The sequence below is a fragment of the Mustela putorius genome, unplaced genomic scaffold, assembly GCF_011764305.1.
Source record: "Mustela putorius furo isolate JIRA1106 unplaced genomic scaffold, ASM1176430v1.1 tig00000640_pilon_pilon_pilon, whole genome shotgun sequence".
NCBI classification, from domain to species: domain Eukaryota; kingdom Metazoa; phylum Chordata; class Mammalia; order Carnivora; family Mustelidae; genus Mustela; species Mustela putorius.
Window position 1 is genome coordinate 1604838 of NW_025421432.1, and position 288358 is coordinate 1893195.

General features: G+C 36.9%; 2 protein-coding genes and 1 pseudogene across 8 annotated transcripts; 1 reads left to right on the plus strand and 2 right to left on the minus strand.

Annotated features, from left to right (window-relative positions):
* Window positions 1–39313: 39313 nt before the first annotated feature.
* On the minus strand, window positions 39314–46463 carry CCDC59 (coiled-coil domain containing 59). Its single transcript, XM_045082957.1, has 4 exons — window positions 46155–46463; window positions 44963–45272; window positions 42294–42393; window positions 39314–39798 (listed from the first exon to the last, which is right to left on the minus strand). The coding sequence occupies exons 1-4, from the start codon at window positions 46306–46308 to the stop codon at window positions 39637–39639; spliced, it is 726 nt and encodes a 241-aa protein (XP_044938892.1). The 5' UTR covers window positions 46309–46463; the 3' UTR covers window positions 39314–39636.
* A 31-nt stretch (window positions 46464–46494) lies between these two features.
* METTL25 (methyltransferase like 25) lies at window positions 46495–193485 on the plus strand. Of its 7 annotated transcripts, none has more exons than XR_006607529.1 (15): window positions 46495–46753; window positions 68394–68558; window positions 69502–69608; window positions 78403–78999; window positions 81211–81358; window positions 112803–112897; window positions 116516–116545; window positions 121447–121520; window positions 154221–154314; window positions 169174–169248; window positions 169826–169897; window positions 171490–171598; window positions 183058–183149; window positions 186489–186558; window positions 188451–188473. XR_006607529.1 is itself a non-coding variant. In XM_045082953.1 (13 exons), the coding sequence occupies exons 1-12, from the start codon at window positions 46495–46497 to the stop codon at window positions 171580–171582; spliced, it is 1809 nt and encodes a 602-aa protein (XP_044938888.1). In that variant the 3' UTR covers window positions 171583–171598; window positions 183058–186482. The 7 variants fall into 7 exon arrangements, 5 of the variants coding, with proteins under 5 accessions (XP_044938888.1, XP_044938889.1, XP_044938890.1 ...); XR_006607528.1 differs by having other exon boundaries at window positions 188454–188472; XM_045082953.1 differs by lacking the exons at window positions 186489–186558; window positions 188451–188473 and having other exon boundaries at window positions 183058–186482.
* LOC101671742 lies at window positions 158648–159492 on the minus strand (annotated as a pseudogene).
* Window positions 193486–288358: the final 94873 nt, after the last annotated feature.

The window sequence follows — 288358 nt, forward strand, 5'->3', positions numbered from 1 at the left end:
CTTCCACTCCCCTCTATAAAAGGGTGTTCCTCTCCTTTGTTCAATGGACCAGCCTAGAGTTTTGCTATAGTGTGCTTGTCCCCAGTTGCAATTCTCTGCTATTCCCGAATAAACCCTTTTTTTTTTTTTTTTGGCTGGTAAAATAACTGTTCATTTTATTTTTAAGGTTAACAGCATCCAAGGTAGAAACTTTTGCATTAGCAAAATTCATCCATCTCTTTTTTATCAAAGCATACTACTTTGAAAGAGTTTAGTACTACCCAGCTTCTAAAACTATAACAAAGAATTTGACTGGCTTGGTGAACTCAAGTCAGGGATAAAATGTAAACACATGCACACACCTTTGCTTTGCTTCTTTTTTCTCAAGCTTCAGTGCCCTTTCCTTAACCTTGCTTTCAAACAAGGCTTTTCACTATTTCACTGTGAAACTGCTTTTGTCAGGTCAACAGTGATCTCCACTCTACCATTTCCAAAAGTCAACACCCAGTCCTAATCTTACTTGACTTCTCAGCCACAACTGACATCGTTAATCATTGCCACCCTCCCCAACCCCATTCTTTTTTTCCCCCAAATATTTGTCTTTCCAAGATTCTCCATCTCTGGTGTTCTTCCTCCCAGTCTGCTCCTTCTCTTGTCTCCTTTCCTTCCCTGCCCTCTTTATCTCGCTTTCTGAATTGTGGAATGTGTTGGGGCTTATTCAAGGGTACAGGTCTCTATTTACACTCACTTCAGCAGGTGATCTCTTCCAATCTCATTCCTATAAATTACATCTATACTCTAAGGATTCCCAAAGTTTATCTCTACTTCTCCTCTGAGCTTTCTGTTGCTCTTCCTAAACTAACCGTTTACATGTCAACTAGGAATATAATACATAGTTTAATGTATCTAAAACAACTCTATCTCCCCACTAGGACCTGTTTTTTCCCCTCTTCTTCCCCTCCATTCACACATTTCCTCAGTCCATAAGCCCAGAAGTCATCCCTGATGTCTCTCTTCCTCATCTCCCACACTGAACTCACTAAAAAGGCAGAGTTTGGAAGTATATCTGAATCCTTCCTCCTCTCACCACACCACCACTGACATCCTAGTGCAAATTACAATTTTCCAATGTGACTTTTATAAAAATGTAAATCAGCTCACCATGCGCTCCTATTCAGAGCCTTCCATGACACTCAGAAAATATCTTGAGCATAGCGTTTAGGTTCCTACTTACGCTCCCAACCTATCTTCCCAATCTCATCTCTTACCTTTTTCTGGTAACTCTCCTCACTTCAGCCACACTGGCTTGTCAGGATGTTCTCACTTGCTATCCTATCTCCTGAAATATCCTTATCCTAGATCATCTAATGGATTGAAGACTAACTTCCAAGTCTCTACTCAATTATAATCTTATCAGTGGCCTTCCTCACTGTCCTATGTAAAATAAACTTTCCACATCACTTTCTATTCTTACCGTATTTTCATCTACAAAAACTGTGGACAAAGAGATGCTCTTTTCAGACATCTCTTCTATTATCCAAAAGTGACTAGTGGGGCTAACTGAGAGCCCCCAGATATTCATTCTATCAGGACCTGACTCATCTCCAAGTACAGGTGAGACACTTTTCTCCAGGGGACTTCAGCCAATGGCTGAGCAATGTGTCCATACAAGGATCTAGGCATTTCTAATAGAATTCCTTGCTCTGGAATGCCTCAGTAGACTGTTAGAGATACTGTCAGGCACAGCATTGCTGACCTCTTCCTCCTTTTTCCCTTCACTGGTCTTAGTCTCCTGTAAACATTTTCACTCCTATGTCTATTTCACTGCCTACTTCCTGGAGGATCTAAGAGACACAGCAAATTATATCCCATATTCATTTATTGCATCTCTCCCTCAGTAGAATCTAAGTTCTATTAAGGCAGTGTGATTGTCTTTTCTAGGATAAAGTAGGTACTTGATAACTATTTATGATTAAATAAAGAATAAATGAATTACCGGATGCATAAAAAACATTATAGCACCATTAATAAAATATTAAGTAAAAGAGGAAAATATCAACCCATAATTTTGCCATCAATTTGCCATTATTTGCCAATCAAGTCTCTAAATTATGTTTCTTTTTCTTTTCTTCTCTCTTTTTTTTTTAATACATTTGGGGAGGTTTGTTTTTTTTTTTTAAGATTTTTATTTATTTGACAGACAGAGATTACAAGTAGGCAGGGGAGATCGGCAGAGAGAGAGGAGGAAGCAGGCTCCCCGCTGAGCAGAGAGCCCGATGTGGGGCTTGATCCCAAGACCCTGGAACCATGACCCGAGCCAAAGGCAGAGACTTCAACCCACTGAGCCACCCAGGCGCCCCCATGTTTCTTTTTCTTATAAAATTATTTAGTTATATAGTTTCAGTCACAGCTCCGGAAATATAATTTTTATTCCATTGTTTAATTTTACCTTAACACAAGATTTTTCTAGGTTACCAGAGTGTTCAAATTGTGCATTTCTACTGCTGTTTATGTTTTATTAGATATATAACAATTTACTAAATTGTTGAGGTTTTTAAATCAAATTTTTCTGTTTTAGAAGTAACAGCACAGCAAATTTCCCTTAAATGTCTTATTTGTTTTTAGCGGAGAACAGACCTAGGTTAGGTGTCATTTTCAAGAATATTAGGCTGGGAATAGGGAATATATATATATATATTATCCTATGAATCCAGTTTGTTGCACTTTGCCAAAAACAATGAAAAAGATAATAGAAGAGATTTTTTTATTGGATGTCCTTGGCAGAAAGAATATAAATTAAAGGAGAGTGAACTAAGAGTTTTGTATGACCTCTGAAATTATCTTTGAACTATTTTTGCATGACCTCTAGATTTGTTATCTAAATGGACATGCAGACTTAGAATTATGTCCTCAAGTTCTGTGCAGACATGACACAAATACTAATAAAATGTAAATAGATAGTGTAAGTTTCATACGGATGCAATTTAATATGCTGGTCACTGGAGTACAAGCTACTTTTTATAGCAAGAAACTTTTTCTTGGTTTAATGATCTAATTATGGTCTCAGAAAATTGACAAGGTAAAAAATTTATATCTTATCACATTTTCATAATACACTGAGTGAAATGTGATTTCAGAATGTATTATCTAATGACACTTCCTAGTCCATGCTACATACTAGTAGAAGCTGCTTGAAATATAAGGCAATAGGGTAGGAGCACTGAGGATCCTTGAGTATCTCCCAAAAACTATAAGATCAATCACTGGAATTATTAAATACTGTTTCACAAAACCCTTAAATACTCACTTGGTCTAGTGCTCTAATCAATTCCTTGGCCTATTTGCAGCAAAGCTTCATAAAGACTTTACATTTAACCTCAGGTGCAACTGCAATTATTATATTAAATATAATCCCATAATGAAAGCAATGCATGTACTTCATTGTATTTAGCTAGCTTAGACTAAGCTGTGGTGACAAATTCCCAAATTCAGGGGGCTTAACACACTCAAGATTTTCTTGTTCATATATTAGTGTGTTTCTCTCCCATAAAATTTATTCAGGACTAAGTGCCCTTCCATTTTATGGCTCTATCATTCTCATCTGTCTCTGCAGGCAGCTAAAACAAGAGGAAGGAAATCATGGAAGATACCAACCCACTACTATAAAAGCCTGAGACAAGAATGCTACTTAATATTTCCATTCACTTTAACCACATTTTAACCACAAGGGAGTTAGAGATATATAGTCTAAACATGTTCATGACCGCATCTAATTACATAGAAAGAGAGAATGGGAGAAATTTTGGAAGAAAGAGTCTGTTAAATACTTATATAAAATTAAAACATTATAAAAATACACTTTCAAAAGTAAAAATTCCCATTGAGAGCCATCTTCAGAGATAACTATTATGAAGAGCTTATTACATATTCAATGAAATGTATTCATATACTTATATATATTTAAATGAGTCCATAGTGTACCTAACATATTTCAATTTTGAAACAAAATTTTAAAATTCTTAATATGGCTAACAAGATGCTCAACAGACTACTTGACTTCCTCTCCCCATCTCTCACTGCATAAGAGCCGCATAATCCTTTCTTCTGTTCTTAGAACATCCCTATTTACATTTTCTTTTTTTTCTGCTTGGAACTGTTTTTGTTTTTGTTTCTTTCAAGACTGCTGACTAGTTGCACTCATCTGCAGCTGCAGTCTGCTGGGAGCTTATCAAAGATGTCTTCTCCATGTGGTCTCTCCATGTGGCCTCTAATCACTCACTTTTCTAGCCTGGACTTCTTGGTCAGCCTCCCTCTCTTGAATGGATTTTACTATGATTCTCATTAATTCCATGAAAAGGAAATGTTAAGTCACAAGAGAACAAGCTAAATCAAATGTCTTCATCTGTATTTTAGTTCTAACTAAGCATTATGTACCTAAAGGATTCGAGTATGACCTAATCTGATTTCAGATTTCTGCCTGAAGGTGGGAGTCTGCTCCTCTGAAGGTTCTGGAGCTCCAGAGACATTAGAAGGTAAACAAGGAAAAGGGAGAAGAGACTCTCTGATTCACTATTGTTTTCTGTAGACAGGAACACATGCTGCTGATGAAATCTAGCTGACATCCCCAGGCTTATTCCCTTTCAGGGATAAGAGAAATCTTTAGGGGATACAAATAAAACTCTGTAGACCAGCTCAGCTAAGAGATAAATTCTTTCCTCTGCCTTAAGTAGGGTGGGTCAGCAATTTTCTTGCACAACAGAGACTTGAAAATTAGCTTTAGGTTTGTTATTTACTCTCCCTAATAGGAAAGGTGAAGATGCTTATAACAGATCTCAACCTAATGCATATTAGATGCTACAGGGAAGATTCTAAATATTAGCAGTGCCTGTGGCCCCCTCCCAGAAATTCTCATCTGATTAGTTGGGGCTATTTTACCCAGGTGTTTCTCTTATGCAGCCTGGTGAGAATCTCTACCTTAGGAAAAAGGGGGTTTGTTGACAGTTTGTTGACAGCTTCACTTATAATTGGTATTGATAGTGTAAGAAAAAAAAAATGTAAACAAGTGGCATTAATTGGGGATTTTCTTGAAAACTCCCCCAAAACAAATATTTATCACTCACACGCACAGTGTTTGAAAGTGTTTATTTCCCCATACCCTTTATTATCATTAGCAGTTTTCTTTGCTTTCTTTTATGTTGGAGACCACTTCAACACTGTTTCAATCTGCATCTCTTGAATCACTGCTGTGACTGAACATCTTTTTTATTTGTTCATTGGACATGATGTCTTCTGTGAATTATATTATATTTTCATATTTTTGCCTGCTTTTATTAAGCTGGTCATCTTTTATTTATTTATAGAACCTATTTATATGGATACTACCCATTTTTCTTTTGTATACTCTCTATATATTTTCTCTAGTTTTTCCCTTCTCTTTCAACTTTTGTATAGTGTTATTTATTTATTTTTTTTTTTTGAGTAGTCAAACCTGCCAGTGCTTCCTTTTCTTATTTCCTGTCATACTAAAAAGGCCACTCCTAGGGTACGTGGGTGGCTCAGTGGTTTAAAGCCTCTGCCTTCGGCTCAGGTCATGATCCCAGGGTCCTGGGATCAAGCCTCACTTCAGGTTCTCTGCTCAGTGGGGAGCCTGCTTCCCCATCTCTCTCTGCCTACTTGTGATCTCTCAGTCAAATAAATAAATAAGGCCATTCCTAATCCAACATTATTTTTTAAAGACTCTATATTTCCTGATGTGTTTATGCTTTCATATATAAATCTTTAATCTTTTGGAAATTAATTTAGTATAATGCCAAGTGGGTAGCTAATTATTTTCTATTAATTTGACAACATAAATTATTAAATTATCACTGCACATTTTCACATTTGTAGTCTAATCATCTAAAATTACCCATGTCAATCTTAACATATTGGTCAAATATGGATTATTCTACCTATTTTACAATGACATTAAAAAAATTAATAAGAAATGAATTAAAATTTTTTTCCTCAGTCAGAAATGCATTCATTATATCTGGGACTTTTGACATAAATACATTTTAGAGATATTTTAAGTTCTACAAGTTTGGATTTTAGAATTAAAAAAAAATACCACATTGTGCAGCCATCAATTCTTTATAGTGCTGAGGTGATTATCACTTTCTTGTGATCCAATTATGCTAACAAACTCCAAAAATGGAGTTTAACATATGTGAGCTGTTACCTTAATTAAAGAGCAAAAACTTATAGAAAATAAATATACACAATAATTATATCACTCCATTAATTCTTTAGGTTAAGACTGATGCACCAAATCTGCTTGTGATAAAGCAATGTGACCTTAGCAACCCTTCCAAATCACATAAATTTTCTAGATCTCAATGTCTTTACTTTTAAAATAAAATTAATGAAAAGATTTCAAAGTTACAAGCATATTCTGAAAATAATACCTAAAAAATGCTTATAAAATGCCATACATAAAGTTAACACCCATTAAACAGTAATGTTTTCATTCCATTACCATTATCACCTACTATACATATATTAGGAGACACATATATTATCTTTTGACACTTCTTTTCACTGTTTTCATAGGTAAATCACCCTAGTCAGGTTTTGTCCCCACCACCTCATTGCTATTATTTATGTCAAGTCACCAATGACTTCCATGAAACCAAATCCCATCACACCTTTCTAATCTTATAGATTCCCTATGCTTCTGTCCTCTCACCACACTTACAGCACTGTCTCCTCTATGATCCTCTCTCCTCTACGGAATCTCTACATGTTGAGGTGCTGCAAGGTTCAATTTCAAGTCACGTCAATACTCTCACAAAGTAGTATTTCGAGCTAATCTCATGCACTCCATGACTTTAAAGACCAGCTAAATACCAATGGCTCCAAAATCCCTGCCTTAACCCTACACTCACCTTTCTCTTACCTCACATTTCTACGTCCACATTAAATAAATATTTCAAACTTAACAAAGAAAAACCAGAACTCCTGACCTATGTTCCTAATCCTATCTCAACTATATCCTGTCCAAATCTTCATTTCACATCCTAGTACATGGCTTTTTAAAATGTAAATCAGATCTTGTTTCATCTTTCCTTAAAACCTTCCAATGGGTTCCTATTATACTTGTTTAAAAAAATCCAAATTCTTTTACCTGGTGTACAAAGGGCTTTTTCTCTCCATGGCCTTTTTCTCTCTCTTTGACATTACAGTAGACTCTCCTTATCCAGGAGGGATATATTCCAAGACCCCCAAAGGATGCCTGAAACTACAGATAGTACTGAACCCTATACATATTGTTTTTTTCCTTCATAGCCATACCTATGATAAAGTTTAATTTAAAAATTAGTTACAGGAAGAGATTAATAGCAATAACTAATAATAAAGTAGGACAATTATAACCATATACTATAATAAAAGTTATGTGAATGTGGTCTCTCTCACATATCTTATTGTACTGTACTCACCCTTCTTGTGATGATGTGAGATGACAAAATGCCTAGGTAATGAGATGAGGTGAGATCAATGACATAGGCACTGTGAGTAACGTTAGTCTATTATTGACTTCTGATGATATGTCAGACGGAGGACTAGCTGCTTCCAGGCTACAGCTGACCACAGTAACTGAAACCACAAAAAGTGAAACCACAAATAAGGGGACACTATTGTATTTAATAATCCGGCTGCTGGTTCTCTACACTTCAGCAACTTTGGTTTCTTTTATCTTCAAATCCAACATAGTTAGGACTAAATCTTCCCAGGCTGTTACCTGCATAGAGAGGTTAATTCTAAAGTAGCCACACGGTCTCTTTATCATAAACTTCTTTTTATTCACTGGAATTACAAATTGTCTTCTTAATTGCTTGTTTACTTGCTCCAACCAAGCTAAGCTCCATCAAAGTAGGGATCTTCAAACCTTGGTTCACATCTCAAAGAACGGAGCCTAGTATTCAAAAGAATATGCTAAATGCGTAAACAAACATATGACTCCTCTCTCAACTGAAAAATAGAACTTGAAGACTTAGTGTAAGATATTTCACTGGAGGAAAATGATGAAAAATCACTTCCCTTGAAACTTTCCCTTAATTTTTTAATTGTTTCTAAATAAACTTTTCAATTAATTAATGTTTATGAACTTTCTAATTAAATGCTGCCTAGAAATAAAGAACAAAATGTAAAGCAGGATCTCTTACATCCAGTAGTTTTCAATTTAGGAAAGAGACAACTACACACATGAAGTTACATATCAGGCAACAAATATTAAATGCCAAATGATATAACTATGAATAAGGAGAAATAGTTTAAGATTCAAATGCATTTACTTCACAGGATAATTACCAGGAATAGTGACTTTTGTTTGCTTCACTATTGAAGTGTAACCAGTGGAGACTTTTTGAAGATTTTGATGCCCAGTTGAATATAAAAAAAAAATTTGAGAAACCCTAAAAACTATTTCAGACAATTCAAGAAAAATAAAGACAAAAAATATAAATGTTACTAAGAAAAAAATAATTAAACAGATGTCATTTTCAGAAGGATTAGTGTTTGGGACAAAGAAGAAAAAGCTTGTGCTGTTTTAGACAGAAATTGGCACACTTGGTGGTTCTGCCTAGTATACATATTTTGGGAATTATCTGAAAGCTATGTGTATGTTTTATAGTTGTAATTTTAAAATAAATATTTCATTGTATATTTCTAAATGCAGAGATTTCTGCCACATGTGTGTTTCCAAGAAAATTTTTTTCTCTAGAATAGTTCTCTCTACAACCATGGCTTTTGTGGTAAACCTAAATAATGCAACTCAAATACAGTGATAATTTTTTAATCATAGATAACTTTGCTAGATTAATTTATTCCCTGTTAGGAAGGTCTCAGATAATATATGCTCATCACATACCTAGAGAATAAAAGGATGCTACTACTGGGGAAAGGTCACAAAAAATGAAAGTGTAAAGATAAATGTTACCTACTTTACTTTTTTGCAATAGCCAGCCTGGATATCCACCAACAGCAAAGTTCTTTAATTATTCTTAGAAGAAGGCAGAGAGGGTCAAATTAAGTGGAGCCTATCAGCAAAAGACAACAGTCCTCAATTCTCCCTGAAAACAACTCAGCATGATGTAGTCTTGAAGTCATCCTGTATGGCCATATCACCATGGTAACCTCCAGCTCAGGCTAGATGATGTCTGCAGAGCAATAAGAACATTCCTTTAAAGAGAAGAATGCATCTAGGTCACACACACACACAAATACAATACAAGGGAATAAGACATTCATTTACAGAGAAGTGCAAGCTGCATGTTGTAGGCATGCAACATATGGACAATAAAATCTTTTTGAGTCTTTTATTACAGGAAACGTGCAAACATTTAACCCCAGCTACTGAAACTGGGAGCAACTCTGAAATGGCAAGACGGAAATAAACATAAAATAAAATGTGAATAATAGGGGGAAACTTCTCCTGACTCCATAATCAAGAAAAGTATTTTCCCCACTTCAAACCAAGGTGAGAGGAATTTCATTTCTCCTTCTCTGGAGGTACAAAATACCTTCTCAAGAAGCCATACACATCTATCCTCGGGTATTTTTATTTAAGGTATTAGTGAAATACATTTGCATATAAGGAAAGCTATATTTCAGGTGTTAATAATAATCCATGCATCTATAGAGAAATAAGCACTGACAAAAGTAGTTAGAAATAGTAATAACAGCAAGTGCTTTCATAATGCTTATTATTTGAGAGACACCTGGCATATATTGTTGTGTGTAATTCTTTCATCAATCTTGTAGTACAATGTAACAATCTTGTATTGTTTCTCCTCTTTTATAGATGAAGAACTAAAACACAAGTAATTTTTCCAAGGCCACACAACTAATAAAGGACTGAGCCAGAATTCAAACTGAGACTCTGGCTCCAGAGCTTGTGTTCTTTCTTTCTTTCTTTCTTCTTTTTTTTTTTTTTTTCTTTTTTTAAGATTTTATTTATTTATTTGAAAGAGAGCGAGGCAGAGAGCATGAGCAGATAGAGGGGCAGAGAGGGAGGGAGAAGCTGACTCCCCACTGAGCAGGGAGCCTGATGAGGGGCTCCATCCCAGGACCCTGGGTTCATGACCTGAGCGGAAGGCAGAGGCTTCACCGACTGAGCCACCCAGGTGCCCCCGGAGCCTGTGTGAACCACTGTGCTTAAGACTGTATCGCCAACACAGAATTCCTTTTTCTTTAGGTACAATGGCTAAAACCCTTCGAGTGGGATTTGTTCGTTATCTATCTGCTGCATAACCACTGACTGAGAACAATAAACATTTATTATCTCAAAGTTCCTGTGAGTCAGGAATTCGGGAGTAGCTGGGCTGGAATGGTTCTGGCTCAGGGTTTCTTATGAGCTTGCGATTAAAATGTTGGCGAGGCTAGCGAAGAGTCACTTAAAGGCTTGACTGGGGCTAAAAAAAAAAAAAAAAAAAAAAATCTGCTTTCAAGATGGCTCGTTCTCACAGCTGTTGGCAGAAGGCGTCCTTCCCTTCACTCTTGGACCTCTGCCTCACGCGGTTTAGCCCAACAAAATGGCGGCTGGCTTCTGAGAGCCAGGATGTCCCGTACTGTCACGTCAGACGTATTCTGCTGGTCCTACAGAATCCCGTATATTTGTGAATGCCATCAATATGACCAGGGGATCAATGAGAACCCTCTCAAGGGACCGGTGATCCCAGCTTGTCACCTGAATTTCTTTGATTCATGCAAAGCAGGGCTGGGGGACCGGCAAGGACAGTGAGGCATCTTGGGAGCAAAATTTAAAGAGGCCCTCGTTCTGCGGCGCCCTCGCTGCACTTGCGTGATGCAGAAAGTGAGTATCCCTTTAAATTTCGCTCCCCAGGCATCTCGCTGGCTTCTAACTTAGTACCAGTCTTGGAACTTGGAACAAAGGAAAAACACGTTTCCAAGTTCAAATTTACCGTCTTCCCGAGTATTTTTTACCTTTGGTTTGCACCCTTGAGAAGGCTTCCCAGGTGAAATGGAAATTGGCGCTCAAACTCGAAGGGCAAGGAGAGGTGGAGGAGCAGACCACTCCGGATTGGTGGTAAGTGGCAAAGTGGCACCTGTGTAATAAGTGAGGGAATGTACATAGGCGGCTGGTCTGGGAGGGCTGCAACACGGGTTGATCTCTGCACCCCACAACCGCGATCTTAAAGGTCTGTATAAAGGCGCTAACTGGGGTCAGCGACAGGTACGGTCCAGAACGTCTGAGCAACGGATTGCTCTGTCAAGGCTGTGTCCTTGAATATGGCTCGGGCTGTGGGAATGGTAGGCGGAACCCACTTTCTGAGGACAGGGGAGGGGGCGTGAGGCGCCTCCAGTGACTCAGGTGCAGCTCTGGGTTCAATTGGAGATCATGTCCTCTCGATGACCTCCTTCAATAATTGAAAGATCAAAGTCAACACACATGTATCTAGTGGAGTGTTTATTTTATAATTTCTCTAGTTTTTAAACTCTAAATATATTAAGCCTACATTCTTATCGTAATTTTTTAGTGGTGCTTTTTGTCCCTAATGCAAGGAATTTCTAATATTCATAGTTCTGTATCTTGTCTTAGAAGCCTAGAATGGAAACGCTTTCTTAAGTGATCTTAACCTGGAGTTCCATGGGTGTGTTCCATGAACACTCTAATATTGTAATATTTGAGTTATATATATGCCAATTTTTCCTGGATGATAGTCCATAATCTTAATCAAAAAAGGTTAAAGCTACTTCTTTGTCATGAATTAAAGCTTTTTTTTTTTTTCTTCAGACTTTGGGGTTTGCTCTCATTTGTCCTACAAAACTCAGTTGTTTTTATTTTTTTTTAAGATTTTACTTATTTATTTATTTGTTTGTTTGAGAGAGAGTGTGAGAGAGAACATGAGCAAGGGAGAGGCAGGCAGAGAGAGGGAGAGCACTCTCCAAGGGAAACTGCTTAACTGACTGAGTGACCCAGGCATCCCTCAGTTATCACTGTTAAATGCAAGAGTGCAATCTTTATCACTAATTGTTATTTGGCAATGAGAATGAGAACTAGGGGCACCTGGGTGGCTCAGTGGGTTAAAGCCTCTGCCTTTGGCTCAGGTCTTGATCCCAGGGTTCTGGGATCAAGCCTCACATCGGGCTCTCTGCACACAATAAATGACAGCGGAGCTACATTTGCTTTGTTTTTCACTAAACAAGAAGGATATCTACATATTTTTTCTGTGTATTATGTGCAAAATACCTATACACAATGCACCTCACCTTGCCACGCAATTCGTGTCAGTATCATTTTACAGTTTGTTTTTCAAAGCTTTTTATTTCAGAAAATTCCAAGCCTATGCAGATATGGAGAGACTGGTAGAGTAAATCCACTGTACCATTACCCAGCTGTGACAATTAACAATCACTTAATCCTAAATCAGAAATTATTTTGCAAAAGTTTCATCTCTTCAAACCTCAGTACATTATGAGATTAGATCTTTAACTCACAATCTTAGTTTTTAAAGCATTTCAGAGCTCCATGAGAGATGTTGACTGTGTTCTGATACATTATGAGGTAGCCTATGTCACCGTGGGAAGGATACTTTCTGTGGATCAGAGATGACACAAGACAAGAATGAACCAAACCTCTTTGAGTTACCAAGAGGCTAGACTGTATTAAAAATTCCAGACGGTTATATATTTTTAATTAGATGCAAAATCATATTAGAAGAGATTGAAAATCATCCTAAATTGATTTAAAAATAGCAAAGCCTCAGGACAATTAATGGTTGCTTGTTTATCTTTTTCACTTGCTTCAGTCATTGTACGAATGTATTTTTTAAAGAAAAAAGTTACAAGTTTGAAAAGTGATAAACCTGAAGAAAAAAAAAGAAGACAAAATGCATTTTGTTATCTGAGACCTGGGGAGAAGAGCTATTGACCGCTGAGTTCAATTAAGTTTCAGAGAAGAAAGTCAGAATTAGCAAATCCTTAACAAGCCATTCTGGCAGGAAGTTAATTTTTGATTAAATGACATGATTTTAGAGTGAGGTAGTTTAATTCAAAGGGAGATACTGGAGGGCATCCAAATATCTTACTTATTTCTAAAAATTAAAGAACAACCTAAAATGGCATAATATGATATAAATAGCATTTAAATAACTACTTAAAAATTGGTAGCAACTAGTGATCTCTAGTTAAATATTAAATATTAACATGAGTTTGGCAATTAATTCATACTAATGTATTTTTTAAACTTTTGTTTCAAATATGGCAAAAATTTTTCCATTGCTGATTTGACTATACAGTGAAGCCCACAATCCAGAGAAAATTAATAGCAGTAATAAAAAGAAATCTGGACTTAGGTGTCAAAAGATTTAGATGCTACCTTCATCTCTTTTCTCTAAATGCTTATGTCTTTTGGGCCTCAAAATCTTTTTTATGTAAAAATTAAGTTAAATATATGATTAAGCTAAAATTTAAGATTATCTAAATATGCAGAATGAAAGGATTATTAATCTTAAATGATAGTTCTGTTTAAGCATCTATTTTCAAAACAGAATTTATAGAAAAACACTATATGACAAAAGTATTACCTGTCTATACTTATTGATATTCATACAGAGGAGGAAAAAAGTATGTTACCATATAATAATGTTACTATATGACATTACTCAGTATTTATACCAAAGAATAAAGGTAAAATTATATACTCAGGGGCACCTGGGTGGCTCAGTTGTTAAGCCTCTGCCTTTGGGTCAGGCCATGATCCCAGGATCCTGGGATGGAGCCTCACAGTGCACACACTGCTCAGCAAGAAGCCTGCTTCTCCCTCTCCCACTCCCCCTGGTTGTGTTCTCTCTCTCACTGTGTTGCTCTCTGTCAAATAAATAATAAAATCTTTTTTTAAAAAGTATACTCAGCATTATATAAGCTGATCTAGCATAACTAATTATTAAATCTGTATTAACACCTCAATATATATTTTTGTAAATCCAGTTAATATTCTGGTATTAATATTAATATTAACCTGTAATTAATATTAAGGTAACACTTAATGAGTCTGGCTATTCAGGTTTTGAGAAACAATTGTGACACATTTAAGGACAGTGCTTATTTTATGACAGATTCTGGGTAAGAAACAAAATATTGTAGATCTATGGTTCTCAAAATGTAGTCTCTGATTCAGCAATCTGGAAACTTCTTATATAACAGTATTCTTAGATTCTGCCTCCATGCCTAATAAATCAGAAATTTATGGAGAACGGAGCCAGGTAGTTAGTGTTTTCACAAGTCCATTGGGTCATTCTGAGGCACACTAAAGTTTGAGAACCACTGCTCTAGATATTTTATGTAATAATAAGTTAAATGCAGGTTAGGAGTTTACAGACTCATTTAGAAGGCTGCTGCAGAAGCAAACTCTGCACTGGGCCTCCAGAAATAAAGACTAGGACAGAACTGACCCAGTGGGGGAACTACCACTTGTGCATCCATTACTGGAATGACTGATTTCAAGAGCATATACTGTGACCGCAGGGGACATCAGGATGCTGAAATTAAGAAGCCATCATTAGTGCCTCCTCCTGTATGCCTCAGTACCTCAAGCTGGACGCTGGAGCCTGAGAAGCAACAGTAGAAGGATCTCACCTCTCCAGGAATTTACTTCTCACAGCATAACAGTCAGAGAGGACACAAAGATGGTTTCAGCCTCTCAAATCTTACACCAGTGCCTATGATTGATAGATTCCACTGTGGAACCAGAAACAAAGCTACACAGGTATAGACTTAGTGCTAACACTGGCGTGAGAGAGGCAATAGAGTTAAATCACTGCTTGGACATGTTGCATCCTGTTTCAAAGTATGTACTTAGAGTCATGTAACTATTATTATTTGGTTTTATCCCTATATTGAAGCATAATTTAAGAAATACTAAGACAGGTTTAGAAGCAATACAGATATTTAAAAGGAATCCTAATTTGTTACATGTCATTATCCACATTTATGATCTTATACACTTACATATTCATTGGCTAAACTGAGCAAGTGAAATCATACACAGCAACACCCTAGGAAATACACCTAGGCAATTTATAAGAGATGGTAGATAGATACATAGCAATAACTACATTTGTATAATGCATACTTTACTCTTTACATATTATAATTGATGTAGGTAATGTGTAATATAGTCATTTGCATATGAATAAATTGAGTATTAAAATTATAAAATATAAAATTCTGCATGATCATGTAACTGAATAATAAATAAAATATATGTCTTCTAACTCCTAAGCTAGTGTTTAATGCCATGTCTATATGTCCTCTGAGAATTCTTACAGCAGCAACACAACATGACAGAACAAAATGGGTACTGAGCCAGGACAGACAAATAGTATGAGTGCTGGGCAAACAGGAATGAAGCAGGGGCCTAGGGAGGAGTTTTAAATATCAGATCAAATCCGAAAATATTGCAAACCTAATACAAGTCCAAGTATGTTTATATATTAGCCAAGACAGGTTTGGCTATGCTGAGATAACAAAAAACTCAACAACTCAATGACTTAAAACAATAAATCTTTATTTCTTGCTCCAACTGATGGATGCATGGGAACCCTAATCTGATGTATCTTCATTCAGGAACTTAAGCTGACAAAGTATCCATTAACTATAACATTGCTGATCATCAAGGCAGAAGAAAAGCACACTCTGGAGAGTCTTTTACTGGTATTTAAAGGACACACATCACTACTGCTCACACTTCATTGACCAGAATAATCACATGGTATTGCCCAACTACAACAGAGCTAAGAAGTACAATCCTACGTCATGCTAGTAAAGGAGAAAGAAATATGTGGTGAATAGCATAACGTTTACCACAATGTCAAAACCAAGTTAATAAATAAAGCTTTCACCAAGAACTTGGAATTGAAGGTCAAAGACAGCCAATTAGCATAGATGAAACAATGTTGATGTAAACCTGGTATCGGTGAGTAACCATTTTCCCATCCTGGTCATGGAGAGGCAGAAGTCAGTCTACCAAGAAAGCAAAAGCAAGGCAGATGTTCACAGTAAAAAAAGAAAAATGGCAGATTGTAGCTAGGAGGAGTACTGTTGGCTTTCTTGATCTTGCCCAGAGTCACTGGAGAGACCTAGTTGTCCTTTTCATTGGTAAATCAATTCTATCATCAAATTCCTGGGTTTTCCTAAATTTGCTCAAGTTGATTTCTGTTGTTTGCAATCAGCAGAATTTTAATTAAGGCAAAGATACTAACTAGTTCCTTAATATTTCCCTATCAAATAAAATACAGTATAGAGTCTCACATGATATACAGAAGTTGTTTCTCACATTAGTGGGTCTTAAATTTTTTTCCCCCTGCATATAACACACTGATACCGATAATTTATTTTAGGATTGGAATTACTATCACAATATGAGAAAAGGGAAGATAATGGTATTAGAGAATTTGGATCTTTTTCTCAAAGTTAAAAAATGGAATGCCATTAATCTTGATGGGCACTCATGAAAACAAATTGTCAGACTTTTAAAGCTTTTTGCCAAAGCAGAAACAAACAAAAACCTATAAGATCCTTTTTTTTAAGAGCTGAGAAAGTACCAAATAATCCAACAGTTTTCATCTAAAATTTAAATTGTTAAAATTCTTATCCACCAGAGAACAAATTATTAGAATGTATGATACTGAGACAGAGAAATAGAAGATAAAGAGAGAGGCAAACCAAGATATAGACTCGTCATTACAGAACAAACTGAGGGCTACCAGAGGGGAGGTGGTTGGGAGGAAGGGGGAAATAGACGAGGGGGATTAAGGAGCACACTGGCTGTGACGATCCATGGAAGTGTGGGATCACTATATTGTATACCTGAAACTAATATTACACTATATGTTAACTACCAGGAATTTAAATAAAAACTTAGAAGAAGTTTTTAAAGTCCATAACATGGTACATCCAGGAACACTTCCTACCAACTATACATGTTCTTAAGTGTAACTATAATGTTTCCATACATTCTCCAGTTGCAAAGTAACAGTTCTGGGAGACAACATTTTTGATTAATTTCATAAGCAAGAACATCATTTGCTTTACATTGTGAAAAAAATTAGACAACCATGGATAGAAGCTGTCAGATGATCCAAACTGTCAGTTTGGTTTAAACGTTTCTGAAAAGATGAAGTAATTTGGCCAGAACTGCCAAAAATGTGCCTGCTACTTTAGTGCATGCTTGAATAAACATGAAACAATATTTGGATATGCTGATTAAAGATAAGATTTTGTTATATATTTATTAGATTCCATTCAAAAACATTTTCTCTTAGTAGGAGAGCCAATAATGCTTTTATTTAATTTTTTTAAAAAGATTTTATGTATTTGACAGAGAGAGAGAGATCACAAGTAGGCAAAGAGGCAGGCAGAGGGTGGGGGTGGGGGGAAGTAGGTTCCTTGCTGAGCAGGGAGCCTGATGCAGGGCTCCATCCCAGGACCCTGAGCCAAAGGCAGAAGGTCAACCCACTGAGCCACCCAGGTGCCCCCCAATAATGCTTTTTAAATATCAAACAAATACTGAAATCTGTTTCTTTGAAAATGTTAGATAAATAACAGTATGATATTAATTACACAAAAGTTAAGTTTAATGAACCAAAGTAAAAGACATATTGCCTACTATAAGATAGTGATTTAATAATTATATGTTCTTACACAATCCCTTAATTTTCAGCAGCAAAACATACTTGTCTACCCACCGTATTTTAAAATACTTTTCTTTTTTATTTATGTAAGATACTAAAAATGATTCTTTGTCACTTGTAATCTCTAGTCTCAAGTAGATTCAAAAATACTAACTAGCCCTTAGAAGATAGTGATCCAGTGATGACTGGTTCTCTGCAATGTGGTGGTATTGATTTATTTTTAAAATAATTGAATGTCTACTGAGTGCTAGACTTGTTTTAAGTGCTGGGAATTCAGCTAGGAACATGACAGGAAAGGTCTCTACCTCAGTAAATGTTATTAACTAGTTAGAAAAATATTCTAAAACAAAAGAAAAATATGTGATTTAAGTGCTAAGAAGAACATTTAAATTGGGTAAAAAGACAAATATAACACATCTACATCCATTTTCAGAACTCAAATTGAGTATTCCAACCACTTCTTTACTTCCCCCTCATAACTTCAGCTTTGCGGGATCTGTAAACACTTTTAGCATATGTACATAGCAATAACTGGTTTTCCACACAAAATCATACATTCAAAATCCATTTATTAATATTCACCCATTTTCCCCCCCTCAAGCTGAAGGAATAGCGACTTTAAAAATATGTTTTACAAATTGGAAAAAATGAGCATCAGGGACCATAAAGGGCTGGCCCAGGTTTATGTGACATAGCTAGGACATGAACCTAGGTGCATTGAAGAAAATGTATTAAAATTCTTTGATATGTCAAGCACATGATCGATATTATAAATGAATATGGCATAGCCCTGACTTCATAATGTTTCATCCAGGATATAGTTCACCATTCTCAGTCACTGGGTAGAAGCAGTCATGCTTCATCTAAAATTAACCTACAAAAAAAATCTAACCCTTGGAAAACCTGAGCCTGGAAATAAGTCAGAGGCTTGGTCTCAGTCACTCTCCTTCTGGTAGATGATTGTCTACCTCTAGAAGCCATCAGAGATTGCATACAAAAATATTTAGGTTATTATCTTAAATTTTAACTTTCCCTTCTGTAATTTACAAATATTATCAAAGGTGAATGGAAGAACCAGAGAGTGAGCTCAAGACAGAACATTACCAGAGACTTCCTTGCTTTCCCCATGCATTACTGACATACATTGAAAGGCTGAGGCATGGGATCCCCACAGCTCCAGATGGTCATAAACAGAGTTGTACTTGGCATCCCCTACAGGACAAAGGAAGTGGCTCTTTTTACCAGTTTAAGTGTGATTTGATACAAGTAGCTTCTGGGGATCACTGATATGCTAAATGGCTTTTGGAGAAATGGACTTAGAAAGCTAATTGAGAGGCAATCCAGTAGATTTGCCTAGAGGTACACTAGATAGATTTTTTGAAGTGAAAGGGTTGCTAAATACCTGGAGGGATCATCTTTTAAAGCAGATTCAAAATGAAAATGTTCATGTGGGTGTTAAAAGTCCTATTTGTGGCTACTGCCCACAGCAGGACAGAATAATTAGGAAATTTAGGAACTGCCTTCACCTGTGCCTCCAATAATACAGGTAAGGTTTTCTTTTTTCTTTCTTTTTTTTTTTTTTTTAAGATTTTATTTATTTATTTGACAGAGAAAGATCACAAGTAGGCAGAGAGAGAGAGGGAAGCAGGCTCCCTGCTGAGTGGAGAGCCCGATGCGGGACTCGATCCCAGGACCCTGAGATCATGACCTGAGCCGAAGGCAGCGGCTTAACCCACTGAGCCACCCAGGTGCCCCCAGGTAAGATTTTCAAACCAACATCTTCCTTATTTCAACAAATTCATGTTTATTAATAAACAAAAATTATGTTTAAGTATATTTGATTGTTTTAAACTCTAGGACCTAGAGAAAGGCCTTACTTACATATCACTAATCAAACATTACCAATGGCATAAAATAGCATTTAACTATTAGAATTAAAATATTACAAAGAGAATTATTTACTAATTCTTAAATTCTTTATCTTTACTCTCCTCCCAGAATGATCTAACAGACATGGCCAGTTACCTTGGAGAATATGTTTCTACCCAGGTTTTTTGCACATGGGACCCCAATTGTTGGAGGAGTTCATCTAGAGTATGTGATCACCAGTTGACTCCAAGCTGGTCCTAGACAATCAGGTGCTCCTCCTCCCCTGTCTTTGGAATGTAAATGCTGCCCAACCATTCCCACAGCCAGAGCCATTCGAGGATACAGCCTTGAGAGAGCAATGCATTGTTGAAACCATCTAGACCAGATTAAACCCAGTCAGGGCCTCTATATAAACTTTTAAGATTCTGGCAGGCTTGTGCAGAGATCTACTTGTCTTGAGGCCATCCAGGAAAAGCTTCATATGTAAGTCCCCTTGCTTATGAAGACTGCCACCTGTCTTCTGGAGTGGCCTGCTTCTTTCTTTGGTCTCTCCTTGCCTTTCTTGTTCCAGGGACCAGTTTCAGATTTCATGTGGGAAATTCTTGATGTTTAGAACGAACACCAGTCAAGCAAAGTGCAAGTAAGAGAGGATGAGACCCCAGGAAACTCTGTGTGAGTTATATTTGCAAGATTTCCCTCTAAGGCTCCCATCCAGCACCCCTTGTGCTTCAGAGGAAGTGGCCATGTATGTGTTATGAAGCTGGTATTTAGGGGATGTCAGTATTCAGACAGCCCAAGCATAAGCCCCCTGTTACAGGACCTGCTCCCCAACTCAGCATTAATACTCCCACCAATCCAAACTTACTGGTTACAGTGCCTGGGATGCAAGGAGCACTCGATGAATATTCATCTAATCATTTAATTAATTAATGACAAGGATAAGTGTCAGAATCTAAAAAAGTGAGCATGATAGCATCAAATCTTAAAAGCAAGCAAAACAAAAAGCATCAAGGAAATAAAGAACTTTCTAGTTAGTCTATATGCTTTTGATAAATCATATAAGCAATATGTTAAAACTGACAACATCTTTAGACGACAAGGGAGTCTAAGAGTTCATTAATTCCACTCCCTTGTTCTCAGAAAGGTACACTTCTAAGCTTTCCAACAAAATTGTTCTCTCATCTTTTCTAGAAACTCTCTAGAGACAAATGACTACACATCTTTCTGAGCGGATTGACATAAAAATGTTATGAGGATAAACCTAATGGTGTTAGATATAAAAGAGATGATTAATCACTACATCATTTTGAAACTTAATTTTTCTTACTTTCACAATCAATCTTTTATAAGGGCTGTTTCATTTAATTTTTATTTTTCTCACAATAAGAGAATTTTAAATATAAAAGTTAAAATCTCTTTTCTTTGTAGGAATTTTGGAAAGCTGTGGAACTCTTGAAGAGGAAAAAAATCACTTGTATTCCTGTCAACCAGTATCTCGGCATTTAATTTTCTTTCATGTTTTGATGTATTTATTCCTGAGCTTTTTTAATTCACAAATTTAAGTAAAATTAGGTTTATTTACTCAATGTGTGTGTGTGTGTGTTTAGCTATATATTTACATACACACATAAATAAACATAGTTGTCATCATCCTTTCTTAATATTCTGTCATAAATATTTTTCAAAATTTTAACCTGTAACTAACCTACTATTTTTAGTAGCACTGTAACAATGTAATGTACTATAGTCAGATGAATGGTGATTCCCCCGAAAAGATATATTCTCCTGGAACCTGTGAATGATCTTATTTAGTAAAAGTTTCTTTGAAGATGCAATTTAGAATTTTGAAATGAGGACTCCTGGGTGGTTCAGTCAGTTAAGCATCTGCCTTTGGCTCAGGTCATGATCCCAAGGTCTTGGGATTAAGCCCCCTGTTGGGCTCCTTACTCAGCAGGGAACCTGCTTCTCCCTCTCCCTGCCTCTCCCCCTGTTTGTGCTTTCTGTCTTTCTGTCTTTCTCTCTCTCTTACTCTCTCTCTCTCTCTCACACGCAAATAAATAAATAAAATCTTTTGAAAAAAAAGAATTTTGAGGGATGTTTGGGTGGCTCATTTGTTAAATGTATTCCTTTAGCTCAGGTTATGATCCCAGAGTCCTGGGATCAAGCCCTGCATCAGGCTCCCTGCTCAGCATGAAGCCTGCTTCTCCCTCTCCCCCTACTCCTGTTCCCTCTCTCCTTGTCTCTCTCTATAAAATAAATAAATAAAATCTTAGAAAAAAATAAATTTGAACTATCAAAAAAAATTTTTAAATGAAATCATTCTGGATTAGCGTGGGCCCTTTATTCAATGACAAGTGTCTTTTTATGAGAATAGAAAGAAGGAAGAGAGGTAATGTGAAGAATGCATCACAGTAATATACCAATGTGGTGCCAGCAACCACCACAAGGTAGGAAGTATGGACTAGATTCACCCTCAGAGTCTCCAAAATGCTGCCCAAATCTTGACTTCAGGTTCTTAGTTTTCAGAACTGTGAGAGAATAAATTTCTGTTGTTTTAAAAACCCAGTTGGTGGTAATTTGTCTGGACTACGTTGGGAAACTAGCACACTTGTGGACAGACCGTGATTTATGTAACCATTCTTAGAGGAATTTTTGCCATATTTTTTCTTTTGCTATCATAAATAATGCTAGAATCATTGACATTCATTCATTCACTCATTTAATAAATATGAATTAAAAACCTACTGTATGTCAGATACTCCTGTAGACAATTGGAGATACAAGACATCAGGGGACAACATAAAGATTTCAGTCCTATTGAGTTTCCAATGAACACATGATAAATATGTAAATTGGAGGGTATGCTGGAAGATGTTATGTGCAAGGAATAAAGAAAAAAGAATAAAATAAGTTTTGGATAGAAAACTGGGATTTTCTATTTAAATAGGGTGGTTAGGGAAGGTCTTAATTGAATGGTTGACTGCGGAAGATGGATGAGAAGGCAGTGAGGGAGCCACCCACATAGTTCCAGGAAGAGCTTCCAGGTAAAGGAAAGAGTGAATGGAAAGTGCCAATTTCTGAATATATCTTTAGAATAAATTTCTAGGAATGGAATTACTGAGTCAAAGTGCACAGATATTTTTAAACCTCTTGATAAGTATCATCTGCCTGAAAAATTGCATCAGATTAGACATTCACTGGAAATGCATATGAGTAATGACTGTCCCAAATTAAAACACATATTATTGTTTTTAACTGCCATGTTGAAGGCAGGGGGGAAACTTCATTGTTGAAATTTGCATTTTCTGATGAGAAATTTTTTTGTACATCTAATAATCATTTGCATTTTTAAGAAATGCATACATTTTGAAATGCATGCTCTTTTTAATATTAAGCTGTATTCTATAATCTTTAACATATGGTATATTTTTTTCCATTGGAGCTTACCTTTTAAGTTTGATTATGCTTATTTTGACATGCATAAATATTTTTAAGTTTATGTAATAATACATATCCATTTCTTTCTTTGATTCACTTTGAGGTAATACTCAATTATTTACTATCTCCAAGAAAAGATGATAATCAAGTGTATTTTTCCTAGTTGATTTATAAACCTATTTTCAACTGACTATATTTTGCCAAGATACTTATATAACTTCATGAAAGATAATTAGAAACTTAAAAGTAGTTAAATTTGTGTTTCTTGAAAAATTGAAAATTTAAATACTCATCTTGGGTAAAATATTTTGAAATAGAAATGTAGAAAATTCAGCAATGATAATAGTTAAAATATATCACTCGATATTTATTTCAAAATTTAATTTTAGCTGTGCTAAAAAGTATATATATTGAGATATATTAGCTTTAAAATAAAATTATCCTAACAACTTATTGTACTTTTAAATATTTAATTTTATTTAAAACTTACTATCTTGTGTAAACACACACACACACATACAGAGCAGGCAATATATATTGACAACAAACAGAACAAAATGTGGAACAAAATGAAATGGATACATCAAACTCAGTGTAATAGAGTTACCCTGATAGAGCATTAAATTTAACACTAAGCTACCTGGCTTAAAAAATATTTGATACAACAAAATCAGGTCTACCTCTGCTATCACATAGCAAGTGGCCCACAGGGCTTTTGTAACCTTTGCTTGATTGAATTACCGCTACTGAGAGGTTCAGTGAAGCATTTTCTGCTTCATGGCAGTCTCCATCATTCTGATATTTATAAATATCAAAGAGCAGCAGGCTGCAGACAAAAACTTCCATTGGAATAACCCAGAGCTTTCAAAATATCCATATAAATTAGCCACTAAAATGCCAATCCCTTTTAGGTTATCATGTTTGCAGTGTTTTATAATTTCTTACACTTTAAAAAATAAGCACTTCAAAAATGTTTAGAAGTATTCATACAAGACTTTAATCTGTTTATATGTACATTCAAGCATTAGAAAGCTGTTCATGTGATCAAAAACAAGTGACAAAATAATAAGCATCTATTTAATCTATAGTCATTTTCTCGGATTTTTCTGTTTGATTTTCAAAAATAAGTCAGAATCCCATCTATTCTACTCCATATATTATTTCAATTATATGTTATCTTCATTGTATACACAAACTAGTGCCAAATATTTCTCTCCCTCAAAAGGAAAATTAGGTTCTTCTCTAAATTATGTGACTTATAGAGGACCTGTAAATATTTAGGCAAGTTTTGATTATGTAGGTGGAAATTTTGATCAATGAAAATATTTGATGGATAAATATTTTGAATTCTTAAATGTATTCCATTAATCAATAAAAGGATATATTTCTAAATTCCTCACCAGTAAAACAGTGCCTTGTACTCCCTCTGCTGGCTTTAGAGGGCAGTTTAACTTAAAAACACATTCCTGTAAAACAACAGAAGCACTTAGAACAATGTTACATAATGACTCCAACTCTGATTAAAAATTCAAGTAAAAAGTATATTTATCCTCTTTCAGACTTCAAAATGATAGGTCAGTGTTAATAAGAATACTGAAGGAATAACATAAAATCGCAGTAATCTAAACAGTATGAGGGAGATAGGAAAAAGAATAAGTTTAGAAAATAGAATATCCAAAAATTAGGAATTTAATAAGGGACGAACAAGATAATTTAATCAAGCGTAGAATGAGTTTGATAACAATGTATGCTAACATAGTCACACTTGTAAAGGAAAACAAGAATACGTTTCTTTTTTTTTTTTAATATTTTATTTATTTATTTGACAGAGATCACAAGTAGTCAGAGAGGCAGGCAGAGAAAGAGGAGGAAGCAGGTTCCCTGATGAGCAGAGAGCCTGATGTGGAACTTGATCCCAGAACCCTGGGATCATGACCTGAGCAGAAGGCAGAGGCTTTAACCCACTGAGCCACCCAGGCGCCCCTATCTCATACTCTATACAAGTGGAAATACCAGATGAAATTTTTAAATTTTTAAATTGGGTTTTAAACCCATATAAACAGTAGAATAATATGTTGGGGAGTTTCATATTTCCACATGGGAAAAGTCTTCCTCCATAAGGTGAGAGATTTAAAAGTCATAAGGAAGGGGCACCTCAGTCAGTTAAGCATTCAACTCTGGATTTCAGCTGAGGTGATAATCTCAGAGTTGTGAGATAGAGTCCTGTGCTGGGCTCAGCTCTGGGTGTGGATAAGATTCTCTCTCTCTCTCTGTCTCTAGGGGGAAAAAAAAAAGAAAAGAAAGAAAACCCTATAAACAAAGTTAAAGGCAAGGGACTAGGGGCAAATATTGCAACAGATATGGTAAAGGTATAAATTCCTATTATTTAAAGGCTTTCATGAGGCTTTTATTAGGCTTCTATACTTTTCTTAAATTTAAGAAGAAGAAAGGAATCTAAGAGAAAAAGCTTTTTACTAAGGAAAATTATGGACAAAACCCACATATTCAACAAGCATAGGAAAAGCTGTTCATCCTCCCTGGTAGTTAAGGAAAAGGAAGTGCATAATGAGAGTTACAAACCATTAACATGATAATTATCTTAAGTCCTGTTCAAACTGGCAAATATTAAAAAATAAGTGCAAGTTGAGGCACCTGGATGGCACGGTTGGTTGAGTACCAGCTCTTGATTTCAGCTCAGGTCATGATCTCGGGGTTGTGGGGTAAGCCCACGTGGATTTCCAAGCTAGGTGTGGAGCCTGCATCATGGTTTAGCCATGTCCCATTTCGCTCCAGCACTCTTCAAATATGTGAGCAATCCATTTCCCAAATTTGAAATTCTGCTTCTTGGGGCCATTTAGGTACCAATTATTATGCCAAAGTTCTGGCAGGAAAGAAATGATACAAAGTAGAAAAGAGATTCCTAAAAAAACTAGTTTACACAGGGAGGGGCAAGGTATAGGAAAACTATAGGGGATGAAGCAGAACCCTGGGTATGGTAACATTTCCAAGTTTTTAGCCCCTCTCCCCTTAGGACTTAATTCACCACGTGACACGAAATACAAATTTGGGAGTTCCCCAAGATTATCCATTGTCTATCACATCCCACTTTTAATTACTTAAATACCAAGTCCTACTAAATATACATCTAAACTATCTTTTCTCTCCTACATTCTCCCTACCCAGTGTGGCATCATGGTTCAATTCTTGATGAATGATAAGAATTTTGGTATAACGAACATTATGTATATACGACAGTATCAGAAGAGGGAGCTGGAGAAATAAGAAGGAACTAGGTTATAGAAGGTCTTCTATACCGTAATGAGTTCACCCTCCTTTAATCTATAGGAAAAGAAAAAACAGGGATAGCAGAGCCCTGTATATTTCCATATTATTTGCACTGTTGCAACTGAATGCTCAACTTGAGAAAATGCATTAATACAACATCAGCACAAAAGATGTGAATTTTAATATGTTAGCACATCCAATTACAGCACCACAAGGAGAATTAGGAAAAAAAAACAGCTATAAACATCCAGCTGCAGTGTTTAAGCCATCTCATGCTGTGACTTTAGAATATGCAAATTACATGTTCTCATCTTAGAAACTAAAATGTGTTATATTAAAGGCTAATCTATATTAATGTCTTGTAAATTATAAACTTTAACAGGAAATGTATAGATTTGATTCTTTATTTTGGTCGGTATTCCTGAGTAAATGTTAAACTATGTTACACAAGGTGGACAGGCCAACATACCTAGAGGTCTCTCTAGCTCAGCTACAGTGCCATTTAGTAACTATGGAGTGTCAGGGTGAAACACATCCATAGTTCCTCCACCCATGCTATATTGTCTACATACTTTGTATTTACTATAACATAATATAAACTTTACATCAACTATAAAATGTGAGGGTCAAGCATGACCATTGGTCTCCTAGCTGTGTTGTAGTGACATTTATTAATATAATGTGTGGCTGGCTATATTGCCTGCAAATTAAATACAAGCTAAATTAATATGTCTTGGGCTTTGTCATCTGAATATATCATTTTATAATAATATGGGTTTTTTTTTTAACATTTTATTTATTTATTTGACAGAGACACAGCGAGAGAGGGAACACAAGCAGGGGGAGAGGGAGAGGGAGAAGCAGACTTCCCTCAGAGCAGGGAACCTGATGTGGTCCTGGTCCCAGGTCCTGGGATCATGACCTGAGCCAAAGGCAGATGCTTAATGGCTGCGCCACCCAGGCACCCCTAATAATTTGTTTTTAAGTATAAAATACGATAAAGAAATAGCCTTCTATGGGACAAAGTGATAAAAGATGCACATGATGCCCCATTCCCGAGTTTATTTAGCCTATTTTTCTCCATTCAGTAGTTTCCCCCTGACTCATTTACTTTAACTCCAAAATGCAAGACATACCCTTTGAAGAAAAATCTGCACTCCAGGTAGACCAGACACAACTCCCTTGATACCATGTTAGCACTTTAGTTGTAAGGGAAAAAAACCATCTTGGGATCCTGAGCTTCTATGAAGCATTATAGAATAGGACATTTGTGACACAAGACCAAGCTAGGTGAAAAAAATAAACTCTTTCCATTTCTTTTCTAAACTCCATGAGGGATTCTTCAGGCCGGACAGACTTTAGCAGCTTTGGTTCAAAGAGGAAGTACCGATTAAAAAGAATAAATGTCATGTGTTCCAAGAAAGGGATTTATTAAATGTCAGGAGGCTAGCTGGACTTTTCTATTATTCTGAGTTAATCATTGCATTATTAATGGCTCTTCACGTGCACAAGGGGGGAAAAAATCAGACTTAAGAAACATATAGTCCAGGTCCCCACTTTTCCTATAACCTCTGCCCATCAAAACCACATTCTTAAATCTGCTCATTTGGGTTTCCATTCTCTCGTTCTCTCTGTCAATCTTTCTCTTCCTCTCTTTTGTTGTTGTTGTTGTCATTGTTAAGGCTTAAAGTTCCCGTAAAGTTAAAAGAACATGAAGTTCCAAAAGATGGTTTTAAAATCTAATGTTAATTGTTTTAAATAAAAAATAATAATAATTTTCTAAAAGCACATTTTCTTTCTGGAAGTCTGGGTAAAATAGAATCTTCTAGAGAACTGAAAGTTTCTAGAGGCCCACTACAATATATCAGGATATAATTTGGAAAGGAATGTGGTTATAACTTTGCTTCATGTTTTTTTGAAGCGTAAAGCCAATTCCATGAAGTAATTTTTTCCCCTACCTCCCATTTGTATGAACTACTGTTTTCAAATTAATTGGGAAAGTAAAATGTCCTCTCTTTTAAAAAATGGTGCAAAATATTATACCTCTGTAGTAATATGATTAAGAACTTTCATCTTTTGGGGGCACCTGGGTGGCTCAGTCAGTTAAGTGGCTGCCTCTGACTCAGATCATAATCTCAGAGTTGTGGGATCGAGTCCCGTATTAGGCTTCTTGCTCATCAGGAAGTCTGGTTCTCTCTCTCCCTATGGCCCTCCATGCCACCCGTGCTCTCTCTCTCTCTGAAATAAATAAATAAAATCTTTTTTTTTTTTTTTTTTAAATAAAGAACTTCCATCTTTCAATAAACCTGCATAAGAAGGCTTTGGGGAGAATAATCCTATCTTCTTTCTTTTGCAGAACTAAAAGATATACAATACTACTTTTCTACATTTTCTTTCCACTAAAAGTGATTATTTAGTTTGATCCAAGGGAATTTTTTTTTTAAAGCTCAAAAAGGAATACTTTGCATTCTCCATCTGATATATATTTATGATTATAGTTAATGTCAAAATTTGCCAAATAATTTAACATGAAATGTGGTATGAATTTCTATATGGATATTTTGTATAAGACAGAAATCTATAAAGAAAACTTATCCAAAAAGTGTTTTAAGATTTAAATACACAGGGCACCTGGGTGGCTTGGTCAGTTAAGCATCTGACTCTTGGTTTCGGCTCAGGTCCCAGTCTTAGGGTGGTGAGACTGAGCCCTGCTTTGGGCTCTAGGCTCAGCATGGAGTCCGCTTCAGTTTCTCACTCCCTTTCTCCCTCCTGCTGGTTCTCTCTCTTTCTCTCAAATAAATAAATAAATCTTTAAAAATATTTAAATGTACACACTTCATTACATTATTTTTTATTTTAGGATAGTCATAATCTAAAAGTCAGTAACCCAATTAATTAACAGATTAGGATGTTTCAACATTGTAATAAAATATATTCAACTATAAACCATTAGAATACTGACTTATCAGACTAATGATGTAAAAATATGTCTGTAATATGGTAAGGGAAATATAAAACACTATACTAGGAAGATGCATACCAAAGCATTAATAGTTCATAATTCTACATAATTCCTCTTTGTTAAAAACCTTCACGTTCATCTGACTCTAATATTTATAAAAATATAATGTTCATATACATAAACATTTTTAAATGTATTGCTATTCAGCTTTTTCTTTAGCAAAATACTAAATACTATACATAAATTTGTTGGCCATTAAATAGCTGAGAGAACAGGTTTATGTGTACATTTGATACTGGGAGATAAGAAAAGACAAGCAAACATAGCTATTCTTTAACTAGCATTTCTTTGGAAACACATACTAATTGATCATATTTTTTTGCCCTGGGTATTTATTTTTTTAAGATTTTATTTATTTATTTGACAGAGAGAGATCACAAGTAGGCAGAGAGGCAAGCAGAGAGAAAGAGAGAGGAGGAAGCAGGCTCCCTGCCTAGCAGAGAGCCTGATGTGGGGCTTGATCCCAGGACCCTAGATTATGACCTGAGCTGAAGGCAGAGGCTCAACCCACTGAGCCACCCAGGTGCCCCAAGTTGATAACTTTTTTAATATCTTTTATTTTTCATTTTTATGATTATAAAGTGAATCACTGGATTAAAAAGAAAACTTTCCTTAAGTAATTAATGAATATCATTCCTATTTAGAAACAAGATGCTTGAACCAACTGGGGTACTAATTTTGAAAATTTTCTACACAAAGAACAAACTTTGAGGAATTTAATTTGGGTAAATACTATTCTATATATGAAATGTTTGAAGCCTGCCTGCATACCAATTAATTTACCAGTTATGGTTAAGAGGTTATATCACAAAGAATGAGAATTTCCTCAACCAAAAATGGCAACAATAATAGTATTTATTAGGGGGTTGCTAAGGAGATTAAAGGAGATAATGTGTGATGAAGTCTTAGTATAATGTTGGGCAACATTAATATTACTATTTTTATCATCATCATATTATGATATTTAGCCAGTCATAGGGTTGGATGGAATCATACAGTTCATTGGGATTAAATGAGATAATTGTAAATTTCTTAGCACACTGCCAGTTAATTATAATAACAGTAATGATAGTAATTTACATGTTACATATGTGTCAGATGAATGGTATCTTAATCTGTTTCTCTAACATTCCTATCTTTCATGACTTCAAATTACTTATTTGCTATTAATTGGCCTCAAAATACCAACCTATATTTCACATGAAAATATCTGGTAATACTATTATGAGAGGGAAAAATAATATGTTTAACACTTAGTAAAGTAGTTCTAAAAGTCTAAAATGTCTGAGCTTTTAGCTTATAGGACTATAAAAATTTTTTTAGAAGTCTACATTTAAATATGGACTTCAGGTGACATTACATTTTTACCTCATAAGTGGTGTTAGCATTAGCCTACTTGAGTCTCTGCAATTAGGTTTGGAAGAAGATAAAGTTTAATTCATATCCTACGCTTACAATCTCATTTTTAAGGAACAAAAGTGTCAAAAGTTTTCATGGGTAAAGGAATAAGGGTGAAAACAATTCAAATATTACCAATTCAGATATTAGTAGAATAATATTCAAATATTAATTTAAGTTTTATCTGTGAGAGATCCAGGACTCAAGGATCACTTGAGGACTTTTTATGGTTTGTTAAAGGCTATCGTTGCCATTATTAATTGCATGTGCTTATATCCTGTGACACAAAAACAACCAGGTATGATTTTCAATTCAACAATGTAAAAATTATTATTAAATATTACTGATACAGAATATAAGTGATTCATATTTAAAATACTACAGTCATATAATTGCAATTATGGGTTATAGCAAGTGCTTTATATTGACTACATATACACTTTTTTTCTAATGGCTTTTCATCTTTAAAAAGTGTGAAATGATTTACTTATCCACTTCAGTTACCCTATTATGCATATATTATTTCAAGTCACTGATTTTTTACCTACAGTTTTAATGGCAGATCCGGAAAACTTTGGGATTTTGTTTGTTTATTTGTTTTTTCATACAGGCAAAGATTTGACTTGAATTGATATGAGGCTATTTATATTCCTGAGTCATCTCTTAGTTTGAATATTCATTTTACTGCAGCAATTTTAATATTTTAATATGCTGCTTGAGACCCTGCTGTGACTGTTATGTCAATATGCGGTGGTTGTACTGAATTACATATTTAAAATTCAAAACACTCTGAATCTGAAATCTTGGACCCAAGGGTTTTGGAAAATAAGAACCTATATTATCATGCTCATTTTACAGATAGGTAAATCAGGGCATAGAGATGGTAAGCCATTTGCAGTCACCCAGCTTGTAAAGAGGAGAAATGTGATTAATCTCCATAAAAACATTTCATTGGTTTTAAATGCTTTTCCCATCCCTCCTTTCCTTTTCACTGATTCCAAAATATCAAACATGGCATGTTAGATGGACACCTGTAAACAGGAAGGTGAATTTAAGAGGGAGAGGGAACTAGGAAAGCTTACTGCTTTCAATGTTGCTAGCTAAAGCCCAACTTTACATTCTGTGGAGATCATATTGGTCAACCCAGATGAGTCCATTAAGACTGAGAGGTTCATTTATTTGAAAGTGTATGTGTCATGGTTACTGCAAAGGATGCCAAATGCTGTGCCAGCATGTACTGTCAGGAAAAAAAAAAAAAAAGACCACTGTGAATGACTATATAATAATCAGTCTGAAATGTGGAATTACATAGCAAGCCAAGTTTTCAAAGGGCTTAAATACATCTGTCTTGATTGAAATTTCACAGATGGAATTTCTAGAGTTATTCACATAGCAGCTTGGGGGGAATGTTAGGAAATTGAGTTTTTGTTTAAGCCCAGAAACCAAATTGTTGTGTGACCTTGAATATCTTACATATGATATATGTATATCTACATAGTATTCTACTTCATATATTCTTATTTCTAAATTATATTTAGAATTCTGTTTTGATGAAATCTAGGTGAAATAAGTGTACCTGAATGCAGTTAATTGAGCCATTTTTAGAAAGGCCTAGAAGTAATATTTATTACTATTTCAGTGTCTCATCCTGAAGCAGTATCAGGAGCCAACCTCCAAATTTGTCATCTGCAGTGTGTCCCAAGGTAGAACATTTAAGCTACTCTCATATTCTTTAATAACTTCTTTGAAAGTGGCAAAACAATAATAATTTGTAAACACAACTTTAAATATAGATTCCATTCTTAGTCAAATTGTAAATGTGTAAGTTAATAATTCAAGCATATTTGTCTCTTTTACGCTCTACATTAATCATTAATGTTTCCCTGTTTTAGCTATTCCTGGGACAGTAAAAAAACTGCAAGCTCATGAAATATTTCAATTAATAGTAAAGAACAGTTCTTTCCTTTCATACCAAATTAGCATTTTCTGGTTTCTAGAATAATACACATTCCATTATTGCTACAAATTCTATGTACACTGAAGAGTTGTCATCATGACTCACATGGATGGCTCACTTATTGGGCCTAATACATGACACTACTACACTAATGTAAAAATATTCCTAGAAAATCAAAGAATGTGGATAAGACTTTAGAATTGATGACAGAGTATATACCCTGTGAAGAATATATAAACGTTGAGAATTATAAATTGTGGTAATTCATGATGCAGAATACATCTCAAAAAATTTTTTAAAGGGCTAAACATGAGTTGTTGTAAATTGTAACCTCTCGTTTCTGATTAAAAGTTAGATTTTTGGGGGGCACCTGGTTGGTTCAGTCAGTTAAGCGTGCAACTCTTGATCTTGGTTCAAGAGTTCAAGCCCCAAACTGGCCATAGAGCTTACTTTAAAAACCAAGGTTTTTAAAATTAATCTGTCAATAAGACATACAAAAAAGTAAATTCGTTTGGAAATGGGGCTAAGGATGTAATGGATGAATTTAGCAGTTTTTCAGTTTTTACTAAGGGAAAGAGTTATTCTGAATATTTACAATTTAAGATGATACATTTGATACTATGCCAAATTATACATAGATTGGAACAAAAGAAATCCAAATTACTCTTCTCAATATGCAAGCACAAAATGCAAGTCACACAAATATGCTAATGTTTTTAAATGAATTCAGATTTTAATCTACACTTAAAACACAAAAAGTAACCTTCTAAACCTCCTGCCATGGTAATTAACTGAAGCAGAATTTCCAAAAGACTTCTTCAACCTAAGGATGTCAAGAGGAAGTAGATGGTATTAAAGATCCACTTGACTTTCTTCACTGTGGTGAACAGATAAATTGAGTCTACTCCAATGTAAATTGAACAAACTCAACATTTTTCAACTAAGCCAGTTCCTTCTACAAGATTCTCTATTTCTGTTATAGTAATATTATATATATATAAAATATATATAGATAATATATAATAAAGTATAATAATAAAATTATATATAAATAATAGCAGACAAAATACAGGAGGCTCTCATAAAAAAGTCTGGGAAAAGAGAAATGGACTAGGTCTTCTATATTGACAAGACAGTGAACTCTCTTTGTTCCATATTAGAAAAACAAGATGTGTCAGTGATGTCCACTGGATGGCTATATTGGGGTTAAGTAAGCACTAAAATAATTGGGAGTGTTTGTATGATGTCCATTTTAGGATTATACCAGCTAAGCACTTCTGCTATATATGTGATTTCACCAGTTTAGGATTATGGCATTTGGCTGTCTCTGCTTTGTATGTGGTGTGCCCAAGAGGCCACAGTTCATCAGTCTCTTCTTATAGTTATATTTCCATCCCAGGGGAGAAGGTTTGACCATAAAGTATTTGGCTTATTTTAGATAGACTCATCATTTGAGTATGTCTGTGTATCATAGGTTCAGTGACAGAACTGGCCTATTGAGATAACAATATTCTGAACCCTGTATGATGGAACCGCATTAGTATAAACACAACCACAAGTAGAAGTTGAACCAACCAATGATGAACTTTTTTGACCAATAGAATACTGCTTCACCATCTCTAGTGGACCTTGTATACTCTGCCAAATTGACAGTAAGATAGGATAAATTATAAGCATGATCAGGTAACAGGCAACATCTCATAAGCTCTAGCTGCACAAATGCAATATAGGGAGGAAGAAGATGCAAAGAAATCAACCCTTAAGAAACTCTGGACTAATGATACTTTGTGTTATTTCCCTGTCATTTTTACATTATTTTTCATCTCCTGAACATTACTGAAAGTGATGCACACTGGAAAGCAGGTTAGTGGTGATCATTTTCTATTGCTTTTAACCCTGGAAATTGAGGTATAACAAAGGCTGTCCCCACTCACCACCCATGACCTGTGTGGATTATGACTAAGTAAACTGGCCGCTACAGAGAATCACAGAAAGGCTTTTACAAACCTCATGAAGATATGACCATTGCAGACCACAGCACTCACTGATGCCAGTGTGTAATAACTAGGAATTACAAGGATAATTCCATAGTAGCATGGAGACTTCCTGTGTATAAAAAGGGAAGTTCTCAGGGGCACCTGGGTGGCTCAGTGGGTTAAAGCCTCTGCCTTCAGCTCAGGTCATGGTCCTAGGGTCCTGGGATTGAGCCCCACATCGGACCCTCTGCTCAGCAGGGAGTCTGCTTCCTCTTCTCTCTCTGCCTGCTTATCTGTGATCTCCATCTCTCAAATAAATAAATAAAATCTTTAAAAGCAAACAAAAAAGGGAAGTTCTCATAGACACAAACATTTTTGTATTTAAAGCTACTGGAAATGCACAGGCTAATTATAACCATGTATTTTCAATATACCAAGAACTGAACATGGTTAAACTCAACTATGCTGACAGAAAACAAACTGTTTGGGTTATTTGGGTTAAATCACCAGAAGAATACCAGAACAATAAGTACAAAAAGAGAAAAGTTTAAAACAAAATCATTGTGCTGTCTTATTTTGTCAATCTCAGGCATGAGCTTCACACCAATTGTCACCTTTGGTTCATACTGCTTTTTGAAACAGTCTGCTACAGACTTTTTTGACTTAGCCTCATTTTAAGGAATCATGTGAGTTGAAATCCACTGATGTGGGTTGGTGGTTTGTTTGCACAATGACACATGAACACATAGAAGCAACAGAAATGGTGTTCCAGAAATTTCATATGGCATTTTCATGATGGTATGTGTTATGGGTTGAATTGTGTCCCCCTAAAAAGACACATTGGAGTTTTAAATCCCAGGACTTCAGAGTGTGGCCATATTTGGAGATAGGGTCTTTACAGAGGTAATCACGGTAAAAATGAAATAATTGGAGTGAAGCCTAACACAATATAATCAGTATCCTTATAAAAAAGGGACATTTGGACACACACGCACACACACAGGACAGCATATGAAGATTGTAGTTATACTGTCATAAGCCAAGGAACCACTGGAGCCAGAAAAGAGACATGGAATAGATCCTTCCCTGGCACCTTCACAGGACGTATGACCCTTCAACACCCTGATTTCAGACTTCTGGCCTCCATCTCTCTGATGGTCAATTTTGTCTCTCAGAAGGTTGATCTAGCTTCTGTGAGTCAACTATAGCCAGCTTACATGAGAAAATGATCTGTTTGGAGGTTTAGTGGGGAGAGAACTCGACTTAGAGGCCTCTCATAGAACTGGGTTGGTAGAAGCTGCTCATTTAGCATGTAGCTCTGTGAGGGCATTGTCATCAGCTTTTGGTCCGCCTATGCCCTTCTTTCACAACTACTGTTTCCTTGTGAGTTTTGAAAAGCTTCCACTAAGTCATCAATATCTTTCTCAGTATTCATAAATCCTTCAGAAATCAGAAGTCATAAATCCTTCAGATTTCATAACATTTTTATTAACATAAAATGTATTATATACATATATAAAATATGTACATACAAATATATAAATAATATATAAATAATTTGTATATAAATAAATAAAAATATATAAAATATATACATATATGTATTTTTTTCTTTTTTTTTATTAACATATAATGAATGTATTATTTGCTCTAGTGTTACAGGTCTGTGAATCATCAGGCTTTCATATTTCACAGTATTCACCATAGCACATACCCTCCCCAATGTCCGTAACGATTCTAAAAGCATATCTACTACTGTTTTATTTTCTGTCTCTTACCACAGTACAGGGTTCAGTCGGAGCTATTGCTTCTGTTACCTGGGAAGATCAAATACTATGTAATGGAGCTGTTTTAATGGCTGTATTTTCAGTAGACACAGTAACAGTGGATGCCTTTGTTATTTTTAAAATAAAATTCATCTATAAACTACAGTAAATCAAGTGGCAGGTGGGGGATGATGAATGGAGTCCAAAGGTACAAACTTTCAGTTATAAAGTAAGTCACGGGGATACAAAAATCTGTATTGCATGCACAGCTTCTGCCTTGAAGTTTAAGAGCAGCAAATATTGATACAGTCAAGGTGTAGCACAGCTACATTTTTTCTATCATTAAATCCTAATGACACTGCTTTCTAGTGTCACTGCAGCCTCTGCTGAGGCCCTTGATGATGTTCATACATTAGATTAAATATAGCTCAAGGTCAAGCTGCAGAAGCCTCCGCTGCTGCGTGCACTCACCAATGCCTTTCCTACCAGCATAGCTATGGCAGCTCACGGAGCCTCCTCTTGGCTGGCATCAGCTGAGGCCATCCAGGAGGTCAGGCTATGGGTGAGCCCACTCCCACGTTCTGTGCCTTTGCTGAAGCCTGTGTGTCTCCACCATTCCCATTCCCCTCCTGCTTCTTTGTTGAGTCCTATACACTTCTGGAAGCTCAATATTGCACCCTGCCTCTGTAGAAATAACCAATTTTCTGAGGATTGAAGCTACACTGAACTTCCAATCAAAATCCCATGGGCCTTATGGCTTAAAGTATCTTGCCAAAATGGCAGCAACTAAAAGCCTACTGAATATTATAAAAATCAAATTAATGGCCCAGTCTAAGCGCCTACAAACTGCTGAGATCAACACTCCCTGTATATATGTTAAAGTCTGAGCTCTAAAACCACAAGATCTAGCCACCCAAGGCTTCTGCACTTGCATACCATGTTCTCGTTTCCTTCATTTTTTCTCTTGATGTGCTGACCCAGGCAGCACAAATTGGTTTTGGATGTTACATTCTCCCAAACGTGGGCCTTCCCCCTGTTCTGCCTCTGCACCCATCTCCTTCCTACCCTTCATCAATACAGACTATACTTTACAATTCCGGTGTAAGTATAGTCATCAAGAGTATATGACTGTGCAGGCAGTCCAGGTGTTCTCTCCAAATTATCATTTAGCTAAGTCACGACTTTCCTGGGCAGAAACATTAAGAATGGCAAAGAGACCATGAGTGTTAGAGTGAGGTTGCCCCCTCACCCTAACACGGAAGAAAACATCAGCAATGGATTGAAAGTGTTAGCCCCCAACCGTAATAACATACATGGAGCTATTTTTAAGACTTCTAAATAAACTTTTAAATATGTCCCAGGCTTTCTTCCCTTTGTCTTTTCCTCACACTCTCTTCACTTCTCAACCTTAAAGGCTTTTCCCACATGGCCATCTCACCCATGAAACTATCCTTAATGTCTTCAACCACACGAAATTTCTCAGACAACTGAGGACCTTACCCAGTACTTCTTGAAATGTGTCCTGAGGACCAACCACAACAGGATCATGAGTTTTTTTGTTAAAACATGTTACTGCACCCACTGATGCTATCCAAATCTTGGAAGTAGGACCCTTGAATGTGCCCTTTAAGAAATTGTGTGTGTGAGGTGCCTGGGTGGCTCAGTGGGTTAAGCTGCTGCCTTCGACTCAGGTCATGATCTCAGGGTCCTGGGATAGAGTCCTGCGTTGGGCTCTCTGCTCAGCAGGGAGCCTGCTTCCTCCTCGCTCTCTCTGACTGCCTCTCTGCCTACTTGTAATCTCTCTCTGTCAAATAAATAAATAAAATCTTTTAAAAAAAGAAAGAAATTGTGTGTGTGCTTCCCTAGTGAAGTCTGAACTTTTTTTTTTTTTACCTGATTGTAAAAGATTACTTTCATCCTACGATATTATTTGGCATTTACTGCTCTTTTAAGTTGCTTGGAGGAAGGAATTCTTTTCTAAGACTAATTCCTTAACTTGGACCTTGCACATAACAGCAGCTACTCAAAATTTTTTTCAATATTTTTAAAATGAACTCAACTAATTTTTTACTCACCTCCCAAAAGGACTAGATCACCTCCCTTGTCCTATCCTATCCTGATAAAGTGCCTCCCTTGTCGTATCCTGATAAAGCGTCTAGAAGTAAAAGAAAAACACAATCTGTAACAGCAATTAGTTGAAAAATGTTACTGTTTCACAATGTATTCTCTTTACTGATTAGCCACATTTAGGGTTTTTAAGTTGGCTCCTTTTAATGGCAATATAATGTATTACAAATTCCTAAGTCACGTTTTTCTACATAATAAAGAGCTCCTCTTCTTTAGTAAGCTGTTTCCTCAGAGTCTCCTATTGCACTTTTTTAAAATGCAAAGCAAACAGCAGAGTGCCAGAGCTCCCTAAAACCTTAATCCAGCATCTGCTACCATTTAGAAAACTTAATTATACAACGTTGTACAAATATTATTATAGGGATGATGATAAAGTAGCCCTTCTCACTTTGTAGTGTTCTTAAAGAGGCAGGAGAAGCAGTATTGCAGTCTTTTCCTTCAGCTCACAAAGGTACCAAGGGGGACAACACTGCTAATGTTCAGTGACAACATTCTTCCATAATAGGATCCCACAGAATCTGAAAAGCTTACTTCTTGCTGTGACCCTGCTCAGTTTCCAACATCTTTCAAGATTTGACACCAATAAGCTATGTGCTTCCACTTAGGAGAATGTTTGTAAATACCAAAAGGAACGCTTACACCAAACTCTTACTTTATAAAGACCATGTGGTAATAACAATGGAGGTAGAAGGTAGCTTCAGCATTCATGTAGCCTGCCTTCAGGTTTCTGAATTTAAAACCCTAACAGCTGATAACTAAATGTAAGCACTTCATTGTAATGATTCATTGAAAGCTGTGCTCTGTTAATTTCAAAACATTTTATTTCATCTGAATTTCATATGGTACAAAAATATTACATGATTAAACATGTTCAAATAGAGAAGTTCTTTCAGTTCTTTGAGCCACCGTCCTTCAAAGGCAAATAAATAAGAAACATATTATGTAGAGCATACAAAGAAAATTTTCTTTCACAAGAATAAAAATATTTGGACATTTTATACTTAGTACAGCTCTGCAGCCTATTTTATGTTAACAAATTTAGTTAATTGATAGGAGGTACAGGACAAATACAAAAGAACTCAGTAGAGGGCAGATATTTTCATCCTTAATTAAGAAAATATCTGATTTAATTTTTTCCTTGTATTTTTTTAAGAAGATACTCCATTTGTAAATTAAAGTTTGGCTGGCCCTTTTTAGTCTTTTTGCTCAGTATTTTGAATGCTTCCATTTTCTTCTTTTTATAGAGCCGCTGAGCTTCTTCTCTCTCTCGTCTTCTCTTCTCAAATTCCTAAAATTATTAACATAGGTAATTTCCATTAGTAACAATCAACAGACATACTTCAGTAATTGTGTTGAAATAGCTATCACCATACAAATGCTTTAGGTTGTCTTATATTTTGCAAAATGGGAGGGGTTACCTGTAACCAAAGTAGTGTACCCTTTGCCTTTACACTATAATGCATACTGTAACATAGAGTAATATAAACTTATTATAATTTTTTAATTATTTGGACACAACTAAAATTAGAGCACAGAGGAAAGAAGGCATATTTATGTAAGATTTCATCATTTAATTAATCTTCTAGAGTTAGAAGAGACTTTAAAAATTATCTACTCCATATATACAAAAATCTTCACTTCCAGAATATCTGGTATTTTTTTTTTAACTTGCCATTTGACAGGTTTAATTCAGGAAACATTTACTGACTCTACACTAGGCAGAACACTGCTAGGCATTATGATTTTGATTAAGAATTATCACGTTCGTTTGACTTGCTAAGATAAAGACTCAAATTCATTTAAGCATAAGAAAAAAATTCAAATTTATATGTAAACCTGAAAAACACTACTTGAAATGCAGAACATTTTACTAAATTAAATATGAAAGTTAAATGAAGGTTCTTAAATAATGCAATATGTACCCTGCTTTGTAATTTCCCCGGTAACACATATAGCCCCCAAATGACTCAGCTTGTATTTGCATGGTAACATAATTATCAAAGTGCCTTCCCATAAGAGCATATTCCATTCTTGTAAAACTTTTATGCTAAGCCATTACTTTCATCTTACAGATGAGAAGTTGATTCTCAATGATACTGAAAGTGACCTGCCCCAAATCCCAAATACTCAGCACAGCAAGTCTCACATCTAGATCTCGTGAATTCAAAGTCTGATTAGCACTCAAACTTATGGTCTCTTATGGCTCAGTACATCATTTATTTTATTAAGCACAAAAGTTCTAGAACTTATTTATGAATTAAGGTATGTGCAATCTAGTTTACCTCTCTGGAGTTTCTTTAAACAAAGTAAAAAAAAAAGTAAATTAAACAGTCTTACCATCTATTATGGGTGCTTCTTTGATTCCTCGTGATTGGGCATTACAGCTTTTTATACTGACATTCAGTATCTATAAGTTCTAAGAAACTGTCAATTTTCATGACTACATAGCCCTAGTATTTATAAAGAAAATTTTAAAAAGATACTAAATGTTTTACAGTATAATGGGCTTTACCTTATCTGGTATACTATTTACAAAGGTGGCAGATGTCAGATGGTTGGTTAGAAAAGAATATAATGTAACTAACTATGATTTCTCTATGTACTTACATAGAGAAATGTTTTTGCTTCACCCTAGTCTACTAGTTTAAGAATAATCATGAGAATTTTAGATGTTAAACTTCCAGATTTCTTATACAAATTCTAAAGCTAACACATAAAATAAATTGTCAGTATGATTTTTAAAGTAGTTTGATTGATGTGATAGCCTTTTTAAAGTGATAGATTAATAAACCTTCAATACAAAAAATAAAAACCACAGATTAAACAAAATTTTGTTGAAGCTGTGGATAATTTTATTGTACTCATTTGTAAAAAACTTTTAATTATGGGTTTCTGAATAATAAAAGTTGGTAATTTTTTGTTAATCTAGGAAGCTTTTTAATAGGCAAGATCGACTCTTTAAAGAAATATTTTATTCTAAGACCTCCCTCCGATTTTTATTTCAATGTAAAATTATGATAATCATTTACACTTTCCTTAGTAGTCTCAAATTTTATTATACTAAGAATTTCTTTTTTTTTTTTTTTTAATATTTTATTTGTTTATTTGACAGAGAGCTAGAGAGAGAGCACAAGTAAGCGGAGCGGCAGGGAGAGGGGGAGAGAGAGATGCAGGCTCTCTGCTGAGCAGGGAGCCCGATGTGGGGCTCGATCCCACGATCCTGGAATCATGACCCGGGCCGAAGGCAGCCGCTTAACCAACTGAGCCACCCAGGCGCCCCAAGAATTTCTTGAGGCAGTTGTTAAAAGTGCAACTTCTTGGACCATACCCTTGAAAAATGTTGCCCCATATGCTCACAACCTTTAAAATCCTATTCTTGGGGCGACTGGGTGGCTCACTTGGTTGGGGACTGCCTTTGGCTTAGGTCATGATCCTGGAGTCCTGGGATCCAGTCCAGCACTGGGCCTCCTGCTTAGTGGGGAATCTGCTTCTCCCTCTGACCCTGCCCCCTCTTCTGCTCTCTCCTTCTCCCTCTCAAATAAATAAATAAATAAAATCTTAAAAAATCCCATTCCTGACCAACTAGTATCTCTTCTCAAAAATAATATAAACAATAAAAGAATTTGACTGTTTAAATTCTCCAGCTCTGCTCAAACTACTCATTTATTCAGCAAATATTTACACAGGACATACTATATGGACATACTAAGAGACACAGCTTTACATACAGCTACGTTTAGAATAAATTTCAAAAAAGGAGTTAAGTATTTTAAAAGATCTTACTTGTTTCTTAGCAGCACGCTCAGCCTGTATTTGTTCATATTCTTCCTGTGCTTTTTGATTCGATGTTTTCTTTTTATTTTTCTTTGAAACAGTAATGGAGCTTTTAAAGATAAAGATATGTAAGTCAAAGGATTAAAAAAGTGACGTAACCTGGGATGCCTGGGTGGCTCAGTTGGTTAAGCAGCTGCCTTCGGCTCAGGTCATGATCCCAGCGTCCTGGGATCGAGTCCCACATCGGGCTCCTTGCTTCGCAGGGTGCCTGCTTCTCCCTCTGACTCTGCCTGCCATGCTGCCTGTGCTCGCTCTTGCTCTCTCTCTCTCTCTCTCTGACAAATAAATAAATAAAATCTTTAAAAAAAATAAAAAATAAAAAAATAAAAAATAAAAAAAATAAAAAAGTGACGTAACCAAAATTATGAAGTAATTACGTCAAATATAGTACTTGCACAATAAAATCTCAGTGATGCAAAGTAATAGAGCAGGGAGGAGAGGTTGGCAAAAGGAGAACAAAAATCTTATAGTAAAATGTCCAAATAACATGCTAAAAATAGTTACAGCTTTCAAAATATAATTAAAAAATGGTAAATGGAGAACTCTTGAAGAAATATTAAACCAGAGACAATACAAAAAGTCCTGAAAGCTCCTAAAATGTTAACAAACAGGAAACCAGCACAATGGCAGAAATGACAGGCTGGAAAAGGCATTAAATTGAAGGAGGTGAAAGAAGTTATAGATGAAATGAACTTTAATCCAGAGCGCTTTGATCATCTCTTAATTCATCTACTCAGTCATGGATGACTACTTCACACTCCCTCCTTGTTTTTTCTCTTCACAGTCCCTCTTTAACTCTTTGTAATCTGGTGTTTGCTCTCTCTAATGAACAGTCCATGCCAGTCATAACCATCACCATGGCTTCAGATGCCACATGGATGCAAGGTCAAAATCCTAGTAAGGGTTATCTATTAAAATCTTTCCAAAGTTACCAATGATTACTTAGACCATAAATTCAAAGACTTGGTCTCAGTCCTATTTTTCCTGGACTCTACAGTATTTGAGAGATGACCAATCCCTACTTTGCACAACTTTCATCTGTGGACTTCACTGTCTCTGTATTACCCTCTTTCTCCAATTATGACAGTTCTATTTAACTTTTTCAATGCCTTTTTTTCTGCTTTTACCTCAAAGTAAGTAATCTTTAAGAATATGACTGTTACTTTCATATGTCTCATGATTTAACCTTTACCTCAGTTATTACCAGGAATGATAATCTACATTTGCAGATTGCCAAAGAACTGAAGTCTACAATTCTAGATTTGCCAGAGCTTTACATTCATTATTAAATAATATGATGCACAAACCTACTGAAAAAATTTTAATGTCTCTGTCTCTACGTCCATTATACTTTTTCCTAGGGCTTTGTTTCCTGTTACTTTTACCACAAATAGTTAGCAACTTTAAAGCACAGTATTTTAGTGAACTAAAATGTTACAATTCCAAGTAACAGCTGGATTTTCTGCTGGTTTAGGTTTCAACAGTTTTTTAACTTGAGATATGTGTAGAGAAAGCTTTGTAAGTTAGCTCTTATAAAACCAAAGTGTTATACAGTTGTGCCATTTGTTTTTTTAACTGTGACCAAGTCTATGTCCTCTGGAAACAAAATCCAGAATAGTATTTTTTTTTTTTTAAGATTTTATCTATTTACCTGACAGACAGAGATCACAAGTAGGCAGAGCAGCAGGCAGAGAGAGAGAGAGAGGAGGGTGGAAGCAGCAGGCTCCCCGCTAAGAGCCCAACGAGGGGCTTGATCCTAGGACCCTGAGATCATGACTGGAGCCAAAGGCAGAGGCTTAACCCACTGAGCCACCCAGGTGCCCCCAAAATCCAGAATAGTATTAATAGCAGCAGTTAACATCCATGAAGCACTTCCTACCTGCCATATGCCTTTGTAAGTACCTTATATAAATAAACTCACTTCCCAACATCATGAAATGGGTCAGAGATACCATGGGATCTCTGTGAATAATACACTCTAGAATTGTAAAACATGGCAGCTCTGAATTACATACTAATTATTATCATTTCTATTTCAGAGAAGAGGACACCAGGTACCAATATGTGTCCAGCTCCAGAGTCTGGTACTAACCTCTACATTATAATACCTCTCAAAAGTTAGGTTTTTTTTTTAAACATGTATTAGTAACAGGAGTTAACCATGGTCCCAAAAAATTAAATATACTCAAGAGGCTGAAACCCAAAACTCAGATCTTTTCATTCCAATTTCATTACTTCTTCCATCAACTGAAACTAGCCTAACACATTCATTTAAGCTAAAAGAAAGCTTCCCTGAAAATATTTTTCCATAATCCACTGTGATTTCTGTAACTCCTTAAGTAAGAAAAATTCCAATTCCATAATGTGTCCTATAATCTATTTCATAAAACACTGCTTATATCTACAACAAAGAATCTGAGGGGTGCCTGGGTGCCTTGGTTTCAACTCAGGTCATGATCTTGTGATCTTGAGACTGAGCCCCACTTTGGGTGGGCTCTGCACTCAGCAAGGAGATTGCGTGAGGTTCTTTCTCCCTCTGCCCCTCCCCCCCTTCCACTCACTTTCTAAAATAAATAAACAAATCTTAAAAAAGGATTTGGAAAGAAGACAATACATACTTCATTCTTATGTTACACTGTTCTGCTGACTGAGGCTGCTCAAAACTACAGTACTCTGACAAAGCTTGGTTGATGCCACACTGTTCCTTTCCCAAAGGCTGATCAGCTTCTTCTTCTGACAAAGGCTGTTCAACTTTTCTAAGTTGCTTCCTGAGTCTTTTCTCTTCAGCTAAATAAAGATGTTTCAAATGCTCAGGGTATCGGTCTGTGAACTGGGATTCCTGTGAGGTTTGGGCCTTCTTTTCCTTCCATAACAATTTCTTGTAATTTTGCTGAATCTTCAGCTTTCTTCGGAATGCAAAGCCTTGTCCTATTGAAGAGTGTCAACCATAAATTACTTTCTCAGAAAATAAACTGCATAAAACAATGTAGCTGTTAGTTTAAAAAGGAAAATTTCTTACATCATCACATTCAGAAGCTAGAATTACACTAATTTGCTTTAAAAGGTCATTTGAAGAAAACAAGCTTAAGGTAACGGAATGATAGTATGTTGGTCCTTTTCAAAAACACCTGGTTAACATCAGTCATGCACGCTCAGTGATAAGCCCAAAGAAGAGAAAATGATTAGTGTTGCACAAATCCAATTTACCGCACCCAAAGTCAAAACAAATTCTTTAATTCACCTAAAACAGTTAATCCTCATCTTCAACACTTAAAAAAAAAAAAAACCCTCATATCAATAATTTTACCTTAGAGAAACACTATACGACTTATTTTCTAAAGTAATTCCTACAAGAGAGATGGTCTATGGTTTTCTGGACAGCTAGCAGTTATGAAAAAGTTGAACTTACTTAAGACTTATACAGCCCAAATGGAATTCAAGGGAGCTTGCTGACAGCAAGACAAAAACAAACTAAAGCGAAGCAAAGATCAGTAATAAAAGACTGGAATGCTTTGGAACCATAGATTCTCCGCTTATGGTTTCACCGGAAAACTCTAGAGAAAAATAATTCTGATTAAGAATGGGGTTAAGTCGAGGGAGACACTTAAAAGAATTACAGTTAGCAACACTATCTCTTCCTCCCATTCACAGTTCTGGGAAGCCCACGGCTTCAGCGGGTTTAAGAATGGCTTCCTCTGCCCTAAGGGGGGCCGGGTCTGGTTCCTAAATCCTTCTTCCCTGCTTCGGCGCGTAGCGTATCCTATAATTTAGCAGGCCTTAAGATTTGTAAAAGGCTGTCTTCTTACATACCCTCGCGAACGCTCCCCACGAAGGCCTGCGGGTGATTAGATCGCCAAGTCCTCTGCTTCACATTCTTATTTTTGAATCCGACCGAAGAAACTCCTTGGCTACGCATCCCCAAATCCTCTGCTGACCACTCGGATAACCGCCTTATCGGCGCCATGGCACACCAACCAAGTCGCCAGAAAAACGTAACCGACGCTGTTAAAATACGTCATGAGACAAAAGCAATCCATCACCCAACTAATGTCCAAATCGGAGTTCTATTCCTCCGGTCTTTGTTACTTACGACCGAGTCCTTGCCTTGCGGCTACGTTTGCGCCACCTACAGCCCCGGAGGGTGAGCGTTATGGCGGCTTCTTTCCCGCTCCCAGTGACCCAGGACCTGTTCGCGCTGCGTGCCAAGTTGCAGGAGCTGCTGCAGTTCCTGAGGAAAGCCCTGTCCATTTCCAATGCACATACGGTGGACTTCTACACGGAGTCCGTGTGGGAGCAACTGGTCGACTTGCCCCCGGAGACCGTGCTGGGGGTACTGAGGAAGTCAGTGGCAGAGGCTGAGGCCCGACCCTTGGAGGCGCGCCTCCTGGCGGAAGCCGAGAGGCAATCAGGTAAAGGGCAGGTGGGCGGGACAGGCAGGGAGGAGAGACGGTCCGGCCTAACAAAGCGTCTCCCTGGTGTTAGAAAAGCGGAAACAGGTGTGCGGAAGGGCGGGCGGAGGCTGGCTGGGGGGCAGCGGAAGTGGAGTCTGGTTCGTGGCGGGGTGGGCCTGGGACGCTCTTCCGGGTAATCGCGATCATCCCTGGGTCCCGGTGTCTGTCCCAATTTAAAAAGATCAGGAAATCGCGCGGAGGGTGGTGTTCGAGTAATTCGACCATTTCTCGACTGGAGGGAAAGAAGCGGAACAATGCTTATAGATTCCTCACGGGAACGGCGGAAGATAAATCAGCACTTAATGAAACACCCCCAGGATCATTTCACATGTTGATAATGTCCAGAAAAAAACCAGTTAAATGTGATAGCGGTTGTGTGGGAGGCTGCTTTAATTCCGGGGGTCGGAAGCGGGAGGAGGCGCCAGCCTGCCGTGAGCCGCAGGAGAGGATTTCAGGGCCCGAGAACCGCAGAGGCACAGAGGAGCGGGGCTGGTTGAGGTTCAGGAGGAAAGGAGAAGTAGCGGGAGCCTGGCGCTGGGAAACGGCAGGTGTGATCAGTGTGATGGGAAGCCTTCGGAAGGACTTAACCTGACATTTGAAGAAAAATAATTTTTATAGTTATTTAAAGAACAGACCGATGGAGCAACAACTGAGGTCCGTTAGAAGGCTTTTCAGTAGTACAAGAAAGAGATGATTCGATCAGGGATTAGGATGGTAGTAGTGAAGAACTGGAATATGTACTAGTTCGCTGGAAGCTGATACAAAGTGTCTGCTATGTGCCATTAATTTTCGTAGGCTCCGGGGTTTCTTGCCCTCGAGAAACTTAGATTCTGCTAGGGTGAGTCCATTTTAGAAATAGAATGATGAGAGGACACCATAAGTGGCTTCTGGGATTTCTCTTAACTTTGCAGTTTGCCCTTGGTAGTGAACTTTATTCACTGAGCATTTTCCAAAACGCAAAGTACCATTACGGGGGGACTCCTGTAATAGGACTTGGTAAATACGGGTTTAAAGTTACTGTTTCTTGGGGCGCCTGGGTGGCTCAGTCTTTAGCGTGTTGCGTTGGCTCAGGTCATGATGCCGGAGTCCTGGGATGGAGCCCAACATCGGGCTGCCTGCTCAGCCAGGGAGCCTGCTTCTCCCTCTCCCTCTGCCTGCTGCTCCCCCTGCTTGTGCTCTTTCTCTGTCAAACAAACAGGGAGGGAAGAAGGAAGGAAGGGAGGAAGGAAAGAAAGAAAATTACTATTTCTTGTTGAAAAGTTTGGCATCAGTTTGGTCTCATAATACCCAGTACTTACTCTGGGTAATAAGGACAATAAGTACTTATACTGGGTAATAAGGACAGAGTCCTTATTGGGACACAGTCTCCCAAGTTGTGTGGACACTGTGTGTGTGTCCTGTAAACTGATGTATTTGTAGCACCTAATGAAATACCTGACTTTGTACATTTGTTGAATGGATGAATTAATGAATGACTCATGATAACTTCCCAAAAAAGAAAGGAAATTGTAATTAAATATGAAGCCCAAGATTTTCATATTGGGTTTCACAAAATGAAAGAAATGGCAGGTGTGATCAGTGTGATGGGAAGCCTTCGGAAGGACTTAACCTCACATTTGAAGAAAAATAATTTTTATAGTTATTTAAAGAACAGACCGATGGAGCAACAACTGAGGTCCGTTAGAAGGCTTTTCAGTAGTACAAGAAAGAGACTAAGATTATTTGATATTTATTATTTACCCTGCAGTGTGCTAAGTATTTTCTTGCATATTTTCTTTTTCAACATTTAACATTGAGCGTATATCAGGCTTGCAAGATGGGTTCTATTTTCCCCTATTTGTGAAATTGCAACCTGAAGTTTGCAGTTTGCCAGGGTCACAGCAATGGAGATTCAAACCTGGGTCATCTGAAATTTCTACCGCTGTGATAAAAGTTTACTCTGAATTATTCAGGAGTGAATTACAAAGGCCATTTATTATTACAAAACCAATGTTTTTGTGATATGAATACATTCCTTTTTGTTTGTTTGTTTCATTTTTATTGTTTCCCCTTTAAAAATATAAGAATTGTTTTGTTCACTGCTGTATCCCTAGTATGAAGCGTGGTCAGTGTAAATGGTTAATAGTATTTGCCAAATGAATGAATGAATGAATTACACCACTAACTCATTCTGTTGGGGCTAGGAATAAAATACTACTATCTTTTGGGAAACCTTACAGCCAATTTTTTATTTATACAATGATGGAATCTAGACTACCCATTGTTTACTTTTGAAATGTTTCTGGCCCTGCAAACTTTTACGCAAAATATTCAATTGTACAAATGGCCAGCTGCCTTACTATTAAAAAGAAGGAATTTTTATAATTCATGTTTGTAAGGAATACTAATTTTTGTTCACACAGATTAAAGATCAGCATTTTCTCTATCACTATATGAGGTCTGTTGTTTGTGTCAGAGAAGAACAGTTTTTGCTCTTTGAACATATTTGTGTCTTATTAAAGCTTACATCACATGGTTGCTATGCACAGCATAATTTAGCAGTTAAATTTTTAGGCTTTTGTTCAGATGTGTTTCAGATTCTAGTTCTACCATTTACTAGCTCTTTAACTTTGGGGAGGATCATTCATTCAGCAAGCATTTACTAAGTGTCCGCTGTGTGCTAGGAGCACTTTCCTAAGAGCTAGGGAAATAGCAAATAAAACAATCAACAACCCCTATCTTCATCTTGCTTGTATTCTAGAAGGAAGAGACTTTTTTTTTTTTTATGCCGCAGAGAAAAATCAAGTAGAAAAGGAAGGAATAGACGGGCAGTGCAGGGGGAAGGTATGTTTGCAATTTTAAATAGGTTATTCCAGCAAGAATTCATGTAGATAACTAGAAAAGGAACCTGGATAAGGAGAAAAACGAGTCATGAAGCTATCTGAAAGGGAAGTCAAAGGCCCTGAGGTAGGAGCATGCACTTTGTGTTTAAGGATCACCAAGAAGACTGGTGATCCAAGCTCATTAGGGGCTCTTATTAGTGCTCCATTAGGGGCTCACAAGAATTATCTGGTTTTCTGCTGGTTCTGTATGAGGAGTTACAAATAAACATAATTCCCAGAGCTGCGCTGAGTTAATGCACAGTGTGTGAAAGTACACTAGCAAATGTTTGGCCCAATCATTTGGTGTTTGAGGAGATCACCTTGTTTTGAAGATCCTGAGTGTAGCTATGTTAGTAGATTTCACTTTCCAGGTGATGGTATGGCCTGGTCAGGATCCTGGAAGTTTCTTCTCCACTGTCCATCTAAAAAGAACTAAAGAGGACATACTTAATTCTCTAAAATAAAAACAAAAGATGTTGAAAACAACTATGTTTAATGGGTATAAATTACAAGTATTGTAGATTGAATTGGAACCCCCCCCCCAACTCATATGTTAAAATCTTAACTCCCCATTGGGACTGTATTTGGAGATAGAGCCTTTAAGGAGGCAGTTAGGACTAAATGGGGTCAGTACGGGTGGAGCCCTAATCCAACAGGAAGAGGAAGAGACACCAGGAGGGCACACAGAAAAACTATATGAGGACACAGTGAGAAGGCAGCCATCTGCAAACCAAGGATAGAAGTTTTACCAGGAACTAACTCTGCCATCACCTCTATCCTTCATCTTCTAGAACTGTGAGAAAATAAATTTCTGTTGTTCAAGCCACCCAGTCTGATATTTTATTATCACAGCCAGAGCAGACTAATGCAGTGGGCTTTGCAGATAATACTGCCAGAGTTCAAATCCTGGCTCCACTTCTTGTTTTGTTAATTTGGACTTCAGATCTTTGTGCTTTGATTCTTTATCTGTAATAGGGATAATTATAGTGCCTATTGATAGGGTACTATGAAAGTAACATGAGTTAATACAATAATGCCTAAGAGACAACAGCACTTACCCCATTCATTTATTTGACTCCTGTTTATTGAGCACCTTCTACCTACCAGGCTCTGTTCTAGGCCCTATAGTTATGATACTGGATGCAACAAAATTCCCACCACATAGAGTTTATGTTTACGTGAGCATAAGTGTATAGTAAACCATATGTGTATATGGTACATAAGTAAGTGAGATCAGTGGCGGTAAATACAATGAGGGGAAGCAAAGCAAGGAAGGGAAAGTGAGATGATGGATGTGTGATAGAGAGAAATGCTATTTTAGATTGGGTGACTGGGGAAGTCTTCTCTAGCAAGACAAAATTTGAACAGAATTTGAACAGATACAAACAAAATTTGTTCTGTTCAAACAAAATTTAAACAGAAACTTGGAGAAAGTGAGGGGAGCCAGTCATGCAACTAAGTGAGGGAAGAGTGTTTTAGGCCAAGTGAAGAGCAAGCTGGAGTGTGCTAGGTGTATCAGAAGCACAGGAGAATGGTCCAGGTGAGACTGCTGAGATAAGGTTTGAGAGGTGGTCTGGGGCAACTTTATATAGGACTTTGCGGGCCATATGAGGGATTGGCCTTTACTCTGAGTGAAGTAGAATGCTCTTCAAGGATTTGGTGGGGGGGCGTGATATGTGATTTATGTTTTAAAGGTATGACTTTGGCTTTTGGCTTTTGTGTGGAGAAGAGGCTTTCCGAAGGGAAGGGTAGAAGCAGGAAGACAGGATATGAGGCTAATAAAATAAGTTCACATAATGGCAATTTGAAGAGGTCAGATAGTTTCTCTAGCAGATAATAATGATAAGCAGTGGCCAGATTATTTAAAAAAAAAAAAACAACTACTGGAAGGTTCTGGAAGATGACCTAAGGTAAGTGAAAGAGTTTACCATAGAAGGTTTCTACTGATTGGGTAAGAGCTGGGAGTTAATGGCTTTCTTGCTTTCTTTTGTGCCCCAAGTCCATGCTCACAGATCTGGCAATGGAAAGCTGCATTCTTGCCAGATCATGGTAGTAATGGCAAAATTCAGAGATACAGCAGATAGATATTTAAGGGGTACGTTCTGGAAGCAGGACAGCCACAGAAGGGGTTGAGATCTAAAATTCAAACTCTGCCCTGGATGACTTCTAAGTTTAGAGGTCACATGCATGGCTACATGCAGAGTCCATCAAAATTGCTGGCAAAACTAGGGGGTTAGAGAAACTTCTGGTGAGATTTGTAACTTTACTGCACCTTTGCCAGAACATGTTCCCCAGAGTGTACACAGCTTGGGGGGCAAAAATGAGAAGCTTGATTGAATTCGTGTACTTAAGGAAAGAATTCAAGACTTGTAGAGCAAGTGGAAATGTAGGCTGGGGAGTCCTAGAAACCAAGGTAACCACAAAGAGGAAGAACCTTGCAATCTGACTATAAAATCTTCCCAAAACCTTGTCTGACTGCTGAACTACACAGGTTCTGGAATACCCTTAGTGGGCAGGCTAGTAAACTGGTAATTGAGCAGAAACATCAGAGCTTCACACAGATGGGAGATAGGTTTCACAGTTTGAGTCCAGACGAGTTAATTTCAACTACAACAAACCCTTAGAAAAACAAAATGGATTCACTACAACAAATTATCTGCAATTCTGCTTTTTAACCCCAAATTACTAGATGTTCAAAGAAACAGAAAGTGTGATTCATACTTAGGAGACTAATTCCAAATGAGCCCTAATGTTGGATTTAAGTAGTGATGTTCACAGAATTAAAGAATAGTGTGACCGGGGCAGGGGAAGCAGGGATGAGTTAATTGGAGCTGATCCTGTTGGGCTCAGGTGTTGGATTTAATTGGCTTTTATAACTATATTCAAAGAACTAGAAGAAGGCATACTCTTAGGAATAATCTTGAAGAATTAAAGGAAAATGTAGCATTATTATTTAATTATATGATCTACTTCATAATTCTTTTAACTGGAAAAGTACATGCATATTGACACACAGTTATATTAGTGTTTTATATTATCTCTTGCTATATAACAAGTGACTGAAAACTATACAATCTCACACACTTTCTATGGGCCAGGAATTCCAGGAGCAGATTAACTGAGTGGATCTGGTTTGGGGTCTCATGAGGTCATGGTCAAGATGTTGGCTGGGCTGCTGCAGTTGCTGATTTGCTTCCATGATATCTAACTCACATTGGTGGTTAGTTGGTGCTGCCCATTGGCACAAGGCCTCCTTTCTCACCATGTGCGTGGAAACTTTTATATTTGCACAATGGTCTTGTTTTTCTCTGTGCCCAGACATGATTATGGAGTACTCATGGTCACAGACTTTGTTCTGATATTGGTATACTATGACATTTTTTGTATTCAGTAGGGAAGACCTATGTATGACCTATATGTCAGTGCCAAGGTAGTTATAAACTGACATCTGTCTGTCACAGCTGATTTTTTTTTCTTTTTTCAAAAGTAAAATTTTACCTGTTTTGCAGAGTTGCAGTCAAGATTAAAGATGATATACTATAGCTCTCAATGTAGAACTCGGAATATAGCATGGGTGCAATAAATTGTGACTAGTAAATGATGACGGTCGTGGTGATGATTCTTCTAGTGGTGATGGTATCTTTCCTCAAAAGAAAGAAATTGTCAGGAACTTCTGGAAATGTATATGCCTCCTATAACACCTATGTTCTCTGCCATATTAACAAATGTTATTGTCCATTGGTTTGTCTGTAGTTGCAACTACATCATTAGTCATATACACACCAAAGTACAGTGTTTGCTTTTTTCATTGTTGTATTCTCAGCATCTTAAACAGTTTCTGACATACAGATGAGGAAAGTAAATGATTCTTAAGGAATGAATGATATGTAGAATTTAAGAAACAAAACAGAGGATTATAGGGAAAGAGAGGAAAAAATAAAACAAGACAAAATGAGAGAGGGAGATAGAGAAACTTTTAATCATAGACAAACAGGTTTGCTGGAGGAATGGGGTAATTGGGTGATGGACATTAAGGAGGGCATGTGTTGCAATGAGCACCTGGTATTATATAAGACTGATGAATCCCAGGCCTGTACCTCTGAAATCAATAATATATTATATGTTTATTAACTGCATTTAAATAAAAAAGTGTTAAAAAATGAATGAAACATAGAACTATAATGAGTATTACTGAATGTACCCCTTGAAAAGTTGTACTGAACTAGACAGCTATTATTTCTGGTACAGTCTCTGTTTATACTACGTCTATTATTTTTATTTATATATGATTTGTTCCAAGTATTTTAATTTGAGGGGATAGAAATCAGTAATTATTTTTTCCCTTTGGGAAAAGTTCATACTTCTTTCAGTACATTGCAAATTATAATAAGATACCCTGAGAATTTGAAGGTAAAAGCAAGAAAGGCATCGCTTCAGGTTAAAATTTCTAAAAATCATTACATATGTAGGTGGGATTAGCCATCTGCAGGGAAAAAACCAGCGAGATGGCTCTAAATGCTTTTCTGATGGGACAAAGGGGTTTCCTCTGTCTCATTTCAGAGGTAAGATTTTGTTATACCCCTTTTAAGGGAACAAGGCTGTATCTTTAGGAAGTAATACTAGGTATATAAGTATAAATATTCTCAAATGAATCATCTCTTGGTCTTCAGAAATTTACTGGTTTTCATAAAGTCTGGAAAATTATTCTAAAAAGTAAGAGAGAAATGATAGTCTGAGCTACAGTAGCCAAAATGTTTTATGAAGTAGAAATAGATCTGGAGTACAGAGACAATCAGTTATCCAGCATGATTAAAATTTTCTTTAAGAATATCTGTCTTTATTCTATTTTTAATTTTTAAATTAGTAGACTGTCCTGGCAAATGAATGATATGGATTATTATTATAAATATTCTATTTCTCAATGCATATTAATAAATTTATATCTCAATTTCTTGTAACTTTGTTTAGAATCTGTTGTGGAAAACCTCTTCAGCTCTCAGGAAATCCAGTTTCTATACCTGCAAAGCCATCCTTGGTGACTGCCAAAGCCCAGGGCCGCTCTAAGACCCAGCCTGAGCCTCCAGAGCCTCTCTTGACTCTCTTCTTCCAGCTTCTTGAGGCCATATGCTACTTCTCCTGTTTCTTATTATTGTCACTCAAATGACCCTTTCCAGGATTGGATGCTGAATAAATGTTTAGAATTGGTTCCTTTTGGTGAGCATCTGTGTAATTAATTTACTATCATTTTAACTGAACAATGCAGAAAGTGTATGCCTGTGATAGGTTATTATTTTGTTGAGCTTTCTCTTTAATTATTTTTATTGCATCTTAATAGATTACATTGCTTCTTGGCTGTCCTAAGTAGTTTTTGTTGGTGGTGGTGATGGTGGTGATTGTGGTGTATTGACATTGTGCTAACGTTTAATTCAAAACACATGAAGCCAGAAAATGTGTTTGAAATATAAAATGAAAACAACAGAGAAATAATTGGTGTCATCTGTTTTACTCTGTTGTATTCAACTTCTATTCATTCACTTTCCTAATGTATTTTCCTGAACTCTATTTTCCCTTTTTCAGTTTTTCTGGATCTTTTTAGGAGACTTCAAGTATGGAAATGATATGACACCATAAGATAGTGGCAAGTGTCAGCTCTGTTCCTGGGTTGCTACTGTAATTGTAAGTAAGGGAGAGTAAAAAAGCAAACAAATCTGGGAACCCAGAGTAATTTGTTATCATACTTTGTTAATTTGATATATAGAAAGTGTTTTCAGATTGTTCCTTTTAGGTGAGACCATTTAGAACTTGAATATCCTCCCCATGCTTTTTTTTGTTTTGTTTTGTTTTTTTAAAAAATTATTTATTTATTTGACAGAGACAGAGGGAACATAAATAGGGGTAGTGGGAGAGGGAGAAACAGGCTTCCCCTGAACAGCCTGATGAGGGGCTCGATTACAGGACCCTGGGATCGTGACTTGAGCCGAAGGCAGACGCTTAACGACTGAGCCACCCAGGCACTCCCTCCCCTGTATCTTTCCATTATTAAGATGCTTAGTAAGACAAAGTTCATGAAGATTCCTCTCTTCTGTGGTGTTTTTCTCCTCATTCTACTTAAATTACACTTTAGCCAGTTGGAATAAATTGGAGTGACTTCTATGTGTTTAGATATTCATTTTATACTGTTGTTCATTTAAATTTGGTCAAATCATTAACCCTTCAGAAGCTTGCAATTATGATAACCTGTCTTTATGGTTTATCATGATTTAGATTATTTTCCTGGTTTACAAAAACACCCTGCTTGCCTGCATGGCTTCATACTTGCTAGGGTCTGCATTTGTTTTTGTTTTTTTGACCTCATCACCTCAGTGATTAAAGAGCTTCTCTATAAGAGGCATTAATATTTTTCCTGTTACTCTAGCTCATAATCTGTCAACTCTTATCCCTCAATTTCTCTTGCCTCTGCTGCTTCCCATTCCCATAGCAAATAGTTCTGTTCCCTCCTTTTTAAATCTTGCAACAGAATTTTAGCAATCACTTTGAGCTGTTATTCTTGCCTTCCGACTCTGTATTTCAGTTGTTTCTCCATTCACACTGCTCTCCAGTTGTCTTCCAGACTCATACTTCTGGTCCTGTCGTTCCTCTGCTCAAAAGCCATCCATAGGCCTGCATTTCTACAGAATAAAGTCCTTCATCTTCTGGCCTTATCCACTATCTCCTCTCCAGCTGGAGCCTCAGCTGTTAATATAAGCAAATAGGAGGCAGCAGAGAAAGAATTTGGGTTTTGTGGTCATTACATTTAGTTTTGAATCCTGGTTCCTATACTTTACTGCTGTATTATCTTGTGCAAGTTCGTTCAGCTTTGGAGCCTTAGTTTTCTCCTTTGAGAAATGGGACTCATAATTCCTGCTCAATAGGGGCTGTGTAAAAGTAAATGAAATAGATGTTAAAACCTACCACGTGAGTGGGCATTTAATAAATATTAGCAATCTTCTCTATATTCTACTCCCCTTAGACTGGGCCCAGAGTCAGAAGACCTGGATAATCCATCGCTAAATCTGATTAGCTGTGAATATTGCACAGATATTTAACTGTAGGCCTTAGTTTCCTCAGCTAAGAAGTAACTGCCTAGGGTGTTCCTCAGGGACTGAGGTGGAAAATAGCTGCCCCCAGTCTCATCGATGTGTCTTACATGACCACTAAGTGTTAACTGTTTTTTTAGCCAACATTTCAAAATTGACAGATTTAACATATGCACACGTGCGCACGCACACACACTCGGAATTGTAGCTTCTCTTGGAAAACAAAGTAAAAAAAATCCGGCTGTTTTGCTGCTTATCTCTATGTGGCAAATAGCTCTCTTTATACCCTCAAGTGTATCCTCATCCCCTAGATAGCATCACTGTCTGAATTTCCCTGGCCCTCCAAAGTACTAGAGGTTATGGCTCTTGGTGTGTGGCCTCCAGTCAGTTTCTTTGTAGTCCCTGAAAATGATTTCAGGAGTTTGTTTCACATTCTGGAAGGAGACCAGCAACCAAAAATAGTATGGGTCGCTTGGCTAAAAGTTATCTTGGGTTGCTTCTTTTTCTTAAGTCCTATGGAATGTAATGATTTAATATTTTTATCTCCAGGCCTTATTAGTCCCTGGTGGTAAACCCATGATCATGTTGAGGGCCTGGATCAACCTGAATCTTGAGATGAAAAAGCCTATGACAAGTTTTAATTGGGTCAACCAAGTCAATAAATTTTTGAACTTCCCACAGGATCTGACTTCAGATCAACTTTAATTATGAAAGTGGTGAAATAATTCTCACTTAAGATACATCTTCAGAGTTGAAGAGAGAAAGTAGAAGGCTGTGGTGTAGTATTATCAGCACTTCTCTTGCTGTTCTTTGCCCAAATACTTTATATTTCTGCTGCCTTATTTGCTTAATGTGCCATGTGTCGTTCCCTTCCCTCATTTTGTTCATGCAATACTCTTTGTCCCACCCCAATTATTTACTAACTATCCACTTATTTTTCATTTTCTATCAAAGCCCAGATCAAATTATACTAAATAATTTGGAAGGAAGTAACAAATCTAGTTATTTGTACATTATTTTATTTCTTCCTTTATTAGAGCACTTATTACATTGTATTAGATTGATTTGCTTCTTGTGACATAACTTGTATGTGAATTCTGGTCTCTAGCATATGGTGAGAACCATATAGTAGGTTCTCACTGTATGTTTGTTAAATTTGATACAGCTGCTGAGTGTAGAGTACATGGGAATTCCAATAGGTAGAGCAGTATAAGCAAAAGGGTAAAGATGAAAACTATAAAACATATGTGGAGACGGGAACAGAGAGCAGAGCATTCATAAATTTTTAAATAGCTAAAAATAAAATCAGGAAACATTGCAGCCAGTTTCTGGAGACTGGTATGTTAAACTGTTTGGAATCATTCTTCTATGTGACACTGTCACTTTTGTGATAGTTTGTAGATTTGAAATATGGACGTGGGGCAAGATAACTGGCAATGGAAATGCAAAGGAAGTGAGTCTTAAAAGAATTTGTATAGAGAAAATTGGTAGTTCTTGGTGACTGATACTTATGTGGGTTTAGGTAAATAGAGGAATCAAAGATAATTCCAAGATTTTGATTTTGGAAATGTCTTGAGTAATAATGATGAATGTACCATTGACAAAATTAGGAAAATTGGCAGATGGAGCTCTTTGGGGGAAATAATGCATTTAGTTTAGACCTTGTATTTAAGGTCTCGCAAGTAGAGATATTTAAGATTGAAGATTTCATCTTCATTTCTCTTCAGTCCTTTACCTGCTGCCTTACATTTTTAGAATTAGTTTACATATTTTATTTGAATAGTATAAATTATCACTTCTCTAGGCTATAAGGACCAGATGTTGATTGAAATGAATTTAACCCTCCTGATAGTTGAGAGGAGAGAGGAAGAGATAAGCAGTCCTTGAGCATTGCTTCTATTACCTTTACAAGTTCAGTATTTCTCAAAATTTGTAGTGGTCATTAGAATTAAGAATAGGTCAGTAGTTCCTAAGCCTCACAACTTTTGGAATCATGATTATTTTTATATCCTGATTTATTTTTGCAAAGATTACTTAATATTTTCTTAGTATAACATGATACTAGCTGTTGTGGTTAAATACAAAGGTGAACTGGGCATAATCTCTTTTTAAAAAATAACATTCCAATAAGAGAGAGAAAAGACATCAGTAATTCTAGTACAAAACAAAATGGGAAGATGAATGTTTTCCTTTCTAAGCAGAATTTTCTTCTAGTTTCTTTCCATTTGACATAGTCTGAGAATTATAGTATTATACTTCCTAGACTAAGTGATCTTTGAATATCCTATTTCTAAGCATTGCCCAAGAGAATGCTCTCTCTATCTAGATGTTTTAACATAATTATTACATATCAATAAAATATTTATTATTATTTAATTTCCAGCTGTGTGCCAGTGTTTTTATCCAAAACCAGTTGATTTCATTTTTCAAATAAGTTTATCATTCTTTATATTTGAAATTTAAAATGTCCAGCTGTGTGTGTTTCAGTTGTTGTATTGCTTTCGTGGGTTTTTAGAATTCTCCATAATAAAATTCTAGTTTTCCCTCCTGGCATGTTAAGCTGTTCCTCATTTATTGTTTTATTCATCTATATGTGTTTCTTAGGAATGCTTATGCCATTTTAGTGAGGTAATGTGCCACGACAACTATTATTTTTATTTAAAAAGTGACTGTATTTTCAGTTTATTACAGAATTTCACTACAGCTGGCTCTTTGTCAATAGTTATTTCCCAAAGATGATTACTCTTAATTGTCTGCTCTTTGCATCTGTGGATGGATTATAAAGGCGTTACCTAAACACAGTGAATCTGTCCTTTTGTCTCCAACACCTATATTTATAAACCTTTAATACTGCTTAATATTTTATAGTATTTTCTACCAAAGACAGGCTTGGAAGTATAATTCCATTATTAAATTATCTGGAAATAATTCTTTTTGTAGGAGGAGGGTCATTTTTTTAAAAAAGATTTTATTTATTTATTAGAGAGCACTAGAGAGAGAGAGAGAAGCATGAATGGTGGCCAGAGAAAGTGGGAGAAGCAGACTCCCCACGGAGCAGAGAGCCCCTTGTGGGGCTTGATACCAGGACTCTGATGTCATGACCTGAGCCGAAGGCAGACATTTAACCAACTGAGTCACCCTGGTGCCACAGAAGAAGGGTCATTTTAATCAGAAAAATTTAAACTGCATAAATTATTTCTACTTTCTTTTTTTTCTTAAAGAGGGCCAGAGGGCAGAAGGGGCAGAAGGAGAGGGAGACAGAGAATTTTAAACAGTCTCCCTACCCGGCATGGAGCCCGATGTAGGGCCCAATCTTAAAACCTTAAATCTATATTATGAGCTATTTATATATTTGCACACTTTCATTTAACTAATCTTTTTTTGTATAGTTTGTCTTTGTTCCTTTTTTAAAGTTTATTTTTTTCCCTTTTTTCAGTTTTTATTTAAATTACAGTTAATGTACAGTGTAATATTATTTCAGGTGTACAATATAGTGATTCAGCACTTCGATGCATCACCCTGCGCTCATCACAAGTGCCCTCCTTAATCCTTCCTTAATCCCCATCACAAGTGCCCTCCTTAATCCCCATGATGGATGTTTCCTCCATCCTCCCCCACCTGCCCTCTGGGAACCATCAGTTTGTTGTCTATAGTCTGTTTCCTGGTTTGCCTCTTTCTCTCTTTTTCCCCTTCACTCATTTTTTTAAATTTCTTAAATTCCAGATGCAGATGAAATCATATGGTATTTGTCTTTCTCTGACTGACTTGTTTCACCTAGCAGGATACGCTCCAGCTCTGTCCTTGTTGCAGCAAATGGCAAGATTTCATTCTTTGTGATGGCTGAACAATACTCCATTGCATGTATCCGTCACATCTTCTTTGTCTCTTTGTTGGTCAGTGGGCACTTAGGCTGTTACCATAATTCAGCTGCTAAAGATAATTTTAAGTGCTGAAAACAGTCTCTCCTCTTCTTAGGGGAGGCTCCATTTCAGATGCAGATGTAGCTTGGCAAACGAGTATCTCTAAGCAACACCCATGACAGTTACTGAATCTCAATTCTTCCCTCTTGATTATTGAAACCAAAATGGCAATTTTAAAGTTTAGTTTGGCATTTTATTTATTTAAGCTGTTTGTAGCCACCTTGAATAATGACTCCTAAAGAATAATATTGATTTGATTTTATTAATTCTTTATACCATTATAAAAATTAAGTAAAGAGTAAATCTGCTGGGAGTATGGTAGGAACTATATAGACAAAAGTGTATAATTAATGTGAATTACTTTTGCATCATCCTCCTACTTGGCAAATGATTATAACTAAATAAGAGTTAAGAGTGGAATAGACATATACATTTTGTATTAATGTTGAAATGTAAGTAATGGAGTTTCAGCTAACAATAGTATATGAAAGCTAAAGTTAGTAAAATGCATAAGGAAAAAAAGTACAATTTTAAGACAGAGTTGTGACTTAATTTTACTCTCTCAAAATTCCCTATTAAGCTTACAGTTACAGTTTACATGGGACAAAAGTTTTTTGTGTCCTGCCTCAAATAATAAATAAACTGAAAAGTCTTCATTTTTGAAAGCTTAGAAATCTAGGTCCAAGTCCATGTATAGAAAAAAAAAAAACTGTCTTCTCTGTAAGAGATCAGTGGTAATGTTAGTTAGTAAGATACTGGCATTGTTGTGGCACTGTGTGTGGTAGAGCCAAGAGTGGTGTTTAGAAGTGACATTCAAATATAGGAAATGAGAGGTTTGTGGTAGGAACAAGAGAAGTACAGATGCATTTCAAAGCACTTATTAGTTGATTTTTAAGGTATCTGTTGCAATTATAACATCAGTTTTTTAAGTTTTGCAATCTGGAATTAATTTTTATTTTGATAATAGAATCATACTTGATTTATTAAATTTAAAATTTATTCTTCAGAAAGTATTTACAAATACTTTACTCATAAATGCTTTAAATGGAGTTTGAAGTCGGATTTCTCGTAATCTGTCTCTTGGTTTTAGTTGGTTTTTGAAAATAGATACTTTTGATAACAGAAAATTAAAGCACAGTAAAAGCTGAAAGTCTACCTCAGGTCTTTAAGGCATAGTCCAGCTTGTTACCTGTCTATTAAATTTCACACTAAATCCCATGAGAAATATCATTAGTACTAGAATTCTCTCAACTTTAAAGCTGATGCTGCAATAGTGGTACCTAGTGCTAACCACTACGCTCCCAACAATGAATAATTCTTGCTGTCACCCTACCTAGAATGTAGAACCCAGGGTTGGCTCTTGGACTCCTATGTTGTGTTTCAAGTTACAGCTCACTTGTCCTTAGTTGTGCCTTTATTCTAGTGATGGAGGCCTTCAACCCAAATACCAGACTCTAAACCTCCTTTCTCCCAGCAGGTTCCACATTTAGGAACTGGGTATATGTATTGATCTTTCTTTTGGGTTCTTCCATAATAACCTGTATGATATTCTGGGCCTAAATATTTGAGTGTTTTCAACCTTGTATTCCAACAAATCCTGAAATATATATAGTTACTGAGTTTGGATTCATGGTTTAGGGGTTGCCTACTATGTTCTAGGCTCTATATTAAGACGGTATATAAATGTGTATATGCATGTATGTGTGCACATCTGTGTGTACTTACATTAAATACTTGTATACATATTCATGAATATGTGTGTGTGTGTGTATTCTTTAACATAAAATATGTGTATTCCTCCCATTTTATAGATAAATCAAGACTTAGAGCAAATAAATATATTATTCATGGCTATACAGAGATAGATAGTCTGAGAACCACAATTCAAACCTAGTTCTTGCTCATTTATTTATTTATTTATTCATCCCTACTTACTAAGTACCAGGCATTATTCTAGATTCTGAGGAATCCGTAATGAATAAAAATCTTTGTCCTCTTGGATCTTACTTGTCATGTCAGATGGTAATAAGTGCTGTGAAAAAAATTAATAAGAGATCAGAGAGGGTAAGGGTCTTTGAATGGGGTTGCAGTTTTAAGCAGAATTGTCAGAGAAATTTTCACTGAAATGGTGACATTGGAACACAAACCTAAAGGAAGTTAGAGTGAACCATGAAAATACCTGAGAGAAGATGGTTGCGGAGAGAGCTAAAAACAATCACAGAGGCCTGAGTAAGCACATCCCTTATGGGATCTCAGCAGTATTCTAACGGAATTTCTGTGCCTCCTAGAATCCACATTGAACATTTACTGCATGTGTGCTTTGTAAATGTTAAGACAATGTGTCCCATAAGTGAATTTTAAATTAGCTTTATTCAGTTTCAGTTATTACCTTGCACAGAGTAAGCACCTTGGAATTGTTAATTTTTAATCAGGTTACTTTTTAGCAAGTCAGTTTCTAAATTGCTGTTTCTTTGTATGATATTTTAATTTTCCTCAAAATTCAACTATGAAAATTTTCTGTTATAATTAAAATATGTAGTTAGATTTTCCCATTTTTAGTTTTATAAGTGACTAATTAAATGTGAAAATGCTTTTGAAATGATTATGGTTACACATGCTTTATACATACAATATTGGAACAGACATATTGTTTCATTTCATATACAACCTGAAATTATTCTGAAGTAGCATAGGAAAGTTTCCTAGCATATAATTGGAAGATATAAATTAACTTTTTAAAAAACAGCAGTATATACATTATTTTCTTCCTTATGTAAGTGATAGGATTATAGAGATACTCAGATATTCATAAAGTTTAATGCATCCTACCTATAATTTTCAAGTTCAGCAAGACAGACTTTAACTTTTGATTGAAGTCTACTGAACAAGTGTAAAAGAGTAAAGCCTAAGTTAATCATCGTGAAACTCATAGCCTTAAAATGTTCAGTTACATTTGCACTGAAAATAAGTAAATTTCCATTTTAGAAAACATGTTCATTTCAACTCAGCCAACACTTACGAGCACTTATTGTGCTTCTGGGGGTTTTATCAATAAGAAAAAAAAAAATCACCTGTGATGCTATTGCAGTAGCACCGGTGAGAGTTAATAGAGTATGAACTCTGTCAGTGATAATGGGGCACCCGTGCCCCATTGGATGAGATTTTGTTGTAGTACCTATTTCTAGAAATAAAGCAACGCAACCACTTCATGCCATTTTAAAGCAACAGTACCTTCATATGGCAGGCACTCAGTTAGGGGGTGAATGGATGAGTGAAAGCAATTCTTTAATATACTCACTACTGCAGCATCAGCAGCTATACTAGGAGAAACAAATTCTATGATTCTGAGGTGGTAGTGATCACTGAGGCCAGCTGGATGGTGCTTAGTTCCACAATGAAAGACATTTTTACATTAAGATTGATGGGTGACGGATATGTGGAGCGAGAGCACAGGGAGCATTTAAGATAACATGAAGACTTCAGCTCTGAGTGAGTAAGGACATTATTAAACAAGATAGGAAAGGAAAGGTTTTGGAGAGCACGAGAATATGCATTTCAATTTTGAATCTTTTGAATTAGAGGCATCTGTAGGATATGCATGTAGAAATGAATATAAAACATTTCCATGTCCTTTGAAGATTATTATTAAAGAGGGTACTGTTGATTTTTCATGACATTCTGGGCCATGGGACAGTTCTAGGCTGTGGGATAGTAATAGTGACCTTTGTCCTAACTCCTGTAACATGGTTAAACCTCAACATTTAGCACATAATTATATTTTATCTTGTATCATGTTCTAAATGTTCTAAATCGCTCTTGTCTCACCTATAATTGTAGACATGAGGGCTGAGATGAGATTTTATTCTAACAGGCTCAGCAGTGCTATCGAAGTCCTCCCAGCTGGCCTCAGTGATCACTACCACCTCAGAATCATAGAATTTGTTTCTCCTAGTATAGCTGCTGATGCTGCAGTAGTGAGTATATTAAAGAATTGCTTTCACTCATCCATTCACCCCCTAACTGAGTGCCTGCCATATGAAGGTATTGTTGCTTTAAAATGGCATGAAGCGGTTGCGTTGCTTTATTTCTAGAAATAGGTACTACAACAAAATCTCATTATAAACCCTTTTTATGTCATTTTCAGAGACATCAGTTGTTCTGTGTGCAAAAATTATTAAATTTCTCAAAATCTTAAAATTACTTCTGGCAGAGCGGGAGGTGTTGAGGGAAATAAAGTGAAAGAATTAAGAACATGAACAAAGTAAATATGAACCATCTTAAGATAGTACCATGGTATGGATCTCTCTGCCAGAGGGAATTCTTGCCAGACCTAATTCTGACAGTCATACACTTGCCTAGCGGTTTTGACTGCTGTCTTTCCTGTTTTCATTTGTTGCCCATTGACCTTATTGCTGTGGCATGCTAATAATTAAATTTGGGAATTACAAGCAAGGGCTGAACACTGCCTTGGTTCACATGCCTTGCCCTTTGGTGTCTGTGCAAATGTGGCTAACATGTAGCCACTCTAAGTTTTGATTTCTTCCTGGAGATCACCTCATAAGATTGTTCCATTAAATGTAAACTGTTGAACGTGGTGCCTGACATGTAGCATATGCACAATAAATATTAGTTATAATTTCAATGAGTTATTGTGAATCTAGTAGTATTCTTCCTTAAGGTGCTAGATAACATTCAAATAAAATAACAAACATTTATTTTTGAAAATTCAAAAAATGTAAATATGTAAACTATGTAAAATATAAATATATTGATTGTAATTTCTTAGTTTTGAAGCATTATTTATTTCTGTACCTTGAGATTTTCATAATCAGTATGTGTATGTGTAACTTTTCTTTCACTAACAGCATTGATCTCTGCTGTTAAAAAACAAACAAACAAACAAACAAAAAACAACAGAAACCTAGAGATATCCTGGTCTCATATTAACAGAAAATAGCTTCTCCCCTGCCTCTTTACCCGCCCCACCCCCTACTCTCTTTCCCAATTAACCTGTATTACAAGAAACCTCTGTGGAATAGTGATCCAGGGTGTACAAAAAATAAGAATAAATAAAGACAAAGCATGCGATCAAGCAGAACAGGTACTTCCAGTAGGGGGAGATATTTGCAAAATAATCAAGTCACTTAATATGTTGGTGCAGTGGCAACAAATTTAAAAACAAAGCTTTTCCTGAATTAAAAAAAAAAAAAATACAGCTAACTAATAATTAGGTAAATATTGGCTGAGTAACACTGTGGTTTCTGTTTTGCCAGTTGCCAAACTCAAACTTGTTCTACAAGTACCTAGAGAAGCACTATGAGGAGACTATATACACTGTTACCATTGCCACATAACTTTACTTACAGACTATTTCAGAGGTAGAAGTAAAGATAAGAACATGACCTGCCTTTCTCTCTCTTTCTGAATCTTTAAAAATTGCTAGTGGAAATTACAGGCTAGATCACTTGAAAACAAAGTTTAGAGGCTATATTTCGGTAATTCAGAAAGATTTTTTCACAGGTTCTAGTCTATCTAGATATACTGGTGTAGCCCTAAATGTCATAAACTAATGGATAAAATCAGAACACTATCCTTTCTTTCTTTTCTTTCTTTCTTTTTTTTTTTTTTTTAAAGCAAGCATTGTTAAAAAGATAGTAGCTTTGTAATTTAGATATCCAGATTTCTGAAATTTCTGTGAGGCGTAAAATTAAAAGCAAATAAACATTTAGATCAGGTTGGATTTGGATTTTTTCAAGTATTTTCAGTAGGATAGTTAAGTTGATTTGAACCATTACTTTTCCAACAGAAACATCACATTTCTTTCTGTTGGCAACATTGTCCAATAACTGACTACTATAATATTCCCTCTGCACTTTGAGATTTAATACTCTTATTCTATCACACTCTGAGAAATTGCTGCCCTGGAACTTGGGGATGTTGAGACTGCCCTTAAACCTGAGAGTCTCACTCAATAGTTGACTGAATTTTCCCCTCTGTATCATGCCTAAATATTTTGATGTGAATTTTATTACTCTTGGCTGTGCTAGTAAATTCAGTTTGTAAAATATCCAAAGAACTTATAATACACAAACTATATCTCAAATAAATTCACTATAGTAATTTTGTAGTTTAAATTTCTATTTAGTTGATTCAGAAATGGAAGTTACAGGTCTCTACCAATTCTTGATTAACATGGTAAACATCACCAACAACTTACTAGATAGTAGCTTTAAAAGGATACTATCTTAAACATGTTGGTTTTATTTAGAGTTCTGTAAGCCTTCATGAATTTTCTTCTTTTTATTTTTGCTAGAATCATTCTTCTTTGTGTTTGAATGAATTTTTATAATTTTATAAGTAACTGTGGAACATCGGCTATGCTAGAATAGACTTCATAGTGTATAGTTTGGTTTCTCTGGTAGAACCAAAGTTGTTTCCTGAATTGTACCATTCTTTCATTTCATAAGGTGAGCATTTTAAATACTTTATTTAAACAATGGATGTGTGGGGCTTTTTAATTATTGAAAGGACTCTTCAGTGAATGAACTTAATTAGACTGATCCATCCCAAGAGTTTATTTGAACCACTATGGACACATTGGAATGCCCTTTTTGTAAGCTTCCTAAATAAATATATAAAAATAGCCATAGAAAATTGAAATTGAGCAAATAAAAAGCAACTCTATCAGTGTATATGTGTTTCCATCTATTCCATTAGAATAGATGAGATTATGCTGCAGTAATAAACCTAAAAGCTCAGTGACTAAAAAAAACGAAGTTTACTTTTCCTTTGTATTGTAGTCCATGGTAGTTTGGCATCAGTGATGTGCATGTCATAGTCACTCAAGGACTCAGCTTCCATCTTGACACATACTTCAGTGATTAACAGTTCTGGGAAAAGAAGGCATAGCAAATCCTCCAGTTCTTTAAACTTCTGTTTGAAATGGCATAGTTCACTTCAGTGAGATGTGTCCACACCAGAATTCAACAGGACACAGGCTGCTCACACAGAGAGGTACCGATATTTGCAGTATAACAGTTGACCATACTCTTCTTGAGGAGTGAGCATGTGGGAATAATCAGTAGGTCCTATAGTAAACTTACAGAATATATGGCTTAAAACTGACTAGGGAAAAAAAATGAACTGTTTTCACCTAATTTTAACATGACGAGTTTTAAAACTCGTATTGACAGTGCATTGAACACACACACATGCAAAATTTCTCCATGGTCTGAATGATGCAGGGGCTCTTTTACAGTAACATCTCTACCACTGGGGACATTGCCATTGTTCCACACACAGTGTGCACAGGGAATAACAGTGTAGTGTAGACTGATTGCCTTTAAATTCACAGTTGTAGGTCAGCCAGGACCATCCATAAATTTAATGACCACATTACAGTGTAGCAGGATTTTAAACTTTTATTTTGCTGCTGGTTTTTTTTTTTTTTTTTTTTTTGGTTTTTGGGAAGATAAAAAAGGCCAAATTTTAATTTTAATTTGGAGTTTAGTTATATAATTGTGTATACTCTTAAGAGAAAACTGAGTGCTGTAAATAACTAATAGCTGAATTAACAAATACAGTGGAACCATTAGCGATATTGTCAAAATTCAAACAAAATGAAAATATTATAGTTTGTTCTAAAGATGCAGTGTTTTTCATTTATTTTTTTTTAACTCTCACACAAATTAGCATTAACTAGTTATTGCTAACATTTCTCTTTTTATCCTGATCTTTTTAGGTATTACTAATTTTCCCAAAATATTCTGTGAAACTTCCCAGAAGCTGGTGAGTGTGGAAGCCTTTGCTCTGGCTGTGAGATATTATTCTGTACAAAACTTGGGAATATGTACTCCTTTTGAGCAGTTACATACAGCCCTTCAAGGAAGTAAAAAACAGAGAACTGGTAAGTGTGTATGTATGTTTTTTTTTAGTTATTAGAAGCAATATACTGTTGGGATGCCTGGATGGCTCAGTTGGCCTGCCTTCAGCTCAGGTCATGATCCCAGCGTCCTGGGATCAAGTCCCACATCGGGCTCCTTGCTTGGCAGGGAGCCTGCTTCTCCCTCTGCCTCTAGCCTGCCACTCTGTCTGCCTGTGCTTGTGCTCTGTCTCTCTCTCTCTCTCTAACAAATAAATAAAATCTTAAAAAAAAAAAAGCAATATACTGTTCATATATATTCATGTATTCTTTCCAACATGTTCTTAGTTTATTGTTCTATCACTGCTTTTCTATCATGAGCACTGTTAGATTGGCTTATACTTAGATAAGTAGGTTTTCTTATGCATTGTATTGTATAGAACTACTTAGTTACAGAGCTCCACATTTTTTTCCCTACATTTTAGTCGTTATCAGTCTTTTCCTTTGTAATTAATTGGGGGTTTTTTTGTGTGTCAAGGTACATTTTTACTTTTTATTTTGTTTTTTTAAGATTTTACTTATTTGAGAGAGAGATAGTAAGAGAGCACAGTGGAGGAGCAGGGAGGAGAAGCAAGCTTCCTGCTGAGCAGGGAGCCAGATGTGGGGCTCAATCCCAGGACCCCAGGATCATGATCTAAGCCAAAGGCAGACACTTAACCAAGTGAGCCACCCAGGCACCCCTCAAGGAACATTTTTTTCTTAACATAATGTTTAATGTTTACATAATGTTCTATGGATCTTCTTATTTATGTTCTTAATTCAAATTTTGATTCATAGCAGATAAATGGAGATCTACCATGCAGACACAGTGGAATCTCTATATTATTTTCATATGTAATTACAGAAAACATGAACATTAACTGATGATTTTTTATTACATTTTGTTTCTTTAATAGCAGTATTTTAATTTTGTTTTATTTTTGTTCAGGTGAAAATGTGAAACCAGATGAATTTATGAATTTGAAAAAATCTCATGAAGTTCAGGCCATGTCAGAGCTGATCAGCAGTATTGCTGATTACTATGGGATAAAGCAGGTAAGAGAATTTCTTTGTATTTTCAGGTGTTAAAATTAGTACCTTTTTTGGGTATCATTTACATTCTTATCTATGATCATTGTCTAGCCTTTAAATGTTATTAAATAATAGCTAATGTTAATTATGTCGGACACTTCAAATATGTGCTCTCATTTCCCAGTACAGTGTGAGTATAAAAAATTTATACTAAAAATGAGGTATGACTATTCACGTTTTGCCACCAGTTTTACTCTTTTAAATTATCTTCACTAAGTTTCTGTCTTGAAGCAGCATTATGGTAATGACATTCTGCAAAATGGTTTGCCACTGGTGTTCTCAGAACCTGGGTTACCAAGCTGTGGTCTGGGGTACCTGTCTCATGATAGTAACTCTGAGAAACTATGTTTTAGGATTAGAATTCTTTCACGGTGTCAGAATCACAGTGCATTCCTGTTGTGAAAAGTAACTTTTGTGAAACAGTAATGTCTAAAAACAGATATTAAAATAAAATCAAAGATTGCCTATATTGACCTATAAAAATAGTAAGTTAATTTACTTATCCCTGGCTTGTAAAAATAGTAAATAATTTTTCTTATTTCTACAAGAACATCTGTGGGGATAGTGGAGAATCTTCCCTCCTTCAATTTCTGTTAGGTGTTAGAATATTTTCCGTGGATTCTTCCAGACTTGTGGAGAGTTTGAGGATGATTAGAAAACTATCACAGCTCGGGCTAGGCATGCAAAACCACTTGTGGCAGCATAGATCTCTAGGTTAATGGCTAGAGGCAAGAGTTAAGGCAGTAATTTTCAACCTTTTCTTGAGTGTATCATACCTAGCAGTACCTATCTGGATCAGTAAGAGGCTCACCATGGTAGTGATACTCACCTGAAGTAAAAGGGGCAATTAAACAGTAATAAACTAGTGCTATACATATTACACGGATGGATATTAGGAACATAAAATTGAGTGAAAAACTGAACAGTTTATATAGAGGACTACATATTTTATGGTACCATTTTTTAAAGCTTTTAAGCAAAATAATGGTATATTCTTAATGCAAAAAAAAGTACATGCAAAACAACTCATAAAGAAGCAAGGGAATCATAATTTGGGAATAGTTGTTACTTCTGGCTGAGAAAGCAGTGAGCTGAGATATGGAAGGAAAACATAGGTATGTGCAGTGGAAATACTCATATTTTCATTCATAGGATGGCTGGTGAGTTCATTGTTATAGCAGATACTATTGGATGCTAACCCAAATATTCTCTGACATTTCATGGTATGCCAGCCTACCTTCTACCTGACAGTATCTGCATTTTCCCCTGTGTGTTTTTTCTGGCTGCCAAAGCAAAGCATTACTTGTCTATAGGTTCTGGATATTAACTCTTCCCTTTGAACAGCCTTGAATTAATGATTGATGAAAGTTGGTATACAAATACATCAACTCCTTGACATTTCAGGTAGGATGATTCTGAGTTATGTGTTGTATGCTAGCTTCTACAGTGGTATTTTTCTTAATGGCACAGATTTTTTTTTTTTAAATATTTTATTTATTTATTTATTTGACAGACAGAGATCACAAGTAGACAGAGAGGCAGGCAGAGAGGGGGGAAAGCAGGCTCCCTGCTAAGCAGAGAGCCCGATGTGGGGCTTCATCCCAGGACCCTGGGACTATGACCTGACCCGAAGGCAGAGGCTTTAACCCACGGAGCCACCCAGGTGCCCCAATAGCACAGCTTTTATTGCGCTGCCTTCCTTTCTCCTTTTCAGCTCTCTACTTCCCTCCCAAATAATTGACTTATACTTAAATCTTTGTGGTAGAATCTGCTCTGTGGGGGCACCTGAGTGGCTCAGTGGGTTGCGCCTCTGCCTTCCGCTCAGGCCATGATCTCAGGGTCCTGGGATGGAGTCCCTCATTGGGCTCGTTGCTTGGCGGGGAGCCTGCTTCCCCTCTATGCCTACTTGTGATCTCTCTCTCTCTCAAATAAATAAATAAATTTTTTTAAAAAGAAAGAAAGAAAAAAAAAAAAGAATCTGCTCTATGATAACCCAAACTAAGATAAGTGCTATTTATTGTTGTGCTTCATAACTTTACATTTAAACTACATTTATTCTTTATTTATGTGAACTATTATATAATAAATAACTTTAAATTCATACAGCAGATTATTGTATTGCTAAAGTGTAGAGAAAAAGAAATTTGAAATACTTTAATATATCATGTTAGACCTGCTTTCAGGGAACTCTATTATAGCACTAAGTCCTGTTCTTAGGGAATGAAAACCTAAGTAACAGACTTACAAAGTCTTTCTCTTCAAATCCCTTTATAGCAATATTTAATTCTCACAATAGTAAAGTTTAAGATCTATTGTATATGTACAGCTTTTACTTTTAAAATGTAGGTTTAGGGATGCCTGGGTGGCTCAGTTGGTTGGACGACTGCCTTTGGCTCAGGTCATGATCCCGGAATCGCAGGATCAAATCCCACATCGGGCTCCCAGCTCCATGGGGAGTCTGCTTCTCCCTCTGACCTTCTCCTCGCTCATGCTCTCTCTCACTGTCTCTCTCTCAAATAAATAAATAAATAATAATAAAAATCTTTAAAAAAAAATAAAAATAAAATGTAGGTTTAATGAATACAGATTTCATGGGGATAGATGGAAATCCAGATTCTGAAATACCTAACTTTACTAATGACCATAGACACCAGAGAAGAAAACAAAACAGAATTAATTTTTGCTTCAGCCACATTGCTCCCTGTTTGCCTTTTGCCTCCCTTACTCACATTACCAAGGCTTCTTAATTTTTATTTCTAAAATGTGTTTATTCATTCATACCTGCATACATGCATACTTTAATAGATATTTCATTAGCTCCTACCGTGTGTCAGGCAACGTTATAGATACTGAGGATGGAGTAGTGAACAAAACGAATGATATCTTTGCCTCGTGGCATTTACATTCTAGTGGGAAGAGATAGATAATAAATTGATTGTACGTATATTTTGGGGGGCATGCCTGGGTGGCTCAGTGGGTTAAGCCTCTGCCTTTGACTCAGGGGCCTAGATTGAGTCCTGCATTGAGTCCTCTCTACTCAGCAGGGAGCCTGCTTCCCCCCTCTCTCTCTGCCTGCCTCCCTGACTACTTGTGATCTTTCTCTCTGCCAAATAAATAAATAGAATCTTTTTTTTTTTTAAGTGTATATTTTTGTGTGTGTTGATGTAGTTTAAAGAGATAAAGTAAAAAGCAAAAGGAAGTAGCTAATTCAGAGATGGGAGATTAAAGGTTTTGTTTACGAAGGAACAAATAAGAACTCATTTTAAACTCATTTGAATTAAGGCTTCCTTCAGGAGATAAGAATTACCCATTAGATTATCTGGACAGAAAACTTTTCAGATAGAAGGGATAACATGCTCAGTGGCCCTAGAGTGGGAATATGTCTGGTGTGTTCTTGAAAGAGCCTGAAAGCCAGGTCAGCTCCAGTAGAGAGATTAAGGGCAAAGTAGTAAGAGGTGGGGTTGGAGTGGTTGAAGGCAGTTCATAAAATTGTAGTCTCAGAGGCCATTGTGATATTTTGGGCTTTTATCCTGATGAGGTGAGAAATCGTTGGCCACACTGGATCACTCTGGTTGCTGTGTTGAGGGCTGTTACAAAGCAGATATTTTCACTGTCTTTGTCCTTCTTAACCATAGTCTTTTTAGACATTCAGGCTGGTTCTCTCCCGAAATTGGTTCCTGCTTGAACACATCAAGAGTTTTCAGTTAAGGCATAGATCCCAATAACAAAGGAGGTTAGTAAGGAAGAGATAAGATGAAAGAGTTGATGAGAGATTTTGCTAAGAGGAGTATTGTGATCAGACTTTGTTTTGTTCTCTTGAATATAGACTTAAGGGAAAGGAGCAGGGAGACTACTGAGGAGGTCGTTGCAGTAAGGTAGGTTTAGGGGCAGTTGCTAAGATTATGGATTTGCTCACAGTTCACATGGAAGCTCTGAGAAAAAGAAAGGCGTCTTAATTTCCACCTGGAAGTAAGTATGGAGATATCATCAACTATGATGGAGAATATTATGGGAAGAGCAGGTTTTACAGATATCAAGAACTTAGTTTTGAAAATACTAAATTTGAGACTTCTATTAGGTATTCAGGTGGAAATGTTTAGTAGACTTTGGTTATATGAATATGAAATTCATGGGAGAATTTCATACTAGAATTATAAATTTGGAAGTCATTAACCTAGAATGGTAATTAGATCTCTAGGTCAGACAACAAAATATAACTCTTCTAGATGCTGAACTCTAGGAAGCAAACCGAGGGTTGCTGAAGGTGGGGGATTGGGTGATGGGCAGTAAGGAGGGCACTTGATGTCATGAGCGCTGCGTGTTATACGCAGCTGATGAATCAGTAAATTCTACCTCCAAAACTAATATAAAAAAAGATACTGTGAATCTCCTTATTTAAAAACAAAAAAGATGTAACTGTGTGAAGGGATGGTTATGTTAATTAGCTTGCCTGTAGTAATCATTTCATTATGTATATCAAAACATCATGTTGTATGCCTTAAATACAATTTTTATTAAAAAAAGCAGACTCAAAAAAATATATAACTCTTCTATATGAAGTGTATTACCATACTAATAGTGTTAAGAAATGTCATCTCTAGGGGCGCCTGGGTGGCTCAGTGGGTTAAGCCGCTGCCTTCGGCTCAGGTCATGATCTCAGGGTCCTGGGATCGAGTCCCGCATCGGGCTCTCTGCTCAGCAGGGAGCCTGCTTCCTTCTCTCTCTCTCTCTCTGCCTGCCTCTCAGTGTACTTGTAATTTCTCTCTGTCAAATAAATAAATAAAATCTTTAAAAAAAAAAAAAAAAGAAATGTCATCTCTAAATGTGACAATTTTTCTGTGGTAAAGTCTCCTAAACAGAGTTAGGAGACTAGGAAGATACCTCCCGCCAGGCATTGGACTGGAAAATCCTTTCTTTTCAATCCAGTAAGATGATCAGAAAGGACAAGCCTACTCGGAGTAAAGGACAAGAGATAAGGATGGTGGAGATTTTGTTATTCAGACCAAATAGTTTGAAGGCAAAAAGTTTTACAGTTTATGGTACCTAATTGCAGAGAGGTTTTCATTGTATTGCTCACATGGCATATGCTCCTAAAAGACCAGTCTGGAGGGGGATAAAAGTCAACTTGGATTAATAAAATAGTAGAGTAAGTCAGCTGACAGATTTCTTAGGAAAATTCACCCATTACTGAAAAGCTTTTTAGATATAATATTTTGAAGACATGATTCTTAGAGTTTCCACAGCCATCTTACAACCAGCGAAGTTACAAATAAGATGTTCCAAAGGCTATATGTAGTTGAGCCTCTGAATGGTTCAGCCACTGTACCACCAGATTTCTTAAGTGAAGTGAATTTTCTTCATTGTTCAAAACTTGATGTTCTGTTACTTGCAGCCAGCATATTCTTGATTCACAAGTGGAATTGCCATAAACAGATACAGGAACAAAATCAGTTACCTCTTGGTAAGAAAACATTTACACTGGTAGGAACAAATGTGCTGATGCTTATAAACAACCCACTGGTTGCTGACTTGAAGGCTGTTATCAGTGTCAGTAAGTGTGTTTCATAGAAAGAACGGAATAGAGAGCTTTGCTTTCTTTGGAGATTCAGATAGGGGAGAACTGACTAATAGTTTCTACTGTATGGCCCTTATATTCCTGAATATGGGTTTGGTATCTTCAGTTAGATTGTAATTCCTTAAAATTAAGATATATAATGCTTCTGTATTTCCCATAAACCTACCCCAGAAATAAACATTAAAAAGGGCAGAGGGAATTTATTTATGGGAATTATGTGATGGAGTCTTACCTACAAACTGCTTAAATTGTAAGACTTTGATATTTTTGAGGATTTAATTAATGGCATTATTTCAAGTATATGTTTCCTTGAGTGGCTCATACTTATATCAGTGTTTAACTGATTTTAGGATAGACCTAAGATTAGATGCTGATTTTTTATGATGGTATTCCTATAATTGTTCATTTATTTCTTATGAAATGATATGCCAGTACAATAACAATCTTGATTTCTTGTAATCTTGTAATATTTCTTTTATTTTTAGTTTTACTGAGGTATAATTTACATATTCGCCAGTTCTAGATGTACATTTTGGTGAATTTGGTATGTGCAATTGTGTAGTCACCACCATAATAAAAGTATTTGCCACCATAAAAAGTTTCTTTATGCCTTTCTGCAAGTTATTTCCTTTTCCACTCTCAGGCAACTGCTGACCTGCTTGTAGTTGTGTTTTGTTTTGTTTTGACATAAACTCTATCCACAACATGGGGCTCAAACTCACAACTCAAACTCAAACTCACAACTCAAACTCACAACCCTGAGATCAAGACTCATATGCACTATCGACTGAACCAGCCAAGCACACATGACCAACTTGTAGTTATGAATTTTCTAGAATATCATATAGATGGAATCAAATAGGATGAAGACTTTTTTTTCTTTTAAAAGAAAAAAACAGAGCGAGAGCAGGAACACAAGCAGGAGGAGTGGGAGAGGGAGAAGCAGGCTTCCCACCAATCAGAGAGCCCAGTATGGAGTTCAATCCCAGGACACTGGGATCACGACTGGAGCCCAAGGTAGACGCTTAACAACTGAGCCACCCATGCGCCCCAGGATAAGGACTTGTGTTTGATTTGTTTCCTCCAGCATATAACTTTTGAGAGTCATCAATGTTGTATTTATTCTTTGTTTTTCTATATGCCATGGTATAAATATACTATAATTTGTTTTGCCATTTACAAGTTAATGGACATTTGCGATGTTACCATTTTTTTTTTTAGCTGCTTTGAATATTCACATACAAGACGTTGTGTGGACATGTTTTCATTTATCTTTGGCAAAGAACCTGAAATGGGATTTGTAGGTCATATAATAGGTGTATGTTTTAACTTTATGATAAGCTACCCAGTGTTTTTCAAAGTGCCTGTACCACTTTACATTTGTGTACATCTCATTATGATTTTAATTTGTGCTTCCCTGATGACTAGTGATTTCGGGTTCCTTTTCGTATTGGCCATCTGTCTATCTTCTTTTGTGAAGTGTGCATTCAAATATTTTGCCAGTTTTTAAGTTTACTTTTTTTTCTTAAGATTTTATTTATTTATCAGATCACAAGTAGGCAGAGAGGCATACAGAGAGAGAGGGTGAAGCAGGCTCCCTGCCAAGCAGAGAGCCTGATGCCTGCTGATCCTAGGACGCTGGGATCATGACCTGAGCCGAAGGCAGAGGCTTTAACCCACTGAGCCACCCAGGCGCCCCACTTATCTTATTTTTGAATTGTAAGAATTTTTTATATGTTCTGCATACAAACCATTGGTCAGATATATGTTTTACAAATATTTCTTTTTTTTTTTTTTTTTTAAGATTTATTTGACAGATTGAGAGAGAGCACAAGCAGGGGGAGTGGCAGGCAGAGAGAGAGGGAGAAGCAGGCTTCCTGATGAGCAAGGAGCCGGACATGGGACTTGATCCCAGAACTCTGAGATCATGACTTGAGTCCAAGGCAGACACTTAACAACTGAGCCACCAATGTGGCCTGATATTTCTTTTTTTTAACTATTTTTAATAGCAAAGTTTTTAATTTTAATTAAGTCCATTTTTTTTTCAATTAGTTCTTTTGTAGCAAATACTTTTTGTGTCCTACATAAGAAATCTTTGCTCGTTCAGTGTCACAAAGATGTTCTCATGCCTTCTTCCAGAATTTAATAGTTTTTACTATGATATTAAGATATGTGATACACTTTTAACTAAATTTTGTTTTTGCTGTGTGACAAGCAAAGTTCACTTTTTTCCTGGACAGACATCCATTATACTAGCATCATTTGGTAAAAAGATTATCTTCTCTATTGGATTACTTTAGCCATTTTGTCAAAAATCAATTATATAGGTTTGGGTCTATTTCCATATGCTGTTCTTTTCTGTTGATTTACTTATCTGTTTTTATACCAGCACTATGCTGTTTTTGTTAGTGCAGTTTTATATTAATTCCTAAATCAGGGTGAATCTTCTAACCTTATTCTTTTTCAAAATTATTTTGGTTATTCTGGGTACTCTGCCTTTTCATATAAACTATAATATCTACTTGTCAAGTTTTTAAAGAAACCCTGCTGGGATTTTGATTAGGATTGTTTTGAATCTGTAAGTCATTTTGGGCATCTTCATTTTGAGTCTGCCATTTTGTGAGCATGGTGTATCTTTATTTAGATCTTTCGATTTTTTTCTCTGCTTTTATAGTTTTCAGTGAATAGGCCTTGAAGAACCTTCATTAAATTTATTCTTAGATATTCTATTTTCTTGCTATTTTAATTCACTTGGTTTTAAATTTTATTTTCTCCTTGTTCTTTGCTACTGTATTGTATATGTTCTGATGGTTCATTATTAATTTCTAACAATCCTGTATCCTGACACATTGCTAAATTCACTTGCTAGTTCTGTTAATTTTGTATATTTCTTTAGATTTTTTTGCAGATGCAAATCATGTTGTCTATGAAGAAAGACAGTTTTTTCCCCCATATTTATATCTTCTACATCTTTTCCTTGACTTATTATACTGTCTAGAATCTTTTAAAATGTCTAATAAAAATGATGAAAATGGTTTTTAGTAGGAATCAAAAATTAAAAAACATAACAGGTTGTATAAATTATACGACCCTTTCTTTACTTGCTTTTAAAAAAGATACTGAGAATGCTTTCTGTTCTCATCTGACTAAAATACTTACTTCATTCTGTTTTTCTTACTTTAGGTAATTGACCTGGGTTCTGGAAAAGGCTACCTAAGCTCTTTTTTGTCCTTGAAGTATGGCTTAAAAGTTTATGGAATTGATTCATCAAATACCAATACTCATGGAGCTGAGGAGAGAAACAGGAAATTGAAGAAACATTGGAAAGTCTACCATACTCGGTCAAAATTAGATGCCAATGGACTGGCATTAAAAATGACAAAAGAAAGGAAAGTGCAAGATGAAATTAAGTATAAAGTAGATATTGAAGGAATATGTAACAGCAGTCCTGCGAATCAAGAAAAGATGTCTACATCGGATTTTTTGCCAGATTTTTCAAATTCTGTGATTTCTAACATTAGAACACAAATGGAAAACCTACATGTATATTCACATCAAGAAGAAAACTTGTGTTTTGAAAATGCCTTTTCTCTTATAGACCTTTTGCCTACTAATGCCATAGAACCTGCTTTATTCCAGACACCTAAGACAAAAATGTCTGAAACAAATAAAGAGAGAAGAAAACATATATCAAAGTCAAGTGAATTAAATATATATTCACCTTTAACATCTGTTATCACTGCTGATTCACAACTACAGGATATTATTAAAGATCTGGAGGTGATTTCACTTTTGATTTCCTTAATTTGTAAAAATGCTCTAAGACATAGAATTAACTTTTAATAGTAGTTTCCTTAACTTAATCTTATTAGTCTAAAGAACCAAGAAATATGATCAGAAGCTATATGCAAACTATTATAAGAATCTAATATAAGATTAGCTGGAAAAATGTTTCTTTTTCTTTCTTTTTTTTTTTTTTTAAGATTTTATTATTTATTTATTTGACAGACAGAGATCACAAGTAGGCAGAGAGGCAGGCAGATAGAGAGAAAGGGAAGCAGGCCCCCCGACAAGCAGAGAGCCCAATGTGGGGCTCGATCCCAGGACCCTGGTGGGATCATGACCTGAGCTGAAGACAAGAGTCTTTAACTCTCTGAGCCACCCAGGTGCCCCTGGAAAAATGTTGCTTGAGTCCTATAGTGAATTAGCACTTTAATAACCCAAATTAACCAATACTTTCCCTCCCCTCCCCATAATGCCCATATACAATACTTAAATATTTTACTATCAGGACAAAATAGTGATTGCATATTTTTGACTGACACCTGATAGTAATATTAATTAATAATATATGATGAATGTAGTGAAGAGTGATATTAAATATTCCTGTATTATCTTTCAGGAAAGCTTAGCTAAATTTTTTTTTTAAGATTTTATTTATTTATTTGATAGAGATTACAAGTAGGCAGAGAGGCACGTAGAGACAGAGGGGAAGGGAAGCAGGCTCCCCGCTGAGCCTAGAGCCCAATGCGGGGCTCAATCCCAGGACCCTGGGATCATGACCTGAGCCGAAGGTAGAGGCTTTAACCCATTAAGCTACCCAAGTGCCTCTAGCTTAGCTAAATTTAAAGAGAAATTTATACCTCTGTTGTTCTACCCCTAATTAGCAATAGATACTTCCTCTCTAAATTCCTTTCTACTTACAATGTTGCAACGTCTAAGTAAAACCTACCCAGACTATCTAGTCATCTGGAAAACAGAAAAGTTGCACAGCACTCCAAAAACTTTGAAGGCTGTGGCGGTTGAAGCAACTGAATATTCTGTCAGGTTAAAGCTACTTATAGGTACAATTTTTTTGTTTAGAAAATTTAGACTTAAGCCTTGCTTAAGGTCTGAATACATGGGCTAAAAAAACATTTTTAGTAGAATAACTTAAGTAATTGTATTTGTTCTGAAGATAGTTATAAAAAATATACTTTATTCACAACTTAATATGCCTATTATTTTGAATTTATAATAACATGACGATAAGAATAGAAAACACCTACTGAATTTTATTGTGTGCTAGAGATTGTACTAATTTATGAGTATTAGCTTACTTAAGTTTTACAACAACCCATTGAGATAGGTACTATTATTATCCTCATTTTATAGAGGAACAAGTTAAGACACGGAAGAGTTAAAACAAACTTGATATATTGATTAAGATCTGTAAGTGTACATGTGTGCCCATTCTGTACATGTGTACATTTTAAAAATTTTTACTGAATTTAGTATTGCCATATTTGATAAAATGAATAAACTATACTTTTTGGTGTTGGAGTAGAAATGCCACCTTAGAACCATTTATTCTTTTTTTTTTTTTAAGATTTTATTTATTTATTTGACAGAGATCAGAAGTAGGCAGAGGGGCAGGCAGAGAGAGGGAGAAGCAGGCTCCCGGCTGAGCAGAGAGCCTGATGCAGGGCTCGATTCCAGGACCCTGGGATCATGACCTGAGACGAAGGCAGAAGCTTTAACCCACTGAACCACACCCAGGCACCCCAGCATTTATTCTTTATGACTAAGTTTTGGCAGGCAGTTTGTAAAGAAGTAAATAAAAATACCTACTTAAAGCTATAAATGTGTCTCAGATCACAAGTTTGTCCTCGTAAGACATGCTTTGTTTGATTGTCCAATCTTTAATTTGACTAGTTGTTAAGCAAGTATTTGTTGTAAAAGAGATCAGAAAATTCAAATGGTCAAGTAAGCAAAAACATTAGAATATCAACTCGAAAGTATGTTAGTTGTGCTAAAAAAAAAATCACAGTCATTTTACCTATAAAGGAAATGATTCTTCATTTAAAATAAACATATACTACTTTCTAGGTAGAATTTGATCATTTTTTAAAGCTCCATATATTCTAATGAACATTTAAAAACTTCACCTGGAATGTTTTTCTAGACTTCCTTTTAATTGCCAAAATGTATTTTTTCTTCTCATTTTTAAAGGATTGTTTGATGGTAGGTCTGCATACTTGTGGTGATCTTGCTCCAAACACTCTTCGAATATTTACTGCCAAATCTGAAATCAAGGGAGTTTGCAGTGTGGGCTGTTGCTACCACCTCTTATCTGAAGAGTTTGAAAACCCACATAAAGGTACAGAGTTTTCCATATCTCTTAATTATATTTATTTGAGCATAACAGCTATTTTCTATCTCTCCTTTTTTTATTGTTGACAGTAACATTTTGAATTAACATTTGAGAGAATACCGGATCTAATATTCTTGTGATTTTAATGTTACATCAGATGAAATTTGATATGCTATCATGTTATGTGTTTTATTGTATTTTCTTTGTTCATAAAGAAACAGAAAGAAACACTAGCATTAATGAATGCTAAAAACTGCAAATATTTAAAGATTGTATGTGGTACGTTTTAGACAACTTACTTGTATGATATACATTTACTTAAATAGTAAAGCTAAGTTATTTTGAGATGAATATATAGTTGCAAAGTTTGCTTTCATTTCTAAAGCCTCTGTTTTGTAAGCTGTATTGATATTTCTTAAAAAAAAAAAAAAAAGAAAGAAAGAAAAGTTCCTTATTGTATTTTGAAGAGTCAGCATACTCCTATTTTAAAAATCTGCATGATTAGGGTACCTGGGTGGCTCAGTGGGTTAAGCGTCTGCCTTTGGCTCAGGTCATGATCTTAGGGTCCTGGGATTGAGCCCTGCATTGGGTTCTCTGCTCAGTGGGGAACCTGTTTCCCCTCCCCCTCTGGCTGTCTCTCTGCCTACTTGTGATCTCTCTCTCTCTATTTCAAATAAATAAAATCTTGAAAAAAAAATCTGCATAACTACACAGTTACATCAAAATAGTATTCAGACTACTCCCTGAACTGAGAAGGTGCCTGAGGAATAAAGTACAGAGTACTTTGGTAGGACTTGAAACATCTCATAGTCCTTCATCCAGAGCAACACCTGAAACTCCTCTGTCTGATTCATTTTATATGTTCTATCTGTCCATGAGATATGCTTTCAAAACCACTGGTTCAGATTAGATGGTTATTTAGTCTATTAACATTAGCAGTTCTCTTTTCTATTAGTATACTGAAGTCTTTATCAACATCCACCATCCCTTGCTAAGAATTTTTACATCAGGAAGATGTGTGCATATGGTTGGTATTGTATGCTCTCAGTTTTAAAAGCCAGGTGAATATGAAATTTTAATTATTTTTCAATTAGCCATGTCCAAGAAACAAAAATTATGATTGTATTATTCTACTGAAATTTGACTGGATGAAACAGAGATTATTCTTAAAACTGACAGATTTTTTTGTGAAATAAAAGTTGAGTTTGAATTCTTTTATGTGTCTTAAAAAGTATCTTTTAGGAAAAGATTCACAAAAGTAAAGTTGTGAAGATACAGAAATACACAAGTGAGAGAAAGCAAATTGGCAAAAAGTTAACCACAGTTCGATTTACATGGAGAATATTTATATCTTTTTTATGACTATTCTCTGAGTGCAGAAATTTTCAACGTAAACATTTGGGGAAAAAAGTGAACCTTAAATAGAAAAAAGTATAGCAAAGTATATACACAAATATTTACATTATTGTACAGTCTTATTTCCTATCTTTCCTAAAAGAAGTGAAGAATGACCTTCAAGGGGCACCTGGGTGGCTCAGTGGGTTAAGCCTCTGCCTTCGGCTCAGGTCATGATCCCAGGGTCCTGGGATCGAGCCCCGCATCGGGCTCTCTGCTCAGCGGGAAGCCTGCTTCCTCCTCTCTCTCTGCCTACCTCTCTGCCTACTGCCTACTTGTGATCTCTCTCTCTGTCAAATAAATAAATAAAATCTTTTAAAAAAATTAAAAAAGAAAAAAAAAGAATGACCTTCAAAACAATCACAGTTGTACAGCTCTTAAAATATTAAATGAATAGTGTTTTCCTGCATCAGCAATAGCATAAGATTTTATGTAGGGGAGGTTTGGTTCTTAGTTCAACAGCTTCCTGTTCTGTAGGTACAATTAAATATTTTTGTTGTTGTTGTTTTAAATAATTGGCTCATTTGGGATAGGTATAGATGCCTGGTGTATTCTTCAGTTTAATAGTATTGTTCTATAGTATAAGACCTTTCATTTCAGCTCTCTTCTTCCTTCTTTCATTTTTTCATCATCTTTCCCCCAAAGATGCCTTCCCCTTCCAAAGGACCTCCTCCTCTTCAGGCAGTACCCTTTTAGGACTGCTATCTCTGGTCCTTCTGGGCCTTTGCAGCCATTGTTCTGTATCATCACGTCTCAGATGTAGCCTCAATATTTCCCACCATGGATGAGATCCTCTTTTTTGTCTTTGTACTATGCTCTCTGTCACACCCATTTTTCCCCACCTGATTCTCCCTCTGGACTGATCTCTCAGCTGGTTCTGCGAGTTTAGGATGTTTATTTACTAACTTATATTTAAATCAAAATTTGTAGTATAATTACAGCTTATTAGTAATTTTATTCTCTATCTGGTTTTTGTAGAACATGTAAAGAAATTCAGATTTTTTTAATATAATTTTTTATTTTTTATAAACATATATTTTTATCCCCAGGGGTACAGGTCTGTGAATCACCAGGTTTACACACTTCATAGCACTCATTATTTTATGGCAACCAGGAAGTAACATTGGTACATTTTTCATCTCATGTCTAGTTCTTTAACTCTATTCCTAAAGGGCTTGGTAAAAGCTGCTTGCTAGAGTAGAAAAAAATTAAGAGAGTGATTAGTTACTTCTTTGCCAATCAATATTACATCAGCCTTTAGGTATTTTTTTTTTTAAGATTTATTTATTTATTTTAGAGAGAGTATGCATACAAGTATGTGTGAGCGAAGGGAGGGGCGGAGTGGGGGGGAGAGAGAATCCTCAAGCAGACTTTCTACTGAGTGTGGACCCCAACACTGGCTCAATCCCAGGACTCCAAGATCATGACCTGAGGTGAAGTTGAGAGTTGGCTGCCCAACTGACTGAGCTGCCCAGGTGCCCCAGTACCTTTTCTAAATAGCATTGCATTAAACTATTGACAAGTATTTATTGACTATGTATTTGAATTAAAATGAACAATATATTTGCAAAGGTCATGTTCAGTGGAGAGGCCTTTGAAGAATCTGGAAGGGGAGGGAAGATAGATGAATCTACATCTTCAGTAACTCCCACTTCTTTCCTGCCATGGGAAAATCTGATATATATATATATGGGTCTTTAGAATGTAGAAACTGGTTTTTATTCATTTTTGTATCTTCAAAACTAAGCACATTGCCTCAAACATGATACATGGAGATCAATATTTGTATAATGTATATAATAGATAATCAAGGACAAGTGACAAGCAGTAGAAAAAAAGTTCACTATCACTGTATTGGCAGCTACAGATCATACTGGTAGGAGAAAATATAATTGAATAAACATTTCTTGACTAGCTACTATTTTCAAGGCATGGAACTTGACACTGTAGACTAATAGAGAGAGATTGGGAGGCCCTCATAAAAAGTCAGTACTTTGGGAAAGAAGTAAAAAAACTCAAATAGATGCCAAGCAGAGTTCAGTTCAGTTCAGCATTCATTGAATGCCAGCTATGTTCCATACTGTGCTAAGCAGTGATGATATTAAAATGTATGAGATATCATCTTCACCCTCAAGGGATAAAAACAGTAGCTCTTAATCCTAGGAACCAGATAGTCCCTGTAAGTAACTTAATTTGTAAGAAATCATTTAGAATAGAAAATTCAAATAATATAGGAAGATATTGAAAATAAAGTCTCCCAACCCATATTTTTGGTTTCTTATGTAATTTTCTAGAAAAGAAAATGTATACACATATGTATATGCTTCATATTCTTATATTTTAGGGAACCAAAAGATAAACAGTTAATTTCCTTACTTTTTACACTTAATATATTGTGATCTTTCCATATCAGCACACAATGTTGCCTTATTCTTTTTAGTGATTCCAAAGTATTTCATATGCTATTTTTTATTTACTCAATCCTAAATAGTTATATTTTCTGAAAACAATGGTACTTTTCTTCCAGCAGACCATAATTTAGTGAACAGATGGTCATTTCACTGTAGAGTTTGGAGAACACAAAATATAGAAAGAGTGTTTCCCTTTATTTATTTATTTATTTATTTATTTTAAAGATTTTATTTATTTGACAGAGAGAGATCACAGTAGACAGGCAGGCAGAGAGAGAGGAGGAAGCAGGCTCCCCGCTGAGCAAAGAGCCCGATGCGGGACTCGATCCCAGGTGCCCCAAGAGTGTTTCCCTTTAATTCCTAATCCTCCAACATTAGTTTCAAAAGAATGTAATAAGTGCTATAAGACAGGATATTATACCTGTGTTATTTTACAGCAGAGTAACATGTAGTTTTGTCTGTGATGGGGGTACGTGGGCATTGAGGTTATGTTCCCAGTGTGGCAACATCCCCTATGACTTTAAAGATCAGTAGGAGGGGTATTTGGGTGGCTCAGTGGGTTGAGGCCTCTGCCTATGGCTCAGGTCGTGATCCCAGCGTCCTGGGATGGGGCCCTGTGTCAGGCTCTCTGCTTCGCAGGAAGCCTGCTTCCTCCTCTCTCTCTGCCTGCCTTTCTGCCTACTTGTGATCTCTGCCTGTCAAATAAATAAATAAAATCTTAAAAAACAAAAAAATCAGTAGGAGTTAATCAGGCAACATGGGAAAGGTAATGCAGATAGGAAACAAAGGCTTGGGGAGATAAGTGTTCAAAATCACATTTCCTTCTCTTTGCTTTCTGTAGTCACTGTTTCTCTCTGTCTTTTCTCCCATCCTATTTTTTCTTGTCTTCCTCAGAAGCAGTGATAATGATAATTCTATTGGTCATTTCAGTGCATAGAAAGGGGTAGCTTTCAGAGTGAATGACACCTCCATTTTCTGATTTCAGTTTACCCATAAGTGATTTCCTCAGAATCTCTCTTTGGTTCTCTTGGTTTATTTATTTAGTACCTAGTTATTCATAAAATAACCTTTGGATCTTCTGGGAAAATGTTAAACCAAATAACTACAGATTTTCACACTCTGGAAATGAAAGTCTCTCAGTTAACAGATCTCAAGCATTGGTCTTGGATCCTTTCCTTCTCTATAGAGTGGAAGTTGCCATTGTTCACTGAGTGAATACGACATTTTTAGCTGGATGATTTACATAAGAAAGAGTGTTGGGAAGGGTTGTAACAACAGTGACTGGCAGCTACAGACTCATTTGCCCTCTTTATAGGCAGAACTAATTCAGGGAAAGGCTTTCCTATCAAAAATATCTTAACTGAAAAAAAAATCTTAACTGAGAATCATTGAGATTATCAGGTAAACAATACTAGGCTTAACTGCCAAAAGCTGATATTAATATCTTAGTGCTGCTTGCTTTCCTTATGCATGCCCGAAACAAACAGAAGGTTGGGAGTTTTGCTTGTCAGGAAACTGAAGAATAAGCAGAAAGCAACAGGACTGAGTATTACGATGAAGTAGGTAGAGATGTATACAACACGAGTACCTTCAAATAATTTGGAGGTCAAGAAAAGAGGTGGGAAGCCAAAAGGTAGGAGAAGAATATAGAAAAATAAGTGATAGGAATAACAAAAGCAATCTTTATTTGCAGTTTTGCCTTCTTTTGGACTACCACATTTTCTCATCTCAAAAGCCAGATGGCAAAGGTAACTTATACCCTTCTCTCTTTCCCATGCCCTTATCTCCATTTTCTTGCCTTATCTTAGCTATACTAAAGGAAGATGATATGAACCATCCCCTGCAATTTTTATAACAATTTTTATAACAATTTTTACAACAATTTTGATAACTTTGTTGAAGAGCAGGGGGTACATGTGTTTGGGGTGTGTGTGTGTGTGTGTGTGTGTGTGTATGTTAAGGCAGACAACAGCAGTTTTTATGGACTATATAGCAGTAACTATGTAGATAGATAGAATATGGATATAGTCTCATTTTGTATATACAGTATATACTAAATAGTTCTCCTATTCCTTACTAAAATAGAAATCCATCACCATGCAGTTTGATCATTATATTTAAATTACAGGGCAAGGGATTTGCATGCACAAAGTTAGCTTATTTCCTATCATACATCTAGCACTTGGGTTCCATGGAATTACATCTCTGAATGGTCAAGTGTGTAATGTGTCTCTCCCTTCATATCTTATACACCTGCCCCTCACCCTCACTTTGTTTGCACAGCTGTTTTGAAGTTTGAATTGGGGCATGGTAGCCCTTTGGGATGTAAATTTGAGTTATTAATAGTCCAACATAGTATAGTAGAAAAGTCTGGTATGTACACTGCAACTTTTTATGATATGTACTATGTAAACAATATGTGTTTTACATGATCTGTTTACCCAGCATGCTGTGGTAGACCATAGAGGTGGTCTGCCATGAATGTCAATTTTCAAAAATACCTCAAAGCTCTCTGAGTCATTATGAATACTGAAGTTATGCCATATGTTTCAAAAACTGCTTTTAAATATTTATACATTATGAGCCAGTGGTTCCTATGAGAACAAGAAATACCAGAAACAGTTTTATTGCAGTGCTTTATAGAACATATATATTTTCCCAAGCTTGGATTGTTGCAGCATTTTGTTTTAATATTGATTATTATTGTCATAATTAATTTGAAATACTTATAGTACTTCTTTTCCTTGAAATTGGAGAGACAAATTCTTTTGGTTGTTTTTCCTGTAAAGGTAGAAAAGTTACCTATCTAGATCCACATATCATTTCTTCCTTGCTAATTGAACAATAATTTTGTTAAGACATCAGCGTTTAGGAAGATTATGCCCTTCTATATATAGCCTCAGAAATAGATGACTTTCTTTTTTGCTTTTTAAAGTAATCTCAGCAACCAACGTGGGGCTCAAACTCACAACCCTGAGATCAAGAGTCACATGCTTTTCCACCTGAGCCAGACAGGTTCCCCAGAAATAGATGACTTTCAATCTCAATTAATTATGGTAATTTCATTTATTTAGGAATGGATATGAGACACAATTCTTACCAATGAAGCATGAGAAGCATATCTCTAAGAGGGTTTCCTAGAAATTTTGTGGGTTTTTTTTTGTTTTGTTTGTTTGTTTGTTTTTCTTAAAACTGATCTCAAGATGGGAAATCACTTTTTTTTTTTTTTTTTTTTTTTTGGCCTCTGGACTTGATCATCTATATATGTTTATTCAGCCTAACAGAATTATCTCTGTACCTGCCTATTATGTTTACTGTCAGAAATTGGTGTTAGTGTGCCAAGACCAGTCTGAGGGAAAAAGGTAATTTTACTTTTCTTCTAAATTTATATGATCATTGCAGAGGCTTAGGAGTATGGGAGGCCTAGAGAAACATTTAGGACCCTGGAGAGTCACCTCAGGCGGTTTTATAGAAACCTCTTCCCTGGCCTCAGGAGGAAGTCGCTGCTAGGAGCGCCTCTTATTGGGGACACAGATTTGTGCTTGGTTTTTCCCCACCCCATCCCCAGTCCAATGCCAGGCAGTCTTCTAGAATTGTTAATAAACAATAAATTGGTAAGAATTGTGTCTCATATCCATTCCTAAACTCCAGATACTGCAGATCTGTAGGGAACATGAATGCTATAACCTTTGAAAGCCTGAAGTAAACCTTCAGGTTTACCCCCAGCCTGAATGTGTTACGGAGTATTAAGGTGATTGTCCCATCGATCCCTCCATTTACCTTTGCTTTGTTTTTGTTTTGTTGGGTTTTTAACCAGAGGAGGGCTGTAGATATCTTTTAGTGGCATCTTTCAGTCTGGTTCTGACATTTCTGTATCCAATGGAAATATTTTAAGGGCACATGATAGCTCTCATATTGTAGATTGTTTATTTATTTTTGTCACCAATAGGAGTTTTAAGGGAGCTAGATACTTCTATAGTCATCTTTATTGTCTTTGAGGATTAAATCTTGATATAATTGCTTTAAATTTAGAGGTACTTCACTGGGAAAGACATCTGGAAGTTGAAAAAAAAAGATACTGAGCATGTCATTTGAAAATGTAACATACTGTTTAAAAATAAGCTTAGCTTGTATTTAGAGATCTTCAGATATCCAGTATTTGGTATTAAAAACTCCCAAGGCAATATTAGCTGGTGAATATCAGCATTAAACCGTGCATTGTATCATACAGAAACATAGAACTAATTTCTTAGTCAAGGTAATAGTGAATTATTCCCGTCATTGCAGCAATACATAGAATTGCTGCCTTTTTAGTAAAAACAGTATTTTCTGACACATTTTATTAAATATTTTATTAAATAAATCTTTTGCCTACCATGGCCTTTTAATACTGGGAGTTTGAGGGATGTTGAAGAACAAAGCTGGTTTCTCTTTTCAAAACAGCATGTATTTGATTTCCATTTCTAGCAGTGTGGGAGATGTGATTTTTCTGAGGAACCCTCCTACTACAGTTCAGCAAGATCCCAGCTAAATTAGAACATGTATTTTTTAAGCATTGCTGAATCCACAAAAATTAGGGGAAATCTCTATGATTCAAGAAAAATCAAAACCTAAAAGTTAAAGGAGAGACAAAGAAAAGGAGTTGAAACCAGAGCACAGAACTGGAGCCATAAAGTAGCAGTGTTGTCCTGAGGCAAATGCTTCTCACAGTAGGATCTAGAGACTAATATTGGGCCTCCTGCATAGTCAGGGAGCTAAACCTGAAAAGTCCATACTAAGCTATGACCTTGAATGAGACAAAACAGTTTTCAGTCAGATATATATACAGAAACAAAATAAAATTCCTATGAGGGAATATTTCCCAAACTCAGGCCCTTGGAATTTCTATAGATTAAAACCTACCAAATATAAGCTCAAAACTTAACATACAAACTAAATCACAAAATATGTCTGGCTGGACATAACCTGAATGCTCCTTGCCCCTCTTCAACTGAAAGTACTGAATATAGATAGTTAAATTTTGTTTCTTAAAAGCATTGAAATACTGGAAAGATAGAAAGTATTTATCAGGTCAAGATGTAGGAATCCACAAAGATGATGGCAGCACTGAAGCCTCTAAGGTTGTTTGCACACCGCAAACTAGAGCTTTGCTGTCATAGTTCGTTGGGGGCGGGGGGGTGTGGCAGGCTGCAAATGATACACCTATACTTAGGCACATACAGAAGGAGTCTCATAGACACACTCTCACAAGCTGAAACCTCAAAGGTGAGGACTATTTAGAGTGGGATATAAGGAAGCAGCAATTGTCAAGGACTATTACAAACTGTTTTCAGCCATAATTTCAGAAATTGTTACAAAGTGTCTGTTTTCAGTGCAGGTGATGGCACAGCTTACATGATAGGAAACACTAAGGACAGACCAAGTTTCAGGGCAAAGTTTTGAACATGTTTAATATTTGAGATTGTTTTATGTAGGAGTGATCCTATTTTGGGAAAGTTTTATAAATGTATCTAAATACATGGAAATGGAGCTATTGTGGTAATCATAGGATTTATTTTTTTATTTTCTGGAAAATCTGTAAAGTGGTAGCAGACAGTGTTTCATATGGTTCAAGAATGTAGAGGCCAAGGTCTCTACAGTTTTACTGGCCTTTCAGTTGTGGCTTATTACATAATAGTTACTACTGCTCCAACCATTACAGTTCAAGTGAAAAGAAATACGAGGATGAGGGAGTTTTTCCCATCTGAGACACTGTCCTTTATAGAACTTCCTTTCCTTATAGACTACTTCAGAAGACTAGGAAATGTAACCTTCTAGATTACATGTACATTGGAGGTACATGTGTACCTCCAAATGAAACCAAGATTCTATGAGTGAGAAAGGATAAACTGGGTATTAGGTGGGCAGTTAGCATTCTCTACCACTTACTGGTATGTGTATGTGTGCACACACAGAAGCCCAGGTGTAGTATTAATGCACAAATAAGGCACAGGAAAGAGGAGAGTATAAAGGAGACTGGGGAATGTCACAGTATTATGTGAAACAGAATGTAATAATATCCATTGTCCTCTTCTTCTGTTTAATAATTATAACTCCTCTTAGTTCTGAGCTCCTTTGTGTGAAACATGTAATTTGAGAGTATAGCTGTATTTATGTACTATAAATGTATACAAGCTGACAGTAGTAACAACAACAAACAGTAATATATGTAATTTATGAATTAATTGTGAAGATATATGATTTATAAGTGATTTCTTAGAAGTGAGAAAAAAGAATATAAGGGTTAAAAGAACCATTTCAGCTAAAATGGAAAGATTACTTCCTGTTAAGAGATCAGGAAAAACTTTATGAAGGTAGTAACTTTTGAATTGAGCTTTATAGTGTAAGATTTAGATGGGCAAAAATGCGAGGAGCATTCCAAGCTTAGGAATGAGGTGGGTTAAGTTAAAGCGCAGTAGGTCAGTTACTGGAAATGGATGAATTCTCTAGCTAGGTGGTAACCTGATTCATAGGAAGTATTGAAGTGTTGAAGAATATTAAAAGGGACTCATCTAGAAAGTCCATTTTGGTAATGAAAACTTTTGAGCAGAACAATTATGTGACCAAGAGCAAATGTTAAGACCTGTGATTCTCAACCATGAGATTGGCTGGGTCCCTAACAGTGGGGAAAGGAAAATCAACCAGAAATTGTGGGACTAAGGCTAGGGGAACTAACCCAGTAGAAGTATTCACCCCAAATCAGGTAGCCAGTTCCTCATTGGTATTCAAAAGGCAAACTCCAAGGTGCCTGGCTGGCTCAGTCAGTTACACGGCTGCCTTTGGGGTTGGGTCATGATCTTGGGTCAGGTCCTGGGATCGAGCTCCACATGGGGCTCCCTGCTCAAAGGGGAGCCTACTTCTCCCTCTCCCTTTGCCCCTTCCCCCGTTCTTGGCTCTCTCTCATGCATACACACACTCTCTCTCTTTCTCAAATAAATAAATAAAATCTTTGGGTTACCTGGATGGCTCAGTCATTAAGCATCTGCCTTTGTCTCAGATCATGATCCCAGGGTCCTGGGATCAAGCCCCACACTGGGTTCCCCGCTCCACAGGAGGCCTGCTTCTCCCTCTCCTACTATCCTTGCCTGTGTTCCTGCTCTCACTATCAAATAAGTAAATATATATACATATACATATATATGTATATATACACATATATATATGTATATACATATATATATATTTAATAAGTCAAGGAATTAGAATTTCAGCCCAGCCAGTCTAGCTGTAGAGTCACACTCTTAAAACATCCGTCAGAAATTGGGACAGAGAAATAGGATTTGGCCTTCTGGGAAGATTCTATTAAATTTTAAAACATCAGGGCGAAAACCCAACGTGTTAGCATTGGAGTAATTTCTGATTCTTATTTGAGGATGAGAATCTAAAACAACCTGAGGCAAAAGCTTATTTAGATCCTGTGTGAATTAAATGGGGCAAATAAGGGAAACTCAGGGGATACACAAATGGTAGTTCTTCCTAGATACAGAGGAGAGTCCAAGCAGAGAACTGAAGACTTATTTTGGCCTCACCTCTTTTTAAGAATATCAATCTTTAAATATGGATAAGTTTCATTAGTTTGAGTTTGAGAACTAGGGAAGGACATTGACTTTGTTGGAGATTAAGACAGTTTGGAGATTGGTGAATCTATCATTCATACAGGGTTAGGACAGTTTCCTAATCTCTGCTTCTCTCTCTTCAGTTTTATACCCTCTAACTTGTTCACAGTCACATAAAGTGACATGGTGCCATTTTCCTTCCCTGGAATATGATAAGGGTGAGGGGTCTCTGGCCCAGCTTATATGGTAGTACTCACCTTTTGTTTTTAGGAGCAGCACTATCCTTAAATGTCTGTTTTGTGTTAAAGTTCAGCAATATAGGTAATCAACATGAGATAAATGTGGCATCTCTCACTTTCTGTAAACTCTCTTTTCATGTAGATATCAGCTATTTTATTTGCTAGGATCAATATTTTATTAAACTGGCATTTTTTTTAAAGATTTTATTTATCAGGGACACCTGGGTAGCTCAGTTGGTTAAGCAGCTGCCTTCGGCTCGGGTCATGATCCCAGCGTCCTGGGATCGAGTCCCACATTGGGCTCCTTGCTCCGCAGGGAGCCTGCTTCTCCCTGACTCTGTCTGCCACTCTGTCTGCCTGTGCTCACTCTTGCTTGCTCTCTCTGACAAATAAATAAATAAAATCTTTAAAAAAATAAAAGGATTTTATTTATTCATTTGAGAGAGATAGAGAGACAGAGATGGAGAGAGAGCACAAGCAGGGGGAGAGGCAGAGGGAGAGGAAGAAGCAGTCCCCACTGAGCTGGGAGCCTGACATGGGGCTAGATCCCAGGACCTGGAGGTGATGACCTCAGCTAAAGGCAGACGCTCAGCCATCTGAACCACCCAGGTGCCCCTAAATTGGCATGATTTGAATAGTTGTATCCTGCTTTGATTTTGCCTTCATTTTTTGGTTTTATAGCCTATACCGCATAATTAGTTTTGTCTGTTTTTCTATTCATTTTCTATTTGTTTGGGCCACATGGGCCTTGAGAGAAAAGAGACCAACATGGTTTTAGGATAAGCTCTGTCTATAATGTAGGAGGCATGCAACTTGTGAAGAGCCCCATCTTGGAAAGAAAGAAAATAGTGGTTAACCATACCTAGAATCTAAGCCAAAATCTGAGTTTTAAAATACTTCTGTAATAATAAGTCCACCCAACAGCGGCATAAACAATAAAGTCCTTAATTTCTTCACATAAACAGAAGTCAGGAGTAGCCGTTCTAGGGTTGGTTCACTGATTCTGGAACATTGGGGCTCTGGGTTCACATCTCTACTTCCCTGTCAGGGCTGCAGTTTCATGAGAAGTGATATGAGTTAGAGACTTTCTCCTCATGCGTTCTCCCTTTCTGTCAAGGAGGGTGAAGAAAATCTGTCCAGAAATTTCTCAGAATTGTTTTATGTCTCCTTGTCTAGACATAGTTCGCAAAGTAACTGTTAGCTGCAAGGGAGTCTGGAAAAGTAACTATTTGACTTTCTGAGCTTCGCTGGTGAGGCAGCAAAGGAGACAGGTGTTAAGAATGACTCTTGATTCTTTTGATGGCTGCATAATATTCCATTGTGTATATATACCACATCTTCTTGATCCATTCATCTGTTGATGGACATCTAGGTTCTTTCCATAGTTTGGCTGTTGTGGACATTGCTGCTATAAACATTCGGGTGCACGTGCCCCTTTGGATCACTACGTTTGTATCTTTAGGGTAAATACCCAATAGTGCAGTGGGATTATGGACATTGGGGAGGGTATGTGCTTTGGTGAGTGCTGTGAAGTGTGTAAACCTGGTGATTCACAGACCTGTACCCCTGGGGATAAAAATATATGTTTATAAAAAATAAAAAATTAATTAAAAAAAAAAAAAGAATGACTCTTGAGGGCGCCTGGGTGGCTCAGTGGGTTAAGCCTCTTCCTTCAGCTCAGGTCATGATCTCAGGGTCCTGGGATCGAGTCCTGAGTCGGGCTCTCTGCTCCTTGGGGAGCCTGCTTCCTCCTCTCTCTCTCTCTCTCTCTCTGCCTGCCTCTCTGCCCACTTGTGATCTCTCTCTGTCAAATAAATAAAATCTTTAAAAAAAGGAATGACTCTCGAACAGCTCGCTATATCTACAAAATATTTTTTTCTTCTCCTCTCCCACCCCTCCTACTTTCTCCTGCTTTCTTTCCTGTCTCCTCTCTGTTGTGTACTGATTTTGAGGATTGAGCAAAGTGAGAGCACTAACTCTGTGAGAGGAGCGGGGCAATGATCTCTTTGTGTGCTCCTTTGCTTTGGCACCTACCGCATTATTTAATCATGGTTAAATAATGGTTTAGGTTTAATCTCTTCAGGATAGATTTGTATTTATTCCTCATAGTAGACTCTGACACAGTTTTAAACAAAAAGTTTATCTTCAAAACTTTTCTTTTAATGCCTCACATTGACCAAAATATGTGATATATAGCAAGTACTCAATAAAGGAATAACATTGAAATAAAATTATGAATTAAGAAAAAAACTGATTCAGTCTTGGCTAAAACTAAAAAAAAAACAAGTATGTTTGATGAGGCATCTTGAGAAGAAATCATTATGTTGACATAAGTGGTTTGGGAATTCTCAAGGTACTAAGCTGGCTTTGCCCTTCTTAGCAAAGATAAGAAACAGAAGGTTAGAGAAGGTTTACATTCCAGAGGCCACTGGAGCAAAATGATGAAAATGATTTCACACTATCCTGGTGAGACAGGGGTCTTATTTAATTTTAAATCTATACAAACTCAAGAGTCCTATGTGTCATAAATTGTCATTCCCTCTTTGGTTTTCTTTGAGAAGAAAAAAAACTTCTAAATACTCACCTACTATGAAGTTTTTATTTCTCTCTAAAGCATCTAATCTTTACCCGCAAAGCCTATGATGGCCACAGAGGTTGTAAAACATGTTTGTGAGAGAAGAATGTATTTGTTCTCCTGGTTATAATAGTGGTTTCATAATTTTTTTCATCAGATCCAAATTAAGAAATACATTTTATGTCATTACAGATTAATAGGTAAATAAAATTGGTACTGAAATTTCACCAAAAAAGTGCTTATTCTTTTTTTCTTTTTGGTTAATTAATATTTATTCTTCAAAAGTTGCTGGATCTTACAACCCACAGTGCTTGCTGATGTGTTTATCTTATTCCTTCCTATTAAATTTTAGAAAATGTTGATCACAATCCATTGAGTTGATTTTGTGACCCCCTAATGGGTTGCAGCCAGTAGCGTGATGGTACATTTTTAGTGGTTGGCTTTGCACCTGAATAAAAGCCCCTTAATGTCAGTGTTTTCTGATTTCCATGGTGTAAATACACCCTACTTGGCCAGTTTCAAGCTACTCTCCACTAAATGTTGAACTGGGAAGAAATGACATAATCAGCTTTTTCTGGAGCCATTAGGAGCCAGATTTACCACATCACTGGCTGTAACACGGAGGGTAAAGTAAATATGAATTTATGTCATGTTTGTTATAAGTAAGTGAATTTGCTTATTTAAACTGCAGATTGGGGGCGCCTGGGTGGCTCAGTGGGTTAAGCTGCTGCCTTCAGCTCAGGTCATGATCTCAGATCATGAGATCGAGTCCCGCATCGGGCTCTCTGCTCAGCAGGGAGCCTGCTTCCCTCTCTCTCTCTCTCTGCCTGCCTCTCCATCTACTTGTGATTTCTCTCTGTCAAATAAATAAATAAAATCTTTTAAAAAAATAAATAAATAAATAAATAAACTGCAGATTGCCGGGCACCTGGCAATCTGCAGTTTAAATAAGCCTCTGCCTTCAGCTCGGGTCCTAATCTCAGGGTCCTGGGGATTGAGCCCCACATCGGGCTCTCTGCTCAGCAGGGAGCCTGCTTCCTCCTCTCTGTCTCTGTCTGCCTCTCTGCATACTTGTGATCTCTATCTGTCAAATAAATAAATTAAATTAAATTTTAAAAAATAATAAACAGATTGCCTTATCTGTTAAGCATGACAAACAATATCTGTTATATAGCAGATAACAAATATGTATTTGTTAGAAGAATGAGTTGCTTTATTTTGACAGGTATAAGAGTATTTGTATCTGCCCAAGTTTGTTTCTTTTTCAGTCCTATTATTCACGTAAGGACTGTAATTTCTTACCTGAATGTCACAGGAATTTTTTTATATTCATAAATTCAAAGTCGAAGAAGAAATATTTTACTTTATTCACGTGTCATGGTGCATACTAAATATCGTGTTCGTCACTTAAATTGTTTTCTAAGAGTTTTAGCTTAAAATTTGAAAAAAATTAAAAATTACTAAAAAAACTGTAAATGATTATATTTCAAAACAATTCTTTGAAGAAAACTTCAAAAACAAGTTACAAGTGAATGGATTATATTTCATATTCTTTTCAGTGAACTGTCCTTTAACCTTGCTACAAATCATTAATATTTGATCCAGAATCTGGATATTGGAACATAAAATTTTATTTAGCAACTCCTTTTAATTTAAAACTAACCAGCAATTAAAACAAAGACTCTGAAACAGTTACAAAAACATAAGAACTGATTTAGTAAAAGCTTTGGGCATTGAGAATATCAGTAAAACTTTTATTCAACACAGAGTGTGCTGAGATTTAGAAGATATACCATGAATTTTGTACCCACTAACTGCCCCCTTTGCTAGATACCAAGGATTTTTAGATAAAGCACTTTAAAGAAATTTACAGCCCAATGGGAAGACAGATAACAAAAGATAGCTGTAACACAGTGTGATAGGTGCTGTATTCCAGTTATAAGTTACATGGGAAGTGTAGAGTTGGTGACATTTAAATGCCCAGGGGAGTCCAGGAACACCACACAGAAGAGAACATGGTTTGACTGCCTAGAGTTTTACTTCTGTCTTAGTAGTGCTACAGCTTTGGATAAACCGGTTAGCCTTTGTGAGTCATCTATAAATTAGTGAAAAGAAAGGGGCTCAATTCAATAACCTTGGAGGTTTCTCATGGCTCCAGTAATGATTCTGTGACTTGAATGTACCTTTCCGAAATACGCCTTTTGTTTCAACTGAAACTCACCTATTTATCATGACATTTAGGTTTAGTTTCATTATTTTTTTTTCTTAATTATATTGGATTTGCATGAACAGATATCTACTTTCCTGCCATGATTCTGCATTTGGATGAGAATGTGGAGTTTTTGGAAATCAGCATAATAATGGCCGTGTTATTTTTCCCAAAGTTTGGTTTCTAAGAGGTTAAATTACCTAATAATAATTTGTAGAAAGTGCATATTTATATTTTTATCTGCTTAACCATCAATATTAACAGTTTATTAGCTTATTTAGTAATTCAGTTAGAAACCATCATGAGTAATCTCAGCTTGAACAAGGTATTTGCTATTGTAATCTTATAGCAGATAAGTAGACTTTACTGTCAGTTTTGTAGATTCAGCTTTTTATAAGTTCTTGTTACAATATCATATTACTTCTCACTATTCAGCTGGGTTTATGTCTCAGAATAATTCTTGCCAATTAATATGGGGAAAATACAGAGATTTCTAGATGTACTTGGCAGTCTTTATACAATTACTTCACATAGACAGCTGTATCTAATCTTTAGTCAGTTGTACATTTTCTAGAGTGTTGGCACTGATTTTACTTTTGCCATAGGGCATCTTCTTGCTGTTTAGAAGTAGTTAAATAAGGAGTTTTAATACATTTTGCCCCTTTCTTTCTTTAATTTGCACCTCGTTATTTCTTGTGACTAATAGAAAGTGGTTTCTGAAGCTCATGCAGATTGTATTTATTCAGCATAAGAAAAGTTCTGCCTGTGCTCATGGTAAATAAAAGAAGTAAAAAATGTGGTTAATCTAAAATAGAAAATTAATACATCTGCTTAAAAGAAATAATAAAGAGAAATAATTTATGTTTCAAATACAGAGTAATATGAAGTCAAAGCTAATAGAAATTCTTTTCAGAAAGTTGACTATCAAACTAATATAAAACAGGCTTTTAAAAAACTAATTTACATTTTTACTAGGTTTATTATTTTTTTAAGATTTTATTTATTTCAGAGAGAGAGAGAGAGAGCATGAGCCGGACATGGGGTGTTGGGGGCGGTGTGCGGGCAGAGGGCAAAGAAAAAGCAGACTCCCCACTGATTAGGGAGCCTGGTGTAAGGCTCGATCCCAGGACCCTGGAATCATGACATGAGCCAAAGGTGGGTGCTTAACCAACAGAGACATCCAGGCACCCCTATTTTACTAGGTTTATATACAGACTTGGATTTGTATATATGGAGCACATGATCTTGAAAAATATTTTGCTGCGAATATAGTATTCTCACATTTCTTTTGTCCATGGTAAATAAATTATAAGCAAGTTTCTAAATTTATTTCATCATCAGTCTGACACGATGAGTAAAATTCTCATTGGAATGAAGTCACACCATGATGCATAATATTAGTCTAAAAACTGTCTCACTGACTTAATGTTTCAGATATTCCATATGTGTCTCAATATAAACTGTTTTATCAAGACTGATAAAAGGCTGTAAAAGAGACCATCAAGAACAGCAGGAGAAACTTTTTGGGCACAGTGAGAAACACCAGTGGGGAGCTACTATCACATTGATGGCCAGACCAACACAGTGTTTTCTCTCAGCACCCAGACTTTGTCATTCTTATAGCCATGCACAAAAATACCAGTAGTGTCCAGATGGATTCATTAAGAAACGGTGTTTTAGGGGGTGCCTGGGTGGCTCAGTCAGTTGGGCAGCCGTGTTTGATTTCAGCCCCATTCATGATCTCAGGGTACTGGGATTGAGTCCCGAGTCAGACTATGGGCTCATTGAGGGGGTCTGCTCCAGGATTCTCTCCCACTCCTTCTCTTTTGGGCCTCCCCCACTTATGCTCTCTCTCTCTCTAGCTCTCTTGCTTTAAAATAAATGAATAAATATTTTTTAAAAAGAAAATATTTTACCATAGATATGATTCTATCAAAGTAATATATACATTTTAACTAGTTGTTTATTTTCTGTTGGATGTATCCTATAATTTATATATTCTGTCCCTTGCGATAACATTCCTAGCTGTACTTTTAACCAAAGGATAAGTGAAATACTAATACATTGATTATATATGGAGCCAGAAATAGAGATGAGCTGCAGAAAGAAAGATGTTATAAATATGGCTATACCTCTTACGGTCTAGAGAGAAACAAATGAGAAATAGTAAATTACTCTTTTACCATTGACTAACCAAGCTTTGCTGTTTTAGAATAATCTGTGTAGAAAAGTACATACGTGGAATATAAATCTTAGGGTCGTAAATTGAAGGTACGTCCTGGTGAAGGCAGAAGAAGATGACCACTAGGGGCTCAATCCATATTTATGTAATGTATCAATTAATTAACATGAAAATACGATCACTGTGCTGTGATTTTCTTTAAATCTCTTGAATTCTAGGATCTTTCCCTAGTACTTCCTTTATAACTTAAATCATTGTTGATAGCTATGCATAAATTTTATCTTTTTAAGTTATTAAATTTTTATACCCATACTTAATCATTTCAAGAGAATAGAGCAATTTTTAGAATTTACCTACTTTTAAATTATCTACTTATTCCTTTTCTAGTTGTACTGTTTTGACTTTATTCAAGGGTCTCCTGGGTGGCTCAGTGATTAAGCATCTGCCTTTGGCTCCCATCATGATCCTGGGGTCCTGGGATCGGCGTCTGGCTCCCTACTCAGCGAGAGGCCTGCTTCTCCCTCTCCCACTCCCTCTGTTCCCTCCCTTCTGTTCCCTCTCTCATTGTGTCTCTCTCTGTCAAGTAAATAAATAAAATCTGTAAAAAATATATTCTTTAACATATTTGCTACTAATGCTAAGGAGTATAGGTCTGGTTTACATAGTCATTTAATTGTATTTATCCTTTTAGTTTTAATGTACTCAAAAACCTGGCAAGATAGAAATGATTCAGAAATCTGGACAGTTTTAATATAATTCCAATATGTCTTTTATCTTTGGGTAGTACTTTGACTACCATAGGCACTAACCTCATTTAAAAGCTGAAATGAAAATCAAGGAATTTTTGTACAATTGTCTTGTAGTCTCTAGGCTAATTTTGAACTATAAAGCTTTAAGGTGAGAAATAAGTTTCTAAACTTTCACAACTAAAATCCCAATACCACGTTTACTTGAGAACTTAACCAGTCTCTACATGTCAAGTCTTCAGATACCCCTAAAGAATACTTTTAAGGAAACCTAAGCGGTCTTATTCCATCCTAGAAGAGAATGACTTGGAACATAAACTAAATTTAAAAACAGATAAAGGACTGACAAATAATACATATTTGGCCTTTTTAAAAATAATGTGAAAAACAAGAAGATACCTATCAATGTATATTTTATCTTTATTGTCATAAAGCATTATAGAAAGAACATAGATGCTTGGGGGCTTAAGTGGGTAGGAGAAGAATCAATGAAACAAGATGGGATTGGGAGGGAGACAAACCATAAGTGACTCTCAATCTCACAAAACAAACTGAGGGTTGCTGGGGGGAGGGGATTTGGGAGAAGGGGGTGGGATTATGGACATTGGGGAGGGTATGTGCTTTGGTGAGTGCTGTGAAGTGTGTAAACCTGGTGATTCACAGACCTGTACCCCTGGGGATAAAAATATATGTTTATAAAAAATTTTAAAAAAATCTAAAAAAAAATAATAAGCTTTAATAAAGTAATTAAACTGAGTGAACTCAAAACATTAAGCATTCTGACAGCATACAAACTTAAAGTAAAAAGTGAAAGTCTGTTTCAGCATCACTACCCACAATGACACTCCCTTCTCATGTTTCCATCCACGTCTATGTACAAATATGTATATGTACAAGTATCTTGGGTTTTTTGACAAAAGGAATCAACTGAATGTTATCATTCATCCATTCATTTATCCATTCTTTCAACAAATATTTATTATGTATTTATAGTGTTCCAGGTACTTTTCTGGGAGCTGGAGAGATGGAAGGAAAATGAAAAGTTCCTGCTTGCGTATCATTTAATATAGCTACAGTATATCAGATGGTGATAAGCGCTATGGAGAAAAATAAAGCAAAGAAAAAGTAGAGTGAGGAGGGATATTATTTTATATAGAGTAGCCAGGGAAGGCCTTTTTTAGATAACATTTACATAGATAGTTGAAAGATAAGGGAAGAAACTATGCAGTTATCTTGGAGAAAGAGTGTTCCAGGCAGAGGGAATAGCGGGTAAAAAGCCCAAAGGCAGAAACTTGTTTTTTGTTTTTTGTTTCCTGAGGAATACCAAAGAGAGGGGTATGACTGAAACACAGTCAAGAGCAAAAGCACAGAGAGCCTTTAGGGAGCTATAACCAGGTGAGCTGTTATCCAGGTGAGAGATGATGGTGGTTTAGGTCAGAGGGGAGCTTTAAAAGAAATCATTAAGTTTTGGGTATATCTTTAAGGTATTGTCAGCAGAAATTATTGACAATGGAGGTGTCAAAAAAAAAAATACAAGTTTTGACCTGAAATAGTGGGAAGATGGAATTATCATTTAGTGAATTGGGTGTGACTGCCAAAAGAGTAAAATTGAAAGGGAAATTGTTCAGTTTGGGGTAGGTTGAGCTTGATATGACTCTTAGAAATTAAAGTGCAGAAGTTTCATTATGAATTGGATAAGTAATTTTGGGTTCCTGAAGACAAATCTGGGCTAAAGATAAGAAATTTGTGAGATCATTGCTCTTTTGCTTAGAAACTCTATTTATAGTTCTACTTGACTCTTAAGCTAAAGCTAATTATCCTTCGCATGGGCATCAAGGCCCTGCCGCTCTGACTCCCACTGAATCTCCTGCCTTGCTTCACACTCCCTTTCCTTCTGTTCCACATCCATCAGGTCATCTTTCAGATCCTTGTACACATGCTCCCTCCTATCTCGTGCAGCTCCCTCTGCATAGACACTCTTCCCTCTTTTTATGTTTAGTTCTGTGCTCCCCATCCTTTAGTTCTCAGGCCTATTTTGAGTTTCTTTGAAAGTCTTCTTAGATCTTCATTGATGAGGTCAAATCCCTTTTTGAAACCCTCTCATAATATCATAATATCACAGCTTATAGTATCACAAACCGTTCACTTGCAGACCTTGCATCATTACTGAAATTTTGTGTGATTCTCTGAGTAATGTGTATCCACAGTGAGCTCAGGAATCATGCTCCAGTTTCTTCTATTTTGTTTTCTCTCCATTGTCTTGACACTAGGACAAAATATCAGTACTTTCTTAGAGAAGGAATTCAATAAACATTTGTTGAATGAAAAAACAAGTTATTACTGGTATTTTCGATTTGGCTTAGATGAAAGAGTTGTATTCTTTTCTTAGTTTTCTTTACTGATTTGAAAGTCATCTTACAGGGACGCCTGGGTGGCTCAGTTGGTTGGACGACTGCCTTCGGCTCAGGTCATGATCCCAGAGTCCCGGGATCGAGTCCTGCATTGGGCTCCCAGCTCCACAGGGAGTCTGCTTCTCTCTCTGACCTTCTCCTCGCTCATGTTCTCTCTCACTGTCTCTCTCTCAAATAAATAAGTAAAATCTTTAAAAAAAAAAAAAGTCATCTTACATAATACTATTTAATTTACCCTGTGGAATTGTCATGTATATAAGTCAATGTAATAAGTTAAAATTTTTAAATTTCCTGTCTTCTCAAATAAAATATGTGCAGCTATGTTCTGAATATTCAAGATAATAAGTACAAATATTACTACATTCATTTAAAAAAATTTGTGAGATAATTCATATAGAGAGTAAGTCTGAATGAGATTACATTAGGAATAGAAATGATGACGAAGTACAGAGACTGAATCCAAGAACATTCCAAAGGAGGTTGGGAAGGTAAGAAAGATCAGCAAGAGGATGTGATTTTAAAAAAATAAAAAGTGGGGCGCCTGGGTGGCTCGGTGGGATATATAAAATATATAGCTTTGCCCCTTTACTTAGCAATGTATTTTGGAGCTTTTTTCATAAATTTGTTTTACATACTACAAAATATTCCTTGGAATGGATGTATCATACTCTGTTTAACTTCTCCTGTATAGATTAACATTTGTTTTTATAATTTTCTCCTCTTTTATAGTTTTTGTCTTATCCAATTCCACGATCTATCTGGATTTATTTTGTGTGTATAATTCAAGAGATAGCTCTAATCTTATATTTTTGTAAATGCTATTTATTGAATACTCTGTGCTTTGCCACACTGATATAAAATAACAGCTCTAACATATGATGTATTTATAAGTTCTCTTATATTCCCTTAATTTGTGATTCTTCTGATAATACTATTCTGCCTTAATTAGTATAGTTTATTGGAACTTTTTTTTTTAAAGATTTTATTTATTTATTTACCAGAGAGAGAGAGAGAGAGCAAGCACAGGCAGGCCGAGTGGCCACAGAGGCAGAGGGAGAAGCAGGCTCCCCACTGAGCAAGGAGCCCAATGTGGGACTTGATCCCGGGACGCTGGGATCATGACCTGAGCTGAAGGCAGCCGCTTAACCAACTGAGCCACGCAGGCGTCCCTTATTGGAACTTTTTAAATCTAGTAGAGAAATTCCCCCAAAGTTCTTATTTATTGAGAATTTTCTTAACATCATGTATTTTCTCTTTCAAAGGGCTTTTACTTATTTATGTATTTTTAAAAGAGTGATAATTTTACTTTCATTGCTCTACCAACTATTAGACATACAGATACAACTTTACTCTTTTTAGAGACCAGGTTCAGGATTACCGAATGAGTTTCACAAAGGAAGAGCTTTGAGTTAAGCATTGCTTAATGACAGCAGCACAATCATGGTCTGGGGTTGGCAATTCTAGATGGCATGACTCAGTTCACACTTGGTGAACAACATCAGGTAGGAAAGTCAAACAATAAGGCGTTTTGTTTCATATTTTACTAGAGCCCTTCCTCATATTTGTAGTATGGATGCTAAAAGCATAGACAATCTTTCAAGGAAGGACATAATTTATACCAAAAATGCTTGTTAGATAATGTTTGGAGAAGAAATCTTTTATTTATCCAAATAGCTTGCTTAGAGGAGAATTGAAATGCTGATCACATCAAACATTTAATAAGACTTAAATAGGTAAATTTACTTGAATTTTTCATTTAGGATTAAAGTATGTGTAGTTTATATATAATGCAAATTTATATGAAAAGTCGCAAAATGTTTTTTGCTTAGAAAAAATGATATTAAAATTATGCCATTCTCTTTATAATATATGAATCATAATAAACATTGCTGACCAAATTCAAAGTAAAAGCTGATTTAGATGCATGTATTAAATGGATTTTAAATTAAAATATTAATATTCATAAAACAATCTGTTGGGATTTTAATTGGCATACATTGAATTTTTTTTTTAAAGATTTTATTTATTTTATTTGACAGACAGAGATCACAAGTAGGCAGAGAGGCTGGCAGAGAGAGAGGGGAGGAAGCAGGCTCCCCACTGAGCAAAGAGCCCGATGCGGGGCTCGATTCCAGGACCCTGGGATTATGACCCGAGCCGAAGGCAGAGGCTTTAACCCACTGAGCCACCCAGGCACCCTGGCATACATTGAATTTAAAGATCATTAGGGAGAGAATTGTTGTCTTTAGGATGTCAGTGTATCCTCTCTGAAGTATAAATTGTATCTTTATTTATTTGTTGTTGTTTCAGATACTCCTGTTAATCTTTCCTAGTTTTAGTTTGGTTTCTTGTCACGATTTTGTAAATTTTTTGTTCCTCATAAGAAATAAGTATTGGGTACCTGTCACATGCTAGTCTTGTGGCTGTTCTAGGTACTAGGGATACGAGATTGAACAAAACAAAGCCCCTGCCCTTATCAAGCATATATTCTAATAAGAAGACATCAGGCAATAGAAAAATAAATAAGTAAATGTATAATGTTACGTTATAAACAGAAAAAGAAACTAATAAACAGGTGAGTGGAGGGTAAGGTATGTCATGATCAAAGCAAAATTTTTAAAAAATGACTTACCTGTGTTTTTTCCTATCTTCCCCCCCATATTTCATAATGGTTATTGTGGTTTCAAATAAGATAGTCTCAAGTCCTCTATTTAGGAAGGCATAATGTAGATTGAGATTATTCACTTAGTAGATAGAAATTTGTATCTCTAAAGGAGTAATACCTGTTTGTTTTTCCCAGATGAAATCATTCCAATCAGATTTCACTTAGGTTTAAAGAAATTTAAAAGGAATATTTTTTTTTTCCAAAATGTAATGAGGACATGCAGATAATCTTGATTCATCTAATTCTTTCTATTCAGTTCCACAAAGTTCTGTAGGAGGCACTAGAGGATGTAAAATAAGTGAGACACTGTCTATCCCCATTGGGAGGCTTTGATCTAGTGAGGAATTCAGAAGCAATTCCAGAGAACTCTCATGCATATCTGAGAGTGATAGATTCCTGGCCCATAGACCTTAATCAACTATGACTGTGAATTTTTGAAAAAATGAATGAAAGAAGTGATAAATGATGAATGTCTAAACCAAATACTGCTATGACTAGAAGAGAGAATAAGTTTTCATAACTAAAGGATGAAGGAAAGCTTTCTAAAAGAGGAGATGTTTGGTCTTCGTTGAGAAAGATGAATTAGTAGGGAAGGACATTTTGAGAACTTTGTAGAAAGGAGGCACAGAGGCAGAAACTATGTGGCTTGTTCTGAATAAAACAAGTCCATGTGGGTATATAACTGAGAGTGAGTTGAGAATGAGAGTGTTGGAAACAGAAAATATCACTGAAAAACAAATTAGGACCAGACTGTGAGAGCCATGAATGCTAATGTGGTGTGACAGAATATTATTCAGTGGGAGACAAAATATATTTCATTTTGTTCCATAAAAATATCTCTTGTGTATTGGTTTAATGCAAAGGAATTTCATACACTCATCTACATTTCTGAAAGGTAGTAGTTTTTGGCATTATAGAGCATAGATTGACATGGAGCTAGATCAGGGACAGGGAGACTAGTTAAGATATAGTTCTAAAAGTTCAGATCAAGACTACATTGGAAAAGAACAGTAGGAGAAGAATAAACAATAAATAACCTAAGTAGGTAAATTAAATGAGCCAGGAGAAAGCTTGCTAAAAGATGAAAGTTCAGCAAAGACTTGAAAGAGGTAATTGAGTTACCAAGTGAATAGCTAAGGGGGTTGGGGGGCGGGACTCATTCCACACAAGAGGAACAAGTTGGCATATTTTTTTCCAAAGACTGTATTTATTTGACAGACAGAGAGCACAAGCAGGGGGAGTGGCAGGCAGAGGGAGAGGGAGAGGGAGAAGCAGGCTTCCTGCTGAGAATGGAGCAGGACTCAATGGGGAGCTGCATTTGGTGCTCCATCCCAGGATCCCAGGATCATGACCTGAGTGAAAGGCAGATGCTAAACCTACCTAGCCAACCAGGTGCCCTCAACCTGGCATATTTGAGGAATAGCAAGAAGCCAGAGTAGAGTTCAAGAAGAATAGTAGGAGAGGAGCTCAGAGAGGCAATAGCTCTGGGTGGAGAATAGTGATCGTGTAGAGCTGCATAGGATATCATAAGTCTTATTCTAAGTGAAATGGGAATCAGGAAGTTAACAGTAAGCAGATGGGTGGTACACATCAGTTAGAATAATTTGAAATGAGTTTATTCACAAAGAGGCTATTTACAAAGATGTGGGTGTAGGAGAATCGTAGGATATAGTGTAAAAATCTAAGACTTACCAAAGAAAATTCCAAAGCTCTGAGATACGTATTTTGCTATTTTAGAGAATTGAAAATTTTACAAGAGAGTGAAACAGAACAAGGTGTGAAATGATGCCAGAGATGTAGTCAAAAGCAGATCACGTTAAGGAACAATGTCTTAATCTTTCTTTTTCAAGTTTTTATTTAAATTCCAGGGGCACCTGGGTGGCTCAGTGGGTTAAAGCCTCTGCCTTCAGCTCAGGTCATGATCCCAGGGTCCTGGGATGGAGCCCCACATCGGGCTTTCTGCTCAGCGGGGAGCCTGCTTCCCCCCCTTCTCTGCCTGCCTCTCTGCCTACTTGTGATCTCTGTCTGTCCAATAAATAAATAAATAAATTTTTAAAATTCCATTTAGTTATGATTGGAATCTAATATTAGTTTCAGGTGTACAATACAGTGCTAGAAGACTTCCTTACAACACCTAGTGCTCATCCTAACAAGTGCCCTTCTTAATCCCTATCACCTATTTAACCCATCCACCTCCACTCTGGTAACCATCAGTTTGTTCTCTGTATTAAGAGTCTATTTCTTGGTTTTCAGTCTGAAAGGAGAAGAAGAACCTGTTAAATCGGGTAGTGAACTGATGAGGTTTATATTCTAAAAGATCGGGCGCCTGGGTGGCTCAGTGGGCTAAGCCGCTGCCTTCGGCTCGGGTCATGATCTCAGGGTTCTGGGATCGAGTCCCGCAAGGGGCTTTCTGCTCAGCAGGGGGGCCTGCTTCCCTTCCTCTCTCTCTGCTTGCCTCTCTGCCTACTTGTGATCTCTCTCTGTCAAATAAATAAATAAAATCTTTAAAAAATGTAAAAATAAATATATTCTAAAAGATCACTTTGCCTTATTGAAACTGAAATAAAAAGGAGCAAGAGTGTGTGTTGATAATTAGTCAAGAGGCTTTCATAGCAGTTTCATAGCACAGTAGTTTGGGATGGTGGAAATAGAGAATATGAATGGATTTGAGGAATATTTAGGGGAAAAATAAATATTTAGGGGAATTTCTTTTTTTCTTTTTTTTTTTTTATTTAGGGGAATTTCTAAAATAAGCTATATATGAGGAAGTGTCTGAGAAGATTTCTGAATTTTTTGACTCAAGTAAATGAATAAATGTTGTTGCCAGTCATGAAAATAGGAAACTTTAGGATATCTGGTTTTGTGTCATTCAGTTATTTAGATTTTGGACATGTTGATCATCAGGTGCCCATGAAATATCTATTTGGAGATGGTAGTTAGGGTATTCATGATGCAGAATTAGATCTTAGAGAAGAGGTTGAAGGTATAATTTAGGAATTGGAGTAGCTTGAATGGTGTCTCCCAAAAGTCACATCAACTCAGAACTTCAGAATGTGACCTTGTTAGAAATAGGGTATTTATAGATGTGATTAGTTAGGATAAGGTCATACTGGAATAGGGTGGGCCTTAAATCCAGTGGTGAATGTCCTTATAAAAAGAGGTGAGAGTGCAGAGAGACACAGAGGGAATGGTACAGCTACAAGCCAAGGAATGCCAAGCATTGCCAACAACCATCAGAGGCCAGGAAGGGGCAAGGAAAGGATTCTTCCCTAGATCTACTTCAAAGAGAGCATGGCCCAGCCCATACCTTGATTTCAGATTTCTAGCCTCCAGAACTGTAAGAGAATACCTTTCTGTTGCTTTAAGCTACCAAGTATATAGTAATTTGTTATAGCAGCCTTAGTAAATTACTAAAGGAATATTCAGTGTATATTGAGATATAGGTAAGATTGCCTAGGGAAAGCATACAGATAAAGCAGGGGTTACACACTGGCTCTCACGTGGGTGCCCCCCGACTCATTTTGGGCAAGTTTGACTGTTGTATTATGCCCAAATTATGCTTTAAATAGCAGTAAGACTGACCAAATGAGATATTTAGTTACTATACAAATTGATTAGTACTTATTTTATTCTATCTAGCTGCTTCATACATTTATATACCAACTGAAATCATTTGAGTTTTTATTGGTCTTCAAAAAAGCATAAAGGGGAGATAGGAATAATCCTTATGAACATTAAGTAGACACAAAATAACAAACTATCAGGGGATATGAAGAGCATTAGACACAAGTAAGAGAGCATGCATGGTATCATGGAACCAGAGGGAGAGAATATTATAAAAGGAATATCAGAACCTCCTGAAAATCCACAGTAAGAAAAATACCCATTAGGTTTTGTCTCATAGGTGCTAGTGGTGAGGGAAACAAGAACTATTGGAATGACATGGTTATAAGTGTCTATTTTAAAAAGATAATGTTCTTCTTAATATAAAGGATATATATAAAGAATGGACAAGATAAAAGGAAAGAGAAATGGAGAATTAGTAAGTAGGTATTACATTTACCCAGTCATGAGCTAATGAAGATAGAAAAAGAAAAGCAGGTATAATTAAAAGGTTGTATATATAAGAACTTAGGGATTAAAGGAAAGAATAATAGAAGATGGTTCTTAAGTTAAAACTTGCTTAATTAAGATAATATTACTAACACAGGAAGGAAGAACTAGTAGGAAGAACTAGTAGAAGCTCTCCTTTTATGAGATTAATGGATTTCTAAAGCCAACAAAAAAGAAATTGGATAAAAGAAAAAAATGAGTCTTCATCTATTCCAAAATTATCATTTAAAGATATCCTGAAATGATCCTAGGGAAAAGCAACTGGTAAGAGAGGTTAATGCTCAGTGTGACTAGATTTAAATGTATGAACAGAGTTAACTAAGGGATTGATACATAACAGTAGAAACCTTGAGCTCTGTGACTTTGATTCGGGACATAGAAGTGAGCCTCCTTCTTCACTGCAGTCACAATGAAGCTGCTGAAATGGATTCCAAAGATAATATTGAACCTGTACTTGAAAGGCTTTGTTTGACTTTGAGGATGTCCTGCCTTTCTAACAGTTGTTTGCACTTAATTTTTAAAAAGGAGCAGAGCTGTGAGGTCACCATGACCTCAACCACAGAGGAAACTGTGATGTAGATTCAGAAAACTTCAAGGAGATTCCACAACCACGAGGTGTCCCAAGGAAAGAGGCTTTGATGGGATTTTACATAACCCTGAACCAAGGCTGGCAATTGCTATAAACTGTAAAAGCCCTAGGATCTTAGGTGTTTTGGCTAAAGATTCAGGGAGCCATATATATTGAGTAACATTGTGCTTCTGCTATCACAGTTATGCAGGGTTGGAGAGGAAGCTCCCTTATATGCAATAAGTATCCTTCTGTAGGCCTTTATTGTAGTGGAAAAGATAGCTTTATGGGCCCTTAGGAACACCATAGCCATTCTTTACTCTCAATACCTTCATCAATACAAGTTAGTGAACATGCAATAAAAAAACCATCTTTTACTAGTCTCCGTTTTTCTAATGATAGCCCCATGTGCTCAGTCACCTCTGCTGTTGGCTTCCATATTTGTGTCATCTGAAATGAAGAGGGATACCAGAAGTCACATGTATCCCTGCCTTCATCTTCCCTTTATTACTAGAAATCTGGGAATCCCAGAACTCAGTATTCCTCTGAATAATTCCCACCTATCATACCTCTGCAATACACTTACAGCTTTACCACTGTCTATGTACTGCCAAGACTAATCCCATCATACCTTTGATCTCTATTCCTGTCTATAAGAAACAAGGGAAAGGGAAAGGGGAAATATAGCTTTTTTATTGGTTAGCACCTTTCCTAACTATTCTGAGTAAAATAACACAAACCCATCTCTCTAGCCCCTTATGCTTTATAGTAAGATCTAGATATTTCTCATTTTGGTTAGAAATGGTTAGAAATAGAAATTGGTTAGAAGAATAAAAAACCTTGTAGTAATTTCTTTTATTTAGTAGTAATCATGTCTCAGTCAAATTGTAAAGCCTTAAGTAAGACTCAAACTGCTATTTCAAGTCATTTTGGAAATAGAGGAAGTAGTCCAAGGTCCCCAGAACCTGGAAGGGCTTTAAGGCTCCAGAAGTCTTGTGCATGTGTAGTTGAAATTGTTTATATAGCTTGGTGGTTAAGAGCATGGCTTCTGGAGTCCCTCCGATTGCCTCTGTTTAAACCCTATCCCACCATGTGCTTGATTTTGCAACTTAGACCATTTACTTAACCAGCCTATGCTTAGTTTCCCTAGCTAAGCCATGAGAATAATAGTGTACCTACTTCATAGAGTTGCTGTAGTTAATACATTTGAAGTATTTACAGTATTACCTCACAATATTAAGTGCTGCATAAACATTAGCATTATTATTATTTATATTCCCAGGGAAAGGTCTGTATCTTCCAACTGATTATCAGTAAGGTCTGTTATAAATCTTAATATATGAATGAAAGAAACCACTTTCACAGGCATATGATCTGCATGAAATTTAAACTTTCACTATTTTAATAAAGAGTCATCCTTCATAGCAGCGAAATTTACTTCATGAATTCTACTTCAACATTATTTTCTTTTTGTTTAATTTTTATTTACTTTTTAATCAGTATTTTCTTTTGAAGTGTTTTTATGTTTTCAAAGTTTTAGTTCTATTTTTACTTTTTAACCTAAGTTCTCACAGTCTTGATAAATTTAAGCTCTTATTTTTTAGGCTTGAATTTAAAAAAGAAATTTGTTTTCCTTTTCAAAATCCCTGTGTAATTAGTAATGCTGCATTAAGGGTTTGAACATCAGCAGATTGCATTTGCAACTCTGTGAGTTAGGCAAAAGATATGTGTGATTAAGCAGTGAATGTTGATTTTTGTTGTTGTTAGTTAAACCATATATGCAACTGAGCCAAACTGCATCACAATTGAAAATATTACAGCCTGTTAATATAATGAAGAAAAAAGAGCTTATGCAGCTGCTCTTTTCCTGGAACATGAATATAGTGGCTGAAAAAAAATTGAGGTTTCATCATTATTAGGGATGAATTAATATTGTTCTATAATAAATTACCGCATGTCATTTAATAAATCACTTTTTTAGAAAGTCAGTTCAGCAGTAAATATCCAGTATCTCATTACTTATTTCCTGTAGTTACACTGAACATGAAGAGTACTTCCATTTTAAATTGCTTTTGCTAAATCTTAGAAAAATAATTTTGGCAATTTGGTTAGTATCAGACCTAAAGCTTAAACACAAAACAGCTGTTGTTGAAAATACCACTTTCATAACATTAATATGCTTTCAATTAACAGATTGGAATGAACTGTTAAACATTACTACCTCCTTGTTTAACTACTGTTTGACTCTCAATGACTGCTTTTCTTTCTCAATAGATTGTTTACTTTAACTGAAAGAGGAAGAATCTTATTTAAATAATCCATATTTTTCCCCCATCTGCAGAAAGTACCCAAGAAAAGTGGGGATTTCCAATGTGCCAGTATTTAAAGGAAGAGAGATGGTGCTGTGGTCGTAATGCCAGAATGTCAGCATGTTTGGTATGATTATGTTTTTTTCTGGACTAAGAGCTTTATCCAGATGTTGAGGAATTTATTATTGTTGGCTAATATCATGAATTAAATGCCAAGTTTTGCAGAGCATCATTATTAATACTTTTGTGCATTGCAAATTTTAAGAAAAAAATGACTTGCTCTTCCAACATTATCTACTACTTTACAACTGGTAACAGTTTATCATTATATGGTTTTACTTATAATTTTTATATATAATTACTTTAATTATCATAGATAATATACCAGCTACCAAGTATTAAATACAGAATTAGTTCAGTGCTTTATTCACAGTTCTGTGCTATGTTTGTGTGTGTTTGTAGTAGATCATTTGGTCCCTTAATTTTTTATAGAATGGGAAAAATATTAATAAGCTATCTGGAATATGAAACAACTATCTATTTAAATAAAACTTTTAAAGTGCCTAATTTGGCTAATGCCCTTAGACCTAGAACACTTTAGCATGTGGTATTCTCTGTTCATGGGCCTATATTAGTTTACAAAGGATAAAAGCAAGTTAAAAAGTGTAAGTTATTTTTTATCATGAGAAATTTAAAATATGGCTAGTTAATAATGTAGTGTCCAATCCCAAGATAAATTAATTTCTGTGGCCATTATTTTTATTCCAGTTACACAGCAATATAATAAATAGTACACTAGTGTTCTAGGTCATGGATCCTAGAATTATTTTAGAAATCTATTTATGCTCAAATAATAATTTTTGTAAGTCTTATTAAATTGCTTTTCTTAGAAATTGTATTGTTCTTTCATTGTGTTTGTTAGTGGTATTTGTTCCGGATCATGTATTTGTGACAGGTCATTCTTGGAATTACTTTGGTTCTAAGAATGCTGGCAACCAGAATTATACCCTTCAGGCAAGAAATTAAAATAGCCTCTCCTGGGACACATGGGTGGCTCAGTCAGTTAAGCATCTGCCTTTGGTTCAGGTCGCGATCCCAGGGTCCTAAGATCCAGTCCCACATCAGGCTCCTTGCTCAGTGGGGAGCCTGCTTCTCCCCCTGCTTGTGCTCTCTCTCACTGACAAGTGAGTGAATAAAATCTTAAAAAAAAAAAAAAAAAAAAAAACTAAGAAAAAAAATAAAATGAAATAGGCTTTCCTAGGGAATCTCACTAGCCTAAGAGAAAAGACCTAATGATATTGGCATCAGGGATTTTACAATAAAGCAGGACGTATGTCACCTTTATGATGAAGCCCACAATTAACAGTCCTCACTCAAAAGCATAATACCTCTAATCAGGTTTAGGATACCCCCATTTTAATTATCAGCAGAGAACCAAGAATCACTAGGTGTCTAAAGAAAATCTAACATGAAAGAACAGAGATCAGGTAAGCGGAAGGAAAGAAACTTGGAGGAAATGGAGATTAAATAAAATAAAGTAATGTAAAATAACTATTAATATCTCTTAGATAAAAGAATATACTGCATTCACAAAACAAAAATGGTTGCTATGAAAATAAACATTCAAAAAAACAAAATGAAACATTTTGAAAAATGAATTTCAGAATATAGAATGTATAGACCACACTGCACTTAATAAGCTTTCCTGACTAATGTCAGCTTCCTATGGAGTGCCCCTCTCCTTGGCTCCGTCCCAGTCCCTAGCTACCGTGGCCTCTTTTTTGGAGTCCCAAAAAACAGGTTTTTTGGTGCATTTTTTTTATTGCCTTTTGTACCATACCTGACCTTTTCCACAAGTAATCAAAACCTCGGGGGTTAAAAAAGAGAGAAAGAGACCTTTCTGGTGACACTTTGAGATAAATTGTTAAGGCTGCTAACCAGAGATAAAATTTTAATTAGATTAGTATAATCCTGTCAGCATACTTTAACCCTGATAAAACTGCAAAATATTGTAGATTAGTATGATATGAACACTTGGTTTATTTTCTTCATTATCTTTATTTATTGGCCAAGAAAAATATTAATGTTTGCAAGAAACTTCTTATCACCTACCTGGTTATCTTTTATTATGTCATCATAATTTATGGTTTATATTTCTAAAATCCCTCATCAGCAACACATACTAAAAGTAGTCTTGTTATTGACTACTTTTAACTAGTTATACTTATCTAAAAGCAGATATTCTTACCAACACCAAGCAACTTACTAAAAATTCTTGTTTCTTTGTTCAATTCAGTCTTTTAGCAAAAGCTGTAACACAAAAATCTATCTGAAATGAGCACAAACAGTACCGTAAATGAAAATCAGTGTTTTCTTCAATAATAAATTTATTCTGGGCCTCTTGCTGTTTAATTTAATAAGAAAATTATATAGTGTCTTTCGCCTGTATTCATAAATCTGTGGCTCTAGATGTTCAGTGAAGGTATCCTTCAAATCAATGGAAAAATTGCCTTTTTTTTCTTTGAACACTTTCTGTGAAGCAACTTTTTATACAGGGAACTCATTTTCTCACTAAATCTTCATGGTGCGAGGGCAGGAGAAGTTAATCATGGTTTAAAGAACAAGTTTTTGCCTCCTGCTCACTGCTAACTAGCTATACAACTTGTGGCGAGTACTTTACCTTGTCAGTGAGCTTGTACAGCTGCAAAAATTGTGCATACATAGGATAATCTGTAAATTAGTTTTAGAAGTATATGATTCAGCTCTATCTTATAAGTATTACTTATGAGGAATAGCAATCTGAAGCAAAAATGAGTATTTTAAAATTGAATAGGAAATATATGCAGATCTACTTTATTTTACTACTTTGTGTTTGAAATATTTTGATTAGAATTTTTAAAAGAAAGTTAAATATTAACATATCTTAATCTAATTCAGTTATAAAACTATGTAAGTGTGGAAATGTGTGTCTCTTAAAAAATGAAAGTTTTAGAAGCCTCTATTCCGTATTTAAATTATGGCAAGTCTTTCATATATCTCTTTCATATGTGTTGCATTATGAGTATTTATTGGAAATATTGAAACATTTTCTAAAAATGTTCTGGATCTTAAATATAAATATAAAACTATCTCTATATAAAATTGTAAAAATATGTATTATTTGTTTTACTGGGCACTTGAACATATGCAAACTTGATTTGAATTTACAGACCAGGCAGATCCCAACTATACATACTTTGCTGAACTAAGTTTTCAACTACATTCTGTTCAATATAACCATATATAATAAAATACGAAACATGTCTATAAAATAATTAGGTGCAAATAAGTTTAAAATAATATGTAAACATATATATATACACACACACACATACATACATAATAATAGCTTTGGATTAAAAAATAGTAGTTTTGGATTTATTTGATTGTTTTAACTAAACTAAAAGTTATTTCATTTCTTTTCTGTTTTCTTATTTTTTCTAAAATTCAAGGAGTGTATATAGTTGAGGTGTGTTTGTGCTTGTGTACATGACACACACCTATTATAAATCAACCCTAAATTATACAAGTAAACCAGTTAACAATGTTAATGACATTAACATTTTTAAATGTATAAACTTACATGTTGTCACTTAATTAATCTTTTTAAGTGTCACTTTTATAAGCCCTTATATAATATGTTTATAAGTCTTATAAGGTAAGACTAAAAATATGAGCAGTCTCTGTCTTATTTTTTTCTCCAAAGGCATTGGAACGAGTTGCAGTTGGCCAAGGGGTAAGTAAGAATGCTTACTCTAATACAACAGATGGAGATGATAGTTTTCTTAAAGACTGTGTACATGACCTGCTGATGAACTTAAAGCCTGATGACTTTTAATAAATATCACCTCTTCTTTCACCTCTTCATATTCAAATGTATACATTTTCTATAAGTTTACTTGAAAAGAGAAGTGAACTTTCAGAAAAAGTAAATTGAACTTTTAAGAAACCTTCTACATTATATTCTTGTACTAATGTCTCATTTCTTCATAATATACTAAACAGTCTATAAATATTTCTAAAGACTGCTGTTGCTAACTATTAGGCTTTTATAGACTTAGTTCAAGAGGTATATATGGAATAGCATTCAGTTCATTATTTACCTATAGTCCAAAACACACATTTTGTTGTTGTTTAACTTTTTTTCCTTGATTAATCACTAGTTGAAATAGCCAAGTGGGCTTGTACATACAAAAGGAAGTTAAAAGTCTCCCCAGAATATCCATGTAATTGCCTTATCCTCTACATTATAATTCATGAAATGTACTAAGAATTTCTAAAAAATTTTTAAGAGTTCTTTTTAAACTTTTCACAAGAGTTTTCTTGTTAGACCTAAATTTTAGAAATCAGTATTTTACTTTTTTAAAAAAGATCATTAATGTAAATTTGAATTTTTTAAAATAATAATAATTTGAAAATGACAACAGCAACAAATACCATTTACTGAGTACTTACTAGGCACAATGCTAAGAACTTTAAAAAAATGTACTCAATATATATCTAAAAGTTGATAAAAACTTATTTTTAAAGGCATTAGAGCATATTTAAGTGTGTGGGCTTTAGTCTCAAACTCCTGGTATATTGCCTATCAACCTGGTGGTTCCTTAGGAATATAGAAGAGGAAAGAGCCTTTATCATAATAATGTTCCTGTGCATTTTTGTGATGTTTTTCAGTTTCCCAAGTGCTTACTCATGTTTACAGTCAATCTTATAAGTTGAGTATTATCCCAAACTTGCATGAGAACATGATATACAGCAGAAGTTTAATAGTGCATTCTAGCTCCCTTCATTAATTGCAGAGTCACTGACTTCTGGCTTAGTGCCCTTTCCACTAGACCTGTAAAATGCATGCCTAAGATAATATACTTTAAGGATGTGCTCTTTTTGCTCCCTCCCATTTAAGATGCATTAAAGTGTTAAGTTGATTTATCACTTGTGAAGGAAAGAAAGCAAACTCTGAGCCACATCCAGTTTATTCTTGAAATAGTCAGACACACAGTGCGGGGGAGATGTTGATTCCATTCCCGCTTACCCCACTCCATCTTTACCAGGGTGGATAGTCCTAGTTATTCTAGGAATGCACATTTGAAGATACTTCATAACTCTCTTCCCTTTTTCTTAGAAATAGCTGTAAAGCTCTTATTTACTCAGGATAACTTGGGAATGATGATTTAGTCTATCCTGTTTGTATTTCTGTATGCATTTCTGTGTGATCTCTTATTTAAATGCATTTCTTGGGGTTTTGGAGTTTTGGGGTTTTTGTGGGTTTTTTTTGGTTTTTTATTTGGTCATCTTCAACCAGTTTTAAATGACAGTATAAATATACATTTATATCTGAATTATCTTGATGCTGTTTATGTCATTTTTTCTCAAATTTTATGTAGGGAATGAAAAGCTTTAATATTTTTTAAAGATTTTATTTATTTATATGACAGAGAGAGAAAGGTCACAAGTAGGCAAAGAGGCAGGCAGAGAGAGGGGGAAGCAGACTCCCTGCTGAGCAGAGAGCCCAATGCTGGGCTCCATCCCAGGACCCTGAGATCATGACCTGAGCGGAAGGCAGAGGCTTAAAGCACTGAGCCACCCAGGTGCCCTGGAAAGCTTTATTTTTAAGAGGTTTTTTTGTTTTTTGGTTTTTGTTTGGTTTTTGTTTTTAGAGAGAAAGAAAGAGTGGACGGAAGGGGAGGGGGGAGAAAGAATCCTTAAGCAGGTTCCCCAGTGAGCATGGAGCTGGACAAGGGGCTCAATCCCAGGACCCTGAGATCATGACCTGAGCCGAAGTCAAGAGTCACCCCTTAAAGACTGAGCCACCAAGGCACACCATATTTTTAAGAGGTTTTTTTCCCCAAATGAAGTGCATAATAAAACTAATGATACCTCATCCCTGCTCAAGTGTCCAAGAGGCAAAAGAGCATCATGGCTTGGTACAGGGACATCTGAGCTAGGCTTCTTCAGTTCAAATACCAGCTTGACTATTTTTAGACTTGCATATAATATTTACATAAAATTAAACTTCCTATTTATTAGATAGCTAACCATATAAAAATTAAGAACTTTGTAAGCCATTTATAATACTGATGCTAATATTTTACTTCATGTAATGTTGTATTTACCAGAATGCCTTAAATATCAATAGAATAATAGGTGTTAATGTATGAAGGAGATTTCAGCATTTTTGTGAGAAAACTGAAGGGATTTGGGGAAAGTGAGGAACAGACAGATTTTTGGTACTACAAAAAAGAATTACTTAAGATGAAAAAATGCCAAATGAAAAGTATATCCAGAGATGGGAAATTTAGAATGAAATGTTTTGGAGCAGTCTTCCAGAAAAAAAGCTTTAGAAATTAGTTTGTCTTAAGTCAATGAGTGGTATTTAGAAAGAAATTTTATATAAGAAGTGTATCTTTTGAAGGATATAATTTTTATAGTGGGCACTCAAGTATGTGTGTATATCTGCTGTCAGGGTGTTATTTTAAGAGCTGAATTGGAGACTGTGGTATTTCTAACCCCATTTATGACTAGAATCACCCTCTCCCCACTATTCCCACCATCCATAAAGGATATACCATGTGTTCTTTCCAAGTGTCCTATCAAGATCCTGCAAGTCAGACATTGCCCAGTGACTTAAGAAGGCAGTGCCATTAGGTGACGAGCGGAGAAATAATAAGGTTAACTCTCAACTCCCAACTTGTGTTTTTTTGTAGTTTCAGCACTAGGGGCCCACAGTGTAGGAACTTGAGGTAAGGTGAGTGGAGAGGCAGTAGGGTTTCTGCCTGAGCACACAGGCAAGATTTTATTTTGTGCTTAACTCCATTGGAATGCAAGCAGATAAAAATAACAGTTTTGTGCACTGAAGGAGACTAGAACTTAAAAAAGGATAACTCAGAAAATATATACTGACCTCTGTCTTTAAAACTTTACGAGTCGGGGCAACTGGGTGGCTTAGTGAATTAAAGCCTCTGCCTTCGGCTCAGGTCATGATCTCAGGTCCTAGGATCGAGCCCCACATCGGGCTCTCTGCTCAGCAGGGAGCCTGCTTCCTCCTCTCTCTCTGCCTGCCTCTCTGCCTACTTGCGATCTCTGTCTGTCAAATAAATAAATAAAATCTTTAAAAAAAAAAAAAACTTTAGGAGTCACTGCACAGTATGGAGTTGTTTTTTTTTTTTTTTTTTTTCACAGTATGGAGTTTTGACCTTATTAGTCTTATCAGAACCATTCAATATTGTTGACCTCCCTCTATTCTGGCTCATTTTTCTTTTCTTTTCTGTTTTCTTACCTTTTCTTTCTTTCTTTCTTTCTTTTTTTCATTAGTAACTTGGCATGGAACCAGAGTTCTTGCTGATCTTGATATTTTTTTTTTTTTTTTTTTTTAATTTTACTATGTTATGTTAGTCACCATACAGTATTTGATATTTTATATTGGATTTACTTATACTGTCAATATTAGGAGGTCTGTGGGGATGTGGTTGGAGTTTGGGTAACTTTTGTAGTTTTTTAGTTTGATTACCACTTCCATTTTTTCAGTGAAGTGTTTTATGTTATGTATAATACCTTTTTTTTTTAACCTCTGCTTCTTCAGAAATACCATCATTCACTGGAACCTTTCTCTTCCGCCATACTCTCTTCCCTTTGGAAAACCTTCACGGACACCTGATCCTAACCTTTCCAAAGAACAAAAAGTATGCCCTTTCAAACTCTAGAGTAGCCAGTGCTATGACCTTTCAGACCTCAGACATATTTTTAGACATGTCCTTAGTTAGAATAGTACCTTCTCTTTCAGGTGTGAATTCTAAGTGATACTATCTCTGTTCTACCGCCATTAGGACAAATCCATGTTCTCTTCTCTTGTGCACTTATGCTCCCTGACTGCTCTCTTACAGGCTCCAGTAATGATTTGGTGATCCTGAAAGTTTATTTCCACATTTTATTTTTTTTAATTTTTTATTAATATATAATATATTATTTGCCCCAAGGGTACAGGTCTGTAAAGGCTTATACATTTCACAGCACTCACCATAGCATATACCCTCCGCAATGTCCATAATTCCACCACCCTATCCCTATCCCCCTCACCCCCAGCAACCCTCAGTTTGTTTTGTGAGATTAAGAGCGTCTTATGGTTTGTCTCCCTCCCGATCCCATCTTGTTTCCTTTTTTCCTTCCCTACCCCCCAAAACCCTCTGCCCTGCCTCTCAAATTCCTCATATCAGAGAGATCATATGATAATTTTCTTTCTCTGACTGATTTCACTGAGCATAATACCCTCTAGTTCCACCCATGTTGTTGCAAATTGGAAGATTTCATTTCTTTTGATGGTTGCATAGTATTCCATCGTATTTCCACATTTCAAATTGAACGGCACTCCATTTGAGCCATTAGCTCATTTTTCTTTAATTTTGCTTTTTCTTCCTCATTCACTGCCATTTCTCTTATAGTTTCTTCTATTTTCCTGCAGAATCACTTCCTCAGTGAGTATTAGTCTCAGGGTTTTAATGTAACTTAGAAAAATTTTTAAAGTATCCTCTGTTTTGCAACAAAGTCAGGTTTCTAACATTCACTTATGGTCCTGATTCTCTAGTATTGATTCGATTTATGTTTTTTGTTTCTCGTGCTCATATGTATTTACATTTTTTTCAGCTGCCTACTGAATCTCTCTTCTTTCGAGCCGTCCTTCAGGATATTATTAAAGAATGCTATGGCATCACCAAATGGTATGAAAATTTTAATAAGAGTAACTGTGTTGTCTTGTAAGTGAAGTGACTTTTAGCCCAGGTGAATTTATTCAGGGTCTCTATTACTGGTAGAAGAAGCTTTGAATCTAAGCATAATGTCAGTAGTAATAAAGAAGTATGCAGCAACTGTATCTTAGGTTAATCATTATTAAAGTGGGGACTCTAATGATTCCTTTTTGTTCTGAAAAGTTGGTGTCATGATAAAGTAGTCTGTGTCTATTGTAATTTAGAATTTTAGAAGCACTGAAATGTTATATGTAAGTAATTCATTGTATAGACAAAGAGTCAGGGATGGGAGAATTTTTCCATAATACATTGGTTCAGTAACTGTTATACTCAAGCTTACATTTGCAATTCTGGCAAATTTCAACAATATGCTCTTGCTAATTACAATTTTAGGATTCTGATAACCATTTGGTTGCAATAGGATTACTCTTCAAGTTAAAATAGGACAATTTGGGGGCACCTGGGTGGCTCAGTCGTTAAGCATGTGCCTTTGGCTCAGGTCATGATCCCAGGGTCCTGGGATTGAGCCCCACATCGGGCTCCCTGCTCGGTGGAAAGCCTTCTTCTCCCTCTCCCTCTGCTGCTCCTCTTGCTTGTGTTCCCTCTCTCGCTGTGTCTCTCTCTGTCAAATAAATAAAATCTTTAAAAAGTAAAATAAAATAAAATAAAATAGGACAATTTTAAGGTTCTCGAAAACAAATTCGTACCTATTAACAGAGATAGAAACTACTTTTAGATTAGTTATTATTTCTCTGTAAGAGAGAAAATAACCTTTTTTTACTGATAGAAATTGTGACATATAAATACATACATACATTAGTTTAAACTATCATTTCTATGTAGATAACTCCCAGAACTGATTACAGACTCCATGTCCTTTCCCATGTTTACCAATCTTCAGAATTGTCTACAAGTGAATTTCTTATGCTTTCCTGCGAAGTAGTTCTTTCTCTGGAGTTCACCACAAGATACCAGCCTGCTTGAAAAAAGTCACATAATTTTGCAAATTTATGTCCACTCAAATATTGACTGTCTGCCTCTTTTGAGACCTCAAATCTCTTTATAATTTTTTTATTGTCCTAATGACAACTTAAAATTGTCTCCATTCTTTTGTGAATCTTTCTTCTCACTTGAAAATTGAATACCCTCCAGCCCTCCATGTTCCTGCCTTCTTTGACTACTCAGAAGATAGATAATATGTATTATAAGACTTCTTTCATTCCAGAGCCTGACTGACCTTTCAGTCACATTTGACCATTTGATAATTGGTTTTTTTCCAAACGCTTGTCCTCTTCTCTTCCATTAAGTTGCATTCTGAGTTTCTTTTTCCTGCTGTGCACAGTCTTCTATTTAATGAAAGATTCTTCCTCTTACTTGTCTCCTATGTACAGCTAGACATTGTCTAATATATATATATTTATTATGTTATGTTAGTCTATCATTACAGTCCATCATTAGTTTTTGATGTAGTGTTCCATGATTCGTTGTTTGTGTATAACACCTAGTGCCCCATGCAATACATGCCCTCCTTATACCTATCACCAGGCTAACCTATCCCCCGACCCCTCTCCTCTCCAAAACCCTCAGTTTGTTTCTTGGAGTCCATAGCCTCTCATCATTCATCTCCCCTTCGGATTTCCCCCCTTCATTTCTCCCTTCCTTCTCCTAATGCCCACCATGCTATTTGTTATGTTCCACAAATAAGTGAAACTGAATGATAATTGACTTTCTCTGCTCCACTTATTTCACTTAGCATAATCTTCTCCAGTCCCATCCATGTTGATGCAAAAGTTGGGTATTCATCCTTTCTGATGGCTGAGTAATATTCCATTGTATATATGGACCACATCTTCTTTATCCATTCATGTATTGAAAGGCATCTTGGCTGTTTCCAAAGTTTGGCTGTTGTGGCCATTGCTGTTATAAACATTGGGGTACATATGGCCCTTCTTTTCACTGCATCTGTATCTTTGAGGTAAATACCCAGCAGTGCAATTACTGGGTCATAGGGTAGCACTATTTTTAATTTTTTGAGGAAAGGCCACACTGTTTTCCAAAGTGCCTATACCAGCTTGTATTCCCACTAACAGCCTAATAGAGTTTCCCTTTCTCCACAGCCTCCAACACTTGTTGTTTCTTGCCTTTTCAATTTTTGCTGTTCTAACTAGTGTAAGGTGGTATCTCAATGTGGTTTTGATTTGAATTTCCCTAATGACTGATAATGATGAACATTTTTTCATTTGTCTGTTAGCCATTTGTATGTCTTATTTGGAGAAATGTCTGTTCATGTCTTCCGTCCATTTTTTTAACTTGGTTATTTGGTTTTGGGTGTTGAGTTTGAGAAGTTCTTTATAGATCCTGGATATCAGCCCTTTATCTGTAGTGTCATTTGCAAATACGTCTCTCATTCTGTGGGTTGCCTCTTTGTTTTGTGGACTGTTTCCTTTGCTGTGCAGAAGGTTTTTAAAGTTGATTTTCGCTTTTGTTTCCCTTTCCTTTGGAGATGTATCTTGAAAGAAGCCGTTGTGGCTGATGTCGAAGAGGTTACTGCCTATGTTCTACTCTAGGATTTTGATAGATTCCTGTCTCACACTGAGGTCTTTCATCCATTTTGAGTTTATCTTTGTGTATGGTGTAAGAGAATGGTCAAGTTTCATTCTTCTATACATTGCTATCCAATTTTCCCAGCACCATTTATTGAAAAGTCTGTCTTTTTTCCATTAGATATTTTTTCCTGTTTTGTCAAAGATAATTTGACCATGGAGTTGGGGGTCCATATCTCAGCTCTCTATTCTGTTCCATTGGTTTATGTGTCTGTTTTTGTGCCACTACCATGCTGTCTTGGTGGTCACAGCTTTGTAATATAGCTTAAAATCAGACAACATGATGCCCCCAGCTTTGTTTTTCCTTTTCCACATTTCCTTGGTGATTCGGGGTCTTTTCTGTTTCCATACAAATGTTAAGATTGTTCTAGCACTTTGAAAAATGCTATTGGTATTTTGATCGTGTTGGCATTGAAAGTGTAGATTGCTCTGAGCAGCATTGACATTTTAACAATGTTTATTCTTCTGATCCATGAGCATGGAATGTTTTTCCATCTTTTTGTGTCTTCTTCAGTCTCTTTAATGAGCATTCTGTAGTTCCTATAGTATAGTTCATATAGTTTCTTTGGTTTATTTCAAGGTATCTTACATTTTTTGTGCTGTTATAAATGGAATCGATTCTCTAATTGCTCTTTGTACAGTTACATTTTTAACTTCTAAGAAATCAACTGATTTCTTACTTGATTGTATCCTGCCACATTACTGAATTGCTGTATGAGTTCTAGTAATTTAGGGGTGAAGTCTTTGGGGTTTTCCACATAAAGTATCATGTTATCTGTGAAGAGACAGAGTTTGACTTCTTCTTTGCCAATCTGAATACCTTTTATTTCTTTTTGTTGTCTGATTGCTGTTGCTAGGACCTCTAGTACTATGTTGAATAATAGTGGCGAGAGTGGGCACCCTTGTCATGTTTCTGATCTTAAGAGAAAAAGCTCTCAGCTTTTCCCCATTGAGAACAATATTTGCTGTGGGTTTTTCATAAAACTTTTATGAAGTTGAGGAATGTTTCCTCTATCTCTGTACTCTGAATAGTTTTAATCAGGAAAGGATGCTGTATTTTGTCAGATGTTTTCTCTGTATCAATTGAGAGGACCATGTCGTTCTCCTCTCTTCTTTTATTTATGTGTTTTATCACATTGATTGATTTGCAAATGTTAAACCACTTTTGCATCCCAGGGATAAATCCCACCTAGTCTGGTGGGTAATCCTTTTAATGTACTGTTGGATCCTATCATCTAGGATTTTGTTGATAATTTTGGCATCCATATTCATCAAGGATATTCGTCTAAAATTCTCCTTTCTGGTGGGGTCTTTCTCTGGTTTGGAGATCAAGGTAATGCTGGCCTCACAGAATGAGTCTGGAAATTTTCTTTCTGTTTCTATTTTTTTAAACAGTTTCAGGAGAATAGATATTATTTCTTCTACAAATGTTTGGTAGAATTCCCCAGGGAATCCATCAAGTCCTAGATTCTTGTCTTTTGGTAGATTTTTGATCACTGCTTCAATCTTGTTACTGGTTATTGGTCTATTCAGGTTGTTCATTTCTTCCTGTGTCAGTCTTGGTAGTTTATAGGTTTCTGGAACTGCATCCATTTCTTCCAGGTTGCTTAATTTATTGGCATATAGCAGTTGGTAATAATTTCTAATAATTGTTTTTCTTTTCTTGGTGTTAGTCATGATCTCTCCCCCTTTTATTCATAATTTTATTAATTTGGGTCCTTTCTGTTTTCTTTTGGATAAGCCTGGCCAGTGGTTTATTGATCTTATTAATTCTTTCAAAGAACCAGCTTCTAGTCTTCTTGATGTGTTCTACTATTTTCCAGTTTCTAATTCATTGATCTCTGCTCTAATCTTAATTATTTCCCTTCTTGGGTATGGGTTAGGCTTAATTTGTTGTTGATTCTCCAAATCTTTAAGATGTAATGATAGTTTGCTTATTCGGGATTTTTCTGATTTTTTTGAGTGAGGCTTGGGTGGCTATGTTTTTCCCCCTTAGGACCACCTTTGCTGTATCCCATAGGTTTGGACTGATGTGTCTTTGTTCTCATTGGTTTCCATTAAGTTATTCTTGATTTCCTGGTTAACCCAAACATTCTTGAGCAGAATGGTCTTTAGCTTCCAAGTGTTTGAATTTCTTCCAAACTTTTTCTTGTGATTGAGTTCCAGTTTCAAAGCATTGTGGTCTGAGAATATACAGGGAATAATCTGTCTTTTGTTATACCTTGAGACCTGATATGTGACCCAGTATGTGGTCTGTTCTAGAGAAAGTTCCATGTGTGCTTGAATATTCTGCACACAAGGAACTTTGGGTGGGATATTCTGTATACATCTGTGAAGTCCATCTGGTCAAGTGTGTCATTCAAAGCTTTTGTTTCTTTGTTGATTTTCTGCTTAGATGATCTGTCTGTTGCTGAGAGTCATGTGTTGAGGTCTCCTACAATTAACATATTATTATCAGTATGTCTCTTTATTTTGGTTAACAGTTGGCTTATGTAGTTGGCTGCTCCCATGTTGGGGGCATAGATATTTACAATTGTTAGATCTTCTTGTTGGATAGACCCTTTAAGAATGGTATAGTATTCTTCTATATCTCTAACTATAGTCTTTAGTTTAAAATCTAATGTCTGATGTAAGAATTGCTACCCCAGGTTTCTTTTGAGGTCTGTTGGCATGAAAGATGGTTCTCCATCCCTTCACTTTAAGTCTGGATGTATCTTTAGCTTCAAAATGAGTCTCTTGTAGACGGCATATAAATGGGTCCTGTCTTTATCCAGTCTGCAACCCTCTGCCATTTTATGGGAGCATTTAGGCCTTTCACATTGAGAGTGATTATTGAAAGATACGATTTTATTGTCATTATGTTGCCTGTGAAGCCTTTGTTTCTATAGATTACGTTCTCTAATATTTTTATACTCAGTGTCTGTCTCTTAATAATATTTCCTCTTTCTCTTACGAGTTTCCCTCACAACTGATATCTTTTTTTTTTTTAAGATTTTATTTATTTATTTGACAGAGAGATCACAAGTAGGCAGAGAGGCAGGCGGCCGAGGGGGTGGGGAGCAGGCTCCCCGCCAAGCAGAGAGCCCGAAGCAGGGCTCGATCTCAGGACCCTGAGATCATGACCTGAGCCAAAGACAGAAGCCCAATGCACTGAGCCACCCAGGCGCCCCCACAACTGATATATTGAATAAAGTATACATTCTTACCACTTTACTTAAGTACCTTACCTATACATCAGATTCAGCGTATCTGAAAGTGAACTCCCCACCATTTCTAGTCCTCTTTCTTTCTTATCTTGACTTCTTTTGTTAAACCTAGGAATGCCATGACCATTATCAAGCTTTGTAAATCTCTGTTATATTTAATTTTATTCTTCCATCATCGGACCAAATAGTCTCATTACTTGCCAAGACTTACACATTGTTATTCTTTCAATCTGGCAACTAATTTTTTATATGACAGACAGCCTGTTAGGTTCTAGATCCATAGGATCTTTTTCCACAGAGAAGTATTTTGTATTCTAGTCAGGATAGCATGTGCAAAAGACAAAGACAGTGATAGAAATCCACTTCCAGTAATGACAGACTAGATCATTAGAATCCATCCTGAGAAAAGTAAAAAACATTGAAGGTGTGTGTGTGTGTGTGTGTGTGTGTGTGTGTGTATTTGTTTTTAATTGGTTTGAGAACATCAAAGACCAATCAAGAGAGTTAAGAATTACAGGGCAGGGAGTGATTTCACCAAGATTGCAACACAGGTTGTTCTTCACTTTGTTCCCCCTCATGAGAACAACTAGCAGCTCTTAAAAAATATGACACCACTGAAAAAATCCTGGAACATGGGGGTGAGGCCAAAGCACCTCCCTGTACCTCAGAGACCAAGAGAGACTCATCAGAAGGGCAAGAGAAGCAGCTACATGCTGACTACATTGCTTCTCCCCTCAAGCCAGTGTAGCCAGCATATGGAGAGTTCTCCCCTGAGCCTCTCGTTCCTCCAGTAGGAAAAGAACCCAGGGGCACAGCCACCCGACCAGCATTGGGGGTTACTTTGTGAAAGCCCATATTCTGATCTTGCCCCACAGTTATTGCAGGGAAGTCTGTGGGGGCTTAACCCCTGATAATTTTACTGAGATGGAGAAGGAGGAAAGGGGTTGCAATAGTCAGCACATGGATATTGGCGGACCAGGTTCATACCTGTAGTGCCCAAGTAATAATCCCAATTGGTGGATTTGCTCATCTGCAGAACCAAGTCAGGGGCTCACTCTGACCAGGAAACTCAGTGGGATGCATGCACCTCTGACTGATTCATATCCTTGGATGAGAAGTTTTGCCATCTGTAGAGCCTGGTTTGCCCCTTTGAGAGTATCTTTTAGTGCCATCTGACCATAAGTGTTGGTGATAACATCTGGAAGCTCAGTGGCACTCCAGCCAGGAGACAGGCTGGCAGAGCTGATTAACCCCAGAGCAAATCCAGTACCAAGTATGAAGGATTGATTTATTAGGCACAGACAGGAAGATTAATTTGGCCAAGGGTTAAGGTAGCTCTCAGTCCCTCCCAACTGGAGAACCTATTCGGGAATAGTAGAATATTGGAAAATTTGGAGAGTAGTTTGGAGTAGCCTCTTCCCTCTTGCCTAGTTAAGGGAGTTGACAGATAACATCACTGTGGAATGTGTCTTTTTGACCCATCTGAACAAAAGGGCTGGCAGCAGCTCCAGGAAGGTGTGTAGTCTAGCAATGCTTGAGTCTAGAGAAAGGCAAAGCCAGTAGTTTACAAAGCAAAGCAAGTGGCCCTCTTCAGCTAGGGAACTTGGGGTGTGGATTGGCTTGAGTTAAGACAGCAAAGAGCTTTCCCAACTTTAGAGAACACTGAATGGTAACCACTAAACTCCAGGGAACTCCAGAGCTCTCCCAACTTTAAAGTTGCTTCTCCCGCTGCACCTGGACAAGGAATCTAATTCATAGACCCACTCGTTGCTGAATACAGCCTTCAGCTTGTCCAACCAGGAAACACACAGAAAGCTACATAGCCCATTCAACAGCCCTACTTCTAGAGGCACTTGAACAGAGATTACTGCCCATGTCATCCTTTAGCTGCAGAATCAAACCAGTAACATCACCTGACTAGGGAATTCAGTGCACACTCTGGCCTGATTTGGGCCCCCAAACAATGGGCTATATAGGCCCTGGGTCTTATCCTGCTTCCCTGCCATGGCAAGGAAGTTAATGATAGCCCCATATACTACTAACCATCTATTTAGCATGACTAGAGAATCCAGGCAACCATGGAGTCCATTCCATAGCCTCATACAGTAGAGAACCAAGCCAACATTTCTATCCAACTATTCTCAAGCAGAGGCATACTCCCCATCCTCAGAGCTTGAATAGTTGCCTCACCCCAAAATAGACCATAATAGCAGTCCGTGCTACCTGTGGATGTTACCAGTAGACAATCCCAGAAAGCCAAATTGAGCTGAGTAATAAATGGTCTCTATCAAAGAAAATCTTTGAAGTGAAAGAGGAGCCCAATTACTCCAGTGCTCAAATACCAACATAAAGAATCAAGGGTCATGAAAAATCAGATAAATATACCACCAAAGGAAACTAGTAAAGTTCCAGTAAGTGATCTTAAAGAAATGGAGATCTAGCAAAAAAGAATTCAGAGTAATCCTCTTAAGGAAATCTAGTGAATTACAAGAAAACACAAACAAATAAAAACAAATTCAGAATACAGTGCATGAACAAAATGAGAATTTTGACAAGGAAAAATCAGCCATTAAAAAAAAAAAAAATTCTAGAGTTGAAAAGTACAGAAGACCCTTAAACAACATGGGTTTGAACTTCACAGATTCACTTATACAGATTTTTTTTGATAATACAGTATAGTACTATAAACATATTTTCCTTATGACTTTCTTAACATTTTTTTCTCTAGCTTTATTGTAATATGGTACACAATACATATAAGATATGTATTGATCGACTGTTTATAAGTACGGCTTCAGTCAATAGTAGACTATTAGTAGTTATGTTTTAGGGGAATCAAAAGTTATACATGGATTTTCAACTACATGGAAGTTCAATATCCTTAACCTATGGCATTCAAGGGTCTACCGTATGATAATTGAATGGAAGAATTTCATAGAGAGTTTCAATAGTAGACTTGTTCATACAGAAGGAAGAATCAGTGACCTAGAGGATAGGGCATTAAAAATTACCCAGTCAGAAAAGCAAAAAGTGAAAAGAATGAAGAAACCCTATGGCAAAATGGGACACATTGAAAAGAAACAGTGTTAGTATTGTAAGTATTCCAGATCAGAAACAAAGGGACAGAAAGTATATTTAAGGCAACAATGGCTGAAAACTTCTCAAACCTGGAGAGAGAAAAGGACATCCTTATCCCTAAGATCCAAGGGAATTCATATAGATTGAACCCAGGTGGCAGTACAAGACATAATTAAGTTGTCAAAAGTCAAAGACAAAGAATTTTAAGAGCAATAAGAGAAGAGAGGGGTTATATACAAGTTAAAGCCTCTGATAAGAATGTTGGCAGATTTCTCAGCAGAAACTTTCCAGGCTAAAAGAATGGAATGATGTATGGAAAATATTGAAAAAAAGAAAAGAATTATGAAACAAGAATTCTATACCTAGAAAAGCTGTTCATCAGAAACAAAGAAGGGATCAAGTCTTTTCTGAACAAACAAAGCTGAAGGAGCTCTTTACCACTAGACTTGCCTCATAAGGAATGCTAAATAAGAGTTCTTTGAATGGAAGTATAGGAATATTAAATCATAAAAATATAGTATAAACCATTGATAATGATAAATATAATATAGTTATATATATATAATATCGTTATATTCTGCAATATAGTAATAAAGGTGCATAGTTCACTTAAAACTCCAGTTTAAAAGTTTAAAAACTAACCACAACTACTATAATAATGTTATTAGTTACACAACATAAAAAGATTTAAATTGTAACAAAAGGAAAATGTATGTTGGGGAGAAGAAATGAAAGTGTAGAGTTTGTGATTTCTATTGAAACTAAGTTGTTACCAATTTAAAATAGGGTGTTATAAGTTTAAGAGGTGTGTCATGGTAACCACAAGGAAGAATCCTGTAATAATTGCATAAAAGAACACAATGAAGAATTCAAAGCATACAGATACCAAAAGACATCAAAATAAAAGACAGCAGGAGAAAAAACAAGGAACAAAACAACCATAAAATGTCTACAAAACAACCATAATATGTTAACAAAATGTCAGTGGTAATTACCTGTCAATAATTACTTTAGAGTGAACATGAGTGAAATTCTCCAATTGAATGAAAAATGGGTTAAATTCTCCAGTTGAAAAATATAGAGTAGTTGACTCTATTAAAAAAAAACAAAAATAAGCCAAGATCCAACAAAACGTTGCCTATAAGAGATTCACTTTCACCTTAAAATACCCATAAACTGAGTGAAGGGATGAAAAGATAATTCAAGCAAATAGTAATCAAAAGGAAGCAGAGGTAGCCATACTTACAACAGACAAAATAGACTTTAAAATAAAAATTGTAAAAATAGACACCCTCATTGTCACTTATATAATGATAAAAGATCTAACAGTTGTAAATCTTTTAAACCAAAAAGATTTAACAGTTGTAAATATTTATGTGCCCAATATTGGAGCATGTAAATATATAAAGCCAAAATTAACAGAGCTAAAAGGAAAAATGAATAGTAATACCAGAATAGTTGGAAACTTTTAACGTCCCACTCTCAATACTGGCTACATCATTCAGACAGAGAAGCAATAAGAAAACAGAAGATTTGAACATTCTAGACCAAATGGACTTAACAGACGTGTATAGAACATTCTGTTCATCAATAGCAAAATACACATACTTTTCAAGTGCACATGAACATCTTCTCGAGTAGATCATATGTTAGGCCACAAAACAAGACTTAGCAAATTCAAGAAGATTGAAATCATACCAACTGTATACTCTGACCCCAATGGCATAAAATTAAAAATCTGAAAATTAAAAACTGGAAAGTTCACAAATACATGAAAATTAGTGAAAAAGAAGATATTAAAATGTTTCTTGAAACAAATAAAAATGGGAATACATCACATACCAGATCTTACGGGATACAGAAAAAACAGTCTAAAAGGAAAGTTCTTAGCAATAAATGCCTACATTAAGCAGCAAGAAAGAAGGGGGGAGGGAGAAGAAGAAAAAAAAAAAAAACAAGAAAGATCCCAAACACCCTAACTCTGTGACTTAAGGAACTATAAAAAGAAGAACAAATTGAGCCCAAAGTTATAAGAAAAGTCATAAACATTAGAAACAAATGAACTAGAGAATAGAAAAAGAATAAAAGAGATTACCCAAACTGAGAGTTGGTTCTTTGAAAAGGTAAGCCAAATTGACAAACCAGTTTTTTGAGGGGGAGATTGAGAGAACATGAGCAGGAAGTTGGGGAGGTAGAAGGAGAGAGAGAATCTTAAATAGGTTCCATGCACAGGGCAGATCGGGGCTTAATCTCATGACCCTGAAATCATTACCTGAGCCAAAATCAAGAGTCAGACACTTAACTGAGCCACCTTCACACCCTCAAAATTGACAAACCTTTAACTAGAGTAACCAAGGAAAAAAGAGAAAGGACCCAAATCAGTAAAAATTAAAAAAAAGGAAGAAGTAGCAACAGAAACAGAAGTTGCATGAGGTCAGCCCCTTGAAACCAGAAGTGGCAAGGAGAGGGATTGTCCCCTGAAGACTCTAGGAAGCAGCCCTGCCCCCACCTCGATGGTGATCAGCAGTACCAACAGCATGAGCACAAACAAGCAGAGGACACCAGCGGCTGCGGCTTTGTTTCTGGGACTCCTGGTGGACGTGGGTATCTGAGGGCATCTATGGTTCCTCCATTACAGCTAAATCTTCCAAAAGCAGCAGTGGATGGAAAGAAGTTTTAACTCTGAGTGAATACAAAAAGGACTCTTCTGAAAACGTTCCTTTTACTACACACCGTAGCCAGGCGAAGATAGTGGTGCTTTTTTTATTCTCTCATTCTCATAAAAACCTAGACAATAATTGGACAATTCACGGGGATAAACTTGGATTCTCCCTTTCTATCTTAATCTACTTCGTGAGAGGAAAGAGGAAGAAAAATGCTCTCCTTCTATTGTATTTATGTTTTGTATTGCTGTTATCCAATAAGATAAAAATAATTCAAGTTTTGTAAAAAATTTTTTATAGGCATTGTCCTATGGTTTAAAAATAAAAATGACATAAAAATAATATAATAGAAAATTTAAAAAAATTATAAATGAAAAAGGAGGCATTGCAACTGATTCAAAGATCAAAAGAGACTACTATGACAACTATATGCCAACAACTGGACAACTTGGAAAATGGAAAAGGTCTTATAAACACACAATTTATGAAGACTGAATCAGGAAGAAATACAAAGTCTCAATAGACTAATTACCAGTAAGAAGATTGAATCAGTAATTGGAACCTCTCAATGAAGAAAGCCCCAGAACCAACTGTCTTCACTGATGATGTTTAAGAAACATTTATTTATTTATTTATTTTCAAAGATTTTATTTGTGTATGTATTTGAGAAAGAGAGCATATGCACAAGTGGACACACGTGTGTGTCAGGGGCAGGGCAGAGGGAGAGAGAGAATCCCAGGTAATTCCGTGTTGAGCACGGAGCTAGATGCAGGGTGTGATCCCACTACCCTGGAACCATCACCTGAGTCTAAACCAAGAGTCAGAAGTCTAACAAGCTGAGTCAACCAGGTGCCCCTTTCCTGAAACATTTAAAGAAGAATTAGCATCAGTTATTCTCAAACTTTTATAAAATATCCAAAAAGGGAGAATATTCCCAAACTTATTTTATGAGCCTAGCATTATCCTGATAACAAAACCAGAAAAAAGACACTGTTGAAAAGAATCGTACTTGCCAATATCCCTGATGAGTATAGGTATAAAAATTCTCAATAAAATACTACCAAACCAAATTCTGTAGCCATTCAAAGGACCAGTCACCATGATCAAGTGATTTATCCTCTGGATAGAAGCATGGCTCAAAATATGCAATTCAATTGATGTGATATATTAATAGAACAGAAGAGCCATTATCATTTAAATAGACACAGAAAACACATTTGACACAATTCAGCATCCAATTATGATAAAACTGTCAACAAGTTCAGCATGGAAGGCATTTATTTCAGCATAACGAAAGCATTTATTTCAACATAATAAAGGCCATAGAGGGCAAACCCACAGCTAATATCATACTCAGTGGTGAAAGGTAGAAAGCTTTTCTGCTAATATCAGGAATAAAAAAACGATGCCCACTCTCACCATTCCTGTTCAACATGGTAATGGAAGTACTAGTTAGAGCAGTCAAGCAAGAAAAAGATGGAAAAGGAATCAGAATTGGGAAGGAAAAAGTAAAATTGTCTCTATTTGCAAGTGACATTTTATGTATAAAAAATCCTAATGATTCAGTGAAAGAAACTGAATTCAATAAAGTTGCAGAATACAAATTAACATACAAAAATCAGTAGTGTTTCTCAACCCTAACAATAAATTTTCTAAAAAAGAATTAAAGAAACTTAGGGAAATGCAAATACAGCAACAGCAAAAACAACAAAATAGTTAGGAATAAATTTAACCAAGAGGGTGAAAGATCTCTACTCTGAAAACTACAAAACACTGATGAAAGAAGTCAAGATGACAAGTCAAGTCAAGACACAAATAAATGAAAAGCTATCCATTGTCCATAGATTGGAAGAATAGTGTGAAAATGTAAATACTACCAAAAGCCATTTAGAGTCAGTGCATCCCCTATCAAGATCCCAATGACTTAAAAATAAAAAAGAAAGAAAGAAAAAAAAAACCTCCTAAGATATATGTGGAACCACAAAATACCCTGAGTAGCCAGAGAATTCCTGAGAAAGAATAACAAAGCAGGAGAGATCATACTACCTAATTTCAAGCTGTACTCATCACAGCAGGATGGTACTGGCATAAAAACAGACCAACAGACCAATAGACCAATGGAACAGATTTGAGAGCCCAGAAATAAACAGAAGCATATATAGTCAATTAATATTTCACAAAGGAGCCAGGAATACCCAATGGAGAAAAGACAGTCTCTTCAGTAAATTGTGCTGGGATAACTGGGATATTCACACATAAAAGAATGAAACTGGACCCATATCTTAAACCACTCACAAAAATTAACTCAAAATGGCTTAAAGACGTAAATGTAAAACCTGAAACCATGAAAGTCCTGTAACAAAACATAGGAATAAAGGTCCTTGACATGGGTGTTGATGATGATTTTTTTAGTTATGACACCTAAAGTACAAACAACAAAATAAAAAAAAAAATGAGCAAATGAGACTACATCAAACTAAAAAAACTTCTGCACAGCAAAATAAACCATCTACAAAGTGGAAAAAAAAAAAAGAAACCTATGGAATGGGAAAATATATGTGTAAACTATATATCTGTTACATGAAGAACCCATACAACTTGATGACAGCAATAACAATTTTTTTAAGATCTATTCATATATTTATTTATTTGACAGAGAGATCACGAGTAGGCAGAGAGGCAGGCAGAGGGGGCAGTGGCGTGGGGGAGGCAGGCTCCCTGCTGAGCAGAGAACCCTGTGTGGGGCTCAATCCCAGGACCCTGAGATCATGACCTGAGCCAAAGGCAGAGGCTTAACCCACTGAGCCACACAGGCGCCCCAGCAATAACAAAATTCTTAATGGACAAAGGGCCTGAATAGACATTTCTCCAAAGGTAGATGAAAGACCAACAAGTACATGGAAAAGATGTTTAACATCACTAGTCATTAGGGAAATGGAAATTAAAACCACAATGAGATTGGGGTGCCTGAGGTGGCTCAGTCAGTTAAATGTCCGACTTGGTTTGGGCTCAGTTCATGATGTCAGGGTCGTGAGATCAAGCTCTACGTCAGCTCCATGCACAGTGCGGAGTCTCCTTGAGTTTCTCTCTCTCCAACTCTCTATCCCCTTCCCTTGCTCGCTCGCTCTCTCTCAAATAAATAAATCTTTACTAAAGAAAGCCACAGAGAGATCCCCTCACACCTGTTAGAATGGCCATCATTAAAAAGATAAGAGATAGCATGTTGGTGTGGATACAGAGAAAAGGAAATCCTTGTGCACTGTGGTGGAATTATGAATTGGTACAACCACTGTTGAAAACAATATAGAGAATCCTCAAATATTCAAAAATAAAATTACCAAATGATTCAGCATTTTCACCTTCGGTAATATATCGGAAATAAATGAATATACTAACTCAAAAAGATATCTGCACCCCCCATGTTCATTGCATCATTATTTACCATAGCTAAGATATAAACAATCTAAGTGTGCTTCGATGGATGAAAGCATAATGGAATGTTACTCAGCCAGTATAAAATGAGGAAATCTTACCATATGCAACAACATGAGTGAACCTTGAGGGCATTATGCTAAGTGAAATAAGACAGGAAAGGACAAGTATTGTATGATCTCACTCATATGTGGCATCTCAAAACAAAAACAAATATAAAGAGAAATCCCTGAATTCATAGAAAGATATATCGTTACCAGGGGCAGAGGATGGGGGATGGGGAGTTGGAGAGAGGTGACCGTAAGGTACAAACTTTAGGTTATAAGATAAATAAGTACAACACAATGGCTATGGGTAACACTGCTATATGATATATAGAAATGTTAAGAAAGTAAATCCTAAGAGTGCTCATCCTAAGAAAATTTTTTTCCTTTTTTTAAATGTTCCTATATGAGAAGATGTATGTTAGAGCTGAACCTTTGTGGTAATTTTTTCATAATATATATAAATCAAACCATCATGCTATACACCTTAAACTTGTATGCTAATTATTTCCCAATAAAACTAGGGAAAAAATATAAGTTCTGTGTTTATGTAGGTACTTGAATTTCACCATGTATCTTACAAAATTTATTCGTACTTGAAGTGAATCCTTTTCTGGGACACTTGGAAAAAAATCAGGCCTCTGTATATTGTTAAGTCAAAATTAGATGTTAAAATACTTCTTATTAGTGGAAAACAACAACAACAAACTACAGGGCAAATACCTTGAAGAAGATAGGAATCAAGAGAGATAAGCCCAGCTTCTAGGGCTGCATTTCCCCAGAAGCATCTGCCAATTCTTGAAAAGGTAGCTGTCTGTCTTAACAGTTAACAAAGTAGACAGAGAAGGTGAGTACAACTTTCAGTAGAGTAATGGTTAAAAGTTAAAGTTCATGGCCTGCCCTAGGAGGAGGACTCCATATGCCAGGCACACCGCTCATATCTTGAGTTAGGTCCACAGTATGAGTAAAGATGAGCTATAAATAAAACTGCTCTAAAATGCTCTAAAGCCCCACTTGGAATTATCTGAAGCTGTGATTAAAGTATTTCAGAGTACTACTTTCTCTAGCTATCTACTATTGGCAAACCTGCTCTGGACAAAAATAATATAAATCTAGGCCAGTATCACTATAGTTTGCTATATATAGCATTTGGCAAGCAACCCAAAATAACCAGCCATATGATGAAATAGAACATGACCAAAAACCAAGGTAAACTACACGCAATGTAGTTTGGACTCATTAGAGTTCAGAGAAAAGCTTAAAATAACAACTTGAGAAACTTCCATTTTGGGAAAATGGAATAGATATACAGTTTTCTGTTTTTCCTGGTAACTATAATTAGAAATCTAGAACTATCAATAAAACCTAAGAAGACTCTGAAAGAATCTTCGAGAGAATAAGGCAAACTAGCTCAAGATCTCAGGACCCAAGAAACAGTATAGTGGGAGTTCCTGGGTTTTCTTTTTATCTTTTTTTTTTTTTTTAGTTATGTTTAATTAGCCACTGTATAGTACATCATTAGTTTTTGATGTAGTGTTCAGTGATTCATTAGTTACACATAACACCCACTTTTTTTTGCCTTAAAAAAACTTTATATTGGAACTGAAGTAAACTGCAATCCAGAAATGCTATGGGCATTTTAAAAACAAACAAACAAAAATGAACAAACAAATAAAGCCCTAGTAAAAAACCTTCTCTTTCCAGCCAAAGGACCAGGAAAGAGGGAGGCACAGGAAAACCTTTGACAGGCCTACCATATTGCAGCCAGAAACCAAATAAAACACTGTGGCCCCCCTCTCACCCATGTCAACAAAGGCAAAATGGAAAGGCTAGACTCCCATTCTTTCCACACTATAATGAGGTTCCTGAACATCACTTGTGGAATGGTGTCAGAGAAGGCCAAGTAGGAAACTAGGATTTCCTCCCCAGCAGGTGGTAACAAGCACCCCACCAGGTGGTAACAAGCACCCCACCACAGCTGCCACAATGTCAGAGACCATGTGGGAATTTGAACTTCCTGCCCACCCAGCAATAAAAAGGTGTTAACACTCTTTCCCCACTAATGTGGCATCAGAGAAGGCCTAGTAGAGAGGATTTTCACCATTGCCCAGGAGCTACACAGCCACCCCTACCAGAGCATCAGTGGAGAAGATGTGGGAAGCTGGAACTCCTAGCACTAATAAGGTGTCAGAAGAGGCGGGGTTATCTTGACACAAAACTTGTGTATAAATGTTTACTGCAGCTTTATTCATAACATTCCAAACTGAAAACAACCCAGATGCCCTTCAACAGGTAGATGCTTAAACAGCACTAATCCATATCATGGAATACTATCCAGCAATAAAAAGGAATGTGCTATTAATATAACAACCTGGGGGCACCTGGGTGGCTCAGTGGGTTGAAGCCTCTGCCTTCGGCTCGGGTCATGATCCCAGGGTCCTGGGATCAAGCCCCACGTCGGGCTCTCTGCTCAGCGGGGAGCCTGCTTCCCCATCTCTCTATGCCTGCCTCTCTGCCTACTTGTGATATCTGTCTGTCAAATAAATAATGAATGAAATCTTTAAAAAATGGGTTGCTTGTTTAAAAAAAAAATATATATATATATAACAACCTGGATGAAACTACAAAAAATGTTTTGAAAAAAAGTCCAGTCTTGGGTGGTATATACTGTGTGATTCTGTTTAAATAACTCTCTTGAAGTGACAAAATTATAGAAATGGAGAAGAGGTTAGTTGTTTCTGGGGAAGAAGGAGTGAGATGGATGGGAATGGGGTGTGCTATAAAACAGCAACATGAGTGATCCTTGTGGTGATGGAAATGTTCCTAAACTTCACAGCATTGATGTCAGTATCCTGGTTGTGATACTGTACTATCATTTTGCAAGATGTTACCATTTTGAGACATTTCAGGAGACCAGATAAAGGGAATAACAGTCTCTTTGAATTCTCTTCTATAATTGCATGTGAATCTACAATTAAACATTTTTATTAAAAAACTACCTGAGGCCCATGCACCTGAATGTTTATAGCAGCAGTGTCCATAATAGCCCAACTATGGAAAGAACCTAGATGTCCATCAACAGATGAATGGTTAAAGAAGGTGTGGTGTATATATATACAATGGGACATTATGCAGCTATCAAAAAACCCTGAAATCTTGCTGTTTGCAATTACGTGAATGGAACTAGAGGGTATTTAGCTAAGCAAAATAGTCAGAGGAAGACAATTATATTGTCTTCTGATATGAGGAATTTGAGAAACAAAACAGAGGATCATAGGGGAAGGGAGGGAAAAATGAAACAAGATGAAACCCGAAAGGAAGAGAAACCATAAGAGACTCTTAGTCTCAGGAAACAAACTGAGGGTTGCCAGAGAGGAGGGGGTTGGGTGGGATGTGGTGGCTGGATGTTGGATGTTGGGGAGGGTATGTGCTATAGTGAACACTGTGAATTGTGTAAGACTGACAAATCAAAGACCTGTATCCCTGAAACAAATAATACATTATATGTTAATTTAAAAAAAAAACTTTAAAAAAAACTACTTAAAATTTATGTTGAAATAAAAATATTTTGTCAGACGGCCAAAACACGCAAAAAAAAATACCCCAGGTGAAAATTCTGCAACTGAAAAATAAAATAATTGAAATTAAGAAATCCGTGGGTGGTATTAATAGTATTATAGACACAGCTGAAGAAATTATAGTAAACTGGAAGACAGGTCAGAAGAGAACATTTACAGTGAAGCAAGAAGAAACAAAAAGATGGAGAATACAGTGAATAGCCTTCACAGGCATGTTAGTTGCCATTTGAGAAAAAAGAAAAGAGCAAATAGGGCATTAGTAATAGTAAGGATATTCCAATATTGGAAAAATATCCATGAGTCCAAGAGATTTAAGAAGTACACTAATCCCTTGGGGCACCTGGATGGCTCAGTTGGTTAAGCGTCTGTCTTCCTTTGGCTGAGGTCAGGATCCAAGGGTCCTGGGATCAAGCCCCACATTGGGCTCCCTGCTCAGTGAGGAGTCTGCTTCTTTCTCTCACTCTCCCTCTGTGCGCTCTCTCTCTCTCTCTCTCTCTGTCAAATGAATAAAATCTTTTTAAAAAGAAGTACAGTAACCCTGTGGAGAAATGAATAGAGAAATGCAATTAAACAGCAGGATATCAAAATCCAGAACACTGACAACACTAAATGCTAGAAAGGATATGGAACAATAAGAACTTGCATTCATTGCTGGTGGGAATGCAAAATGAGAGCCACTTTGGAAGGGTTTGGTAGTTTCTTATAAAACTAAACCTACACTTACCGTATGATGCAGTAATCACACTCGTTATGTTTACCCAAAGGAGTTGAAAACATGTCCCCACAAAAATCTCCACACTGGTGTTTATAGCAACTTTATTCATAATTTCCCAAACTTGAATGCAACCAAGATATCCTTTAGTAGGAAAATAAATTAACTGGGGTACATCTAGACAGTGTAACATTATTGTGTACACTGTTGTGTGTACAATGTAACATGGAAAGAAAAAAAAGAGGTATGATGCCATGAAGACATGGAAGATACTTAAATATATATTGCTAAGTGAAAGAAACCAATCTGAGAAGGCTATATACTTTAGAATTCCAATCATATGACATTCTGGAAAGGGCAAAACTATGGAGAGAATAAAAATGTCAGGGCTCAGGGTAGGATGAAGGATGAACAAATGAAATACAGAGGATTTTTAGGGCAGTGAAAATCCATATCATAATGATGGATACATGTCATACATGTGTCAAGAAAGAGGCATGGGGGTACCTGACCAGATACCAGAGTTAATGGTTAACCAACATGATCATTTAGTGCTGGGAGAGCTAAATTCTTGCAACAGTGAGGCCATCCTTAAAAATGAATATGCTTTGGGAACACAAGAGACTTTTTTTTGGATGTTACTAGTTGAGAGGGGATTCTTAAATAGATGGAGAAATATGTTCATGAATTTAAAAAACTTAGTGTTATAAAAATGTCAGCACTTCACAAAGTGATAGCTAGATTGTTGCAATTCAGTATATCTAATGAATATCTCCAAAGTTTATTAGTGTGTGTATGCATGTGTATTTGTGTGTGTTATGGAATTTGTAAGTTGTTTCAGAATACACGTGAGAGAGCTAAATAGCAAGTAAAGCCAAGACATTACTGAAGAAGAAAAACAAGATTGAGAAACTTGTCTTACCCAAATAACAGCATTTTATTTTTTTAAACAATAGTGATTTAGATGATTGCCTTTTTGGCTTGCTGGTGGAGCTAATAGTGCAAAACAAACCCTTTGTTATATCATTTTTTATCATTAGAAGAAAGAGTAGTCATTAAATGGTGCTAGGACAGTAGTTACTTATACAGTTATATTAGTTTCTTTTGATGCTATAACATAGTTCCACAAAATTAGTGACTTAAAATCACATAAATTTATTATCTAGCCCCCTGGAGGTCAGAAGTCCAAAGTCAGTTTCACTGTGCGACAATCAGGTAACTTCAAGGCTGCATTTCTTCTGGGGGCTCTAAGGGATAATCCATTTCTTTACCTTTGACAGCTCTTAGAGGGAGCCTGCATACTTTGGCTCATGGTTCCTTCTTCAGTCTTCAAAGCGCAGAGCTTAGCATCTTTAAATCTTTCTGTAATTCTGACATTCTTTCTGTCTCCCTCTTCCACTTTAAAGGATCCTTGAAATTACCCTGTGTCACCAGGATAATCCAGGATTCTCTATCTTAAAGTCAGCAGATTAGAAAATTTAATTACATCTGCAACCTTAATTTCTCTTTTCATGTAATATATACATAGGTCCTGGGGAATGGAATGTGGACATCTTTGGTAGACTATGATTCTGCTCACTACACACACAAAAAAAAATTAGAACTCTTACTTTACAATAAATCAATTCATAGTGGATTAAAATTTAACTATAAAAGGCAATTCTACAGTACTTTTAGAAGACAGTTTTGAAGAATAGTTTTATGACCTTGAGATAGGGGAAGGAAGCAAATCTTGAAAGATTAAAAATTCAATCACATTAATATGTTTTCAAAGATTTTATTTATTTATTTGAGAAAGAGTGTGCACACAAGAGAGAACACAAATGAAGGTGGGGCAAGAGACAAAGGGAAAGGGATAAGCAGACTCCCTGTTGACTCAATCCCAGGATGCTGGAATCATGACCAGAGCTGAAGGCAGATGCCTAACCAACTGAGCTTCCCAGGCACCCTTCAATCACATTAATATTAAGAACTTCTGTTTTCAGATGTCATAGAAAGAGTGGAAAGAAAAGTGACCACTGATAGAAACTATTTGCAAGTACTATAATTAGAAAAAGACTAATAGTTAAAACACATAAATAATTCCTGCAAATTTATGGAACATTAATTTATGTTAAAGAAAAATAGTGAAAAGACTTGATTAGTCCATTCATAAAGATGACACCCAATGGGTACATAGGATAAGGTGCCCAATCTTATTTAGTAATCAGGATAATTTAAAATGAAACCACGAAAGGATATTCTCTTAATAACCATGTGATATTTTGATTTGTAATAAGAAATATACATTTGGTCTTCATCCCTGTTCCTGGCACAGAACTCCTAAAACCCTTGTAAATTCATAAGTGATAAGGATACTTAGAGCATCTTTTGTTCTATGAAATAACTCTTGAGTGAGCTTCTGGATGATTCTTTTTTTTTTTTTTTAAGATTTTATTTATTTATTTGTCAGAGAGAGAGAGCAAGAGCAAGCACAGGCAGAGTGGCAGGCAGAGTCAGAGGGAAAAGCAGGCTCCCTGTGGAACAAGGAGCCTGATGTGGGACTTGATCCCAGGACGCTGGGATCATGACCTGAGCCGAAGGCAGCTGCTTAACCAACTGAGCCACCCAGGCGTCCCTGGATGATTCTTGGTATGGGACTGGTCACCATAAAAGCCAATCCATGATTAGAAGCTTGAAGACTTCAGACTTCCACCTCTTCTCTAGAAAGGGAAGAGGGACTGGAAATGGAATTAATAATTGACCATGCCTATGTGAGGAAACCTCCAAAGAATTCCAGTAGTGTAGGGTATAGAGAGCTCTTAGGTTGGTGAACATGACATCCACCTACAAGGAAAATGATGCTCTCAAATTCCATAGGAACAGAAGTACTTATGCTTGAAACTGTCCCAGATCTCGCCATATGCATCTCTTTCTCTGGCAATCCATCTGTATTTTTTGTCATATGCTTTAGTAAACTGGCAGATGTGAGTGTTTTCTTGGGTTCTGTGAACTGTTCTAGGAAATAACTGGATCCAAGGGGGAGGGGAAACTCATGGGAACCCAAAGTTTCTAGCTAGGTTGGACAGACATTGTAAGTAACTTCGCTAACTACTACTTGCAGTTGGCATCTGAAGTGGGAGGCAATATAGTAGGACTGAGTCCTTAACCTATGGGATCAATACTCTCTCTAGGTAGATAGTGCCAGAATTGATTTGAATTGTAGAATACCCAGCTGGTGCTGTGGAACTGCTTGGAAAACACACATGTCCAGTGTCAAAAGCATTGTGAGTGTGCTCTTACAGAAGCAAAGAGTTGAGAGAGTAAAGAAGAAAAACAAATGGATAATTTAGGTATTTCTAATTAAAACCATTAAATAAGCAAAAATTTAGAAGATTGACATTATCAAACAATAGCAAGAATGTAGAGCAACTAGAATTGCTGGTGAGAGGGAAAAATGTTTTTAGTCTTTTAGAAAACAAGTTAGCACTACCCAGTAAAGCTGAAAATGCATAGTTGCCTAGTTTTATCTACTAATGTTGAAAATACTGTCTCAGCAGTTCCATGTCTAAGTATATATCCTAGAAACTCTTGTACATGTGCTCCCAGAGATTTCTACAAGAATGATCAATAGCGGGACGCCTGGGTGGCTCAGTTGGTTGGACGACTGCCTTCGGCTCAGGTCATGATCCCGGAGTCCCGGGATCGAGTCCCGCATCGGTCTCCCAGCTCCACGGGGAGTCTGCTTCTCTCTCTGACCTTCTCCTCGCTCATGTTCTCTCTCTCACTGTCTCTCTCTCAAATGAATAAATAAAATATTTAAAAAAAAAAAAAAAAAAAAAAAAAAATGATCAATAGCAATATTTATAAGAGCAAAAATCTAGGAACCTAAAGTTATTAATAAGAAAATGAATAAATTGTATTAGAATACTATGCCACAGTGAAAATAAATTAAGTACAACTACATGCATCAGTGTAGATGAATCATGTGAATATAAAAGTCATAGTAAAACTTCTATAAAATGGTTCCATTTGTATAATTCAAACAAGCACAACTGTATAGTTATTTAGGAACATAAATATATGGATAAACAGTCAAGAAAAATATAAGAATGATAAACACAAACAAGATTCAGTATTGTAGTTTCTTATGGGAGAGGGGACATTTGAGTAGACAGGGAGATGAGACAGAGAAGACAAGGGGTCCAGAAATGTATCCTGGTAATGTTCTACTTTTTAGTTTGGTATTGGGTACAAGAGTTCATTTTACTGACATTCTTTGTACTTTTATAAGTATTTTATAAATACATGTTTGTGTTCAATAACAATAACATTTTAATTTTTTATTAGGCTAAACCCCAGGCTTAGTTGAGCAACAAGTTACAATAGATACTCATAGTATCTATTATAGTCCCTTCATTATAGTGATAAGAAAAACTAAGATACAAGTGGTTAAAAGCTTGCCTAAAGTCATACATCCTGAAAAACTAGTAATAGGACTAAGTTCATAGTCCATAAGTATTTTCACTATCCCATACTTCTTTTTAATTTACATTTTTTGGAATATTTTTAATAAGATTTGAGTTGCATAGATCTTTTTATTAGGATTGTAAACCAAAGTTAACTTGAGTGGAATCTCTGTCCAGCAAATGTACTCAAGTCAACCACATTAACAAAATGAAGTCTAAAAATCATATGATGATCTCAGTAGGTGCAGCAAAAATATTTGACAAAATTGAACATCCATTTTTGATAAAAGCTCTTGACAGAATAGGTATAGAGGAGACGTTCCTCAATGTAATAAAGGGCATATATGTATGATAAACTTACAGCTAATAATCATACTCAATAGTAAAAAGCTTAGATCTTTTCCTCTAAGATGAGGAATAAGACAAAGATGCCCACTTTCAGTACTTTTATTCAGTATTTATTCACTTTTATAGTATTAGAATTCCTAGCCAGAGATGTAAGGCAAGAAAAAGAAATAAAGACACCCAAATTGGAAAGGAAGAAGTAGAACTGCCACAATTTGCAGATGGCATGATTTTATACAGAGAAAACTCTAAAGAGTCCACCGAAAAACTGTAAGAACTAATAAATGAATTCAGTATCATGCTGTCTTGATGATCACTGCTTTGTAGTAAAGCTTAAAATCAGGCAATGTGATGCTCCCAGTTTTGTTTTTCAACATTTCCTTAGCAATTTGGGGTCTTTTCTGGTTCCATACAAATTTTAGGACTGTTTGTTCCAGCACTTTGAAAAATGCTGGTGGAATTTTGATTGGGATGGCATTGAAAGTATAGGTTGCTCTGGGCAGTATAGACATTTTAACAATGTTTACCAATCCATGAGCATGGAATGCTTTCTCTCTTTTTGTGTCTCCTTCAGTTTCTTTCATCAGTGTTCTATAGTTCCTCCAGTACAGATCCTTTACCTCTTTGGTTAGGTTTATTCCAAGGTATCTTACGGTTCTTGGTACTCTAGTAAATGGAATTGATTCTCTAAACCTATTTTCTGTATTTTCATTGTTAATGTATAAGAAAGCAACTGATTTCTGTACATTGATTTTGTATCCTGCCACATTACTGAATTGCTGTATGAGTTCTAGTAGTTAGGGGGTGGAATATTTTGAGTTTTCCATATAAAGTATCATCTCATCTGTGAAGAGAGAGAGTTTGACTTCTTTCCAATTTGAATACCTTTTATTTCTTTTTGTTGTCTGATTGCTGTTGCTAGGACTTCTAGTACTATGTTGAACAACAGTGCCAAGAGTGGGCGTCCTTGTCATGTTCCTGATCTCAAAGGGAAGGCTGTCAGCTTATCCCCATTGAGGATGATATTCGCTGTGGGTTTTTCATAGGTCCTGGCACAAACACAGACACAAAGACCAGTGGAACAGAGTAGAGAGTCCAGATATGGACCCACAACTCTATGGTCAAATAATCTTTGACAAAGCAGGAAAAAATATCCGGTGGAAAAGACAGTCTCTTCAATAAATAGTGCTGGGAATATTGGACAGCTATGTATAGAAGAATGAAATTCAGCCATTCTTGTACACCATACACAAAGATAACCTCAAAATGGATAAAAGACCTCAATGTGAGGCAGGAATCTATCAAAATCCTAGAGGAGAGCATAGGTAGTAACCTCTTCAACATTGGGCACAGCAACTTCTTTCAAGACATCTCTCCAAAGCAAAAATGAACTTTTGGGACTTCATCAAGATCAAACGTTTCTGCACAGCAAAGGAAACAGTCAAAAAAACAAAGAGGCAACCCGTGGAATGGGAGAAGATAATTTGCAAATGACACTCCAGACAGGACTGATATCCAAGATCTATAAAGAACTCCTCAAACTCAACACTCAAAAGAACAGATAATCACGTCAAAAAGTGGGCAGAAGACATGAACAGACACTTCTCCAAAGACATACAAATAGCCAACAAACACATGAAAAAATATTCATCACCATTAGCCGTCAGGGAGAGTCAAATCGAAATTACATTGAGATACCACCTTATACCAGTTAGAATGGCCAGAATTAACAGGGCAGTAAATAACAAGTGTTGGAGAGGCTTTGAAGAAAGGGGAACCCTCTTATACTGTTGGTGGGAATGCAAGTTGATGCAGCCATTTTGGAAAACAGTGTCGAGATTCCTTAAGAAATTAAAAATAGAGCTACTCTATGACCCTGCAATTGCACTACTATTTACCCCAAAGATACAGATGTAATGAAAAGAAAGGCCATCTGTACCCCAATGTTCATAGCAGCAATGACCACAATCACCAAACTAGAAAGAGCCAAGATGCCCTTCAGCAGACGAATGGATAAAGACAATATGGTCCATATATATAATGGAATATTACGTCTCCATCAGGAAGGATGAATACACAACTTTTCTATCATCATGGACGGAACTGGAGGAGATTGTGCTAAGTGAAGCAGAGAGAGTCAATTATAGTATGGTTTCAATTACTTGTGGAGCATAAGGAATAACACAAGACATTAGGAGAAGGAAAGGAAAAGTAAATTGGGAGAAATTGGAGGGGCAGACGAAGCATGAGAAACTGTGGACTTGGAGAAACAAACTAAGGGTTTTGGAAGGGTGATGGGTGGAAGGATAGATGAGCCTAGTTCTGAGTATTAAGGAGGGCACTTATTGCATGGAGCACTGGGTGTGGTGCATAAACAATGCATCTTGGAACACTGAAAAATTTAAATTAAAAAAAATAAAGTACTGAAAAAACTGAATTCAGTAAAGTTGTAGGATATTAAATCAGTGTACAAAATATCATTAAGTTTTTACACACTAGCAATGAACTATCAGAGAAGAAAATGACCCCATTTGCAATTGCATCAAGATGTATAAAATAAGAATAAATTCAGCCAAGGAGACAAAAGACCTGTACACTGAAAACTATAAGATGCTGTTATAAAAAATTCAAGAATAATGCTCATAGATTGGAAGAATTAATATTGTAAAAATGATCAAACTACCAAAAGCAATCTACAGATTCAATGCAAGCCCTATCACAATTCCAGAGGAAGTTTTCACAGAAATAGAAAATAATCTTAAAATTTGTATAGAATGGTAGACAAAACCCTCTTGTGAAAGAAGAACAAAGCTGGAGGCATCATGCTCCCTAATTTCAAACTGTATTATAAAACTATAATAAGCAAAACAACATGGTGTTGGCATAAAAACAGGCACTTAGAACAGTTGAACAGAATAGAGAGCTCATGGATAGACACCTATGCATATAAGGTCAATTAATTTATGACAAAGGCAGTATGAATATCAATAAGGAAAAGATAGTCTCTTCAATAAACCTGGACTGTCACATGCCAAAGAATGAAATTAGACTACCAGCTTACACCATACACAAAAACCAACTCAAAAATGGATTAAAAACTTAAATGTAAACCTGAAACCATACAACTCTTAGAAGAAAACATAGGCAATAAACTCCTTTACATCAGTTTTGGCAGTGAATTTTTGGATCTGATTCCAAAAACAGAGACAAGAAAGGCAAAATCAAGTGGAACTATATAAAACTAAAAAGCTTCTGCACAACAAAGGAAATGATCAACAAAATAAAAAGCCAACATGCTGAATATTTGCAAGTCATATATCCAAGGAAGAGGTTAATATCTAAAATATATAAAAACTCATAGAGCCCAATAGCAAAAATACAAACATTCCAATTAAAACATGGGTAAAGGATCTGAATACACATTTTTTCAAAGAAGAGCTACAGATGGCTGACAGGCATGTGAAAGAATATTCAACCTCACTAATCATTAGGAAAATGCAAGTCAGAACCACTGAGATATCACCTCACACCTGTTAGAATGAGTGCTACCAAAAAGACAGGAAATAACAAGTGTTTGTGAGGATGTGGAAAAAGGGGAACCCTGTGCACTGGTGGGAGTATAATTTGGTGCAGCCACTATGGAAAACAGTATGGAGGTTCCTCAGAAAATTAAAAGCAGAGCTACCCTGTGACCCAATGATTTTATTTCTGGGTATTTATTTGAAGAAAATGAAAACATTAATTCAAAAAGACACCTGCATCCTTATGTTTATTGCAGCATGATTTATAATAGCCCAGATATGAAAACAACCTAAGTGTCCACTGATGGATGAATGGATAAAGAAACATACACAAATGGAATACTACTCAGCCATAAAAAAAAGAATGGGATCTTCCATTTCTAACAAAGGGGATGGACCTTGAGGGCATCATTATACTCATTGAAATTAGGTGGAGAAAATAAATACTAATATGTGGAATCTAAAAAAGGCAAAACGAATCAAAACAACACAAAACAAAATAAAACAAAAAAACAAGCTAGAAGATACACAGAACACACTGGTGGTTGCCAGAGAAGAGGCAGGTAGGAAGTGGTCAGAGTGGGTAAAGAGGGTGAAAAGGTACAAACCTTCAATTATAAAATAAGTAAGTCATGGGTATATAATGTACAGCATGGTGACTGTTGTTTATTAATAATAGTTCTATTATTGCTTACCGGAAGTTGCTAAGAGAGCAAATGTTAAAAGTTCTCATCAGCAGAAAAAAAAAAGTTTTTCTTACTATGTATGGTGCATATTAACTAGACTTGTGATCATTTCACAGTGTATACAAAAATCGAATCATTACCTTGTATACCTGAAACTAATAAGATGTTATATGTCAAGTATACCTCAATTTTTAAAAAAGTATAAATGCTAGAAACAGAAAATAAGATTACCTAATTACTTCTTTCTCATTTTGCTTATTTTCTTGTTAACTAAAATAATGTGCAAGTGACACACAGTTTTAGAATATCTGAAACATTATTCTAAAAGTTTAAGTGTAATTGTTTATAGCCTAAGATGAGAAACTTTTTCATGGACTTAAATAACACCATTTTACTCTATTAATTTTAATTGTGATTGAGCATTTAATATTTATGTTCAAACTCAATAATTTATAGAAAACTCTTGATTTTATAATCAGTCCTTATCTGGAAACTTTCTAAGAGGAATAAAGTATCAAAGAAGGAATTTCATGGTATAAAAATCTCTTCAAACACTTAGAAAGCAGGGGAAATATATACACTTTACTCAGTTATTCTCTTTCATAATGAGTATGGTATATAGCTCTACAATAAATATTATAATTTTTGATACCATTATATATTACATAATTTCATTTTGATTTTTCTATAATCAAATAGAAAAGTTATAAGCCAGATTATAATAACTGGCTCATAAAATTAAAACTAGTTACTTAGGGGCACCTGGGTGGCTCAGTGGGTTAAAGCCTCTGCTTTCAGCTCAGGTCATGGTTTCAGGGTCCTGGGATGGAGCTCCGCATCAAGCTCTCTGCTCAGTGGGAAGTCTGCTTCCTTCTCTCTCTCTGCCTGCCTCTCTGCCTACCTGTGATCTCTGTTTGTCAAATAAATAAATAAAATCTTTAAAAAAAAAAAAAACTAGTTACTTAATCTATAATGTGTTGCCAAATTGAAGCTAGGAAGTCTGTCTTGTAAATTTAAGAGTACTTGAAGAACATTTCCAGCAAAATTTTATGTTGTGAATCTCAAGTCTTTCAGTATCTATTAGCATAAAAAAGGTACAAAATAATTTATTTCATAAGTATTTTGTAGTGATGGAGAAACTGGATTTTGTCATTTTCTGTCCTGCATGTGCTTGTTTTCATTTATTTAGTATATATCTACTTCACATGTTCCTGAAATTTCCTACACTAATGTTGCCTCTTTGGAAAGTGCTACATGTAAACCATGTTCTTGCAATTGTATTTTTGGAAAAGCGTGTGGGTGGTGTTGGATTCACTTGAGTAGAATTTTAATTAGATCTACTGCATTCACTTTTATTAAACGAAAGAATACTAATTCCTTTTTAGCATGCTGACCGTGCTTTATTCTGACAGAGGGCTCTCTTTAAATTTGTTCTTCAAGTCCCATCATTTATCTTTCAGAAATAGTCATGTCACTTTTCTAACTTCAAAATGTTTGATAATTCTTCTTTATATTCAAACAATAAAATATCCTTATTATGGCATTCAAGGCCATTTCTGCTTTGTCACTAAGGTCCTTTGCAGCCTAACCCATCACCCCATTTTTCTTCCCTCTGCACCCGAAGCAGCTGCCCACGCACACTGTCCTGGCACCCTGGATTATTCATCATCTCCCATGCAGTTAACTTTAAATCTGCTGTATTTCCTTGGAGTTCCTCTAGCTACATGGAATATCCTCCCCATTTCTGCCACCCTTTCCTTCCACAGCTTCTGGCAGGTAAAATCTAGGCGCTCTTTAAAACCCAGTTTAGAAGACATCTCCATGGTATCTTTCTTTTATCTTTCTCACCCTCTTCTCCCATAGGACTTAATCAGTGTCATAGTGTCAAAGTTATAGGACTTTGCAGTTCTGATCGAACCTGATAGTACAATTAGTCATTTGTTTCTACTGCTCTACCACCTAGTGAGTTCCTCAGTGGCCAGTTTTTAGTTTTATTAAATGAAAAACGATGTATCATAGTGCTTAAGAGCATAGATTCTGAAAATCCTTTTGGGACTCCATATTCCCCTTCAACTATCTTTTATCTGTTCTTTTCTTTACTGGAAAACTTCTTGAAAATGCTGCTAATTTCTTTCCCTTTTTCTCTTGAATTCCAATCAGATTTTATTTCCATCACTCAACCCTTTCAGGGGCACTAATGACCCATGTTTCTAAATCCCATTGTCAATTCTCAAACATCTTACTTGGCCCTTATCAGTATTTTACATAATTTAACACTCAAGTGGGGGTCCTTTTTCTCTCATATTGTAAGCAAAGTCCTTCATAAGATACCTTTTTTCCCTTCTCCCCCCCACCTTTTTTGGCTTTATTTTTTTGATTCTTCTTGTTTCAAAGCTCTAATTGTTAGGGTGCCTTTTTTTTTTTTTAAGTTTTTGGGTTTTTTTTTTTTTTTAAATCTGTAGTTACTACCTGATTTCATCATGGCTCATGGCTTTAAATTCCATCTATATGCTGATGAATCCCAAACTACAGTCCAGTTACTAACAGTCTTATTCTTCCCATTGCTCAGGCTAGAAATCTTGGAGGCAGTGTTGACGTCTCTTTTTCTCACACTGCCTAGATATAGTTCAACTATTTCTATAGTCTCTACCATCAAAATATATCTAAAATTCTCTTCTAACCATCCTCAAGGTCACCACCCTGATTTAAACCTCTCCTCTAGATTATTGTAATAACTTCCTAAATGGTCTTACTGCTTCTATTTTCACTACCTATAGTAGGCAAGATATACATACCTATTAATATGGTATCTGTTACACGTAAGATACATATATATGTGTAGGAACTGAGAATTACACAAAAACTTATAAGAGATATAATTTCCTGGAACTTATTCCTTATACCTATTCAAACAACTATTATTTAAAAGCAATGATGAAATAACAAATGAAGAAGGATTCAGGCTATAGAAAGTAGAAAAGATTATTGCTAGTTATGTTACCAAAGAGAATACGTAATTTGAACTTGTTTGTATAGGTGACTCTAGCTAAACGGAAGAAGAGAGTGAAGAACCTTATAATCTGTTAGAAAGTGAATAAATAAGCAAATTCACCAACACATAACTGTGGTGAATAATCTGAAACATTGAGTAGAGAAAACTGAATTCTGGATTATAATGGGAAAATGTGGGAATAGCCAGAAAATAGTGGGCCCTGATCACTTAACTAAGGAGTTTCAAATTTATTCCAAGAAATGGCAAAGGTATTGAAAAATTTTTGAGCAAATAAAAATGTTCCTCTAAGAAAATGTGACAGTGCAGTCAGAAATGAAGAGGACAGACTGCAGGCTTAAATAGTAAGTAGCTGTAATAATTAGGACTTGTGGTAATCTTAAATGGAATTGAGGTGGCCATCTAGAAATGGAGCTAAGAGAATATATTTGAGATATATTTCAAAAGAAGAATTGATAGACCTTCATGTCTAATTAGAGGAATTAATATTTATACTGCCAAGAGTGATAAGTGAAAATCTTAATCTCAGGAAACAAACTGGGGGTTGCTTTAGTAGAGAGGGGTGGGAGGGATGGGGTGTCTGGGTGATGGACATTGGGGAGCATATGTGAGTGCTGTGAATTGTGTAAGACTGATGAATCACAGACCTGTACCCCTGAAACAAAGAAAAGTAGTAACTGAGGTTTTATTCATTGTTTTTGATAACTTGGAAGTGGTGAATTTTTATTCTTTTAATTTTTTCTATATTCTACGTCAGTTGCAACCAAAATTGTGTGATGTGATAGTCTAGCATTTCATTATTTAAATTTAAAACCATCTGATGATATTTTGTTTAAACTGTGGTGAAAATCTGCAGGGCATAAATAAGATCAAGTCAGACTCAACTCAGCATATGGTGCTTTAATGGCTGGCACTGAAGGAGTTCTCTTTGCATAGCTGTTGAATTATCGCCATCATTAGCAGGTGTTGCAGTGAAATATGCACTATAATGTTGCCAGTAAAATTAAATGTGTTTTGTAGCATAATGGAAACTTTTGAAAGACCTATAGTTCTCTTTAAAAATTAAGCTTTTTAATATTGTAAGTTTACAAGTTCTTTCTCATAGTATTATCTTCAGATATTGTTTTACACTGCTGTATGTTGAAGGAATTCTCAGAAGCAGATCTTAAACACTTTATAATATGTAATTTTAAAATGTCTACAAAAATATTACTCCATTTTTGTCAAATCTGAAGCATGTGCCATATATATATATAGGAAGTATTTAAAAATATTTCATGATTGAATTTAAAATCATCTGTAACTTAAATTGGGAAATCTAAAAAGTGATTCACTTTTATTTTGCAGTGATCGGCACGTTGGTAAAATTTATTCCAAATCCTCTTCCTTTCCGGACTATGTGAGAAAGTCTCTAAAGAAGCTTGGATTAGATGAGTCCAAGGTCAGTATATGATTGTTGTTTTCATAAAAAACAAAACAGGAGAACTTCTAGGAGTAATGAATTGAGATGATACAAAATAATTTACCTTCTACTTTTCTCCCATTTGTGAAAAACGTCTAATTATATTGAGATCATACATCTCTAGAGAGACTCATCCTTAGGTTTATTCAGATACCATATACCAGTTCTCAAACCAAAACAGCTAAAAAGCAAGTAATAGAACAAATGGAAATTATAAGTAAAGCAGGAGTGATAAGACAATAAACTGCATTTATTTAAAGACTGTATAACTAATTAAAATAAAAAACCTTAAATTCAAAAGCCTTTTTGAATGGGAGAATATTGGAAGGTGGTGACATCATAGAGGGGGCCCAAGCTAATAATTGAGAAAATAATGTTGAAGATAAAATGGTAAGCTGGTTGGCTAGTAGTAATAAAAATTCTAACCCTGAGAAAAAAACAAACTTTCAATTCAGAGTTATTTAACAAAGTATTAAGTTGAACTTGGACCACTCTGGTATTTGGGGGTTTTGTGTTTCTTGTTCTGGGTTTTTTGTTTGTTTGCTGGGGAGGAGCAGAGAGAGAGGGATAGAGAATCTTAAGCAGGTCATGCCCAGAGTGGAGCCAGATACAGTGCTCCATCTCACAACCCTGAGATTATGACCTGAACTGAAATTAAGAGTTGGACACCTAACCAACTGAGCCACCCAAGTGCCCTACTCTGGTATTTTGAATTGATTATAAACTGAAATAAAGAATAAAATAGGTGGTTAAAGGAATGAGATGGATTTCTTGAAGAAGTAACACAGGTGTGATTACATTGAATCCCTAAAGGGTATTATTTAGTGTACCAGTTTTCACTTATTTCCCAGTGGCTTTATTATTTAAAGCAATTAGACGGTTATTAATCAGATTCCTCCTGTATAAAATGGCTATTCAAAAGCATTTCGAACTCATGTGAGATTAAATGGGGTAATATATATAAAATACCAAGCACAATGTTTTTACATAGTAAATGCAAGCAAGATAGTATTAGTTTGTTTCATTTTTATATATAGTTTTTATTATATGTTATAGATATATATTATATTAGGATATTATTTATTAATGTTATTTTAATATTAATATACTTTATGTATAGTTTTTATTATTCTGATCTTTGTATGTGTTTGACCAGTAATAACACAATTGATATGACTCTTGTCAATATTTTTATTTAGTCACCAAATGAAAATCCTTCTAGTCTTACATAAATGAATGAGAATAGACAACTTTTATCTTGATTATTTTACTTCTGGGTTTTTTAAAAAATATTTTTAATAAATCAGACTGGTTTTTCTCCCAATCAGTCTTATTTAATGTGCATCTTTATTCCATATCTCAATTTTATATATTGCAGTAATGTCAAGAACATAGACCTAAGCATTATTTTCACAGATGAAGAGCTAAGTTTTTACTTAAACTAAAAATATATTATCCTTTGCCAAAAACTAAACAGCAAAAATCCAGAAAAAAATGTTGCTTATCTTTCCTGATAGCTTTGTCTTTCCAAATTTATCTTTAATAACCATAGTAATTATTCCTTCATTTACTTATTATAGGACTGATAAGAATTTTTTTAAGGGAAAGAGAGAGTAGGGTGTCAGGGGAGGGTCAGGATGAGGAAGAATCTGAAGCAGACTCCTCAGTGAATGCAGAGTCTGATGTGAGGGTCAGTCACCTGATGCAAGGCAACCCTAAGATTATGACCTGAGCTTAAACCAGGAGTCAGATGCTTAACCAACTGAGCCACCCAGGCACCCTTGACAGGATTATTAATTAATAACTAATATTTACTAAGCACTTGCTGTGTGGTAGTTATTGTGCTAAGAACATCACAACATTATCTCATTTGCTCTTTACAGAAACACTTATGGTAGATCCTATCATTATCCCCAATGTAATGATCTAGAAAGAGAGGTATAAAAAAAGGCAAGTCATTTTCCCAGGGTCAAGGAGCCAGCAAGTAGTAAAGGTGGATCTTGAGCACAGATTCAGCTAACATCAAAACCTCAGCTGTTAACCACCACTATACTGAGAAGTGAAATGTAAAACAAGAGATAAAAAGACTAAGGTACATAGGTATCACCATGTAAAATTAGTCTTAAATTATTCTTTGTGTTAGTTAATAAAGGCAATAGTAGTGCCCTACTGATTTTTTCATAATACTGTTTAAGCTCATTAAGAACAAATATGTCGGACAAAAAGGAACAAGAAACCCAAGGTGGAACACTTTGGGGGAGGAAGGTACAGAACAACGTAATAACAACGTACAAATACTTAAAATCATGTACTGGTGAAAGGTAGGAGACAGATGAGTAGGTGCTTTGGGGGTGGTGGTTTGGTTTGCATTTTAAGCAAGAGGAATTCAGAAAGTTTTATGTCAGGTCAGAGTTATTGGAAAGAGCACAAAACCAAAGTTGTGTTTTTGATCCAATACAAACTCCTAATATTTCTCTCCTGCATCATGAAGTATCAATGCTCAAATTAAAGTTTTGACAAACTCAGTAAAAAGAAGTTTGTATATGGTTTCATTTTAAAAATGAAATTAATTTTCACATGCAAGTAGTAAAAAGTAAGCACTGAAAAATATCAAAACCCTTTAAGTTTAAAATGTTAAATATACCTCAGTACTTAAAAGATCTTTGACTAAATTTATTATCATTTATTGATAAACATATGTTCGGTGTGTGGTGAATGCATTGATGTGTTTCTAATCTTTTTAAGCAAATCTCTTAATATTCAAAACTATGTAGTTATAAAGTATCTAGAAAATCTTTTAATGTGCTCTGGATATATTTTTAGTTACAAGAAATCATGTTAAGAAGTAAACTTCATGGTATGGAAGTAAACGGAAAACATTCCCAAACAAATTATCTTTCCAAAGGAAACCAGAGCTCCATGTTCTAGATATATAAGTGGCTTATGCACAGCTTAAAAGCTTAGTCCATCATTCTGTAGTCAGTTGTTGAAAGATAGCATTGGACAATTCTCTTAGAGCAGGATTTGGCAGCACTATTGACATTTGGATAAGTCTTTGTTATGGGAGGCTGTCCTGTGCATTGAAAGATATTTAGCAGCGTCCCAGATCTCTACCCACTAAACGTCGGCAGTAGCACCCCACTGGTATTAAAAAAATATATTAATTAAAAGAAAGAGCTAGTCTCCAGACATTGCCAAAAATTCCCTGGGGGGCAAAATCCCCACTCCCCACCTCCAGTTGAGGTCTACTGTCTTCAAGCATTTGTCATCTCAGTGATGAAATTTGCAGTCATCTAACATTTCCATTATAAATCCCATATATTTTTTTAAATGGCATTTTACATGTTACACCAAGAAACACAGAGAGAGGAAGTGGGGGAAATCAATGATTCTGTTCTTATATTTTGAAGACTTTTTATTCAAAACAGTCCCCTCCTTGATCTTTCATTTGTATAGCTCTAACTGCTTATAGAAATATTGTTAGTCTATGGACTATAGTCTATGGACTCTGAAAAACAATCTGAGGGGTTTGAAGTGGCGGGGGGGGGCAGAGGGAGGTCGGGGTACCAGGTGGTGGGTATTACAGAGGGCATGGATTGCATGGAGCACTGGGTGTGGTGAAAAAATAATGATACTGTTATGCTGAAAATAAATAAATAAATAAATAATATTGTTTCAGCCCAGTATAAAATATAGGTCTATTTAAGCAGAGTGTTTAGATTCTGTAGTAAAGTTAAGCCTATCTCTATATAACCACTGAAAACAATAAATTGTGGCAGAACATCAACTACTTTGCATCAACAAGTAAACTGTTTATAATGAATGAATTTCTTAGAATGAAACTTTTTTTTTCCCAAGGTGTTTTTGTTTTTGTTTTTGTTTTTGTTTTGTTTCTTTGACAGAGATCACAAGTAGGCAGAGAGGCAGGCAAAGAGAGAGAGAGGGAAGCAGGCTCCCCACTGAGCAGAGAGCCCGATGGAGTTCCTGGGATAGAGCCTGGGATCATGACCTGAGCCGAAGGCAGAGGCTTTAACCCACTGAGCCACCCAGGAGCCCCAGAATGAAATATTTGAGTAAAATTATTGTAACGTTCAGTTGCTTCTTTGTAAAGTTTATTATCTAGAACTTGTGTGTTATATAATGAATACTCAAATAATTGAAGTTAATTTCACATATTGAGAAGTAAAAGACAATAAAACTGGTGATTTGATGGGGATGCTATGGAATGGGTAGAGCTGAAAAACTACTAACCTAAAACCTTAATGGAAGTAAGTAAAAGATAATTTATTTTTTTATTGGATCAATTATTTAATTAGGTTCCTTGTAAGAAATTTAGAACACCAATTTGAGGATAAACTCCATTTGTGAGAGAAATCACAGTGTAGATAGTCCTGAAGCTGAGGAACAGCTTTGATTTTTGGCAGAAGTTGCAAGTTCACAGCTTTCTGATCAACCTTGCACTGCTGTGAGTTCATATTTCTCCTTCTCTGTGTTGAAGATCTCACCTTTTTGCAGTCTGGGTTTACACAGCTGCTTCTTCTTGAAGCAAGCATAAGTGAGATGTTTTGGGATTTTCACATTGCTGATATCAATTTTGGTGGAGGTGGCAATGACAGATTTCTGGTGTGTTCTACACAGAGGACCTTAAGTGAGGGCCAGAGGTCCAGTCACAAGTAGCAAACCACTACTCAGTTGCTTCAGGGAAACAACCCTCTTGCCTCTGTGGCACCCAGTGAGGATGATCAAAATGGTCCCAGAAGTGATACTTGCTCACAGTTTTCTCACATGCTGCTTGAAAGGTTTTTTACTGTGGTTCAGCAGCTTTTAAGGTGCATCTTCAATCAGGTAATACCTAGGCATTTTACAAAGTTTAACCTTGGGTACCACCATTCTTGTCACCACCAGCTGGTTTAGTAACAGTAGCAAGAACCTTCTCCTTCATTTGCTTCTCAGCCCAGAATTCAGCTGCTGAATACTTCCTCTTATATATATGGCCTTTCTGCAATATATAGCTGATCAGTAATACCTGCCAATTCCTCTGACTAGGCCAGGGTTTCTCCTTTTTGGTGTCTTAGCCTTGAGGTTACCCTTCTTAACCTTGCCACCAGGATCAGCCTTCTTGGTTTCAGGTTTCTTCTCAGCTTTTTTACCTGCCATCTTTCAAGATAAGAAAGAACAATAAAGAATAGTTTAGAAAAATATTCTTAACTATGTTTCCAAAATGGAATAGCAAAAGGAAAACTTTTGAGACCAAAATTACTTATTTATTCATCAACAAACAGTTATTTTGAAAAATCTCCCATGTGTCAAGAACAGTGTAAACTCTGGGGCTACAAAGATAATTAAGATATAATCCATTTAGAAAGAAAATAAGTAGTTACAATAAAGGGTGAACCTACAACAATAATAGACACATATATAAAGTAGGATGAAAGCATAGAGAAAGGAGTAACTCATTTTGCCTGTGAAGATTTCACAAAGGATATGTCATGCCTTTGTTTGGTCTTGAGGGAATGTATAGGAATTCAAGCAGACAAGGTGGGCAAGTAGGGAGCAAGGAATTCATTGCAGGTAGTGAGTGGGGGTTGCTTGTGCATCTCACACACCAATGTGAGAAACATGATTCTGAACTCAGCATGGCTAGAACACAAAGCCAGCAGAAGAGGGAGCAGTGAGAGATGAGGCTAAAGGAATAGGCACATTTGGAGAGGCCAAGTAAACTGATCTTTTGATGTTAAATCAGAGATTTATCAGAGCTAAGAATAAGCACCAGGTGATTTAAATATGGGTGAGAGGGTAGGAATTACTCCACCAGAAAGTCAACAAGTGTAGAGAGCTCATGGACTCTTCCATGTGTTGATATATCCATAAGTGATATAGATTGAATTCTTTTGACATGTGCATTATGCCTATAAGTAAATCCTGGCTGCTTTTTGCGATCACCATGGTAGTAATTGATTCACAGGAGAATCACCAAGGGATTAAAACCATTGAGTAAAATATTTGTGGGGGAACAGGGTATTTACACAGACTCACAGTACCTATCACAGATTGTTTATTCATTTCAAAAAGTAGATAAACCTTCAAAGTTAGCATCACCAGTAATGAATAAACGGACATCATCTGCCTCATAATGCAGTGCTTTGAAGAAGATACAGCATCACTTACATAACATTCCTGCCGAAAATGCATAACTTGAATCTACTCATGAGAAAACACCCAGGTAACTGACCTTTTCAAAACATGTCAGTGTCAGATAATGAAGGGAACCATAAACCATCAGGAAAAGGCAACCTACTGAGTGGAAGAAGATATTCATGAATGATGTATCTGATAAGAAGTTAACATCCAAAATAATAAAGAACTCATACAACTCAATATCCAAAAAAAACCAAAAAGCAAAAAACCAACAAGCTGATTAAAAAGTGGGCAGAGGCTCTCAATAGATTTTTTTTTAGAGAAAACATACAGTTGGTCAGCAAGCACAGGAAATGATGCTCAACATTAACAACCATCAGGGAAATGCAAATTAAAACCGCAGTGAGATACCACCTCATACCCATTAGAGTGGCTGTCATCAAAAAGACAAGAAATAAAAACTGTTGGCTAGGATGTGGAGAACAGAAGCCTTGTGCCCTGTTGGTATGAATGCAAACTGATGCAATCACTGTAGAAAACAATATGAGGTCCCTCAAAAAATTAAAAAATAGGGGTGCCTAGGTGGCTCAGTGGTTGAGCATTTGACTCTTGGTTTTGACTCAGGTCATGACCTCATGGGTTGTGAGATCAAGCCCCAAGTTTGGTTCCATGCTGAGTGGGGAGTCTGCTTAAAGATTCTCTCCTGTCCATCCCCCCACTCACACACAAGCTCTCTCACTCTAAAATAAATCTTTTAAAAAAATTAAAAGCAGAACTACCATATAATCCAGCAATTCCACTTCTAGGTATTTATCTGGAAAAAAAGGGAAGTGAAAACACTATAAGACATATGCACCACAGTGTTCTTCACAGCATTATTTACAGTAGCCAAGATACGGAAGAAACCTAAATGTTCATAAATAGATGAATGAATAAAGAGCTATGGTATATATATACAATGGAATATAACTCAACCATTAAAGAGCATGAAATCTTGTCAGTTGCAATGTGCATGGACCTAGAGGGTATTGTGCTAAGTGAAATAAGTCAGACAGAGAAAGATAAATACCAGATGATTTCACTTACATGTGGAATCTGAAAAACAAATGAGCAAACAAAACAGAAACAGACTTGTAGATACAGAGGACAAATTGGTGGTTGCCAGAGGGAAAGGAAACAGGGAGATGCAGAGAATAGTTGAAGGAAATTAGGTGGCACAATCTTTCAGTTATAAAATATATAAGATACAGGGGTGTAATATATAGCATAGGGAATATGGTCAATAATATAACAATTTCATATGGTGACAGGTGGTAACTAGAGTTTTTGTGCTGACCATTTTGTAATGTGTATAAATGTTAAATTACTATGTTGTATACCTGAAACTAATAGCATATGGTATGCTAATTCTTGAATTTAAAAAATGTATCAATTTCATGAAAGACTAAGAAGACTTGAGGAACTGTTCCAGATTAAATGTGACTAGAAATACTAATGCCCCGTTCCAGATTGGATGCTTTAAAAAGGTGGGGGAGCACCTGGGTGTCTCAGTTGATTAAGTGTCTACCTTTGGCCCAGGTCATGATCCCACAGTCCTGGGACCGAGTCCAACATCAGGCTCCCTACTCATTGGGGAGCCTATATCTCTTCTCTGCCTCCCCTGCTCGTTTTTTCCTCTCTCCCTCTCTCTATCTCTCTTAAAAATAAATAAATAAAAATACTCTTTTAAAAATAAATATCTTTAAAGGGTAGGGGGTTATAAAAGGCATTATTAAAACAAATGGTGAATTTTCAACATAGACTATATAATACATAATAATATTTGATCATGTTAAATTACTGAACTTGATTAATGCAGTCATGTAAGAGCATATCCTGTTGCTAGAATCCACTTGCTGATGCATTTAAGGATGAAGAGTCATGACGTCTGTAATTTACTTTCAAATGGATCAGCAATAATAACAATAATAAAGATGGATGGATGGATGGTTATAATGAATATAGCAAAATAGTAATGATAGGTGAGTCTAAATATAAATATAAATGTTGCACTTTCTGAAGCTTTAATTTAAAAAAAAAAAAATTGGAAACCTGAAACCACTAAACCCAAAGGAAGTGAACCTCCCATAAAGTAAAAACAACAGAAGTTTTTGGAGAAGTTAAAATTTAGCCTGCATTAATATTGAGAAGGGTGGGAGCCAGTTAGGGAAGATAAATGTCTTCTGGTAAAGGACAGAAATCATTTTGGGTCTTTTTAGAGGCCTTTACTAGATGTTCTCCTCAGAGATACTCTGGCCCAGCCTAAGCCTGCCTCTCAGTCTGATACAAGTGTACCTTTGTGCTACCACTAATCTCATCACCCCTATTGACTGTGACTTACTTGCCGAAGCTGCTGGCTACCAGCTGTCAAAAGCCACATTTAGACAGATTCCTCACCTACTAATCAAGAATCCTTTTGCCTTACATAAAATATTAATCATTGTCCATATTTTGTAACTATAATTCTACATCTTAGGAAAACAGTACAGCAAGCATGTAGAACATCAGTATAGTTTATATTCAGACCGTTTTCTTTCTTTCTTTTTTAAAGATTTTATTTATGGGACACCTGGGTCACTTGGGCATTGAACATCTGCCTTCTGCTCAGGTCCTGATCCCAGGGTCCTGCAGTTGAGCCCTGAGTCGGGCTCCCTGCTCAGTGGGGAGCCTGCTTCTCCCTCTCCCACTCCCCCTGCTTGCGTTCCCTCTCTTGCTGTCTCTCTCTCTTTCTCTCTGTGAAATAAATAAATAAAATCTATTTAAAAATAAATATTTTATTTATTTGAGAGAAAGTGAGAGCAAGCATGAGCAGGGGGATGAGGCAGAGGCAGAGGGAGAAGCAGGTTTCCCACTGAGCAGGGAGCCAAATGCAGGGCTCAGTCCTAGGTCCCTGGGATCGTGATCTGAGCTGAAGGCAGAAGCCTAACCCACTGAGCCACCCAGGTACTCCTTAGACCATCTTTTCTAATGCTTCTTTTTTTTTTTTTTTTAAGATTTTATTTATTTACTTGACAGACAGAGATCACAAGTAGGCAGAGAGGCAGGCAGAGAGGAAGGGAAGCAGGCTCCCCGCTGAGCAGAGAGCCCAATGCGGGGCTCGATCCCTGGACCCTGGGATCATAACCTAAGAGAGAGGCTTTAACCCTCTGAGCCACCCAGGTGCCCCTCTAATGCTTCTTTATAGAAAGGTGTTCCACATTAGAATTCATACGTTAATGAACTTGATTTTTTCCTATTAGAAAATAGCTGTGAAGGATCCCATTTTAATAATTTTTTTTAAAGATTTTATTTATTTATTTGACACAGAGATCACAAGCAGGCAGACAGGAAAGCAGAGAGAGAGAGAGAGGGAAGCAGGCTTCCTGCTGAGCAGAGAACCTGATGTGGGGTTCGATCCCAGGACCCTGAGATCATGACCTGAGCCAAAGGCAGAGGCCTAACTCACTGAGCCACCCAGGCGCCTCTTAATAATTCTTTTTCAAGTGCCATAGCAGACCATCTCTTTATTATTTGTTTATAGATTGTCAGTAGTTAAAAATACCATGGCTGTAAAACATCTTGTATAATGATTTTGTATGCCAAGTTCTTCCAGTTCAGGAAGGAAGGAGGGAAGAAAAAAGTTCAGAACAAAATTAATTGGAAGGTTATCCTGAACTTTCAGTGGACCTTGGGAGAAAAAGAAATCATAGGTCAGTGATTTGGAGATCACTTTTCTGGGAACTGTGTAGTAATTTATTCCCTTTTCCAGAAACTCAGTAGTTCTGATCTCCCATATCAGGATCTGAGAGCTCTGAGGACTTTATATTCTTGCAAGAATGTCATTTCTATATTTTTTATCTAGTAGAACAGGTTGACGTATGTGATAAGACTATAACTTTCAGCACTTTGTTCAAGTGTTTGAGCAGCTCAGATACTTCTTTAGGAAACTTTTGGCCCTCCTTGTAGGCACATGTGCAGTTCATTTCATGCAGTCAGGTAAGTACTAAAGAGCTGGGGGAACTTTTGATGGAGTCCTGTTTGGAAATCAGAAAGTGCATGAGCTTTTTTTCCAAGTGCAAATCCAGACTTCAGAAGTCTAACCATGGCAGCAGATAGGATTTGTCCAGAAAACTGTTCAAATCCTTGCCTTTGCTTCTGTTACCCTGATGTCATCACTGTCGTGCAGCACAGCTTCCTCTTCAGACTTTAAATTTCTAGTTTTCCCCTTTGTTCAGTTTTCGTGCTTTTTTTCCCCCCTTCTCATGAGCTAGAGATCATGTGACCTGTCCAGTGTGTTTTTTGGATTCTCAGCAGAATTTTAATTCTTAATGGTGAAACCCTAGTCCTTCACCTATTATACCTTCTAATTTTATCTCAGTTAAGCCTCATTACTTCAGAATCTGGCCTGGAACCCCACAGCAGCTGCAGATGAATTACCTGTAGTATCTCATGACTGTCCCATGATTTCTTGGTCTTACCTCAGTAACAGTAAAGAACTTTGAACTAAACCCCACTCCCCACCTTTTTTTTTTTTTTTAAGATTTTTATTTATTTGACAGAGAGAGACACAGCCAGAGAGGGAACATAAGCAGGGGGAGTGAGAGAGGCAGAAGCAGGCTTCCACTGAGCAGGGAGTCTGATGTAGGGCTCGATTCCAGAACTCTGGGATCATGACCTGAGCCGAAGGCAGACACTTAATGACTGAGCCACCCAAGCACCCCTCACTCCTCACTTTAATGCACATACTACCCTTCCAAATTCTAGATACCCAGCCCCTATCTTTTTTCTTGAATTTTTTGATATGAGTAAAGCTGACACCCAGTGTTCTATTACTCTCAGGTATACAGCATAACGATTCAGCTTCTTTATATGTTATGCTGTGCTCACTCTAAGTGTAGCTACCATCTGTCACTATACAACACTATTACAATACCGTTGCCTACATCCCATATGTTGGACCTTTATTCCAGTGACTTCTTCATGCCATAACTGGTAACCTGGATCTCCCACTCCCTTTTACCCATTTTGCCCATCCCCCCCCCCCCCAGAAACCATGAGTTTGTTCTCTGTATTTTATAGGTCTGATTCTGTGTTTTGTTTGTTCATTCATTTGTTTTTTTAGATTCCACATATGAGTAAAATCATGGTATTTTTCTTTCTCAGTCTGACTTATTTCACTTAGTATGATACCTTCTGGATCTGTCTATGTTGTCATAAATCTCTGTATCAAGTCACATCATTGAGGAACTATATATTCCACCATTTACAACTCTATGCCTACAGTAAGTCATCCTTGTAGGGATGCATTATCAGAATTATGATCAAATTGTTTGCTTTTATTATGGTTTTAAGAAGGAAGATATGTGGTCATTTGCAAAAAATAAAGATTTACTCAGGTTTTCTAAGTAATTCGTGGGAGGCTATTCTAGGAATACATATACTTAAAAGAAAGACTGAGATCTCTTGGCTTCACAAAAGCTAGGAAGGTGATATACAGCCTAGTCTCCTCAGAATGTGTTTTGTTAATGAGAGCTCTACACTAACAGATATTTCACTCTCTGTTGTAGGTAAATTTTCTCTCCAGATTTTTGCGTATTTATAAGTTATTTATTGATGCCTCTGCTTTCCACCTGCAGCAAACTTTGTATATCACTTTTATCACTTCCCCTCACTGCACAGCCTACTCTCTCCCTGACCCAGAAAAAGAGTATCTAGTTGATTCACTTGATTGCTTTCACAGCTGTTTGGGTAGAATTTTTATAAACAAACACTCTAAATCAAATAAGGTGAGAGAGGTAGAACGGGGGAAACTGTACCTGCAGGAAGATTTTAACATAAGTTGTAGCCTGGGAGTCTTTCCTGAAAGAGGGATAGGGCAGAAACACATTAAAATGGGGCCTAGGTTTTAGAGGCATTCAGAGTCTTAATGTATTTTGTATGAGGATATTTTTGAACATTCAGTAAAGACAATATTTCAAAACTTTTTCATATTATCTAGGTTCTGTTATATAATAATCTACATGATAATTTAATTTTTAATGATAGGACAATCTCCTCCAGAGAACACTTAACTTATTTCTTTTTTGCCTTAGCTATCAGGAGGCTCAAATGTACATTTATACTTGATTCCAGCAGCTGTCCTTAGCAAGGTGACTTTGGTGTCATGTTTTTCTCCTTTTAATTGTCCACCCTTGAGAATTTATCCTTTCTTTAAGGCCCTACCTTTGATATGTTTTTATGCATCATATAAAGAACTTCAAATTATCTTTGAAAATGAGCATACTATTAATAATGAAGTGTCCTGTAACTTATGATTGTATAGATTTGTAGCCATTCCATTTGGTAAAAAACAAAACAATTAACAATTATACTTTCAAATTGAGATCAAAAACAGTATGTCAATATTATATGTAAAAGCCACACTTAATAACATTTTAAGGGCAAATGCACAAGAACCAGTAAACCAAAGCTGGACACTGTAGACTGATAAACTGTTGTTAGCTGAAGTCCCTATTTTAATCAGAATTCCTTAGTTTTTACCTAATGCCTTTTTAGTTCCACAGTCCCATCCAGGATGTCACACTGCATTTAGTCCTATTGGTTGTGACAGTTTCTCAGACTTGTCTTGTTTTTGATGACCTTGAGAGTTTTGAAGAGTACTGATCAGACATTTTGTAGAATGTTCCTTCACTTGGATTTGCAGTTATTTCCTCATAATTGGACTGGAGCTAAAGGTTTCTGAGAGGAAGACTATAGCCATCTTCCTGTCGTATCAAGGGTATCTATTTTTTTTTTTTAAGATTTTATTTACTTATTTGTCAGAGAGAGAGGACAAACAAGAGGAACAGTAGGCAGGTGGAGAAGCAGGCTCCCCACTGAGCAAGGAGCCAGATGTGGGACTCAATCCTAGCACCCTGGGATCATGACCTGGGCTCTTAACCGACTGAGCCACCCAGGCTTCCCTCAATGTATCTGTTAATATAACTTACCATCATTGATGTTGACATTGAGTACCTGGCTGAGATAGTGTGGACTTTAGCTAAAAACAGTGTATCAATCTCTAGTGTCCAGCTTTGGTTCATTTAAACAACGGACTTCCATTATTTTTTAGAATCACACAAAACTAACAAATAGAAACCAAAACACAAACACCTTCATTAACAAAATCAGAAAGCATGTTTAATCTCAAATCATGTGTATTATGAATGCAGAAGGATACCAAGAGAAAATTCCGAGGGTGACAGGTCACTGACAAAACCAATAAAACACAGTTCTCTAACATGGAATATGCTGAGGAGCCAAGTCAACCGTTCCTAGTTTGGAACAAATGCAGCTGATGACCAGGGTAGTGCTTCCCAATTTAGCATAAAAGAGAAACAAAGAACACTGGAGACCCCGTGGAATCACATTGAAAAACCATGTTTATAGGAAGCAATGTGCTGGTGAAGCAAGATTTTTTAAAAAGTGTGAGCTCTTAGTTGTCCTGTAACTGCTGATCTCAGATGGTGGGAGAGAAGTAAAGACCAAAGAGAGGCTCTAATTCAAATACACACACAATTTTGTAAGATGAGAATTTCTGCTGGCTTGAAGTTCAGACCTGGATTCAGTTCAGTATACACTAGTGCAAAAATTTGGTTCAGGAGGTAGTCATTTGATTGAAAGATGGGCAAAATTTTAAAAAGGATTGGGGAAGGAGGTATAATCTGCTTGGGTTCTGTATCAAGGGAGAAATCTTCTCTGCAAGGCTGCACTAGAAATGGAAGAGACAAAAACTTTTCACTGTTACCTTTTTGTACTTTCAAAGTTCAAAAGAAATTGAATGCAATAAGAAAAAGAATAAAGGCTTTGAAAAAATAATAAATTCATTTAGACATCTGCAAAAAAATCTAAATACAAAATCCTTTCAGATTTTTTACTCCTTTTCATCCAGTCTTTCATTTGTTTTGACCATATGTAATTTCACAGCAATTTCTTCTGATGGCTTTCCTTTATCATGCCTTTCAAAAAGGCATCCAATTTATAGAAAAGAAACTTCTGCTTTTGCATTAGTATTTCATTAGTTATGTAATACTTATATCAAGTTTAGACATGAATACAGTTGACTCAGTAAAGATAAAGTTCAGCTGGTGTGAACAGAAGCACGTGTATTTTTTAAAAAGTGACCACAAGTGTTCAGTGTACTATAGGCATCCTGTGTTTTGGAGAAAAATCAGAAAGTAATGCTTGTTGGTGGATTGTTAAGTGGATGTTAGAGGAAATTACCTTAAATGTGAACATATGTCCTTATTGTGTTCTTGTTGCCTTTGAAGATTATTCTTTAGGACATATAGACACAACATTTTAAATCTTTAATTTTACTGCAAAAAAATGTTTATTGAGCTTCTGTGTACTCCAAGCATAGAAACAAGTGAAAGTAGATATTTCATCTATTTACTAAAATTAAACAATAGTAATAGGATGTTACTGCTGATTTTATTTATGATATGCTAAATAAACTAGGTACAGAAGATATCAATGAAAGAACTTTGTTATATTGACTTGCTTTGTGCATATCCTTAGAGTTCTTCAGACACCGAGGTTTGTTTTAAATTGTTATGTTGATTTTACTTTAGGGGTTATGTTTGATAAGGAAAAAACTTGTTTAACTGTTGTTAAATTTCTTGTTGTTGTTTTATCTTGAAGCTGCCAGAAAAAGTTATAATGGACTACTACGAGAAGTATAAGCCTAGAATGAATGAGCTGGAAGCTTTTAATATGGTAAATCTCAGAATTAAACCTATTAAATTGGATATGTTGCTAGACTTGAATAGGGTTCTATTAAATTTTATTATGGGACCAACCAATCTATGTTGTTTTTCTCTTACTGCAGAAAAACCCTTTTGGATCATTTCCTATTTCAGAACTATATTAGGTGTCAGTAATGTAATAAAGAGAACACATGGTAGATTTCTCTTAAAGTGTATCATAAATGCACAGAAAGAAATTTCAGAGTTCTTTGAACACATATTGGTCTCAATGCAGTTATTTCACAAGCATTCCTTTTAATGAATTTTACTTTTAGTACCTTTGAAAGCTCTCTATCACATATGTAGGACTGACTGCCTTTGGATTCTACCTCAAAGTCATCCAAAGGACATTCTTTTCCTATTATCATTAAAGAAAAACTTTTCATCTCTGCAGTATTCATTTTCTGAAGATATACAATTGGTATTGGAGATTTGGCCTTACATAAATTTCTGTAGATACATTTTCTTGAACATAAGTGTTAAGCTAGTTTTGTTTTTGTTTTGTTTTTTTTTTAAGTTCTACCATCCTATCTTATTCTTTCTTTTAGTTGAAAGTTGTTCTGGCTCCTTGTATAGAGGCATTGATTCTTCTAGATCGACTTTGCTACCTAAAAGAACAGGTAAATTATGATATTTTAAAATACGTAATAAATATCTTCATAAAATCCAGTAAATGGACCCAATTATATCTAGAGTAAGTTTCTTTGACCTACAACTAGTCAGATAATTTTTCTCATTATATTTTTGAAGTTTAAATATTCATTCTATCTCTTTTTAAACATAAACATATGTACAACAGATGTTTTCAGCAAGGCTTCTTTTATAAAAGCTTATATTCTTTTAATTGTATGGTAATTCCTATACAATAGGCAGTACACATAACCATCATATATGACATAATGTATAGCTAAAATTAATAAAGGCCAGATATAAAAGATAGTATGTATATTTTCATTTTATAAGAATTTATCTTTTAAATCACTTTTGGATTTTGGACATATGCACTCCACAGTAAAAAAACTTCTTCTGACCAGTGCAAATTACTTTTGTTTTTTTTCAGTCTTGTTTTACCTTTGTTGAATGCCCCCCAAAATTGTTTTCTTGGTTATCTTTAGGGAAAATACTTTTTTGCAGATTTTACTCTGGCTGTGATCAAAACAGTTATGTGAACTATTTAAATTAAAGTCACACATGGATTCAGTCTTAAGTTTCCATCATCAGTGCTTTATTTTAACAATTTTATTTTATCATAGTGGGTAGTTTTACTTCTTCAACAGGCCATTTGGAACAAATGGATTTTAATAAATTTGCTTTTGTTCTAATTTGTATTTTTATGGAAAAAGGCAATTTTTAAATACTTGGATATGTTTACTTTCTTAAGCTGCCAACTAACTTAGAGTCACTGGAAGTGTTAGTTTTCCAAATTTGTAGGTGACAGAATCAGGCCTGTTTTACTAGGTACTCCCTATGTCCCTTTTCAAAACAATTTCCATTGACCTAAATAAAATAAGTAAGTGGTTAAAAAAAAAATAAGTAAATAAAATAAGTAAATGGTATGCATGAAGATTAATAGATTGGTAATGAAGTAATAGAAATCATATTAATTTGTTAGTACTTTAAATATTTAAATAGTAACATTTTAAATAAATAATATTTAATTATAAGAGTAATGTTTATGTTAGAAATTTTAAATGAAGAATAAAAAATTTAAAATAATTTCATCTTTCAGCATTAACTTAAATTTTTGATGTTTTCTAGTGCCTTTCTCTAATATATATATATATGCTACACATATATGTATGAGCACACTATGCCTGCTTTAATTAAAATTGGAATCAAATTATAAGTATAGTTTTGTGTATAATTTGTTTCATTTATTCAAAAAATTTCCAGCTCATTAAATATACTACAGAAGCTGGATAATGTTTCATCATATAATAATTTGTTTCAGTAATACCTAAAATTTTTTTTGCCCACTTCATTTTTCACAATTGCAGCAAAGAGTAACCTTGTAGTTCACTAGCTATATACCTCTTTATTTCCACAGAGGTGAAATTATAAATGTTAATTCCATTCAACAAAGAATAATTTTCTTTTACATAATTTATCTTTTATGTTCTTTTTTTTTAATATTACAGTATATAGTCTGACTCATCTTTCATTCTTATCTTCAACAAATTTCTATGTATTTAAATCACTTATCAATTTGCAGGAAGATATTGCATGGGTTGCACTTGTGAAGTTGTTTGATCCTGTGAAATCTCCCAGATGTTATGCTATTATTGCCCTGAAGAAGCAGCAATGATTTCAGTTGAAGCAAGGTATTAGATGTATCTGTTTGTGGAGCCTATCCCTAATTTTGCTCTTCTGAACATTTGTGTTGTGTTATGTAAATATTTGAAAAACATTGCTCTATATTTTAAATAAACAATAAAATACTAGCTAACAACAGAATACCATAATCTATTTTTCTATTGTCAAGGCATACATTAATAAAATAAAAACTCATGGAAATCTTAAAAAAGGATTGACCCACATTCCTGAATTAGTTTATCAGTAGGACATTGTAATCTGACATTTGTTTTCTGTTCTATATTTGAGACTTTAGATATTTGCTGCATACCACATTTTGACTTTTACTGACTTAAAAATTTTTATTGACAGGAATGATAGAGGTGTATATATAATAAAATTAGTTGGTGCAGAAGATCTTTTGCATTTTCCTCTAGATTTTAGAAGGATTTTCCATGTTATCCAGAGGGAAAAATCCACATTTAAAGGGGAAAAAAAAAAAAACACCCAGGAACCAGAAGTGCTTTCTAGGTGTGTTTTAATCTAAGTTACATGAGGAAATATTTTGTGCCCTTAAAGGAATATACATCTTATGAGATCATCACTTTCAGGATTCTTGAAGCTGTTTATCTTACTAAAATCAAGGGCTGGATTGCACTTAATGGAATTACCTTGTGCTCTGTAGAAAGCCAGTCTGAGAAAAGCAGGAGTGAAGGAAAGAAGGCCTGTGCTATGCGTGGTATGGTGCAGCTTCCTTTCATCTGCAGAAATCTTGAGGTTTCTAATATAGAGAGATATACAGAAGAGATGGACAGTTGTGGGGGGAAAAGCTTCCTTGATGCTCAGCAAAAGACTATGAAAATCCTTCAAGCAGAAGTAGCTACTGTCTTAAATTTTAGAGTCTATCCACAGATGAAAAGAGTAACTTTTGCTTTGGGTTGTGATACTGAGTTTGCAGCCAGTATATATGTGAATGATCAGGTACTTTGTATAGCTAACACAATACTGGGGAAATTAACCACTTTTAAGCTTATTATGGAAAATTTCAAATGTGTTCAGAAGTGAAGAATCCAGTGAATCCCCATGTACTCATCACCAACTTCAGTAATGACCGACTTTTTACCAATCTTCTTTCATCTGTACACTTACAAGCAAGCATGCACACACTCATATTTGCCACCCCAGGCCCCACTCGCAGATATGTAAAATTTTGAACTTTTCCCCTGATGACCAATAATGTTATATAACATTATTTTCTCCTTATAATAAAGAAAAAAAAAACTTCATATATGTAAAGCCCTGCTTAGTATAGAGAAGTGACTTCCAGCTGTTTCAAAACCAAGGAAACTTTTTAGTAACTTCCCCGTGTCTTAAAACATTAGAAAGTACATTTACCAATTAATGCTTTCTGTTTTTATTAGAGACATTTGTGTGACTCAAGCTAATCCACATGAGATAACCTCAGATCACACTGAGATTATAATATTTCAGCAAAACAACAAAGAAATATAATATTTTGATAGGACTGTCGCTTTATAAGTATCAATCCCCATTGCAATGTTTGTAGACTCTCATCTCATAAAAACTGCTGTAGGAGAACTCATTTACAGTTGAGCTAAGGAATGTGGGGTACTGGCAGGAGCATAAGTCTTGACAGTTACATTCTAACTGGGCTACAGCAAGACTCTTAATATGGCAGAGCCTCATTTGTAAAGTGGGCTTCACTTAGTTTTCGTTTTGGAAACATTTACTGAATGATTAGCATGTGTCAGAGGTTATGCTCTGCCCTGGCAGCATGGAGGTAAACAAGACATGCTCCTGTTCTTAAAGAGCTCACAGTCTAGTGAGGAAGACAACAAAATTACTAATTACTATAATCAGTACTATAATTATTGCATAGGGCAGAGAGGGTCAGGACATGGGATCCTTTATGGTATCTTCAAAGGTAGACTTCAGGGACAAATAGACTCAGTAATATTAGTAGCATAGTTTAGATTCATGTGTAAGCCACTTTAGTATTCAGTATGCCCCTATTTCTCATCTGTAAAAGGAACCTAAGAATAGAACTCATTTATAAGGTTGTTATGAGGATTAAAGGAATAAATATGTTTTTGAACTACCCCAAAATATTCTCGGGGAATCTGTTAATAAAGCAAAATTAAGTTTATTAGAACTCTCTGTAGTATTAAAGGATTCTGCCTTGACAGTTTCTGAAGGTGAAGTCAGGAAACGATATTTACAGGATTATAAAGTCTGGGCTCAAGTGGTTTAAAAAAGGTGGCTCTTTTCAGGTGGGGACTAAACCACAGTTTGGAAAAGTTCATGACAATAGTGGGGTTTTTTTGTTTTTTTGTTTTTGTTTTTTAAGATTTTATTTATTTGTCAGAGAGAGAGTGAGAGTGAGCATAGGCAGACAGAGTGGCAGGCAGAGTCAGCAGGAGAAGCAGGCTCCCCGCGGAGCAAGGAGCCCGATGTGGGACTCGATCCCAGCCGAAGGCAGCTGCTCAACCAACTGAGCCACCCAGGCATCCCCATGACAATACTTTTATGATTGGTATCTATAGCAAGGGAAAGGTCTTGAAGAAGTCTTTATAAGCAAACTGTTACTTGATAAGTGAGCTTTTTGCTAAGGTGAGCAGATTGTCCAAGATAAATAAATATATGAGTTTTTCTAGAAACAATGAAGTTATTTATTGGCTTACAGTCTTAACTTTCCTGGGCAAAGTTTTTCTTTTCTTTTTTTTTTTTAATTTAATTCTATTTTTTTTTCAGTGTTCCAAGATTGTTTACGCACCACACCCAGTGCTCCATGCAGTACGTGCCCTCCTTCATCCCTACCACCAGGCTCACCTAACTCCCCACTCCCCTCCCCTCCAGAACCCTCACTTTGTTTCTCAGAGCTCACAGTCTCATGGCTCGTCTCCCCCTCTGAACGTTTTTCTTTAACAAACAAATCACGTTGGTATAGGTGGTCTCAGTTCTTAGACCCCTGAGCTCTGTCAGATTAATGCAGATGGTTGCAGTTCTCAATGTAAAGCAATTAATCTTGTAGTCTACCATCCTACAGGTAGACTACATCTAGATATATCAGTAATTCTATTAAATAAAAATTGAATGCTTCAATTATAAAACAAAAAGATTGACTTACTGGAAAAAGAGTGCCCAATAACATGTTAGTTAGAAGAAACAGAACTAAAACAAGGGTACAAAAAGTTCAAAAGTAATAGAAAAGGCATATTTGCAGATATTCATCAAAAGGAAAATGTATGAATGAAAAGTAGATATTAGTTAATGTCAGGCAAAAAAAATTCTTGACTATAAAGAGAAATCCTTCATAATGAAAAAGCTTCAGTTTGCCAGGAAATATAATAATTATAAGTTGTCATGTAGTTAATAACACAATCTCAATATATAAAACAAAAATTAACTATAAAAGAAATAAATCTACAATCATGCTGGGAATATTTTCATGCTCCCATCTATCTTAGGAAAAAAGCAAACGAAATCATAAAGATGCGAGATTTGAACAATGAAAAAAGTAAAACTGACCTGATGGACAAATACGATACACTGTTCACAACCACTACATCATTTTTTTCAAGTACACGTGGAATTTTTTTTTTTAAATGACCATGTTCTGGGCTTTGAGATAAATTTTAATAAATTTTCAAAAAATGGAAATTATAGCTTCTGACCCACAATGCACTTAAGCTTAAAAAAATTGTTTTAAATCTAAGTAGAAAATTCCCACATGCTTTAAAATTAAGAATTATACATGTAAACAACTTTGGAGTCTCAGAAGAAATCACAGTGGAAGTCAGAGAATATTTTGAGTAATAATGAAAATAACAATTATAATGGTAACACTGCACATCAAAACTTGTGAGATGAGCTAAACCATAACATAAGAAAACATTAGCTTTGAACACATATTAGAAAAGGAAGAGACTAAAAATCAAAATATTATTAGTGAAAGAAATGCACAGAGATGATTAACACCTTCAAAAATTGGTTCTTAGGGGCACCTGGGTGGCTCAGTGGGTTAAGCCGCTGCCTTCGGCTCGGGTCATGATCTCGGGGTCCCGGGATCGAGTCCCGCATCGGGCTCTCTGCTCGGCGGGGAGCCTGCTTCCTCCTCTCTCTCTCTCTGCCTCTCTGCCTACTTGTGATCTCTGTCTGTCAAATAAATAAATAAAATCTTAAAAAAAAAAAAAAAAGAATTATCCTTAATATGTTAAAAAAAAAATTGGTTCTTAGATACTAATAAATCTCATACAACTCTGGCAAGACTAATCATTAAAAAGATAAACATACAGGGGCGCCTGGGTGGCTCAGTTGGTTGAGCAACTGCCTTCGGCTCAGGTCACGGTCCTGGAGTCCCGGGATCGAGTCCCACATCGGGCTCCCAGCTCCCTCTGACCTTCTCGTCTCTCATGTTCTCTCTCACTGTCTCTCTCTCAAATAAATAAATAAAATCTTAAAAAAAAAAAAGATAAACATACAAATAATCAGTATCAGGAGTATAAAAGGGAACATGCTGGGTTGCCTGGGTGGCTCAGTCGGTTAAAGTCTCTGCCTTTGGCTCCAGTCATGATCTCAGGGTCCTGGGATGGAGCCCCACTTTGGGCTCTCTGCTTAGTAGGGAACCTGCTCCCCCCCCGCCCCCTACTGCTCTGCCTCCTTGTGATCTCTCTCTGTTAAATAAATAAATAAAATCTTTAAAAAAATAAAAATTTTTAAAAAAGGGGACATGCCAAGAAATTTGCCAATATATATATGACAATAAATGCATGAAACGGAAAATGTTTTCAAAGAAGCACAGTATGCCAAAACCGCCTCAAGAAGGAAAATAAAATATGAATATTCATACAACTATTAAGTCGAATCTGCAGTTAATCTTTTATTAATTTCCCACATCTCAATAAAACTACTTTGTAGATGTGGCACAAAATTCAGTCAACCACTGTCTGTTTGCAATACTATGACTAAGACTATTCTAGACACTATAGGTTGGGAAGAAAGATTCATAGAACTAGACTATGACAGTTCCTAATCTTAAGGAGTTTATAATATAGTCATTGAAACACATATAATAGGCATATGGAAGAGTTAAGATTTAGATAATGATATTTGGGAAGGGAAAAAAGTATGTACATAAACACATAGTCCTTTACTCTGAACTACCTTTGTCCTAAACTGTTCACTTCTGTTCCATTCTCCTCTTTAATTATAGGTTCCTTTAGGTTTTTTCTAAATGTGTTCAGTAGAATGGCTTATTTTCAGGTAGGAGGACTGTTTAAGAAATAACCTGCTATGTGAAATATTTGCTTTGCTAACCTGTGACCAAAGGAACTGAAAGTCTCCAAACCTCCCCAGATGGTTTGTACTTGGCCAGTGATGCTACTGGCTGCATGAACGGGGATTTATTAGTTGATGTATTTATCTCAATGGATTGCCTCATTAAGTTTGCAGATGTTCTGTCAGTGGAAGACCTTTAAAAAAATTATGCTGTTTTTATTAGAGTTTTCCAATGCACAATCCAGAATAAGAGAGTTAACACATTTCAGCACAGAACAAAGTAGCATGTATTTAAATCTCGTGGGAGGAGAAGCCTTTAACTTGTACTCAGACAGTTATGATTGAACATGTTGAATTTGAGAAAAAAAAAAGTATACAAATTCCAACCTAAAATTCACCATTTGGTCAACGTGGGACTTGGTGTGCATTAGCTAATCATGTTGAACTAAGTGCACATATATTCTGAGTTAGCTCCCCTCTCAGGAAAGAATCCAGTCTTCTATTACTGCTACAACTCTTTAAGCAAAAGACTGACTCAATGATGGTTTTCCGTCAAGCAAAGTATACTCAAATAATGTGTTTCAGGGGAAAGATAAAACAATTCCAGATACCATTTGATTATAACAACAAACATCTCTGTATTCCGGTGACTTTAGAATATCTCTAATTTTAATAGACAGTATAGCTGCAGGTAAACCTCTATGAATAAAGGCATACAAAGAGACTTTAAATCATGAAAAAATTAAGTGTTGTATTTCTACTTAAGCTAACTTAGAAGAACAGAACTAAAAATAATATTGAAGGCAAAGAGATTTACTTTTAACGTATATTGGAATGCGAAATATCTTTCTGTGTATATAAACTGTTCCCTTTAAGGCTCCAAAACTATTCACATTACCAGTTTGTGCTAGGTTCAAGAAACCATCCCTGAAGTGCCCATTTCACTGTACTGAGGAATGATATTTAGACTTTTTGAGGGTCAACATTTAGAGTATAGATATTGAAACTACTGCAAGGTAAATTATTTTCTCAGTTAACTTTGCTCTCATTGATAGCAAATACTGTTGTTTGTCTTGAAAATAAACAGATTTGAAATTCTTTTAAAATATGCTTCATATTTTAGATCTTTAGCACAGTTTTGATACCTACTTTTGTTGATGAGATTATTGGTAATATGTTTTCATTCTAATAAATTGGTCGCACATGCCTGGAGAAGAAAGGATTTCGTTAAAATTATTACTGTTAATAGCATTATTTCTACCTTTAAGATTAATGAAACCAGTAAATTCAACCAAGATCTTCTTAACCATTCTTTTATTATGAAAATTAAAATTAAATCTTATGGGGTTTTGTTAAGTGAATAAAGCAATGTTACAGAGCCTCTGAAGGTCATAGATCATAGTTGTCTCATGGAGTGACATTGTATGCACATTTATGTCTTGATTTTTAGATTCCAACCTCTCTGTTGTACAGAGATGCAAATGCATAAGGAGGATAGGATACCTGTTTGTTGGCCAGGTGAGAAGGGCCATCTTTGAAAGATAGGAAACAGAAGACCAAATTTCTATAGCTTTACAAAGAACAGAGTATGTGTGTTTCTCATCAAGTAAGACATTAGAAAATCCAACAAAACTTCATTGAACATCTTTAGAACAACAAAGTAGTTCAATAACACGCATTAGGGATATAGATCCTTAATAATCATAACCGTAATATACATCCACGGAGCAAGCAGTAATACTTCAGAATGGTTCACCCATTCCTCATTCACTCCAGGAATTATTATCCTGAAAGCATAGTGATTTTTTTTTTAAGATTTTATTTATTTGACAGACACCGAGAGAGGGAACACAAGCAAGAGGACTGTGAGAGGGATAAACAGGCTTCCTGCTAAGCAAGGAGCCCAACTCAGGACCGTCGGATCATGACTTGAGCCGAAGGCAGACGCTTAGCCGACTGAGCCACCCAGGCACCCCAACCATAGTTATTTGAATGCCCAATATCTGCTTAAAGACCACTCTTTTATTTTTTACATTTGTCTACCTTTGTGGTCTCCCAAGTTTTTGTGAGCCAAAGAATTAAGGTCTAGTACCATATTGAAGACTATACAAATAAAGCAAATAGAAAAAAAATGTAGATATGTTTTCTATAAAAATGTGTTCTCGGGGTGCCTGGGCGGCTCAGTGGGTTAAAGCCTCTGCTTTCGGCTCGGGTCATGATCCCAGGGTACTGGGATTGAGCCCTCATTGGGCTCTCTGCTCAGCAGGGAGCCTGCTTCCTCCTCTCTCTCTGCCTGCCTCTCTGCCTACTTGTAATCTCTGTTTGTCAAATAAATAAATAAAATATTTTTTAAAAAATGTGTTCTCATAGGAAATATAAGAGCTATTTCAGCTCACTGTTTGCAGGTTTAAAAAAATAATTCAATAATAAGAACCCATTGACATTCGAAATAAGGTATTCATCTTTACTGCTTTGGGTACTATATCTCATACTTAGTTTTTATTGTCTCATAAGTATATGATAAGGTATAAACAGAACTTTGTAATTTAAAATTAAAAGTTGCATTGTGAGGCCACTTTTGAAAAACTTGAACACAAATAATAGTGGTTAATTATAAGTTAGGAAGCTCTGGGACGCCTGGTTGGCTCAGTTGGTTAAGCGTCTGTCTCCAGCCCAGGTCATGATCCCAAGGTCCTGGAAATGATTCCCACATGAGGCTCCTTGTTCAGCGGGGAACCTGCTTCTCCTTCTGCCTGCCCCCCTCCCTCATTCTGACAAATAAATAAATTAAATATTTTTAAAAAAATAAGAAGATCAATGAAAACCAGTAGGTTTCCTGCCGAAGACATTAACTTTTATTTTATTTTAATTAAATCTTAAATTACTAAGAACAAACCTAAAGACAATTGCTGATTATTAAATACAAAATACCCTGGCATTTTACATATCATATATAAAAGGGTCATGAAAAGAATCAGAGAAGGGGTTTTATAAAGAGATCTGTTTATAAATCAAATTTCTAAAGTGGCCATCCAAACGGATGTGCACACATCATAATGTTAAGGCAATAACATTCCCAAAAGCCGGTGAAAACAGAGCAATGAATAAAGGCTTCAATGAAAGAATTACAGGGTGTGTTTCTTAGTAACCGATACTGATCTTCTGACCCCCAGAGTGATTAAAAAAAAAAAAATTGGAGTCCACTCCATGATGTACTTCCCTGTCCAAAGATTAGTTACCAGCTATAGATAATATATGGAAAGCAAAGATTAAGCAGGAAATTTCCTTCATTCCTTATTTTTCTCAAGTAAACCAAGCTTAGAGCTTATTACTCAAAAATGCAATCCATGAACCAACAGCATCAGCATCACCTGGGAGCTTCTTATAATACAGGACCTCAGTCCCTACCCCAAGTCTACTCAGAATGGGCATCTTAAGGGGACCTCCAAGTGTTTATCGTTTGATAAGTCAGTCTTTTTTTTTTTTAAAGATTTTATTTATTTATTTGACAGAGAGAAATCACAAGTAGATGGAGAGGCAGGCAGAGAGAGAGAGAGGGAGGGAAGCAGGCTCCCCGCCGAGCAGAGAGCCCGATGTGGGACTCGATCCCAGGACCCTGAGATCATGACCTGAGCCGAAGGCAGCGGCTTAACCCACTGAGCCACCCAGGCGCCCCGATAAGTCAGTCTTAAAATGGTTCCTCTGAGATAGTTTTATGCCCAAGAACATGGAATACCCTGCCAGGCTCTGTAGTGTCTATGCATTCCATCCCAGGGTTGGGGAAAATGCAAATCCTAAGGGTACTCACAACCTTGCCCTAAATGGACCTACATCTTGGCTTATGCTCAAGCGGTCTGTATCTAAGAAGGTTAGATCCCCCTTTCTTCATCACTGCCGAAGAATAAATACAAAGGAAACCATATTTTCACAACCCCCCCCCCACCTTTAGCTAATGTTCTTTAACGGGAATTACTCCAAAAGGGCTTGTTAATAAATTTGGGGTTTTGAGTTGTGGGTTTTTTGCAACCACTTTTTTTGAATAGTTGTATCTTTTAATTGCAATGTAAAAGATTTAATGTGGAAGTAAATTTTAAGAATATGAAAATATTCTGTATTTTATCTATATATTTCTCAAAACTCTTAACTTCTAAAAATTTTATATAGCAACTATGAACAGCTCTTCAAAAGGCCATTATATCTTTTGGTGGACATTCCTGTGCTGTGCTTCTACTGTTTATCTCTGTTTATGGTATCTTTTCACCCATGAGATCTTTTTATATTAATAAAGATAGCAAACCTTTGGGATTGAAATTTGCACAGAATTAAAGAAGTCAAGATACAGTGAATCTATTGAGGCAAACAAATCAGGTTCTTGGGCTGAAGTTCAAGTTGCCTTAACACACAAGCTGTCATTTTTACAAATCCATGAAAAATGAGTGAGGAATCTGGCAGTTAAATAATTTGGTCATGCTATTTAAAGCTCTACTTTTTTCTTTTATTGTTAAAGAGAAGTGAAGAAAATATACTTAAATTTCTCATATTCCCAGTATCGAGTAGTTATTTTCAGTTGGTCCAAATGCATACATTGTTTATATTTCCCTTAGTAGTCAATATACCCTTCTGTATTTTGCCTCTTTTACCTAATATTGTATAAGAAGCATTTTCCCACGATTCTACACTGCCTTCATAATGATCATTTTTAATGATTTCATAAAAGTCCAATAATGAGATATATTCTGTTTACCCATTATTTTATTGTTAGACCTTTAGGTAGTTTCTAGGTTCTTGAATAGTCTCCAGCCTAGATATTTGTACATAAAATACAAGGAAGCATAGGCAAGCAATCTGTGAATGACTTGACAAATCAATTAAGATAACAAGTCTTCTACAAAAATGTGCCAATAAGTTTAATTCAAACATACCCTCCAAAAATGCACAAATGGCCAGTCACGAAATAAAAAAAAAATACAAAGAACTTTCTTATGTACTCCATATGATTTTAAGAAATAATCTTAATTTATTCTTGGTTGCAAACTTTTTCTCTGGACCAAAGAAACCACCTCCAACCCAGTAAATGCTAACAGCGTATAGTTTAACCGAAAGTATGAACAGACACAGAAGGCCAATTTAAACAGATGTCATAATCAAAAAAATATTTACTCCACTTACATGTATAGTTAATAGATGTCAAAATGGCCAGCTTGACAGGAAGAGAAGAATTCAGTTATAGATTAAATTGAATCTCCCCAGAAGTTCCATTTTTACTGGCCTCATATTCAGTCCAAAGGTGTTGCATAAGCCCCTTCTTGGCAAGCAGGAATACATCATCAATTTCCTTGACAGTTTTTTTTTTTTTTTTTTTTTTTTTTAAGATTTTATTTATTCATCAGAGAGAGAGAGAGAGGGAGAGAGAGAGCGAGCACAGGCAGACAGAATGGCAGGTAGAGGCAGAGGGAGAAGCAGGCTCCCTGCCAAGCAAGGAGCCTGATGTGGGACTCGATCCCAGGACGCTGGGATCATGACCTGAGCCGAAGGCAGCTGCTTAACCAACTGAGCCACCCAGGCGCCCCTCCTTGACAGTTTTGAAAGTCTACTATTCAAATTGCTCTTTCACCATCCCAGTCTCCATGGAAGGTTCCAATATGTTAACATAATTCCAGATTCACTATTCTCAAATGTGCTGGCATCTGAGCAGCTCTCTCTGAAGGAGTCTTCTTGAGTGGCCAGATCTGTTTAAAAAATTTTAGAAGTGACTCCAACTTTATATTTCTCTTACATACATAACATTTATAGAGTATCATTGGCAACTACTCAATTTTTAAAAGGTTTTTTAAACTCCAAATGACATGATGGGTTAAAATAATAATGCCAAGTAAATATTTATTGAGTGCCTATGCCGTGCTAGGTGCTGTTCTAAGTACTTTATTAACTTATTCAATCCTCACAATAATCCTAAGAGGAAGGGACTATATTATTTCTGCTGCTGTACTGCAGAGGAAATTCAGATACAAAGAGGTCAAGCAACTTACTCCAGGGAGGAGGACGCAGGAAGAAAGCTATGAAACTGTAAAGGCATGATTCAGATCCCGGTGTTCAGGCTTGAGAGTCTAACTACCTAACCACTACAGCAGCTATTCTACCACCTGGTCATTTGAGGGTCTTCTGTGTTGGTCTTCTTCCATTTTTTCAGTTTCCTCTTGAGAAAAGCAAGATATTGGTGGATGCATAATCCTCTAGACCTCAAGCAGTTGATGATTTCTTGGCTGTCCTGCCTCTAAATGGGTAGGTATCATAGTCTGCCAATCAGAACTCTTTTTGCAAATGGCTAGAATAATATTTGGGGTGTTTCAGTACTAAAGTGAAAGAAAATATGTGTGCAACTAAAACAATATGTAAAGTAATTTTGAGTTTTCTGTCTGAAATAATAATGGATAATTTTTTGGGTTTTGGTACTAGAAAATTAAAGCTGAGACTTCAAGTCATTTTTCCCAAAATTACCTAGCTAAAACTTGGAGATACTAAACTATAAAGTAAATCGACAATTGTGATTACTATTCACTCAGTGGCATACTTGGAACAAAGACAAGGTCATTGTCAACATCCTCTCTCCTAACATGTAGCTGACTCCCACTTCTTTAGCAGTGACCACCTTCAGCCCACTTTAGTGTTCCTGGTTTTCTTTAAAAACAAAGGGGCATCTGGGGAGTACGTTCAGTTAAGCATCCAATTCTTGATTTCGTCTCAGGTCATGATCTCAGGGTCCTGAGAAAAAGCCCCATGGCAGACTGTGCACTCAGCATGGAGTCTGCTTGACATTCTCCCTCCCTCCCCTCTACCTCTACCTCTACCTCTACCTCTCCACCTGCTCTTGCACATGCACACACATGCTCACTCTCTCACACACACAAATAAAATAAATCTTAAATAAAGCAAAGCCAGTCATTAGATTTCCCTAGCTTTTTGACAACCTCCAATTCAAAACTGGATCCCATGGTTTTCAATCCTCTCTATAACAATGCAATATAGGCCTAAAGCTAAAACTCTACTTTATTGAGACAACCTACAGTTCCCGTGGAGTGCATTCCCTCAGCTGCAGTAAGTGAAATAAATCTAAGGTGAACTACAGGGATTTTTTTCCTACTCCTCTTTGGTCAATGGGTTGTAACAGTTGTCTAGGTTACTTAACTAGATGAAAAGCAGTGCTGAGGTACACTGAAGAGCAATATTTGGGAGAAAACTGACAATTCCATTTTTTGAATATGTTGAGTGTAGGGTGCTTTTGAGAAATTCAAGCAATGTTAAAGAAGCGCTGGTGTGTAAGGGTCTATATGGAACAAAGGGAAGCATGAATACAAGTTTAGAAGTTATCAACTTATAGATGGAAATTGAAGCTCGGACAACAAGCATAGGGAAAGAAGAATGGGAAAAGTAGGACTGGATCTTCAATGATCACAGTACAAAGATTCTGTAGAGGAGGGTGAAGAACAAAGGAGGCTGAGAAAGCACATTCAGAGATAAATTAGAAAGACCAAAGAATATCATCACATGAACCACAGAAGATATTTCAGGGCCTATGGAGTGACCAGTGGTTGAAAGCATTTGAGAATCAAGTAAGAAGAGAATGGAAAAATTTCCTTTGGAGTTCACTGATATTATCCGTGAGAGGTTTTTCAGAATTTTGATGGAAGGAGAAGCCAGATTAAGTGGATAAAGAGTAAGTATGAGGTAAGCAAAGTGAAAGAAAGGTCTTCCAGAAGAAGGGGCAGTGTGGTAGTACTATAGACATTGGTTAAAAGGATGGGTTCTGTAGAGAAACTGATAAGAGTTCAAATTCTAGTTGTGTCCCTCACTAGCTGTATAACCTTGGTTAGGTTACGTAACTGATTTGTGGCTCATTTTTTTGGTCTGTCAACTGGGTTAGGGTAACAGACCACTTGGGGTTGTGAGAAAGAATAGATCAATTAACAAATCTTTGTAAATAGTAACCTCTCAATAAGGATTAGCAACAATTATTTCAAAAACATGAGACAGCATGCCCCTATAGGGGCCTGAAGGTAAATTTGATGTGAACAGTTGAGTATGGAGATAAGATCACAGAGAGGTTTGACAGGATCCTAGATCTAGAAGACCTTGAATGCCATGCTAAAGACGTACACTTCCTTTCACAGCATAAGGTTTCATTGAGGGAGTTTAAGAAAAGAGTGATGTGATTATATTTCTATTTTAGGAAAATCACTGTGACTATAGGCTAAAGGATGGATTGGAGTAGAATCTAGCAGGAGGAGAGGACAGCAGTTAGGAGCCCATTTCAGAAACCTAAATGAAAAGTGAAAATGCCTGGATTAATGCAGAGGAAGTAGAAATGGAAAATAAAAAAAAAATGATAATCCAAGGGGTGAAATTATCATGTCTTCATTACTGATTGTGTATCATAGGTGAGGGAGAGAATGAAGTCTAAGATACTCACCCTTCACCCCCCCCCCAGGTTTCTAGTTTGATTGGCTAGCTGAGTAGTATGGCCATTTACTGAGGAAGAAAGTCTAGGGTTGCTTAAGAATTAGGAGGGTTATTGTTCAGTTTGGGATATGCTGTGCAACACCCAAATGATAAAGATATCCAATATGCAACATAGACCCATAGGAAAGTTAGAGCTCAAGATCCATAAATGGTTTTCTAAATTATGAGTATTCAAGTGGTTACTGAGGAAGAATATCGAGAGAGAGAAGAGTACTTGGGGGAAAAAAAAATCAAAAAAATGCTTTTCAGAGAATTTATCTAAGAACATAGCATCAGTTGACAATAAACAAATGTTAAGCTTTAGGGAAGTTGGTGTATGATAAAAAAGATGATGGCATGGAGTAGTTGGTTTTCTGTAAAGAAGGAATTCCAGAAGGCCCCTGTGGAAAAGGACAGCAGCAGTGGGGAGAATGAGTGAGAAAGAGGAGGAACTCAGCGGTATAGACAGAAGAGCATGATGGGGCTAGCTGATGAGAGGTGCATGTATTTTGCTCATATGACAATGCAAAGATATGTAGTTCCAAGGTTTTGGTTATTCAGAAGCCATAAAGGCCTCTGATGGTCGCTTTCTGTGTATGATAATTATATTCCAGGCTTCTGATGGTCATATTCTGTGTATGATGTTATACACTTAGTTTGAGTCAAACCCTTTTTCCTTACCTTCTAGCTTGGTGAGCTCTACTCACATTTCATGACCCACCTCAAAAGCCACTTTCTCTGGAACTCTTCCCTAAGTGATCTTAGCAGGCTTAATTTTTCCTTCTCCTACACTTCCATAGTATATTAGTATACCTGTGTCATTGTAAGTAAAGCATTCCCACTCTACAGTGGAATTCAGAGACATGTACATGATTTTCCCAAGGTGACCAGGTTTTCTGGCTCCCAAGATCAGTACTATTTCATTCTATCACTGCTTCCCTTCTCCTCCAGGAATATGGAAGAACCTCATGACTACAAACTTTTAGCCACTACAGGAATTTGTTTGTTCATTTAGTTAAGAAAGTATATGTAAAGGCCTGTGTTAGATAAGGTTTGGAATGAAGGGGGAGAGACTTTGCAGAGTAGACTTCGGTGCCCTTTGCTAACCTCTTACCTTTCCTACAGATCACCAGCGTCATTTATCCTGACCTCCTTCCCACCGTCTCCTTTAAAGAGATCCTTTCTTTTTCTACAGGTAATTATTTTATCTGTGCTAGTAAGTCCTGACCCACAGTTCTACTCCAGAACAAAGGCAAATACCCAAAAAAATAAAATAGGTGTTCGAGAAGGGAAAAAAAAAAAGGACAACTACCACTAGACTCAGTGTTCTGTATCAATATCACCCCTTTCTTTGCCCTTATATTATAAAGTTTGAGATTAAGATCCTGACTGAGGGGAAGCCACAACTCTATGTCTCCACTTCCTGCCTTTATTCCTTGCCAACTCAGAGCAAACAGATACCTCTTTGCCATTCCAGCAACTGACCAGTGGCCTAGCTGGCATCCATATCATTAGATCCAAAGGACTCTTTCTTTACCATGCTTTGGTATCTGCCATTGTTGAGGATTCTCATCTTTAAACTTTCTTAAACTATAGATGTTGTTCAGCTTCACCACGTTCTTTTCTTCTTGCCCATATCTTCTACCAAAGGGTGAACCTGGGCAACCGTATTTTATACTTAAGACCATAGGTGATAGGAGTGAGAGTAGAGACCTGGTTAGGATAGCCTAGATCTCTGATTGTGATGTGGCTCAAAAAGAAGAGTTGCTGGGTGTGGTGCATAAACAATGAATTTTGGAACACGAAAAATAATTAAATAAAAAAATAGAAGAGTCAGACCTTTCAGATTATCTCTTAGGAATTTGGCATGGGAGCCGAAAGGTCATGATGTATAAAGAGATTCTGGAGGCAATGTTTGACCATGTGAAGCCAAAATTAAGAGGGTCAGAAACTGCAAATGAGCAGAGGAAGAGATCTCGAGAGAGAAGAGACAAAGCCAACACAGAGAGAAACAGGCCATAAGATTTAGGGAGGTAGAGGGAACATCTGACCCCCAAGAACTTGCTTCCCAGAAGCCAAAAGAGCCACTTTACTTGAGAGTTTTCTCCCATTGTTTGTCCCCTCCCAGCCTTCTTTGCAGACTGTTCTCTATTCATCCTTCAAATACTAGTTTTTTTCCTTTGAGAGCTCTGTCCTTGAGCCTTTTTCAATCTATATTCTTTCCAAGAAACATGGTCATGCTTTCAAAACTGCCTGAATCTGGTGATGCTCACTCAGATGTAATTGCTGGTCTAAATCCCCCTCCTGAATCTCTCTCCTGAGCTTTTAGCCATGTTTACCCAACTGCCTGATAGACATTGCCTTCCCCCATGGGTTTTCCCCTAGCACCTCCAAATCAACCTGTCTAAAATTAAACTTTCCTGTCAAAAGCACTTTTCCTCTGATACTCCTTTTCAGTGAAGGAAACTTGCCTCTGAAAACCAAAATCACCCTAGACTTCTCTCTTTCCAATCCATTTAAACATTAAGTCATTTTCATTCAATCTCTTTGTTTCTCTTCACTGCCTCTCCTCTCCAGTCCCACTGCTACTCTCTAAGTTCAGGGTCTCCTAAGTACCCTCCTGGTTTCCTTGGCATCAGTCCCCTACCCTTGCCTTTAACTCTTCTGTGGGTTTCCCATTTGCTTACGGGAGAATCCAAACTCTTTAGCTTGACATCCAAACCTTCCATGATGCTCTTCCTGGTTACTTCATCAGCATAATCTTTGGCTGCACTCCATCTAACCATAGTTTCAAAGTATCTAGACTTTCTGGGACTCCTGTAGTATCTCCAGTGTTGCCTCCATCTGGACTTTGCCCTCACTGATCCCTCCTAGGAAGGCTAACATCCCCAGTCAACACTTTTCTATGTTGTCCTTCAATATTTATGATGTTGCCTCCACATAAAAGTCACTGTCTTTTTTATGATGTCCCAACTTTGTACAGGTGAATATGACTTTATTGCACTTACCTTTAAAAATGTTTGTATTCCTCTGTCCATCCTAGAGGGGCGGAAAACCTGTCATTTTTACTGTTTGTCCTATGCCTAGCAGTGAACATGTTCAGAACATGCTGTGGAGAAAAGGGAGGAAATGAATACACTGATCCTCCATGGGAAAAAACTAGCCCCTTCCTCTGAGAGAAAAGAATAATGCCAGGTAAGTGAAGTCATGAAATTTTGTGGTCATAATTAAAAATGCCTACCAAAAATGAAAAAAAAAAAGTCCTCTCCTACACAAGAGCAAGAAAGGGCACCAATCTCTTCCTCAGAAAAGGTAATGTCACCTCAGTAACTGGAAGCAGAAACCTCTAAAAGGTAGGCAGTCTGTTTCCCGTAAGGATTACTACTGGGCAAGATGAAGCAGTTTCCCGGACTAAAGAGAAACCCTCAAAAATATAAAGATTTTACATCCACACTCTTACCTTCATGAGCTATCAGGGATATGAGGCTGGAATTTGCTCCATTTAGATCCTGATAAACAAAGTGAAAATGGAGCGCATCACAGAGAATGGTCCCAGTAGCCTGGCAGACAGAGGCAGGAAAGACTCTGTCACAGCTGATAACAACGTTGCTAAAGAGTCAATTAGTCCCTAATTAGCTGAGCAGCCCCTGCTGCTGCCCGGCTTGAGGACAGTTTAAATAGGGATGTTTCTTAGTAACAGTCTCTGTTTAGGATGTAATAAATGACTCATTCAATTCAGGATAGGAGAGGCTCTCGCTGCTCTAGACTGGGTCCCCTGGGGCTGAAGTGCTTAAAAAGGAGAGCTCAGGGCTCTAAGTCTATATTCGGGTGTCCCTACACTTTGCCCATGCTGTCTAAACACATGAGCATGTGCCACCCACCAGTGTGGGAGTGAAGGAAACGCTACAGCCTAGGAGACACACTAAAATAGCCTGGGGAGGGCACCCTGAAGAAGGCCCAGAAGATAGGGAGGGGCCCTTGCAAGAAGGGCTCAGCACTTAACGGCTTCTGGGGAAAGAAGGACCTGCGAAAAAGAACTCCTGCCTGTCCAGATACACTGGCAGTGCAAGCTGAGTATGCTAAGCAACAGTGGGAAGCTGTTTCGGCTTCTGCTTTGTGAGAAGCATGGTCTTCCTTGACACTTCGCGGAGGAGCTGGGGATAGGCAATGTGTCATTCCTCCCTTGGCCATTCTCCTGCCCCAGAGCTCCAAGCAGAGTGGAGTTGGATGCTTGCTCATGTTTCCTCTGTGTGACGTGGTCTCTTCCCGTTCTAGTTACTGCTTTCTTATTCTCCAGGTGTCCTCATGTGTGTCAGTGCCTGTGGGAGGCATTTGCTGATATTCTGCCCACACCTCCGCCACCACCCAAGTGAAGAGGAGGAACATCATCTAGCTCATTCCCACGTGCACTTATTAGGGCACAGAGACTGTAAATTGCATGCCTACTTCCTCATCTGCCTAGTGGAACCTAAGTTCCTCAAGGCAGGAACCATGTGATACACCTTTGAATCTCCAGATTTGGACCTACAACATTATCTAATCTCACAAGTTTAATAAAGGTTTATTGAACCTTTCTTAATAAGATGAAATACCATATATTATGGCAGCTCCTGGGTGGCTCAGTTAAAGCCTCTGCCTTCAGCTCAGGTCATGATCCCAGGGTCCTGGGATAGAGCCCCGAATCGGGTTCTCTGCTCAGTGGGAAGTCTGCCCCCCACCCATCCTCTGCCTGCCTCTCTGCCTACTTGTGATCTCTCCTCCCTCTGTCAAATAAATAAATAAATAAATAGAAATACAATATATTGTGATTATAAATAGTATAAGATGAAATAAGGCAGAGCTGGTAGTAATGCAATATTCTAAACTGTAGTAGTAAAGACCCTTGTAATGGAAGACAGCCTAAGTAGTAGGTCTGTGAAATGGGAATACAGAGGGCCAATCGGAACCATTTCTGTGCCACAGACCCCTTTGGCTGTCTAGAAGTGACTTTGGGCCTCTTCTCAAACATTTTCTTTTGAAAATACATAATATGACATAATATGACAAAGGAAACCAATCATATTGAGATTATTACTAAAAGAATTTTTTTAAGTTATGATTTAATAGTACGTGTGTGTTTATTAACTCATTGAATAGAAAGATCACATAGCAGTTCTAAAATTCTAATTTTTAAGTGACCATAAATGTCAATAATATTTGAAGATATCAGCCATAACTGTAATGTGACATGGAAATATCTGTACCTTCTATTGGCAACAGTTGCAAGTACTACCAGTACTACTGAGGTTTGTTGTCCACATTTATAACTGACGGAAAGCCTAAATTACGATTAGCAGTTAGTGAGAATAAAGAACATTTTCTCCAAGATCCAAGATCACAGGTGCCCTGAATTCTATCTGTGGATCGCCTGGGCTTAGCAAACCCCCTGTCTGTGGAACACAGGGATGTAGAACACCTGGAGTAACTATCAGCTCTTTCATCTTCGGAGGAATGGCATCTTCTCAAATCAGTGCAGGCCTCTACCCATACTCTATAGTGAACGACTGTTTCAGAGGTACTTGGGTTCCAGAAGGATATCAATATTCACTTTATTTATATAAAATATAACAATTTACAAGACTTACTAGAAAACTCTGGTAATGACAGCAGGGTGACATTTGTTTAAACATAGTTTTATAGATGAATGGCACATCTAGGGAGCTCAGAAATCAGTGCATACCTGTTCAGTCAGTTGACTTTTGACAAAGCTGCCAAAGCAATTCAGTGGGTTTAAATACTTTTGTCAGCAAGTGTTGCAAACAACTGCATATCAGAATTAAAAAATTAAAAAAAAAAAAAGCTTAACCCTTACCACATATCGCATACAAGTTACTTGAAATGGATCTTTGAGCTGAATGTAAAAAAAAAAAAAACTACTAGAAGAAAACCTAGGAAAAAATATTTGTGACCTTTGGTTAAGGAAAGATTTCTTAAGCACCAAAAGCATGAACCATAAGTGAAGATATCACAAATAGGACTTAACAAATTTAAAATGTCTGACCTTCAAAAGACATTGTTAACAGTCCACAGATTGGTGAAAGAAAAAAAAAATTAGCAAAGCTCCTACCTGATAAAGAGCTTGTTTGCAGAATACATAAATCAACAAAAAATTCAGTAAAAAGAAAGACAAAAGATTTGAACAAATATTTCACAAAGGAAGATATACAAATGGCAATGAACATATGCAAAAGTATTCATCTTTAATCATTTTTAATGATTTTTTAAATGATTCATTTTTACTCATTAAAAGCACAAGGAGACCGGGAAATACCACTATACCACCTTTCAAATGACAAAAATTAAAAGGATTGATAATATTGCTAGACCCCCACATAAAACAATGAGAGCTGTGAAGATTGCTCATGGAAATGCAAATACTACACTTATGTTGGAAAACAGTTTAGCAGATATTTATAAGGTTAAACATGTACTTATCATATGACCCAACAATTCCACTCCTAGATAGTTACCCAAGAGAAATGGAACCTATGTCCACACAGCAGATGTTAATAGTTGCTTTATTCTTGTAGCTGCAAGTCTATCACCAGCAAAATGGGTAAAATTATTGTGATATATTCATACAGTGGAATATTTCTCAGCAACAAGCAATGAACTACATGCACGTGCAACAACATGGATGGATTTCAAAAGCATTACACCAAGTGGCTAAGTGAAATAAGACAGACACAACAGATTACATTCTGTATGGTTCCATTTATATGACATTCTAGAAAAGAGACAGAAAACAGATCCATCACTGGTTGCCAGTGGGCTGCGGGTAAAGGAAGGGATCATCTACAAAAGGGTATAAGGGAACATTTTGGGGTGATGAAAATGTCCCATATGTTAATTTGGGTAGCGAATGCATGATTTGTATGTTTGTCAAATTAATTAAACAGTACACTTAAAAAGGGTGAATATTTTTGCATGTAAATAATTGTATCTTCATAAAACTTGACTCTTTATAAAATTCTAAAGTTTTATCAGAGAGACATTATAAATGATATTTTGTTACTAGAGCTAACTTGTCCTTTCAGAGAATTTAGTCTTAGGATTTTCTCCCAAAAGGAAAGGCATTTGTGCATACTCTACAGAGAGGAACAGATGCATTGGCTCAGTGTCTTACTGAGTTTGTATGCTATTTGGAAATTGGATTGCTTTGACAAATTACTTGCTAGCCAGGAAAAGCATTAAGGGATTATTTGTCCACCATGATTTCAAATTTTTCCCTAATGATAAAATCATTTGAAACAAAAGGCGGCAGCCAAAGTAGTTTTACTCAGGGAGGTAGTATTTCATACATAGACATGTAAGAAACAATATAAACAAGAAAAGGAGATTTTTAAATTTTTAAAGTTACTTTAAGTGTTATGAATAACAGCAGCAAACAATTTCAATCCTAAAAAGCACATATTTTAGATTTCCTTATAAACGCTTCTCAACTTAAAGACTTGAAATTACATATAAATGTGGATGTTTAAACTTCACTTTGCAATTTGAATCTTTACTTCTCAGGCCACTTTAATACCTTCTTAATGCTGTTTGAGGATACTGTTGGATTATATCAATGTTTTTACTTGTTTATGTGCTTTAATGTTTTCCTACTGTGCTAGAGAACATTTTGCTTTAATAGCATTCTATGTATTTCAAGAATTTCTTTGGAAGTGAGTGATGTGTCTTTCAATAAAGCAAAGAGAAGCTTCAAAATCTTCATAAAAGCAATGTCCTTTGGGGGCGCCTGGGTAGCTCAGTAGGCTAAAGCCTCTGCCTTCAGCTCAGGTCATGATCTCAGGGTCCTGGAGCCCCCAGCCCCTGCATTGGGCTCCCTGCTCAGCAGGGAGCCTGCCTCTTCCTCTCTCTGCCTGCCTCTCTGCCTACGTGTGATCTCTGTCAAATAAATAAATAAAATCTGAAAAAAAAAAACAATGTCCTTTGTTTACTTATTAATAGAAGAGTAACATTATCTGCCTTATCCAAAATAATTTTTTTCATTCATAGGTCATAGAATGAAGAACAGACCACCACTTATTTTAAATGAGTTTCTATGTAACTGCCAAAATAAATGAATTAACTTTTACCTTCAGGTCTTGTACTGTCGTAATGTTAGTTGTTTTCATGAACCGGTGATAATTTATTTTATTTTTTCACTCAGTTTTGCCAGAAAGGCCAAACTACCTTCAAATATTTCTCATTTTTTTCCGGAGATATGTTTGATCTCCAAGTAAGTTTTTACTGTGTTTACATGATGTCTGTTGTGTTGTATATCTAGGTCTGCTGCTAATAAACTAGCTGCCAGCCACATGGGCTTATTCAAATTAGTTAAAATGAAAAGTTGCATTTCTCAGTCACACTAAACAAATTTCATGTGATCAATAGCCATATGTCGTTTGTGGCTATCCTATTGGAGGGCACAGATATGTAATATTTCCATCATTGCCATAGTTCTTTTGGATAGAGGTGGTCTAAATCAAGGTCAGGAAACATTTTTCTTGAAGGGCCAAATAGTAAATATTTTAGAATTTATGGACCAACAAGCAAAACTGAGGCTACTATTTAGGTACTTAAATAACCATTTGAAAAATAGATCCACCTAAAGATAGAAGAAAAAAATAGGCATTCTGTATTTGATGGCTGTAGAAAGCAGGCAACAAGCTGTATTTGAACCATAGTTTGCCCACCCCTGGTGCAGACCTTTCAGTCCTTGATTCATTAAGCACACCTTTATTGAGCACATCTGTGGTTTAAGCACTGGGGTACATATTAAGCGAAGTGTATTGAACAAGAAAATGTAGTGCCACATCTTATGGAGTTCAGAACATAACAGGAAAAGCACTTTAACAAAAATTGCACAATTCATCAATTATTATAATTTAACAAATAAAATGAAAAGATGAACAGGGTGTTACGAAAGGAAGTAACAGTGGACCCTAAACCTGTGTGAAAGATTAACTTGATTCTAAAAATTATAAATTATCTGCCACTAATATTAATCTGTAATATATGGCAACTGTTATTTATTATAGACTTTCTAGTTGACCCATGTGAGAAAGATGCTATAAAGGATCTAGCTAGTATTTCTAAATGGATTTATGTTTAAATATATGATATTCCTATCTACTGTCTGTTTAATATATGTGAAGTAATAGTACATCTAAAAATTATATTTGCTAAAATAACATTTATTGATGTTTGACATTTTATTTTCCTCTATTAGAATCTTTTATAAGAATAAAAGTGTATAAATTAAATGCTATTTTGTGGCCACAAAAACTTTTGTGACAAATTAACTACTAAAATGGCTCCAATTTCCTATTGTTTATAATCAAAAGTCAAATTGGGGCCGTCATTAAACAAAACAATGCAATGCCACTTTTAAGTTTTTTTTAGAACATATCCTTTTTCCCCATATTTGAGAACTCAGAATACAAATCAGCAAAGCAAAATAAAATAAAAATATATGCTCTACCATCTTTCCATATATAGGCAGTGTTCCAAGATTTTATTGGCTTTTCTGAGCCTTTTATTGTACTTTGCAGTTGATATAAATGTGGCCTCTTTTATTGTGGTGTCAAGAACTTTATATAAATCTAACTCTTTAACCACTGAGCATGTGAGAGAGCCCTGAGTGAGAAGAAGCCGTTCTAACTTGAGCACACCCCTCGACGGACAAATAGGCCAAGCTGAAGTGGTTTAGAGATTACATCATGTGCCACATACCTGCTCTGTTTCAATCAATAAACCCTAGACTATGAAATATGACTAGTTATACATTGAGATGAGGATGAAATAAAGGGAATGAATTATTTTTGAAGGTCTTGACATTGCATTTAATTCTTCAATTTCACGTAATTAACAAGCCCAGAAACAAATCATTCTGCTGATTTGGCTTAAGTTGTTCTTTTCTGGTGACAAATGAAGTGCCCCAAGAAGCTAGAATTTGACATTCCCTTCGTGGCTTCTTAGAACAATGCATGTTGGAATAAGACCAAGAGTAGTGGAGTTTCAAAACAAATTAAAAAACAAAAAACAGTGACTGAATCCATCAAGAAATGTTTCCACGTTGAATCACTAGTTGCGGCTCGGCTCTTCTGTTAGCTCTGCACCATTTTCAGCACAGAGCCACGGCTGTTATTCTTTAATGCAACTCTGTGTATAAGTGAAAGATTCTGGCTCCCTCGAGGCAGCTATCATGAATTCATCTTTACTGAGAGAGAAAAAAATGTTACACCTACTTAATCCAGTAGACTGAAAGCTCCAAACAGGAATCAGTTCTTAATGTCATGGGGGTGGAGTTATACAGACAGCTGACATGCATTTTCCTCATGGAGTATAGGACGTCTTCAGAGCACCCAGTGGTCAGTCTATAGATGAGCTCACCCTGGGCTGCTTCCATCTGAGATTCCTTTGGTCTCCAGGAAGGAGCCTCGCCCTCTTCACTCATACAGTCCATCACTGCTGAACCTGAGGTTGCTCCTCTGATGCTTTCCATTTGCTGGAACCTTTGACACAGAAATGGTGCTTATACAGAGAAAGGGGACACAGTTGGCTGCTGCAATCACAGCAGGTGGTGAGTAGGAGTCATTGGTGCCATGAATCTACTCCACCCTTTGTCTCTGTGCAGGACTGTGTCAGCTAGATTCATGGGTCCTAATCCTGATTCTTGAGATCTCAGCCATATCAGAATGTCATTTGGCACAAGTTCAGGCTCTGCTTGCATTTCAGATGTCCCACCATTCACGCTTCCTTTTGATTCCTGTAGCCCAAAAGAAGGCCTAAAGATCTGCTCGGATCTCTTTTCCCCAGTGAAAGTTCTCTGCCTCAATCCAGATTAATTCTCAAACCCTAAGCAAAATGATGGCCAACAAGTGCCAGCCTATTTCAGACCGTGGTTCTCCTTTCTCTGGAATTTTTGTTTATGCTGCTTCCTTACGCTGATATCATTAAAAATATGTGTTTTGTAGCTCTTACCTTTTTTTCGGTTTTGCAGTGAATGTGTTGGTTTGCCATGACCTACTGTATCCTGCCTAAAAGCAGACCTGTTAAATTTAGCATGCCGACCTATGTTCCATCCACCTCATTAATGTCTCTGTTCTATACAGCAAAGAGAAACCTCCTATCAAAATGTAGTCTTTTTGGTGAAGGGACAGAAATTAGGATAAAGTTGTGCTTTATAGAATTTGGAAACAAAGCATAATCATTTTCATTGGCATATATTTAAAGATACCACAAAAAGGCACAAAACTGTTTTAAAAAATCAAAAGCATACAGAAAAAAGCAAACGTTGTAAGTTGTCCAGTTATGAAGATCTATCTTTTTTAACACGGTGACAAATTACTAAAGTTTAAATATAGTTATTATCATTTACTAATATATTTTATTTTATTAATATTAATCTTATGAATAAAATGTTTAGGAACTCACTTTCTGCCCTCATTTATGTCCTTTTAAACTTTGAGCAGTAGGACTCGGAGGAAAAGACTGACGTGTGTTAACGGTTTGCACACATCTCCCCCCCTCCGCTTCACCTACACACACCACCCGCACATACGTACCATACACAAATGGCACTTAGCTGCGTGTAACTTTTGTCAGCCTATCCTATTCTGTTGAAAGCTTTAAAGGCACAAATCAGTACACCTATTCTGTGATTTTTTAAATGACCTTTTTATTTTGGAATAATTTTAGATTTACAAAAAAGTTCCAAAAATAGAATTCCCATATTCCTATCATCCAGTTTCCTATAACGTTAACATCTTACAGTCCCTCGGTGCATGTCAAAACCAAGAAGCCAACATTGGTACATTACTCTTAACTCCCGGCTTTATTATATTTCAACAAGTTTCCCCAAATCTCTTCTTTCTGTTTTTCTGATCTAATCCAGGATACCACAATGTATTTAGAGTTTTGTGATTTTGTTTTAATCGATGTTTTACAAAGGTCCACATTTAAGAATTCAGTGTCCTATTTGTCCTTTTATATGATTACTTAATTTTCATTTGAGAATTATTTTTGTGTGCCAAAGTGCCATGTTTTTCACACTCTAGATTCGTAGGCAGGCCTCTGAAGACAACTTGTCCTTTATTTATGACACTATCTATTAAACTAACTGAAAATATTCAAAATAATGCTTACTTTGTGCAGAGTTCATGAACTCCAACCAGAACACATAAAAGTCAAATTTGAGCAATAAATTTTGATTGATTTTGAAATTCCATTTAAGGCACTATTTTCTGAAGAGATTCTCATGGAAAATATTTTAAAATATTGTTTTATAAAAAACTGTTTCCTATAGGAACTGAAAGTTCTTTAGGTAGATTTTTAGTAAAATGTCTGAACAATTTAAATACTATTTCAGATTGTTAGAATGACAAATGTTTTTTAATTATTTTATTACAGTGATTTATCACTCAAGTTTCAGTACTTTGGGCATTATTTTTTTTTCACTTCAACTAAACAACTGGCATTTTTCCGTTTTGTTCTTTTCCTCATGTACTATGAAGCACTTTCAAATTTAAAAAAGTCTTTTATTTAGGGGCCATTAGTGAACGTGCATAAGCCATTATATTCAGTGAAATAAGCATTGCATGATCGAAGATTAAATAAAGAAGCAGATTATGGTTCCATTAAAGGCATCAAGGTATTCCTGGAAAAGCTATGAAAATATGCTTTTCCATTAAGGAAAAACACTTATCAATGGTGCCGGTCTAGGTGGAGATTGCCTACTATAATATAAAGCAGACATTTCTTATAACATGCCCGGGAAGAGCATTAGGCTTGAACATAGTGTAACTATCTGCCAGGTAGGACTTCCAACTTCTAAAAGTTAACTTTGTAACTCACATCAACTACAGAGGACTGCAAAGCTTGACACCAGTTCAAGGGTACAGCCATGATTCTTAAAGGTCTAGACCTGGAGATCCATTTGGAAAAGTTTGGAATTAAGATGGTTTAGCCTATGGGCGCCTGGGTGGCTCAGTGGATTAAAGCCTCTGCCTTCGGCCCAAGTCATGATCCCAGGGTCCTGGGATGGAGCCTTCATTGGGCTCTCTGCTCAGCAGGGAGCCTGCTTCCCTTCCTCTCTCTCTGCCTGTCTCTCTGCCTACTTGTGATCTCTGTCTGTCAAATAAATAAATAAAATTTTAAGAAAAAAAAAAGAGATGGTTTAGCCTAAAAAGAAAATTGCTTAAGTATGGGTCACACACTTGTAGTTTGAAGTCTTATTTTGTTTGGCCCAGACAGTGGGTTTTATTTGTTTTTAATATTTGAGTTAACTGTTGAACTTTTAATTGGGAAATTACACTATAACAATTTGAATTGTCCTCATTTCTACATGTCAGTAATAAACTAAAGATGAGAGGCAGGCCCTTTTTCAATGGGGCAGGCCCTCTCTGGCTAAATTCTATTCCCAACACACATGATGGTTTTCTTCCTGCAACTACTAGTTACCATCACAGCTTATAACCAAGTTTTCCTGTGATAAAAAGGCTCTGTTTCAAGATGGGATCAGGAGGGAGACAAACTGTAAGAGACTCTTAATCTCACAAAACAAACTGAGGGTTGCCGGGGGCAGGGGTATAGGGAGTGGGTGGTGGGCTTATAGACATTGGGGAGGGTATGGGCTATGGTGAGTGCTGTGAAGTGTGTAAACCTGGCGATTCACAGACCTGTACCCCTGGGGCTAATAACACATTATATGTTTATTTAAAAAATTAAAAATTTATAAATTAAAAAAATAATAATTAATTAAAATTTTTTAAAGGCTCTGTTTCCATGGTGTTATTCAAAGTAGAAAAAGGAACTGAGTTTGAGAAGCCAGTGTTCCTCTTTCAGTGATGTTTCTAATTAGCCCCAAGGATATTAGACCTCATGACCCTGAGGTGGCAGAATATTCATTTGAGGATAGTTATCCACTCCCCTGACTTTCAAATTGGAATTAAGATAGGAGTCCAAGTGTAGTTATTTCAACCTTTACATTTCTTTTACCTTATCCCTTGCAGTAATAGCCTAGTATTTTGAAGCCCAGATTCTGCAGCTAGACTGCATCGGTTCAATTCCCCACTTTGCTACTTATAATCAGGTGTCCTTGGTCGAGCTACTTAACTCTCTAGGCCTCACTTTCCTCAACTGTAAAAGGCAGATAAAGATAGGTCCTGCCTATAGAGTTGTTGTGACGATTCCTTGAGTCTAGGTATGGAGAGCACTGAAAACAGGGCCTGATAGGTACAATGTGCCACAAGAGTGTTAACTATTGTGGTTTTTTTTCATTTTCTGATTGTGCTAATGTATAATTTATTTTATGTTGGTCACATAACCTCCTAATTTCTAAGTGACTGATAAAAAGAAACTCATCATGATGTCTGACCTTGACACACACTTGGTGCCTCTATGTGTCTGCACCAGCTCCAGGGGATTTGCATATTAAAGGAGGTAAATAACGACAGGGAATAGAACACATTCAGAAACGGCAGGGACCTTAGAGATCATCTAGTCCAGGAGTTGGCACAACTTTTTCTCTAAAGAAACAGATTGTAAATATTTTGGCTATCGCCATATGGTTTCTATGGCAACTATGTGACTCCGCTGTAGCAGCACCAAAGCAGCCATAGATGATATGGAATGAATGGGTGTGGCTATATTCCAATAACAGTTTTCTTCATAGGCACTGAAATTTGAATTGTATATAATTTTTACATATCATGAATATACTTCTTTTGATTATTTTTCAACCATTTAAAAATGTGAAGAACTTTCTTAGCTCGCAGGCCATAAAAAAACAGGTGGACAGTGAACTTGGCTGAGCCCTGGTCTAACCCAAAGCTTGCACACCCCAGTGCTTTCACGTGGGAATTCCACTTTGGGATTTTTTTTTTTGTTGAAAACTAAAGCTACCTGAACCCCACTCTAAACCCACTAAATAAAAATATCTGGGTAGTGGGCAATGGAATCTTCGCTGTGAACATGCTCAAGGAACCACACTTTGACAAACTACCCTAGGCCTTCACATGAATAGGGAGACTTCATGGCCCTCTTCGGAGATCTAGAAATAATTTACAAAGGTCAAGTATTACAAGTACCACATTGCAAAAGTGAATGGGATCACTCGTGTCCTAAATTATTTAATTTTTTACGTTCTTTTATCTTTATCATCAATTTCTTCTGTCAACAAAGGTCATTATTTTCCTCTGTGTTATAAGGATGTGGTAGCACCTTCAAATCACCCTGAAATAACTGCAAATTAGAGAATACTATTTCGTGTTTTATCAACATAAGAACATGTACATATTTTTGGACACATTCTTTGTGGTGACCAAAAAATACAATCTGAAAACAAATGGTCTGGTGAATAAATTCTGGTGCACACTCACTTGAAATATTATGCCTGTACCGCCCTGGAGGAGAGAGGTTCATTAAATACCAATAATGAACAAATAAACAAATTGCAGAGTAATATGTACAACATGATTCAGTTTTCATTAAAAAATGAAATACACTGACATTAGTTACCTCAGGCAGATAAGACTGGAGGAGTAGTAGAGGATGAAAGACTATTTAAACTTCTTTAAACATATCTTTATTGTTTGACTTTTTATAGGAATAGTTTTAAAATAGAAAAATTTTAAGGTGTAAATTGGAAACAAAATCTCTAATAACCTTCATAGTCTATTTGGGACAAGAATCCATTTCCCTGATAAGAAAGAGGTCTGCTTCTGAGACTCACCAACTCTGGTGAAGTGGAAAAAATTTAATTTATAATGTGAATCTGCCTGCAAAACCGCACAATTATCATCTTTTTTTCCCCAACTCAAGTCAGCAGTTTAAGAAAATCTTTGAAGTGGAATTCCATTATATAAATCTCGTTTAAAGTCAGGTAGAACCCTGGCTTCAAATAAGCCTTACTAAACACGTCAGAAAGAGGCAATCCATTCTGCTTTTCTGGTCTTTATTTTCAATACACAGAGTATAATTTTAATAGGCAGCCTAATGGTTTGCTTCATCACAGAAAGTTTCTTAGAAAAGTAATCCATCTATATTCTTGGTAATTACAGAGCTTCCCTTAGACTTCTACTTTGCACTAGTGTTTTTTCAGCACCAGATTTTCTAAGAATTGTGGAGAGCACCATTACCAAATGCTTATCTGAATCATTCTATTTCATTTGGACACAACTGTCATTTCCGTGTAATTACATCTGAGCATTAGGTCACGATGCTTTCTTAAGTAAAGAGAGAAAAGTAGATGAATCTAATAGATCTATGAAGTAGTTCAAAATTAAATATGCTCAAGTTCAAAGTGAAAATTTCCAGACGAAAAGGGAAACTTCTTTCTCTAATTGCAATTTATCCATTTGTTCACACATCTGTTCAGTGTTTACAGTGTCGGGACCTGCACTAGTAAGTGCACACATGCTATTACCCAAAGAAGGCAGCTCCTCTTTTTCCTCCTTAGAAAAAGGAAGCTCCAGGAAGCTGGGTGACATGCGGTCACACACTGGTAGATGCAGAAGCAGAGATTTAATGCAGGTCAGCCTGTGTGTTCAGCAAACATGGCTGTAGCCCAGCACCAGTCACTATTCTAAGTATTCTATGAATATTCATATATCAAATCTTCAAAACTCCAAGAGTAGGGAGTCCATACCATTTACAGATGAGTACGTTCAGACAGAGGAAAATTATACAAATGACAGAGCTGGAATTGAACCCCATGCAGGCGGACTCCAGAGGCCTCTTTTTGAACCGTCCCATTAGAGGCCTTTTCTGTCCTAAAGGCATTGTTGCCCACTACTGTGGTCTGCTTTGGAAGACAGACTAGTTCATAAGAACAGAACTGTGGCCTGAGTGCTAAAGTCAACAGCAGTGATTTTAGAATTCTGTCATATTAAGTGAACAAAAACCCAACCTACTGACTTGGGGCGAAAAAGGAGGAGGATTTCTTGAGTCACGCAATGGACTGTGTTGTTCAAGAGTTAAACCCTACCTCCCAATGGGATTATGTGGAGAAAGGGCCTATAAGAAGTTAATTAAGGTCAAATAAGCTCATAAAGGTAGGGCCCTGACACAATAGGATTAGTGCCTTATAATAACCTGCCTGCCCCACCCTAACCCCCATCTTTCTCTGTCTTCCTGGGGACACACAAGAGGGAGGCTCTGTGAGCCGGATGACATCTGCCTGCAAGCCAAGAGAAGAGGTCTCAGAATGAACTTGGCCTCACTGCAACCTTGATCTTGAACTTCCAGCCTCCATTAGCATGAGAAACAAATTCCAATTGCATACACCCCCCAGTGTATGGTATTTGTTATGGCAGCCTGGAGCGGGCTAAAATACATTACAGCTCTGCAAAGTCTTGGGATTAATCTGATTACACACAGATGGATTCCGGAACTCAAATAATAATATTAGGCTCTCAATCCCTCCCTTCCTCTCCTGCTCTCCTTCGTACCCATTCTAGTTTTTGTTTCCTCTGAATTGACCACATTCTCAGGTCAGCGTCCTCTAAGTGCCCCCACCCCCACAGGCCAACGTAGTTATTCTCAGTCCCCAGCTGATCCTAGTCAACCCTAGTGCAGAATCCTAGTAAAATCCCAGGGATTTTAGAAGAGAAGAATGCTTCTCTTCACTGACAGTTCTGAGCCTTACTCGGCTAGCTTTGATCAGGTCCCTGAACCAGTCCCTACGGATTGGTTACTATTGCCCAGGCTGCTTCTTTCCCCTTTGAGCAGGCAGCCTGGGATCAACCACCTTTGAGCCATCTGCTGGGAGTGAAGCAGGGTGTCTTCCCGGAAGAAAATCAAGGTGGCTGCACCGGAAGAGAAGAGGCCCTCCCGGCAGGCAACACTAGTAAGTCCACTACAGTGTTAGCAACCTTCGGCTAGGCCACTAATATTCAACAAGGCTGTGCACTGAAAGGACTTGGGGGTTTATTAAAAACTACAGATGCCAGAGACTTACCTCAGAAATCTTGATTACATACTTCTCAGAAGCTGTTCCAGGTTACAGAGACCAGGGACTCCACTCAGAGGTAGTTTTCTTTTTTATTTGATAGCTTAATGAGATACAGTCTTTTGGGGTATAAGTTATTAGACACCAATGAGAGTGTAACATCGTGATTAAATATATATTTGGTCTTCATGCCTGTTTCTGGCACAGAGCTCTTAAACCCTTAGAATTTCCCAAGTGATAAAAAGTGATAGTGGTGTCTCGATATTCCTAGTGCACTCCTTTCAGACTCACCTGAGTTTGTGTTAATGATGTAATTTCTGAAGAGCATCTAAGGGTGGGGAGTGGGCTGGTGATTAGTTGCCAGGGTAACCGACCAAGAGGATTACAACTTTCAGTCCTACCCCTGACCTCCTGGGAGGGGAAAGGAGCTAGAGGTTGAATCACTCATCAATGTCCAGTGATTTAATTGATCATGCATATGTAAAGAAGCCTCCATAAAAGCCCAGGAGTAGATTTGGAGGGCTTCTGGGTTGGTGAACACATGGAAATTTGGAAGAGTGACACCTGGATTGGGCATGGAAACTCCACGCCCTTTGCCCATTCCTTGCCCTCTGTATCTCTTTCACCTGACTGTTCCTGAATTACATATGTTTATACTGAACTGATGAACTGAACTAGTTAAGTTCAGTAATACTGAACTAGTTAAGTAAAATGTTTCTCTGAGTTCTGTGACGCAGCTTTAGAGAATTACTCCAGCCTCAGGAGGGGGACCTCTAATTTATAGCTGGTGGGTCAGAAGCACACGTGACATCCTAGGCTTGCACCTGGCATCTAACGAGGGGCAGGGTCATCATGTGAGACTGAACCCATACCGTTGGGATCTGATACTATCTCAGATGGATAGGGTCGGAATTAAGTTGAGTTGTAAGATTCACCCCCTGCCCCCGGTGTTGGAGAATGGCTTGTTGGTGGTGTGTACCCCATACATACACACTGGAACTGGTGACCAGAACTTGTAGAGAGACTCCCAATTCCACCATTTATTTGAAGTCTGTGTAAAACTCTCCTACTAAAATGCAGTTGTGTACAAAAAAGGTACTCCTTTCCCTAAGAACTAGTAAGTACAAGAAATAAAATTGTCCTTTGAGAAACATTGTAAGATATGCAGGCATATCATGGATTGGAATATAAATAGGCAAAGAGAACAAAAATGGCGCTTAACACCAGCAGGACAACATGACATGATTCTTACTATTTAATTTTTTTGACTTATCATGTATACATGATGCTGATTATGTAAACTTCCAACAGGAAAAAAAAAACTAACATATTTTTGGTCTACATGCAACTCTCTCCAAGTATTGATCAAGGCTAAATTTGCTAATATTAGGTCTCTTTATTTCTGGGGTTTATTTTGGTTTTGGGTTTTGTTGCCTGTGTGAGAAATAAACATGGAAACAAAACCTAAATGAAGGCACAGAGTAAACAAGAAAAGGAAAAAATATGTAAAGCATGGAAACGATGTGAAACCCCATTCTTCAGAACCGATGGATTTCCTAGACAAAGCAGCAGCATGGACATTCAGAGGAAAAGGAATGAAGTGAATCCCATTTATGATAGCATTTGGTTAGTCTGCAGGAGAGCCTAGACTGCTGTGAATATGCAGATTAACAGAAGTGAGAAATCTTGCTCTGAAACTGTTGGGGAGAAGAAATGGAAATGATCATTTAAGAAGCAGTGGGAAAATATGATATTCTCTTAACTGTGTGCAACAGAAAATAATTCTGGCCTTATACTTAAGGAGAAAAGGAGTGTGTTGAAAGAATACAACTTAGGGGTGCCTGGGTGGCTCAGTGGATTAAAGCCGCTGCTTTTGGCTCAGGTCATGATCTCAGGGTCCTGGGATCGAGGCCTGAGATCGCATAGGGCTCTCTGCTCAGCAGGAAGCCTGCTTCCTCCCTCTCTCTCTCTGCCTACCTCTCTGCCTACTTATGATCTCTGTCTGTCAAATAAATAAATATTAAAAAAAGAAAAGAAAGAATACAGCTTAGCTTAAAAGGTGCCAGAAAACTAGGCTTAGAATATGTTGCAGAAACAGGTGAGACCAGAACCTAAATCATGCTACAAGCCAGTGTGATGACACCTCTCCTGTCATCGTAAGAATCCGGACCTTGCCGTTTGCCCACTCAGCCGTAGGCCCTGGGTATCATGCCATTGTTCTGTGGCCCGTTTCACACATATTCGGCGTAAACAGTGATTTCCCAAGCAGCAACTGCCTCATATAAGGAAATCTAACTGTAACCAAATTGTTTGTATTTAACTTCTTTGAAGAATGTCTAATTATCCATACCTAATAAAAAAGAAGATGCTTGTATCACTCAGTAATTCCAGTAATTCAGAGTATATGCCTTGGTGAAACTCAGTATGTATAAGGATCTACATATCCAAGGATATTTACTGAAAAATAATTGTCCTCGGGGTGCCTGGGTGGCTCGGTGGGTTAAGCCTCTGCCTTTGGCTCAGGTCATGATCTCAGAGTCCTGGGATCAAGCCCCAGGTCTGGCTCTCTGCTCAGCGGGGAACCTGCTTCCCTATTTCTCTCTGCCTGCCTCTCTGCTTACTTGTGATCCCTCTCTCTCTGTCAAATAAAAAAATAATTTTACAAAGAAAAAGAAAGATAATTGTCCTCTTCAGTTCTTTACCAGTGATTTATATGGAGATTTGAAAGACTACTAATAAAATGTCAAATAGCCAAAGCCAGGATTATTTAGAAAATAATAATCTGAAAAACTATGGCAAAACTGACAAAATGAGGTTTAACAAAGATACATTTTTTTCTTCCACTTTTTAATAGCCAAGTATATATATACAGGACGAGGAAGATCTGACTTGTGGAGGAATTTCCTGTGAAAATTTCCCGATGAGTTGGAGTTGACCTACTATGCCTGTTGTATGGCTGCTAATTAGCTTTGCCATCAGGTTCCATCTGGGCTGCATGCTTAGTTCAGAGGAGGGACATCAGCAAACCAGAAAACCTGAAGATGAGGGAGATCAAAATGATCAGTATACTACATTGTATGAAAAATAGTTGGAGGAAACAGTAATATTTAGGCTGAAAATAGAGACTAAAGGAAGACATAACTGTCTTCTAATATTTTATGTAGAAGAGAGAAAAAAGCCCAGAGAATTTCAGCTAAACATGATCTGTATACCTCTAGCAGATAAAACATGAACACATGGATAGAAATGATATGAATATACATTTTGTTCTGGAATAAGAATGAACTTTCTAACATCTGTAGATTTCCAACAGGCGGTTTAATGAGCTACTGGGTTCCTTACTCCTGGAAGTAATCAAGCAGAAACTCGACTGCTTATTATTCCATTGGGTGAGAGATTTTTAAATATTTTAAATTTTCTTAATATTCTTCTGTATTCCGAATTTTTTCGGATTAAGAAAATAGGTCTGCAAAGCAGACCTAATGGCTTGGACAACATACAATATTCAAGATTCTTTATCTAACTAATCTTAGTCAGAGGCCACGGATATAATTACAAAATGATCTTATTTTTGTTTCTCTCCCTCCTTTTAATCCTGCTCGGTGGGGCTGTTCCTTTCCCTCTTTGGATGACATCCTGGAGTCCGTGACTTCACAAGTTATATTTAAATAACAGTTCTACAGTCACTTTAAATCACAAACATGATCTAATTTATAATTTAAAACATCCATTTTCGTGTTTTGATCAAAATTTAAAACTCTATTTAAAGTGAACACACTCCTGCCTTCATGTCCTCGTGGGCCTGAGGCTGCCTTTGGTTGGCAGCTCGCAGGGTAAGATGGTTCAGGCGAGGCATGAGAGGGGCCAGAGGAACAATCTTCCCCAACAGGCATATTTGTTAGGATGGTTCATGTCCTCAGGAGCCTGATGGAGCGAGAGTTGATGCCTACTTGTTCTTGTATAGGAAAGATTTTGTCTCTGGGGACTCCCTTCTGAAACCCTCCAAGTAGAACTCCCTTGTCATGGGCTGGGCCTCAACGTTGACTGGACTCACTGCCCTCCCTTAGTTGCTGCCCTTGCTGGTATAGTCACATGTGCCCACCACCTCCTTTCCTTGGTAGACCATGTACTTGAGGGAGATCCCTTTAAAAACAACCCCAGGTTGGCATCACAATCATAGTTTCGACATTTTGTTTTGGGGTCAATAACGCCTTTCACCTACTATAGAACAAGGCAGATGCAAATACTTCCCAGGGACCTCTTTTTGCTTTGTTGTCATCAGATGTTTCTGCCTCCTCACACGTGAGTTAATTCACAGTCCATGGGCTCGGGAACATTTCTCATGCTCTCTGAGTGGTTCCACTGAAACTCCTCTCACCTGACCTACCACTGGGAAGCAGCACCTCCATACCCCTCTCCGCCTGGGAGGTAAGAATGCAGCTCTCACCTACAGAAAAGTCTCCTGACGAATCTGTCCTAAATCTCTACTTGTCTGGTACTTTTCCATCTGAAGGCACCCTGAATGAAAAACCCTGAGTAAAGGACCCATAATCTCAAAGGACTTCAGTGTTTTATCTGTAAATCTGCACTTTGAGCATCTATTATATCTGACATCTATCATATCCTGGTGTCTTGATCAAAAATTCTAATTAAAGGGGCACCTGGGTGACTCAGTGGGTTAAGCCTCTGCCTTCGGCTCACGTCATGATCTCAGGGTCCTGGGATCGAGCCCTACATCGGGCTCTCTGCTCAGCAGAGAGCCTGCTTCCCCCTCTCTCTCTGCCTACTTGTGATTTCTCTCTCTGTGTCAAATAAATAAATAAATAAAAATCATTTTTTAAAAATTCCAATTAAACATCCCTATTATATGCATTTAGTCCCTTCAACAAACCTGTTTGATGGTTGTCAAGAACCACGTTCTATAGGTAGAAAAACTGAGGCACAGAGAGAGGAAATAATTTGTCCAAACCATAGTCAGACAGCTTATAAATTGTGAGACAGCATACAAGTCCAGAATCTGTTATTCACATGTACACCACATTGCCTTTAGATTAGCTGATTTCATTGTATAGAAGAATCAACCTGTATGTGTAATTTTCCTTGTGGGAGCAGGGGAAGAGAGTTGTTATTGCTGAATAGCTGGAACCAAACATAAATTTCCACTCATTATATCTTAGTCAATGGCTACTTAAAAGCTCTGTTTAGGGGGCGCCTGCCTGGCTCCTTTGGTGGAATGTGTGACTGTTGATCTCAGGGTTGTGAGTTTGAGCCCCATGTTGGGTCAGAGATTACTTAAAATTTGAAAAAAAAAAAAAAAAAAAGAGGCAAAGCTCTTCTTTGTAGACTAATACATCATGACGTGGACAGAAAGCAGCTTCATGTGCATGTTCGTCAGCTAATTTATCTGTTCTATGTCAAGTCAAAGATAACAGTAAACATTTGCCGAGCACTCACGAGGAGCCAAGCACTGTCCTAAGTGTTTTACCTAGATTCTTTTGTTTTCGTTTTTTTTCAAAACACCACAAAGTTAGTATTTTTCCCACTTTACAGATGAAGAAAGAGAAACCCACGAAAAACACAGGAGAAAACCCTGAAGACAGAAGACCAGTCTTTTTGTGACTGTTCTTCCATTGCCTAGAGCTTGCTGGTCTAGTGCTGTAACTCCTTACGGCCATATTTCTCCTTATCTATCAATGTGAAGAGTAACATCTATCCCGTTTGCTTTGTAGGATCCATGTGGGATCAAATGAGGCCAAGGGTGGGTGAAAAGTTTCCCAGCTCCTGAAGTACTGACCCAGTTCAGGGAATCATTCTATGTTATTCCAAAGTCAGCGAAGGCAGCCACAGTAAGGAACACAGCAAGTTCATCCTTAGCTAAATGTCATACGTCAAGGATCACAGAGATGTTGTTTGGCAGAGAGCAGCTAGTCTGCATGGCAGAAGAGAGACTGTGTCCTGAAAATCATTTGAACAGAAGGAAAAGAAACCTACCAAAAACAAAACAAAACAAAACAAAAAACAAAACTCAAAAATAGTGTTGTATTCCTGAGACAGGGCCAAGCTGGGAAACCTTTGGGATATTTTGTTGCTCTTGAGAGCTGTTATGAGGCTTGAAAATGAGAGCCAGGTGGAGGAAAAGAGAGAAAAGCTACAAAAGATGAGCAGAGAGAGAAAAGAGGCACAAAATCACAAATACGGGGAAAGCAAGCATAGCAATACAGCAAAGTATTTTTAAATCCATTCAAAAACTGACCAGAGATTCTAAGATATGACTGGATGTTTGCAAAACACAACAGCTGCTGCATTCCACAGTCTACAAGAGGAATAATGGAAACTTTCTTTTCTCTTTTCCAACAAGACATAACAAAAGCAGAGCTGATGTAATTAATGAAAAAAAGATGGCTATTTGAAACAGTGAAGGCACTGAACAACAGAATGGAATGGAAATGAGGTTCACATTTAGGGACAATTCATTATTTATCTGCTATACTTTTTATGCACACTGCGTTCTGTTAATATTCCTCTCTCCAGGGATAATACCAAGCCAGGTTGGTAAGCTATGCAAGCGTGAGTAGTTAGAGGCTGCCGTGGAAGGAGCAGGGGCAAGGAGTTATTCCTTGAATATCAATTAGCATAGTCCATCCAACCTGAAGACTCTCACAATTGAATACTTCAACTTAATGGATCTGTTTTCAAATTCCCTTTAATGGCCCTTCTGTGACCATAATATCTACTTTTCCAGACATCCTAAGTAGAAACCATTATGGACAATGTATGTAGAATTCCCTAAGGATCGCATATGGAGGAGAGAATGTGGATTGCCAAATTTAGCAGCTCTGGAGAGAGTGTTTTTGAATTAAACTTGAGTCTACAGAGATTACCGTTCATTTATGACTGGCTAAACATATCTTCCCAATTCTGAAAGATAAATCCCACTGATATACATGTGGATTTCACAAGCGTTTCTCAAAAACCATAAGACAAAAAAAAAAAAAATTCATTCCACAAAATGCATAAGTTCCATAACTATTTTCTAATGATGATGTTACATGTTATTTTGGCAGTGTCTTACTGCTAAATAGGGAATCTTGTGAGTACCGTACCAACTCTGATCTGAGGAAACTTGGTTCTGAAGTTTCATCCCGGAGATGTAGGGTTTGATGACTTTTTTGGAAAAATGTAAAGCGTAGGACTGGCAGGGCAGTGACTACAGTCTTTGATTGTTAGGAATAGGTAACATTTTAAATGTATTGGGAGGAGGGAACCAGAGCACTGTCAATTTTTTTTTGTCAGATAAGATCAGTTTTTATTTTATTTTTCTTAATTTTAATTGTATCCTATCATTATCTTTTCATAAAATAATTGGCAGCACAATTGGCACAGATAGTTTGAAGCACAGATCTTTAAATTTAATGCACTTAGTTTTGTGAAAACTCATCTTGGTTTATTTTAGTGTTCTAATTTCATCGTAGACCAGTGAAAATATAGTGGCCAACCAGAGCTGGTCTGCAGACCTGCAATTGAAAACCACTAGTCTGATTCACTTCATTAGCATAAACTGGTTCTCTACCCTAAGTCATCATTAAAATCTTATTTGAAAACTTCTAACTAGAGAAGCAACTAGAGAGCAAACTCTTGTAATTTAGGACAAATGATAAATCTCCTAGTTAATTTTTACATGTGTTGGAGAATGTTATTGTATTCTGTACCTATACAATAAATTCCTTGGAATAGAGTTGTTTTTTTTTTTATCCCCGTTTTCAAAGACCTGCTATAGCTACGATTTTACCCATCTTTGAATAGTTTCTATCAAAACTCTTAAAATATCTTGAAACATTAAAAAATGTCTAATTTGCATGCACAGAACATTCTTCATTCTAGAAAGGAACACTCTTACTTCTTTCCCTTTTTTCCATCCTGAATAAGGAAGCTCTTTGATACTCATTCTTTTTCACAGATTAAATCCAACCATGAACTCCTAAGAAACTTCGAAGACTGCCTTTTATTATTTTAGGGGGGGCACTGTCTTGTTTTGAATATCTAGTAACAAATAGTCTGCAAAAGGAGAATTAAGAAGGCTTATTGTTCTGTGATTTTTGATGTTCTGATATTTTTATTTGAGATTTGCCCAATTGTGAAAAGTAACTTAATTTTATTAATGAGAGTGGGGTAGCTTTTCACTGAAAGGAAAGATAAGCCTAAAAATCAAGACTTACCTTGTACTAAATTTTGAAAACCTGCATATAGGGGTATCTGATTTAAACACTTTTTTTTTCTTTTACCTATCTGTTTGGATATTACTATTAGCACTATTGACACTTTTAGAAGAAAGAACTGGTTAAGTTCTCCCTCTAGCAATCTTCTTGAGTATTAAGTTCTTTAAGGGTATGGAAAGAATGTTTTTTCTTTTTCTACCTCCTTACCTTGTTACTCTAAAAGCCAATGCATGCTTAAATCCCATCTATCCACACTAAGTCTAAAATCCCAAACCAAGTAATCCACACTAAAAATAAATTTTTTTATGGTAGATTAATTCAAATCCTGGAAGTAGGTTGCTGATGAAGAGATTCACTTTTTTTTTTATTGGTATATTTTGGAAGTATTTAATTTTTTTTTACAAGATTGTGTTCCTTTTGTACTACGTAAAATATATTACCAAGTATAAGTATATAAGTAAAAATATGTCAAGCATCATTTTTTAAATCTGAAATATGTGTTTTACTGTCCCTCTCCAGCAACTATGCTTTTATTCTCAGAAGATAAATAAAACACAGATGGGAGGTAGTAAAAACCCAATATGCATTTCTTAAACTAAATAAATTATTGAATATGGAACTTGAAACTGTATTAAAACCAGCAGAGATCTGTTATTTTTCTTAAACATTGGCTTTTTAATTCACGCTAGCATTTTTTCCTTATTGGCTACTCTTACAGAAATTTGTTGGTGACTTTACCTACATTATCTTAGGACCAGTAGAGGTCGCCATCTACCGCACTCTAGCATTTTAAGGAAGGAAAAAAAATCTTGAGTGTTTTGGTTAGTAAAAATGCACGAAGGGGTCAGAAGTTTTCAATATGAAGCTTTCCTCTTGTAAGCTTTGCATAATTGAACCAATATTTAAGGAAGAGAAAAAGTATAAATAAAAATAATGGATACAAGATGTTGGTGTTACAGAACTTCAAAAAAACAGAATTTCTTAGAAATTACATAAAAATTTTTCTAGTTGACTTAGTTAATACAAATCCTTCTTTATGTCAGAATGTTGGAACAAAAACCTCAAAAAGTTATCAAATCCCAACACAGTAAAGTCCGTATATTTGTAAAACGGTTTTGTGGTCTCTCTCTACCACTGCATTGGAAACCCTTAAAAAGCACAAGTGTTTGTTTTTGCCCTGACCTATTCTGTGACTTTCATTCTGTATATTAGATTTTTTTAAATGTCTTTCTTTCCTCAACTACATAATAAAAGTTAACCTGTCATCCCGTTAGTGTTCCTCATGACTCTCACAGTTTACAAAGAACACTGAGGCTTTGATATGTAAATCCTGCTGCTGGGGGTCCCAAAGATAGCTTAACGTTTATTTTCTTTAAGATATGATTTAATCGAAATAATAAAAGATCTGCCTTTTAGAAGAGGAAGTAAACTAAAGCTTGGTAATTCTAGGATGGATAATTCTAGGACAGACATATAAGGATATGCAGCTCAAAGTAGAGAAAGCGTTTCCTATAAACAGAATTTTCTTAACGATAAATGGTTGCTTCAGAAGTTAGTAAGCATGCTGTCACTGGAAATATCAAGTGGATTAGATACTCCCTTGGTGAGTATCGAGATTTAAATTCTCAGGTGTAGGTGAGAAGGTAATACTAAATTTCTAAGAAAGACCAATTCATTTCTTATTTTTTATTTTAAATTGACACAGTGTTTTATTAAATTCATGTCATATTAGGATAATGCTAACTAATGTGTCAAATTAGACTGAAAATTTTAGTGGCCTGAACAATCCTGATTTCAGACTCGGGTGCCCGTCCCGTGCTGTTACTGATGGTTGGCAGTGACTTTCCTCTGTGCTTAGACTCAGACACTTTCCTTCCCTCCATCTTGTGGTTCCACCATCTCCTAGGACCTTGAAATACTTTGACCCCTGGGAATAGGAAAAAAACAGGGAATACACACCTACTTCTTAACTACCTAATCCTAGAAATGACACCGTCACTTCTGCTTATATTCCACTGGAGAAAATGAGTCTTGTGTTTCCATATGGATTTAGGGAGAAAGGGAAGCCCAACTTGGAAGCACAGCTGTCTTTTCGGCCATCCATCCCTCTGACAGCTAAAAATATTTGCGAATGCCCTTCTTCTTATACATAAGACAAACTCCTTACCCCTTCAAGGACTGTCAACCCAGAGCTGGATTCAGTCACTTCATGCAACTCAACATCCAGAAAGTCTGGGGGTATATAAGCCTCGCTAGCAGGAATGGATGTGACTCCTCTAGTCCAGTGACCACGTTAGTTTCCTGAGATAGATTACGTCATTGGCTCAAATCTTGACCACTCCCTGGCTCCACATCCTTTGTCAGGTAACTTCGCAGCACTCGCTCACTGTGGATGAAAGGTTATGCCCACCCTTTGACACGGAGCTCTGCTACGGGAGCTGCTTTGAGCAACAGGAGGACAGTAGACAAGATGTAAGCCGAAGCTTGTCCTCTATCAACATGAGAATGTGCTCAAGGCTAGTCTACACAGAAATGACAGATGCCTGGATCAGAGCCAGTTGCCTCAGTTGAGCATCCTAGATCAGTTGACGACTGGCCAACCTCCAGACACACGAGTGAGCTAAGCCAAGACACAGCCACCTGGTTAAACCCCAGCTGATCCTGACATATGAGCCATACATGCTTAATGCCATATGACACTTAGATTTTTATAACTGTTTATTATGATAATAGGTGGCTAATACATTTCCTAAACTAGACTATCATTGTTAGTGAACACAAACTTGTTTTTTGTTTTCTGTAGTTTGCAATATAGCTAGTCGTATGCCTTCCTAAGTTGGAATTGGAATTTTTATTGAGCTCAATTTCATATATGGCAAGACTGAGCTGAGAAAATGCTTTAAATAATGTCAAACACAAGCATAAATCACTTTTTATATAGTGAAGCTCTTCTTAACCTCTCAAATCACTTTCAGATCTCTCTTCCTTTGATTTTCATAGCAACGCTGATGGAAGGTAAAGAAGGTATTAACTCTATACTATTGACTATCAACTTTCAGTGACTGAGTGACCTGCTCCGATTACAACTAGTTAATGACAGAACCAGACCAAACGCACTGGAATCTGTATCTCCTGGCTACCAAAATCTGTTCCCATGGCTGAATAGGTCTCCATTAGAGAATTAAGGACACAAATCTTTTTCCATTGCTAATCTATGATAAATATGGTCATGACATTCTTAATTCAGTGCCTATTTTTAAGTATAAACTTTATTCCTTTAGAAATCCCTGATCCCAGGGGCACCTGGGTAGCTCAGTGGGTGAAAGCCTCTGCCTTCAGCTCAGGTCATGATCCCAGAGTCCTGTGATCGAGCCCCACATTGGGCTCTCTTCTCAATGAGGAGCCTGCTTCCACCTCTCTCTTTGCCTGTCTCTCTGCCTACTTGTGATCTCTGTATGTCAAATAAATAAATAAATCTTGAAAAAAAAAAATCTCTGATCCCAGTTTATGACTATTCCCTCTAATGGCGTGCTTACATCAGTATTTTCTTCTTATATGAGCTGTAGAACAAACTATTCCTAAATAAGAACTGGATGCAAAGGAATTTTGGCCTAGAGCAAAATTTCTCAGCCTCAGCATTACTGACATTTTGGGCAAGGTAATTCTATGTTGAAGAGGGGAGGAGCTTCCCTGTTCATTGTAGAATATTCAGCAACATCCCTGACCTGTAACTAACTACCAGATGCCGGTAGAATTTCCCAAATCATGAGAACCCGAAGTGTCTACAGATATTGTCAAATACCCTTCCCCCCAGAGAGAAATTCTGATCTACAGATTAAATGCAACCTGAATTGGGCAAGAGTGCCAGGTTCCATGAATATGAGAGCTGAAATCTAAGGGAGGAGTTTGCACAACCTTTTCATTGTATAAGTGAAGAAACTTCATCCAAAGAGTTGTATAAGGCCACAATGCTGGTTAACACCCTTTCTCTTGACACATAATTAATTTATTTTATGGGCACCTGGGTGGCTCAGTGGGTTAAAGCCTCTGCCTTCGGCTCAGGTCATGATCCCAGGGTCCTGGGATCAAGTCCCGCATCGGGCTCTCTGCTCAGCAGGGAGTCTGCTTCCTCCTCTCTCTCAGCTTGCCTCTCTGCCTACTTGTGATCTCTGTCTGTCAAATAAATAGATAAAATCTTTTAAAATAAATAAATAAATTATTTTATATACCGTGTATCTGCTCCCCTTTTCCCTGCCACAACAGGGATTTTGGATAGTCTATTTACCTTCTGATGCCTGTTCTGGGATCAGGTAGTGATATATTAGTTCATCTTTGGGTTTCTATAGGTTCCTGAGCCTACCCAGCTAAGGCCTTAAGTGACTTCTCTATGTCTGTAATTGTCCCACATTCTTTTTTTTTTTTTTTTTTTAAGATTTTTATTTATTTGACAAAGAGAGAGAGAGCACAAGGAGGGGGAAAGGCTGAGGGAGAAGGAGAAGCAGGCTCCCTGAAGAGCAGAGGAAGCCCCATGTGGGACTCGATCCCAGGACTCTGGGACCATGACCTGAGCCAAAGGCAGTGGCTTAACCAGCTGAGCCACCCAGGCGCCCCTGTCCCACATTCTTGACCATGTTTGCTATTCTGTCCCAGGCCAGGCTCTAGAGACAGTCTTTTTTTTTTTTTTTTTTTTTTTTTTCTTCTTTAAATCTCTTCTCAATCCCAATCTATACATTTAGGTCTGGCTCTCCAGGGGTTCCCAAGGCTCTGATTTTTTTGACTGAGCCAAGATATAAACTTCTTTTTGTCCTTTTTTCTCCTTTAGGCCTTCTTTGAAAACATCCTTTATTATTCCAAATTCCAAACCTCTGGATAGCAAACAATTCCAGCCAAGATCATCTGAACCAAGAGCTCTTTTTCTACACAAAAATCTGCATGTCTCCTTTTAATTATCATCGTCCTCCCAAACCCCACTTAGATATTCTTGAGGCGTATTTATACCTTAATAGACAAATTATCAGTTTGCTTTTAAATGTTCCCACTGTTATTGCTTTGAAACATCTGTGTTCTGGTTCAGCACACCAGTATTTTCCCCTCACCCCCCACCTGGAGTAGCCTGTTCTTTTCCTTACAGCTTTGGGGGCACAGGGTATATTTTGCAACCCTGTCCCTTCTTTGAAACATGTAAGTGAACAAAACAAAAGGGCTTTCTATGAAAAGTGCATTAACAAATTCAGCCCTTTGGGAAGGCTGTTGGATGAAATGGGTGAGAAATAATTATTTGATAAGGGTACAAAACTACAATGGAAAGTCCATAATTAAAAAGCTCATAATCACAGCAGTCAAAGAGAGAGAGGTCATTTATTTCTACTCAGGAGATTGACTCCTTTCACTGTAGCCTATCAAGAATGTAATCTGGTTTCCAAGGATCCTGTAGTAACCTGCTATTTAAAGTCACCATAATGTGGAGGAAAGAGAAGAAGTAGCATCCCATAGAGCTTTCTGGTCATGGGTACTGGGAAGCCGGCTATTCTTATCACTTCCTTAGGAGTGATTATTCATTCCCTTCTAAAATTATCTGACTCATTGAAGGAGAAGATGGAGGCAGGGAGAGACTTAGGAAAGAAAAAGAAAGAAAGAGGGGAGGGGAGAAAAGAAGAGGAGAGGAAAGAAAGAATTTTAATCAGGGCAAATAAAAACAGAAAAGATTTTACATGCAAGGGTGCCACGTCATAGATAGAGATGCCGAGCAACTTTTGTTCTAGAAGGAACCTAAAAAAAGAGTCAGGTCCAAAATATTTAAAAGCGCTGCAGAAACACACGGGTCTGCTGCATAGTTCTGAACGCCCCATCGGCACGCAATATACATGAATGAATCCACGTGGAAAATGTGAAGTGTTCATTCTCAGCTCTGATTTCAAGTGATATACTTCTATGTTTTCTCAAGGTTTTCTTTAATTTCAGGAAAAGTACTTTTCCAAGCTTAAGGAGATACTTTGGCTTGTTGTCTCGGTTGGAAAGGAATAGTTTTTATAGTTAGCATAAAAGCAAATCATTTTGAATGAAAACTTCTTTTTAAAAAGTTGCTCATCACTGTATGTTTTTCAGATACCTACTACTAAGTACTTTTATTTTAGGTGGACATTGTGTCTGGGTTTAGGAAGCCACGAAGTGAAGAGAAAAGTTAATGGTTATTAAGTAAATTCAGGCTGTGGTTATGTGTTCATAGAGGAAAGTTGGTTTCCTCAAATTCGGTTGCTCTGGTTCTCATATTCTTCTTAATGCTTCTTGAAAACAGGATGACCAAATAGTATAATTCAATTCTCATTCCTTACTTATCTGTGGATATTGGCAAGAGAAAAAGGGAAGAACCAGAGCAGGTCTCTGATTCCTGCGTCTCAGGGGATGTCATCTAGCAGAGAGCGACTCAGTTACACTTTGCCATGATAATGCTATATGAAAAGCAAACACCATACTTCAGAGGAACATACACCAATAAACATTTATTTGGACTTACAAGTACGTGGGCTCACTGGTGTGTTGTGGACCTCAGAGGGGCTCTGCTAACCTGATCTGGGCTTGTTAAGGCAGCCAGCGGAAGAACAACTTGTGGCTGGCTGTTCTAGGACGGCCTCAGGAGGGACAATTCTGTTCACCTCTTAAGTTTTCCTCACATCCTGTTAGCGGACTAATGGAACTTATTCTCACTTTTATGGCAGAAATCCAAAAGAGCAAGTAGACGTGTACAAGGCCATTATCAGAATCGGAATTCTCTGCCTCAGGCCACATAACTATGGCTAAAGCAAGTCCCAAGGCTAGCCCCGTGTGAAAAGCAGGAAAACTTCAGGACTTCATGGAAGGAACTAGTGAATCACATCTTCAGCAGGGTGGCCATAGAGAGGGATGGAGATTGGCACATTTTTGTAATAAATCCACCACATAGATAACAATCTTGGCGAAAATGGGAATTGGAGAGGGGCCTATGTCTTAAAGCTGCATTTTCCACAGCAACACCCTGCTTTGGGGTAGAATGTATGTTTATTATAAGAAATGTGATGAGATCTCTTTTTTTTGGTCCTATTTCTGCTGAAATTATTTTATAACTCAAGCACAGTGGAAAAATCAGATAACCTAGTTCAAGTTTTTGGTATATTTTAATGATTCACAACTTCATTTATCTAAGTAAATTTTTCCACTGTCACTGACCTAATATTGTCAAGTTTTCCCTTCAATTTATTCTGTGTACAGAAAAGTGAGGGCTTTTTTTTTTTTTCAAACTTTCCATGGAGATTTTGATTAATGTCCTTCTTATACTTATCTGTATGTATGTACTTTCCCTATCACTAATTCTCCGTAGTGTGGAAATCTTTCTCTCTCTGTTCTCTTAAACTTACATTCCTCCTTCTTACAATAGCAGTACCTTGATTTTTCTGTGGGGAATTATCCCTCTTCCTTTCTGTGAAGACTGGCTATGGTTATCAAAAGTTAGGGACATGACTCAAACTTCTCCATTGGCTCCTCTGCCAGGGGAATTTTATTGGGTTCTTGGCTTCTCTTTTAATTCTATGAATTACTTCATATGTTTCCAAGAAATTTATTTGTAAGTTATCCAAAAGTGTTTTCTGTTCCTTATAATCAGAGGATACTAAAAAATGCATCCCTTAAGTTTTACTTTATGTATACTTTTCTTTATCTGAAAGAATGTCAAGTATATTGCTTTCACTTTAAGTTCTTATCTAAGGAGTGGAATTTAGGGATTTTACGTAAAAAACAAAAAACAAAACAACCCAGAAGGGGCACTTGGGTGGCTCGGTCAGTTAAGCATCTGCCTTTGGTTCAGGTCATGATCCCAGCATCCTGGGATTAACCCCTGCATCAGGCTCCCTGCTTAGCAGAGAGCCTGCTTCTCCCTCTGCCTACTGCTCTTCGTGCTTGTACTCTCTCTGACAAATAAAGAAATAAAGTATTAAAAGAAAGGAAAAGAAAAGAAAAGAAAAGAAAGGCATGTTAAAAAAAAAAAACAGAAAGATACTGAATATTTGGTTGGATGGTGTTGGAGTAGGGACCATAGTATTAATGAAATACTATGAATACCATAATATTTATTTGTATTTGTTGATTGTTAGATTAGGATCCTAATTTATAGGCCAGATAGGTACTAGATTAGCCTTGGGTAATGCACTTAGATTCTTAGCCATTCAGATGTGATTTGTAACACATTATCAAACCAGTCCTAGTGAGATACTATATAAAGTGCTTGTCATCTTATAGATGATCACTGGTGTATAAATATTAGTATTATTCATTTAAATAGTGAAGAATTAACTTTACCTAAAGAAAAGTCTAACTTTTGTCCCTGTTCCGGGGATGTAACCTCTGAACCCTTGGAATTTCCCAACTGACAGCAGCCTTTTTGCTCTTCATTGGTGGCTCCCTCAGACCACAGCTGATATTTTAGGGTAATGAGGTGACTTATGGTGGCCCCTAGATAATTCAGGGTCACAAGATGACTCAGAATGGGGACTGGTCACATCAAAAAGACCAACTTAAGTGATTTAAAAAGATAGAGGTTTTACACCATGTGTTACCAACCTGACCTTGGTGGGTGGAAGGTGGACACCAAGTTCAACCACATGGACAGTGACTCAATCAATGACACCTACATAATGAAATTCCAATAAAACCTCTGGAAACTGAAGCTCAAGTAAGCTGCATTGATTGGCAGGACTTTATGCACATATTGCCATGTCTTGGTGCCAGAAGAGTAATGCGTCCCTGAGGGCACAGAAGCTTCACATGTGTAGGCCTCCCAATCCCAGATTCTGCTCTCTGAATCTCTTCCTTGGGCTGGCTTTGATTTGTTTCCTTTAGCTATAGTAAAACTATAATCATTACGTATAGCCTTTTCCTGAATTCTGTGTCATTCTAGTTACTTACCAAAACTGATGGTAGTTTTGGAAAACCCCCAGACTTGCAGTTGGTTTCTGAAGTCTTGAGCTTGAGTCTGGCTGACTCTGAGTAGCATATTATATTCAACCAAGTAAATGGAATGATGCCTTCTTGAAACTGAGAAAAACAGTCTGGTTTTTCTTCGAGGCAGCTGGGAATGGTAATTGGAAATTAATTGTATTTAGAATGTGCAAATACAAGTGTCATTCTCTTAATTTGGTGCACATACTATATATGCTATCATTGTTATTCTATTTTGGCAAATGTAAAAAAACATTTTAAGGACCTTTGTATGGTCATGTGTAATCTCCCAAGACCCTACCCTTTTTTTAATTAACATTTTATATTCTTAAATCCTTTAATTCTGCCAAAGGGATTTTTCAGAAATATAACCTTTCTATTTGGGAAAACATGTCTTCGCTGGTATTAGGCTGCTGAGCAGAATATAATCTTTCTGAAACTTACCTATAATAGTAATAATGACTACCATTTAAAGAGTCCCTTTAATAAGCCAGATACTATGCTCCTATGCTCAGTATTTTTATAAATACATATTCTAATTTTTATAACCAAACTGGAAGATATTTATTATCATTCTCTTTTTCAAGATGACAATTACCATTTTTTATTTAAATATAACTAACATAAAATATTCTGTTAGTTTTACGTGTGCATCATAGTGATTCAATATTTTTATATATTACAAAATGATACCCACAATAAGTCTAGTTACCATCTGTCACCATACAAAGTTATTATAATATTATTATCCCCTATGCTAAATATTATATCCCCATGACTTACTAATTTTATAACTGGGAGTCTGTACTTCTTGATTCTCGTCACCTATTTTGCCTGCCCTCCAACCCCTCCCTGTCTGATAACCAACAGCTGGTTTCCTCTATCTCTGAGTCTTTTCTGTTTTTTTTTTAAATTCTATTTATTTATTTATTTTTAAGACTCTATTTATTCATTTGACAGAGACACAGTGAAAGCTGGAACACAAGCAGGGGGAGTTGGAGAGGGAAAATCAGGCTTCCTGCAGAGCAGGGAGCTTGATACTGGGCTCAATCCCAGGACCCTGGGATCATGACCTGAGCTGAAGGCAGATGCTTCACGACTGAGCCATCATCCAGGTGCCCGTTTTGTTTTTTAATGTGTTGTTTTTTTAGAGGCCACATACAAAATCGTGTGAGATTTGTCTTTGTCTGATTTATTTCACTTAGCATACCATCTGGGTCCATCCATGTTGTTGCAAATGACAGGATTTCACTCTTTCTTCTGGTTGAGTAATATTCCATTGTAGATATGTACCAATTCCTGTTTATCCATTCATCTATTGATAGACACAGTTGCTTTCATATTTTGGCTATTGTAAATAGTGCTGTCATGAACATGGAGTAAAAGTTGATAAGAGTGGGTTCGATATTTTTGTTTTCTTCAGATAAATACCCAGAAATAGAATTGTTGGATTGGATAGCAGTTCTATTTTTAATTTTTTTTAAGAAATTCCATACTTTTCCCTGTAGCAGCTATACTAATTTATATTCCCATTAACAGTGTATGAGGGCTCCCTTTTCTCCACATCCTCACCAATACTTGTTATCTTAAGATGACAGTTATTGACTTTCAAGAAAAAAACCCTGTTAATCGAAAAACCTAAGTTTAGTAGATTTACTTCAGCAAGGGAGAACACTACTTTAACATAGTCTTAGTACTATCTTAAAAGGTTGAAGGAGGGGTTAGGGAAAGAAATTTAAAAGGTTTGGAGTCTGAGAGTAAGTAGTTTATCCAGTCTTTCATGGCTGGAAGCTTATTGAGGATTGAATAGTTCATGACATCATGATTAAAATTTGAAAGATACAGCAAGCTATAACCTTTAAAAGTGTCTTGACAGTAAAGTTTTCTGATAAGTGAGTTGTTTGTCCAGATAAGTTACCTGTTGTTCTGACAGAAGAACTGTTTGCCAGAATGAACACACTCTTTGCCCAGAAAAAGCAGTTTGCAAGAATTTCCAAAAACATTCTTATCTTCCTTTGTGTATATATACCACATCTTCTTGAAATGGAATACTATGCAGCCATCAAAAGAAATGAAATCTTGCCATTTGCGACAACATGGATGGAACTAGAGCGTATCATGCTTAGCGAAATAAGTCAAGCAGAGAAAGACAACTATCATATGATCTCCCTGATATGAGGAAGTGGTGATGCAACATGGGGGCTTAAGTGGGTAGGAGAAGAATAAATGAAACAAGATGGGATTGGGAGGGAGACAAACCATAAGTGACTCTTAATCTCACAAAACAAACTGAGGGTTGCTGGGGGGAGGGGGTTTGGGAGAAGGGGGTGGGATTATGGACATTGGGGAGGGTATGTGCTTTGGTGAGTGCTGTGAAGTGTATAAACCTGGTGATTCACAGACCTGTACCCCTGGGGATAAAAATATATGTTTATAAAAAATAAAAAATTAAAAAAAAAACAAAAAAAAATTCTTATCTTCCTGAACAAAATTTACATTTACATTTTGTTAATTTACATTCTTATCTTCCTGAACAAAAAATACCTGAAATAAATGGTTAAGTCATTTGACATGGTTGGTCTCAATTCTCAAAAATGAGGAAATCTAATAATTTTCCAAGAACTATACCTAGGACTCGGTGACTTCAAAGTCCTGGCTTATTCAATAGCTCCAGTCCTTCTTTCAAGTATCTTTATATATCCCTGAAAAATAAGACTATATGTCATCACATAACTTTACTACCAAGTCAAAGAACTATGAAAAAATAATTAAAGAAGATAATTTAGGTGATACAAACAAACTTCACTGAACACTTCATGAAGTGGACAGTCTCCGGAGAACAGCAAGACAGGGGAGAGAGTGGTGAGATTTTATAGAGGAAAGAATAAGAAGGAAGAGAAAAGTAGAGAAAAAAATAAAGAACAAGGAAATAAGTGTAGAGGAGATTTGGCTTGGCATGTGGGTATTGGCTGGCTCGGTATATTGTATTTCTGGTTAAACAGAGTGTTTGCGGGGACCCAAAAGTTACCTGAATTTTGTTTTGTTGACATAGCCACCCCAGGCCAGAGTAGCTCCACCTTAGAGCTAGAAAATTATATCAACAGACCTAAGATTGCCTATATCAATATGACTTTACTGTTTTGTTGTTGTTTTTTCCCCAGGAAGATAAGGCCATAGACCAGTGAATTACTTCATTTCTTTAAAGCAGAGGAAAATTGAATTTTTCCTCTACCTTCTGAGTTCTTGGCTGAGAACTCTGCAACAGGAGACAGATTAACAGGAGCAAAACAAAACAGTGCAACTACCTACATACATTATGGGAGCAGCGCAAAAATGAGATTCAAAAGGCAGCCAGGGAACTGAAGTTTTTATACCATCCTCAGCTAAGGGAAGGGAGAGGATTCTAGGGCTTCAAAAGAGGGAAGCCAATTCATGCACAGGAAGGTAAAAAGAGCATATGTTTGGTAAACAAAAGTTGTCCTACGATGCAGAGAAGTTTCTCAGTAAAAAGGTTATCTTTGGTTATAACTCTCCCCCCGGTACAACTTCGCTCCTCCAAATAAATTTCCTTTGTAAATGTATATTTTTCTTACAAAAGGGTAACTTCTACTCTGTTTCCGGAGCTTCTGCTGTGTCTTCAGCTTTTTAAAAATAATCAGCCCCCAATAATTCTTATGTCAAAGAGGCATATTATGGAGTGGTGCATTCTGCTACTCTTCAACTTACTTCCAGAACATTCATTTGGAAAAATAAACTATTCAACCAATCCCTTTCTCAGGACAATAGATTGCTCATCTGGGTAAGCAGCTGTATATGACAATTGTTTATTCATCAAGAGTCACTTCAAAATAAATAAATAAATAAAAGTACTTGGGTGGCTCAGTGGGTTAAGCATCATCTGCCTTTGGCTCAGGTCATGATCCCAGAGTCTTGGGATCGAGCCCCACATCAGGCTCTTGGCGAGACAGGAGTCTGCTTCTTCCTATCCCTCTGTTTCTCCACCTCCCACTTGTGCTCTCTCTCTTGCTCACTCTCCCTCAAATAAATAAATAAAATCTTAAAAAAAAAATGCTCCAAGATCCTTACCTCTCTGTGACCATTACTTCTAAACTCCTTTATATCATGAACTTCTCCCAATCCCAAACAGATCGTTGCCTTGAAAGACTAGGATTAAATGACCGGGGCCCAGACCTCAAAACCCTCTACATACATACCTCCGACATCCTTCAGGGATTCTATTAAGATTCTAACAAGGTTGCTCTCTAACAGTAAGGATATAATATAATAACCCTGTTCAGCTTGATGAGCAGTTACTTTCGGGAGTCATCTAGGTCCATGAGAGACTGGACTAAATGGGAACCCAAAGGGAAATGCTAGAGAAAATAACATGCTGTTAATAATCTAGTGCATGAACATATCTCCTGCTTGTCGTCTTGTCACAAACAACCTCCCTGTTCATCTCTGGGCTAGGATCCCTATGACAGTGACCACAAGCCCCCATGACAAAAAAACATTTCAAAACTTTCTAGAGTCTTTGGGCAAGTAAAATAAGAATAATAAAGACGTGTTTTAAAGACTCCATGAGAAATTCATGTAGAGTTTTTAGACCATGTCGACACATAGTAAGTAGTCCGTATTGGCTGCCATTAATAGATTCAATAGTCTTTGATTTCACTTTTCTTCTTCATCATTTCCAACTCCATATTCAAACACATCAGTGCCATTCAGGATGGGATTTTGAACACTAAACAGGATTTATAGGGCTTTAACTTGAATCTTAACACAAAGAAATAATCACATAACTTTCTTCTAAGAAAATAATACATGAATGACATTTATTAAATATGTATAGGATATTTATTAAAGTGGATTTTCACATTTAATGTTAGAGTGTATATAATAAAAATCCTTACAACTATACAAGTTATTTGAATGCCTATATCATACCAAAACAAGTTTTAAGTGTGATAGATTTTTATTAAAAAGAAGAAGAAGAAGAAGAAGAAAGCTCTTATCTGTGTTAACACTGCTTCTTAAAACTGCTGGTTGTAATCCACCAGGAGTCAAGGTGCCTGTTCATTTACCAGGGCAGAATCCAGACTCTCTTAGAAAATATCTGTCCCCCTTGACTTAGAAAGGGCAAACAATCCTTCCAGACATGTCACCTGCCTAGGACTGATTTCATTCTCTTTGCTTGGAAGGACTGATAACATCTTGCAATTATGTTTGCTTGTTAGTACAGCCTTTTACCAAGAACTAAAGTGTGCCACTGAGTGTCATTTAGACTCAGTCAAGCTGGATTTATATAAAGTAGAATGTGTTGGAGAGAAGAATGGATCGATATTTTTAGATCTTTTTAAATTTAAAAAGCTTTATGCTACCATTAGCACATTCATTAACGTAGCATTCAATTATGAGATGGGTTTTTATGCATATATAATGTATCAAATTAAGCAGAAGAAAATAACGTTAAGCCTTCTTATTTTAACTGCCTTTCCATTTCATCAGTTTTGGAAAAGTAATTCTTAATTTTTCAATTAATTTTTTATTAAGTACTCCCTGGAGGAATGACAATTCACTGAACACTTTGAAGAAAGACAAGTAGGAATTAATCAAAGTAGTGAAGATGTCCTATTGGGGTTATTGTGTTCTTATTCTTTGTGGAAACAAGCCTGGACCCCCTGTCACTCTTCATCCCTATTATCTACCACACTGTAGATCAGCCTTGTGAACTCAAAAGCCAAGACTGGACAGGGAAATAAGGGCTCTGTGCCCAGTGAAAGGCACCAGAGGTATGGAGATTATGAAAAGTAGAGATGTGACTCGTCTTAGTATCATGGCTGCTATTTAATTCTAGCCAATTGGAATTGCAGGCCTGGTGTTAACAAATCTACATATTCATGGAAATTCTTTTCAATTTTTAAATGTTGGCAACTAATTCAAATTAAAGGAAAGAGTATATTCTGTAGATCTTTGCTGTGTGGGCCAAAAAGCAAGTAGCTGTGTGCCAGAATTTTGTCATAGTCCACCAGGTACAATATCTGGTTTAGAGTGAAATGAAGTTAGAAGACAGAATTGTTAGAAACATCAAGCAAGAAACAGAAAAAGAAAAAAAAATTATCAAGAGAACTTTGGTTGCAAGTGACAGAAAATTCGACTCAAACTGGCTCTTTATTTTTATTTTTAAAACTCTTTTATTTGAGTATAATTTACTCCAATTGATTTTTTACAGAGGGAGATATTTTAAGTAAGAAATCCAGATGTAGGGACGCCTGGGTGGCTCAGTTGGTTAAGCAGCTGCCTTCGGCTCGGGTCATGATCCCAGCGTCCTGGGATCGAGTCCCACATCGGGCTCCTTGCTCCGCAGGGAGCCTGCTTCTCCCTCTGACTCTGCCTTCCACTCTGTCTGCCTGTGCTCGTGCTCTCTCACTCTCTGACAAATAAATAAATAAAATCTTTAAAAAAAAAAAAAGAAATCCAGATGTAATACTGGCTTCAGGCAGGGCTGTAACTAGCAATTCAACGAGGTCAACATCATTTCTCCCTGTGTCTCAACTTTTCTGCTTTACCCTCAGGCTCCACATGGTGACACTCAGTAGATTCAGGCTTTTTTTTTTTTTTTTTTTAAGGTTTTATTTATTTATTTGACAGAGAGAGAGAGATCACAAGCAGGCAGAGAAGCTGACTCCCCGCCGAGCAGGGAGCCTGATGTGGGGCTTGATCCTAGGATTCTGAGACCATGACCCAAGCCGAGGGCAGAGGCTTAACCAACCCACTGAGCCACCCAGACACCCCCCAGTCTCTTTTATTAGAATTGAAAAGTAGCTTCCATGTTCCAGACTTCACATCTTCATACCTTGGTGACTAAGAGAAAAAGAAGTTCTTTAGTGCCTGCAGAAGAGAGAGTAAATGTCTCTTTCAAAAGGGGAAAAAAATATCTTTTCCAAAAAAGTGTCTCTTTGTAATGTAACTACTTCTTGTGATATTGTGGGCCCGACTTTGGACCACTATGGTCAGGAGATGGAATCACCATTTAACTTAAGCCATTTAGAGTTTCAGGGACTCCCCTGGAACCACCTTATCCAATAACATATAGCTGAGAATGGCAAAGGGTCGTTCACAATATTTTCTTTAGGGGTTACTGCTGTATAGAAAGGGAAATGGGTCAGAGTCACAAGTGATAGTTGCCCATTGGATTAGGGGGGAACTATCAAAGAAACTGAAAATAAAACACCAAATTAGTTGAGTGGGGGTGGTAGGAAAAGAACATGCCAATAAATGTGAAATTTTCATTGCAAGAGGTGTGGGTATCAAAGGCAGTTGCTGCAGGACCTAAAGTACAAAAACAAATAAATATCCACTGTGGAAGTACTAGAAGAAAACATGGAAGGACTTTTATTTTTCTAATTTTAAAGTGAGCAAGGTCTTTCTAGTTAACATACAAAACCCAGAAGCCATAAAGGAGAAGCTAGATAAATTTGACTACATGAAACCTTAAAATTCTACATGTTTATAACAACATAGTTTTATTAAAAATAAGACAAATAACAAACAGGTAACGTATTGCAACTCATGCGATGTACAAAGAAAATATCCTTAATGTTTAAAGAGCTCTGACAAAAGAAAAGATAAACCCAGTTAGAAACTGAGCATAAGTTATTAATAGGAAAACATGGCTTAAAAACACACAAAAAGGGGCACCTGGGTGGCTCAGTGGGTTAAAGCCTCTGCCTTCGGCTCAGGTCATGATCCCGGGGTCCTGCAATTGACCCCTGCATCGGGCTCTGCTCAGCGGGAAGCCTGCTTCCCCCCACCGTCTGCCTGCTCTCTGCCTACTTGTGATCTCTCTCTGTAAAATAAATAAATATAAATCTTAAAAAAAAAAACATGAAAAGATGTTTAGCTTCAGTTATAATTAAAGAAATATAAATCAAAAGAAGCAGACCTCCTTTTTCACATATTAGATTACCACAGACCAGAAAAGCTGTGAGGGAACAAAACTTCTCTTGCATTTTCGATGGGAAGTTAAACTGGCATAATTTTTTTCCAGGACAATTGGCAGTATCACTCAAAATGAAAACATACTACCTCATGGCTATGCAGTTTGACTTTGAGGATTGTATCTGTCAACGCCCTTCAGTCAAAGAGTACCAGGAAGGCAGCTACAGTTGAATTTGGTGTATATATTACTTATCCCAGCAAGATAAGATACATACACAGAGAACTGTGAGGTGCCTGGGTAGGAGAGGCTCATTTCTAACACCCTATAATGGGCCTTGGGCTTTGATTGGATGATCTGGAGAGAGTTCAAGGAACTGGGGCTTGGGTCTGGATTGGGTGCCGTCACAAAGTCAGGACCATCTATGATTGAGTCTCTCAATTAGTCTTTCTTAGAGGGAGGGTCAGACTAGAAAGAGGCTAAAGCTGTAATTTGTAGTTTAAAAAAAAAACACAGAGCAGGCAGTCTTATTAAGTGGAAGAGGAGATGTTTGGTATTTTGTATGTTTGTAGAGTGAACTTGTTTTGTCTGTGCTGGGACAAAATTATGAAGTGGTCTTGTTTTGGCAAATGTTATCAGGGTCTCAGAATGACTGTATGAGGTCGGTATTCTATGATACTGTGTATGTCCAGCCAGAGAATGATGTGGTCTAGCTTTGAGTGCTAGCTTCAGGCATCCCTGGAACCGGTCTCTAAGTGACGTCAGGGACTGCCCGTTGCTTTCTCACATCCTAAACATATACTTCCAGTTATGCAAAAAGATTTATGTACAAAGATATTCAATATAGTAATATCAATAGCAAAATATTCTAAATCCTCACCAGTGGCAGAAAGGCTATGTAAATGATGATTACAGTTGTACAATGGATTACTATGCAGCTATGAAAAATGATGTAGACATGTGCTGACAGAGTTCCAAAAATTGTTAGGTGGGGGCACCCAGCTGGCTCAGTCCGAAGAGCAGGTGACTCTTGATCTTGGGGTCATGAGTTTGAGTCCTGCATTGGGAGTAGATATTGCTTCAATAAACAAAGAAGTAAATAAATAAATCTTTAAAAATGTATTGTTAAGTGATAAGAGTGAAATTGAGATAAAACTGAGTGAAAAGAGATAAAATTGTGTCTGTTCTCATTTGTGCTGAAAGTCATTAGTGCTTCTTTCCTTTTTCCTATTGGAGTTCTACTCCTGGTACTTTTCACATGCACTTAGGTGGATACATGAAGACTCCCTGAAATGTAGGTGATTCTAAATTTTAGAGCAGAAAAATCAGTAAGGACCTGAAACGTTTATTTGTTGCTACTAATTCTATAGATGAGGAAATTGAACTCCAAAGGGTATTGCTAGACACAAGATTACTTTCAAAAATGTCAACAAAAGTGCTAAAATAAAGGGAGACAAATTATAGGGACCATTATGCATCGAATTTTTGCGTTTTGATCATTAAAACAAAATTATTATACAACTACTATGATAATTATAATAAACTAAACAGATTGAATCTAAGAAAATCTTAAAGTTAAATTCTTAAAAAACAAGAAAAATTTATATAATTATATATTTATATAATTATCAAAGGGTATTCAAGTATTAAAGTACACAAGAAAAGTGAGTATATTAGAATATGCTTAATATTTGATTGATCAGAATATATAAGGAATTGTTAATATATAAATATAAGGAATTGTTAGTATGCAAAAGATTTTAATATCTATCTGTAAAGTTTAGGTACGTACTTTATTTGATCAGCCCAAAGTACATAAGAAAGCCAAGTTATCCCAGAAAAAGTAGATCAGTAGAAAGAAAGGGAAGACCTGATCTGCACATATAGTTAATCAGATTCAAAGGGTGTCCACAGCTAATTTGCTTCATTGGCCACACACAATAATCAAGTCAAAGGAGGGTTCAACAGAGTGTTCTAAAATGATAAATTAGCCAAATGTACAAAAGAGTAAAGCTGACTATGCAGACACAATCCCTCATCTCCTAGGAGCTGACAACTCTTGATGGTCCAACTAATTATAATAAAATACTAATAAGAAATATATAAGATTTTAATAGTACTAACAAATATACTAATGCATCAACATGGCAGAGCAATGGACAGGATTAAGGTTAAAGAGTTCCTTACCTCTTAGAAAGCTACCAAGTCTCAAAACATTAAAACTTTTATAAATAAAAAAATTAAAAGTCTCAAGTTTTAATAATTAGAATTTTACTATTAAAAGGAATTTACTATTGGTTAAGCAGCCTAGAAATTACCTTAGACTGCTCAACCAGGGCCATGTTTCAACCAAGAATTAAACTCCTTATAACCTATATCCTCAACCTGGTTAGTCTGGAATGATTCTATTTTCTTAAAGATCTGGTAAGATTATTAGAACCCCATGAAGAAGGTTTAATGGAAACCTAGTAAGACAAGAAAAGAAATAATAAAAATAAGGATAAAGATAACATAAGATACTTTTATTCTTGGTTTTAAGTTAAGTGTATTCACCAATTTTATAATCATTGTACTCATGTTTTGCCCATTGTTAAAGGTGTTTAAAACATTGAAAGTAACCTAGAATATAAAATATTTCAAAGTATATTTAGGTAAACAATATATAAAAAATTTGGAGAATTTACTTTGCTAAATCATAAATTTTTGTTTCATTAATCTCTGTGATACTTAAAGGAATTTGAAAAAGTGATATGTAATAAAGTCCTGAGATTAATAAATTATTTATTCATAAAGTCAAATATTAGTGACTTATTTTCCCACACTAAAGCTCGTTATACAATAAAAATTCTTAATAAAATTCTAGTCAGGAGAAAGCAGAATTTTAAAAAGTAAACAAGTAAATAAGCAAGAAGATTTCAGGAAATTTGAGAGAAGTTAGGCAGAGTGTGAGGCTGTAGAGACATGGAGAAACAGTCACTTGGATTGAGTTTATGGGAGGACTTGCTGAAGCTGTGGCATTTGGGGTGAGATCTAATGATAAGAAAACCCAGATCTTGTAAAGATCTGAAGGTACAGCACTCCAGGCAAAAAACGGCAAGAATAAGTGTCCTATAGCATATGTGCTTTGCTGTATCCAAGACTTTCTCTGCATGGCTGAAAAATGCCAGACAAGTGTTAAAAATGGTAGGTGAAGGGGCACCTGCACCTCAGTGTTTACAGCAGCGATGTCCACAACAGCCAAACTATGAGAAGAGCCCAGATGTCCATTGACAGGCAAATGGATAAAGAAGATGGGGGGGTGTGCATGCATGCAATGGAATACTACACAGCCATCAAAAATGAAATCTTGGCATTGGCAATGACATGAATGGAACTAGAGGGTATTATGCTAAGAGAAAAAAGTCAATCAGAGAAAGACAATTATCATATGATCTCACTGATATGTGGAATTTAAGAAACAAGGCAGAGGATCATAAGGGAATAGAGGGAAAAAAATGAAACAAGGCAAAACCAGAGAGGGAGAGAAATCATAAGACTCTTAATCTCAGGAAACAAACTGAGGGTTGCTGAAGTGGAGAGGGGTAGGAGGGATGGGGTGGCTGGGTGATGGACATTGGGGAGGGTATGTGCTATTGTGTGTGTGAATTGTGTAACAATGAATTATTTATTCATAAAGTCAAATATTAGTGACTATTACTTTCCCACAATTCACGGTGTGAATTGTGTAAGACTGATGAGTCACAGACCTGTACCCTTGAATCAAATACTACATTCTATGTTTAAAAAAAAAAAAAAGGATGGTAGGAGAAAAGACAAGATCATGTAAGGCATTGTAAGCCTCAGGAAGAGGTGGGGGCTTTATTCCCAGCCAAGTGAGGAGTCATTGGAAGGTTGGACGGAAAGGAATCAGGAAGCAGTTAACTCGCTAGCCCCTGTTCCTATTTGAAGAACAGCTTCCTGGAGAGCAAGAGTGGAAGAGAGTCATCTCCTTACCTGGACCCTAGTTCTAATACTCCCTTTCCCCATGAAGGGAAATCATTTCTCTCTTCTTTATACCAGCAACACTGTGAACCACTGTTTTATGGCATTTTAGGAAGCTGTTATGTTTCATCTCCCCTCAAAAAACTTAGGATGGAAGATCCTGTGGAGTAGGGTGTCTCTCTGGTACATCTTTGCCTCTGTAACAGAGAGTAACTCAGTGCCCACTAAAAATGAATACTTTATGAGGACGAAGAGTAAGAGTTTATTTTTCTGGGTGGTGATAGGTAGAATCAATTCACCCACCGTCCACAAAAGTGGTGAAAGAAATAAAAAATGAATGACTGCTCGTGTCGACATTAACAAAGTGTAAAGATGCTGGGAATAAAGGTCGTCTCAATTTTTTATTCGGGATATAAAGTTTATCTGTTCTGGATAAAATAGGGAAAGTAGAACTGTTCAAAAAATTTAAGGGTTTAATTACTCTGGGTGGGAAGAATAAGGTTGAAAATGTTGCTGTCAGTGTGACTGACAATGAAGTTCCTTAGCAAAAGAAATGTAGAAAAGAAGCAAATAGCTTCCTTATTGGTTATTAGTGAAAATGAAATTAAGCACTTTGTGAACAGTATTGAAGAGACAGAATGTCATCCAGGAGACAGGAATGAACCGTGGAAAGGAAAGTGAGGAAGCAGGACAGTTTTCTCCTTATTTTTATCCTAGGGCTCAGGAGATGCATTCTTGCCAATTGTCTGTGGTCTTGGGGGACTGACGGTCAAGTTGTCTCCCAGCTCAGACCTGAGTGTGTGACGAAAAGCTAGACAAATCAGACTCACTCTCGGGGGCTTTGAATCCTGAATCTGCTAATTCTAGGACAGGAGAACCCATGGAGCTGAGTCATGGCCACAGGGGCAAGCGGACAATCCTGTCCGTTAAATCAGCTGTGGGAATCCTTCATTCTGGGTCCTAATGAGCCTCGGTCTTTCCTGGGGTTGGTTTTTCACTTTTCCTTCCATTTTTGCATTGTCCCATGTTGGACACACTTATTTATTTTGTTAGTATATATTTTTCATCTTTTCGCTGAACACAACAGAGCCTGTTTCTTTTGCTTTCAACCAAAAGACTGTAATTCCTACTCTGCTTCTAGGAATACTAACATGTCAGGACATGAGATCAGAAATTAACAAAACAGTTAAAAGGAAAGGAAATGGCAGAACTGAAGGTTTAGAAAAAAGACTGAGGCAGACTTTCAGATTAAGGATGTACACCTCCTCATCCATGTACTGATTTAATGCATTTTTATTAAATGTCTATCCTGGGTCAGGCAGGAGTGAGATACCAGCCAGGGAGCATCCAAATGAATGGGAGTAAAGAAATCCCACAACACATGACAGTGACCTAATAGGTGAGCTGGACAGCTGGAAGCAGAGAAAGTGGGACCCAGAGAAAGGACTAATAGACCGATAGAAAGCCGTCAGAACAAGATCTGCGAGAAAAAGGAGCTGTTTCATCCCTGGATCTATCTCATTCTTCCTCCTGAGCCAGGTTCTTTCATTTTTCCTTTGGTTCTGGAAATTGTGCAAGTTATCTCTGAATATAGGGCACAGCTGAGTCCATGGGGAGTGCTAAGAACAGAAGGCACAGTGAGATGACTATACTGTCTTTCCACACTCATCTTGGGCCTTGGAGCTCCACTGCAGGGGGGAAGTGGTCTGGGGGCTAATAATGGAATTCTTGACCTGACTTTGTATTTAGGAGCCCTGAGCCAGACGGTCAATCTGGCTGGGCCTCATTTTCCTCCTCTGCATGAGGAAGAAACAACACCCGCTCTGTTTGCCTCCTGAGTTGTGATAAACGTGTAAGAAAATGGATGCGATAGCTTAGTAAATTGAGAAAAAAGATCAAGAGAAAAATGTTACTTTCCCTTTGGCATCGTTCTCAGCCTTTGTTATGAACAGCCATTTCTCAGCCATGGCAGAGAGAGAAGTTAAAAACGAAAAAACAAAACAAAACAAAAACAGCTAAGGAAAAGGAGATTGTAACTCTGTGGTCAGCTTCAAAGGTCAGCCTTCGGGTTCTGCAGCTCCAAGAAATAAGGACAGAGGCTCCAAGAAGAGTTTTGACAAAAATTAAAGTGCAGGAAAGGTATGCTGAGACATTACCAGAGTATTTGTTCAGAAAATATACGTATTTCCATTGAAAATCATCTCTTTGAGAGTGGGAACATATCCCTTATTTCTGAACCCATGCATCCAGCATCTGTCACAAATAAATACATGCTGAATAAATGCATGAATGAAAATGACTCTTGCCAGGACGCCTGGGTGGCTCAGTCAGTTGAATGTCAGACTCTTGCTTTTGGCTCAGATCATGATCTCAGGGTTTGTGAGATGAAGCCCTGCGTTTTCAGGCTCCGCACTCAGCGGGGAGTCTGCCAGAGATGCTCTCCCTGGGTCTTCCTCTCCCAATCCTCCTTAAAATAAATAAACAAATCTTTAAAAAAGAAGAAGAAAAAGAAAAGAATATTACTCCGGCCTTGGTTCCAAATGCATCTACTTGCCCAGTGTGGTACTTATAGTTTCTAAAATTGTGACATCAGTTATGTTGTTCAGAATGACAAACTAATTACAGAGTTTATCTACTGTCTCTCTAATGTCTTCTCATTTTACACTGCTGAAGAAAAATTCCAGAAATGTAGAATGAAAATGGGAACAAACCCGTAGCAATAGAGCCAAGGTACCAATACTTTATTAGGAAGTTCAAGTCCGTGAAAGCAAGAATGAGGGAAAGAGGGAAGCAAAGTAAGAAAGGAGGAGTATTATATCAATGAAAGTGGTGCATTTCCAAGATGGCCAAAGTTTTCTAACTGAAGCAACTTGTTTCTCGGCTTCAGAGAGATCTTCAGAGGGGCCCTATGAACTACTGTGTCCCATAACAGACAAAGAGCCAGGGAAGTAAAGGGAGAATTATTTTGCTAGCCTCTTCCTGTTTGAGCACTATCCCAGGCCTCTGGTTCAAGTTCGTCCCACCTCACAGCACCTCTAGATTGTGTTACCCTTCTCTTGGGGCGTGTTCTAGACCCTCTTCAGGTCCAGTAAAGCCACTTGGTCAGCATGTGGTTGGATTCTTTTGCCAGGTGGCACCTGGAATATCTTGCTGGACTAAAAGCACAGAAGTGAGCCAAGACTACTAAGGTCTAGTCAAAAGATCCTAGGAGCCAGCTTAAGAAGGTCTCACTGGAGTAAAAGGGAAAAATTTAGCGGCAAAAAGAATACTGACTGCACAGTCACAAAACAGATCAAATATGTAAAAATCCCTGAATTTTTCATGATACTAAAAAAAAAAAAAAGGCAAACTCATTTGTTTGCTAGAGCACCACTCTATTGTTTTGAAAACTGGTAAGTAAAGGAAATACATTAAGCACGTATCTTGCTTTTCCTATACAAACTCTATTTCAAGGTAACAAATAGCAAATATGGAAAAATTCTTTATAGTAGAACAGATAATTCAAAGATATAAGAAAACTAAGAAAGTCAATATTTTGCAATCCTTAGTGAAATAGAAAGCTGGTCCAAGATGATCAGTGGTTGCTAAAACCATTAGGTAGCAGTTGATGGGGAACTTTTTTTTTTTAAGATTTTATTTATTTATTTAACAGACAGAGATCACAAGTAGGCAGAGAGGCAGACAGAGAGAGAGGAGGAAGCAGGCTCCCTGCTGAGCAGAGAGCCCAATGCGGGGCTCGATCCCAAGAGCCCAATGCGGGGCTCGATCCCAAGACTCTGGGATCATGACCTGAGCCGAAGGCAGAGGCTTTAACCCACTGAGCCACCCAGGTGCCCCGATGGGGAACTTTATAATAAGTAAATGGGACTGATGTTCCTAGCAACTGATGAACCTTCCCATCATGCAAAGTGGAGCAACCAGACCTGATGCCTCTTACTCTACTGTGATGCTACAGGAAGTGCACAGCTCTATGCAGGCAATATTATCACAAAAGGAAAAGGAAATTATTGCAAGAGAAATGACTGCAACAGTAATTAAGCTTCTAGTTCTAACTACCAGTTTTTATGGAAAGCATTTAAAGAATCACCCATTATGATATGACACACCCCATCGAGCTAGTCTATCTTTCTGTTTTTCTTTTGTTCCTATGAGGAAAAACCATTAGTTTGAATTACCAAGGAAGCTAAATAATTATTATTCTTTTTTTTTAAATTAATTTTTTATTTTTTATAAACATATATTTTTATCCCCAGGGGTACAGGTCTGTGAATCACCAGGTTTACACACTTCACAGCACTCACCAAAGCACATACCCTCCCCAATGTCCATAATCCCACCCCCTTCTCCCAAACCCCCTCCCCCCAGCAACCCTCAGTTTGTTTTGTGAGATTAAGAGTCACTTATGGTTTGTCTCCCTCCCAATCCCATCTTGTTTCATTGATTCTTCTCCTACCCACTTAAGCCCCCATGTTGCATCACCACTTCCTCATATCAGGGAGATCATATGATAGTTGTCTTTCTCCGCTTGACTTATTTCGCTAAGCATGATACGCTCTAGTTCCATCCATGTTGTCGCAAATGGCAAGATTTCATTTCTTTTGATGGCTGCATAGTATTCCATTGTGTATATATACCACCTCTTCTTGATCCATTCATCTGTTGATGGACATCTAGGTTCTTTCCATAGTTTGGCTATTGTGGACATTGCTGCTATAAACATTCGGGTGCACGTGCCCCTTTGGATCACTACGTTTGTATCTTTAGGGTAAATACCCAATAGTGCAATTGCTGGGGCATAGGGCAGTTCTATTTTCAACATTTTGAGGAACCTCCATGTTGTTTTCCAGAGTGGCTGCACCAGCTTGCATTCCCACCAACAGTGTAGGAGGGTTCCCCTTTCTCCGCATCCTCGCCAGCATCTGTCATTTCCTGACTTGTTGATGTTAGCCATTCTGACTGGTGTGAGGTGATATCTCATTGTGGTTTTGATTTGTATTTCCCTGATGCCGAGTGATATGGAGCACCTTTTCATGTGTCTATTGGCCATCTGGATGTCTTCTTTGCAGAAATGTCTGTTCATGTCCTCTGCCCATTTCTTGATTGGATTATTTGTTCTTTGGGTGTTGAGTTTGCTAAGTTCTTTATAGATTCTGGACACTAGTCCTTTATCTGATATGTCGTTTGCAAATATCTTCTCCCATTCTGTCAGTTGTCTTTTGATTTTGTTAACTGTTTCCTTTGCTGTGCAAAAGCTTTTGATCTTGATAAAATCCCAATAGTTCATTTTTGCCCTTGCTTCCCTTGCCTTTGGCGTTGTTCCTAGGAAGATGTTGCTGCGGCAGAGGTCGAAGAGGTTGCTGCCTGTGTTCTCCTCAAGGATTTTGATGGATTCCTTTCGCACATTGAGGTCCTTCATCCATTTTGAGTCTATTTTTGTGTGTGGTGTAAGGAAATGGTCCAATTTCATTTTTCTGCATGTGGCTGTCCAATTTTCCCAGCACCATTTATTGAAGAGGCTGTCTTTTTTCCATTGGACATTCTTTCCTGCTTTGTCGAAGATTAGTTGACTGTAGAGTTGAGGGTCTATTTCTGGGCTCTCTATTCTATTCCATTGATCTATGTGTCTGTTTTTGTGCCAGTACCATGCTGTCTTGATGATGACAGCTTTGTAATAGAGCTTGAAGTCCGGAATTGTGATGCCACCAACGTTGGCTTTCTTTTTCAATATCCCTTTGGCTATTCGAGGTCTTTTCTGGTTCCATATAAATAATTATTATTCTTAAAGATTACAAATACATTGTCATTAAAGTCCTGAGTGATCTCAAGAAGGATCTCTGACCTTCATTCATGTACTTTTTCAGTCAAGATTTATTAACCACCTACTGTAGGTCTAGAACTGCAGAAAGTGCTATTGATTCAGAAATACACATTAGAGAGGCACCTGGGTGGCTCAGTGGGTTAAAGCCTCTGACTTCGGCTCAGGTCATGATCCCAGGGTTCTGGGATTGAGAACCCATATCGGGCTCTCTGCTCAGCGGGGAGCCTGCTTCCCTTCCTCTTTCTCTGCCTGCCTCTCTGCCTACTTGTGATCTCTGTCTGTAAATAAATAAATAAATAAATACACATTGGAGTCTGTCTCCTGGATTTGGCCTCAGTTTCCCCAAAATCCAGGACTCTAGCCTTATAAATAAATTAAGTGTGCAGAGGTATTGGAAAGGGAGTAGTGGAAAGAGCTCTGACCTAGTTATTAAATATCTGATAGCTGGTTAAGTAGATATTAGACATGATCCAGACTATGTTAATGAGAATGGTAAGACTTTTAGTTTTGGAAATTAAAATGTTTATTTTTTGCATTGCATCACAAAACATGCTTTATTCTCAATTTGTTCATGGTTTTTTGATTTGAAAGTTTATATATAGAATTGTTAGAATCAAAAGATAAATAAAAAAAACCTTTAACATTTGAGTATGAACTTTTAAAAACTGGTTTAGCCCTATCCCAGGCCTCTTAAGTGTATTTCACTTAGAGATAAGTTAAAAACAAAGACTATTGTGGATAAATAATTTTGGTCCAAAAATCAACCAGAAGAGAATAGATACTGTGTGTCATTGGTCACAAGTGGATTTCTAAGAGAGTCAGCTGATTTTTAAAATTTTGAAAAGAAGAAGAATGGAACCTCTGGAATTTCATCCTCATGTGTCAGAATCCTACAATGAACCCCCTCAGTGGCTGCTTTTTCTATGTCAGGCAAAGATTGTACGTAAGTTTGTCATGTAATCAGAACAATACATCACTTTTTTAGAGGGACTTTCATAGCATCATTCTGTCCAGTAAGCATTTTTTAATCATCTTAACTGGGAAGAAAGCTCAAGAGAATTGATAGTCTTTGAAATAATTTTGAAAAAGTACCCTTCATATTTTATAGAATACATTTTCAACAAATTAAGTAGAGTTAAGAGAGTTTGAGAAAATAGGTCCTCTGAACTTCCTGGGGTCAATGAGAGTTTAACTTGTTTTCAAAAAGAATCTTTCTGTTTTATTGGCCGACTATGGGAAGCTTGAAAGGCTACTTCTGCACTTAAATTTACATCAAATTTCCACTTTCAGAGGAAGAAACCAATATAGGCATTTGAGTTTGGTAAAAATGGTTCTTCAGCTTGCATTGAGAATAGTGACAAGAGGCTAGATTGAGGAGAAGACAACTAGAACACCAAGAAATGGACTTTCTGGAGATACCCTGAGCAGCTGTATGGGAGCAGCTGTATGTATCTTCCTGGAGATCCCTGAGCAGCTATATGTATGGGAGACTCTTTTAAGGGAAACTTCTGAACAAGGGATGTGACCATGGTAATACAGTGGGTGATTTTGAGATTATCTACCTAACATCCTTGTTCTGGGAATTTGTTCTGATCTCAGTCCACCTCCTGGGTCTTCACAGGAGCTATTGCAACAGTACTATCTTTAAGTGACTTGTTTTTAAATGGTGAAATCTTCTGTATCTATGTTTCTTCCCACATGTATAAAAGCACAGAGATAACTGACCAGCAGAGAGAAAAGAATAATGAAACAAAGGCATAAAATGATAAGAGGAAAGACATGGGAAATAGAAAGACTCCCAAATATTGGTATGCTGGAAGATGTTTAACAACCTGTTCTCATTTAAAAAAAAAAAAAAGTTTTTTTAAAGGATTGATTATAACATTTGCCAATTACCATGGTGTAAATTCTCCTACTACAGCTGATTTCAGACTATTATTGGGATGTCACTGAATGTGAGTTCAAAAGTGATTCCTAGCAGCACACCATTATATAGTATTTCCAACACAGAGATACAATTAATGTATATAATTTCAAAAGCATAAATAATAATAAAATACTAAATAGATAATATTAAAACCAATTATGGCCAAATAATCAGGAAATGATGAGACTTGATTAATTATGCTTTACAGTGAGCTTTCAAAACACTTGAATTTAATAATTGATCCTGGTGAGCTGGGAGGGCTGGTTCTGAGTGGTCCTCATGGTATAAACATGCCTTGTTTCGGTTGCTTCTAAACCAATAATCCCATTCTTGTCCTTGAATGCCTTGAGGTATCTCAGTGCCTTTAGAGCAAGTCTCACTCTCTCTCTGTTATACATAAGCTGACTCATGTTGGATTTTGGCCACCTGTGACATAGGTAGATGTTTCACTAGGGCTTGGCTGTCACTACCATTTTCAAGATAGTAGAAAAAGAAATATAAAAGAAGCCTTAAATAATATCTCCTTTTTACTCATTCCTTGTATGAAGTATTGCAATTAACACTCTGCGACAAACTAACTTGAGTGCTTTTTTTCCCCTCCTAATTGCTCATACCAATTATTCTTCCACCATCCAGGCAGCTACAAGAGCTTTGCTTATGAAGAATTTTTGCTTATGGCCCCTCAGGGCCAGTGAGAATATAACCAAGAAGAAGGCAGTGCTCATCCTCAAGGTTCAAATTAGGTTTTTTTAAAAGTCTGTGGTATAAGCTATAGTCTTGAAAGCAAGTGTTTTTCTTATAGAAGCTAGGCTTTTTTTTGAATAATAAAAGATTTTGATGATTTCCAAAGACTAAGATCCTTGGAGTTCTCAAGCACAGTGTTTATGGATAAATCAGAGGATGAGGAGGGATATACGACAATGTAAGAATAATTTTCTATGTCAAAAAGTGAGACTAATGGGTAATAAGAGAAAGTCATTAAGGAAATGGCTAGACTTTAGACTGTGGATCCCTGAAGGGTGCTCAAGGATTCCACATTGCTGGAACTGGGGGGTAGTGTATAGTAGCACAATGAAAACTGTGATAGAAGCCCAACATTATTTGAGAGTCTCCCAGAATATAAAAGACTGCAAGTTTTCACAAGGTACTCCTGCAAGTTTCCAACATGGTCCCTGATCAATAAAGCAGAATGACTAAAGTGGGGTGTCCCAGGGCCCGGGTCTGAGAGCAGTGACATAGATTTCCCCAGCCCCAAGGAGAAGAGAGGAAATGCTGAGGCCAGTGGACTATAAGAAATCTAATAGTGGGGGAAAGGAAGCACGATTTACATTCATAATCACCACAGGCTATGGCAGTAGTAGGACCTTTGGCAGTGAAACAACAAAGACCCAATTGCCTATTCCCAGACTCAATGAATTACCCCCAGTAAAGGCCAGGGACAACAGAAGAGGGTAGTTGGGTCAGATGTTCCCACTTGCCAATATTGGCATCGGTTAGGAACACAACTGTGCCTCTACAGAGGACAGGAGAAAGAGAGGGGATGAGAAACAAAATCTGAATTAACTAAGTAACCTCAAGGTGACTACATTTCATGGTGGAAGTGACTGAGTTCTCCTAAATTGATAAGATTTTATTATTTACTTTAGCAGACACAGGCCTGATGAACACAGATGCATTGTGTTTTTTATAAACATTAAATGTTACCTTTTTCACACCTGAGATATTTTTCAAAATAACTTCTATAAGTATATCCCACTAGAAATTTCAGGTTCAGGTTAGGATTAGGAACTGAGATCATAGAACTTGAGATTTAGAGCCAAAATATTCCTTGTCCCATTTTCTAGCCTGAAGTCTGCTTAGAAAAAAAAGTAGAATCTGAGAATCACCGAAGGACAACCTTAGTTTGTCTTTGGGATTTACTAATGATTGTAGGGTTATATTCTTTTCATATAAATATATAGGACCCATAAATCCTTGTTGAGGCAACAGTTTTTGCCTAATTTCAATATTTGCATTAGCCTTTAAAGATTGGAATAGGTCCAAAGTAAAATTTAGCATTTGTCTTTATAAATATTTTTGTCCAAGTCCAAGTTAAGTGTAGTATCATACATACAACAAATAATAGACATTTTTAAGAGAAAGGAATAACAGAAAAAAGAATTGCCTGTGAATTATGAAATTCATCCTCAAGAGAGTCTGATCCAGATTCTGATTCTGGTCTAGGATAAGTCTGAGGAATGTTCTTATCAACAAGTAGCTGTCTCAGATAGTAGTGTTGCAAAGAGAAAACTCTATTAATCTAAGCATAAAAATGTTCTTAGACACATTTGAGATCGTTCATAGAATTCCACAATAAGTCAAAGGACCAGGCTTTGCAAAGGAGAGTTATTAGGAAGCTTAGTTGATCTCATTAACAGTAATTAGTAAAAAGTTTCTCTGGGGTACTCCTTTAAAAAAAATGAATTACACTCTTATTCAGTCTTTTCTCAATTTTCTGAAGATTCAAACTCCAAGGAAAGAGCATTTGATAGGCCAAGTTTGGGTCTTTTGTCCTCCGGTTGGCCGGAGAAAGCCAAGAAACTTGAAGAGTTCCACTAAAAGGGAAAGGTAGATCCCCAGAATAAAAGTAGGGGATATTACTAGAAGAATGAGGACTTGATGATAGGAAGGCAAAACCACAGCTGTCCATCACAGTACCCAGGTAACTCAGATGTGGTAATGAAAACCATATGTCTAGAAAAATTGCCATTGGCTGGTCCATGTGCAGTGATATGTACAGTTAATTGATCACAGCCAGTTATAGAAAGATTGCCATTGAAGATTCTGTAATGACATCTGTAATGACATCCATAATGGCTGCCATAACAAATGACCCCAACCTGAGTTGCTTAAAAGAGTGGAAAACTACTCTCTCACAGTTCCAGAGGCTAAAAGCCTGAGATCAAGGTGTAGGCTGCTGAGCTGTACTTCTTCTAAAAGCTCTAGATAGAATCCTTCCTTGCCTCTAAGACCAGCTTCTAGTAGCTCTAGGCATTCCTTGGCTTGGGGTTGCATACCTCAATTTCTGGTTCCATCTTCACATGGCCTTCTCCCCTGTGTCTTGGTACATCTCTATTTCAAATTTCTTACTGCTTTTCCCTTATTGGGGTATTTATTATTGGATCTAAGTAGGAAAAACCCAATTCTGGAAATGATCTTATCTCAAAATACTTAATTACACTAAAAGGTGTCTTTTTCTAAATAAGGTCACATTCACAGATTCCAGGGATTACAACATGAACTTATCTTTTGTTGGGGTGTGGGGGGTACCATTCAACACACTATCATATCCTTAAAGACTTTTCAAGCTATCCAATGGATTCTAAGGTTTATACAACACATAACACACAACTAAAAAGGTAAATTGTGATAAGTACCAAATAACATTTAAAAAGGAAAAAGAAAAAAATTTCTGGGGCCAAGGTGAAGGGGTAAGCATAGTTTTTCAGAAAATGAGAGAAGACCTATGGGAAAGTGGCATCTCCAGTAGGTATGCATTCTAGGCAAGGAAAAAAAAAAAAAAAAAAACTTGAGCAAAGCTTTGGAAGCTAAAAAGAAGAAAATATGATCAACCATTAGGTTAGTGTAGACTTTAAATTGAAAGCAATGTAAACATTGAATAATTTGATCAGAAAATAAATTTTCTAGAGGATATTGAGTTCTTAACACAGTCTCCAGGAAAACAGAACCAGACTCAGAAGCCAGGACTAACATCACACACAGAACTGATCTTATGAAGAAATTATGCCTCCCTTACTCGCTACCCTGCAATTGGGCACAGGTTGCTATATGTTATACCACTGCTATGTTACACCAGACACTGCACTCTGGACTCCTGCCCCATTCCTCTCTTGTGCTCTCAAAGGAAAAGTATTGTTGGCAAGGATTGGCAGAATTCAGTGATGGTGCCCTCTGATATCCCACCCTGATTTCCAGGTTTATGTATATGATGAGATACCATGACCACGATTATGTTAGATTATATGGCACAGGGATTATATAGAGGTACTTAAGTTTACTAATCAGTTGATCACAGAGATTGTGTAGGTGGGTCTAATTTAATCAATGAGCTTTTTTTTTTTTTTTAAGAGTTTTTTTTTTTTTTTCTAGCTGGTAGTAGAAGGGGAAGTCAGAGATATTTGAAGGACAAGAAGGATTTGCTGTGCTGTTCCTGGCTTTAAAGATGAAGGAGTCCATGTAAAGGGACGGGAGAGTAGTCTCTAGGAGCTGGGAGTAACCTCTAGCTAACAGCCAGGGGAAAGATGGGGACCTCAGTCCTACTACTGCAAGGACCTGAACTCTGCCAATGATCTGAATGAGACTGGGAGCACATTCTTCTCCAGAACCTCCATAGAAGAGCCCAGCTTGGGCCACACCTTGGTTTTGACCTGTGAGACCCTGAGCAGGAGAACCCAGATAGGTAGGTCTACTCTGACTTCTGACTTACAGAACTGTGAACTAACAAATGGCTAACAGTTTAAGCCTAAGTTGGTAGCAATTTGTTATAGCAACAGTAGTTAATGAATATAGCCAGCTTCAAGGATGTTTTGTTAGATTTTGGAACTGAGCTCAGAGCTCATGTCTCAGCACTTTCTTTTGTGGGAGTCTCTCTCTTCTATAGACAGATTGTGCGTGGGATTCTACCTGCTGCGATTAAGGCCAGGTGCCCTCTGTCTGCTATCACTTTGGAGCTCTTGCTTTAGTACCTTCTGAGTGAGTCTCCCCCACATGCCTGACAGCATATGAGTGGAACCATAGCTTACTCCTTCCTAAAAAGTCCTGAGAGGAACTACCCAGGCCTTGAAGACACTAGGCATGGAGCACATCCTCTCGCTCTTTTTGTTTCCTGAGAGATGGACTGTTGCAAAGATGTGAGTCTTCTTTTTCTCCATGCAAATTATGAACTTTTTAGGAAGACATAGAGAAAATATCCCCTTTTTTTCAAGGGTCATATTAAAAGTATTTTAATACTCTCTATACTAATATAAATTAAAATACAGATCAGTATTTAAAATCAAGCTCCTTATTATCTAAATACACAATATGTTATACAATACTAAATAAGAATAACCTATAATGCAAATCTTTGATCAAATTATTCTTTTTATTTAAGACTTTATTTATTTGACAGAGAGATCACAAGGAGGAAGAGAGGCAGACAGAAGGAGAAGGAGAAGCAGGCTCCCCACTGAGCAAAGAGCTTGATGCAGGACTCAGTCCAAGGACCCTGAGATCATGACCTGAGCCGAAGGCAGACACTTAACTGACTGAGTGACCCAGGGGTCCCTGAACAAATAATTTTTTTAAATTTTCTAAATTATTTTCTAAATTATTTCTAAATTATTTTCTAAATTATTTCTAACTATTTCTAAATCATTTATTTATTTTTATAAGTTGTTGATTTTATGAATTTTTGATATAATCTTTTGTTTGACAAATTTTTTTTTTTTTTTAAGATTTTATTTATTTATTTGTGAGAGAGAGAGAGTGAGAGTGAGCACAGGCAGACAGAGTGGAAGGCAGAGTCAGAGGGAGAAGCAGGCTCCCTGCGGAGCAAGGAGCCCGATGTGGGACTCGATCCCAGGACGCTGGGATCATGACCTGAGCCGAAGGCAGCTGCTTAACCAACTGAGCCACCCAGGCGTCCCTGTTTGACAAATTTTAAACAGCTAAGTAACACACTTATCAAAGTCATGATCTCAAACCCCATTAATCTCTTTGATATCCCACTGAAATTTATAGTCACTGGTGATATGTAATATAATAAGCAGAGAATATCTCTTAATGTCTATTATTTTGTTTATGGTGCTACTCTCTCAGATTATACCTTTTCATTAAATAATAGTAAACTTTAAAAAAATTAAACATTTTTAATACTGCGAAAAAATGTTAAGCAATCTGTATAGTAATATATAAATTTATATATAAATTTACATATAAACTAATATAAAAATATGTTCCATTTATTATCTAAATTCTTCCAAAATTTTTATATATTCAATATTTCTATTACTGACTGACTCACAAGATCATTTCTTGAAATATTTATTTAATAGGCTTAACTTCATATTTTTCCTCACTTCAGTGAGCAAAGCTTTACAAAACATTTTAGACAATTTTCAAGATTCAATAAAGTGGAAATCTTTTTCTTCAGTTAGCAAAACAACAATTGTATTTTCATATAGCTAACAGGATAATAATCTCTATTGAGATGACACTTCTATTTTAAATGATACAATTTTTTACACTGCTATGATGTCATGTGCTTCACTTTCACAATTTCCCTTAATTTTGTATTTCAGTCATCCTCATCATTTGTTTATTGCCATCAGCTTTTGTAACTGAGACAAGTTTTTTCTTATACAGCTAAAGACTCTATTCACTCTCTGGTTAGAACCTTATTTATTAAAACAAAATCTCTACGCGCACCCGGGTAGCTCAGTTGGTTAAGCATGGGACTCTGGTTTCAGCTCAGGTCATACACTGCCTATTAAAGTCCAAATATTCTTTCAGTTTTTATTATGTTACTCTAAGATGTTCTGACATATTAATTCTCTTCAGAATTCATTTGATATATAAGAGTAAATAAATGTATACTGAGAAAATATTTAAAGTGATTTATATACCCAGGGATAATTAAGTGAGTGACTAATAAATATAGTGCTATATTAAAATATGTGGAAATTTTTCTATAATTTAGTCTGGAACACTCAACTTTCTCCTATAGCATTCATCTAGCATCATCTGTGCAAAGCTCAATGAGTTTTTCACATAATATTCCTCACTGAAACTTTTTCTCAAGTAATAAAATAAGATTTTATTTTGGCTATTCTTCTTTTTGGTCTACAAGATCAAAAAAAGTACTAAAATGTATTTTAAACCATAAACTTCAGCTTTTAAGTAAATTATTAAAACATTTTAATATAAAACAGTAGGTGCTTTATTAATAATTAAATTTTTGACACCTTGATATTTCAGTTATCTGAGAAGTGTTCTCTAGATTACAATTTTATGTTCATTTTGATATTGTTCTTTTCTTTAAGTTCTATTAAATAGTATATATATTGGGGGGTGCCTGGGTGGCTCAGTGGGTTAAGCCTCTGCCTTTAACTCAGGTCATGATCTTAAGTTGCTGGGATCAAGCCCCACATTGGGCTTCCTGCTCAGCGAGGAGCCTACTCCCCCCGAACCACCTACCTCTCTGCCTAATTGTGATCTCTCCCTCCCTGTCAGATAAGTAAATAAAATCTTTAAAAATAAATAAATAAATAAATAAATAGTATATATATTTGAAAATGCTTGATTGTTTTTCAACCATCCAGCAAATGTGCTAAAAATTCTTACTGCACTTTCTAAGATTTTTTAATTTGCTTTATTGACACAGATAAAAATTCCTTGCTGCAATTTGTTTTACAATTTTCCAAACATGTTATTGTATGAAACAGTTCTTTTCCATGTTGCCCTTATTGCTAACTGCAAACTTTCTTTATTAGAATCATGAGCTTTAACAAAACATGAGTGTGATTCTTTTTTTTTTTAATTTTTATTTTTTATAAACATATATTTTTATCCCCAGGGTCTGTGAATCACCAGGTTTACACACTTCACAGCACTCACCAAAGCATGAGTGTGATTCTTAAGAAATATATTGTGGAACACTTTTAATTGGAATAATGCAAACTTGGGGACCATCTGCATCAACATTTATGTCACTAACAAAAACCAAGATCAAGGGCCGCCTGGGTGGCTCCGTGGGTTAAAGCCTCTGCCTTCGGCTTGGGTCATGATCCCAGGGTCCTGGGATCGAGCCCCACATCGGGCTCTTGGCTCAACAGGGAGCCTGCTTCCCTTCCTCTCTCTCTGTCTGCCTCTCTGCCTACTTGTGATCTCTGTCAAATAAATAAGTAAAATCTTAAAAAAAAAAAAAACAAAAAAACAAAAAAACCAAGATCAAGTTTTTGGTTTTTTTTTTAGTCAGATACACATATTATTCATTTGTTTATAATACTTCTTATATGGCATTACTCATTCCAGATTGTTTTGATTATTAAAGTTTCAGGCTATGGTTTAATGTTAATATAATTTCTTCTGGATTACTTTATAGATTAAGAAGATTCATGTTTACAAATTCTGAAATTCACATTAAGAAATTTATCTGAACTTTGGAGTCCCTTAAATTTAGGAGTTGACTTTAAATATTTTATCATAAATTCTGAAATGGCCAGTGTATACTTGGCCCTTTGATGTTCTGAAATTTGTCAGAACAGTAAATTAATTCAGTAACTCTAAGGCCATTCTCTACTCCATAGTGTGTTCCAAATTTTGTCAAACTATGCTTTTTAATCAACTAATCAAGGTTCTACAAGGAGATAAAGAGACAGCATAAAACAAAATTACTAACAACATAAAATTGACCAGAATTTCAATATAAATCTTGCCTATTGTGAATTTCCTGAGGAAAGAGTATGTTTCAAAATTAATCCCACTGCAAGTTTTAGTAAAAACATAAATTCAGAAATCAAATTGTCTTGCCCTTGTGGGGTAAACTTTCAAAGAAATGAAAATACAAAATCCATAAGTTAAAGTCCAAAGGAGTTAAATTTTTTGTTTTGTTTTGTTTAAAGATTTTAATTATTTATTTGAGAGAGAGAACATGAGAAGCAGGAGGGTCAGAGGGAAAAGCAGACTCCTTACTGAGCAGGAAACCCTATAAGGGACTTAGTCCTGGGACTCCAGGATTGTGACCTGAGCCAAAGGCTGACACTTAACTGACTGAGCCACCTAGGTGCCCTAAAGGAGTTAAAATTTAAAAACAAATGTACTTGTCCTTATGAATTAAAATTCAAATAAATTAAAATCCAGAAATCATCCTTCCTAACTTCTTTTTCTACTTAGTCTTAGTAAGCTTTCATGGTGATTGGTTAAGCAGCCCAAGTTAATGCATTCTCCTACTAAAAATGACAAAGCTCCTTCAGGACCTCAGAAGAGGCATCCAAAAAGTTAATAGGACAGCAAATGATCCAGCACTTCTTGATCCCCCGAATTTATGAAATAAGTTTTGAAATTATGAAACAATATTCAGGTTTGATGCCATTCCCCAAACCCAGTGTTAAGTGTTTTCAAAGACCATAGCAGAAACGCAATCATTCATGAGGAAAGGAGAGATGGAGAACCCCTTGTGAATTTCAGCATCACATGGGTACTCCTCAGTCTGTGGTCAGCAGTCCAGGGTCTACACCTAGGGTCCTTACACATAGTGGGAAGAAATTTCTTATCAAGAAATTAATTCTGGCACTACAAATATACCCACAACTGACGGGAAGATCCACCTAGGCATACGGTTTTCTCTCTCAGACGGTGACATTTTTTACATCACTGTCTTTCACAAAGTTTAGGAATTTTTGTGGTAGTAGCCCTAGTTATCAGGTATTACATTGAGGTATCTTTTCTGCACATTTAGTACTTCTTAATTTCCATTGGCTTATTGATCCTCATATGTCTGGCCCTCTAATACTGAAATGCATATAAGCTATACCGACTCACATAGACTCCACTGTATGTTGTATTCCAGTATTTTCTATCATGCTACAGCAGCCTTTGAAATGCCTTTTGCTGTGGAATATCTTAAGTCAAAGAAACCTGCCTCCTGGGAAGATTTCCCCTTTATTTCCACATTTGTCTCAGCAGAAAAGTCATCCTTGATAGATTCAAACACTGAAGCTTCTTTTGAGGCTTCTTTAGTATGTACCTCCAGAGGTCTAGGCTAGGCTAATCTTTAGGCTCTGTGCTCCAAAGACATGGAAATTTCTCACATTTTTCATGTGCTGGACACGAATAGCATTTCTCTTATTATTATATCTCTTTCTGCCTCCACCATCTCTCAATTCTTTTCATAAAGTTATGAAACTTATTCTGCTTTTTAAATGGATCCTTTCCTTCTCTAACCAGTATAAAATTAGTACCATTTACAAAATCTCAAGGTCTTGTTTTCTTTCACTTTTACTTTGCTTTTTGGACAGACATTTATTTGTCTAACAATTTTTCATAATAAGAAATAGGAAATGAGTGAGCTCTGGACTTGCCAGAGCAACTATTTTTCAAATAAATCTTGGCTACCTCCATGTCTATGAACTGGATATTCTCACTCGGGAGGAATTCTCCCATCAGACCAACATCTGTCCGAGGCCTGAACTTGATCTATTATTTGCCAGCTCAGCTCTCCTTGAATAACTTCGTTGCACCTTCTCTTGGAATCTCAGTTACATATATTTCTTAATCAGGGACCCCCCAGGATACAGACAATAGCTGTTGCTTCCCCACATACAGTAACAGCTTCATTTCACTTTGATTCTCTGTAATGCTTTGAATATTTTATGATACTACTCTGGTCTTCCCTTTGCAGACCAGCCCAATTTATTTTAAGGACTTTGAATAGCTGGCACATGCTTTAGGGGGTACTTTCCAGATAACTCTGCCTATGGATGTTAGTTGTGGCTTTGACAAAGTTTCCTTCTATGTTGTCTTTTCCTGAATCTCTATCCCTCTGGGGAAATTTATTCCAGGAAGCTTTCTGAGAACTTGTCTCTCTTTCTCTGCTAGATTCTTTAAGAGCCCAGCACAGTGTTCAGTCAAATAGTGAGTAACATTATCAGCCCCATTTCTAAAACACATTTCAAGTACAGTTGGCAGATCTACCTCCTGTGCTTTTTATCTTCCAGCCTCCTGGCCTTTGTGAACTCACTTTTCCATTCCTATCACTGTAGTCTCCCACTAAAATTTCAACTTCCTCCTAAGGAAGGCGGAATTCTCCCTCTAGCTTAAGTCTTTATTCTTACCCTGCTGCTCTTCTTCTGATACTAAGACTGAAGGTTATATTTCAAACTGCTCTGGTTTCTCCTAGATTTCTCAAATAAAACTTAATTCCTGGGGTGCCTGGGTGGCTCAGTGGGTTAAAGCCTCTGCCTTTGGCTCGAGTCATGATCCCAGGATCCTGGGATCAAGCCCCACATCAGGCTCTCTGCTAAGCAGGGAGCCTGCTTTCTGCCACCCCCGCCCCCCGCCTGATTCTCTGCCTACTTGTGATCCCTATCTGTCAAATAAATAAATAAAATCTTAAAAAAAAACAAAAAACTTAATTCCTAGAAACAAAGTATTCCAGGCACAAGCCTCCTTGTTGCTTTGGTTATTTTAATGAGTTCTGTACTTTTAATAGGGAAAAATTGTACTCTTAAGATGGCTGACCAAACCAGCAAGGAAATTCCAGTCCCTGTCTCAAAGCCCTTCCGGATTCTTCTTTCCTACCCCATTTCCCATGCGTTCACGTGCCAAAAGTACCAAGTATGTGGAAGTAGAAGGGTATAAATCCCCCTCCCTGCTTGTGCTTAGGGCTCAGACCTTTGGAGAACAACCTCGTATGAGTGTGCTGGTGTTAAATAAACCTCCGATCCTAAAGTCTCCGAGTGCCCCTTGGCTCTTCCACCAGTATTCAGCCCAGTTTCCACAACACTTTAACACAAGAAGATGACACATCTCTTTCTCAGAGAACCCGCTGTTCCCTTTTACTTATTCATTTAATATGGACATAGAGTACCCCTCCCTAAGTAAATTAACACTTAGTATCTCCAAAATCTAAGGCATAGTCAGAAAAAAGAATCATCACATCCAAAACCAGCCTGGCACCACCATCTATAAGCAAATGGCTTGAATGCTAGGAATTGGCCCATCAACCTGGGGGCCAAAATTAGGTTTGTCAGGTTTAAAGTTTAATATTACCTTCTGGACCCATTTTTAAGAAAAAGAACATGAAATTTCGAATACAAAGCTAGGTTAAAAAAAATATCTAGTTTCTTAGAATAAGGAAAAAACAGTGAATTACAAACTTTAAAATCTGTCAAACATCACCAAATTAAAAAATACATATATTATATATTATGTATTAAGCAATTAATTGTTTAAAACATTTTGGCAATAATTTTCTCTTACATTTCTATCTGTATACTCTTTGATCACCTCTTCATACAGGATTTTTTATAGAGAATTTAGAAATATAGGAAGATAATTCAGCCTTTTCTTTAAGTTGATCAATTTTTTTAAATTACTATTAAGTGTCAGGACCCATCAAATTTTTTACTTCACGCACAGATGTATTTTACTATTCATCATACAGCTACAGAGTGGTGGTCTACAAAGATGAATTCTGTTATAATATTTTCTACCTGAACACTATCAATAAAAGAAAAATATTGCTAGTATATTTATGAATATATATCCTACTTTATGAAATGTATTTCTGATGAATGACAACTTACATTTTGATGAGGCATTGATGAGGAAGGAATAATCATACATAATTTTCTGTGTTTATAGGTGAAGGAATGGTTTGTATGTCAAAGTTTCTCTTCTACCACCCACATGTTTCCATCCATATCATGATATGAACTTTGGGTCTGTACCTTTGTCTAGCATTGCTCAGTGAGTTGGGACAATAAGCACTAAAGAATTCCCAGAAGCTTATTCTACTCGGGAATGATGAACAATAACTTCTTTGAAAGTGACGGTAAACCACTGAGTATATCTCACTAAGTCCAATTCCAATGGATCTCCAAATCAGTTACCCTAAGCCCAGATTCCAAAACAGCCTGCAACCACGTGTTGAAGGAAACATTTCTTAAAGCACTGGTAGGGAAAAAAAAATCTTCATTCTCAGAATCCCTGAAAATATAATCATGTGAGCATATTGGAAGGGTCTTTGTGTAAGGGCACAAGGGGACTTAATTAAAAACAAGTCCCAGAAACCAGTCCTAGGTAACAAAGCCCAAATACAAGGGTGGGTCAGGCCAGGTGGAGACATCCTATCAGTAGGGGGAGGGGGGCATACTGTCTCCCTAGCTACCAAGGAGTATGGGCCTCTTTGGGCGCCTTTTGGGCGCCAATTCTGACCAAGGTGATAGACTAGTTCAAATGTCTACTATAGGGTAAATTGTAATTCAGTTGGTCACTTATGTGTGACCTAGCATGACTGTACAGCTTTCTCTGTGTGTTACAATTTCATTGGCCACCTGTGCATGGCCAGGCCCAACCACATGGCCTTTGCCCTTACAAACTAGTCTGTAAGGCAGAGAGAGGTCACCCTCTCTGTAAGAGGCACGGCCCCGGCCAGTCAGTTTGATTTTCGATGCTTGGTGCGGAATAAAGCTTTGCTTGACCTTCACTTTATAGCAGTCTCACTCCTTTAATCATGGACCCATTAGTGGGGGACCTTTCATTTGCAATGGAGGATCCTGAAGCAAATACTTAATTAGCTTCAGGATAAATCTGCCTCTGTCTATGTGGTTTCTTTCCTGGGTCCTAAATGTAATTGAAAGCACAGGACAGTGGCACAGAATGTAGGACAGCCCCTCTCTCCTCTCTACCCAAGTCTGGCATAAATGACTTAAAAAGCTCAAAGCTTGGGTGGGGTTATGGACATTGGGGAGGGTATGTGCTTTGGTGAGTGCTGTGAAGTGTGTAAACCTGGCGATTCACAGACCTGTACCCCTGGGGATAAAAATATATGTTTATAAAAAATTAAAAATTAAAAAAAAAAAAGCTCAAATCTTTCACAATAGAACTTGTATGGCCCAGAGAAAATTTAGTTACTGTTTAAAGCTCTGGTGTATCTGATTTTTTAAACACATAGTTAAATAGAAAATGTTTCTTTGGCCTCTGTTATCCAAAAGTTCTTTATCAAAACCCTCAGGCTACACCAACCTAGGAAAATCTGTACCTGCATACTTCAACGTGAAACCAAAGCAGCCCAAGACTTGAGCGTGCTTCTTGAAGTCTGGCTTGATCACTATTAGAACGGCTTTTGCTCATGGGTAGAACAACCAAGGTTCAGTGATCAGCCAAGGTGAGAGAAAAATCCTCAACAAAATTCACATTTTCCATATTATTATGATCCTCAAATTCCACTGAATCCTGTTTCTCAAGCTCCCTGGTTTTCCGAGATGTTGTGGGAGGGGAAAGGCATGAATAGCTCTCTGCTTTCCAACTTCTCCTAGCCTAGGTGGCTTCCTGACAGAAGAGCCTAAAACGTGGGCCTGCAGGCAGATAATTCATTTCTGGGAAGTGATTCCAGGAAATGGTAGTGAAGATGGGAACTGAAACCACAACAGAGAGTAAGCCATGTATGACGGAGCAAATTGGTGTTGACTTCAATGGGAACTTCTACAGATTCTTGTAGTATCACCTTGGAAATGTGCACAGGAGAGCTCCTGTTCCCACATTGGTCAAGAAGTGTTGACTCCCTCACACCTCCGGGTTGTACACACATGCATGCAAGCATACACATGTGCCACACACATCTGAATGCTAGGGAGGCTTTCATAGGCATCCCAAGCTGTGGAGTTTGAGAAGCCCTGGGGCAGAAAGTGGGAGAGAAATCCCGCTAAGGTGAACTGCTATCAGAGTACATTACAGAAAGCTGGTTATTGCGGTATGGGCATAGCTAGAGTGAAAGGTAAACTGAAAGGATGTGAGGCAACCACAGGAAGTATCTGATTCATTACTACAGGCTCTGAACCCAGAAGGAGTTCAAGGGGCAAAGGGTGAGGTGAGGTCTTTAATATTAAAGATGATATTGGGAAATATGGCTAGGTGCGTGGCAACAAGGTACTTCCTTACATCGACCCTCAGATTCAGACAGACTTAATCACAGGCAATGCCATGACACCACTGAACTCCCACTGGGCCCTGCCCCTTGGGGAAGAGGGAGTAAGAGGGTGTAGAGAGGCAGAAGGGTTCTGTTAGTAGCACTTTTTTTTAGGAACAGGGAAAAAGCATTCCCTTCTAGCAGACTACAATCCTTATTCAGGACTTTCTCTACTGTTTGATGTGTGCCAAAAGGAAGCAAGATTCACCTAAGTGTTAGAAGAAAAGAAGCCAAGGAGGTGTTTCCTATGCCCCTGGACTATGAAGAGGAGTTCCCCACATGGCTGAGTTGAGGTCACCCCTGGGAACTGCACTGTGGTTTTGAGCCAACGCCTCAGTAAGGGATGGACATGAGCACGGCTTTGTCTTCTGAGTGACCTCTAGGACAAGGGTGACTTGTGGAAGGATATAATGAGCTATTCAGGGTCTTGCATTCTTCCCATCCCTTTCTGTCACCAACTTTATTTTTTTAATTTATTTTTTGTGTGTGTGTCACCAACTTTAAAATGAAATACACACATTTGATAATCGATAAGAGGTCAGAATTTCTGGAGGAAGGAAATAAACTCAGAATTATGCTTTAGGAAGAAGGGAGTAAAGTCACAAATATTTTCTGGCCTAATATACTTCAAAAATAATATTAAGTGTTTCACAAATTTCTCCTTTAAGACTTACAGTTCAACTGTGTATTACCAACTTAATTTTACAACTGTGGGAACTGATACCTGGACATATTGAAAAGCTGAAGAGCTAAAACATTGAACTGAAATTAATATTGTTTGACTCTAAAACCTATATTTCCAAAATTATGTTATAGCTTACATAAGGGCAGTAAACAGGTATGAATATGATCTTTAACCTAAAAAAAGTCCCAAATGGATTCATTACGAAGGAAAGCATCTTTTCCTTTCTCTAGCCTCAATTACGATATCAGATAAGCTTTTAACAAAGCTGACTCTCCCATTGAATGGGGCCTTTTCCGTATGCAGGAGACTGGGTTTAACATACTATGTAATTATTTTCAGGTTCTAAAAATAATGCCACTCATTCTTACCAGTGAAGCATGTAGGGAATTTTTCAGTCTTTAGCATGAGCAAAGAACCTGAGCACCAAAATGACATCTCCAAAATTCTTAATATTTTTAGACAACCAAAATGCTAGTTTATACAGCTCATTTCTAGCTGTCAAGTTTCACATTGCCATTAAGTAGAGGCAGTGAATGCAAGACACTTTACCAAAAATGCTTTTATGTGTTAAGAATCACTTAAGAATTAATGTCATTGTATGACCTTGTGCTTTTCATCCCAGATAAAGAAAATAAATTGAATTTTAATGATAACTCTAACTACCTCTAGCTACATGACAAGCTTGTTTGTCCTTCTGCAAGAAATTTTCATTCTATATGAAGCTTTCCAGTTCATTGTACTGAACTGTTTAAGGAAGAACAAGAATTTATTTTTTTAATGTTAGCAATTTTAAAGTTTAAGAAGAGTGACTTTTATGCTGGTTTCAGTAGCATATATACTGAAAAAAAAATTTTTTTTTTAAGAAGAAAAGATGATTGCTATTAACCTACATTCTCAGAAGGAACCCAAGAAGACAAAATACTATGGCAAAGGCCTGAGGACAAAACAGCTCTTTTAAAAAAAAAGCCTGGGGAAAGTGTCCAAAGTAAAATAAAATGAAATAAAAAAGGCACAATTTTAAAAGCATGCTAGAAAGGCATATTTATCTCACTGAAAAACAGAAGAGTAATAGTTCATCCAGCATCCTCTCCTTATTTTTATTTTTCTGACCTGGAAACAAGGAAGCACACAAGTATCAAAAGGCAAATGAGAGAAGACTCAGCCTCAGCTCAAGTTTCTCATTTCCTTTCTGTTTTCCCCTGATGTGCCTGAGCAGAACCCACATTCAGTGCCCCCTGTGGAAGACACATACAATCGCCTACCAACTCCGAGGACCAGGGCCATGGGCATTCTTCACTTGGAGCAACCCCCCGCCCAAACGTTATCCCGAACACTAAAACACACCTTCATGCTGTCAAGTCGGCATGGTTGAAGAATGGCTACCTTTTCCGAGCACTCACTTACTGACGGGCACCCTCAGAACACTTTATGCCTATTTAATTGTCACAACCATCTTGAAAGTAAGTGTTAATGATTATCCGTAATTCCATCAACAAGGAAAAAGTGAGGCAGTAAGCTGTCCAGGCTCACCTAACTACTAAGTAACAGACCCAGGATTTAAGCCCTGGGCACTCCTGCTCAAGACACACGAACTCATCACCACACATGAACTCATCACTGCTTACAGAAAAGTTTGTTCTCTAAGCATGAAGTAAAGATTGACTTATTTGAGTCTTACAGTTGTGTTAGTCTATTCTGGAAGCAGTGTATTTTTTTTCAAGTATCATTTTTAAAAAGCATATAATGACTGTTTCCATAATGATTAATAAGTAAAATAACACTATTTCTCTCATCACATCTTGTTATTCTTACTTACCTGTCTCCCTTTCTGGGCTGTCGGAGGTTAAGTAGTAAAATGCCTTGCTCAATAAACGTTAAACAGAGTTGTGCTGAGTGCTGAACGGTGGCAATACAAAGAAGACCTGAAAACCGAATCATTTGCAAAGGACAATGGCCCAGTTCATCTGAAGATAAACAACCTGAGGGGCTTGTATTCGGAGGAGAAAAGTGCTCTAGGGAAAAGGCCCATCAGCTGATCATGTAGCAATCAGGGAGAGTGGGGCTGCCAGGCAAAGGTGGGGACCTGACCGCAGGCTCCAAAATCAGACTTGCAAATGCAAAGGGAGAGTCATATTGAATATTTTCAGGAGTACTTAAAAAAAAAAGGAACAGATAATCCCAAGGGAGTTGACCAACAGGTCAGGGAACCAACAGTTGACCAACAGGCAGATAATTATAGGGGGTCATTTATCCTTAACGTTTTCTTGTCACGTGCTTTCAAGTTTATATTATTTGTAACGTACTAAGATTTTACTGTATAATTGTAAGTCTTTCATTAATCCCATAAAATATATATTAATTATAATAGGTCATTGTCCTTTCATTTATTAGAAACAGCATCTTCTGTGTTTTAAATTAAAAAATAAAGTTAGAAATAATTTGGTTATTTTGTTAAGGTAGGCATACAGGGCCAGTAATTAAGTCAATAGAAGAGGTATTTATTAAGCTTCAATTATGTGCTTATCATTGGCCCCAAAGCAAGGAAACAAATATACCTCTTACTATTTCAGTGAGTAAAAATATATGTGCTTGCCACTTGGTAAAATTATAATATTAAATGATATATTACAACTGCTTATATGAATGATATAGAAAATAAGGGCCACTGAGGAAAGAGAATCAATGTAGACTGTAATTATCAAGGAAAATCTCCCTGGGCAGAGCAACATTAGGGAGTTAGCACGTGAGGTTTGGGGGTTTTTTTCCAATTAAGTTTTATTAAAACTACTCAACTAAATATCTAAAAATTAAGGTGGCTTTGATTTTTTAAATTCCAATGTAGTTAACATACCGTGTTCTATTAGATTCATGTGTACAATCAAGTGATTCAACAATTCTGTACATTACCCAGTGCTCATCATGAGACATGTACTCTCAATCCCTTTTCTATTTCATCCATCCCCCCCCCAACATGGTAACCATAAGTTGTTCTCATAGTTAAGAGCCTGTGTTCTTTTTTTTTCTTTGTTCATTTATTTTGTTTCTTAAATACTGCACAGGAGTGAAATAGTATGGTATTTTGTCTTTCCCTGACTGACTTACTTCACTTAACATTATACTCTCTAAGTATAAGCATGTACTTTTTGTTTATTGTGTTAGTCACCATACAATACATCATTAGTTTTTGATGTTAGTGTTCCGTGATTCATTGTTTATAAGCATGTATGTTTCAAAGCCAAGAAGACCTGGGTTAGAATCAATTTTTAAGGCCAATTTTCTTGGTGACTTTGAACACAGTTCAATATCTCATGATTCAATTTTCCTCACCCATGAAATAGAATTAATCGTTACTTGTTGAGTTATGGTGAAGAGTCATATGAGGCAATTACTGCCAAGTGCTCAGTATAGGGTCAGAATCATCAAAGGCACTTACTAATGATGTTGATCTATGAGCAGAAATAGTAGTTGTTGGTGTAGTCCCAGTTTCACTAGCGGCAGCAGTATTAGCAGGAGTAGTAGGGTTAGTAGTAGTTACAGTAACCAGAGTAGCAATAATTACCTGAGCTGAGGTGTGGGTACCAGCAAAGAGAATAGTCTGATGGCAGCAACATCATAGGTAGAGATCAGGAAATGATTGAGCGTTTCTTTCTAGATCAGTGAGAACACCTGGTTAAATTGTATAAAGAAGCAAGTAGTTGGGAATAAAACTGTATAAGTAAATTAAGAGTGAATTGCAAATTATTAAGCCCAGTAATTTTTTTCTTTGTTGGGTGTGAGAGCAGGTGGGTAATCACCAAACAACTTCCCCCCATAATTTTCAGTTGTCTCTGTGATGCATATACCTGATTGAATGATATGGGGACTGAGCTATTATCTTGGATTGGAGGAAAAGAATATTGAGTACAGCTTTGTGCTCTATAATTTACTAGTCAAAGGAATAAGAAACAACCCGAAGTAATTTAGTCCGAGGATGCAAGGACACTGTCAACCATTTGGAAGGGCATTGGCAGGTGTTTCCTACCATTCGTGTGATATCTGCACATCTCTTTCGGGTCGTAAAGGTTTCTAAGGAGGAAAATAACTTGTAAGAAAGCAAGACTTACAGGGAGCTGGAAGTTTCTAGCCCAGTTAACATGTAACTTTATGCAAAATAACATTCACACTAACAAGCAGCTTCAAAAGCAGCCGTTGGCGGTTGCCATGTTACGGAAAGTAAGCTTTATGCCTGTCTTCACTTATTTCTTCTTTGGGGCATTTTGTGCCATTTGTGCCTCAAGGAAGAACCAGGCAGTCAAGGCTGGGCTGGGCTGTTTGGTCCACCGGGAAAAGAAGAAACGGACAGATCACTGCCCAGGGGAACCAGGCTCATTAGGAGACAAAGATGACAGGTGTTGGCTCTGTGAAAAGTCTAGTAGCTACAGGAAAACTCAGCTGTGGTGGATTTCCAGTACCTAAAAGCTGTTAGGGAGGGAAGAGAGGAAAGATGGAGCAGACTGAGGAGGAAGGATACAAAGAGCGTGAGTGGCCATCCTCGTTTACCTGGGACAGAAAGGTTAGAAATTCTTTTTTTTTTTTTTAATATTTTATTTATTTATTTGGCAGACAGAGATCACAAGTAGGCAGAGAGAGCAGAGGAAGCAGGCTCCCTGCTGAGCAGAGAGCCCCATGCGGGGCTGGATCCCAGGACTCCGAGATCATGACCCAAGATGAAGGCAGAGGCTCAACCCACTGAGCCATCCAGGCACCCCAAAAGGTTAGAGATTCTTAACCTGAGAACATGTTATGAAAAATAGTTTGCATGGGACCAGTTAGTATGTGCTTGTGAGTTCTGGAGAATCTTGGGAGGTGAATTCTCCTTCTGTGAGGGTCTTCCTCCCTGAGGATTTGGTTGAGCTTTGGGTGTGTCAGATCCAAAATCAGGAGCAGGGTAGTACTCTGGTCTGCCAGGAAGCAATCATACACTCCCCAGTAACCACAGACATTTGCCAGGGGTAAATAAAAACTCAAGAAAAGAGAATGTAAAGCCGGTCCCTGAAAACCGTTTTTCTGGCTTTCCTTGGCATGCATATCTTGGCCACTTTTACCGATGCAAGTGGCCTTATCTACAACGTACCCACACGCTGCTCTCCTGAGCGGAAAGTATTATCCAGAAAGATTTCAAGTTAGAGAGAAATTTATGTTTCAAGGATGTAGCATCAGATCTTTATGGGATTAAGCTTCGGGAGGCAGAAGGTCCCTAGAGGCTTGTTGCCAAGAGCAGAAATCTCATTCCAAAGTCAGAAGCCTCCCAATGGGCCGTGTTTTTTATTTGTAGACTAAAGGAGTATGATGCAAAGTGAGGAGGCCTTGTGGGTGCGTCTCTGAGGCTGCCCAGCAGGGCCTGAGTTGGAGGATAATTAGAAAGCAATAAATGTTCTTAGGAGGCCAGCCAAAAAGAAAGTGTATCTAAGTGAACCATGAACATGGAAGGTACTATTGGTGTATGTTAGGTACTTGCCTGCCTCCCTCGCTCTCATCATCTTTTTTTTTTCTCCCAGCATCCTTCTCTATCATCTTCTTTCTGCTCCAGAAACTTGGATAATCAGGTGCAAAAGTATACATCCATTCAGTGTCTATTCCTTATAATTATCTGAGGTTGAGTTGAAAGGTTCCATGTTGTCCAAAGGGCTGTGTAACTTTTTTTTTTTTTTAAGATTTTATTTATTTATTTGACAGACAGAGATCACAAGTTGACAGAGAGTCAGGCAGAGAGAGAAAGGGAAGCAGGCTCCCTGCTGAGCAGAGAGCCCGATGCGGGGCTCGATCCCAGGACACTGAGACCATGACCTGAGCCGAAGGCAGGAGCTTAATCCACTGAGCCACCCAGGTGCCCCAACTTTTTTTTAAGACTTTATTCATTTGTGGGTGCCTGGGTGGCTCAGTGGGTTAAAGCCTCTGCCTTCGGCTCAGGTCATGGTCCCAGGGTCCTGGGATCGAGCCCCGCCTCGGACTCTGCTCTGCAGAGAACCTGCTTCCTCCCCCTCTCTCTGCCTGCCTCTCTGCCTACTTGTGATCTCTGTCAAATAAATAAATAAAATCTTAAAAAAAAAAAGACTTTATTTATTTGTGAGAGAGACAGAGAAAGAGAGAACATGAGCAGGGGGAGGGGCAGAGGAGGATGAAGAAATAGGTTCCCTGCTAAGCAGGAAGACTGCCATGAGACTGGATCCCAGAATCCTGGGATCGTGACCTGAGCGAAGGCATACGCTTAACTGACTGAACCACCCAGGCGCTCCATAGGCTTTGTAACTGATTGACCAGATAACTGACTTGCTAATGAAATCCTCTGAAAAAGAACAGAAGAATCTTCCTTTTTCTGAGTAAACTAAGTCCAACATGGAGAAAGGCAGAAAAAGAAAAGAAACTTTATAGGCATATAATGTTTTATATATATATATATATGAGATTGATAGCATTCATTCAGAGCAGAGGCTATATTTGAGTGACATCCTAAATCATAGTTAGATATGACAATGACTATGATTAATTAAGCATCACCAGTCAGAAAATATAAGAACTAAAAAGAAATAACATTATGCATATCTTCTAGCTAATATATTTCAATGTAATGGGTTTATTTCAATACGTACCCAAGCATTGTCTTTTTTAAAATTCAAAAGAGTCGGCATTTAGAAATAATGTTTCTACAATTCAATGGCTCTTGACTGCGTGTAAATGATATGCGATTGCTCCAAGAGACTTTCATACCAGGTGCAAATGACAGACACAACAGTCATGATGACAGAGTTCTTGTAAATAGCAACAGGAGGGTTAATTTATTAAGGGTTTCGGCATCCACAGCTGTTTCCCTTCAACTGCTGTGTCTGAGCTACTTTGTTAACAGATCCTATAATACCCTTTCTGATTATATTACTTTGTTTCTTTGCTGCATTTTTGAGTATCAGGTTGATATAGCCCTGAAAGGGGCTTTAAAAGTTCCCAATCAAACCCAGAGAGATTTCAAATTCAATGGCATTTTCTAGGTGCTATGCTTTTTACTTTTGGTTGCTTTAATCTAAATCACTGCCCGATGAACATAAAAGTCCCTCAAGTGTTATTTTTTTTTTTTTACTGTGGAGTGAATGAAATTTTATTTGAGACTTGCAAAGCATATGCACAGTCTTTGTTCGGGGATTTGAATTGAGTCATTTTCATCAGATCAATTGTATTTATGACTAAGATTATTCACGTCTGTTCATGTTTTAATATTTGATATGATGCATGCTGATGTGTTCTCTAGCACGACTATTGTACAGCCAGAGAAACCTTGGTCAGCTCTGACAATAGCTGAGTCTGGGTGCGTGGCTGGGTGTGCTGATTAACTGTATGAGCTGGCGAGGGCTTCTCACATAGAAGGGACAGCACTCATGTATTCAAAATAGTACAAAATGGAGAATCAACTTCCACATTTCAAGGCAGTACTTATCATCAATGAGATAACAGAATAAAATGCCTAATATATTAGAGTTGACTAAAGTAAGTTACAATATAACTTGCAAAAGAATGATTATTCCGTGACATTTTCCCATTAACTGGTGAAAAACTATTGCTTCATTAGTTTTTTTTTTATATAATTTTTTATTTTTTATAAACATATATTTTTATCCCCAGGGGTACAGGTCTGTGAATCACCAGGTTTACACACTTCACAGCACTCACCAAAGCACATAGCCTCCCCAATGTCCATAATCCCACCCCCTTCTCCCAAACCCCCTCCCCCCAGCAACCCTCAGTTTGTTTTGTGAGATTAAGAGTCACTTATGGTTTGTCTCCCTCCCAATCCCATCTTCTTTCATTTATTCTTCTCGTACCCATTTAAGCCCCCATGTTGCATCACCACTTCCTCATATCAGGGAGATCATATGATAGTTGTCTTTCTCTGCTTGACTTATTTCGCTATTGCTTCATTAGTTTTATTAAGATTAATAAAATAAAGAAGATGGATCCCATTGAGATCAAGGCTTTATGAGAGTAAGCAAAAAAAAAAAATACTATCTCCTGAAATATTGTGAATATATATAGATCATTCTTAATACATTATGTTTCAATTAACGAAAATACTAAAAAATTCTTAAATGTAGCCTATTCTAGAATTAATTTCAGTAATCTGATTTCCAGTGAAAATTAAAATTTGAACTCAGGAATTTTAAAACATTAAAAAAATACCTGTTCAGTGGTACCTGCAGGATGGCTGATTTGTTGAAGACATGTGGGGTTATCTATTTTGAATTATACAATTCTAGTTGTTGGAATCATGTCCATCAAAACTAGTTTCACTGGGGGGGCACCTGGGTGGCCCAGTTGGTTGGGCATCTGACTCTTGATTTCACTCAGGTCATGATCTCAGGGTCATGGACTCAAGCCCTATGTCAGGCTCCACACTGAGCATGGAGGCTGCTTGGGATTGTCTCTACATCTGCCTTCGCCAACCCCCCCCCCCCGCCCTGCTCTCCCCTCCTTCATGCTCTCTCTCTCTCTCTAACAAAACAAAAACAAAAGAAGAAAGAAAAAGAAAAAAAATAAGTTTAAGTAGGTACTAAGCATCAGTATTTTTAAGGGTTATAAGGAAATTTTGGACTTCAGGCTTACCCTAAACTCAAAAAGAGGTAACTTCTGATAATTATGCTTTAAGAAAGCATTTGACATGGGGTACCTAGGTGACTCAGTTGATTAAGTGTCTGACTCTTGATTTCAGCCAGTCTTGATCTCAGGGTTGTGAGTTCAAGCCCTGTGTTGGGCTCCATGCTGGATATGGAGCTTGCTAAATGCTGAAAGAAAGGAGAAAAAGAAGGAAGGAAGGAAGGAAGGAAGGAAGGAAGGAAGGAAGGAAAAAAGAAAGAGAAGGGAGAGAGGGAGGAAGGAAGAAAGAGAGAGAGAAAGAGAGAGAGAGAAAGAAAAGAAAAGGAAGCACTTGACACATTATAGACACTTCCTAATACTTCCATACTTTAAGTCTTCTGTAAATGTCTTTGTGACCAGCACAGTCCAAATCCACAATAAGATGTTTTACCAACTTCACAGACTCAACCTTTCAAAAGCAGACTCACCATCTGTGCAAGCAGTCCAAGTCAGAACCCTGGAGGTTATCTCTGATCCCACCCTCCAGCTCCTCCCCTACCGACAACCCACTATCAAGTGGGATCAATTCTAACTCTTAAATATCTTTTCAGTCTACCCACGTCTCTAAACACCAAGGCCTCTACTCTAGGTCACCATCATGTGCTCTTGGATTAGGGCCACAACTATTTAATGAATATCTTTGCTCCCAGTGTTAATTTTATCTCTTTGATTTTCTATACAGCAACCAAAGAAACTTTTATAAAACTCAAATATGCCATCCTTCTGCTTAAATCCCTTCATGATTTCCCATTTTTCTTAGAACATGGTCTAAACTCTATGTAAACGAAAAGATCCCCAGCATACCGTTTTACCTTGCCTCTTCTCGCATGCACGATGAATGTGAATTTTGGCCTCCAGATTCCTGTCTGAGCAATGCCATCTACACAAAAATAATCTTCTCCTCTCTTAGTATGACTTCCACTGGCCCTTCAGTGGAAGGTATCAGCTGCTTTGCTTATCCAGGAATATATTTGCAACTCTTCCTCCAGCCCTAAGTGTAGTTCATGTGTCCTTCTGTTATTGTGTTTAAAGGTATCTGTGCTTATTGTTCCCAAGACACCCTGTTGTAATTACCTGTTTATCTGTCTTGTCCATTGGATACAGTATGTCTAAGAAGAAAAACACTATTTCCTTCTTTTTTTTTTTAAAAAGATTTTATTTATTTATTTGACAGAGAGAGATCACAAGCAGGCAGAGAGGCAGGCAGAGAGAGAGGAGGAAGCAGGCTCCCTGCTGAGCAGAGAGCCCGATGCGGGGCTCGATCCCAGGACCCTGAGATCATGACCTGAGCCGAAGGCAGCGGCTTAACCCACTGAGCCACCCAGGCGCCCCAACACTATTTCCTTCTTTATGTAGCTCCAGATCCTAGACATATTCTGTCCATCCATGCTTTAATCAATGTTTGTGGAATGAATTAATGGCATGAAAACTGAGTTGAAGCAATTTATAGTGTCTAATCATCTAAATAATTATTTAAAGTCACCGTTAATACCTGACAGAGTAATGGAGCTTCTTTATACAAGGAACTTAGGAATGAATGGCATCTACCTCTAAAGGTTTATATGCTAAAGTGAAATCTAATTGCTAGGCATTCCAAAATTTTGTAAAGGATGACAGCAGCCTCTAGGAAATTGGAATTAAAACATAGCAAACTAACAGCATGAAACCTAGAAGGGCGCTAAGAAGGACAATATACAGTTATGAGAGCATAATCCTATCAGAGCAACCTGAGCTCCCGTCTGGGCCTCTGTAACTTACTAGGCATATGACCTTAGGCAAATTATTTAATCTTTCTATTAACAAGGATATTATGTTCCCTGCCTCATGGATCATGGGTAGCATTAACATCTGTAGTATGTATATTGTATTCCCAATGCCTATTGCACATATTCCTAATACATGGGATTCATATTGTAGCTCTCTGCTTTCTACCTCTAGCACTAACACATAATGGTATCCATTAAATCCTCAGATCAATATTAAGAAAAGATGACAAAATGTTGACTTATGCAGAATCCTAAAACTGGTATAATATAACAAGATCGGGAGGAAGTCAGTTAACAGTGTCCTCTTCAGATAAGAATGATCCTCTTTCTGAGCATTGTCATCTGACAAGTGAGAGGGAAGCATTTTATCAGATATCCACAGAAAAATTTCCAAAGGAAGTTATAAACCTTCTCGTCATTTCTATCAATGAGAATATTTAACATTCTTATTTTAAAGGTCTTCCATTAATGTTCCAACAACATTTATGATTCAAAAAGTTTGAAACCATAGGAACTTTCCAACCCATGTACTGCCCTAATAATTCCAGAGCTAAAAAACAAGAATAAACTTATGTGAAAGGTTCACCATATAATACAGAAACTTGTTATAAAAAAAAAAAAAAAAAATACATTCCTGGGGCACTAGGGTGGCTCAGTGGGTTAAGCCTCTCCCTTCGGCTCATGTTGTGATCTCGGGGTCCTGAGATCGGGGCCCCGTGTTGGGCTCTCTGCTCAGTGGGGACCCTGTTTTCCCCCTCTCTCTCTGCCTGCCTCTTTGCCTGCTTATGATCTCTCTCTCTCTCTCTCTCTCTCTGTCAAATAAATAAGTAAATAATTTTTTAAAAAAAAATACATTTCTTTCTTAAAATGCACTCTTTAAATACTTTTTGGCACTTCCATTTGGTGCCAGGCATTAAGAACACAAAATGCATCAGCATTAACAACACAAAAATGAATACTAAACTAGAATACTAAATTCTTGTTTGCAGGAACTAACAGTTATATGACAGAGATGGACAGAAAAACTAAGAAACAATACAATGTGGTAACTCTACCCAGTGACTGAATTACGTACAGCTGGAGCTGGAATAGCTGTAGGGAAGTTTGGAAAGACTTGCCTTAGGGAATTGCACTTAGGGAGTCCTGATGTTGTCCAGTGTTGGAGGGAAGCATGAGAGAAGGACGTTCGGGGCACAAAGGAGATGAAAATAATACGGCATATCTTTCTACTACAAGTTGTACAGTGATGGAGTAGCAAGAGAAGAGACTGGAAAGAAGATGGACCAAATCCTAGAGCCCCTTAAATGGCATGCTAGGAATCTTGGACTTTATCCTGAAAACAATAGGGAACACTGAAATGTTTCATGCAAGGGAGGATGCCAACGATATACATGCATTTTAGATGGAGCATGTATTTTCTACACTAAATATAGAAGAGATCAGAATCTTCTTTCTCTCTGCTCCAAGAGAAATTTATACATAGCTCTTCTTTACTTTATTGAAATGTTTTGTAACTCTATTTGCTTGTCTTACTTTCCTTAGACCACTGGCCTGTGTGTAGATCAGAATGCCTTGGAGGGGTTGTTAAAACACAAATTGTTGGGTGAAGTTGGGGGCCTGATTTTGCTCTCAAGCAAGTTCTGGCCTAAGCTAAGAGTGATCATGCTTGGCTACTGTTTTAGACTAAGATTTGGGCTTGCTTTCTTATTATTTATCTTGGTTTATCAAACATCTAGTTCCATGTCTGTTATTGAATAGATACTCATTAACTATTTTCAAACAAAAGAATGAAGGAATGAAAAATGCCAAGTACAAGGGAAACCAATATAACAAGCGGAATGATTTTATCTCTCTTCTTCATCAGAAATTACTCAAAATGATAAAAGTGCATGCATTAGCATAAATTGTGGAAGCAAAAACAAAGAGAGACAATAGTAATGGTAGAGATGAGAGCAAAAGTCAGGAGTCTTAAGATTTCCATTTGCTTTCCAGTGCTTCCATGAATAGAGTGGCCTTGAGCAAACCATTTTACTTTCCCCAGTACGATATCTGAGCCTTAGTTGGATGATTAAGAGGCCATTAGCAATACTTCAGTGAATAGGCCTTTTGAAAAAATATCTCAGAAAGAATTTATTCATATAAAGCCTATTGAATTTAACTTTAATATAATGAATACTACAAATTGGGTAAAAGTTCCAAATGTACTACAGCAAGTGTTCTCTTGCATTATGTCTATAAATTCCTTTCTACTTGATAAATTATCTTACAGAGAAACTGTGCATTTGGAGCACTCTGCTGGGCTTCATATATAAATGCTTCAGTTACAGAGTGTCCTTCACGTGGGGTGGATTTGTTTCGATTCAAAGGGTGAAGGACCCATGCTTAGAATTGCTTTCTCTAGAATGGGACATCTTTATATAAGGTAATCTTCATTTTCTCACTGTATATGCAGTGACTGAATTTTCAGGACAGTAGGCATGGCTCTTTGCTATTATATAGTTGGAATTTCTGACTTGATTAAGGATGAAATCTGCTCGCACCATTGTATTTCCCAATTCGCTAGATTCAATAGACCAGCATGCAGTGCAAACTCTTCATGAAAATACTTGTAGCACTCTGAGAAACAAACAGGGTTTTGGAGGGGAGGGGGGTGGGGGGTTGGATGAGCCTGATGGTGGGTATTAAGGAGGGCACATGTTGCATGGAGCACTGGGTGAGGTGCATAAACAATGAATTTTGGAACACACACACAAAATATAAAATCAAATTAAATTTTTAAAAATACTTGTAGCAAAAATTCAAATTTCTTATCAGTCATTGGTGTGTATTTGCCCACAATGCAAGACAATTTGGAAAATAATCACATCCCTGAAATTTAATCTGTTTTAAGATCTAGCCACCTACATAATGGAAAGTCCAACTCAGTCTGTTTCCAAAATATACCTCTTCTCTTAGAATCTTTAAAGAACACAAGGGCTTAAAAAACCCAGAGGAGGGAAGAGTTTTGATATTTAGTCTGTAATGGTCACCTTTGAGATTCTTTTCCAATCCACCAAAGAGAAGTTGAAAACCATCTCATACCTTAACTGCATTCATTCCTTGGGTATTAATCTCAACCACTGACCCTAGGCATCTCTGGAGCTGTCCACAACCTCTCCCCACCCAGGTCCTAGCACCTCCTGTATTTCCACCACAAAACTGACCTAGACCTCCTGCTGCATATCTCAAGTCTCTGGAAATACAGTCTACCTCTGAGGATTACATTAATTCCCTCCTTGCCACCTGAATTACACACCTCAATCGTGCCCTCTTTCTAATCACTCCATATTAGTTCTCTGATGGGCCCAATTCTGTAATACCTGGCTCATGGTTATTCTTTCTTAATTGAGACTTTTGATTTCTCATCTACAATGAATCAACTTCAACCTGTATCATTGCTATGATCCCCTAAGATCTCTTCTTGCTTTCTCTTTTTATTCTATTACTCCTTTTGTATTTGTTCTAGGCAATTCAAAAGCATAAAGCTGGTCATTTTCAAATAGGAGTCTGCAAACTATGACCAGGTACACAGGCCAAACCTGGCCTACCTCTTCTTTTAATTTAAAAAAAAAAAATTTTTTTTTTACCATCCTTAAGCTGAAAGTGTTTTTTACACTTTTTCAGTGGTTGAAAAAAAATTAAGAATCATGTTTTTTGAGTTGTAAAAATCTTATGAAATTCAAATTTCAGTGCCCCAAAATAGAGTTTTATTGGACTGTAGCCATGACCGTTCATTGATGTGTTGTTAGTGGCTCCTTTCACACTACAAGGGCAGAGTGATCAGTAGAGACCATATGGCCTTTAAAACCTCATATTTACCAACTGGCCCTCTACTGAAAAACTTTGCCGACTCTTGTCTTAGGGCACTGTTTGGGAAACTTCAGTGAATCACTCAGTAAATAAAGTCCAAAGTTATGATCTTTCCCATGACGTGACCATAAGTCTGCTTATTCACCCTGACCTTCTCCTTCCGTCTGTCTCTCACAATCTCAACATCCAATTCTCCAGGGAGATACTTCTTACTATTCCCCAAAAGTATCCCATCTTTTCCACTGTTGTAACTTTCCCTTTCCCCTTCAGTTTGCCTGACCAATTTCCATTTATCCTCAAGACTCAACATAAATGTCACGTTTAACCAAGTTAGAAACTTCCCACTCTCTGATTTCACTCCTTTGTAATTCTATTAAGTGATTCACTATATTGAAATTCTTCTTGGCATATAGGTGGCAACCTTTTACTTTGGTCATTAAGGTCCATTCCTTCTTCTTGTGATGTTAAGGTCATGGTTTTGGTTTGTCTAGTCTTTTCTGCCTTGCCTCCCTTGCTCATTCCATCACCTGCAGGCTCCAGAGCTAGAGCACCTGCTTTAGGCAAAGCCAGCAGGTGCGTCTCGTCCCATAGCAATTGCGTCATGGATGAATACACCCAAGCAAGGTAAATCATAGCCAATAAGATTCAATTCTAGGAATTAGGTCCTTCTACGAGGTTATTTGATTTCTCTCAATCTTTCGCCTATGAGACTGTGACAAACGTTAAGCCTGAAATTGCTGAGGGCTGAGTTGGGGGGGCACATCTGGTGACATAGCATGAGCCCCAAATCAAGCTATGCCTGAAACCAGATGGCCCCTTGAATGCCTGAGTGTTTTCTGTTAAGATCTCAATATCATCTTGTTGCTTGAACTGGTTTGGTTCAAGTATTTCATCACTTGAACTAATGGAGTCCTAACTGACCTACGCTTTGCTTTTCCCCATAAGAATTGTCTCTATTCCCAGCATGTGTCTCCCCCCACACATGGGATACACTCAAAAAATGTTTCTGCAATAAGTTGATTTTAACCTCCTTATGTTATTTACTGGCTTAGCAGTCCGATATACATGTTCCCATCACCTCAAGTGACTTTCTCTCGCTACCTTCACTTCACTATTTATTTGATTTCAGTGGTCTTGTGTGGGCTTAGTGAGGTGCCCAGCTCCTAAATGCTCCCTTTGCTTGCACTTGATCTGTGATTAGTTTAATCTTATCGACACAGGCTCTAGATGTTTTCTCTTTCAAACATTAGCCTTTCATTTCTGGCTTCAATCTGTATTCATATCAAAGCTGTAAGATACTTAAAGAGCATGCACTTTGGACTTAGGTAACCCAAGGCTGGAATCCTGAACCACCAGGTAATGCTCATAAGACCTTAGATACTTAGACTTCTGGTAAAGTGAAGGATACTGTACCTCTGGATTAACAGTGACAGGAAGAGTACTACGGACCTCAGCAAAATCTTTGGAATATAGAAAGAACTCCAAACATAGCTTTATTCATTTTTAATAAAAAGAGAAAATTTTTTCTTTATATTTTAGATGTGAAAAGCTTATGGCCTGCATTTAAATTTTTGTAAGGAATTGGGATTTTTTGTTTGTTTTGAGAAGTGGATTTTTTAATTATTAGGGATAATTTGAAAAGGAAAGCCTGATCCATTTCAGCTTCATTGTATCTACCCACTCTAGGTCATTTTGACATTGAGGCTGATTAATGTGCTTAGGCATGTAAATTAATACTTCAGGCTCTTGTGTGAAACTTTAAGCTCTCAGATCCAAAATAAGTTTCCAAAACTCTAAGTAGTATCGTAAATCTAGCTTTCAATGATATAGATCCCTGTGTTGGTGCCTGATGAAAGCAACTAGAAAAGTTTATCCTACCATAACACTCAATCACATTTATTCCTCTCTTTCTCCCTTCTCATCCCCTGCTTCCTTCTTTCTTTCTTTCTACAAAGGATTTGAGGAAGCAGTCCTGGCACATAATCAGGTGCAATAAATATTAGTTAAATTGTTTAGAAATACAATACATTTCAAGCAGTATCACTAAAACATAAGAAACCTTCTGCAGAACCATTTCCAACAAAAACTGACTTTTGAAAATCCTTCCCTGGTAGTAAGATTACCACCACTGATTTGGAATACTTACTCCTATATTTTTGGAAGACCAAATCAGTGATTCCAGCCCACCTTTTCCTACTGCCACCATGGCAGAGATGGAGTTGTGGATTTTCTTCTAATGCACATATCCAGCTGGTTGCAAATGATTAATATACAAATAATTCCAAAGCAAATATAAGATTTCCATAGAAACTCTATTTTAAAAGAGACCTCTTAAACATTTGCCTTTAAGGGTAATAAATCTTTAAGCTTACCAAAGCATTTCGCCAACATACATTGAAAGCATTTCTGTTTTTGTATATAACTCTTGCAATGTCTAGGACTTGAACTGAAAACTGGATTCCTACCAAGGATTGTAGGGAAGGGGATTGTATGGGGCACACACAGGTAGCAAGACAAGGAACTGTGTGGGGTGGGGATATTAGGGACTGGGTAAAGGGAAAGAATATATTGTTTACCAGAGAAGGGCTTCTCCCCATCCCTGTTTTTGTTTTTGTTCCCTTTTCCCTGAGCTAGAAACAGGAAGAAGGAGAAATAGAAAAAAGAGTATATATGGTTTAAGATTCAAGTAATGTATAGTCACCCTCAAGTACAGAAATGCCAAAGCTGTCCAAACTCAAAGTTAAATGTTATGTGCTATAAAATTACTGTGAAGATGATCTGGAAAACTGAGCAAATTACAGAGTTTGTAGCGCTCATTTATCCGCACTAAGATTTATATTCCATTCCAAGGCCAAATTATATTCCTTCTCACACCAGCTTCAAATAAGGGCTGACTTCAAAACCCCGAAGTTTAGCTTTTGATTCTAAAAGAGCTAAACTATCACAGAACGCCTTGAGTATCATGCATTCTTAAAATTCCCTATGATTTGTTTGATTTTTTCTTTAGCTCCCCGACTGAATGTTCTTTTCCTACCTGAGATATAAATGAAATCGATATGCTTTCTCTTTGGCAGGAGTAACTATAATTGTTATTTTCTTACATTCAATTGTTTTGATCCCTAGACAATTATACCAAATGTGTCCAGGTTATAGAAAATTAGCAAAGAATAAAGGATATAGGGATGCTTAAATAGGAAAAATATATTCTTGAAAGCCTAGAATATTTCTGGTTCATCTATTTTGATTTTGGAGCAGATTGAGAAATAAGATCTAAAATCATACAAATGTTAGAACCGAGATAAAGTTCATGAGATATGACCTTAAGTCCTTTGACTTATTGTAAAAAATCAACTTAAATTCAATTTCATAACAGGTCGGTCTGACCTTACTAAAAAAAAATCCTGGGAAGCCAAAGGTGAACTGGCTTGAGGAAAGCAAAGGCTCTCCAGCAAAGGCTCTCCACAGCACACTTCCCTCAAGATCTTTTCTTGTCCTATAAACTTATGTTTCATTCTTCTGTAACCTTTCCCCAGGGCCCTTTCTTCTCAGTCAGACCTTTGTGCCGGCTCACAAGAGAGCAGGTGTGTGTTAGACCATAAAAAGTCAAAGTTGCTTGACGAAAACCTGCTTTCTGGGTTTTAGTTCTCTGAAGAGAAACATACTGGAGGAAGGTACATGTGGAGAGTGAGTTTGGTAGTGAGTGGGGAGAAGGAAGAGAATCAAACTGGGCAGAGAACTACTGGGTATTTACCCCAACGATACAGATGTAGTGAAAAGAAGGGCCATCTGTACCCCAATGTTTATAGCAGCAATGGCCAGGTCGCCAAACTGTGGAAAGTACCAAGATGCCCTTCAATGGATGAATGGATAAGGAAGATGTGGTCCATATATACTATGGAGTATTATGTCTCCATCAGAAAGGACGCATACCCAACTTTTGTAGCAACATGGACAGGACTGGAAGAGATTATGTTGAGTGAAATAAGTCAAGCAGAGAGAGTTAATTATCATACGTTTTCACTTATTTGTGGAGCATAACAAATAACATGGAGGACATGGGGAGATGGAGAGGAAAAGGGAGTTGAGGGAAATTGGAAGGGGAGGTGAACCATGAGGGACTATGGACAATGAAAAACAACCTGAGGGTCTTGAAGGGGCGGGGGGTGGGAGGTTGGTGGAACAAGGTAGTGGGTATTAGGGAGGGCACGGATTGCATGGAGCACGGGGTGTGGTGCAAAAACAATGAATACTGCTACACTGAAAAGAAATTAAAAAAAAAATTGGGCAGAGAGAACAAGAGGGAGAGTGTCAGTGATATTTGGAAGCAGCAAGGCCCCTTTGGGGAAGGGTTTAGGGGCAGACTTAGACAAGATGGATTTGGGGTACAGCCACTCAACATCAGCAACCCACAAGTGTTCAGACTTAGCATTGAAGCCACAAAGCTGCCTGCCTGCAAAGGTCCGAATGAGCCTGGATGTTGATGTCTGGTTCATTGAGGTATTCCTAGTGCCTAGAGCAATGCATGTCCATTAGTAAGTCCTCCGTATTTGTTGAATGAATGAGTGAACAAACGAATGAATGAATAAACGAATAAATGAATGAATGAATGAATGAATGAATGAAATCCATGAAGAACATTATGAGCTGAAGTGGTCTTTTTCATTTCTGAGGCCTATATAAGTTTCTTGAGTTTTCATGGGATTCTAGAAATATTGAGACCTATTCTCCCTCAAAAAAAATTAATAGTGACACATTGAATTTCCTATCATCCTGGCAAGATAGAGGTTGAGTCAAATTTAATTTGATTTCTTAAACAGCTATGGTTTTGAAGTGGGATGCATTCCCATGCAAAAATGTGTCTGTGGGATATTGAATTTTACCTGGTGTCCAGGAGAAGGTAAGAGGTGCACGGGCGCTCTGCTGCACGGAGAGTACCCTGAGCCCCTTGACCTCCCTAGGAGGCCAGTTACAGAATTTTTATTTACATGATATTTAGAAATCTTAGCGTTGATTATCTAGTTAGAGAAAGAGGTGAGATGAATCTTGAAGCTGCATTTGCATAGCTTTTCTCCAAAGATTAGGAAGCATCTATCATGCATATAAAAGATATAGCAGTTGATGGAAATAGCGAAGGGAAGCGAAGTTCTCTGAAGCCCCCCTTGGTGCCATTGTTGCTCTGTCCTACATCAAGGCAAGAAACACACACATTCTCAAACACATAGTCCTACTCACACATGCACCCATCTCTGCCATACAGTGGAGTATAAATACCTTTATCCTGACTGTATTTTATGCTGTTATATTAATAAAACCCTGCTGATTTGAACTAATTAAAATTAAGGCAGTGTAAATTAGTTTAAGCCTACCTTAAAGATCTTTTACCAGGTCTCAGCTATGGTGGGATGAGGAGAAAAATAGAATCCCTAAAATATATATAAATCACCATTTCTCAAGTATTTGAAATGTGTTATTCTATTAAACTTGTGGGGGAAAAAAGGGGGTTATCTGGGTGGGCTCAGGTGTTTAAGCATCTGCCTCAGCTCCTCCAGGTGCTGGGATGGAGCCCCACAACAGACTCCCAGCTCTCCCCCTGCTTGTGCTCTCTCTCTCTCTAATGAATAAAATAAAAATCTTTTAAAAAATTTATGAGAAGGGGTGCCTGCATGGCTCAGTGGGTTAAAGCCTCTGCCTTTGGCTCAGGTCATGGTTCCAGGGTCCTGGGTTGGAGCCCCACATCGAGCTCTCTGCTCAGAGGGGAGCCTGCTTCCCTTCCTCTCTCTCTGCCGACTCTCTGCCTACTTGTGATCTCTGACTGTCAAATAAATAAATAAAATCTTTAAAAAAAATTATGAGAAAACATCTTTCTGCCATTAACAAAGCATTTTTGGGGCGCCCGGGTGGCTCAGTGGGTTAAAGCCTCCGCCTTCGCTTCAGGTCATGATCTCAGGGTCCTGAGATCGAGCCCCGCATCGGGCTCTCTGCTCTGCGGGGAGCCTGCTTCCTCCTCTCTCTCTGCCTGCCTCTCTGCCCACTTGTGGTCTCTGTCTGTCAAATAATAAATAAATGAAATCTTAAAAACAAACAAACAGAAAAAACCAAAAAAAACCCAAAGCATTTTTATTGATAGGTAGCTCAAGTCATTGTCTTAATGACAATAATTCTCAAGTTGGGAAAAGCAAGTGATTTAATATGTTAAAATTAGTGCATAAAATGATAAATGAATGGGGGACCTGGGAGGCTCAGTGGGTTAAAGCCTCTGCCTTCGGCTCAGGTCATGATCCCGGGATCCTGGGATCGAGCCCCGCATCGGGCTCTCTGCTCTGCGGGGAGCCTGCTTCCTCCTCTCTCTCTGCCTGCCTCTCTGCCCACTTGTGGTCTCTGTCTGTCAAATAATAAATAAATGAAATCTTAAAAACAAACAAACAAACAAAAAAACCAAAAAAAAACCCAAAGCATTTTTTATTGATAGGTAGCTCAAGTCATTGTCTTAATGACAATAATTCTCAAGTTGGGAAAAGCAAGTGATTTAATATGTTAAAATTAGTGCATAAAATGATAAATGAATGGGGGACCTGGGAGGCTCAGTGGGTTAAAGCCTCTGCCTTCGGCTCAGGTCATGATCCCGGGATCCTGGGATCGAGCCCCGCATCGGGCTCTCTGCTCTGCGGGGAGCCTGCTTCCTCCTCTCTCTCTGCCTGCCTCTCTGCCCACTTGTGGTCTCTGTCTGTCAAATAATAAATAAATGAAATCTTAAAAACAAACAAACAGAAAAAACCAAAAAAAACCCAAAGCATTTTTATTGATAGGTAGCTCAAGTCATTGTCTTAATGACAATAATTCTCAAGTTGGGAAAAGCAAGTGATTTAATATGTTAAAATTAGTGCATAAAATGATAAATGAATGGGGGACCTGGGAGGCTCAGTGGGTTAAAGCCTCTGCCTTCGGCTCAGGTCATGATCCCGGGATCCTGGGATCGAGCCCCGCATCGGGCTCTCTGCTCTGCAGGGAGCCTGCTTCCTCCCCTCTCTCTCTCTCTGCCTGCCTCTCTGCCTACTTGTGGTCTCTCTCTCAAATAAATAAAATCTTTAAAAAAAAATGATAAATGAAGGATTGAGAGTTAGTGGGATCTTGAGCCAAATATGGTTATCTTCAACTTATATCGTGATGTCAAATTTCTCAAATATTTATTAGAAACCATGTTTCTACATATTCATGTCATGAGACTCACACATTAACATACATGGATACTGACTAATTCTAGAAACTCCAAACCACTACAGGTATTTATGCTGTGCTTTTTGGTCATCTTTTTTAAAATTATAATTTCAAAATGAGATTGGGTAGCACCAGATAAAGCAAAATTTCCTGCACCACAACTTTATAACATCTTCTGATCTGTGGCTCTCTTTCTTATTAGGTGTAATTATGAGAAGATAATTCATTGACATATTGACAAGTATATAAGCAATAAAAAGATAGGTTGTGCATACTCAGGTTCAAAGGCTAGAGGAAACCCAAAGCTAGAATATAAAACTGGTATTTATAAATATCAGTAACAACAATTGAAAAGAATATGCAATGGTATATGCTCAAAATATATAATCAAATTTGGACACTATTTAATAGATCATATTTTTAATAATGTTTTCTTTTCATAAAAGGAAATATGGAAATACATAACAATAGAAAGAAAAAGAGAGAAACCAGGATGTTCATAGGTCTATCAACCAAGGCACAATCAAAATTAATATTTTGATTAATTTTATTTGCCTTTATAGTCAATATTTTAATAAATATTGTACTTTATATTACATCTTATTTTTAAATTTTCTATATTATATGCATTTTCACATTATTTATGCCTTACATTAGTATGCATGTATGTATGTATTTAATTTTTAAGTAGACTCCATGCCCAGTGTAGAGCCTAATGAGGGACTTGAACTTATGCTCTGATACAAGAGTCAGACAATTAAGAAACTGAGCCACATAGGTGCCCTTTTAATGGTTGAATAACATTGTTTAGTTGATATATCATAGATTGCACAACTCTTCAAGTCTTCAACACTCCATAAGCCTTATAAAATTAAGTTATATATATTTCCTGTTGATATTTTATTCTCCCTCTCATTATCGATATTAAGAATGGGATTTTTTACTGTTTAAACGTCTTTGTTTCTATTTTCTCATTTGTAAAATGTGAAGGGAAGGATATGTCCCCTGAGCCAAGAGCTTAACAACCCTCAGCACATAATAGCATCTCACTAGATTGTAGTATAAATAATTGAATGAATGAATGATAACAGGAAACTCCTAGTAGCTTTAATTGTTTGAATTAGAAGACTAGGGGAGGAAGAGCATATCAATACATTTCCATTATTTCCATCTTGACTTTGTCCCATCCCCAACTCCATCGCATTGCTTGTCTCCATCCATCTCTGCACTCCCTTCTGCCGGATAGCCTCACTTTGGATTTTAGGTATATCCAAGAGGGACACTGCAGAGCAGCACATGCTCAGAAATGATGAAGTGAAATGAATGTTTTCTACCCCCTTAAATGAACCAGATCATGTTTCTTCTCTTTCTCCTACCTGAAATCTAAATTCTATGATGATCTTGTTGCAGAGAACACATATAGCTTTCCACTGGTGGTTCTGTGCTCCAAAATCTAAGATACCAAAGATCCCCCTGACCCAGGCTGCATTTCTTTCAGCTAGAGGCAGGTGATCTGAGATAGTATTCTATGTTCATAACAAGTGTTTTATCAGTTGCATTTTCCCCCTTCTTACATAGTTAAGTTATGACTCAGAGTCCCCAGCTTCCTATTATAAGAGTCAGGTATATCATAATAAGCTCCTGCATATAAAATGTGCCTTTATCTCTACTACTGCTTTATCACTTCTAGGAAATACATGTGTAGGAATTCGGGCAAGCCTTTAAGACGAATTTCCTTATTAGACTGTGGTTATAAAATGCAATCAGTTAGCAGAGTCTGCTGTCATCCAACCATTAAAATGTGATGCCTTAGGCTTTTAGCTTTGCTCATTTTCATCTTTTGATTCCTTTGTAAATATAGTTTGCCATCTGAACTGGTTTGCTAATTATTGGGAACCATGTTCCATTCCAGCAAACTGGTGAAACATTGTACTTCACTGAGATAGAAGAAGAATAAATTTGATCCTTTAGAATCAGCATAGAATGGGTGGGAAAGTTGAGTCAATGGGCCAATTCCATCAGACAGACTGTACAGACTGACAGACACTATGCCTATCCCTCCATGTAGACCAGCGGTGCTAGAACCAAGTGTCGCAGAATCATAGAGTGTTTTAAATTATATACATTCAGAATCTCTAACACTGACCTACTGAGTCAGAATTTTTTTCATAAACAGAAAGGTTGAAGAATCATTGGTAAAGGGTTATAAATTTACAGACTCTAAAACTTAAAGCAAAACAAAAAAAACCCACAAAACAAAAACTGGGCCAAAGGTATCTTGATTTTTGACCTAACTTTGTGATTAAAGATGTTTGAGGATCACAAAGATATTTTTAGACTCAATTTATTATTGACTCATTGATGATTTTACCAATCTAGAAGGCAGTTCATTATGCTGTTCAACTGATATAAATATTAGTGGAATTTATGCACAAACATAAAAATGATATAAATATCTTCAAATAACCAAGAGAAGGAAAATGCAACGATTTCCCCCTGTAACATATTTTCATGCTGTGTGACCTCAGCTGAGACCTCACAGCAACTGAGAAATATCTTCAGTCATCTCAAGGATTACCTACCACTTTTACACAGCTGTTCTGCCCTCCATCTCTCTGAGCATCTGTTTCTCTCTCCTATGTGTCTGTGAAGACAGAGTCTGTACCATATGAGTGTTTCTAACGTCCTTCTTCATCTCGACAATTCCCTACATCATTGTATTGTCTCTGAACTTTATGTGTATGAAAGAAAAGTTCCGAAGGATAATGCAGCCAAAATCCCAGAATGTTAAGTTCCTCGTGACTTTAAGGAAATACTGACATATAGATTCCAGGAGGAAGAATGATTCCTGCTGCCCGTGGGCAGATGGAGGCAAGACACAGATGACAGAGAACACTGGGAATGAATGATGGTTGGGTATGAGGGTTGAGAGATTGAAGGTGTACAGCTGGAGGGACAGGTGTGGATGACAAGATACCTAGAAACAAGGATCCATCTAAAGAGGGAGGAGGTTAGGGTCTGGGAGACCACGAGAGGCATCAAATCTGAAGCCATGGAATGAGAACAGAGCTGGGGTCGCTGGATTTATAGCCCAGTGAAATGACATCAAAAATCAAGGATGGAAATGGATTTAGTCAGGGCAGCCACAGGGATCAAAGATCCTAAGTATAAATTGTGCTGAAAGCTTTTTTTGGGGGGTCACTGGTGACCCAGAGGTTGTTGCTTCACCCTTTTTGATTTTTAAAAGTTCCCATCCTTATTCCTAATGTGGCTGAGAGTTACTTAAGTCTTATGATATATCTTCTCTAAACCTTGATGTCATCCTCTCCTGTCACTTAAGGGATGCTACATCATGTATATTGCTAATGTGAAGAGGATCCTTACATGGAGGATGTCTTTCTTTTCTCTTCTTGACACTGTCTCCTAACTTTTCCTTGCATGATCCCCAACCCCTGTCAGTGTGGTTTGAACGAAATTGGCTTTAGCTTCTGGCTTCCAGGATGAGCACATCACTCGTCTGGCTAATCAAAGCACCACATCCCTCTGGTCCAGTGATTGGTTCAAGGATGGTAGATCCACACTGTGCCAGAGAGGATAAGCTTCTACCTCAGGACTTTTTGAAGCCAAAGAAGTAGGGCTGAGATATGGAGACATAGAAACAAGATTCAAATGACAATGTTTGAGCCCTATGCCTAGTTCTAACTGGGGGGGAAAAAAAAAGCCCTGTGTTTTCTATTACATGAGCTGATAATTTTTCTTTTGTTCAAGCAACTTTTCATTGTATTGATTAAACTTGAAATAGACAGTGATCTGACTGATAGAAGTTAAAATGTGGTCCAATTCTAGTAAACAATCATGTGTCTTCAGAGGCTGTGTGCAGTCACAGCTACTCCAGATAATACCTTGTTTCTGTGATTATTCAGGAGTATAAAATGTTCAACCCTCTGTCATTCAGCCTTCTCTCTTTTGGATTAGAATGTTTCTTCTTTTCTCGGGTTGATAAGCAACATCTGCACATGTTTTGATGCTAATCAATTCATGGGAAGTAGCCCAAACTATATGCTTGTTCAGTGAATTTTTTACTAATGCCCAATGTCTCCTTAGATGGAATCATTCTTCCTTAATTCTTAGCCCAGTTTGTTTGGGTGGTGCTTACTATCCCTTAAATTCTGGGTGTGTGGGGCACATGACTCAGACTAAGTCCCTTACAGATGTCCCTGGGACTTTTACTGGAATTATGTGGAAAAAGGATTACTCTATTTTCTGGAATTGTTAATTATAAAGTATATGTAAATCTAAAGCTGCAAGCGTTTTTTTTTTTTTTTTTTTTTTGGTCACCCAATGCTTATATGAAATTGAGGCCATCACAGAGAAAAGCAGAACTTAGATATGGAGAAATAAAGTTGTTTAATGAAGATATCTTTGAACTTGAATTTATCAATGCCTAAAGTCATCATTGTTTAGACTTTCCAGTCACAGAAACCAACCAGTTCCTCCTTTCTTTGCCTTAAACTGGTTTAGGTGGGATTCTGACACACAGAACCAAAGTCCTGACTATACATTGATACCAAGATGTCAATGCTTAGAAGTTAGTGTCAGCTGTCACAAGGTTCCAAAAATTCATGAGAAAAGGTGAATCTTCTGAATCCCGTGTCTCAGAATTTGCTGAGAAGAAATTAGTGACTGGCTGACTTCTCTGAAAATATCCTTGGTTGTCATGGTGATGGAAGTGCACAGATATACTAAGAGAGGATTCTGAAACTCTCATATAAAATCTGAGCTGGGTGGGAGACATGTCTAACTCAGCGCTGAGAGTCTATGAACATGATGGCAGGGACAGAACCTCTGAAGACTGAGATACATGGGTCTTGGTCTCTTTTGCTCAAAGAATCAAAAGAGGGCAGCATTCTCATAAAGGAGGTGACAGACAAACGTAATTTTGTGTCTTTGCTCTTCCTCAGTGCTGGGTGTCAATTATTGTATTGCCTCAACCCTTCAGATCGCCACATGTACTCTTCAGGGGTTTTCCCTCCACTTTGTAACCATGAAGAACATAATTCATATGCAAAAGAGTAGGCTATTAGGGTTTTCTCTTTCCAAAGATTCCACATAGCTTGACACAGAACCCTTAATTAAAAGACCAAAAGAAAAAAAATTAATAAAAGACAGAAAGACATACAGATTTTTTCCCCACTTCAAAAATTTCCCAACAACGACTCCCTGAACTGAATATGAAATGCCATTTGTGAAAATTCTGAGTTTCTATAGGGCTCTGATGTTGCCAAATTTCTTAGAGGAACCTGACAGCTCATCTCTTTCATATAAGATCACATCTAAAAGGGTATAGTTCGGGGTGCCTGGGTGGCTCAGTGGGTTAAAGCCTCTGCCTTCTGCTTGGGTCATGATCCCAGGGTCCTGGGATCAAGCCCCGCATCGGGCTCTCTGCTCAGTGGGGAGCCTGCTTCCTCCTCTCTCTCTGCCTGCTTCTCTGCCTACTTGTGGTCTCTGCCTGTCAAATAAATAAATAAAAATTTTTAAAAATGGTACAGTTCATTGATAAACACCAATCCAAATGATAGTATTTATAATGAGAACTATCATGATAAACTCTGAAATACCATACACTTGGGGTTAAATTTTATGAGGGTAAGATTTAGGGGTATATTTTCATCATCTTTTTTTTAATTGATCCTTAAAAAAGAAAACTCACTGTATCTTTTATAAAATAGCAATTATGCTACTATTTAAGTGACAAGTCCTTGCACTTGTTCTACCGCTGGGTACACCTGGACCGGGAACTTTACCTCTATGAGCCAGTGTTTTCAGATATAAAATGCAGGAGTTAGACAAGATGAAAATATGGGTCCTCTCCAACTTTGAAACTACACTTTTATGTAGCATAAGCTATACTTACAAATAGGAATTAACAGATGATTAATAAAAAACTTCCATATGCCATAGCAACAGGGATTCATTTCTAAAACTAGAAGGCAATCAGATTATTAAAGAAATTATTTAACTAGAGAAAAGATGTGAGAGCAAGTCTAAATTTACTTGGCTGGATGTTATATAAGCTACTTCTGTGCAATGTTTTAATTCCTGGACTTGATAACCGTGCTAGAGGAATTGGTTTCTTGGCCATGTTTTGAAAAAAATAGAGACTAAGACAGACTTCTGTTGGAGTGAGCATGGAGATGTGCTGCCCAGGGCCCCCTGAAAGTAAAGTCTTGCTCCCCTTCCCCTCACGGCTGAGGGGAATAAGACCAACAAACAGCTTGGGCTGTTGGCTCCTTCAAGGACAGTCACAGCTATATGAAGACACCTCACCAGTACCACACTCTTTCTGGGGGCAGTCTGCATTTCCTGACCAAGGGGGCATGTGAAGCCTTCATGGACCTCCCCACAGGGCTAACCTACCCCAGAACTCCCTGCAGGGTTGGCCAAGGTTTTTGCCAACCTGTATCACAGTTTGACTTCTCCCTCTACCAGTGCTGCTTCCTTTCACTTTTGTTGATCCCTTATAAATATGTTGTTCCCAGAACTCCATCTTAGTATCTGATTCCAGGGAACCTAGCCTTGGACACCTTTACTTAGAAATCATAAATCCAGGAGCCCCTGGTTGGTTTAGTAGGTAAAGCGTGAGACTCTTGATCTTGGGATTGTAAGTTTGAGACCCATGTTGGATGTAGTGATTACTTAAAAATAAAATCTTTTTTAAAAAAAGAAATAATAAACTCATATATTTACCTTTCTTTGTCATGCAGAAGACATGAGGGGATTAAAATCCATTTCAATATTAATAATGGTCATTTTTAGATAGTGGGATTTTTAAAAACTTTTGTTTTGTGCTTGTCCAATTTGTATTTGTCAACTTTTCCAAAATGATGAACAACCATAATGTTTACCAAAAACTGAAATCATTATAAAACAAGAATAATAAATAAATATAGTATTAATAACGCAATGGGACAAAGGAGGTAAGGGATGGATATATAAAAAGAGAAGTAGCAATAGATTTGAAATCAGAATTAAACTGTATTTTATTTCTTACTGTTAATACAACTGGAAAATTCAATGTTGTTGTAAATTCTTCCCAATATTTTTATCTCATGTTAGGTTCCCTAGAGAAATGAATACTAAAGGTGTCGTGAAAAATTGCAGATACTGAAATAGTTTATCAAGGCAAAAGATAACCATACCGTGATTTTTAAATTTTATTTTATTTTTTTAAAGATTTATTTGTTTGAGAGAGAGAGAGTGCAGAGGTGGGAGGGGCAGGAGTAGAGGGAGAGAGAATCTCAAGCAGACTCAGCTCTGAGTGCAGAGCCTGACATGGGGCTCGATCCTATGACCATGAGATCACAACCAAGAGCCAAAACCAAGAACCAATGCTCAACTCACTGAGCTACTCAGGAACCCCTAGATTTTTACATTTTAAATTTTGACAAAGTATATCTTCTTTCTTCTATTTATAAATCAAATTTGGCTCATACTTTTGAGTGCTCAGGTTGATAATTACACACATTCTACCCAGTGTGGGAGTGTCTGTTATTTTGAACAGGCAATAATTTATGAAACTCTACTTATCTCCACATAGAATGGAAATAAGTTGAGCAGAAATAGATACGGGAATTATAAAATGTAAAAGTCTTTCTCAGACAAGCCTCAGAATTAGAATCTGAAGTGACAACTGATGGTGAGAGGGACTCATGGCCACGGTCATGGTTTCTATAACATCTGGATTTCCAGAATTTTAGCCAATTGCTCCAGTTTCAATCTCACCAGGACATTCTTAGGATGACATCTTCTGAGTACTTTCTTCACTGCTAAACTGAACATTGCCATTGGCAAATAAAATTCTTTGGTATTAGACAAGTGGAAGAAATAAAAACATCTCTTCAATTCTATGCTGAGTGCGTTACTTTTTTCCATCTAAGGTATCTACTTATTAAGAGAAAAACAACAACCACAGCAACAACAACTTTGTTTTCAGATTGTGAGATAGAGCCCCAGCAATAGTTTAATAAGGGACCACCATATAAACTTTCTGTCACCTTGCCTCCATAAACACAATTACCAATGTAAACTTTTATTTTCCTTTTTCTTTTTCTCCAGAAGGTCAAGATCCCTTATGATGAAAATTTCTGTTAAAACATGCACACATCCACGTACACACACATACTTCTTTGAAACACTTGATAAATGGACATTCCCACTCCAAAAAAGAATTACAACCATTTTTTTAAAAAATTCATTGTTCTGGGGCTCTTAGGTGCTTGTTTAAAATAGACCAAGTTAGAAACTAAAGACGATGGAACTAAACTCGTGGCAGTGGATGGGCTCAGAGCAAGCATCCACCATCAGAAACGGCTTCCCCAAAGACAGGATTTGTTCATGTCTCCCCGTGACCACATTTACCAGGTGGCAGCATATATTGGAAAGGCTTCCCATCCTTACAAAAGTCAGTAAAGATGTACCCAGTGGAGAAGAATAGAATAGCTCCAAGAAGTGGCATTCCAGAGCGCTAAAATGTATTTGAGTTTTCAATTAAGAGTCCCTACCCACAGGTGGATTTTTTCCAAGTGCTGCCCTTTGGGCCTGCTTTTCACGAGCCAGGAAAACGACCAGCCATCTACAGGGCTTTGTTTTCCGGGTGTGTTGTGAGACAATGGAATAATGAATAGCAAACTCAGCTGGTGCCAGAGCTCTGTCACACAAGCCTGGCATCTGGGAGTCTGGTGTTTTTACTCACAGCAGCTGTGCAAGTTTGGAAAGACGTTCCAGTTTGAAGATCCATTAACCCCTGCTAAGGGCCACTTTAGAGTACGAACATTTTTTCAGGGATAAATAAGTGTTGAATCCGATTGAACCCAAGCCCAGATTGTGCTAAAAAAGAATTGTACTAAATGATCTTCGAGGTCACAAAGACTCATGTGCTTCGAAGCTCACATTTTGAGAGGTGTTGGCAGTTATCTTGATAATGTAGTTCGAATGGTTTTTTAATGCTGTGCTTTGTTCTGTGAAATGTTTGGGGAAGACATTTAAATAAAGCCTTTCACTTAGTGTGGGCCTGATCCTTATATGAATGAGTAAATAGTTTTATACTTCCTGTGAACTATAATATGGAGCCTGTGCCTTATTAATACAGTCAACAAATATTTATTGAGCAACTACTATACCAAGCACATTATTAGGTACATCAGATTGGGCAGGGACACAAAACAAAATCCCTGCTACCATATTGTTGCACAGGAGAAGTGTCACCTCTATACTAATTATAAGCCATGGATATATGAAAAATAGGAACTGAGACTCTTAAAATATTATGTAAGCCCTTCAAATTGGACCCAGCCTAACATTTCATTTTTCTTCTATTATTCCAGTGAAACTAGACATTTCATTATAGAAATTTCTCATCTTTTTTTCTCCTGTTGACTTTTTTAAAGTTTCTTTTTAAAAAATTTATTCATTTGACAGAGAGAGAGAGACAGAGAGAGCATGAACAATGGAGAGAGGCAGAGGGAGAGGGAGAAGCAGACTTCTCACTGAGCCAGGAGGCTGACACAGGGCTCCATCCCAGGACCCTGGGATCATGACCTGAGCTGAAGGCAATGCTTAACCAACTGAGCCACCCAGGTGCCCCTTTCTGTTGAATATTTGTATATGTACCATGTTACTTCTAGAATATTGTCATGCCATCTTTAAATTTTCAAGATCTACTCATCCATCAAGGTCCTATTCAATACTCCCTACTCTATGTCCACCATCCAGATCCCCGAGGCTAATGTGTGTTCTTCCTCTGAGACCTTATAGCCCCTTGTCTAAACAAGTTATTCTAAATAAGTTACACTTGTTTATATATGGTCTATCCCTCTTCTCTCCTTCGTCCCATATATCAAACAAACCTCTTGTACACATGATCTTTGAGACTTAATAGGGGTGTTCCTTTTTTTGGTAGGTAAATTATTATGTTTACATTATTAGTCTAGATCCCAGACTACCTAATCATTCTACATAATTTTAATTAGATTGACATGTTGTGCTGTGGTTTGAGCAAGATTTGGGACCATTTATAATAATTCTTTACCATTATCAATCAGGATCAGTCAGGAAAACAGAGCCCACACCAGATAGTTTACATGTTGGGAGAGTTAAAAGATCTAAAGATCTGTAGGGGATAGAAAGACAAGCCAGAAAATAGCAATAACAAGAAACCCATGGTAGGAGGTAGAGTTAACAAAGCCCAGGAGCCATTGTCTTTTCATAAGAACCACACCTTGACAGAGTTTCTCCTAGGGCAGCTAGGACTCCAAAGGAAGAAGCTGTCCAGTGGGTATTAGACATGTGGAGCAGATGCAGTTATTGTTGGAGACTCTACCTAAAGTAGAGAGGAAATAGAGAAAATACCCTGGCTTCTTTGGTCCCTAGTCTCTAGCCAATGTCTCCCATTGGTTGAAAGTAGCCAGAAACAGTTGGAAAGAGTCCAAAAAATACATTTGGCAGAGTTCAGTTACCTGCAATACAGAGCAAAGCAAAGGAATGGTGAATAATGTATCTGGGAATTAACAGTCCAATTGTCAGCACACTCTATTTAATAAAAAACGTACTCCATAGGGGGTGCCCGGGTGGCTCAGTGGGTTAAGCCTCTGCCTTCAGCTCAGGTCATGGTCTCAGGGTCCTGGGATCGAGCGCCACATCAGGCTCTATGCTCAGCCTGATGTGGCGCTCTCTCTCTCTCTGCCTGCCTCTCTCTCTCTGCCTGCCTCTCTGCCTACTAGTGATCTCTCTCTCTCTCTCTCATCAAATAAATGAATAAAAAAATAAAATCTTTATATGGATAAAGATGTGGTATATATAGATAGATATACCTATATATATATATATATATATATATATATATACAATGGAATACTATACAGCTGTCAAAAGAAATGAAATCTTACCATTTGCCACCACGTGGATGGAACTAGAGGGTATTGTGCTGAGCAAAATAAGTCAATCAGAGAAAGACAATTATCATATGATCTCCCTGATATGAGGAATTTGAGAGGCAGAGTCGGGGGTTTGGGGGGTTGGGAAGGAAAAAATGAAACAAGATGGGATCGGGAGGGAGACAAACCATAAAAGACTCTTAATCACACAAAACAAACTGAGGGTTGCCAGGGGGAGGGGGGAGGGAAGAGAGTGTTTGGGTTATGGACATTGAGGAAAGTATGTGCTATGGTGAGTGCTGTGAGGAATTCAAGCCTGATGATTCACAGACCTGTAC

Bases quoted from the DNA above. Each gene is read 5' to 3' on its own strand.
- METTL25 (XM_045082953.1), top strand. From the start codon at position 46,495: ATGGCGGCTTCTTTCCCGCTCCCAGTGACCCAGGACCTGTTCGCGCTG. The intron at 69,609-78,402 runs GTAAGAGAATTT...TTCTTACTTTAG, and splicing joins ATTACTATGGGATAAAGCAG to GTAATTGACCTGGGTTCTGG. The intron at 112,898-116,515 runs GTATGATTATGT...TTTTCTCCAAAG, and splicing joins CCAGAATGTCAGCATGTTTG to GCATTGGAACGAGTTGCAGT.
- CCDC59 (XM_045082957.1), bottom strand. From the start codon at position 46,308: ATGGCGCCGATAAGGCGGTTATCCGAGTGGTCAGCAGAGGATTTGGGG. The intron at 42,394-44,962 runs GTATGTATTGTC...TATCTTTAAAAG, and splicing joins CAGTGTAACATAAGAATGAA to CTCCATTACTGTTTCAAAGA. The intron at 39,799-42,293 runs GTAAGATCTTTT...TAATAATTTTAG, and splicing joins AGCGTGCTGCTAAGAAACAA to GAATTTGAGAAGAGAAGACG.